General features: G+C 38.0%; 3 protein-coding genes across 4 annotated transcripts; 2 read left to right on the forward strand and 1 right to left on the reverse strand.

Annotated features, from left to right (window-relative positions):
- The first annotated feature begins 484 nt into the window (after positions 1 to 484).
- On the forward strand, positions 485 to 76,747 carry EPHX2 (epoxide hydrolase 2). 2 transcript variants are annotated; one of them, XM_074209995.1, is made up of 19 exons: positions 485 to 618; positions 10,402 to 10,486; positions 10,653 to 10,812; positions 11,878 to 12,068; positions 24,752 to 24,874; positions 30,439 to 30,513; positions 32,734 to 32,829; positions 35,271 to 35,349; positions 36,854 to 36,888; positions 42,467 to 42,493; positions 44,449 to 44,534; positions 49,945 to 50,056; positions 63,692 to 63,769; positions 66,206 to 66,233; positions 68,954 to 69,047; positions 69,826 to 69,895; positions 71,865 to 71,945; positions 75,752 to 75,810; positions 76,401 to 76,747. In XM_074209995.1, exons 1-19 carry the CDS (start codon positions 518 to 520, stop codon positions 76,477 to 76,479), a joined length of 1,659 nt encoding a protein of 552 aa, XP_074066096.1. In that variant the 5' UTR covers positions 485 to 517; the 3' UTR covers positions 76,480 to 76,747. The 2 variants fall into 2 exon arrangements, with proteins under 2 accessions (XP_074066096.1, XP_074066095.1); XM_074209994.1 differs by lacking the exon at positions 485 to 618 and adding an exon at positions 4,999 to 5,081.
- Positions 76,748 to 89,165: 12,418 nt separating this feature from the next.
- Positions 89,166 to 148,858, forward strand: LOC141504755 (L-gulonolactone oxidase). The gene is made up of 12 exons (XM_074209996.1): positions 89,166 to 89,308; positions 92,473 to 92,574; positions 94,437 to 94,562; positions 96,334 to 96,428; positions 101,654 to 101,744; positions 108,515 to 108,700; positions 118,217 to 118,324; positions 119,300 to 119,376; positions 126,383 to 126,532; positions 130,143 to 130,307; positions 143,696 to 143,786; positions 146,841 to 148,858. Exons 1-12 carry the CDS (start codon positions 89,306 to 89,308, stop codon positions 146,967 to 146,969), a joined length of 1,323 nt encoding a protein of 440 aa, XP_074066097.1. The 5' UTR covers positions 89,166 to 89,305; the 3' UTR covers positions 146,970 to 148,858.
- Positions 148,859 to 163,234: 14,376 nt separating this feature from the next.
- Positions 163,235 to 197,474, reverse strand: CLU (clusterin). Its single transcript, XM_074209997.1, has 9 exons — positions 197,366 to 197,474; positions 187,559 to 187,690; positions 182,613 to 182,761; positions 180,232 to 180,402; positions 177,831 to 178,254; positions 175,456 to 175,563; positions 171,271 to 171,500; positions 164,509 to 164,690; positions 163,235 to 163,505 (listed from the first exon to the last, which is right to left on the reverse strand). The coding sequence occupies exons 2-9, from the start codon at positions 187,644 to 187,646 to the stop codon at positions 163,487 to 163,489; spliced, it is 1,371 nt and encodes a 456-aa protein (XP_074066098.1). The 5' UTR covers positions 187,647 to 187,690; positions 197,366 to 197,474; the 3' UTR covers positions 163,235 to 163,486.
- Positions 197,475 to 235,856: the final 38,382 nt, after the last annotated feature.

Genomic DNA, 235,856 nt, shown 5'->3' on the forward strand with positions numbered 1-235,856 from the left:
TAACCGTGATCTTTTTATTAGTCTAAAGAACGCTCCTTGAAATGTATCTGTTTTATAGACCGAAGGTGAGAGTGTGCCTCTGGGAACCGAGCCCCTAGCTTCAGGGTCCCTGATTCCCAGGTTCAAAACTGAGCTCGGGCCCTCTCTAACTCGAGTCTCCCCGGGTCTGCCTGAAAACTAAGTCTAAAGTCAAAGAATGAAGGACTTTAATAAACCACTTTTTGCCAGGAAAGCCCTCAAGAGCTGTTCATCAGGAATTGAGACTGGGTATGCGGAAAAATTTCAGAAAGGGAAAATAAAACTTTCTCTGAAAAAGACAGAAAGCCTGAAGTCGACCTCACCCAGATGGAGGGGCTCCAAGGGGCGGAGCTGGGGGAAAGCTGTAGCAAGAGTGGACAGCTCCAGGGAGGCGTTGCAAGCGTAATAAATAGGGAGTCGGGCCGCGAGAACAAGGAGGAGAAAGAGGAGGGAAGAGCGGGGCTCAGCACCGGGGGCCCCAGCCTGGAGAGCTGCAGCCATGGGCCTGCGCGCCGCTCTGTTCGACCTTGGCGGAGTGCTGGTGCGTCCGTCCGCGAACGTCATCTTCAGCCAGGCCGAGGAAGCCCTGGCCCTGCCCAGGTAGGGAGTGGGCGGCCCGCTGGCCTAGGGAGCCCTGCGCCGGGGCGCCAGGGCTCCAGATGTCCTAGGAAGGAGCCTGCGCCGAACGTTCTCCGGCCGCCTGGAACTTCCCCTTTCCCCTATATCCTGAGATTTGTTAACCCGGGGTTGTAATCTAGTTTCTTAAAAGCCTCGCCCCCGGAACACAGATCAATGGACAGTCACTTTTAAGTTAAAACTCTTAAGAGTTGTTTTTTAAAAGCAAGATTTTAAAAATATAAACTCTATTTTGTTTTAGATTAAGGACAGAAACCTAATGCTACTCAATAAGTACAAATAAACTGGTCTTATATTCTTCACACTTTGCAACTCCAAACGTGCCTTTACCCAGATGAACCATCTATGAATAGAAGACGATGGTTCCTCATCTCTCAGTATCCCACTTTTCCTTCCAAGTTCTGCTCAAACTGACCCTCCTGAAGGATTCTGTCCTGACTCTTCCAGCCTCTGGGGTCCTCCCTCTCCTCATTAAGCTGTATTTATTTTGAATGAGTTGGTTCCCTATTAGAATGTAAGTTCCTTGAGGTCAGGGACTGAAAACACATTTTCTTTTTCTATCTCTGATGCTTAACATAGCATCTGATACTGTGCCTTAATAGGTGTTGAATAGATTATTGATTTTAAAGTAACTACTAAGCTTAGGTCACCCTGTTTGGTGAGGGTGAAGGATTGGAATACTTGCAAATTTCTGCTTACAGAATCATCAAATTTAAAAATAAGAAGGAAATCTCATCAGCATGGTCCAGTCCAACACATAGGAAAGGTATCCCTATTATATAACATACCAGACAGTGGGAAACACAGCATCTCTCCCAGCAGCCTTTTTCACTTTGAATAATTCTAGTTGTTAGGAAATTTTTCCTGACAGTAATATTGCCTTTGCCTCACTGAAATTTCTATCTATTGCTAAATAAATCTAACTCCTCTTTCATTTGTCATTCCTTCAAACACTTAAAGTTGTTCTTCCCTGAGCCTTCTCTTTTCCAGGCTTAAAATATCCCAAGGGTCTTCAATTATTCTGTATATGACAAGAGATAGTCCAATCTTTCTGCTGATAGAGCATGGGACCTGGCCTCAGGAAGACCTGAGTTCAAGTTTGATCTCAGATACTTAGTAGCTATGTGACTCTGGGCAAATCTTTTAACCTCTGTCTGCTTCAATTTCTTCACTGGTAAAATGGATAATGATAATAATAATAATAATAAAAAAATAGCACCTACCTCCCAGGGTTAGTATGTGCATAAAATAATATTTATAAAGTACTTTGGAAATTTATTATTCTCCCTTATAATCAAGTAAGATGTTTGTACATAGTACAGTGCCTGGCATATAATAGATGTTTAATAAAATTTTGTGCATCTCCTCACCGCCCCCCCCAAGGGGCATAAAAGAAGAAACAGTTAAGCAAAATAAAAACCATGATATCAAAATAGACTTACCATCATCTATAATAATAATGTTTGTCCTTCATTCTTGAAGAAGACCACCAACATGACAAGCAAATGAATTGGATATGAGTGGGGGGTGGGGCTTGTGCTTAGTCACCAGCCTCACTTTCTCCTCCCGAGCCACCTTGATCCAGTGGCCAGATATGAATCAGGACTGACTGGCCAGGCAATCAGGGTTAAGTAACTTCCCCAAGGTCACACAGGTAGCAAGTGTCAGAAACTGAATTGGAACTCCCATCCTCTTGATTCCGAGACCAGTGTTCTATCCACTGAGCCATCTAGCTACCCCAGCACCATCTACAGTATTCCACACATCAACTTATAATTCTGTAAAGAAATAGAAGGAATTATGTTCCCATATCTCTGTTTGGGGAACCAAGCATGGTTATTACATAGTATTTAGTTTTTACTTCACTAATCTTTCATTTGTATTGAAGTAGTTCTGGTGTGTATTATTTTTCCTGGGTTCACTTCATTCTGTATCAATCTATATAAGTCTTATTGTGCTTTTCCAAATTCTTAATAGTCATCATTTCTTACAATATCATAATATTCTATTATATTCATGCTCTACAGTGTGTAGAACAACTGTGCGACTCCTTTGTTTTACAAGTGAGTAAATTCTGCCTGAGAGGTGAAATGCCACATCCAAAGCTCCTCAATTCATACTTAAATCAGATTGTCACTCTGAGTCCCCAAATCTTTACTTATTATATCAATAAGCATTTATTAAGTTCCTATTATTTCACAGACATTGTGCTAAGGGTTGAACATATAAAAAGAGGCAAACAATAATCCCTCACCTTGAAGAGTTTACAATCTAATGGGGAATGATAATATATTTAAAAAAGCTGAAAGGAGGAGAGAGGGAAGCAGAACATGCTTAGGAACCTAAGGATTCCCAGGGCAGAGGGTACAGATGAGGTGTGAATTCCAGGATATCTGAGGGGCATGATTAAATCTAGCAGAAGGCAGCTAGGTGTGAAATAGATGGCTTAGATACCCCCCCTTAAATGGAGTTCTGCCCTTTGTGTTCAGTGTTTACAACTCTGAGATCCCACTGAGGTTTTCTTAGCAAAGATACCTTTAGATAGACATATATTTTAACTTGTGTTTCCATCGTTGCCCTAAATCATCAATCACTCTCATAACCATGGACATTGTTGACAAAGCTAGACTAAAGCTGTTAGTCATCACTTGACAGGGCATAGCTGAACTCAGTAAACCCCAGGGAAAACTGTGCATGACCTTGACCTCATTAGCTGTGTGCTACTCAGTGAAGTTATACTAGTAAGTGTTCTTGGGGATTCTGGCTGCTAAAGTGACCATTACCATAGTAACAGAGGCTGACACTATCTGGAGAAAGTAGGAGCCTTGTTAGGGAAAGAATCAAATGAGTCACCTAATGCTGCAAACCATAGGCCATTTAATTTGTCATATTTAAGGAAGTGCTTGAAAGAGAAACCAATGGGCTTAATTGGAGATACCCAAAATGGCAAGAGGCAGCCCAAGGAGGTCTAACTCTCACAAACTAGAGTAGGCCATTGATCTCCCTCCTAATAGGATTGAAACTAGCATGTCCCAATCAATGGGAAGGACTAGTTCCTTGGAGTCCCTTGCTGACTATTGAGGAATGGTTGGTTTTTCTGCCCCAGACTGATGTCTGGATGTATTACAAGTTACAGGATGTAACTTGCTGACATCTAGAAAATTGGAAATTTTGAATCTGGAATATTCCAAATATAAAAGTTCCCAGAGAAGGGGTAGATCCAGAGTAGACAGGTAAAGTAGCATCTTCACTTGGCTTTATTTTTAGAAACAAGATCTATAGACTCTTGTATGACTGGTTTAAGAATTGATAAGAGTTTTGTCCCAGCTTTGCCTCTTAAGAGCAGACAGGAGAGAGGGGCAAAAGAATAGGCTAGAAAAAAAATGAGATTTTTGCCAACTGCAACACCTCTTTATAATTAACAAGAGACATTAATTAAGCACATACTATGTATCAAGAGTTATGCTAGACATGATGAATACAAAAATAAAAATGAAATAGTCCTTGTGCTTGTTTTTTATATTCTATATGGAGAGATAATAGGTAAGTATATAATTGCTCCAGATACAAATATGCACCAGATAAATACAAGGTAATTCATGGGGAAAGATGTTAGCAATTGAATGAGGAAAGAATTTTAAGCCATGAAAGTGTAGAATAAGTGTATAAGAGGTACCTGGGAGAGGCTGGGGCAAAGCTCTTAGATGTCTAATAAATACATATAGTTGAGAAATCAATGACGCAGTCATGTTTCAATTGCATAATTATATAATTATAAGAATTATTTGTTCCTGACCTGTGGTAGAACTTTCTGAGCTCCTATTCATCTGATCTGCCAGAAGATCACATTGTACCTTGACCCTAATATAATGATATTTAATAACGAACTTTGATAATGAAGGACAACCAATTAACTGTTTAATCAACATTTAGAAATACTTAATAAAATATCCTTGATAAGATTAGTAGGATTTAATTTTTAAGGATTTGTATTCATGGGCCCAGAATTCTGTTTAAATAAATAATTTTATTGGGGGGGGTGCCATTGATTGTTACCATGTTAAGAGAAAACAGTTTGAATTTGGCAATATGTATTGAAAGTCAAATATGCAGATATTTTAGAGTTGTCTGTGGATAAGCTGACATTGTCTTAGTGTTAAAGCTGTTGCTAGACTTGTCTGAGGTTTGAGAGAAAAGACTGTAACTGATGATTAACTTAGTGAGAGACAGGTAAGAATTTATCTTATTCTAATGTCAAATATCATATACTGGTACTTGGCCAGCATTGTTGATGAGCTGTGTTGCCTCTCTGATATAGGAGGAAGTGAAATCACTTTGATGTTTAGAAACTCCTCTAGCAACAAGACCATCTCCAATAGTCCTGTTTCTTATCAATCAGGCCATGAGATGGAACAATTCTTGAAAAGGCAAGTGAGAAGAATGCCTTGAACAGCATATCCCTCACTATATTGAACACAGTTATGCAACTCACACCACCACTTGATTGATTGGTGAGGTCCTCCTCAATTCTGAAGGACTAGTGATATTTATTTATTTATTTATTTTAGATTTTTATTTTATTTTTTAATTTATTTATTCCTATTTTGTACAAATAATGCTTTTAATACATTACTAAAATATTCTTGCTTAAGAGTAAACATAATACCCCCTCCCTCCAAAAAATATAGATCTGCATGAGTGATAATGTAAAGGAAAGAGAAAAAAATTAAAATTAAAATTAAAAAAATAATAACAGTAGGTGTGGCCAGGTGGCACAGTGGATGGAGCACTGGCTCTGGAGCCAGGAGCACCCAAGCCCAAATCCAGCCCCAGACACCCAACAATCACCCAGATGTGTGACCCCGGGCAAGCCACCCCAACCCCCATTGCAGTGCAAAAACCAAAAAAAAAAAAGGCCCCAAATAAAATAAAATAGTAATAATAATAATAATAGTAGGGGCAGCCAGGTGGAGGACCCAGCACCAGCCCTAGAGCCAGGAGCACCCGGGTCCAAATCCAGCCTCAGATACCCAACAATCACCCAGCTGTGCTGCCCCAGGTAGACCACCCAGCCCCATTTGCCCTGCAACCCCCTCCCAAAAAATTAATAATAATAAAAAATGTACTTTAGTCTGTGTTCCAACACCTCCAGCTCTGTCATGGGTGGATCACATTCTTTATGATAAGTCCATCACAAAAGTTACTTCCATATTTTTCCACCGTTGCCATTGCTGATTGCAATTCCCTCCTTTCGTACTTCTCCACTATCATGTGCTATATTTTCTCTCTCCTTTCACTCTGATTCTGCTGTACGGTAGCTGAGTGGTGCAGCAGACATATCTCTGGCCCTGGGGCCAAGAGGCCCTGAGCCCCTATACCCCTTAGTCCCAGCATCCACCTGGCCCTATGGTCCTGGACAGGCCATCCAATCCCAGCCCCTTGCAAGAAGTAAAAAAGAAAATGTGTTATATCTGACCACTCGACCCCCATGGTCCATCCTCCTCCATCACTCACAGCCCCCCTTCCCCTGTCCCCCTTCTCTCCTTCTTACTACAGATATCTATATCCCATTGAGTATATATGCTGTTTCCTCTCCTAGCCACCTCTGATGAGAGCGAAGATTCCCTCATTCCCTATTCTTTTTTTAGATTTTTCAAGGCAATGGGGTTAAGTGGCTTGCCCAAGGTCACATGGCTAGGTAATTATTAAGTATCTGAGGTCAAATTTGAACTCAAGTACTCCTGACTCCAAGGCCAGTGCTCTATCCATTGTGCCCCCTAGCCGCCCCCAATGGTAATTATTTACCAATATCTCTAGATTTTTCTCAGAATTCAAAGTCAAGCTTATAGGCTAGAGTTTGCAGATTCTATTCTCTTTGCTTTTTTTTTTTTCCAGAGAGGTAAAGGCAAGTTGGTCATTTGCTTTTTTTTTAATGTATTTTTTTCTTGTTGATTCTAACATTTTCTCTTTATTTTTAAAAAAATTTTTTTGCAAGGCAAATGGGGCTTGCCCAAGGCCACACAAGTAGGTAATTATTAAGTGTCTGAGACCGGATTTGAACCCAGGTACTCCTGACTCCAGGGCCAGTGCTTTATCCACTGGGCCACCTAGCCACCCCTGGTCATTTGCTTTTCTCCTTGTGGTACGTCTGCTGTTTTTCACGATCTTTCATATATGATTAATGGTGGCTCGGCATTCACATATTTTGTTGTTGTTGTTGTCCCTCTCTTCTTGACCCCATTTGAGTTTTTTGTTTTTGGCAAAAATATTGGAGTGGTTTGCCATTTCCTTCTCCAACTCATTTTACAGAAAAAGAAAAGGAGATAAACATGTTTATTTTTCATTTTTTGATTGATATTTTATTTTATTTTTCCAATTATATGTTATGTAAGCTTTTTGACATTCATCCATTTTCATATCTATAAGTAAATACAATTTTCTACTACCCTCCCTTCCTGCCTCTCTTCCCTCGATGGCAAACAGTCTGATAACAGCTGTACATGTACAAATGTATTTAGTTTGCTTATGTAATAGTCATTCTATATATGAGAAATTAGGACTAAGAAAGAAAACCATAGGATAGGAAAAAAAAGCATAAGAGGAGTTTTTAAAAAGTGAACATAGTATCCATTCAGATTCTGTGGTCTGTTTTTTTCCCTTCCGGATGTGGATGGCATTGTCCATAACAGGTCTCCCAGGATTGTCCTAGATCTCTGAACTGCTGAGAGGAGCTCTCAATGTTGTTGTTATTGAGAACAATGTTCTCTTGTTCTGCTCCCTTCTCTCACCCTCAGTTATATAATCCTTTTTATGCTTCTATAAAGCCCAACCATTCATGGCTTCTTATAGAATAACAATATTTCATAATGTTCATACACTATAACTTGTTCAGTCATTCCCTAATTGATGGACATCTCCTCAGTTTCCAATTCTTTGTCACTATAAAAAAAGCTCCTATAAATATTTTTGAACATACGGGACTTTTTCCCACTTAATATGATTTCTTTTGGATATAGGTCTAATATCGTTATTGCTGGGTCAAAGGGTATGATCACTTTTATTGCTCTTTGGCCATAACTCCAGAATAGTTAGATTAGTTCACAATTCTACCAAAAAGGCATTAATGTCCCAATCTTCCCACAACCTCTCCTCTGATGATTTTCCTATTTTGTCATGTTAGTTAATCTGATAGGTGTGAATGGTACCACATGGTTGTTTTAATTTGCATTTCCCTAATCTATAATGATTTGGAACATTTTTTCATATGACTTTCTATAGCTCTAATTTCTTCATTTAAAAACTGCTTGTTCATATTCTTTGATCATTTATCAATTGGGGAATGTCTTGTAATCTAATAAATTTGATTCAGTTATCTATATATTTTAGAAGTGAGACCTTTATCAGAACCACTAGCTGTGAAAATTGTTTCCCAGCTTTCTGTTTTCCTTTTAATCTTGCCTGCATTGGTTTTATTAGTGCAAAACCTTTTTAATTTAATATAGTCAAAAGCATCCATTTTGTGATTTGTAATATTCTCCATTTCTTATTTGGTCAGTAAACAAGTTTAAGTGACTTGCCCAGTTACACAGCTAGTAAGTGTTCAAGACAAGATTTAATTCAGGAAGAAGAGTCTTCTTGATTCCATACCCAGTGCTATATTCATTGCACCATCTGCCTATAATCTGACTTATAGGATCTGAGCATTTGGTGACTTGAATTTATTCATTAAGGATAGGGACAATGCTCAATAAAAGAGACAGTAGAGCTGTGAAAGTTCAATTTTTTTCCTGTTTGCAAAGGATAATGGTTTTTAGACCAGAAATGACAGAACAAAAATGAATAAGAGGGAGTTGATATTTGAGTTAAATAAGAAGAAAGTAAGAGAGTACTAAGCAGAGGCAAGTGAGAGATAGTGAGGGGTTAAAGATGACAGCTAGGTTGTGGATCTAGGGGATTGGGAGCATGGTGGCAACCTCAATAATAATAGGGAAGTTTGAACTTATTATAGGGAAGTTTGGAGTTCAGTTTTGGACTTATTGAGTATATCTACAGGATATCCAGTTTGAGATATCTAGTAAATGGATATTGAAGTTAGAGCTGAATAGATAGATTTGAGAACTAGCATCATGAAGATGATTGAGAAGAAGCAACTAGATAGGGAGAAGGAAGTAAATGGTGTCTTGAAACCAAGAGAGAAGAGAGTATGGGGGGGGGGGGCAATGATCAACAGTATCAAGAGTTGCAGGAAGTTAGGGGCTGCTAGGTGGCGCAGTGGATAGAGCACCAGCCCTGGAGTCAGAAGTACCTGAGTTCAAATGTGGCTTCAGACGCTTAATAATTACCTAGCTGTGTGGCCTTGGGCAAGCCACTTAACCCCACTGCCCTGCAAAAACCTTAAAAAAAAAGAGTTGTAGAAAGTTCAAGAAAGATGAAGATTGAGGAAAAAAACCTTTGTTTTTGCCAACTAAAAGATCACTGGGTTACTTTAGAGCAATTCCAATTGAATGATGAGGTTGGAAGTCAGAGATTCAATGAGTCAAAAGGCGGGTAAAAGGAGAAAATGGAGGCATCTATTATGGACAGCCTTTTCAAGGTATTTAGTTATAAAAGGCAAGAGAGACATGGGAAGATAGTGGGGATGGAAGGATCAAGTAAATGTTTTTTAAGGTGGAAGAGAAATGATTTTGTTTGTAGGCAATAAGGAAGCAGCCACTAGATAGGGAGAAATTGAAGCTAAGTGAAAGAATTGGATTTATAGAGTACTATCTGCTGGAGGTGAGAGGATAGAATGGAATTTGTGGAGGTTGAAGGATTGGCCTTGGTAAAGAGAAACTCAACCTCAAGAGGTAGAAGGCATTTGGATGATGTGAGTTAAGGATAAGGAGAGAAGAAGGAGCTCTTGACATATGGCTTCAATTTTTCCAGTAAAATAGCAGCAAGATTCTCAAATGAGAAGGTTGGGGTAGAGCAAGAATCTGGGGTGAATGGTTTAATAAGTTAATTAAGGAGATGTAACATAGATATTTAGTGGGTCCAGTCAGGCCATTTGTGTGATTTTCTCCACCTCTGTTTAGAAACAAAGGCAAGAGATGGTGAGAGTGATTCAAGGCTGAAATCTGACAGAGCATAATCTGCCATTTATGATAAAGTGGCAAGGGACTCAAGAGAAAACTACAGTCAGATCTGGTAACCCAAAGGATCAAGATGTTGAAGGAAGGAGAGAGTGACATTTGAAGTCATTTGCCATTTCCTTCTCCAGTGGATTAAAGCAAACAGAAGTCAAGTAACTTGTCCTATAGCTTGTGATTCCAAGTAAATCACTAAACCTCTGTTTGCCAAGCATGTAAAAATGACATTTCCAACTTTAGAACTTTGTTTCCGTGAATCATTTTAAAGTACTTTTATTGAGTGGAGGCCTCCAGTTTTTTCAAAGTGTAGTTGGAGTTGGTATGTATGTTCTTTTGGATTTTCAATGTCTAACACAGTCCTTGGCACACAGTGAGCATTTGATAAATGCCTGTTCAATTTAGTTTAATGGTGGAAACTAAGGCAGAGAGAAAGGAAATGACAGGCTCTATGGCCATTCAGTGAGGTTTTGAAAGAGCAGGTTTCCTGAACTTTCAGCACAGTTCCATTTCTATTATGCCATGTTCACTATCCAACAGGATGAACTAGAACCCGCTATGAAGCTGTGATTTTAACTTTCTGGAATATTCATTCATGTTTTTTTTTGTTTGAAACTTCTAGAGGCTTTTTAAACAAAGTTATAACTCAAGAAGGCCATGATAGCCCCTACCTGCGCCTCATGAAAGGAGAGATCACATTTTTACAGGTAAGACTTCCTTGGGGGTACATACCCTATCGTGGAACTTTTGAGACAAAGAATATGAATATTTTAGTTGTATTCCAGAACAGTTATACCAGTTTTCCACAAGTGGGTATATTACTGTGCCTATTTTTTTCCTCTCCAGCATTAAATTATCTATTTATTTTTGCAGTGGGTTCCTCTCATGGAAGAAAATTGTAGGAAGCTTTCTGCAGCCTCTGATTTCTGCCTCCCAGAGCAATTCTCTATACAGAAAATCTTTGAAGATGTGATTTCAAAAGGAAAGATCAATTACCCTATCCTCCAGGCTGCTATCACTTTGAGAAATAAGGGTAAGAGCCAAATGTTTTCTACTTTCCAGAAGGTCACCATCAATACTTAGAGACATTTAGTCCAAAATGAAACAAAATACTTCTTGATATAATAAATCAAAGACTTGAGGAAGTTCTAGAGTCAAGTTGTGGACTATACTAAGCCTTAAAAGTGTAAATGCAGAAAACAACGTTGATAAGCCAAAAACAGATGCTTTCATTCATATAGCAACTCCTTCCATTGATACATGTCATACCTTGCATATTAGGTAATTGTCATGGAATCTTCCAAAGTTCAAACAGATAAAATGACTTGATCACACAGCTAGTAAGTGTTGGTGTCAGAAGTCAGATTCAATCTACTACACCAACTTTAATGTCATCTTTCAGATATCTGCTTATGAGATGGAGTGATTGTGAGTTGTGAGAACAGAATTCATTCGGTGATATAGGATGGGATAGGGTAGCATGCTCTTGCACATAAGTATATAGAGCCTAAACAGGTCATGATATACCATCCCATTTTCTTATTTTCTCACTCAGAACAATACAGAAATCATCACATTTCTTGTTTTCCTCTCATTTTAAGAACTGACTGACTTTGTGGCATACCTACATACAAGAAATAATATTCTTGTGTCTCAGTTTCCCTAGCTACAAAATGAGAGAATCCCAAACAAGAAATTCAATATCTGGTAGACTTTAATGAATTTTACTTAAATACATATTGAGGATATTTAACACATTTTCATGCCTGTGACTTAGGAAGAGATCAGGGAAAGGGTTCTAGATTATCATGAGGCCATCTTCAAATCTAGATTATAGATCAGAGAACTGAAAATATGGAAGATGTTTTTGATCTTTCCAAAGAAAGGGTCTAATGAGGGCAGCTAGGTGGCGCAGTGGATAAAGCACCGGCCCTGGAGTCAGGAGTACCTGGGTTCAAATCCGGTCTCAGACACTTAATAATTACCTAGCTGTGTGGCCTTGGGCAAGCCACTTAACCCCATTTGCCTTGCAAAAACCTAAAAAAAAGGGGGGACTGATGACAGTCATTTCCTGTATGTATTTTTTTATCTTTCCTAGGATTTAAAACCTGCATTATTACCAACAACTGGTTGGATGATAGCCCCCAAAGAAACATTATTGCCCAGTTAACTTGTACCCTAAGTAAACATTTTGACCTAATGATCGAATCATGCCAAATTGGAATGGCCAAGCCAGACCCAGAGATTTATAAGTATGCCCTGGAGGAATTGAAGGTGGCACCGCATGAGGTGAGTTGAAGTTTCCCTATTGTAAAAATGTCTTAATGTGAGGGGAAAAGTGAATAATAGCAACCAATGTATAAAGTGTAGGGAAACTTCCTTAGGGAAGTGTTGGGAGAGGAAGGATTGGGGATGGGAATACAGGGGGAAGGAAGGAGACAAAAGTAGAGTAAAGAAAAGAGAGCAAAAGAAAAAGAAGACTTTGTTCCCACTTAAGTGGTTTAGGGTAGGAGAGGTGAGCAGTTGGATATTAGAAAGTCTTGGGGGTTTATTGTAGATTGAAATCAAGGTTAAAAACTGAAGAAAAGCAGATAAATTTGAAGAAAAAAAGTTGACATACTGTTTACCATCTCAATGGATGTGGAAGGGATTTGAGGGAAGAAGAGTATTTGGAACTCAATTTTTTAAAAAATACTAAAAATAATAAAAAATTTTAAAATGTTAAAAAGTTTGGAATATCCTCTTTTAAAAAGGAAGGAAAAGGGGGCAGCTAGGTGGTACAGTGGATAGAGTACCATCCCTGGAGTCAGAAGGACCAGAGTTCAAATCTGACCTCAGACATTACCTAGCTGTATGACCTTGGGAAAGTCATTTAACTCCATGCCTTAATAAAAAAAAATTTTAATAAAAAAAGGAAAGAAAAATGGAGCTGAACAAACATCAGATTGATAAAACCAAAAAAATAGAAAATGGCCGTTATTGAAGAGACTGTGGAACATCAGACTATAAAGGATTTTTTTTTCTTGTTAATCATTTCCCTTTTAATCTTAGGTACATTGGATTTGTTTGTGCAAAAATTTCATTCTATGTGATTATATTTACTACTTCATCCTTAATAATTCCTTCTTTTCCTTGTTTAGCCAAGAACTGTTACCCTATCCATAGATTTAAAAAATAATTTTTCTTTACTCCTCCATATTGTTATGATGTCTCCCTATATGTCTAAGGCAAGTATCTATTTGGAGATTACCTTGTCATGTGTAAAGGGTTTTTTTTCTGATATTGGCTTTTTTTGGAGACCCCTCCTTTACTGGTTTGAATTTTTGTGCTTTTCTCAGGGTGGATTAAGTTACTTACTGTAACTACTGTAACTGTACTTTTCTAGTACTATTTTTAGGTTTTTGCTAAAATAGATGTGTGAGATTTGGGCTGCTACTTCTGTTCAAACATCCATAATCAGTTCTGATTGATTTTCAAACAGTATAGTTGAGTAAGAAGTCAGGGCAAGGGGTAATGGGGTACATTTATTAGAGTATCACCCTTAGAGTCAGGGAGACCTGAGTTCAAGTACAAAGCAGACATATTTTCAATTATGTTATCAAAAACAAATAACTTTACCTCTAAATTTTCCAGGTAAACTTCTAAGGCTATCATTTAGAGAGGAGTTGGCAGATATATGTGGGTAGAGAGAGACTGACTTCAGGGCTGGGCACTCTATCCAAAGTCCCACCTAGATGCTGACATTACAGTGCCAGGACTTTCTAAGTAAGAGACAAGATATGGGCTGCCTTCATGGAGGGCATCCTCACACATGGGAGTTCTCATGCTGAGGATGTTGCAGCTCTTTCTTGGCTTTATTTCTGAATTGTATTTTGTCCTGGAAGGGTTACTGGAGAGAAGGCCTGTAGTTGTGTGGTGTGTGGAAAAGATTGATGGGTTTAAAGTTGGAGTATTGACTTTACATTCCTGTCCTCTGTTTACTTTCTGTGTAGCCTCAGGTAAATCATTTCTGGATCTTGATTTCTTCATATTTTGTTATGAGAGAGTTGGATTAGATAACTTTAGAGGACCCTTTGAGATTGAAATCTATGATCTTAAGATTGTTATCCTCTTAGAAAACACATTCCAGTATAAGTTCAGAGCTTTTTACATTTCAAAGTTCTTCATCAGAAGCAAGTATATATTTGATCCTGTGTTAGAGCCTAATTAAGAGAATGACTTTCACGTTTGGTTGGAAAAAGTAAATACAGGAGTTCACATGACTAACGTAGAGATGCCAAGGGTACTACTATAAGATCTCTTTTGATGCTGCTGTTGGGGGGGGGGGCAGAGATGGAAGGTGAGAAAAGGAAGGGGGAAGAGGTGGGAAACATGGGAATTTCTGAGGAAGACCCTGGACATGGACAAAATAACATTATATCAATATATCTATAGCCATATATATGTATATAATCATGTGTACATATGTATGTATTCATTATTATGTGAATAGTTATATGTAAATATAATATTTTATGGTGTTTATAGGTGTATGTACATATACAAATATATAAATACATTCATTAACAGACAAGGCTTGTTATTGATATGGGAGTTGTCTTCCAATTTTCTACATACCATATTCAACATATTCAATTAGATTAGATAAAGTTAAAATCCAAATTAGAAAGATAAAGAAAGAATAACAGAAAGAGCTACATATAATTAAAACTACCAATCCTGAAATAATGTAATAGGATTTACAAAATTAACATTTTGACATGCAATTGATATGGGATAATCACATTCAACCCGCTACTGGACATGTTAACATATTTGTTGTCATCATCTCCAATTTTAACAAAATCTAGGTTTGTGTTTGAATATGTCCTTATTAACTATGAAAATTAGAATATAATTCACAGTTTTTAAACAGTTATCTGAACTACCACCCCAGGTTATTAAATATAATTTACTTAAACTAACAAAATCTTTTTTCCCCATAAACAATTGTTCAACTCTTATCATTTATCTTTTTAACTTGACTAGACATCTTTGTACACCTACCACACAAACAAAATAAAAGTATAATGCATAAGAGCATGAAAATATAAAATAATTATTTTTAGTATAGTAGCTATGAGAAAATTCATAGCTAGTATCACTTTTAGCATCCCTGCTACTCTTGATTTTTATTCACTTTTGGAATAAAGTCCTACTATTCAGCTGTGAGAAAAGTAGTCAGAGTCTCTCCAAAACACTTTTGTTATTTACAATATAAAGATTAAACACTCAGGCACTCTTTGTTCTCTCAAAGTTTACATAGGTCATGATTCAACTGACAGTTAATCTTTTCACCTTGTCATAGTAACATGTAAAACTCATTTTTTTTTCTAGTTGACATCTAAGTTTTTCCATTTCCTAAAAATCACATCAGAGAAATGTCAGTTAAGTTGTAGCTGTCCAAAGTTACATAGCATCCTTAAAAAATAAATAAATAAATAAGTTTATTATTTATTTTTAACTTTAAAAAATATTTGAGTCCCAAATCCTCTCCCTTACTTTTCCATCCATAAGAAAGTCAGCAGTATGATATCATTATACATGTGAAGTTCTTCAAAACATATTTCCATGTTTTGATAACATTAGCCATCTTATCTAAAAAAATGAAAAAATTATACTTCAATCTACATTCAGTGTTCAGAATTCAGAGTTTATCAATTCTTTCTTTGGAGGAGGGTAGCATTTTTCATCATGCTTCCTTCAGATTTGTCCTGGATCACAGTATTGATCAGAGTAGCTTTCTTTCATAGTTGATCATCATTATAATATTCCTTTTATATTGTACAATATTCTCCTGTTTCTTCTCACCACATATTGCATCAGTTCATATAAGTCTTCTCAGGTTTTTCTGAAACTATCCTGCTTGTCATTTCTCACAGCACAAAACTCTTCAGCCGTTCCCTAATGGATGGACATCCCCTTCATTTTCCAATTTTATGCCACTACCAAAAGAGCTGCTATAAATATTTTTGCACAAATAGGTCATTTTCCTTTTTCTTTGATTTCTTTGGAATATAGACCTAGTAGAGATATATTACTAGGTCAAAGGGTATAACATAGTTTTGTTTTATTTTGTTTTGTTTTGTTTTGCAAGGCAAATGGGGTTAAATGGTTTACCCAAGGTCACACAGCTAGGTAATTATTAAGTGTCTCAGACCACATCTGAGCCCAGGTACTCCTGACTCCAGGGCTGGTGCTCTTTCCACTGTGCCACCTAGCCGCCCTATAACATAGTTTTATAGTCCTTTGGGCACAGTCCTAAATTGTTTTCCAGTTCAAAATTCTATAACATCTTAAAGAGAATGTAGTAGTACTCATAGTCTGGGAAAAGCTATTGCAGTTGGAATTAAATAAATGTTGATCAAAATGAGAAATGGACAGCAGAAATTATATCAACACTGATTAGAATCATTTAGTGCTAAAGTCCAAGCAATGTAAATAAATTGCCACAATATGGGGATTAAAAAGAGTACTCAAGATTCTAGGGGCGGCTAGGTGGCGCAGTGGATAGAGAGTCAGGAGTACCTGTATTCTAATCCAGCCTCAGACACTTAGTAATTACCTAGCTGTGTAGACTTGGGCAAGCCACTTACCCCCATTTGCCTCACAAAAACCTAAAAAAAAAGATTCTGACTTATTTGCCAGATAGATAAATGACTGCCAAAGTCATAACTAGATATATAAACTCATCTGTGAAATCTGATGAGAGATAGTGAATAGAGATGATTCTGGAAAGATGGTGGAGTAAGACAGAAAATTCCAAGTTCTCCAAATTTCCTGGAGAAGTAAAAAAAAAGCACCTAGAGGTAAAATGTAGTGCAGGGAAAATAAACAAGAGCAGAACAGTTGTCCTCCCAAAACTGGAGAAGATCCAAAGAAAGATCCAAAGACCTAGGTTTGGCTGGAGTGAAGTGTAAACACCTCTAGGCCAGTCCCTGAAACTGCAAGAGGGATTCTTATCTCTCGGTCAGAGTGGGAAGATGTCTGAGTGGAGAAAGAGGTAGGGGATAAGGAATGCTAGGTCCAGCCTTCCTGTGGGTCCAAAAGGAACCAGTGTATGCCAGTGAAGTTATAAGAGAACAAGAAATAATAAAAAAATTAAGAGTGAATAGATAGAAAAGATTGGGAAATACCTCATAAGATAAACAACCAATTTGTAGAACAGATCAAAGAGAGAAAACATAAAAATAATTGGACTGACTACCAGAAAGCAACAATAAAAAAAAGAATCTTGATACAATAATTTTTGTTTGTTTATTTTATATTATTACAATAATCTTGTTGTAAAAGTAAAAATAAACCCCACTCCCACCTGAAAGATAGAGAAACCCCAAGAATAATGAGAGAGAAAGAAAAATGTACTTTAGGCTGTGTTCAGATTCCAATGGCTCTGTCTCTAGGATGAGTTGCCTTCTTTATTATATATCCACCAGAGAAGCCGCTTTTCTTTTTTTTCTTTTATTAAAGATTTTATTTGAGTTTTACAATTTTCCCCCCAATCTTACTTCCCTCCTCCCACGGAAAGCAATCTGTCAGTCTTTAATTTGTTTCCATGTTGTACATTGATCCAAATTGAGTGTGATGAGAGAGAAATCATATCCTTAAGGAAGAAACAAAAAGTCTTAGAGATAACAAGATCAGACATAAGATATCTGGGGTTGTTTTCTAAATTAAAGGGAATAGTCTTTGAACTTTGTTCAAACTCCACAGCTCTTTATCTGGATACAGATGGTATTGAGATTGCTCTCTTGCCTGAGCTCTGGTATATAGACAACCACAGGTCCTCACCTCTGCCCTGGGGCAGTGAGGAGGGTCCCTGCTCCTCTATTGTAGAATGGGAGCCCAGACTGCTACCTGGATCTGAGTGTGGGCAAACAGCAGAGTCCTACCCCAGGAGAGGAGAGAGACCTCTGCTGTTTCCCCCAACCCCCTTACCATCTATGGGCTGAGAGCTCTGGATTTTCTGGGTGGCTTCCCCAAATCCTGATGTAAATTCTCACCACAGGGCTGCTCTGAGGCTGGTGCTCTTCTCCACACTCCCTCTGGTGCATCAGAGTTCTCTCCTCATCCCTTCCCTGTCCCTGGTGATCCCTGGGCCAAGAAATCTGGAAACTGCCCCCTCTGCCATGGACCCAGATGTCCCCAGGCACCCAGGTGCTGCGCTGGGGCTATGACTCTTTCCAACCCCTGGATCTGGTGAAATAGACCTTTCCTGGGGCAGCTAGGTGGCACAGTGGATAAAACACCAGCCCTGGAGTCAGGAGTACCTGGGTTCAAATCCGGTCTCAGACACTTAATAATGACCTAGCTGTGTGACCTTGGGCAAGCCACTTAACCCCATTTGCCTTGGAAAAAAACTAAAAAAAATATAAAGAAATAGACCTTTCCTGCACATCTTCTAAGTTGTCTTGGACTGAGAAATTGTATCACTCAGTCTTTCTGTAGATTTTGCCCCTCTAAATTTTGGCTAGAGTCATAATTTGATGGCTTTTGGAGTTTTTTGAGGAACAGGTTTCCAGGAATTCCTGCCTTTATGCTGCCTCCTTGATACAATATATAATATATATAATATAAGAAATATGATATTAAATAATTAACTATTAGATAAATTAATAAATTTATTATTATTAAATATTAAATAAATATTATAATATAAGAATAATTAAAGAATATTGTCCTGAAGGGTTAATGCAAGAGGGGAAAATAGAAATTTAAAAAAAAATCATCTATCACCACCTGAAAGGGATCCTAGGTGGAAAAACAGTCAGAAATGTCATATCTAAATTCCCAAAACCCTGGGTTAAGGAGAAAATATTAAGAACAACATGAAAAAAAATTCAAATATGGCAAGAATGATAGTGTATCATCACGGACAACATGATCTCATAAAGCAGAGAAAAGAACTAAAGGGTAAAAACAACCTTAAAGGTCAGGGCTGTTTCCAGCTGTTATTGTGCTTCAGACTTGTGATCACTAAAGGAAAAAAGAGAGAGAGAGAGAGAGAGAGAGAGAGAGAGAGAGAGAGAGAGAGAGAGAGAGAGAGAGCGAGCCTTATAGACCACTTTAAAAAGTTTACTTATGTATGGGATGTGGTCTGCTTCATTGGACAGAATTTCTGAATAAATGAGATCAGGTATCTATTTGTATGTGGAGTATCAAATGAAAAAAATGTATGCAAAGTGCTATGGAAATGGTAGAGCCAGTTCTCCAGTCATTATGCTAGGTTTCTATGTACCTTTCCTAAAATAAACACAATAAATAGTGGTGGGATTGAATTAGAATCAGTTTTGCTCAAAGAATATACAACTTTTTTGGTTTAACCCTTGTAAATAATTTTTTAAAAAAAAACTTTATAATTCTAAGTCCTTGGACATTTATCATTTTTGATTGTTTCATTGGGAGAGATTAAATATTTTATTACTTTTTTTTTAAATGAACAGAGTACAGCATAGTTCCTACATCAGAGTAAAGACTCTAAATCAGGTGTCCTTAACATTTTTTTGTCATGATCCCTGGATGCTTATGAACCTCTTCTCTTTTAAAAATTAAAACATTTTCAAATCTTTTCTCTCCCTCATTTCCATTCCTGTCCTTTGTTCTCTCTACCTTTCCCCACCTATCCCCACTAATAAGAATTAAGAGGGAAAGGACCTTTTACAGTCATATATAGCCAAAGTAACCAAATTCCTGTATTGCTCATATTAAAAAAATTGTATCTCAATCTGACCTCTAAATCTATCACTTCTCTATTAAATTTAATATTTATTTATTCTCATTTTGTACAATTTTTTTATACATTAATAAAATATTGTTGTTTAAGAGTAAACAAAATACCCCCTCCTCCCATAAATATAGACTCACTTGAGTGATAAAGTAAAGGGGAGAGAAAAAAAATAAAATTAAAATAAAAAATAATAGTAATAATTGTAGGTATGGACAGGTGGTACAGTGGATGGAGCACCAGCCCTGGAGCCAGGAGCTCCCAAGCCCATATCCAGCCCCGTACACACAACAATCCCCCAGCTGTGTGACATGCAAGCCACCCCAACCCCACTGCCCTGCATAAACCAAAAAAAAAAAAAAGAAAAAAAGAGACCTAAAATAAAATAAAATAAAATAGTAATAATAGTAGGGGTGGCTGGGTGGCAGACAGAGCACTGGACCTTGAGCCTGGAGCACCCGGGTCTGAATCCGGCCTCAGACACCCAATGATCACCCTGCTATGAGGCCCCAGGTAAGCCACCCAGCCTCATTTGCCCTACACCCTCCCCAAAATAATAATAATAATAAATGTGCTTCAGTCTGTGTTCCAACACCATCAACTCTGTCGTGGGTGGATCACATTCTTTATGATAAGTCCATCGCAAAAGTTACTTCCATATTTTTCCACCGTTACCATTGCTGATCGCAAGTCCCTCCTTTCATATTTCTCCACTACCATGTACTATATTTTCTCTGCCCTTTCACTCTGACTCTGCTGTAGGGTAGCTGAGTGGCACAGCAGACAGATCCCCAGCTCTCATACCACCCCTTAGACCCAGCATCCACCTTGGCCCTATGGTCCCAGACAGGTCATCCAATCCCAGCCCCTTGCAAGAAGTAAAAAAGAAATTGTGTAATATCTGACCACTCTCTCCCCATGGTCCATCCTCTCCTCCATCACTCACATCCCCCCCTTCCCCCTGTCCCCCTTCTCTCCTTCTTACTACAGATGTATATACCCCATTGTGTATATATGCTGTTTCCTCTCCTAGTCACCTCTGATGAGTGAAGATTCCCTCATTCCCCCTTGCCTTCCCCCCTTTCCATATCATTGCAATAGCTCATTGTAATAAAGAAAAATCTTATTATATGAAATATCTTGGCCTATTCCCCCTCTCCTTTTTCTTTCTCCCATTCATTTCATTTCCCTTTTTTTCCTATTGACTCCATTTTTACACCATATTTTATCTTCAAATTCAGCTTTCTCCTGTGCTTCATCTATAAAATCTCCTTCTACCTGCTCTGTTAATTGAGAAGGTTCATATGAGTATTATCAGTGTCATTTTCTTATACAGGAATACATGCAGTTCATCATCATTAAGTCCCTCATATTTTCCCCTTCTCCTCCACTCTCTGTGCTTCTCCTGAATCCTGTATTTGAAGATCAAACCTTTTGTTCAGCTCTGGCCATTCCAACAGGAACATGTGAAATTCCCCTGGTTCATTAAAAGTCCATCTTTTTCCCTGGAAGAGGACATTCATGTTTACTGGATAGTTGATTCTTGGTTGCAGTCTATGCTCTTTTGCCTTCTGGTATATTTATTCCAAGCCCTACGAGCTTCCAATGTAGTTGCTGCTAAGTCCTGTGAGATCCTGATTGCAGCTCCCTGGTATTTGAATTGTGTCCTAGCTGCTTGTAATATTTTCTCTTTGACTTGGGAGTTCTGGAACTTGGCTATAATATTCCTAGGGGTTGGTTTTTTGGGATCTCTTTCGCTGGGGGATCAGTAGATTCTCTCCATTTCTATTTTGCCCTCTGCTTCTAGGATATCAGGGCAATTTTCCTGTAGTAATTCTTTGAAAATGATGTCAAGGCTCTTTTCCTGGTCATGACTTTCAGGTATTCCAATAATTTTTAAATTATCTTTCCTAAATCTGTTTTCCATATCAGTTGTTTTTCAATGAGATGTTTCACATTTTCTTCTAATTTTTCATTCTTTTGGTTTTGAAGTATTGAGTCCTGCTTTCTCATAAATTCATCAATCTCCCTGAGTTCTATTCTTTGTCTGAAAGATTTGTTTTCCTCAGAGAGCTTTCTTATCTCTTTTTCCATCTGGCCAATTTTACTTTGTTAAAGCATTCTTCTCCTCACTAACTTTTTGAACTCTTTTATCCATTTGACCTAAGCTGGCTTTTAGAATGCTATTTTCTTTCAGCATTTTTTTTTGGATTTCCTTGACTACGCTGCTGACTTCATTTTCATGTTTTCCCTGCATTTCTCTCATTTATTTTCCCAGTTTTTCTTCTAACTCCCTCATTTGATTTTCATAGTCTTTTTTTGAACTCTGTCATAGCCTGAGCCCAATTTCTGTTTTTCTTGGAGTCTTTAGATGCAGGAGCTTGTGCTTCCTCATCTTCAGACTGAGTGTTTTGATCCTTCTTGGGCTCACAGGCAAAACATTTCTCAATAGTGTTCCTCTTTTTCCCTCTGCTTGCTCATTTTCCCAGCCTTAGCCTGTTTTGGGGGTACTTCCTGAGCTTTTGGGACACTCCCACAAGGGTCTCAGTATGTGAGGCTCTGTCTTCCTTCCTGGTCTGTGAATGACCATATGCACCTGCTCTGCCACAGGGCTGAGGTGGGGGGGGGCTGCTGTTCTATTGGGGGGGTCTAGACTGCAATCAGGATCTGAATGTGGTCAGAACCCCAGTGTCCTGTTCCAGGGGCAGAAGACAGAGCTCAGCAGTCTCTCTCTTCACTCCACTCCCTAGGTTCAATGAGCTCATGCCCTGGGGGCTCCTGCTTACCAGGTCTGCCTGCTTCTGTTTCCTGGATCAGGACTGCCTTGGCCACACTGCTTGCTGTGTGCCCTGAGGGGTGAGCTTCACATGCTCACTCTGACAGAGGTCCCCCGCTATTCCCCCAATTTGTGCTTGGTGCTCCCCGGGGTGTAAGTCAGGAAACTCCCCCGCTGCTGTGAGCCTCAGCTCCCAGTGCCCTGAGGCTGCCTCCGGGAGGCTGAAGTTCTTTTGCTCTGGCAGGCCACCCCTCTGGCAGCCACCCCTCCAACCCCGGGGAGCAGAGCCTTTCTGCTCTTTTTGTGGTTACCTTGAGTAGGAGAACTGCCTCACTGCGTCCCTCTGTGGGTTCTATCTCTCGAAAATTTAGTTAGAGTCCTTAGTTTAGAAGTTTTATGAGAGAACACCTAAGGCACAATCCTCTCTTGTCTCCTACTTGGCTCTGCCCCCCCATCACTTCTCTATCAATGGTGTATAGGCTGTTTCATCATGAGTCCTCTGAAATTGTAATTGGTCATTGTGACAATTAGAGGTCCTAAGTCTTTCAAAAGTAATTGTCTTTACAATATTGTTTTCATTGTTCAAATTGTTCTTCTGGTTCAATATACTTCACCCTTCATTAGTTCATAGGAGTCTCACTATGTTTCTTTGAAACAATCTTCATCACTTTTACAGAACAATATTACATCATACTCATGTATCATAAGTTATTTGGCAATTTTTCAATTGATAGGCATCCCCTTAGTTTCCAATTATTTGACACCACAGTTATTTTTATACATGGGTCTTTTCTTCTTTATTCTCTTTAAAGTATAGATCTAGTATACTCTAAAAATTGCCTATTCATATCCTTTGATTATTTATCAATTGGAAATTGGTTCTTAGTCTTTTAAATCTGAATCAGTTTCTTACATATCCTAAAAGTGAGACCTTCATCAGACCTGAATCAATTACAAAGCTCTCTCCCTTTTTCTACTTCTCTTCTAATTTTAACTACATTGGTTTTCCCATTTGAATAAACTTTTTAATATTCTGTAATCAAAATGTCCATTTTACCTTCTGTGATCTTGTTTGATCACAAACTTCCTCTGACCATAGATCTGAAAGGTAATTTCTTGCTTGTTCTTCTAACTTGTCTTTGCTATCATCCTTTAGGCCTGTGTCATGCACCCATTTGGCCTATGATAAGGTTTATCTGCCAGACCACTTTCCAGCTTTTCCAGAAATTTTTGCTGAGCAATGAGTTTTTGCTCCAATAGATGGAATCATTAGATTTATCAAGTTCTAGGCTATTGTGTTCAACTGCCTTTGTAATCTGTTCTACTAATCAACCTCTCTATTTCTTTTTTTTTAATTTTTGCAAGGCAATTGGGGTTAAGTGGCTTGCCCAAGGCCACAAAGCTAGGTAATTATTAAGTGTCTGAGACTGGATTTGAACCCAGGTACTCCTGACTCCAGGGTGTACTCTATCCACTGAGCCACCTAGCTGCCCCTTGTGAGTGTATCTTAACAGATAAAGTCTTTTATCTTTTCTTTATTTTAGATAGAATCTCTCTTTCTATCTCTTCCTGCTGAATTTTAGTCATATGATACAGAAATGCTAGTGATTTATGTAGTTTATTTTATATCTTGAAATGTTATTAAAGCTTTTCATTGTTTGTTAGTTTTTTTAGCTGACTCTAAAATTATCTAAGCAAACCACTGTATTATCTGCAAAAAGCAATAATTTTGGGGCAGCTAGGTGGCCCAGTGGATAGAGCACCGGCCCTGGAGTCAGGAGTACCTGGGTTCAAATCCAGTCTCAGACACTTAATAATTACCTAGCTGTGTGGCCTTGGGCAAGCCACTTAACCCCATTTGCCTTGCAAAATACCTAAAAACAAAAAATATTTTTAAAAATTTTTTAAAAAGCAATAATTTTATTTGCTTTTTTCCAAGCCTTATTCTAGTACTCATCTCTTTTTTAAAAAAAATTTTCAAATTTAAACTTCAAACTTGAACTTGTGTCATAGTTGTGTCTTTTTAACCCTTTATAGTGGAATTCTTTTTTATTTGCTTATTTTTCCATTCTACTTTCTAAATTTGGACTTTGTTAGGATTCTATGCATTCCTGGGTGTTGCAAAAGGAAGTTTTTGTTTACAAGACAATGGGGTTAAGTGACTTGCCCAAGGCTACACAGCTGAGTAATTATTAAGTGTCTGAGGCAGGATTTGAACTCAGGTACTCCTGACTCCAAAGCCGATGTTCTATCCATTGTGTCACCTAGCTGCCCCAAGACTTGTTGATTTTTGATTAAGTTTACCTTTGGAGGTAGACATAAGCTAATTATTCTTTGTCATTTTTCTTACATTTCTTTGAATTTATGTTGGACAAATGCCTCTGTCCTAAAACTTTTTATGCATTATTTTAACCTTCTCTCACCTTGTCTCAGGCTGTTTTCTTGGATGACATTGGGGCTAATCTCAAGACAGCTCGTGAAGTAGGAATGGTCACCATCCTTATCCAAGATACTGACACGGCCCTGAAAGAATTGGAAAAATCAACTGGTATGGAGGTAATTTTTTTATCTCAAAAGTGTTATGTTGCTTAATTTTGTTAAATCATTCAAATCCGTGTTTGTGTCTGTGTGTGTGTGTGTGTGTGTGTGTGTGTGTGTGTGTGTGTGTGTGTGTATGTGTGCAATGTGATACAGTGGAGAGAATTCTGGATTTGGAGACAAAGAATCATGGTTTTGAATATCACCTTTCTTGCATGACATTCAAAGTTATTTATAATCTAGTCCCTACTCCCTTTAAAGTCTTTTTTTTTACAATTTATACCCCAACATGCTCTCTTTTATCCAGCAGTAGTAACCTCCAACTCTCAGCTCTGGGCATTTTTTCCTGGCTTTCCCCTATATCTGGAGTGATTTCACTCATCACCTTCAAGTTTTGACCTCCCTGGCTTTTTTCTTTTAAGTCTCACCTGAAGTTCCATCTTCTATAGGACACCTTTCCCAATCCCTCTTAATTCTAATGCTTTCCCTTGTTAATTATTTTCTATTTATCCTGTATATAGCTTGCTTTGTATATATTTCTTAGTTGTCTTATCTACTAAACTGTGAGTTCCTTGAGGCAGGAACTGTCTTTTACTTCTTTTTGTATCCCCAGAACTTAATGTTTAATGTTTATTGAATGAAAGTGAAGTGATTTCATCTCCATGGGTTTTCATCAGTAGAGAAGAAATAGACTAGAAAATCTCTATGAGTTCAATTATCTGTTTCTATACAGATGCTTCCTAGATTTGTATATACATGCCTAATCTTTTTTCCTTCAATCAAGTACCATATTACTAGTTGTCTGGGAGACATTTCAAACTCAGTATCTCAAACTCATTCTGTACAAGAGAGAACTTATCTTGTGCCCCATCCCAATCTGCCTCACTTTCCTGATATGGTTGAAGTAGTACTATTTTCACAGTCACAAAATTTTGGAACCTCGAGTTTCCCTCAACTCATTTTCACCCTTTCCACATTACTATATCTTATAACATTTTTCTATGACTCTTGCATATATCCTCTTCTCTTTATTTATGTAATCAACACCCCCATTTAGGCCCTCTCCATCTCTTTCTAAGCCATTAGATTGGCTTTTTTCCTTATGATGTCATTTTATTAACACCTGACAAAGGGTCAAAGGAGTCTCACTTTCCAACCAAAGATCCTGAGATCTAATTATAGGTTTTGGAGAGTAATTTCCAATGAGAGTAAGGCTCACTCACTCCTCCTCACCTTCTCCCTCTTCCTTTCCACTGCAAGAGCTTTTTCTTTCTTCTTTCATGTAGAATAACTTAGCCCATTCTACCTCTCCTTTCCCTTTTCCCCACTACATTCCTTTCTCCCCCATTAACTCCATTATGTTAATATGTTATACTTTCACATTCATACATGCCTATGCCTTGTCCATATATGCTCTTCTAATTGCCCTAATAAATGATAAGTTTCATATGAGTTATCCATGTCTTCTTCCCAGGCAGGAATACACACAGTTCAGCATCATTAAATCCTGCATGCTTTGCCCTTCCCATACATCCTCTCTCTACCTTACTTGAATCCTATACTTGAAGATCAAAGTTTCTGTTCCACTCTGGTTGTGGTTTCAACAGTTTAAAAGTACCCTATTTCATTTAATGTCCAACTTTTAACCTGAATGAGATAGTTCAGTTTTGCTGGTAGTTGATTCTTAGTTGTAATCTAAGCTCTTTTGCCTTCTGGAATATAATATTCCAAACCCTACAAGCCTTAATGGAGAAGCTGCTAAATCTTGTGCTGTCCTGACTACAACTCAATGATATTTGAATTGTTTTTTTTTTCTGGCTTCTTGTAATATTTTCTCCTTGACTTGGGAGTTTGGGATTTGGCTATATTATTCCTGGGAGTTTTCATTTTGGGATCTCTTTCAGGAGGTGATTGATGGATTCTTTCAATTTCTATTTTACCCTCTGCTTCTAGAGTAGCAGGGCAGTTTTCCTGGAGAAATTCTTTTTTTTAATTGAAGATTTTATTTGAGTTTTACAGTTTTTCCCCCAATCTTACTTCCCTCCCTGCACCCCCCCCCATGGAAAGCAATATGTCAGTCTTTACTTTGTTTCCATGTTGTACATTGAGACAAATTGAGTGTGATGAGAGAGAAATCATATCCTTAAAGAAGAAACAAAAAGTATAAGAGATAACAAGATCAGACAATTAAGATATCTGGGGTTTTTTTTTCTAAATTAAAGGGAATAGTCCTTCAACTTTGTTCAAACTCCACAGTTCTTTATCTGGATACAGATGGTATTCTCCATTGCAGACAGCCCCAAATTGTCCCTGATTGTTGCACTGATGGAACGAGCAAGTCCATCAAGGTTGATCATCACGCCCATGTTGTTGTAGGGTGTACAGTCCTGGAGAAATTCTTGGAAAAAATTATGTCTAGGCTCTTTTTTTGGTCATGACTTTCAGGTAGTCTAATAATTTTTAAATTATTTCTTCTAGATCTGTTTTCCAGGTCAGTTGTTTTACCAGTGAAATATTTCACATTTCCTTATAGTTTTCATTCTTTTGGTTTTATTGTTTCTTGATTTTTCATAAAGTCATCAGCTTCCTTTAGCTCCATTATACATTTGAAGGAATTATTTTCTTCAGAGAGTTTTTGTATTTCCTTTTCCACCTGTCCAATTCTGCTTTTTAAGGCATTCTTCTCCGTATTGGCCTTTTGGACTGCTTTTTTCCATTTGAGCCAAACTAGTTTTAAGATGTTATTTTCTTCAGTAATTTTTGTATCTCCTTTTCCCCAAGCTGCTGACTTGGTTTTCATGATTTTTCAGCATTGTTTTCACTTATCTTCCCAATTTTTTTCCTACCTTCCTTGATTTATTTTCAAAATCTTTTCTGAGCTCCTCCATAGCCTAAGACCATTTCATATATTTTCTTGGAGGTATTGGATTCAGAGGCTTTGATTTTATTATGTCCTGAGTGTGTATTTTGATCCTCCATAGTAACAAAGTAATTCTGTGGTAAAATTTTTTTTCTGCTGTTTGCTTATTTCTTCAGCCTATGATTTGATTTAATTCTTTGTAAAGGTAGGTCTGTTTTCAGAATGGAGGATGCACTGTCCCAAGTTTTTTTTAGGTTTTTTTGCAGCTGTTTTCAGGGACCCCCCCCCCCCCCCAGGGAACTGCAAGTTCTCAATTCCTCCAAGGTCTTATAAGAGGCAATAACTGCTCTCTTGGCCTGTTCTCTGGTTATGGATGACCATAAGCACTCTTTTCTCCTCTGAAACCATGAAGAGCATCTCTGCTCCACTGCAGGCAGTAAGTTGTGTTTCTTCTCCTTTTCCTGAGACTAAAACCCCAAACGTCAACCTAGATCTGAATAAGGAAAAAGCAACAGAGTCCTACCTCATAGATAATAGAGACTTCTGCAATCTCCCCCCACCTGCTTACTGTCTCTGGACTAAGCCCTCCAGAAGCAACTGCCTGATGGCTCTCCAGGTCTGCTCCTGGTCCCCTGGGGCCAGATCTGTACTGTGGCCTGTGCTGGACTGGATTCCACTCTCCTATTTGATTTTTAAAATCATTTTTAAGTACCTGAGGCTTCACATGAGGCATTTTGACATTATTGGCTCTTTCTGAGTTTGTATTTTGACCTTCCCTGTCCCATAATAGCTTTCTATAGTCAGGAGTTGTTTTGGTTTTTATTGTTTCTTACTCATTTTATAGCTTCTTTTGTTACTTTTAAAGCTGATCTCTAGTCTGGGGTATATGGAGACCTATCCAATCTTCTTTCACTGGGACCAGGGGACCTGGCCAGTGCTTTGAACCTGCTTGTCTACTGTACCAGGGCCATTGACCACTCACCTGCTGGCTGGGACCTCCCAGTCTGCCAAGCCTGCCAGGCTTTACCCTCTTGCTGCTCTACCGGGGGCTAGGCCCCTCACAGCTGGCCAGTTGTTTCACTGGCAGGGTCTCAGTTGTTAATCTGTCCTGGAGCCAGGGTGCTCCTATTGGCTTACCTGGACACCTCCTGCACTGAACTGTGCTCCTTTTCCCCCTGAGTCAGATCTTTCCTTCAGTCTTATGTTATTTTGGAATGAAAAATTGTGTCACACTTTTGTGGGTTCTGCCACTCCAGAATTCATTTTAAGGTGTGATTTAAGGTATATTATTTGGATGGTGATAATGAAGATGAAAATTTAGGAAAACTCAAGCTAATTTTTGCCTTTTCTCTGAAATCTTAATTTCACCCTTCCCAATACTAATTTTAGGGAATTATTTTCTTTAGGTTGCTTTTCTACCTCCTTTCCTATTTGGTCAATTCCACTTTTTAAGGAATTCTTTTCTTCAGTGGATTTTTGTACCTCCTTTTCCATTTGGCTAGTTCTAATTTTTTAAAGAGTTGTTTTCTTAAGTGAATTTTTGTGTGCTTCTTTACCAAGCTGTAGACTCCTTTTTTCATGATTCAAGTGCATAATTCTCAGTTCTTTTCCCAATTTTTCTTCTACTTTTCATATTTGATTTTAAAAATAGTTTTTGAGCTCTTACAGAAGTTTATTTTGGTCCTGAGACCAATTCATATTTTTCTTTGAGGTTTTGCATGTAGGCATTTTGATGTGGTTTTTCTGTTATGAATTTGTATTTTGATCTTCCCTGTTGCCACAGTGATCAGAGTTTTGTTTTGCTCATTTCTAGCCCTTTTTGGTGAGCTTTAGAGTTTTGTTCTGGTACATGGGACACTGTCTCAAGCTTCTTGCCCTGGGATTCAGATGTCTGGTCATTGGCCTGCTGTCTGGGGTCTTTGGGCTTAGCTGTTCACTTGCTGAACTGGGCTGTGGTGTTTGGCTACTTGCCTGTTGCAGCAGAGCCATGGAGTTTTGATTGTGACCTATGCTGAGGTTAGGAGTCTTCTACTAACTTACCTGAATTCCTGTCAACACTGAGCTGTGTTCCCAGTGTATTTATAAGATAAATCTTTCTTGCATACCATATAACTTATCTTGGGCTAGAATCACATGTTTTTGTGGGTTCTGCCTCTCCAAGATTCATTTTGAAGTGTTATTTAAGATTGTTTGGAGGGGAATTTGGGAGAACTCAGGTAAGTTCCTTTATTTTCTTGGTTCTACGCTCCTGAAAAAGTTTTGTATTCAAACCTCCATTCATTTTATTTTGGTCAGTAGGAAATGTTCCAATATTTTTCAATACAATGCTTCCTCTGTTTTCCACCCTTTCCCCTGATTCCTCTTTTTTTCTTCCTCTGAACTCTTCTTTTCTTTTTTTTTTTTTACATTTCTAATTGTGATGTATTTCAATAGAAAAATAGATATTTAACAAATATTTTCCATATCTACTTGACAAACATCTTCCCTGGAGGTATTATATGTATTCCAAGTTGGAAAACCCTTCTTGAAGTCTTCTCCAGACCAAATATTATGGGTTCCATTGTTTAATCCTCATATGACATGATCTCAAGGCTCTTAACCATGCTAACTGCCCTTTCCATGTATAGAGATTTCCTTGCTAACCTAAACATCCTATAAAATACTGAAAATACTTAAGGAAGGAAGTTCAGGGCTTCTCATTCAGTGTATATTGTGATTTCAGCTTCTCCACCATGATGTGGTACAACCTGTTGCCGTACAGCCAAGCAGTGTTGTCCATGGATATGTTGAAGTCAAGGTAAGGACCAATTATTTGTGAATGAGGCACTGAGCAAATTACTCATACTGGTGTGCAGGAGTGAGAAATGTATTTGTTCACCCTGTTTGTAGCCTTTCAAAGAGTCAAGTTTTCCATATTGTCACAGGTCACCATATAAAAAGGGACATTATTAATATTGTCAGATCTTCAAATAACCTCAATAGTATTATCAGTGTTCAAGGCACTCCAAAGCACATAATCTATAGGAGGGATACTTAGCAAGGCCAAAATATGGTCATAACACTTTTTTGTACAAATTAGAGATTTATAATTTTTGCTTTATGGTTTCATTCATTTATCATTGTCTAATACTCAAGCAGATGATTAATTGGGAATGTGGCATATTAACAACAATGATGATGACGACGATGACAACAACAGTGATGACAATGATGATGATAGCTAGCCTTAATTTTTGTCAAGATTTTCATTTGTTTTATTTGATCTTCACAGCTCTGTGAGGTAGGTGCTATTATTATCCTCACTTTAAAAAATGAGGAAAGTGAGGCAGACAGAAATAAGTGATTTCCCAGTGAATCACTCAACTGGTAAATATCTGAGGCCAGATTTGAAGATAAGAAGGGCCAAAAATCTCTGCCTTAAAGGAGTCCCCAGTCTATTTTTTTCTAACTTAACAATCAGATAATACAAAAGGTTATTAATTTTTGCATATTTTCAGTCACTTATCCTTAGTTGCCTTCTTCTAGACATGTGTAACCAGTAATAATACCCTTGGATTAGAGAAAGGAACTCTTAAAGCTAAAGACTGAAATATTCTGTTATGGACTCAGGGGAGCTGTAATCTCAATAATGTGGACTATTGAACTAGTGATATATATGGCCATTCACTCAGGCTGCCATCTTGGATGACTGTTATCTGTGTCCTCCCTGCAGGCCACCATAGGAGGGTCTACCCAATGAGGTGGGGACCTTCCCCAATTTCTTTTTCTCTTGATGTTACAAGCATTCCATTGTCCACTCTTCTTTTTTCATAAATACATTTCTTCAATGACATCTTTTATTTTTCTTTGCTATAAATTGTATTGCAGTCTACTCATGGCCTTTCATGTCTCTCCATTGCCCTTGGAGTCAGTCAGTAATCATTTATTAAACTCCTACATTGTGTCAGTCATTATGTTAGATGCTAGGGATCTAGTTCCTGGTCTTGAAGAACTCAGAGTCCAATGGAGAAACAACAAAATACAGGCAACTACGTACAAATAAGAACCATCAGAAGAAAAGTAGTAGGTTGATCATAGTTTTGGAGATTATTGTGCCATATCTCATAGCCATTAAACATATAGAGGCCTTTTTTAACCTACCCTTTTTTGCCTCAGTTTCCTCAATTATAAAATGGAAATAATAATAGCACCTATCTCTTAGTGCTGCTATGAGGATCAAATGAGATAACAATTGTTAAGTGTTTAGCAAAGTGTCTGGCACAAAGTAAATTCTATATAAAGTTATTATTATTATTATTATTATTATTATTATTACCTACTTTTCAAGGTTGTTATCAAAATAAAATGAAATAATATTTGTAAAATACCTGTAAATCTTAAAATATCATATCTGATACTAGCTATTAGCACTTAAAATGGAAAGAGCACTAGATTTGGAGTCAGAGAAGAACTGGATTCCAGTTCTACTAATCATTTACTACTTGAGGGTCCCTGAACAAATCATTCAATTTCCCTGGGCCTCAATATCCTATAAAATGAAAGGGTGAATAAGGTGGCCTCTAAGATACCTCTTCTTTCCCTACCCCTCATTTCTCCTCTCTTTCTGCCTCTCTCCTCCTCCTCTCTACCTTTCTCCCCCCCTTATCTTCTTTGTCTTCCCCTCTCCAGCTCCTTCCTTCCTTCCTTCCTTCCTTCCTTCCTTCCTTCCTTCCTTCCTTCCTTCCTTCCTTCCTTCCTTCTTTCCTTCCTTCCTTCCTTCCTTCCTTCCTTCCTTCCTTCCTTCCTTCCTTCCTTCCTTCCTTCCTCTCTCTCTCCCACTTCCTCTCCTTCCCTCTTTCACTCTCCTCTCCATGTTTAGGCATGTGTTAGATATTTGGAGTGTGAAGAAGAAGACAGGGCCTGCTGGAACACTTAGGTGGCCAGCAATCAACTGAGAGTTTGGGGACTGTGTCTTTAGTGGGCATCCATCATCCAGCCTAAGAATTTGTTGGTCATAGCCTTCCTGTCTTTCCCTCAGCCGGGTGTTCAGTTGCATTTTGTGGAGATGGGGTCTGGCCCTGTGGTATGTCTCTGTCACGGTTTTCCTGAAAGCTGGTTTTCTTGGAGATATCAGGTAAGTCTCAGACCAGGTTTACTACATTTTGGTGGGGGTAAGTTATAGGGAAAAGAGGGTGATCCTACCCAGGATGGGGAGTAGTAAAGAAGATGATGATAGGAGAGGCATTGATCTCTATCCAGCTAATAATGGTATTCAGAGAAACTGCCCCTCAATTATAGCAAAAACCCATCATGGTAATACCTTTCATCTACTTAGTCCCTGTCTGATTCAGAAAGAAGGCACTGTCACACTAGCTTCATTTTTTCCCCCTGGGGTGTCCTCCTGGTCTCTTTGCTATTAACTTAGTGGAGCACAGATTGATTGGCTACATCAGAGGTGGTAGAAGAAACAGGCTCTGGAAAACTGAGGGACTGCAGTCTGAGCTGAGGTTTTGTTGAGGAGTCTGGGGAGGATGCCTCTAATTTGGGGATCTGGACTCATACAGTTGCAGCCCAGAACTGGACTTTCTAATTCCCCTGATAATTTACTTCTGGGTCACCCCACAGTATCTAAAAAATAAAGCAGGAATGGGGGCATAATGTGTGACATTACATCACAAATATATTGAATACAGAGAAATGTAAGAAGACTTACAAAGACAGCTACAAAGTGAAGTAAGCAGAATCAGGTAAATAATCTTCATGAGAATGACTATGCTGTAAATGGAAACTGCTGTCTAGAAGTAATCCATCCTGATCATTTCAGTGAGTTGACTCTCACATATAAGTTTCCAGTCCTGACATAAGATCCAGTGCTGTATCTCCAGCTGCCTATTCACTAGACATTTCCACTTAGATACTCAGCCCTCATGATATAAAATGTATAGGATTTAGGATCAGGTTATTCAGTTTAAAATCATTTCTCTGGCACTTAATTAACTTTGTGGCCTTGTAGAAGTCATTTAAATCTCTAAACCTCAATTTACCTATCAGCAAAAGAGATAAAATTATTAACAATAACTTGTGTAGTTGGAAATCTTAAAATTACATATGTATTACATACAATAATATCCTATTTTTCAGTCCTATTCAACATTTCATGACCCCATTAGGAGTTTTCTTGGCAAAAATACTGGAATGGTTTGCCATTTCCTTCTCCAGTTTATTTTACAGATGAAGAAATTGAGACAAACAGGGTTAAGCAACTTGCCTAGGCTCATACAACTAGGAAGTGTCTGAGGTCAGATTTGAACTTACAAAGATGAATCTTTCTGATTCTAGACCTAGCTTTAGATCTACTATGCCATCTAGCAGAATTCCATAAATACATGTGTGTATATACATATATGTTTGTATTTCATATTAGTTTGATTTTTGTTGTTATTATTATTCCTCCCTTCATTGAGACTGTTGGTTACAATCTGAACTGGGCCGGGAAACCTTTCCAACTTAGTAGGATTTACTAGAGCATGCACTCTCTTAGCATTGTCTTGAAGAATCCTCCTCAGTTCCAAGGTGAGATATTGAATGAGTGCTTTTTTTTTTTGGAGGTTAGACTCCCCTTGTTGGCCTGGACCCTAGCACTGATCTGTGAGGCAACATGATATAGTGGATGGGTACCTGGTTCCAGAGTTGGGGAGGTCTAATTTCAAATGTTATCTCAGACCCCTACTACCTAAGACTATTTTCCAAATTACTGTGTGGCTGGATAGAGTGTCTAAATAAAAAAAAATCCTATATCCTTGAGGTTTGAGCTGATGCCAAAGAATATTTAGTTCTCATTTTGGAGCCATAGGAAAATATTGAATTTCACATTCTTCTGCCAAGCAAACAAGCTCCTTTTACCTTTCTGTGTATCTACATTGTTTATCTCAGTGCATAATAATGTTTGTCCTTTATTTTCAAACAAGACCATGACATCAGGGAGATGATGCCATGATAAGCCCATGAACTGGATTTGAGTGAGAGGCTGCTATGCTAAATCACCCATCTCTCTTTCTCTCTCTGCCATCTGGGTCCAGTGGCCAGATATGAATCAAGATGACTGGAGATGGCTCTGGATGCAAGGCAATCAGTGACTTGTCCATGTTCACATAGCTAGTGAGGGTCAAGTGTCTGAGGCCAGATTTGAACCCACTCCTCCTGACTCCAAGACCAGTGCTCTATCCACTGCACCACCTAGCTACCCTTTAGTACATAATAAGCACTTAATTAATGCTTAATAACTACTGACTGACTGAATGGTCTATTAACTCTCTAAGAAAATAAGTGACAGAGCATGGACGAGTAGGAAAAGTTTACATACCAGGAGCTCCCTTTAACTTTTGAAATCACAGGTATGAACAGCTTCCTTTCCCCCCTTTCAAAAACAAACAAAAAAGAAAGCAACAACTAGGCCAGAATTTAGGGCTGTACAAGTTCTCTGAATTTCTTTTTAATTACTTCAAGGTAATAGAGAGAGGCCTGAACAAACCAAGCCAGGCTAATGAATACTAAATATGTTTTCTCATTCTTTAGATCCCTGCTCTAGCAGAAGCAGGCTATCGGGTTCTTGTTCCAGATATGAAGGGCTATGGTGATTCTTCTGCCCCCCATGGTGAGTTTGTTTTTTAATAGGGTTTAACAAATAAGATAATATTTGAAAAATGCTTAAGTGTTTGGCATAATTCTGTTCTTAAAATTATTGAAGACCTCAAAGAGCTTTTGTTTGTGTGTTATATCTGTCAATATTTAAAAATATTCAAAATGATAGCTGATAAATTTTAAAATATGTATAAATTTACTTAAAATAAGAATAATCCATTACATTTTTAAAACAGGCACTTAATAAAAGTTTATTCTCTTCCCTTCTACTTTCCAAGTGAATAGTTCCTTTATTCATCTGAACTACTTTCCAGCCTTCATGACCTATCCTGGGCTAAGCCCTAGATAGGACTTGAAGTCAAGGGTCTCTCTTTCAAGACTGGTTCTGCAACTTACTAGCTGATGACCTGAAGGCAAATCATTTTACCCTCTCTGAGCCTCACTGTCCTCACTTTTTAACTGTATGAGTCAAACTAGTTGATACCTAGATCAGCTATGTAGTTCAGTGGGCTTGAAATCAGGAAGACTCTTCTTCATGAGGTCAAATCCAGTCTCAGACACTTCTCTGCCTGTTGTTCAGTTTCTTCATCTGTTAAATTAGGTGGAGAAGGAAATGGCAAACCACTCTAGTATCTTTGCCCAAAAAACCCAAAGGAGGTTGACTCAACAACAAAAACCAAAGTTGGTCTCAAGGTTCTCTTCAATCCTTTTCAAATCCTAATATTGAGTTTGACAGAGGATCTGGGTTCAAGATCTGCTTCTGATGATTGCTATCAGTCTAATTTTGAATCAATAAATGTACCTGGGTCTCAAAGGTCCCTCTCTCCATGGATCCAGCAAAGTGTAGTTTAGCTAGATTGAACCTAGTTATCAGTCTTCTCATTCAAGGGCATGCTTCCCATCGAGGATGATAATGTTTGTCCTTTACCCTCAAAGAAGACCATGATAAGCAATAGATATCATGATAAGCAAGTGAATTAGATTTGAGTGAGGGGATGCTGTGTTAAGTCACTAGCCTCACTTTTTCCTCCAGAACCATCTGGGTCCAGTGGCCAGATATGAATCAGGATGAATGGAGATGATCCTGGGTGCAAGGCAATCAGGGTTAAGTGACTTGCCTAAGGTCACACAGCTAGTAAGTATCAAATGCCTAAGGCCAAATTTGAATTCAGGTCCTCCTGACTCTAGGGCTGGCACTCTATTTATTGCACCACCTAACTGCCCCAATAGGGTTCCCTGCCTTTGGTTTGAAGCCAGCTGGTCATGAATAAGATCATTCTCTACTTAATTCCTTCATATGTAAAGTATAGATATATAGTAGCACTTACTTCACAAGAGCACTATATAAATTCTGGTAATTATTATTGCTGTTGCTAGTGTTTTGTTGACTCTTATGTTGTAGTGAAACCTGGGCAGCTATCACTGCCTCTGGAACAAGTCAAGAGAAGAGCTTGAAACATGAGCATCCAGGAAATAAGTTACATGATAGAAATTATTTTTCTTTTCCTTTCTTTCAGAAATAGAAGAATATTCCATGAAAGTCATGTGTAAGGTAAAGAAAGACTATTTGCAAACATTTTTCAATTTTATTATACGAATATAGATTGCCCTTGCAACCTGATTTCCCTTCTAGAAAGCTAGAAAGAACTACATGCTTTTCTAAGTCTCTATTCACATAGTCTTCAATCTGGTTAGTTTAGAGTCCCTACCCCAGGTGTTCACATGAATTATTTGTGCCCGACCTGTGTTAGAGCATTCTGAGCCTGATCAGCCAGTCAGACACATTGTAATTTATCTCAACATAGTCATGTCATTTTGATCTTCTTCAATAAAGAAGGATAAGAACCAAATCCTATACCCATTTTGACCTTATTAGGGTATGGGATGTGAGAGGTGGGTCTATGCCTAGTTTTTGCCATACTATTTCCCAGTTTTCCCAAAAATCTTTGTCAAATAGTGAGTTCTTATCCCAGAAGCTAATGTCTTTGGGTTTGTCAAACAATATATTACTATATCATTTACTACTATTTCTTTTGTACCTATCTTAATCCAATAGTCCATTACCCTATTTCTTAACCAGTATCAGGCAGTTTTAATGACTACCACATTATAGTATAGTTTTAGATCTTGTAGAGCAAGGCCACCTCCCTTTACACTTTTTTTTTCATCAGTTCCCTTGATATTCTTGATCTTTTGTTGTTCCAGATGAATTTTGTTTCTATTTTTTCTAGTCCAGTAAAATAATTATTTGGTAGCTTGATTGGTATAATAAATAATTTAATTTGGGTATATTATCATTTTTATTATATTAGCTCAACCTAACCATGAGTAACTGACTTTTTCTAATCACTTAGATCTGATTTTATTTATGTGAATAGTGTTTTGTAATTGTGTTCATACAATTTCTGGGTTTGTCCTAGGAGGTAGATTCCCAAGTATTTAATGTGGTCTGACCATCTTCTCACTGAATTAAAAGCAGCAGTGGGATTCAACAGTCCCCCTCAGTATCTGAGCGGCCTTTTTGAAGGACCACAAAAGGTGTCTAAAAATGATCTATTTCACATCCCTGGCTTGCTTACTGAGCAGGTAGGATTCCACCTTAAGGTTTACACAGAAAAAAAATTTACAAAATCTTTTACAAAGATGATTCCATTCACCATGAGTACGTGGACAGCATGAAAATCAGTAGACCTTAGTGTTTTTGTTTCAAGAGAATACAGTATCACATTCAAGTAGTAGCCCTGAGTGAAATAAGGCTGGTAAATGAAGACCAGTTCACCAAAGTCCAAGCTGGATACACATCTTTCCTGGAGTGGCCACAGTGAAAATGTGTACCATGAAACTGGCATAAGTTTTGCAATCAAAACTAATCTAGTCAACAGGCTTGTATGTTTTTCGAACAGAGTGAATGACAGGCTTGTGACAATGTAGGGAAGTTCCATGCCACCATCATCAGTGCCTATGCTTCCACCAGCAGGAATCCTAATAAGCTCAAAGAAAAATTTTATGAAGACATGGAGACTATCATGAATATTCCAAAAAAGAACAAACTCATAAAAATAGAGTAATATCAGACTACCAGATATGACAGGAAGTCCTAGGAGGAATGGAGTCAGAGACAAAAAAGTCATTTACTACTGAAGTTTTGTGCATGCTTTAACCTCATCACCCATACTGTCTTCCATTTATCTAAATGCAGTAAAACTTTGTGGATGTACCCTGGCAACAAGTATTGGTTTTTAATAGACTATGTCATTGTAAAGAGAAGAGACAATAGGGGGGGCTAGGTGCTGCAGTGGATAAAGCACCGGCCCTGGAGTCAGGAGTACCTGGTTTCAAATCCAGTCTCAGACACTTAATAATTACCTAGCTGTGTGGCCTTGGGCAAACTGCTTAATCCCATTTGCCTTGCAAAAACCTTTAAAGAAAAAGAAGAGACATGTGAAAGTGATGAAGATGCTGGGTAATAAGGAGAATTGGATTGATCATTGACTTAAGCTAAGTATTTGCATTCAACAAAAGCAGTAATCTCAAGGAAAGACAACTAGCAGAAGACAATGTCAACAAATTAGAACTTTCTGAGTAGGAACAATTTGTTACTAATTTGGAGGGAAAGTTGAACTTACCATAGTTGACAACAGTAGAGCAGAAAAGGAGGAGGCAACTTTCAGAGATCTGATGTACAGCACTGTATTTACTCATCTGGGTCAGAACACTCACAAACATCAAAGGTGGTTTGACAAAAATAGCAGGGAAATTCAGAGACTGCTAAACAAAAAACAAGAATTCTATAGGGCTTACCAGCAGGACAGTTTTTTAATCTTTAAGAAGCAAAAGTCTAACCAGAAAAAGTAAATTGCAAACTAAGCTTAGAGAGATGCAGGAGTTTTGGTTCAGTAAGCTGGGAGATGAAATTCAATTTTATGCTGACAGTAATAGTCCAAAGTGCTTTTATGATGCCTTGAAGGTTATTTATGGACCAAAGACCTAAGATGTAGCTCAGCTACTCAGTGCTTGATGGAGCCATGTTGATAAGTAATAAGGACCTGATCATATTGAGAAGTGCTGAACACTTCCATTGTGTTCTCAGACTGTCATCAGTCAATGCTGAAGCCATTGACTGTACACCTCAGATTGAGGTTAGTCCCCTCTAGACAAACTTCCAACTGAAGAAGAGGTTTTGAATGCCATTAGATTCCTCTTTTGTGGTAAATCACCTGATATGAATTCTTGGCTAGCTGAGATTTACAGAGAAGGGGGCTACAAAAACTGACTAAAATTTTCTGAGTCATATGGCAAGAGGGAGTTATTATCCCCTAGCTATCTCTACAATGGTAAAGGAAATAGATTGTCCTATGACAATAGGAGTGGGGGCCTCTTTCTCAGTCATTGCTGGCAAGACACTTGCCAGAGTCCTCTTTGATAGACTGATCCTTCACCTGGAAGACATTAAACTATCTGAAAGCTGGTGTGGCTTCCGAAAGGAATGGTTAATATGGTGTTTGCTGCCCAACAACTCCAGGAGAAATGCCAGGAGCAAAACAGAAGTTTGAATACAATATTTATTGATCTGATCAAGGTCTTTGACACTGACAGTTATGAGCGCTTGTAGAAAATTACAAAATTTTGGTACTGGAGTTCATCAGTATTATATATCAGTTCCATGATTTCATGCTTGCCTTGGTTCTGGATAATGAATGAAGCTCTCAAGCTTTTCTAATCACCGATGGAGTGAAACAGGACTTTGTGCTTTCTCCCATACTTTTTAGTATGATGTTTTCTGCAATGTTGTCAGATATCTTCAGTGAGGACAAAAACAGCATTAAGGGCCGCTACCATTACATTGATGGTAAATTATTTAACTTGATAAGGCTACAAGCCAAGACTAAAGCAAAAGGAAAACTGCTGTATAATTTTGTTTTCAGATGATTGCACATTCAATGCAGTCTCTAAGACTGAGATGAAACAATATATAGATTGCTTCTCTGATGCTTGTGTTAATTTTGGTCTAACAATTAATACCAAGAAAACACAGGTTCTCCACCAGTCAGCATCATACCATCCACCAGTTATAGTAAATGGAATTGAATGCTGTGGATAAGTTAATTTACCTTAGCAGTATATTTTCAGGGATGTACCATTGATGATGAGATTGATTCATGTGCTGCCCGAGTTCTGTATTGGGAGACTCTGAAGGATAATATGACAGAGAAAAGGTATTAGACTGCCTACTGTGAAAGTCTACAAAGCTGTTGTGTTGACCTCATTGCTGTATCCCTGTGAAATCTGGACTGTATAGTAGTGACATGCCAGGAAACTGAATTACTTCCATTTGAATTATTTTAGAAAGATTCTTAAGATCATCTGGCAAGATAAAATAAAGGATAATGATGTTCTTTCTTGAGGTAAATTGCCAAGCATTCAAACTTTACTGCAGAAAGCACAACTCTAATGGATTGGCCATGTTGTTTGAGTGCCAAATATATGTTTGCCTAAAAGAGTATTTTATGGAGAACTCATATAAGGCAAGTACTCACATGGAGGTCAGAAGAAGCAATATAAAGCATCTTAAGATTTCTCTGAAGAACTTTGGAATTGATTGCCATCCCTGCATCAAATAAGACACTGTGTTTTATGAACAAAACAGAATTGTGGTAGTTCAAAAGAAACATGAGATGCACATATTTAGGGACATCTGTATTCCAAATGTTCATGTGGACTATTTGTGCCCAACTTGTGGTAGAGTCTTCTGAGCTCATATTGATCTGATCAATCACAATTGGATACACTCTACCTTGACTACAATATAGTGAAGTCATCTTAATCCTCTTTGTATTAGAATAAAGGACAATAACCAACTAACCTTGATTAGACCACATCTGTTGTAATGAGTTCCTTTGTAATGAAATTGGTCAGTCAGAGAATATTTAGAGGAAGATAACTAAGTTACTCAGGGCCTTGAAATCATGACCATAACAGGACAATTTGAAAGAGCTAGGACTGTTTAGCCTATAGAAGAGTAGATTCTGGTAGAACCAAGATAGCTAACTTCAAGTATTTGAAAGGTTCTCTATGAAGATAAGGGATTTTTTTTCCCTGTTTGACCCCAGAGGAAAGCATCAAAAACTGTCAGTGGAAGTTGCAATGAAGCAAATTTAGATGAATTCAGGAAATACTGTTGAAAATTAGAATTATCCAAAAGTGGAAATAACTATCCCATGAGTTTGTAGATTTCCCTTTATATGAGATTAAATGAACAGTTGTTGGATATGTTGCAATGGGGATTCTTTTTTCAAGTATAAGTTGGATAAGATGGCTGCCAGGGTTGTTTCTGATTCTGAAATTCTTCATTTCTGTGACAATCCAATAAGCATTTGTTAAGCACCAGTGTGTAAGGCACTGTGCTGGGAACTGAAAATTCAGAGACAAAATAAAAAATAGTCCCTCCCCTCAAAAAGCCTACATTACCTTCAATTTACACTGTCTATATCTTGTGTGCATGTGAGCTTCTTGAGAGTCGGACTGTTCATGGGGTTTTTTTTGTATCCTCAATTCTTAGCACACTGTTTTAAAAAAGTTTATATAATAAAAGTGAGTACTAGGGGAGATACAGGCATATAAGTGAACCCTCTCACCATGACTTTGGACTTTTCCTGCTAGTGACAACAGTACCTTGATGGGGGAATTAATTGGACAAATGGAGATATTCAAAGAAAAAGGAAAATATTTGAAGTGTAGCAGATGAGATGAGCTCTGTCTTGGAAATTGTAGAGGGACAGACTTAGAAGTGCTATTTAGCATTTCCCCTCCACAACTGTTATTTTCATTAATTCATTTTTCTCCACTGTTTAGGTGGAAATGGTCCTGAAACAAATAGCCATCTTCCTCTTATCCCTTTATAATCAATATTCTATAGGATCTTGCAAAGTAGGTGAAAGAATTGCTTTTTTTCAGTTAAATACAAGTATTTGCATTGCTGTTACTTTTATCCCCATGGAAAAAGGAGAAGGGGAGGGCTAGAATGATTCCCATACCAAGGATTCTAAGACTAGATATTTGAGAGAAGGTGAATCTACAAATTGTGTTATTGAGGTGAAATTTCTAACTTTTCTTATTTTTTTCTTCCTTAGGAATTTATTTCTTTTCTGGATAAGTTGGTAAGAAATTCCCAACATTCTAGTCATTCTAAAATGGAAATAATCAGTGAAGTGCTCATGGGGAAAAGTGTGTGATTTGAGGTGGACCTTGAAAGGGAGGCAGGATTCAAAGGGACAGAGAAAGGAAGGTTTCCTACATAGAGGTGATAAAAGCAGGGGATAGGAAAGGAATATGTGATGGAATGATAGATTTAGAGCTAGAAGCTATTTTGAAGATGATTGAGACCAAGATTCTCACTATATAAGATAAGAAAACTGATATTCAGTAAAGATGAATACCTTCCTGAAGATCATTCCAGTCAGGGCCCTCTGATTCTAATTCCCATGCCATTTCTAGATCAGGGCTAGAAAACACAGAGTTAACCACATGTTACTTGTAGTTGAAGTAATCAGAGCAGATGAAATCTTCAAGGAAAAGATTGTTGAAAGAGAAGTGAAAAATAGAAATCTGAGGAGCCTTTTAGGGTATTTTTTGGTTATAATGAGAACACAAGTAGATAGAAGAGGGGCAGCTAGGTGGCTCAGTGGATAGAGCATTGGTCCTAGAGACAGGAGAACCTGAGTTCAAATCTAGCCTCAGACATTTAATAATTACCTAGCTTTGTGACTTCGGGCAAGCCACTTAACCCCATTACCTTAAATAAATGATTTTTTAAAAAAAGTAGATATAAGAAAGGCCAGTGGTCCTAGTGATAGAAAAATTAGAACAGTGTGGTATAGAAACTAAAGAGAAAGTTTCTTTGAATTCTTTTTTCCTTTCAGTTAACAAGTACTTATTATCTCTCTTTTATCCCAATGGGGGGGGGAATAAAAAAAGGAAAAACCCTTGTAATTTATATGCAAACAAAACAAATTTCCACATTGCCCATTCCAAAAATGCATTTCTCCTTCTGTCCTTCTATCAGGAGATGGATAGCATATTGAATCATTGATTAGTTCTTTGGAATCATGGATGGTCTTTACATTGGTCAAAATTCTTAAGTCTTTCAAAGTTATTTGTCTTTATAATATTGTTATTGAAGAAATCAGTTTCCTGTTTTTTTTCACTTTGTATTACATCAGTTCATTTAAGTCTTCTCAGGTTTCCCTGAAAACATAAAGAGTTCATAAAGAGTACTATAGAGAGTGGAGACTATTCAGTAATAACAGAAGTCAAAAAGAATGAGCATTGAAAAAAAGCTGCTGAATTTGGTGATAATTAGGTGGCTTTTGATTACATTCCAAAGTTCATTTCTAGAAGGATGGTTGGGATGAAGCCAAACTATTAGTCAATCTTCAGACATGCTTTGTGCCAGATACTGTGCAGAGAAAAAATAAGCTCCATTCAGGAGAGTTAATACTCTATTAGGTAAGCCAAGAATATTAAGACATCATAGACAAGACAGTGGATATGGACTCTTTCAAAAAGTTTGTAAGGTGGGAAAATGGGTTCAGAGCCTCAGTGATTTAGAATTATTAAGTGGAAACTTTTGGGGATTGGGAGAATCTTCCAATTTGAAAGCAAGGCAGAAAATAACTATTATAGATAGAGAGATTAAAGATCCCAGGGGGTATATAGTTGGGAGAGCAAAGTTCTTAAAGAAGTAAAAACAGACAGGACCAAGAGATTGAATGGGAGTTCATTTTAGAGAAGTGTTGGGATAACTGCCTTGGAAACAAGATGAAAGAGAGAATGGATGGGTATAGCATCAACTGGGTTTTGAAGTGGAGAGGAGGGAGGATGAAGGATCTCATCTAAATTGGGAGTAGAGGAGAATAGAGGTTTGGGGTAGCTATTGATTTCTTTACAAAATCCATGAAAGATAAATAAAGATTGCTAAGCAGCAGAGTAAATTGAAACTCAATTTTGAAACCTCCTTTAGCAAGAATTCTTGGTCTTTAGGGCCTAGGAGCTGCCCCTTTGCTGACCTAGACTTCTGTCTAGATCTCATCTCATATATATTTCTATTTTTCAGGGCATATCCCAAGCAGTGTTTATTGGCCATGACTGGGGTGGTGCTTTGGTTTGGAGAATGGCTCTCTTCTATCCAGAGAGAGTGAGGTAACTAAAGAACACAGACAATGGGGTGAAGTGAAGCAAGTAGGGGATGGAAAGAGTTGGTCTTTCTGGGTCTCAATGTCCTAAACTATAATATGAAAAGATTAAACTATATGACTTCTAAGGAGTCAGACTAATTTTTTTATTTGTGATGTAGTTTCAGTTATGATCCAATCCCTGAAATTCTTAGTGTTAGAACTATCTAACTTATTCACTTACTTTTTTTAAACAAAGATTTTATTTATTTTGAGTTTTACAATTTCTCCCATTCTTGCTTCCCTCCCCCCACACCCACAGAAGGCAGTCTGTTAGTCTTTACATTGTTTACATGGTATACATTGATCTAAAACTTGAACTTATTAACACATTAACAAGGATTACTTAATTGGTCTGAATATAAGCAACACCCCTCCTTTCCTCCATTCTCAAATCTGACTTTTCTGAAATCTGAAAATAACCTAAAATTGATGTTTTATATGTATATATATATATATATATATATATATATATATATACACACACACACACACAGATACACACAAATAAACATGCATTACAAACATACATAATACATACATATGGCAGGAAACTCTAAGGTTCTCAGCTACAGAACCTGTTATCAGTGGTGTCAAACACAAACAGAAATGGAGGCTGGTAAATCATACTTAAAAGATCCCTGCTGTATTGACTTAGAAAACCACATATTAACATTATCTATATTTTATCATATTTTTCCAATTACATTTTAACTTAGTTTGGGTACACACTCAGGAGTATTGTGGCATAGATCACATTTTTGATGTCTTTGGTATATATGATTTGCTGAGAAGGATTTTTTTCCTTTGAAATATACATTGTTTTGTTTATTTGGGGTTTTTTTAGATTTTTCAAGGCAATGGGGTTAAGTGGCTTGCCCAAGGCCACACAGCTAGGTAATTATTAAGTGTCTGAGGTTGGATTTGAACCCAGGTACTCCTGACTGCAAGGCTGGTGCTCTGTCCACTGTGCCACCTAGCCACCCCTTGAAATATATATTGAAATCATATGAATGAGCAGCTTTTATCTGTTCTACCTTTTAATCCTCTACTACTCCCTCATCCTCCAAAACCTATATTTAAGGTATTCTTTTTTTATTAAAGATTTTGAGTTTTACAATTTTTCTCCCAGTCTTACTTCCCTCCCCCACCCCCACCCCCCACAGAAAGCAATCTGTCAGTCTTTATTTTGTTTCCATGTTGTACATTGGTCCAAATTGAGTGTGATCAAGGTATTCTTTATTTGGGCCAATATAGTTGTTTGGAAAGTCAATATCTTAGGAGATCTCTGAAGTTATGAGATTTTAATTTACTTGGGAATTGTTTGGCCATAGAATCCCAGGGCAGCATGTGCCAAATGTTGGAAACTCTGATTTGGGAAATAAATTTATTTATATTTTATATATATATATAATTTATATATAATTTATACAGCATTTTAAATCTGGAATAGACCCTAAAAAGAAGGCAGAACCAAGATGGTAGTGTACAAATAGCAATCCAGTTGAATTCTCCTCCAAATAACTCCTCAAATAGAATTCTGCAGTGGCAGAGCCAAAAAAATTGTCGCATTGAGACACTTTCTCCAGGCTAGAAAACTCAGGAAGTCACCAGGAGAGACCCATGACATTGGGATGAGAGTATCTCTGGAGTATGGCTGAAATTCAAGTAGCGAGCCTTAGAGATAGTCATGACAGCAGCAACAACAGCTTCCAAATCTCTCAGCCCCAAAACAGTAAGGGGGTTGGACATCTGGTCAGAAAGAAATTACAGAGAAATTTTTGCAGATATTTGGTACAGCTGGCCCTAATTGGCAACTTCATAGCTCACACCTAATTCTATGGTAGGGAAGAACAAATCATAAACTTGAAAGAAGAAAACAATGTGAAAACAGCTATGAGCAAAGCTTCAAAAAAATGCTAATTGTACCCAAAACCAACAAGAATTCCTGGAAGAGTTAAAGAAAGAACTAAGAGTAGTAGAGGAAAAATTGGGTAAAGAAATTAGAGTGATGCAGGAAAATTGAGAAGAAAATTAATAACTTGTCAAAAAAGCCCAAACTGGGTAATTAAGTGACAAAAAGGAACAGATCACCAAGTCTGAAATCAGGAAGATTCATCTTTCTGAGTCCAAATCTGACTTTAAATGCTTACTAATAATGTGACCCTGGTCAAGTCACTAAACCCTATTTGTCTCAGTTTCATCTCAAAAGTGAACTGGAAAAGTAAATGGCAAATCACTTCATTGTCTTTGCCAAAAAAAAAAGACCAACTCAAATGGGGTCACAAAGAGTCAAATGCGACTGAAAAAATGACTAAACAACAACAAATGAGTCACAAAAAAATACTGGAAAATATAACACCTCTAAAAACATAATTGACCTAATGGTAAGAGTTATAAAAATTTATGGAAGGAAAAAATTCCTTAAAAAGCAGAATTGACCAGTTGGAGAAAAAGAATTGCATAAGCTCATTGAAGTAAATAATTCCTTAAAAATAAGAAATGAAAAAGTAGAAACTAATAATATCACGAGACATCAAGAAATAAAAAAAACAAAATCAACAGAATGAAAAAAAGAATGTGAAATTATCTGATTGGAAAGACAATTGGTCTGGAAATTAGATCAAAGAGAGATAACAAGAATTATTGGGTATTTGAAATTCATGATCAAAAAAGAGGCTAAATATCAAAAATAAAAAATTATCAAGGAAAAATGGCCCAATAAGAAATAGAAATGGAAAGAATTCATCGATCATCTTCCAAAATGAAAACTCCAGGAATATTATAGACAATTTCTAGAACTCCTAGGTCAAGGAGAAAATATTGCAAACAGCTAAAAACAAACAAGTTAGATATTGTGGAGACACAGTCAGGATCACACAAGATTTAGTAGCTTCCACATTAAAGGAGTGGTGGACTTAGGGTATAATTGTTTTGAGAAGCAAAGGAGCTAGGATTATAACCAAGAATAATCTAGTGAGCAAAGTATATAATCCTTCAGGAGAAAAAATAGATATTCAATCCGGTAGAGGACTTTCAAGCATTCCTGATGAAAAGACCAGAGCTGAATAGAAAATTTGACATTCAAACACAAGACTCAAGAGAAGCATAAAAAAGTAAGCAGGAAAGAGTAATCACAAGAAATCTGACAAACTTAAATTTATATACATGTAACTCCTAAAAACTTTATCTTCTATGATTTCTCTCATCACATTCAATTTAGATCAATGTATACCATGAAAACAATGTAAAGACTAACAGACTACCTTCTGTGGAGGGTGGGGAGAGGGAAGCAAGAATGGGGGGAAAATTGTAAAACTCAAAATAAAATCTTTCAAAAAAAACTTTATCATCATTAGGACAGTTAGAATAGACATAACAGGTATGAGTCAATTACATTAAAATTTGTATAATTATAATTTAATGGGTTTATGAAAAGTCAAGCACAACTAAAAAATGACTGAACAACAGAATTTCTGATGGTGATGAAAAGACCTTAAACTTCCATCATAAACCTTTACTCTTCATAGTCAAATTTATAAGAATACAAGCCATCTTCCATTTGATAAATGGTCAAAGGATATGAACAGGCAGTTTTAAGATGCAGAAATCAAAGCTATCTATAGGCATATGAAGAAGTGCCCCAAATCACTTTCAATTAGAGACCATTCCAAGCCCCACCCTTTCCAAAATCAAATTTCACATTGCCATTCATGTATTTGCTACTTCATTGTCATTATATTGTTGGCTAAAATCATGTGGACGTCATCTGTGGAGAGCCCTTTGATTCCACAATTGGATTTTGGTTGTTTTGTGGGTTCCAATTAGAGTTAAATCATTTGGTTGCATTTAACCAATGAGTTTATTACCAACCTTTACTATTTCTCAGTGAAGTGATGTCTGCCTATTATGAGTATTTCTGTAGAATTGTTTTGGTTTTTTCATGTATTCTAAGGATGTCTATCAGTCTTTTGGAGAGAAAGTTTTAATCTTTTACAGCTAACTTTGAGTAAATGACCCTGTGTTTTCTTAATATCATGCAAGTTTTTGTTAGGGTTTTTTCCAAATCTGTAATGATCTATTTTACAGTTCCAAAAATGTACAATTAAAATAGCATTGGATAGTCTGCTATTTTTAATGTATTGTGACACCAGAAAGACCTAGATTCAAATACTTTCTCTGGTACTTAATAGCAGCATGACCCTGGGGCAAATCCCTTAAATTCTCTATCCCTCACTTTCCTCATTAGTAAAATGAGAGGATTTACCATATTTCCCCACATATACAACACACCTTAATTTTGGAGCCCAAAATTTGAAAAATAATGTATTACATAAAGTTATAAAGAATAAAACTTAAGTTTTATTTATCATGAAATTCAAGGACCTTCTGCTCATTGATTTCAGGCATCTTTTGGGAAAAGTCTGGTGCATTTACAAATGCTTAGTCCATTCTGTTTCATGAACCTGAAGCATCACTTGTGTCCTCCTTTGAAATCAGGAACTTCTTTTTCATCAGCAATTCTTCTGGCCTCCTGCTGAACCATCTTGGTTTAGACAGGAATTCCAATGGCCCTTTGCTCTACAAATCCATCTCTTCCATTCCCTCTCTAAATCAGATCATTTGGCTGACTTGCCCCTCATGGTCTTCTGCCATGGTGTTTTCAGTAGGGTTTACTCTTCCTGTAGCCAGCCTCAAATTGTTTTCTCAGTTGGAAGAGGACCAGATTGATGTTCAGCATTAGGATTTCCATTCACTTTGGCAAACTGGATCACTTTGAACTTGAATTCAGCACTGGAAGAAAATCTTTTCTGAGCCATTTCTGGGCAGAATGTGGCAAAATGTAACCTAATATACTGGTAACAAATGCAAAACAATGAATGCAAAGACAACAAGCAGGAAAAAGTGGGAAATGCAAGTAAAAAAATCTCAACCACTGTATAAGACACTCCCAGTTTTTCGACCCCAAATTTTTCAAAAAAGTGCATCTTATACATGGGGAAATATGGTATCTCAGTGGCCTCTGAGTCCTTTGTAGTTCTAAATCTATAATCTTGTGATTGTGTGCTCTAATTCAGCTTTGATTTCAGAGTGTCAACAAATCTCACATATTCAATCACATATTTCTCAACGATAACTTTACACATGACATGTTTTACTTGGAGGAAACCAAAGTATTGTTAAATATTGTCAATTATTTCATTCATATGACTTCTAGATTGAAGATTGAAACCTTTAGTTTTAGCCTAATCTTTCCTCTTATTTTAGACTTATTAAATCCAAATTATACTTATCATTATTGGCAGTATTAGTTTTAGCATTATGATTGGCATTATTGTCTCCTTAAGGTTTACCAAGACCTTCCTTTTTTTTTTTAGGGCAGTGGCCAGTTTGAATACACCCTTCTTACCAGCAGATCCAGCTGTGCCTCATATAGATAAGATCAAAGCCAACCCCATCTTTCATTACCAACTCTACTTCCAAGAACCAGTAAGTTGAAGGACCTGGGAGCAATAATGCTTACTTGTTTCTCTCCCTTCTTCTTCCATTCCTCCTTCTCTACCCTAATCTCTGTCAAGGTGTTTAATATGTTTTCATTTGCTACTAAGTGGTCTCTTAAAGCATTGTACTGGGTGCTAGGAATTAAATAGCCCCTACTTAAGGGGTTGTTAACCTTATTTTCTTTTTTTTTTCCTGAAAAGTGATGTGAATTTTTTTATTGAAGGATTTTCAAAAAAATACTTATTTATTTATTTATTTTGAATTTTACAAGTTTCTCCCTAATCTCACTTCCTTCCCCCACTTTGTTAGTCCGTTAGTCTTTACATTGTTTCCATGGTATACACTGATGTAAGTTGAATGTGATGAGAGAGAAATCATATCCTTAAGGGAAAAAAATAAAGTATAAGAGATAGCAAAATTATATAATAAGGTAACTTTTTTTTTAAATTAAAGGTAATAGCCTTTGTTCAAAGTCCACAATTCTCTCTCTGGATACAGATGATATTCTCCATCACAGATACTCCAAATGTGTGCCTGATTGATGCACTAATGGAATGAGCAAGTCCATTTAGGTTGATCATCACCCCCTTGTTGCTGTTAGGGTGTATAATGTTCTTCTGATTCTGCTCATCCCACTCAGCATCAGTTCATGCAAATCATTTCAGGATTCCCTGAATTCCCATCCCTCCTAGTTTCTAATAGAACAATAGTGTTCCATAACATACATATACCACAGTTTATTAAACTGTTCTCCAATTGATGGACATTCACTCAACTTCCAATTCTTTGCTGCCACAAACAGGGCTGCTATGAATATTTTTGTAAAAGTGATGTTTTTGCCCTTTATCATAATCTCTTCAGGGTATAGACCCAGTAATGGTATTGCTGGATCAAAGGGTATGCACATTTTTGTTGCCCTTTGAGCATAATTCCAAATAGCTCTCCAGAAGGGTTGAATTCAGAGCTCTACCAACAAGGTATTAGTGTCCCAGATCTCCCGCATCCCTTCCAACATTGATCATTGTCCTTTCTGGTCATATTAGCTAGTCTGAGAAGTATGAGGTGGTACCTCAGAGATGCTTTAATTTGCATTTCTCTAATAAGTAGTGATTTAGAACAATTTTTCATATGAGTATGTATTGCTTTGATTTCCTCAGCTGTAAATTGCCTTTGCATTTCCTTTGACTCTTTGTCAATTGGGAAATGGCTTGTTTTTTAAAAAATTTGACTCAGTTCTCTGTATATTTTAGAAATGAGTCCTTTGTCAGAAATACTAGTTGTAAAAATTGTTTCCCAATTTATTACATTTCTTTTGATCTTGGTTATAGTGGTTTTGTCTGTGCAAAAGCTTTTCAATTTAATGTAATCAAAATTATCATTTGTTTTTAATGATGTTCTCCATCTCTTCCTTGGTCATAAATTGCCTCCCTTTCTGCTAGTCCTTGATCTCCTAGTTTGCTTATAATATTGTTTTTTATATCTATATCCTGTGTCCATTTTGATCTTATCCTGGCATAAGGTGTGAGGTGTTGGTCTATGCAAGTTTCTGCCATACTAACTTGCAATTTTCCCAACAGTTTTTGTGGAAGAGAGAGTTTTTATCCTAATAACTGGACTCTTTGGGTATATCAAACAGCAGATTGCTATGATCATTTCTTGCTATTTCACCTAGTCCATTCCACTGATCCACTATACTATTTCTTAGCTAATACCAGAGAGTTTTGATGATTGATGCTTTATAATATAATTTTAGATCTGGTAGGGCTAAGTCACCTTCTTTTTCACTTTTTTTCATTAAATTCCTGGAAATTCTCAACTTTTTATTTCTCCATATGAATTTACTTAAAATTTCTTCCAAATTCTTTTTAAAGTAATTCTTTGGAATTTCGATTGGTAGGGCACTAAATAAGTAGTTTAGTTAACCATATTTTCTTAGGCTAAAAGTGAAATAACAAAGTTCATTTTATAAATGAAGTTTTATTCTCTAGGATCTTACCAAAAACCCATAGGTGGATGGTATCCTTACAAATATCAACACAGGGGCAGCTAGGTGGCACAGTGGATAAAGCACCGGCCTGGAGTCAGGAGTACCTGGGTTCAAATCCGGTCTCAGACACTTAATAACTACCTAGCCGTGTGGCCTTGGGCAAGCCACTTAACCCCATTTGCCTTGCAAAATTCTAAAAAAAAAATCAACACAGAATTAAATGAATAATCAATATTTAAAGCATTTAAACAAAGAACCATAAAATTTTGGCAGCCAACCACTCAGGTTATACATTTGGGCATAATGGTGCCATTGATTACTTTATGATTCTCTAACCCATCCTTAAAGTCTATTCTATGTCAGAACTGTCAAAGATTTAACTAGAAAGGACTACTGTCTCCTTTTCTGATTTGATGTTTTACATTGTATCAGATATGATATAGACATATAAAACATTTGGGTTCCTCCTTTTTTTTTTTTTTGCAAGGCAAATGGGGTTAAGTGGCTTGCCCAAGGCCACACGGCTAGGTAATTATTAAGTGTCTGAGGCCGGATTTGAACCCAGGTACTCCTGACTCCAGGGCCGGTGCTCTATCCACTGTGCCACCCAGCGGCCCCCAGGTTCCTCCCTTTCTATGATGTCATAAGTATAGGAATTATTCATTCTCCTACCTGGATAAACAGAGCAGTATCCTGCCTTCAAAGGCTGATCTCTAATTGCTTTTTTACACAGCTGTGAAGAGGAAATTAGGGAGACTAAGATTGTTTTACACAGCCAGAGTTTGCCTTCAGATTTATAATAGTACAGAGAGAGAGAGAGAGAGAGAGAGAGAGAGAGAGAGAGAGAGACCTTGTGGAGGGCAGAGGTCAGACACCAGCATTCCAAATTTACCAACCTCAGCTAGGGACTGATAGAATAAGTTTTGTTCAGAAATATAGATCAGAAATATTAATTCCATATTAAAGAATATCAGACAGGGATTACATTCTGTTGTGGAGTTACAATGCCAATACACATAAGTAAATACAAGGTAACTGGGGCAGGGGCGGGGGCAGAGATTATTGACCACTAGGGGTTAGAAAAGGTATTAAGTGGCAACCAAAGTGACCCTTGAAGGTAGTTAGGAATTCTAAAAGTGGAAATAAAGAGAAAGTGTACACTGAGGCAGAGAATGATATTTAAGGAAAACAGTTTGCTGAGAACATGAGTTTATGAGGGGAAAAGGGTTATGGTTTTTTAAAATAATATTTTCCCCATCTACATATAAAAAATAATTTTAACACTTTTTTTTGGAGTTTGAGTTCCAAATTCTAGTCTCTCTGTCTCTGTCTCTGTCTCTGTCTCTGTCTCTGTCTCTCTCTCTCTCTCTCTCTCTCTCTTTCTCTCTCTCCCTTTTCTTCTCCCTCTCCCTAAGGTGATAAGCAATCAGGCATGATGGAAGAGTAAGGAACCATCTCTTGTATCAGTTATTTGAAAAGAAAGAAAAAAAAAGCAATTCAGCAAACCAACCAATACATCAACTACACCTGACAGTCTATACAATATCCCATACCTAAGTAATTTCTTAGCTCTTCTCTTGAGCATTATCATTAAACACATTCAGTGATGGGGTTTTGTGTGTTCATGGGTTTCTGATTTTTGATCATTTTGCCACTTGTCAAGCTCATAGGATTGTAGTATATTGAGTTATTCTAGTATTATACGCACCAAAGGTAATGCAAAGGGGTTAATGGCTGCCTGTTTTTAATGCTGTCAGCTCAACCTCTGATTCTGATGTTTTCCCACATATATTATTAGTCTCTAAAAATTAATATCCCAGTTACATTTAAATAATTAATTTCAATTAGCTTTTACAAGAGGATTTTTAGGGCAGTTGGCTAGCATAGAATACCAGCTCTGGAGTTTGGAATACCTGAGTTCAAATCCATCCTTAGACCCTTATTAGCTGTGTAATCCTGGGCAAATCACTTTGCCTCCTTCCCTCCAAAAAGGAGGATATTTACTTTGAAGATATAACAAGAACAGAAATATAGATATTTCCCCAATATACTACATGTAGGATACAGTCTCTCCCATATCATCTCAGTCTCTGGACAAGTAGGCTCAGATTTAATACAGTTTCTACATAGAATTTGTCCCATAAAGTTCATGTCAAAATCATAACCAATGCTGCTGGACAAGCCTTTATATCTGCTTCTATTGAACTGGGTATCAAAGGTACCCCACCAGGATGGTCATCATTCCTTAATGTATTCATGAACTGCTCTCTGATTTCAGAACTTTCAATCTTCAATCTTCACCTAAAATGAAAGAACAGATACTAAGGAAAGCCCAAAGGTCCACTTTCTTGTTGATTTTAGAGGGGAAGGACCTTGTGACCTCTCCCTTTATAGCATGATCTCACTGCAGAATGCCATCAGACTACAAGAAGCCAAACCAAGAAAAGAAAGACTGAGGTCAGCTAGGAACTTTTGAATGCCATTCCTACCCTTATCCCCAACCTGGTTCTGACTGCAAAGCTGCAGCCAATCACATATGCCCCTATTTGCCACATAATCAGAGCCAGTTAAAGAATGTCTATTTGTCTTCCAAAGTTCATGTGTCTTCCAAAGTTGCATCAGCTAAGCCCTTTATACACAATTGTAAGAACTGGGTTCATTGACCAAGTGTTCTCTGCCTCCTGATGTCTCAGAGAACTACTACCTGTCATAATAGGATCATAATTTTGAGACTGGAAAGAACCTTAAAGATCAAATCACTCAACTTTCTCATTTTACAGATGAGAAAACTGAGGCCAGTTTTAGTGTCTTGACTAAGATTATCTATCAGAATTAGAGACAGAGGCAGGTAAATCAGTTCCTATATATCTCTTCCCACATTTCTCTGAATTCTTCAAATTTGTTCATTGTTATAGTACATTAATTTTCTATTACATTCAAGTACCACAGTTTTATTAGTCATTTCTCAGGGACTGGGCTTCTACTTTCTACTTGTTCTTTGCTACCACAGAAAGTTCTAGTTTGAATATTTCAATGTATTGAGGACATTTCTTTCTGCCTTTGAATTCCTTGGAGGAAATGCTCTAGGTCAAAGTTTAGGAGCATGTTGCTTACTTTTATAAAAGCATAATTCCAAATTGCTTTGAATGAGAATTTCTTGGGTAGATAATTTGGTGATCCAGGATTATTGGGGTGTGGATTGAAGATGGGAAACACTGGAGGCATAGACACAAGCCAAAAGTCTATTGCACAAATCTAGGCTCAAGGTGAAGACTAACTGGGCTGGGCTCATATTAATCAATATTTTTTCTAATTATTTTTTAAACTTAAAAACAAGGTAAAAGATTTTTGACATCCTGCCTTGTGGGAGGCTCAAAGTCCTCGAGTCACCCTGAAGAAGTCACAGGGGAGGCCTTAGACACTTAATAATTACCTAGCTGTGTGGCCTTGGGCAAGACACTTAACCCCATTTGCCTTGCAAAAACCTAAAAAAAATTTAAAAATTAAAAAAAATTAAAAAAAAAAAGAAGTCACAGGGGAGGTTCAAATCCTTGTCCAAGTTAGATCTGCAGCAAACAGCTGCTAGCTGCCTTTCCCACCTGTAGGGAATTTAACTACTTGTTAATTTTCTAGGCCTTTCCATTTCTACAACCAACCAAATCTGGGATCCTGGCTTCCTCCTCCTAGTGCCAGTTCCTGTTTAATCTAGGTAAAAATCTCTTAAATCTCTTTACCAAATTTTGTCATCTGATTCTTCCTAGGACCCTAGAACATGTGACTTGTGTCCATTCTTCCCAACTGCCCCTTTATTGGCAATATTCCCTTCAACTAGACTCATTTGCTTCATTTTCTTTCTACCTGCTCTCATATTATACCATATAGCTCTGTGGAGCAATGGATAGAGTGATAGGTCCGGAGTCAAGAAGTTGTTGTTCAGTCATGTTTGATGCATCATAACCCCATTTGCGTTTTCTTGGCAAAGATACCAAGTGGTTTGCCATTTTCTTCTCTAGCTCATTTTACAGTGTAGGAAACTAAGGCAAGCAGGGTTAAATGACTTGCCCAGGGTTAAACAGCTAGTAAGTGTCTGAGGCCAGATTTGAATTCAGGAAGACGGGTGTATCCCAAATTACCTATCCTATTACTTGTTAGTCACAGGAACAAACCCCCAAATTTGTAATGGCTTTAGAAAGAAATGGATTGGTCATTTAGCAGAGAAGAGACTCCAGTTTGGGGGAGTCTTATTATATAGAGAATTCAGATAGGGTTTAAGGGCATTTACCAGATTAACCTCTTAAGTAAAAATTAATCTTCAGAGAAGGGCAGTTTGAGATGTGTATTAGCAGGTAAAACAATATAATTTGGGGAACCACCCAAATTTTAGGTGGAACGCAAAACAAAATAGAACCCTGAGTAGAATCTAAATATTGTTTACAAATATCTGGTTTCCCTGGAATGTCTTTGAGGTCAGCCTGACTGAACAGTGAGTTTTGGGGATAGACAGTTTTCTAGTCATATCAAACTGGGTTCAAATAATATTTTTAAATGATAAATAATAATAAAATACTAAAATAAAATAGAATCTTGCCCCAGCACCATATGGCATATAAAATATATTGCAACCTTCCTTATAAAGTACTTTGGAGCTGAACATTATAATCTATATAAGCTGAACATTATAAGCTATATAACTCTGGGAAGCAGCTAGGTGGCACAATAGATAAAAGTGCTGGGTCAGGAGTCAGAAAGACTTGAGTTCAAATCCAGCATATATATATATATATATAAGCAGAGTTAATTCATTGCAACTTTAATGATATGAACAATTAGGATTATGTGGATTATGCTGATGCAAATGAATCTAATTACAATTATCTTTATGGGGATAAGTTAGATATTTTTAAATATATATTTTATTTTTCCCCATGACTTGTTAAAGCAATTTATTAACATTTTAAAAATAGTTTTGAGTTTCAAATTCTATCCTTCCCTCTCCATTCCTTCCTCCTCTCTGAGACAGTAAGTAATCAAATATAGGTTTTACTTGTACATCCATTTCCATATTAGTTATTTTGTACAAGAATACTCAAATAACAGAAAAAAGAATAAAAGAAAGAGGAAAATTGCACACTTCAATCTGTATTCAAAGAGACTCTTCTTGTTCTCTGGAGGCAGGTAGTGTGCTTCATCATTATTCCTTTGTGATTATCTTGGATCATTGTACAGCTGTGAATACTGAATCATTCACAATTCTTCACTGTACAATATTGCTGTTTCTGTGGACAACATTCTCCTGGTTCTGTTCATTTCACTTTGCATAAGTTGATATAAATTCAATTTTTCTGAAATCATCCTGCTTGTCATTTTTTTTTTAAGTTTTTGCAAGGCAAATGGGGTTAAGAGGCTTGCCCAAGGACACACAGCTAGGTAATTATTAAGTGTCTAAGGACGCATTTGAACTCAGGTACTCCTGACTCCTGGGCCGGTGCTCCATTCACAGCGCCACCTAGCTGCTCCTTGCACCACCTAGCCACCCTGCTTGTCATTTCTTATAACACAGTCCATATTTATAATAGTATACCACAGCTTATTTAGCCATTTCCCAATTGATGAACAGGAACTAAATTTTTTTTAAAGATTTTATTTATTTTGAGTTTTACAAATTTTCCCCTAATCTTACTTCCCTCCCCCCACCCCCACCCCCACAGAAGGCAATTTGTCATTCTTTACATTGTTTCCATGGTATACATTGATCTAAATTGATTGTTATGAGAGAGAAATCATATCCCCAAGGAAGAAACATAAAGTATAAGAGATAGCAAGATCAAACAAGAAGATATCAGGTTTTCCCCCTAAATTAAAGGTAATAGTCCTTGGTCTTTGTTCAAACTCCACAGTTGTTTCTCTGGATACAGATGGAACTCTCCACTGCAGACAGCCCCAAATTGTCCCTGGTTGTTGCACTGATGGAATGAGCAAGTCCATCAAGGTTGATCATCACTCCCATGTTTCTGTTAGGGTGTACAGTGTTTTTCTGGTTCTGCTCACCTCACTCAGCATCAGTTCATGCAAATCCCTTCAGGTTTCCCTGAATTCCCATCCCTCTTGGTTTCTAATAGAACAATAGTAGGAACTAAATATTTTTATAGTAGAAGTGGGGCAGCTAGATGGCACAGTGGATAGAGCACTAGTCCTGGAGTCATCAGGAGGATCTGAGCTCAAATGCAGTCTCAGACATTCAATAATTACTTAACTGTGTGACTTTGTGTAAGTCACTTAACCCCATTGCCTTGCAAAAACTAAAATAAATAAATAATATTAGTAGAAGAAAGAAAAGAGGGAACTAAAAATGCAGAAATCAATTCTTATGCCCCCTGAGCCCTGACTTCCCAGCTTTTCAAGCAGGGACCACCTATGGTCTGGTTATCCTGAACAGGGGAGCCAAACATATCCCCCCCCCCTTTATTCCTGGAGTTAACCTTATATAGTGTCTTATGAACACAAATATAAATTTGAAAGAACCTCAGCAGCCATGTAAGCTGAGCAGAGTGATAAATATCATTCTTTTAAAAAGCATAATGAATCCTTAAAAGGGAAAAAAACTTCCATTTGGGAGAAGGGAATTTTTTTCCAGACCTTCCCACTCTTGTGCTTGAAGTACTTCTTAGTCATCTCTTGTCTTTCACTCCCATCTGACTTTTAGTCACCCCTGGGACCAAGGTTTTTTGCTCCTATTCTGTGTCCATCCATTGAGTTCTGGTCCTTAGCTATTATCTATAAGTGCATTTAACCTACACCTAGAATAACTCTGGGAAGCAGCTAGGTGGCACAATGGATAAGAGTTCTGGGCCAGGAGTCAGAAGGACTTGAGTTCAAGTCCAGCTTCATACACTTTCTAGCTGTGTGACCCTGGGCAAGTCACTTAACTTTGTCTGCCTTAGTTGCCTCTTCTGTTAAATGAGCTAGAGAAGGAAATGGCAAACCACTGGTATCTTTGCCAAGAAAGCCCCAAATGGGGTCACAAAGAACTGAGCATCATTGAAAAACAATTGAACAACTGCCCTCTTAAATTGAACAGAAAGAAATATAAGGTTCCCATGTGATCATTATTAATCAGTTTGGCTGCTATCTGATCACAGAATCACAGAAGTTAGGCCAATATTTGCAGATATTAAAGATACTTTTACAAAACCAAGTTTTCAGGGGTCTAATGGGGCTCTGACAGTCTACTGACTGTATTAGTATATGTGAAGCTATCAGAAAGTAGAGGTTCCAGAGGCAGGAGCAGGGCTGGAATCCTAACAATTATATCCATAGAGCTTTGGAAATCACAGACTAGTTCCTTAGATCCAGCACCCAGGGTTTTCCAATTCATTGAAAAGATTACTCTGCTGACAAGAGGTTATTACTTGGGAGGAGGAAAGGTAATCTCCTTCTGAAGACTTCCTGGGAACAAAAAGATTTATTGTTTTTCCTAATGCCTCATTAAGTCTTAGTATGAATTGACTTTTTAGTTTTTGTAAAACTTCTTCCATAAGTTTGAACAAAGTTCAAGGACTATTCCCTTTAATTTAGAAAAAAAACTGCTTTCTTATTTTCTGATCTTGTTATCTAATATTTTTTGTTTCTTCTTTAAGAATATGATTTCTCTCTCATCACACTCAATTTGGATCAATGTACAACATGGAAATAATGTAAAGACTGACAAATTGCTTTCTGTGGGGGTGGGGGGAGGGAGGTAAGATGGGGGAAAAATTGTAAAATTCAAAATAAATAAAATCTTTAATCAAAAAAGGGGGGGCATCTAGGTGGTGCAGTGGATAGGGCACTGGCCTGGAGTCAGGAGGACCTGAATTCAAATGTGACCTCAGACCCTTAATAATTACCTAGCTATATGACCTTGGACAAGATGAGAAAACTGAGGGATGTCAAGCCACACAGTATTTGGCACAACTTAGCTCCTGTGCAAGTAGGTGGTACAATGAATGAAGCACAGGAAGACCAAAGTTCAAATCTGACCTCAGACATTTACTAAGTGACCCTGGAAAGTCATTTAATCCTTTTTGCCTCAGTTTTCTCATCTTTAAAATGATCTAGAGAAGAAAATGGCAAACTACTGTTGGACACTGCTGAACAGCAAGAAGTGATCATCTGGACAGTGCCTTTGAGATTGCATTTTGTCACTTAGCACATAAGGCCTTAATAAATATTTGTCAGTGATGGAAAATTAAATATAAAAAGATAGCATGTACTCCCTGGATCATTCCTTCTCCCAGAGATAGATTGGCTACACCTTCCCTTCAGTGTTCTAGAATGTCCTGAGGAGTTTGAGTTCCCTCTTCTCTGTTCCCTGTCTTCTCTGTTCTCTCTTCTTCTCTGTTTATCCCTCTTCTCTGTACTCCCCTCTTCTTTGTTCCCCCATCTTCTCTGTTCTCTTCCTCTCCACTGTTAGGTGGAGTCCAAGTTCCATTTAACCACTTAATTATATTCTGAAGTTATAGCAATAACAAAGATACAGATACTTCTTCCCAACACCTCAAGACATATTCTCTTCTATCCTACCTATGACTCTGGGGACATTAGATTCAAACTTAGCTCAATTTTGACATAACATTAGTCCCACCAAGTTCACAACCAGAGGCAACTTAACCTCTGGATAAATCATCTCAATTACCACAAGGCTGAGACCTCAAGGTCATTCTTTGTTCCTCTAAACATCAATACTGAGCTGGCTACAAACTAATACTAGGAAGCCTGGACTCACTCTCCTGGCCTTTCAAAAGTCAAAAGTTTAGAGATTCCAAACTCTTTACCTAAAAAGGAAAGGAACAAAAGCATAGACCAAAGAATAGTGGCCACCTAGCCTCTATGGGGAGAGGGCTTCAGTTTTTCTTCTCCTAATATCATTGTCTTTCACTGAATAACATCATCAATGGACCAAAGTCCCCAGAGACCAGCAGAAGAGAATGAGAGAAGAAACTCAGACCAAGGTCCACTAAGACCTTTTGAAGATGTTCTCAGTTAAGGCTACCCAATGTAAAAGAAAAAAAACCTTCTAAAAAGATATTATCTAAAACAGCCCATTGGTCACTTTGTCTAGACATGCTCCAATATCTTTCCAAATTATTTTGACTTTACATCAAGACTCTCTCATTCTGGGGCTTTCTTGTCTTTCATATGGAGAAATTAAATCAGTCAAGTGTACTAATGCATGTTGAACAAATACCAATCCACTATTGCAAATATTTATATATGCACATATATGTATATGTAGACATACATTTTCTAATGTACATATACAAATGTGTGTGTGTGTGTGTGTGTGTGTGTGTGTGCAGTAATTTTGGGGGAACGAATACTAGCCACCAGGGGGATCAGAATAAGCTTTCTCTAGGAGGTGACTCTTCAGCTGAATGAACATTGAAGGAAATTAGGGGCTAAAGGTAGAGGGGAGAAGTGCATTCCAGACATGTAGATGCATCTTTTTTTTTTGCAAGGCAATGGGGTTAAGTGGCTCGTCCAAGGCCATACAGCTAGGTAATTATTATGTGTCTGAGGCCAAATTTGAACTCAGGTACTCCTGACTCCAGGGCAGGTGCTCTATCCACTGTACCACCTAGCCGCCCCTATGGAGATACAAACAGGGACAGGTTTTCCCTATTTTCCAAGATAACAGCTAATCATTCTGATCAACTAAATTCCTTGGACTAATGGGAAAAGACTGAAAGACTTCCAACCAATTTCATTGCTAAAAATGTGCATTATAGCAAGAATCTTTAGAAATGAGAAATAATAATTGTTATCATTGTTTTGTTATGCTGTATTAACTTACATAAATTAAATTGAAGCAAAAAAAATTGTGCATTCTTATATCACATGGGATTATATAATCCTAGATTTAAAATTGGAAAGGACCTTAGAGACCATCTAATACATTCATCTCATTTTATAGATGAAGAAACTAAGACCCACATGACATGCCTAAGGTCACTCAGATAGTAAGGGACAGAACTTTGAACTTTATTACAGTTATAAGCTTTGAACTTTGAACTTTATTACAGTTATAACCTTTAGGCAGAGAGGTGTATGTACATATTTATATGTATACATGCATGTATATTCCAATGCTGGGGTAAGTGGCATAAACTATGTTGATAATATATGACAATTGATTCCAAGGGCAGGGTAGGTACATGTATGTGTACATTATATAAATACATATATGTTTATACTTCAGACTTTTACTATCAATATGACCTTGGAAAGATCACTTAACCTTTTGGCCTCAGTTTGTTCATTTGTAAAATGAAGATGATCAAAGCACACAAGGTTGTTGTGAGGATCAAATGAAATAACATATATAAAATGCTTTGCAAACCTTAAAGTACCAACATTTATATAGTGCTATAATTTAATTAACTATTATTGTTATTATTATAATTAAAGATTTAATGTCCTTCCCGAATTTCAGCCCAACTATCTGCTGGAATTCTCCATCTGAACCTACCACTGTTACCTCAAACTCAACATGAGTCAATAATTCCTCAGTGTAGGGCTGTGGAAGGAATGCTGGATGTGTCAGATCCTGATACTGTCTGTTATTACCTGTGCAACCTTGAGCTAGTTACTCAACCTTAACCTCTTTCTGTGCTTTAAGAAGATTAATTGGATAGTTGATTGGAGGATGAACTAGAATGGAGAGAGACTAGAAGCAGGAAGACCCACCAGCAGGCTGCTCTGTAATCCCTGCCACTGTGGGAGGACAAGGCTTTGTTGTTCAGTTGTTCAGTCATATCCAACCCTTCATGATCCCATTTAGAGTTTTCTTGGTCAAAAATACTGAAGAGGTTTGCCATTTCCTTCACCAGTTCATTTTACACATGGGAAAACTGAAACAAAAAGGGGTGAGTGACTTGCCCATAGTCACATAGTTAATAAGTGTCTGTGGCTAAATTTGAATTCATGAAGATAAGTCTACCTGATGCCAAACCCACTGGTCTATCCACTTCATCACTTAACTATGATACCTAAACATCATGGTTTAGTCGGGGGAGTGGGGGGTGGAGGTGGGGGTGAAAAGCTTCAGATTTGGAGTCAGAGACCTGAGTTCAAATTCCAGCTTGCAACCTTGAGTAAGTTGCTATACCCATCCTGGGCTTTGATTTCCTTTTGACTTAATGACCTCTGAATCCCCTTTTGATTTAAATCTATGATCCTTCCTTCCAGGGTTGTTGGAAGGTTCAAATGGGGACACAAAAGCACTGATCTAAATCTGGAAGGGACCCCAGAATAAGGGTCTGATCCCCTTATTTTACTGATGAGGAAACAGAACCCGGTCAGGTGCAGTGATTTGGCTAAGATCACACAGGTAATACACACTAGAAATGAATCTCAGAACATAGGTCCTCTTGACTCCAGAACTAATATTCTCTCTACTGCACCATGATGCCTCCCTTTTGTAAAATCTTAAAGAAGTTTTGGTGACTGCTCTGATTTGTATTATTTTCCAGTTTGGAAATCAGATGCCTGCCCAAGGCAATTTAGCAAGTCATTTGACCAGTCTAGGAGAGCTGGGGGTTCAGAGGAGCCCTCTTTCCATGGAAACATTCTTAACTTTGCTTCCATTATATTTTCAGGGAGTGGCAGAGGCTGAACTGGAGAAGGACCTGATCAAGACTTTCAGAAGTTTTTTCCGAGCAAATGATGAGTCAAAGGTATGTATGTATATACTGCATTCAAGGACCTTTGAAGGTAGCAAAAGGTTATGGAAAGAAAATGGCAGCTAATATGACTCTGGGGGAGGAAGCAGAAAGTAGAATATGTCTCAGTAAGTGACTGATATTCTGGAATATCTGAACCTGACTTTCTCTACTCTCTGTATTAACTTTGCTACTGTTAACTGTAATTTTCATAGCTAATCATGAAATAACAAAAAGTTAGTTTTATCCATGAAGTTTTATTTTCTAGGAATTTAATGAACCCATGAGTGGATGGTTTCATTAAAGATACCAACTATGAACTTAATAAGGAAAGACTATTTATAGAAATTTCACAAAGGATTGTAAAATTTTGGCAGCCAACCAATCAGGTTACATATTAGTACATAAAGGTGTCATTGATTACTTTATGATTTTCTAACCCATCCTTAAGGTCTATTCTATGTCAGAACTGACAAAGATCCAATTAGAACCAGGACTACTATCTCCTCTTCTGACTTATGTTGTTATTAGATATAATATAGATATTTAAAATATTGGGATTTCTCCCTTTCTAATATATCAAAAGTATAAGACTCAGTCTCTTATAGAGATAACCAGAATGATTTCCTGCCTTTTCAGGATGGTCTTTACTCTGTTCCTTTATATAACTCTAAAAGTCAAATTGCAGATGTAATTAGAAGGGTTCTAGGCTGTTTCACATAAACCATGCCTCCCTCAGAATTATAACTGGAGAGACACAGATCTTGAGAAAGGCAAAGGCTAGCATTCAGACTTACAAATCTCAATTAGAGGCTGATAAACCAGTATTTGAGCAGAAATATAGGATTAAAGAGTACAAGACTTAGACACTACTAATCAAGTACCTCTAACCTTCTATTTTAGTTCCTGTTTATCCCAGTCCTAGATAGGGGAAGGGGAAGGATTCTGCCATTTCTCATCAGTGAAGTAGAGAATTGGTTTTGCTGTTACCTACTCTTAAGATCTTTTTTTCAATTATTTTTTTAGAGGCTATAGGTTCAAGTGACTTGCCCAAAGACACACAGCTAGTTAAGTATCTGAGCTTTCAAATTTGAACTCAGATATTCCTGACTCCAGGGTCAGTGTGCCACTTAACTGCCCCAACTACTCTTAGATCCATCAGTCAACCAGAAGACCCTACAATTTGGTGTCGGGGAAAGAACAAACATATAGAGTCATAGGTTTTGAGTTTGAATATTGGCTCTGCTACTTCCTGGTTACATAATCTTAGACAAGTCACTTTACCTCTGGACCTCAGTTTTCTCATTAATAAAATGAGAGGGTTGAACTAGAGGGTCTTTGAATCCCCTTCTGGCTCCAAGTCTATAATTTGTTTTTACTTCTGCATTCAGATGGGCTTATCCAAATCTTTAAAACTCTTCTCCTATTGTTATTTTCTCTAAATAATTGTAACTATTTTATACTCAATTTCCTTTCTCCCCAAAGTCCCATTAGTTACTAAATTGTATTTACTTTGGAAGTAAATGATCTTAAAACTAAAAGGAACTCAAGGGGCACTAGGTGGAACAATGGATAAAGCAATGAATGGCCCTGGAGTCAGGAGGACTTGAGTTCAAATCCAGCCTCAGACACTTAATAATTACCTAGCTGTGTGGCCTTGGGCAAGCCACTTAACCCCATTTGCCTTGGGAAAAAAAAAAAAAACAGGAACTCAAGTCCATACCTCAAGAGTCTAGTCTATTATTATCCTAATTCTCCAGGTGAAGCAATTATGTAAAGATTGAGTAATTTAGTATATATTAACTTCTAGATTAAAGGGCATAGATGTTTTAGATTCTTAGAATCAAAATTCTAAATTGCTTTCTAGAATGATTCACAGCTCCACTAACAATGTATTAGGGTGACTGTCCTTCCATACCCCTTCTAACATTGATTATTCTCATCTTTTGTCATCTTTGCCAATTTGCTGGATATAAGATGAAAGTTCAAAGTCATTTTGATTTTCATTTCTCTTATTATTACTGATTAAGAACTATTTTTCTCAGAGTTTCTAAATATTTGTAATTCTTTTGAGAACTGTCTGTTCATATTCTTTAATGACATCCATTGGGGAATAACTTTTAGTGCTTATATATTCTTATTAGGTGTTAGTTCATTATTTATCTTGTATTTTAGGTTCTTATCCTAATTGCATTGATTTTGTTAGTGCAAACGTTTTTTAATTTCATATAATTGAAATTATTCTATTGTTTGTGATCACTTCTATCTTTTATTTGAGCTATGAAAAGTATCTGATCTGATTCTCTTCTTTTTTAAAAAATATGACTTTTAAAATTCAGGTTGTATATCCATCTTGAGCTTATGGCATATGGTGTAAAGATACTGGTCTAATCCTAATTTCTGCCAAACTGTCACCATTTTTAAGGGAGTTTTTTTTCCTCTTCTTTGCAGCATTTCCTAAATGCATCTTTTGAAAAAGGTGAGAAATATCACTGATGGGATGATTGGAAGGGTCAAATGAGGAACTGTGACAAGATCTCTGAGAAGTTTCTCCTTAATTTTTTTTTCATTCCCATATCTCTCTCTGCACTCTGACTATAGTGACCTCTTAGGCTCTCCTAGGCTTTTTGTGACTGTTGTGGATCAGTCATTTCAGTGATCAACTGAGAAGACTCTCTGTGGCCCATTTGTGGTTTTCTTGGCAAAGATACTGTCATTTCCTTCAAACTGAAGTAAACAGGGTAAAGTGACTTGCCCAGGTTCAAATAGTATCTAAGGCTGAATTTGAACTCAGGGAGATGAGTCTTCCTGACTCCAGGCTTGGCATTCTATCCACTGAACCACTTTCTGAGCCTACCATTTGCTATATGTGTGACCTGTGTGAGGCTTTTAGGCCTGTTTCCCCACATGTAAATGATAATGGATTCAAAAAGACTTCTGAGTTCTTTGTTCACTTCTAATCTGTGAATTATGAATTACAACCTGTTTTCTCCCAATTACCTTTAATTCTGAAGTTCCAATACAAAAGCTAAACTCCAAAGTTTAACCCTTTCCTTAGTGTGTGATAATTTATTGACTTTCTGGACAATCTCATAGTTCCCCAACCCCCAATTGAATCTACCTTTCTCAAACTTTCTTTCTCTCAAACTTTCTTGAGTGAATTTCTTTCTCAATTTTCTTTCCTTGATTGGAGCTATTGTATCAGACTTTTAAATAGTTCAATTCCTTTCCTGTCACGATGAAAAAAAAATATGATTAAAGCACATTGGAAACATTTGGAAATGTCTCTGATTAGTACCACTCTCAGTCTCCTTGCCTTTCCCTAATGACATAGATTTTACTGTGAAAATACTCAAGGCTAGAAAAATGCCTGAGATAATTTTATAAAAATAAAAATTTTCATTTCTTCTAAAATGTTTCTGATTAACAAATTTCATAAAAAGACCAATGGCATCAGCTATTCAATTCAGAAAATGGGTTCTTAACCTTTTATATGTCATGGATCTCACTGGCAATCTAGTAAAATCTGTACATCCCTTCTCAGAATAATTTTTAAGTGAATTATAATAAAATGCATAGAATTACAAAAGAAATCATTTTGAGAGTTATCAAAATTAAAATCATAAAAATACCATTTTTTAGAAAATAAGTGCATGGGCATCAAGTTAAGAACCCCTGACCTAGAGTGTTGAACTGGCACAGTGGAGAGATAGACACAGAATTTTTACCCATAATGTGTTAGTAAATGTTTAACGACCAGATCTCTGGTATAAAAAAATGTATGATACATTTTTAAATTTAATCTCTATTACTAACATTTTTCTCTGCCATTTTCTTATGTCTAGACAATTTTTAAAAAAACCTATAAATCAAGCCCTGATTTGGAGCATTTTCTGATTTCCAAGGTGTTAAGTCTTTACACTGAAATTTTAACAAGTAACTCGATGATTCTAACACATACATGGCCCCACTCCTTTTAAAGGAGAAGGAAATTACAGTATCTTTGCCAAGAAAACCTCAAATAGGCCACAGAGAGTCATCTCAGTTGATCGCTGAAATGACTGATCCACAACAGTCACAAAAAAGGCTAGGAAAGCCTAAGAGGTCACTGTAGCATACATAGCAGTCATACCCCAGTAAAAGCCATTGACAGATAGGCTAAACTAGATTGAGGGTGACTGAAGGGGTTTCAGACCCCCTCATCAGGTGAGTTAGAGTGGTGTCCACCTCAAGCATGTGATGACTTCTCCTGGTGGAATGGGGTTAATTAGAACAATTCATTCCAAAGGTCACAAAGTGGCTTAAGCAGATGCCGTGGAGCACTTAGAGCTTCCTTAGACATCAAAGACACCAATGTCATCCACTGCATCTCAAGCTATAACCAGTTGTTTTGACTTTGTCTTGCACTGGACTGTGATGACTGTGATGATGAGACTGATAACTTAAATGTAATTTACACACGATTAAAAAAAAACACCATAGGATAGGCAACATGATGGTATTCTGTATAGAGTGTCTGACCTAGAGTTAAAGATTTATCTCTGCAAATTCAAATATGACTTCAGACAGTACTAGCTATGTGACTCTGGGAAAATTACTTATCACTGTTTGCTTCAGTTTCCTCATTTATAAAATGAGCTGGAGAAGGAAATGGCAAGCCATTTTCTTTGCCAAGAAAACCCTAAATGAGATCATGAAGAAATATAAACAATTGAAACAAATGAACAATAACAAAAACTATGGAATAAGAAGATCCTTCTGGGAATAGGCCTACTAGCCCAAGGCAAACAAAATCTGCCCAGAGTTATCACTCTTGAGGGTTGAATGAAGCAGTGGTCCTGGGTACCCAGATCTAGGTGAAGTCTCTTAGTGAGGTGTTGGTGGTCATGACTGACCCAATCTTCTGTATGGTATTGTGAATAAAATCCTAAATAGAGCCTCATTCCTTTAAGGAACTCAGCAAATTGACTTGGTACCCTTTCCCTCTCCCCATCAGTGTTGATACTGAGGGTCCCTTTCAGTTCTAGACCTAGAATCCTAAATACATGAAGTAATGAGGAGTCACAATACACTTCCAAAATAGAAGAATGTGATCAAAAGGATGAGGTGCTCACCATCACTCATGGAAAGAGTGACATCAGTTATGGAAACCAGTGGAGGCAGAGGGCAGGAATTCAAGTGAGCCTTTTTCTTCTGTAGGAATTCTGAAAAATGAGGAGCCCCCATCTAGTCGGATGGTAACAGAGAAAGAGATTGCATTCTACGTGCAGCAATTCAAGAAATCTGGTTTCAGGTAAAGTATAAATGATTTCCTGTTGTGTGAGGGATGGGCAGTGAGAAAGAATGGCCTTCATGGAGAGAAAATGAGTTAAAACCTGCTTCATCATCAAGAACTGTTATCACACCTGAAGCCCAAAAGCTCAGCTCTTCCCCTCCTTTTTCCTCCTGAGGGGTATCACTCAAAAACGAATATTTCCAGCAGCTTATGCCTGTCCCTTGTTTCAGAATGGTGTAGCCTTCCCTTCTAACCCTACTACCAAGAAACATTTTTGAAGGAAGTGGGGTGCAAAGGGGATCAAATTATTACTCTATACAGATAAGGAGATTAATGCCCAGAAGAGTTCTGACTTATCCTAACTAGTACCCAAGCTACTAAGTATTCAAAGTGGGATTTGATCCTAGATCTTCCTCTATCCATTGCATCAACCTGATGAGGGATATATTTTACAAATTATGGAACTTAATATCCTCATGATGTCTGGAAAATTCTCAGATACCAACACCATCACACCCTTTCCTGCCTCAGACAAAGAGATCCTTAGGATTCATAAAGAAAATGACTTTCTAGGAATATTTGAGTCCAAAGGCTACTTCTTTCAAATATCTATTATTCATTTTTTTAGTGGATAATTCCTCTTATAACTCCTCTCCACTTCACCCCTCCCATGAGAGGTAGTATGGTATAATTAGAGAGTCAAGCTTTACAAATAGAAAGACCTAGGTTGGTTTCCCTCCTCTGGCATACTCTGACTGTGTGAGTCTTGTCAACTTTCCTTCTTTTGCTTCCCTAGGGGTCCCTTAAACTGGTATCGCAACTTAGATGCCAACTGGCAGTGGGACTGTACTGCAGTTGGAAGGAAGGTGAGTGTTATCTTTATGGAAAAAGGCAAATGGAACACAGGGAAGAATACTACACTTGAAGTCAGGAAAGGCCTGAATTCAAATCCCATGTCTGGTACTTTCATTAGCCATGGGATCTGAATTCATGTGGGTGTTGCTTAGAGAGAGGGCTTATCATGAATTATAGCTGTTTCATAGACACCATCTGAAGGCAAATCACTTTCAGATACATTTGGATAAGTTCAATAGCCAGTACCTTTTGTTAGTTTTGAATACTGCTTGATATAGTGATATCTGCTTGTACTAAAAATATTTCTGTAGATTTTTTTTGCCCTGATTCTCTTGTGTTCTAAGAATGTCTATTAATCTTCTTCCTCCTTTTTGGCAGTGAAATGTTCATCTTTCTATAGCTGCTTGAGTTTGATTAATACTGGACAGGTTTTTGTTTCCAAAATTAAAATAGTTCATTTTACAGTTCTGAAAATGTACATTTAGAATGGCATTACATAGATCTTGATTATTTTTGATTCAGAGTGCTAATAACTCTCTTGATATATTCAGGCACAAAATATCAAGTTTCTTGATATATTCAGCTACAAAGTATCAAGGAGCTATCATTCTTGATATTGTTATACTCATTATGTCTTACCTGGCAGAGAAAATGATCATTGGAAATAGCCCTTTCTTTCATACATTGGTTCATTGTAACCTCTAGATTCAAGCTTGAAGGCTTTAGTTTGTCTTTCCTTGGCATACTTTAAAACTTTTACAATTCTTGAATCCAAAAGACATTTTTCTATTATTTAGGGGGAAATTCCATGAGACAAAGGAGCATAGTCATTATCCTTATTTCTTTTCTTTTCTTTTTGATTTTGCAAGACAATGGGATTAGTGACTTGCCCAAGGTCACACAGCTAGATAATTATTAGGTGTCTGAGGCCAGATTTGAACTCAAGGACTCCTGACTCTAGGGCCGGTGCTCTATCCACTGTGCCACCTAGCCACCCCTCAAATCTCTTTTCTAAAATTCCCTCTTTTCTACGAGATCACTACCATCTTAGAATCCTTACTGTTCACTTATTTTCCACTTCTTATTTTCCCACACCCTAAATTTCCAATCAGTTGCCAAATCTTATTGCTTCTTCTTCTAAAATACCTCTCAGATCAATCTTCTCCTCATTCTAATTGACATCCTTCTCACTTTTTGAATGACCTATTCCAATAGCCTTCTAATTGATCTTGATGCCAATCCTTTCCTTAACTCCAATTCATCCTTTATGTAACCAACAACATTATTTTTCTTTTTTTTGGGGGGGTGGAGTGGGAAGAACAAGACAATGGGGTTAAGCAACTTGCCCAAGATCATACAGCTAGGTAATTATTAAGTGTCTGAGGTCACATTTGAACTCAGGTCCTTCTGACTCCAGGGCCAATACTCTATCCACTACACCCTAGCTGTCCCACCAACATTATCTTTCTAAATCCCAAGTGTGGTTAAGTTACTTCTCTACTCAGAAGATTCCAATGGTTCCCTATTATCTTGAGAATCAAATATGAAGTCCTTTGTCATTCAAAGACCATCATAACCTGATCCCAACCTATGTTTCCAGCCTGATTACATAATACTCCCTTTATACTTACTAACTGCAAGCCAAATTGGTCTTGTTCATATATGGGATTTTATCTCACATTTATAACATTCCATTTCCCAACTCCATACTTTTGCTAAGGTTACCCTCATATCTAGAATGTGGTGATATGTCTTATCATTCACAACCACAAAACTGAGTTTTCAGAGCATCAACCCTAGCACCATTTCTTCTGGGCCTATCATACTGCCCTGATGTAATCCTTGAGACACATCTCTTTACATCCCTTCAATTGAGACTGAGGGAGATTTTAAATTGTGAAAGTAAAAGGTGTCTTATTCTTAAGTCTTCTTCACTCTCCTCCAATTGCCTTTTTTTTTTTTACTATACACTTACCCTAGATCTTGATTCCAGCCCTGATGGTCACAGCTGACAAAGATATGGTTCTCCTTCCACAGTTATCAAAGCACATGGAGAAGTGGGTAAGTGTACTGGGGCCCAAAATCAAGGTGGGGTGGAATGGGAACTGTTTTGTGACAGAAAAAGAACTATCCAAGAAAAAATAATGCTCCCAAATGAAGTGACAGAAGCTAAGAGGGAAGGTTAGCCAGTTATCACAGAACACCAGTAAATGATACCTAACTTGACAAAGCAAAGCAGAAGATGAAGTGATTTTAAAGTCCATTTGAATCAAATGCCAAGATGAACATCTTGAGGGCATGTATGCTCCCTCCATAAAAATACTGTTAAAGTGTTTCATGGCAAACTGGAGATGTTGATGGTCAGGCCTACATGGTTCAGATAAATTAATAAAGGAGTTATATGAAATTATATTAAGGGGCATATATTCAGCAAGGATACAGTCTTGATATAGCTGGTCACAACTTCCCCCCCTCCCCATATTGGCCATGCTGGTCTACCAGTCGGAGACCTGAGGAGCAGATAAAGTTGTGCCTCTTTGTGTATTGGTTTTAATTTAAGCCACCAAGAGTTACATCAATTGACCAAGTTTAGTTCCCCCTGAATCAGTTAAGTATGGATGATATTTTCATTATCTTTTCAAAAAGGGCTTACCTAGCCTATATGGGAGGTAGAGCTTTTACAAGAGGAAGTGATCCTTCTTGAGGACTTGAAGGCTATACCAGTGGATCACAAACTCTGCTGGGTCCTGCCAAACTGGGGAGGCTTGGAGGAAAAACTATCTGTCTATAGATTATGTATCTGTCATGCAAGAACAACTAAGCTAGGTTCAGGAAGGCTCATGGCAAAGTTGGCTGCAAAGTGCTCAAGAAATCTGTCCTAGCAACTCACAAAGCTCCAAAGGCTTGTCAAATAAGATGTAGAAGGGTGATGACCCCCAAAGAAGGATGGAAGGCACAAGCCATACTATGTTTTCTTTCTATTTCCCCAGAGTTCCTGAGTGCTCAGGGATTTCTGTTGACTCATCTAGGAAAAATTAAAAGGCATCAAGTCATAACAAATAGAGAGCCAACCTTGGAATCAGGAAGGAAGGGAAGAAGGAAGGGAGGGAACGAGGAAAGGAGAAAGGAAAAAGGGAATCAGAGAGGGAAGGAGGAAGAAGAAAAAGAGAAAAGGAGAAAGGGAAGGAGGGAGAAAGTGAAGCAAGGAGGGAAGAAACAAATGAAGGAAGGAAAGAAAAATGAAGGGAGGAAGGAAGAAAAGAAGGTAGCAAGGAAAGAAGGAGGCAAAGAAGGAAGGAAGGAAAGAAGAAAGGAAGGGAGAAGGGGGAAGAAAGGAGGGAAAGAAAATGTAGAGAAGGAAAGAAGGAAAGAGGAAGGAAGGGATGGAGGGAGAAATAAAAAAGGAAGGAGGAAAAGAAGAAAGGAAGAAGGAAAAGAGGTAAGGAGGAGAGAAAAAGGATGGAAGAAAGGTTGGAAAGAAGGAAGTGTGTACTATTATAATTCCATTTTATTTATGAGATAACTGAGACAGACAGAGGATATATGACATGTGTCTGAGGTCAAATTTGAATTCAGGTCTTTCTGATTCCTAGCCTAGCACTCTTCTCTTGATTCACTCCACTGGATCCTGCATTTGACTGTACTTTACTAACCTAGACAGGTCACAATTTGAAAGTAGAGATAATAATATCATCTACCACATGGAATTATTGTGAAAGCCAAATGAGATAATGTACATTGCAGGCTTTAAAGTGCCATGTAATTTTATGCAGCTAATAATGATTCTTATGATGACTTAGGGCCAAAATCTACTCCAAACTTACTCCACTGAAATTTTAACTACAAGATGTAACAATAGTTGATTGATTTTTCTGAACCTACTCTGATTTAAAGATAAAACCCTACACATACTCGCCTCCATGATCTCCCATCCCCACCCCACTCTAAGGGGCAGGATTTTATACTATTTGGTTTTCTTCAGTTGTTTTTCAGTTATATCCAACTCTTTATAATCCCATTTGAGGTTTTCTTGGCAAAGACACTGGAGTGGTTTGTTATTTCCTTCTCCAACTCATTTTACAGATAAGGAAAAAAAGGCAAAGATAGTTAAATGACTTGCCCAAGGTCACACAGCTATTCAATTATCTCAGGTCAAATTTGAACTTGGGCTTTCCTGACTCCAGGATTGATACTCTATCCACTGTACTACCTAGCATGACTTTATATTTTAAGTTATAAAAGACAATCAATGTCTAACATTAAGAAATACTCATTTTCGGGGCGGCTAGGTGGTGTAGTAGATAAGGCACCAGCCTTGGAGTCAGGAGTACCTGGGTTCAAATCTGGTCTCAGACACTTAATAATTACCTAGCTGTGTGGCCTTGGTCAAGCCACTTAACCCCATTTGCCTTGCAAAAACCTAAAAAAAAAGAAATATTCATTTTCTTTGGCATTTTTCTTCATATTTTCAGAAAATTTTTCACATGTGCTAGGATTTTACAAAGAAGGTATATATAGGGGTAGTTAGCTGGGTTTCTCCCTGAATCAGCTTTATGTGGCTCAAAATTCTCTATCCTCATTCTTATCTTTTGTGATCAGTGGTCCCACTTGCCAAAATTCAACAAGTTCAAGACCAAACTCAGCGAAGTCACAAATAGAGAGAGGCACAAACAGCTTTGTGGAAAGAGATTGTTGTTATTGTTCAGACATTTTTGATTCTTCTTGTCCTCATTTGGTTTTTTGTTTGTTTGGTTGGTTTTTTTTTGGTACAGATACTGGAGTGGTTTGCCATTTACTTCTATATCTCATTTTACAGATAAGGAAAGTGAGACAAACAGGATTAAGTGACCTGCTCAGAGTCACACAGCTTTGTCTATCTGAAACCAGCTTTGAACTCAGGTCTTCCTGATTTCAGAGTACATGCTTTATCTCAGGGGCAGGGAATGTCTGGCCCATGGGCTTAAAAGGTCTCAAAATCATTTGATCTGGTGCTGCCATGATGACTGCAGGCAGGATGCAAAATACAAAGAATCTAGAAGCTTTTTAGGAATGAATAAACTAAATGTTTGATGAAATGTAACAGGCTATTTTTTAAGCTGATAATTTTGTATTACCTACAAATGATGTTATAAATATCCAAATGACCCTTGGCAGAAAAAAGGTTCCCCACCCCTGTTCTATCCATTGAGTCAACTAGGTGCCTCCCATGGAAAAAGCTGTATCCTTTCTAAAGTTAAAGTGGGGAGATTTTATTGAGAAGGTGACATATAAAAAGAATATCTGCCTAGACCTGAAAGCCTGGAATAAGAGTTGTTATAATCTAGTATAATAATAATAATAATAATAATAATAATAATAATAATAATAATAATAATAATATTCAATTAGATACAAAAATGGCAAATGATGCTTATTTTCACCTAATTAAAAAAAAAGCATGCTTTATGAGCAAAAATGTTAAACACTCATCTCTCTTGAGCAACTAGGTGGCGCAGTTGATAGAGTACCAGCCCTGGAGTCAGGAGTACCTGAGTTCAAATTCGGCCTCAGACACTTAATAATTACCTAGCTGTGTGGCCTTGGGCAAGCCACTTAACCCCATTGCCTTGAAAAAACTAAAAAACAAAAAAAAACCCCACTCATCTCTCAGTAAAGCCTAAACCAAACTAAAATGTAATTGGGAAATGTTTAAAAAATAAAAATAGACAATACAATATAGGATCTACAGGGACTAGAAGGAAATATGTCTTCTCCCAAAATAACCTGCCCCTGCCTCCATTGTCTATCTTGCAAGGCAGATTGATGCCTAGATTCTGCAATAAAAAGATCAAATGGCTTCCTCTCATCTTGATGGTTCTTTCTTTCAGATCCCGAACCTGAAACGGGGAAATATTGAGAACTGTGGACACTGGACTCAGATGGAAAGGTGAGGAAATATTGGGCATCCCCCAGGTGGGATTCCTTGGAAGACTTCTCTGGTGTAAAATGGAAAGAGGACTAAATTTGGATTTAGCCCCCACCCGGCTGGGTTCAGACCCTAGATGTGATACTGATTAGCTGTATGACTAGCCATCTCAAGGCTTCAACTTCTCCTCTATAAAGGAAGTGTTTAGACTAAGTAATCTTCAAAATTCCTTCCAATTCTAATTTTCTATGAAAATTGGGATAATGTAATTTATATCACTTGGTTGTCAAAAGATCAAATTTAAAATGGATATTATGAATGCAGTATATGATAAAGGGTATCCCAAAAGCCAGGGGAAAAGCAGGGAGGAAGGGGAACTGCACTGACTTTGGGGTGCTCTGCATAATTGGAAGCTTGATCATTCTGATGAGGGTAGAATGTATAGAATTCTGAATTCCCTATTTTTTTTACTAAATTTCATTTAGGTATGAATTATCTTGACTTTTTTTTCCCTTAGCTATGCCCAAGTTCTGACCTTACCATTTACCACAGATACAAACTAGGGAAAATGGCACCAATAGAATTTTTGACTGCTTTTGTTTCCCTTGCAGGCCAAGAGAGTTGAATCAGATCCTCATTGAATGGCTCAAAGATGCAACCAAGGATCCACTGTTGGTCTCTATGTTGTAATATGGGGGGTGTGTGTGTTTTTGAAGTCCCCCAAACACCTCTGACATTTGATATAGGGAGATTACTCCTATCATATGATGACTTTCTCTCCACTCCCCCCATCAATCAATAATATTAGGGGCAGCTAGGTGGCAGAGTAGATAGAGCATTGGACCTAAAGTCAGGAGGACCTGAGTTCAAATCTGACCTCAGACACTTAATAATCACCTAGCTGTGTGACCTTGGGTAAGTCAATTAAACCCATTGCCTTGCAAAAACAAAAACAAAATTCCCTATCTTTGGGGTTAAGTTCACAATCCATGAAAATACAGAGAAAGATACCCTAGTAAGATCCCTTCTTTTAAGAGCTGCTAGGTGATGCAGGGGAGAGAGAATTAGCCCTGGAGTCAGAGGACTTGTGTTCAAATCCAGCCTCAGACATTTAAAAATTACCTAGTTATGTGACCTTGGGTAAATCACTTAACCCCACTGCCTTGCGAAAACTAAAAAACATATATATTATAAAGAACTGGTGGGATGCACTGGAAAGGCAGTGATTTTGCCTTTTCTTCTTCCTACAGCATACACCACAAATAAGGGCTCCAGTTCTGAAGTTAAAAAAAAGGGGGAAAGTGGTACATTTGATGTTCACATTTAGTGAGCAAAGATAGGATTCTATTTGAATCACTTCTATTACTACTTTCTTCCTTTTGATAGTAATTAGAATAGGTGATAGTTATTAAAAGGTAGTGATCATTATCAACTGACCCAGAAGTCAGAAATCCTGAGTTCCAGTTTCTACTTATTAGCTGAATGATTTTGAACAAGTTATTAAACTTTCTGAATCTCAGCTATCCAATAAGAACTGGACCAATTTTTCTGGTCTCTTCCATCTCTAACCTGAATATATTAACTGTGAAATTTAAAATGGGGAAAATTTTTCAGAATAAAGAAACCATTAAATGAGCAAGATTATCTGATTAGTCTTGAGTTATAAGATGAGGGAGGTAAAACAGGGGTTTCTACTTTGGTTGAATAAGTAGTATTGCAAATTAATTTGTTAATTATGGATATGACTACAATAAAAAAATTTATAAAAGATTCAGTAGCATTGGGTTTACTTTATTTGGGAGGTAGATACCAGGCTCATTCTTGAAATGAAGTCACTGATGATAGGCACAAGGGAAGAGGAGATGCCCCCTGTGAATTTGACTTGGAGAAGGGCCCTTGGAAATTCTTCCTCTGGTTATAGAACACCAGTGGAATACAAAGAAGTCTTTAAGACTCCTGGGATTCATGGCAAGAAAAATGAAGGAACCTCAACCCTGATCTGAGTTTGACCTGACCTTGCTCAGAAGCCTATTCAGTGGTCATCTCTTCAGGACCTTCTTCCAAGATATTCAGCCTATTCCAGGCTCTCTTTGTAGGGTAAGCCTCCATGGTCCAGGGAAGATCATGTTGAGCATCTTAATTGTACTGTGATGGCAAGAGCAGAGCAGCTAGGTGACCCAGGGGGTAGAGTATCAGAAAGACTCATCTTCCTGAGTTCAAATCTGACATCAGCTACTTGATAGCTGTTTTACCCTTCCCCCATTCGCCATCCCCCCCTCAACAATTCAGTCAACCCTGTTTGCCTCAGTTTCTGCATTTGTAAAATGAGATAGAAAAGGAAATGACAAACCACTCCAGGATCTTTGCCAAGAAAATCCAAGGCTTCTAACTCCAGATCTATCTCATGTAGCTTTTCTAATACTGCCTCTCCTTAGATAATCTTTAAGGTTTTAGAGACAGCCAGGTAGCAAAGTGGGGAGAGTTCAAGGTCTAGAGTCAGAAAAATCTGAGTTCAGATTTGACTTCAGATACTTCCTAGCTGTGTGACTGGAGGCATCTCACTTAATCCCTGTCTGCCTCAGTTTCCTTAACTGTCAAATGGCAATGATAATAAAAATAACACCAACCTCTCAGAGTTCTGAGGATCAAATGAGATATTGAAATGTGCTCAGCACAGTGTGTTGCATAGTAGACACTTCAATAACACTTGTTTTCTTCTTTTCTTCATAATGCTAATCCATATAAATTTATTGACCTCCCACACCCTCTCATTTTTATGAATATCCAAGGGAAGACCTTGAAAAGGAAGAAGGGAGGAGATATCACAAAAAGGCAATGTGCATCCTGACTATCAAACATTTGACCATATTGTGCTGATGATAATACTTCAATACCTTAAAATATCTTTAATTTCATTTGGGGGAGATTCAGATTATAACTCCCTCCCTTCCCAATCCTTAGTGGTTGGCATAAGGAGTTATAGAGATCATCACCTGGTAGCCAACTTTTTAATGATAAGACTCTCTGAGTTTAGCTGGGCTGGTCTTCAAAGGATATAGCCAGGTTTCATGTCACAGATTCTTTCTTTATAACTCTTTAACCTTCACTCTACAGTTCCCTAGGTTTCCACCAGTCTTATACTATCCCCCACCTATAGATCTTCATCTTTCACCATTGGATTTCTTCACTCTTGGTTCTGAACTGCTGAGCACCATGAAGGAACCTCATAAAACTAAACTGATTTCATTCAGTTTAAGTTTATAGTGCATCACATCACCTGGGTTGTCAATGCTGACCATCAATCTTTCTCTTCTACTTTTGGTGACTCCTCATTTCTTGCCCTTTCATGATGATTCCGAAACCTCTTTCTCTAGATTCTAGAATTAACAAGAACCCCAGAAACTATCTGTTCCAACTCATACACATAAAGGAATTCCTACTATTCCATATCAAAGGAACACACAACCTCCCCCCCCCACATTCAGTGGTGGGATTCAAATAATTTAATAAACAATTCTCTTCTTTAATGATGGTTTTAAAGTGTACAAAAAAGATAAATCAAAAAGTAGTCTAATATTTTGTGCACTTAATACTCAAATAAGAATAATAAAAGAGGTATACAAAAACTGGATTATGTTATATTACTCACAATAAGCAAGTGTATCCTTATGGAGCAAAAAAGCAACCATGTGACTAGAGTAACCAGTCTTGGAACTACAGAACAAAAACTCATTCTACCTATTCTAACTCTTTTATTTCCTTCTATTTCCAAGGCTTTTGAAATGGGCAATAAGCTAACCCTTGAAATCTATATTTCTATTAATTCATTGTGTCCCAGTTTCCTATTGGTTTCCCATTCCAGGAATACCAACACACTCATAATATCTCAGGGTTTTTTGATTGTTTAGCAAAGCAGAAACAAATGACAGCCTGTCACCCCCTGGGTATTTGATACTTTTTCTCTTTACTTTATATGTTTACTTACTGATGTACAAAAACAAGGGAATTAAAATGTAGCATCTTCTCAAAGGTATAATGAGTTTTAAGAAATAAATCAATATTACAAGCATAGTTTCATCAATTTTTTTTCACCTATGGATGGAATAACTTTACCACAGGCACTTAGAAAAACGCTGTTGCGCAGATGAATGTTAAAAAAGAGTAAGGAGGGGGTAGCTAGATGGTGTAGTGGATAAAGCACCAGCCCTGAAGTCAGGAGTACCTGGGTTCAAATCCGGTCTCAGACACTTAATAATTACCTAGCTGTGTGGCCTTGGGCAAGCCACTTAACCCTGTTTGCCTTGCAAAAACCTAAAAATAACAAAAAATAAACAAAAAAAGAGTAAGGAATATAAATTTATGATTTCTACAATGGGCACCTGCCCAGGTGCCCACCTTAGAGAAAACCCTGGAGGGGGCAGCTAGGTGGCAGTGGATAGAGCACCGGCCCTGGAGTCAGGAGTATCTGAGTTCAAATCCAACCTCAGACACTTAATAATTACCTAGCTGTGTGGCCTTGGGCAAGCCACTTAACTCCATTGCCTTGCAAAAAACCTTAAAAAAAAAAGAAAAAGAAAGAAAACTCTGATTACAAGTGCTATTCTAACAACTGATACCCCAAACTCAACATAAAATTAGGTATCAGTTCTGACAAACTGGTGTGAACCAGCAGAATCCTACCACTGTTCACATCCAACATGTGGTCATTCAACTTCTGCTTGAAGACATCTGATGGAGGAGAACTCACCTTCCTTCAAGAAGTGAACCAGGGGGCAGCTAGGTGGTGCAGTGGCTAGAGCACCAGCCCTGGAATCAGGAGGACATGAGTTCAAATTTAGCCTCAGAGGCTCATTAATAGTCTAGCAGTTGGGCAAGTCACTTAACTCCATTACCTTAAATAAATTTAAAAAATTTTAAAAGTAGATTGGACAACTCCAAAACTGCCTAATTTATTCCTTTACAACTTTTACCTATTACTGCTAATTAGAATTAAATGTAACAAGCCTGATCCCTCTTTCACAATAGTGTTTCTAATACTTGAACACAGTTACTACAAGTCACTACAAGTTAATATATCTTCTACAAGCTAAATATTCCCATTTCCTTCAAATCATCTTTAGATGCCGTGTTCTCAAGGCCCTTCACTTTCCTGGCTGTTCTCCAGGTTAACAAGGTCCTCCTTAAACTAAGAGGGGCCCAATTAAGTACAATACTCCAAATAAGGTAGAAGCACCTTCCTTTTCCTAGAAGCTATTTCTGCTAGCACTGTCTGTCATTGTATTAACATTTGTGACTGCCACATCACACTGATGTGTATGGGTGTGTAGCTTGCAGCTCACTAAAACCCTCAGATCTTTTTCAAACCATCTAATAATGCCTCTTATCCTTGAGAAATTGATTTTTGAACCTGTGTAAGATTTTTTTTTACATAAATCCCTATTGAATTGCATCTTATTAAAATCAGGTCCAGGTTCTAGACCCTCCTGAGATCTTTTTTGGATCCTGAATTTATAGCTATAACTTCCATCCTTGTGATGTTATTGAGCACTTTCACAAATGAAGGATTAAAAAAAAAGAATGAAGGACAAACAACAAGGACAACATCTTCAGATTTGATCACTATGACATCTCTCCTTCCTCCCAACCTCACCCTTGTCCCCAAACACTTTCAGCAAATAAATGATTTATTCTTTTTCCACTGAGAGGGCTGAGGTCACCTAATATGAATTCTCTTCAACTATTCCTCTGAACTTCTTGGTGTCTTCCTTTGCTCTTTCCTTTTTCACAGTAATTAATAATTACATCAATATGGATGGTGATAGCTGGTTAGTATCACATAGTTCACTGACCTTGGAGTTGGGAGGATGGATGTAAGACTGTTGAGGGTCACAGAGAGGGTCATCCCTAACTGTCCTCTTGCCCAGGTTCACTCTTGGCCTAATCTTCTGGGTTGGCTCTCTGGATCTTCTTATCTGTTCCTCCTCTTTGGCACTTCTGGAGCATTGTGTTTAACCCTAAGCTCCTGATAGTATCATTGTGTGAGAAGTACTAGCCTGAGGAAGTAAACTTTACCATCTGCTGTCCACTAGCTGGACAAACTTTGGTTTGATTTGCTAATTGGAGAACTCCACATGAATTGGGGATAAACCAGGGACTAATAGGATATTTCAGCTCAGGCTTTTTGTAAAAATAAAGGAGAATTTGTCATCTTTGTCTCCCGCCTCTTCAACATTAATCTGAGACAAGTATTATTTGAGGAAACAGATCAGTTAGCCAGCAAGGTAGGCAACAAATGGGAATTGAATCTGACCTCAGATAATGAACACAAGTCACTTAACCCAGATTGCCTCACATCCTGGGCCATCTCCAGTCATCCTGATTCATATCTGGCCACTGGACCCATATGACTCTGAAGGAAAAAGTGAGGCTGGTGACTTAACATAAGCACTCTGTCCCTCAAATCTAATTCATGTGCTTCTCATGGTGTCACCTCCCTGATATCCTTTGAGAAGTAAGGACAAACATCATCATTTGAACTGTAACATAAATTCTATGAAAGGAGAGGCAATATAAAGGCATGCATTACTTTGTTTTTGGTTAGGCTTAGAAACTCCTTAGTCCTTTGCTATTCTTTGATGGTTCACTTAGGTGCCTCCCAGAGACACAACAAAATCTTCCATCTTTCCCTCTCCTTTGCAAGGCAAATCTTTCCACCTGTGTTTTTGACCCCATTCCCTTGAGCAATTCTATTTCCTTTCTCATTCTGAAACTTCTTCCTATTACTCATCTGGCCTACTAAGAGACCCCAGTAATGATTCACTTTATTACCATACCCCTCCCAATGCTCCCCAATCTTTACCAGCCTCAGGCAGTTGACTTCTGAGTCCCTCTACCCTCTTTCCCTTTTCCAATTCTAGAGCCACAGAGATGGGGAATTAGATCAGAGATGCCTCAGGGAGATTAAGGGAAGGGATAAGGTGTGTTATATGGGTTCCTTTTATCAATGGATGTCTGTCCTTTTTCTATGACTTGAAAGTCTTCCAGAATTGCCTAGAACAAGGAGACGGTATAAGCAATTTGTACAAGATCACAAACTCAGTGTCTCAGAAGTATGTCTTGAACCCAGGTCTTCCTGACCAGATATTTATCTAATACTTCAAGTCACCTTTCTCTAAAGTCATAATGAAACTAATAATGACAGTACTGCTGGAAAGGATACATCTGTAAATCTATTCCCCCATGGCTCTACTCATCAACCAAGTAAATTTCCAAACCAAAATATTCCTCCATGACCACCATAAAGTTTCTTGAGGGAAAAGAATGTCTTTCTTTGCAAGTGTATTTGTATTTCCAGTATCTGACACATACTAAGCATTTAATAAAGGCTTCATTCTACTGTTAAATTATTACTTCCTCCTTCCACTGCCTACTAGGACCTTCCTCCCCCCTTCCTGATCTCTCATTTTCAAACATCTCTTTCTTGAAAAAAAAACATATTGCTTGCTCCTTCTGCTTTGCTTGACATCCTATTTTCTTTCTTCATTTCTTGGTCAAATTTTCCAATGAGTATTCTCCACCTGCTGATTCCATTCCTTCATTCCTCACTCCCTCCTGCATTCCCTCTGAGATATGGTTCATAAATATTCATTGATTAGATTGGATTAAATTTTCTACCATTCTGCTGAAACTACAAGAGTGAAAGTCACTAATGACCTCCTTGCCAAATCCTTTGACCTTTACCCAGTCCTCTTTCTTCTTGACCTCTTTTTTTATTTCCCATGGGACTCATCTCTTCTCACAATTATTTCCTCCTTCTGTTTCAGCACTATGCTGTGATCTCAAAGATTTTCCTACCTCTTAAATCATTTTTCTGTTTCTACCAGGTCAGGTAATATTCTACAAAACAACACAATCTCATTACTTCTGTTATCAAGTTTGTATAACTGACTCCAATTTATTCTAAGTCATGAAAACCTATTCATTCAGTGAGTCAATAAATATTCATTAAGTACCTAGTATGTGCTAGTCACTATACTGAGGAGTAGGAATAAAAAGAAAGGCAAAAATCAAAAGTTCTTACCCTCAAGGAGCTCACAAGTCTAATGAGAGTCTCAAAATGTACAAACAGAGCAAATACAGGATAAGGTGGAAATAATCAATATAGGGAAGCATTAAGGGGGATAAGGAAAACTTTGTCCTATAAGATGAGATTTTAGCTTGAACTTAAAGGAAGCCAGAAGATGAGGAGCAAGAACATTCCAGGCCTAGGGGACAGCCACTAAAAGTCCCTGCAATTGAGAGATGGAGTCTTGCGAAAGGATTAGCTGTCCTGTCACTCATCTGCTGAAGAAGTATCATTGGCTCCTTATTGCCTTTAGAATAAAATGCATTCTCCTCTGTTTATTATTAAAAGTTCTTCACATTCTGGCTACTGCCCATCTTTCTAGGCTGATTTCACATTAATACTTGTTCACATATTTCATATTAATGTCACATGGTTTATGTGGCATTCCCCATTCATAACACTCCAATCTACATCTCTACTTCTTGGCCTGTCTTCAAAACTCAACACCAGGACCCTATTTCAGATTTTTCTTGGCAAAGAAACCGATTGGTTTTTCCATTTCCTTCTCAAGTTCATTTTACAGATGAGGAAACTGAAGCAAATAGGGTAAAATGATTTGACTAGGATCACATGACAAATAAGCTTGTGAGACCAGATTTGAACTCTGGAAGAGGTGTTTTCCTGACTCTAGGCCTGGTACTCTATTCACTGCACCACCTACCTACCTGAAATTACTTAGAATGTACTTTATATAGAGATTCTTTATTTACTTACCTTTGTATATGTTCCCTCTCCCCATTAAAATATAAGCTCCTGGAGGGCAGAGACTTTTATTTTTGTCTTTGCATCCCCAGAACCTAGAACAGGGCTTGCCACAAAGCACGTGCTTAAGAAATACTTATCTAAATTCACACACACACACATGCACGTATCATATGTGTGTGCTACCTTGTACTCTGTTCATTTTTGATGTTGCCGCCTTTGAACTGGAGCTGATCAATAGCATTGGCCTTGACCAGCAAAGGGGTCACTTGAGAGAACTGACTGAAGTCAGTTCAGACCTAACCCTGGTTGTATCTGACAGACACACAATGCTAGTTATCTTATCAGAACAGAGTCAGAACAAAAAAGTCAAGTAGAAGCCAGAGTAAGCCCTCTCCCCCAAAATAAAGAAATCATTCAATAATTCTTCTGTAACATCTTCTTTATGAGGCATAAAGGCCATGTCCTAGCCAAACACAATTCGTCCTAAAATTTCCAAAGCTACAGATTTCTACCTCAATCTGGGGGGGGGGGGCAGATTAAATTTTGCCCCTTTGAATCTCTGTTCAAGAAGAAAAACTTGTATACAGTGTATATAGACAGACTCTTGACAGAGTGTAGAGGTTTTTCTTCTATGTCATAAAATCAAATGACACTTACCCCTAAAATGAATTGGACAAACCCTGGACATGAATGATGAAAATGGGAATTAGTGACTCAGGTACATTTAAACAAATCTTCAAAGGAATGTGCTAGATTTGGAATTAGAAGACCTGAGTTCAAATTCTGTTTCTGATACTTAGTCCCTATATGAACATAGGACTTAACCTTTCTGAAGCTCAGATACTTCAACAATAAGATGTAGAGGTTGAACAGCATGACTTCTGAGGTCCCTCCCAACTCAGAATCTCATAATCCTAATGCTTTTTTTTTCACAAATATGAATGAAAATTTTGCCAACTAATGAATACAACCTATTCATGCAGAGTAACAAGGGTATGATATTGAGGTATTAGTATTAGTATCATACCTCAATACCTCAATCTCTAGTTTCTCTCCTGAGGTCCAATCTTAGAATAGCAACTGCTTGTTGAAACATTTGAAAGTGGGTCTCACAAAGACATCTCAAGCTCATCATGTCTAAAACAGAATTCACTATCTTTCCTACTAAACATACCCCTGAATTTCCATATTACTGAGTCCATCTTCCATTGAAAGTGAATTTCATTCACTTTATGCAAACTGTCAGTTGCCATATCTTGTTTTTATCTTCACAATACCACTTGGATAGGCACTTCCCTACCCTTTAGCACTTTATACACTCATATGGCCACCATTCTAGTTCAGTCCTCTCCTCTTTACCTGTACTGATGCCATAACCTTCTAATTGGTCTCCCTGACTGATCTAGGTCTCTTCCCACTCCAATCCATTCTCTATGTAGCTGCCAAAGTGATTTTTGTTTGTTGTTTAGTCATGTTTGACTCTTTGTGTCACCACTGATGTTTTCTTGGCAGAGATACTGAAGTGGTTTACCATTTCCTTCTCCAGCTCATTTTTGTTGTTGTTTTCATTCAAGTAGTTTTTCAGTCATGTCTGACTCTTTATGACCCCATATCTTAACAAAATTATTGGGTTTGTCATTTCCTTCTCCAGCTCTTTTAATAGTTGAAGAAACTGAAACAAATGATTAAATGACTTGTCCAGGGACACACAGCTAGTTAGTGAAATCAAATTTGAACTCATGAAGATGAGTCTTTCTGTATTCATCAGCATTCTATCTGCTCTGCCATCCAGCTGCCCCATACTTTATTTTTTTAAAAAGTATATTACACAGGGGCAGCTAGGTCGTGCAGTAGATAGAGTACTGGCCCTGGAGTCAGGCAGACCTGAGTTCAAATTTGGCCTCAGACACTTAATAATTACCTATGTGACCTTGGATAAATCACTTAACATCATGGTTAAGCAAAAACCTAAAAAAAAGTATATTGTAAAATATATTTTACATTGCAAATTTTAAGTCTGCCCACATCATCCTCCAACTTAATGAATACCATTGACTCCCTATTACCTCCGGGATCAAATATAAATTCCTTTGTTTGGCATTTAAAATCCTTCAGAACTTTCAGGTCCTTTTCTAGTCTTCTTATTCTTTATACTACTCCATTCAGTCTACATCCAACCATATTGATCTACCTTCATCTTGTCATACACAGTCATAGAGTACTATGCAAAGATTAGCTATCATTATCATTATGATCATGCAGCTTTTCACAAGGAAAGCATTGAATGAATACTACTTGACTGGTTGTCGGAGAACATCATATAGTGGAGAAGTCTTAAATGGTTGTCTCTGGCTCAGAGAATGTATCCAATTTGCCCATGATCCTCCAGCTAGTGTAAATACCAAAGCAGGACTTGATCACACAGTCTGATTCTAAGTCCAGAACTCTATCTTCAGTGCTACGATGGCTCCTGTGAAGGTGATGCCCACTTTACAAGCTGATACCTGTGACTTTCAAAATTTTAATTACCAGCTCCTCCTCATCCATATATGGTCATTGGTACATACCTAGTCAGTTATCACACTTGTTGTAATTATTATAGTCAGCCTGATTTTTATACATCCAAAACAATTTTTTAGGATTTGTTTGATTAGTGCTTCAGAGTCTCTGACCAGCATGCCTGTTGACAGTTTTATAATTACACTGATAATTATTTTTTAAAAATGTAAAAGGTAAAGGGTAAAAGGACTGGGCTTCCCTTATCTCCCCACTCATAAGCAGGAGATATCCTTAAATGTCTTTCCTCCTAAACAGGAAGAGCTAGACTCTGCAGGCTATTATATTCCAGTTAGTGATAATAAGATCAATGTATTCACAGGAAGGGACTATGACTTTACCAAGAACAGTGCCTTTGGATGGGGAGAGAGCAGATTGAAAATGGAGCCTTAGATTCACATCATCTTGGAGTCCTGGATCAGGATAAGTGAGATTGAATGGTAGGAAGACAAATCTCAATCACCAATGAGGGAGTAGAACCTACACTTTGGCAGGATGGGCTTTAGGGCCTAGACTTGTGTTTTAGGACCCTAGACACAGACTTCAATCCTTCAGGAGTTTTGGAGATCAGACATCCCATAGCTCGACTCTGAAACATGTTTGTGCTATGGAGGGGAAGCACCATTCCAGGAGACACAAAAAAGGGCTTGGATTCTTATACTGGATTTGGGATTAAATCCCAAATCCTTCCTTAGAAATTTGCTGTGGGTCCCTGGACAAACCACTTGACTTCAGTTTCCTCATCCGTCATATGGAGATAATAATAGTAACCACCTCACAGGATTGTTGTAAGTATTAAAAGAGGTAGCACTGAAGGGCTTTTGTTGAGTTATTTCAGATGTGTTTGACTCTATAACCGCATTTGGGTTATAGAGATATTGGAGTGCTTTGCCATTTCTTTCTCCAGCTCATTCTACAACTGAGAAAACTGAGGCAAACAGGGTGAAATGACTTGCTTAAGTCACACAGCAATAATTTGATTTGGTGAGATTTGAACTCAGGTATTCCTGACTCTAGGCATAGCTCTATCCACTGTACCACCTAGTTTTCCTGGTAAATAAATGCTAGCTATTATTATTATTATTATTATTAGTCCTGAATTCACCCCTACTTGACTCTGACACCTCAGACAAGTTATTTTCTCATTTATCAAATGAGTCTGTTCCCCTACACTGAAGAATGTTTTAAAATGCATAAAACAAAATATATAGGACTACCATTTACTTTTATCTGATAAAAAAAAATCAACCCAGTTACAAGTATATACTTAGGGCTTTATATAGTGTGATCTTAGATAAGTCACCTTCCTGTACCTCAGTCTCCTCATATGTAAAATAAGTCTCTGAGATGTCATCCCACCCTGGTGTAGGATCAAATGATTCCAATGATGGAATTGAGCCAAATGATCCCCAAAATCCCATCTAGCCCTAAATCTATATCAATGTCAGGGGAAAGAATAGAGGGTTCTATTACTGCTTTCTTTTTTCTCCCTCTCTTTCTCTTCCCTTCTCCTCTTCTTCCTTTCCCCCTTTTTCTCTCTTTCCCCCTTCTCTCACATACTTACAACTGCCCACACATTTAGCTCTACTGATCAGTTTACTCACATACCAAAGCCAATCACAACAAACTTTTTAATTGTTTTCCCCCTAAGGGTCTTGGTCACAAGTCTAGGAAGTCCGGGGCATTCTTGCTCACCAAATCTCATTAATTAACCTGGGCAAGATATACATTTAGCAGAACTCTCCTCCTTGCTTCTCTTGCCTCTCTACCTTCTGGTCTCCTCTTCCTTCCTTTGGGAGAAAATGATGTGATCTGAAGGATTCTACAAACTCTAAATTTCGTGATTTTGAGATTTATGCTACAATTCTCTCCCCCACAATCCCTAGTGTCCTAGGGATATAGTTCAGACTGCATCCCATAATCTCATCTCCCTTGATGGACAAAGGGTCAGTTACATATTATCTAACCCCAAACTCCTAAGGGGTGACTCAGCAGCTGAGGTGGAACTGTTAAAACCAGGAGAGGGCTCCTTGCTTCTCTTCTTTGGAAAATCATCCTTCCTTCAAAGACTGCCCAGAACTTTCTCATTTCCACAAGGAGATAAAAACGAACCAGGAGCAACTGGATACAATGGTAGGAAATTTCCTATGATGGAACTGGCATAGGTCAGTTCCAAAACTGTGACTTTATTCTATGACCCTCTAGAGATTCAGATGGGTCAGAGGGACTAGGTACTAGGGGCATGAGCAAAGAATCCATTTAAAGATCTGAGAACTTGTTGCTTCTGTATGGACTGGAATTTTTAGGCTCTAAATTTAGAACACAAGGATGCAATGCCTTAAAGGGGCATTGTGATTTCTGTTATCACATTAAACTCCAATAGTAAAATAATGGTTCTATGACTTCTCTGGTATGGGGGGACTGCCTGATCAACAAATTTCCTCTACAAATGCAAGTCAGCCTCTTCTCAACTACTTTGAGAGTTGCCTAGAGCATCAGAGTCAAATTCCAATCGAAATTTTAGTCTTTTAACTAAGGATCCCAGCTGACTGCATATTGTCCTAGAAAACTGAATATTAACATGATCTATTTTCTATTGAAGTTTTATTTATTTTTGTCAAATATTTCCTAGGGCTGTGCATTTGACAGTAAGGAGTTAGTGACTTGCCCAGGGTCACACAGCCTCTATGCTTCAGGGTTTGGACTTGAACCCAGGTCTTTCTGGCCCTGAAGCCAGCTCTCTCTTCTCAGCTCTATGTTTCTTAATAATCATGACTAAATCGTGCTTTAAATTTGCAAAGTATTTGGTATATTCTATCACATTTGATACAGGATTCAATCTCATTTGATCCAGGTAGCAGGACAATATAAAGGGATGAGCACTGACTCTGGAATCAGATTTCTCCTGTTTGTTTCTAGTCTTTTTCTTACTGATCCTACTTGAGATTTTCTTGGCAGAGATAGTGGAACTGTTTGCCATATCCTTCTTTAACTTATTTTACGGATGAGGAAACTGAGGCAAAAAAGGTTAAGAGCCTTGCCCAGGGTCACACAGCAAATAAGTGTCTGAGGTCAGTCTTGAATTCATGACTCCAAGACTGATACTCTATTCATTGCACCACTTAGCTGCTCTGGAATCCAGAGGGTCTAGATTCAAATCCTGCTTCTCACCCTAACGACCTATAATCTTACCAAATCCTTTATAATCTTCCTAAATCCATGCTTTTCTTTCCCCAACAACTTTTTGTCAACTAGGGCAGCTAGGTTGCATAATGGATAGAGCACTGACCTTTGAGTCACAAGGACCTGACTTCAAATCCAACTTCAGACACTTGACACTTACTACCTGTGTAATCCTGAGCAAGCCACTTAATGTTGGGAGCCAGGGTCTCTAAGCTGCTTGACACAGTCACGGCAAGAAGACTCAAGGCAGCCACACCACCTGATGGGACAACATTTTCTTCTTCAATATGTATAGGGATTCCATGTATACCAATATTTGTAGGATTAATATTGATAACAAAACTTACTCATCCTAATAGTGGAATGACTATAAAGGAAGGATTCCAGAGAAATTCCTTGAATAAAACAGATTGTAAACTCTGTCCAAATTTAACAGGACTGCTGCCCCCTGAGGCATACAAAAGGTTCCAACATTATGAAATCTTTGGAAAATACAAGCACTGGGAATTCCAGGGAGATGTCAGAATATATACAGGGAAAACAGATACAAAACGGGTTAGATAGAATTCCTGGGAAATCAACAGCTTTGCCCCCCTTATCATACACAGGAATATATGATAAAGATGGTGAAAGAATAGTTAGTATAGGTGACCGATATGTGAACTTTAACAGCCTTGGTTTATTGGGAAAGAATAAAAAAGTCACAGAAACTGTGGTTTCAATCAACAAGGGCTGAAAGGAAATTGGTTATTGAAGGAGTCAACAGATGGGTGGACAAACATAACTACCTACTATAGGTTGTCAAGGGAGTGTACAGAAAAACATTACATACACAGAAACTTAAAAAACATTCCATTAAATGAATTGCTTAATTAATAACTTTAAATGAATTAATAATTTTACAATACAGCAACAAACTAGGTAACAGACAGGTTACACGGTCTGAGCAGGGATAAAAAAATTAATTAACTACATGATTGATAATGAAACTTGTAACCACATGAAATATATGATTGATAATGAAAATTGTAAACTTTCATGACCAAGGAAATGATCTTAGCTTGCTTGCTTGATGCTTATATGATTCTGAGACTATAGAAATAAATCTGAGCAGCAGACAGTCAGTCAACGTGCTTCTGCCTTCAAACCCTTGCATTGACTCAATCTCTTTTGCTGACTCTATCCCTCCTGTCAGGTTCCAAGGACCCTGTGGAGGCTGGACCCCCACAACTTAACCCTGATTGCCTCAAATCCAGGTCCATCCCCAGTCATCCTGATCCAAATATGGCCACCGGATCCAGATGGCTCTGGAGGAGAAAGTGAGGCTGGTGGCTTAGCACAGCACCCCCTCACTCAAATTTAATTCATGATCTTATCATGGCATCCCCTCCCTGAAGTCATGGTTTTAGAGAATGAAAGAAAAAATCATTTGCCAACTACAACTTAAATGTGTCTCATTCTTACCTTCTCACACATGAACTCTGTCAGAATATACTTTTCCCCCTTCCTCATAATGGCAAACCCACAGACACCCCTATAGCCAGTTCTAAATTCTCCCTAAACTGTCTTCAGACAGAGCTGAGTGAAGGGAGTCATTTTTTCAAGAAAATTCTAACCTGACTTGGAAAGAGCTTTATATCTGACTTCCAAAAGATAGTCCTTATGAAAGTTTGTTCTCTTTCTTCTCTTTCAGTTCGTTGCTAACTTGGGTAAGATGTCTCTTCTGCCTCTGTTTTTCATGGTACAGTGGAGAGAGAGAGAGAGAGAGAGAGAGAGAGAGAGAGAGAGAGAGAGAGCTAGATTCAGTCAGAAATTTGGAGTCAAATCATGCCTGTTACTACTTTAGACCATTGGTCCTCATTTTCTTCACATATTGAATGAAAAGGTTGGACTAAACAGGATCCAATGTGCTTCCAGCCCTAAATTTATAATCCTACACAGTATAAAAATGGAAATGACCTTCCTATACCCTTGTCCATCCATCAGAGCAGGGTTGAAAAGTAGAGAGAAGTGGGGGAAAACAGGCAAAATGATGGATTGGGATCAGTTCTCAAAAGTAAAGATGATTATTTGGAGAGTCAGTGGTGTTTCTTCTCATTTTATTCACAACTCAGGTGCATGGTCACAAGGGTTTCAAGTTCCAGAACTGGGCAAAGACCTATGGTTGCTCCCCGGAGATGTACTTTCAACCCACATCTGTGGAAGAGGTCAGACAGGTGAGTGGCACTGCCAAAAATGAAAGACTTACCTCAACCGTCCAACATGGACCACTCATACTTAGTCTGACTCCAGATTTTTTAAAGAAAAATAGCATGGTACCATGGAAGGTGTGCTGGCTTTGGGTCCAATTCTGCCTCCAACACTTTTTTTTTTACCAATATCACCTTGTACAAGTCAGTTATTCTGCCTGAGACTTAATTTTATCTTCTGTAAAATGAGGGAATTGGAATAAAATGCCTCTGATGTCCTTTTCAAACTGAGTTCTATGAGAGTATGAGCCATAGCAATTTCACCTTCAAAAGGAGATTTCCTTTCCTGGACCCAGAAAAAGTCTCAAATTTCCATGGCAAGTCATTGGTGGAAGAGAGCTAGATTAATTCACCCTTTGAGCCATGATGACTATACATTTCTTCTTGCCTAGATATGTAAAGATTGAGAATTTCCTTTGTGGGGACTCCATAACTCAAGACTGTAGCTGATCCTTTGTGTCTAAGTATGATCAGTTCTGCTCAAAGCTTGTTTTGAAAGCATGAATCTGTCCATTTCAATTGATATTTTAGAGAACAATTTGAGCATAATATAATTTGCTTGTGCTCAATTTCTTCCTTGAAAAATGTTAAGAATGCAAAAAACTACTCACCTGAACTGAACCTTGTGGGAGTATTCCAAAGTCATACATCTTAAACATCTACCAACTACCTCATTTTCCTACAAGGATATGTCTTCCTATCTTTTGCCTTTGTGGACTTAACTATATATTAAAAAATTCATGTAACATCCTAAGCCTAACATGTTCTGGTGCCATATTATTGTATAGTTATCTTTTGGTACAAATGGAGGCATGGGCAGAGAAGGATTTGTCCTCACCCATGTAATCCATTCCCCAGCCTTACCCCAGTACCAGAATTGCCCAGACAGAGCAGCAACCTGCCATTGTTTATTATTGTCACATTTATGTATTTCTTAATCATTTAACACATGTAAAACTATTTCCATTTTTATTATTTCCCCATCTTTTTTTGGTGAGTTTCCAAGTGTTTGTACATTAACTTAATTTTTCTCATAAGTTTTTTAGTTTTTTAAGGGCTCAACTTTGCATAGACCCATGATTTGCATATGTCAAATTATAGCACAACTGACAATAGTAAAGGTCAAGGTTTGCCTTTCTTAATCACAAAACTGACAGTGTCAAAGGAAGCATTGGAATAGCAAACCCAGGACTCTACTCATTAAGTCACCCTTTTTATTTCTTTTCAGCCCCACTCTATCTTCCCTACACCCCCCAGGCATTTCCCCACTTCTTTATTTCCTCTTTCTGAATTTAGCCCTCTTTTGACTTTTCTTGCTCTTCTCTTCCATCATACCCTTCCAGAAGAAAGCTTACAACTAGCATGATGGTTTCTTGGCTTTTTATCATGGTTTCTTCATAATAGAGGTGGGGAACTGTGAATATGGGATGCTGTACTGGATGGTATAGTATTCTGTGTTGGTTAGTTTTGTTGAATTGCCTCTTTATCTTTCTTTTCTTAATTCCTTATTATAAGGAATGACTCTATGGGTTGGGGAGGGTGAGTGAAAGTTGCATAAAAGAGTTAGATAACATTATAAAAAAAACTCTTGGTTATTGGGAATGGACTGGATTCACTTTTCACATGTTGGTTTGCAACCCTGGTTTTCTGAATGTTATGAAATGGAGAAAAAGAGATATTGATAAAGGAGGGAAATAAGGAAGGAAGGAAGGAAGGAAGGAAGGAAGGAAGGAAGGAAGGAAGGAAGGAAGGAAGGGAGGGAGGAAGGAAGGGACGGAGGGAGGGAGGGAGGGATAAGGGAAGGTCCTATGGTCTTGATGTCTCTACAGGTGTTGGACCTAGCCAGGCAGCAAAATAAACATGTGAAGGCAGTTGGGGGAGGCCATTCACCCTCAGATATCGCCTGCACTGATGGCTTCATGATCCATTTGGGAAAGATGAACCGAATCCTCAAGGTAACGCCATAAACCATTAGATTTCTAAACTTCTGAGTCCTCCAGCATGTGACACGCCCTGTTTTTCATTTCAAGGACTTAATGTTAAGATCAAACACCTTAGGGAGGAGGAAGAGGTGGGAAATCACTCCTGATGCCCCATCACTGCAAAGATTTCTTTACACTCTTTAAGTTTAAGATTCTTCTCATGTTCTTTGATGAAAAAAAGAGCTCAATTCAGGAATAGAGTCTTAGAATGTTCGATGGAGCTGGAAGGGATTCTATCTTGGAGGTCACCTAGTCCAACTCTCTCATTTTACAGATGTGGCCACTGAGTCCCAGGGAAGCCACTGAGCTGGTTAATAGCAGCTCTATTCCTAATTAACTATAGTCAACTTTTATTAAGCACTTACTATGTGCCAAGTCCTAAGGATACATAGAAAGGCAAAAGAGGGTTCCTGCCCTCAAGAAACTTACAGTCTAACAGGGGAAACAACTGAGAAATACGCTATTTACAAAGTAAATTGGACATAATCAACAGAAGGAAGATTCTAGCATTGAGGAGGATAGGGTAGGACCCTGTCTTCTTGCAGAAGGTAAGATTTTAAATAAGATTTGGAAAAAGCTAGGGAAGCCAGGAAGTAGAGATGAATGGGAAGAGAGTTCCAGGGAGAGGGAACAACCAACAAAAAATGTTCAGAGTCAGGAGAGAGTGTTGCATTCGAGGAACAGCCAGGAGGTCAGTGTTACTAGTTTGATGAGGTGAGAATAAGATGTAGGATGACTGAAAAGTTAGGTCCTTGAGCAAGTCGGTTCCCTTCTTTGAGCCTTGTTTTCCTTATCTGTAAAATGAGAAGGTTCTGAAGATGACCTTGAAGGTCCTATTCTCATCTAAATCCATTTGTTTCCATCCTGGCTCATTGATGTTAGCCTCTTCCTGAAAATTCCATCAAGAAATCAGCTATAGTAGTAATCAAGAGTGACTAAATTAGCAAAATTATGCTAATTGATTTCCCTAAAGAATTTATTGGAGTATCCAGCCACCCTTTTTTTTCCTGTCCAGCTTTTCTCCTGCTGCTTTCATTAATTAAAGAATGCAGTCTAATTTGTGAAGGCAAAGGGAGTTCAGAGTTCTAGTGAGACTGAGGAACCTTTGCAGCTGTTACAGTCCCACTGGGTCACTGACCTGACAACTGCCCAAAGAAACCTGGACATGCAGGATAATGGGTAGCACTACCTGGACTTGTCTGAGTAATGAACCCTGCTTGGATTAAGTCAGAATACCCATAGTCTAACCCTACTCCGAACATTAATTATGGACATGCTGCTTATTTCTTCTGCCTCCTGTTCCCAAATCAAATACTCTCCTGGGTCACTTCTTTCTCTGTAGTCCTCTTCTAAACCACTCCAGTTAGTAACATTTAATCCTTAGATTACCAGGGTTCAGTTAGATTGGGGGCATTCCTACCACAAATGCAATCTGCATCAGAGAAGTAGCATAAGGTCATAGAGGCAGAGTTGGAAGGGACCTTGGAGATGATCAAAATGAGTCTCCAGTCCTCTTATTTCATAGAGGAAACTAAGGCATTTACAGGTTAAATAACTTAACCAGAGTCACAAAACTAGTAAGAATGAAACTGGATTTGAATTCAGGTCTTCATGACTCCAAATCCAATACTGTGACATCTAATTTCCTTTACTTTCTAAGTGAGAGGATGGCTGAGGTACATGACTGGTAACAGCTTCTCTGGAGAGTAGAGTGGCTCTCCAGCTCAGATGTGTTCCCTTGCAGGTAGATAAAGAAAAACGTCAAGTCACAGTGGAAGCTGGCATCTTCCTGATGGACTTGAATGTGGAACTGAGCAAGCATGGCCTGGCACTCCCCAAGTAAGTAACACTTTCTTATCTTGACTGTTTTTCTGGTTCTCTCTTAGCTCCAGGTCATAGCATCATAGATTTTTAGAGTTGGAAGGAACCTCAGAGGTCAGCAACTCTAATCCTTTCATTTTACAGATGAGGGAGCTGAGGCTCAAAGGGGTTCTATGACTTAAGGGCAGGACCTGTTTGTCTTTCATATTTGTTTGATAGGATCTGGGAGACTCTCATTTGATTGCCCAAGATCACATAGAGAGATGAGTGGCACAACTGGGATTAGAACCCAACTGAGATTAGAACCCAAATTCCCTGATTAGTGCATTTAGGTGGCACAGTGAATAGAATGCCAGGCTTGAAATCAGGAAGATACCTCTTCCTGAGTTCAAAAATCTGACCTCAGATACTCACTAGCTGTGTGACCCTGGTCAAGTCATTTAAGCATGTTTGCCTCAGTTTCTTCATGTGTAAAATGGGTTGGAGAATGACAAATCATATTTCTGCCAAGAAAATCCCAAATGAATCAGAAACCTCTTAACTCTAAAATCCATTTTAACTACCATGCTGTCCAATTGGATACTTGGATTTCTGAAAAGTGCAAAGGAGACCTTCTACTAGAGTTACCCTCCTCATGCTGGGAGGGTTAACCTTGGATCCTCAAAGGTTATACCAACAGAGCATAAGCTGTAATGAGTCCTACCAGCTTGTTAAGAGCTTTAATTTGGACCTCAGAACTGTCAAGTTTTGTGTTCTAAGGACTGATCTTGATAAAATTGGAAAACACATCATCAAAAGATTAGTGATGACACTTTGGTCATAATAGCCCATGAAGACTATCAAGTAAGGCATGGAAGGAGGATTTGTATTTCAGCATCTTTTAGGAGAGGGGATAGCAAGAACTCATCTGTACATGGGACTTAAAGAGTCATAAAAAATTCTCTCAATGGTCCTATTCGGAAGGATGAAGTGGATGTATTTGCATCTCCACTTTACAGATGAGGAAACTGAGGTTCAGGAAGGTTTGTAGCATCATAAGATCATAGATTTAGAACTGGAAAGCAACTTAGAGGTCAGCTAGTCCAACCTCCTCATTTATGGAGAAGGAACTAAGTCCCTTATCAAGGTCACAAGGTGACTCCAAATCTGGCACAATGGAAAAGAGTCAGAAGACCTGACTTCAAACCATAGCCTTGCTATTTGGATGTCCTTGAACCTCAATTTGTTCACATAAAATGAGAAAGCAAAACTGGATGACTTCAAGACCCTTTTCAGGGGTGTCTAGGTGGCACAATGGATAGAGCACCAGCCCTGGAGTCAGGAGTACCTGAATTCAAATCCAGCCTTAGACATTTAATTACCTAGCTATGTGGCCTTGAGCAAACCACTTAACCCAGTTGCCTTGCAAAAACCTAAAAAAAAACCCTTTTCAGCTAGAGACCCACCACCCTATATGTGACAGAATGAGGATAGAAACCCAGCATTTTCTGACTGCTTTCTTTCCAAGCCACCCTCACCAGCGACATCTCAATTCCTTTGAAATACTGGCATATAAAAAAAACAAGTCACGTGCTCTGCCTGCAAAAGCTGAAAAAAAGATGAAATTTTATACTGTGAAGGCAGAGATGGTATGGTTTTTGTCTTTCCCAAGGTCCTGGAATTTGGATGGGAACCAAAATTAAGCCAAAGGAATGAATCATTACATGGGGTTTTAGGTACCAGATTGAAGAATTATTTTGAGTTCTGTGACACTGAAAATATACTGGATTGGTAGCGAGCTATTCTATCAGTGCCTCAAGGTCAGGACTTTAGGTCTCTGCTCACTGGCTCTCAGTAATCATTAACATCTCAAGAATGTGGCCTCTAAACAGGGGGTTTACTGAGTTCTTCTGATCTTGGTAGGAACATTGCACACCAGAGCCTGTGACCAATGAGGACAGGAAGAAATTTGTTCTTATTAATTATAAGCATTAATTTCTGAAGCTTTAGAATGTCTCTCACTCTGTTCATGATAAGAATGTGGTCATGGTCTCTATCCTAATGGAGTACACAAGTTTTGTTCCAGTTTGGTGGGCTTTCCTTCCCTTTCTTGAGGCAGCTCAATGATGGGTTTGGGGGTTAATGAGATGAGTATCAGCTCTATGTTCTAATTCTACTTCCAACACTCACTAGCTCTGTGACTTTTGGAAGGTCTCTTGCCTCCCTAAGTTTTACTTATCCTAGTCTGCAAAATGGAAATAGCATCCACTTCTGAAGGATATTCAATAATAACCCAAACTAATAGTGTGCTTACTTTGTGCTAGGACTTTTACAAATATTATTTTATTTGACCCCCCACAATCCTGGGAGGTAGGTACAATTATGCTCATTTTACAAATGCATGAGACAAACAGAGATTATGTGTCTTGCCCAGGGTCATGGAGCTAAGTGTATGAAGACAAATTTGAATCTTGCTGACTCCAGGCCCAGGACTCTCTCCACTATTTCACCTAGCTGCCTGAAGGATAGTTGTGAAAACTGAACGAAGTAATGTAGGCAGAGTACATTATAATTTTTAGGGGATAGAATATATAATACAATACAATGTAATACAATGCAACATATGATATGATATAAATGTATACTCACATATATACACATATAAATAAATAATGGGCAATTAAGTGGTATAGTAGATAGAGTACCAGACATGGAGTCAGCAAGATTCATCCTTCTGAATTCAAATCTAGTCTCAGAGACTTACTAGCCATGTGACTGGACAATTCACTTCAACTGTTTGCCTCAGTGTCCTCATCTATAAAATGAACTGTAGAAGCAAATGGCAAACTATTCCAGAATCTTTACCAGGAAAAAGCAAATAAGGTCATGAATAGTTTGACCCAATTGAAACAGATGAGTAAGAACAAGAGGTATTACAGTGATGATAGTGCTGGGCCTAAAGTCCAAAAAACTTATCTTCCTGAGTTTAAAAATGTTCTCAGACACTTACTAGCTGTGTGACTCTGGGCAAGTCACTTAATCCTGTTTGCCTCAGTTACTAACTTGTAAAATGAGTTGGAGAAGGAAATGGCAAACCATTCTAGTATCTTTGTCAAGAAAACCTCAAATGGGATCACAACGAATCAGACACTGAAAATGACTGAACAAAAAAAATACAAATATTTTATTATAATAAATATAAAGAATTGTCGATAATTATTCATCAAGGGAAAGTTATAATTTTTTCTCATTCACTATCCTAGGAACCATGAAATATGAGTCACCTTGCTTATGTTTCCCTGTGGCTGAACTTGGATGTCTCATTTTGTTGTTTGGTACCTGAACTTGGGTCAATTCAGGTTCTTGATTCTGCCAATATCTTTCTCTCCTCTTCTCCTTCCTTAAAACAAATGATCTAGATCATTAAAAAATTAATAACTGTGTCCATAATGTTGATTTCCTTATAAAGCTATGTATTTTATTTTATGCATTAAAAACCATTCTTTGAGATGAGATCCCTAGGCCTATTCATCATACTGCCAAAGGGATCCAAGACATGCCCAAAAAATTGTAAGACCCTTTGCTTCAGAATCTCAGCATTTAGAGCTCAAGGAATTTTCATTTCTTCCAACCCTCTAATTTTACAGTGAATTCAAATGTCTTAGCCAGAAAAGCCAATACTAATTAGCAGAGTCAGGAGCCCTGGCTTTGGAAAGAGAGGATCATAGATTGAGAGTTGGGAGGGATTCCAGGGGACCATCCAAATCTAAACTTGTCATTTTATGGATGATGAATGGAGAGCCCCCAAACACTGTCCAAGGTACTATACAGATAATACAAAGTAAAGTGCCACTTTCATAATAATCACTATATCAAAGGTCTGTTATGGTCAAGGAATTTGGTGGGGAGGGGAGAGAAAATCCATCAGGAGCAGAAATTCTAGGGGTAAAAGTAGGTTGATGTTCAATAAATTCTAAGACCTCCCTGTTGCCTCAAAGATCAAATACGGACCTCACTGTTTGGCATTAAGGTCCTTTACAGTTTAATCCAACTTGTATTTACAACTTTATAATTTATGACATGCTTTCATTCACTCTGCAGTCCAATCAAACTGATTTCCTGTTGTTCATCATATACACTACTCCATTTCCCATCTTGGTGCCTTTGCACAGTTTCCCTCACCTCCAGAATGCTCCCCCTCCTTTGTTGTTTAGTTGTGTCTGACTCTTCATGTCCCCATGGTCCATAATGCTGATGGATTAAAACAGTGACTGAGCGACTTGCCCAGACTCAAACAGCTAGCAAATGTCTGAGGCTAGATTTGAAATGAGATCTTGACTACAGGTCTTGACTGCTCTATCAGCTGAACCACCTTGCTGCCTCCTAGGCAAACAGAGGTTCAGTGACTTGTTCAAGGTAATTTTAATTCAAAACTTCCTGACTACCCAAATCTTTCAAGTTCATCCCAAGCACTGCCTTTCTGGTTTGCTGATGCCTCCACTCCAATATTATTTTCTATTTGCTTTGGCTATGCTATTATAAGCACATGTTATCTCCCTGAAAAGAAGGTAAATTGAGAGTGGGGACTTTTATCTCAAGACCCTGGATTCTAGCCCAATGCCTAATAGAAGAAATTGCTTTAAAAAATGCTTGTTGATTGATCACAGGATTTAGAACTAGAAAGCATTTAAGAGATTATTCATCCTTATTTTTAAAAAATTAATTTAATTTAATTTTAATCTTCCACAGTTACTTGCAAAAATAAGTTTCAACATCTACTTTTAAAATCTTGAGTTCCAAATTCTCTTCCTTCCTCCAACCCCAATCCTCCTCATTGAGAAAGCAAGTTATTTGATATAGGTTAAAAATGATACACCCTTAGTTTAAGAAGATATCAATGCCGAGGGACATGATTTGCCTGAGGTCATCAGAGATTTGAACCCATCTTCTGACTCTAATTCTAAGATTTATTCACTATATCACAATACTCTATTAGAATGCCTATCCTAGGATATGAATCCTGACCTCCCTGAGACTTGGAATAAACATCTTGCTTTAAATGGAGAACCAAGATGTTAGGATTGGAAAGGAAGAGAATAAAACATGATAGCCAGATTGAGACTAGAGTCCAGTATTGTGGTCTAGAGTTGATATGCATGCTCCTGTCTGACTGTTTCAAGGAAAAAGAATCTATCCTCCAAAGGGAAATTAACCGCTCCTTCTGCCCTTCCTCTTTTTTCCACCTCCTTGTCTGGTGGGCACAGTTTGGGAGCTGTGTCAGATGTCACCGCTGCTGGTGTGATTGGAACAGGCACCCACAACACAGGAATCAAGCATGGCATCCTGGCCACTCAGGTGAAAAGGGAGTTCCATGTCATTATCCCCTGTGAATGGTGGTTAATTCATAAAATCAAGGGCTTGGGGTAGCTAGGTGGCACAGTGGATAGAGCACCGGGCCTGGAGTCAAGAGGACCTGAGTTCAAATCCTGACTCAGAGAGACCTAACTGTGTGACCTTGGGCAAGTCATTTAACCCCATTGCCTTTAAAAAAAGGCTCAATCTAAAAAATAAAACAATACAAAATCAAGAATTTAGGAAAAGGAGTGTGAGTAGAAAGGGCATCCATTTCTGTTTCCATGAGAATCAACTCTTTCCAGAACAGATGAGACCTATGGAGTCAGGTGTGAAGTTTCAGTTTCATCGGTGAATCTGTCAAGGATTAAGGTTGTGCCCTAATCAGGGTTCCTTTCATTGAATAGTTGTATAGATTGGATTACTGTTCCACAAAGTGGTGAGAGAAAGAGAATCTCCCATAGATAATAGTATGACAAGAAGATGCATGGGAACAACAGTGTGGGGTATATCAATCTGTGGTTAGGTCCCACCTGTCAGAAGCCCAGGGTATCAGGACATGTTATAAAGCAGGTTCACTAGACCACACCTACTTTTGGGGGAGTCTGCTGTTTTTAGGGTTGTTCAGTAGTGGAACAAGCCTTGCCAAGTCCCTAGGTTCTCCTGCAGCAAAACTGGATGACTAGCCATCATGGGATACATATTTGCTGCATGGGATAAGAGACTGAACTTCGATGGCCCTTAAGTTTTTTCACCTCTGAGGGTGCAAATACTGGTGATCTTCAGTTAGAGGTCCTGGCTCTGAACTGTCTAAGCTGTTTGATAATGAATAAGTCTACCAACTTCTCTAGGTCAGTGTCCTCATCTGTAAAGCATTTTAAAGTTACCTACAGTATATTAGGTACTAGGGATATGATGACAAAAATAAAATATCTCCTGCCCTACAAACATTTAATATTCTATAGGGGAGAGGGGTGGGGTGCCACCTTTACTCAGAAAACTAAAAATAAGATATATAAAAAGTAAATATAAGAACTTTTGGTGGAAGGATGGAGGACTAGCAATGAAGACAATCAGAAAGTAGCCTTGAGTGGAGTCTTATAAAAAGCTAAGGATGGGATTGGGGGGGGGGGGAAGAGCCAAGATGGTAGAGTAAAGAAGCTAAGGATTCTAAAACTCCCCAATACATCCCCTTCTCTTCTTTGATGCTACCACCATGCTGGTCACTTCAAGATGAGATTATTGCAGTAGCTTGCTGTGTGGGGGGGGGCAGGGGAGAGAGGGAATTGGGGGGAGGAGAAATCCTGCCTGTCTCAAGTCTCCTCTCCTCACTACAAATTCAGCTACCAAAATGATTTTCCTAAAGTGAAGGCACACACACACACACACACACACACACACACACACACACACACACATCAAACACATCATCCCCACAGCATAAACTTCAGATCTGATCATATCACTACCCCACTCAATGAACTTCAGTGGCTCCCTATCGCCTCCAGGAGCAAATACAAAATGCTTTGTTTGGCATCTAAACTTTATGACCTAACTCCCTCCAACCATTCCACATGTACCCCAATTCAGTGACACCAGCCTCCATCTCTTGACTCTGGTCATTATCTCTGACAGTCTCCTATCTCTGGAACACTCTCCCTCCTAATCTCTGCCTCCTGACTCCCCTGGCTTCCTTTAAATCCCAGCTAAAATCCCATTTTCTACCAGAAGTCTTTCCCAACCCCTCTGAGTTCTAGTGTCTTTCCTCTAGTAATTGTTTCCTATTTATTCTGTACATAGCTTGTTTGTATAGATTTGTTTGTTGGTTGTCTCCCTTATTGGATTGCGAGCAGGAATTGTCTATTTGTATCCTCAGGACTTAACACTGTGTCTAGCTCTTAATAGATATTTATTCAATTGTTTCAATTGTGTTCAGCTCTTTGTGACCCTATTTGGGATTTTCTTGACAAAGATAATGGAGGGGTTTTGCCATTTCCTTCTTTAGTTCATTTGACATTTGGGGAAAGTGAAGCAAACAGGGTTAAGTGACTTTCCCAGGGTCACAGCCGGGAATTGTCTAATGCTGGATTTGAATTTAGGAAGGGGAATCTTCCTGATTTAGGGCTTAGCACTCTTTCTACTGTACTACCTAGTTGTCTAGGTACTTAATAAATATTTATTGGTTGATTGATTAAAGAAGCACATCCTAGGCATCAGGGACAGCCTAAGAGTTAAGAGACTCTGGGCCGGGAGTGAGAAAGGCCCAAGTTCAAATCTAGTCTCAGATTAGCTGTATGACCCTGGGAAAGTCCCTTAACCTTGGTTGACTCAGTTTCCTCATCTATAAAAATGAACAGGAGAAGGAAAATGGCAAATCACTTCAATATCTTTGTTAAGAAAACTCCATATGTGGACATAAAGAATTGGACATGACTGAAGAACAGCAAAGTATATGGGCTCCATTCAATCAGTTTGATAGAGTGCATTAGGAGATGTAACCATCCTGGAAAGATAGTGTAGAGCCAGGTGAACAGCTTTTAATGTTAAAAAGAGGATTTGTCTTTTATCTAAGATGCAACAGGAAGTCACTTGGAGCAAGGGAATGACATGGACAGTGGTGCTTTAGTAATATCAATTTGGCCATTGCTTGTACTTGAGAGAAATTGGTGGTAAGGAGTATAATCAGAAATCTATTGTAGCATCTCAAGCAAGAGAAGCTGATAATATTTATATCTCTTTTTTTGCAAGGCAACGGGGTTAAGTGACTTGTCCAAGGTCACACAGCTAGGTAATTATTAAATGTCTGAGGTCAAATTTGAACCCAGGTCTTCTTGGCTCAATGACTGGTACTCTCTCCACTATACCACCACCTATTGCCCCAATACTTGTATCTTTTAACTTATAGGAGAAAAAAGAGGGTTGTTAGGATCCTAAAGTCTTTAAAAAAAATCTCTCTGTAAATGGGAGTTTGTTATTGTGATACTAAAGGGAGACCAATAAATGATTGAGCAGCTCATGTGCAAGAGGATTTAAGTATTTTTTTGAGATAGGGTTAAGTGACTTGCCCAGGGCCACACAGCTAGTAAGTAAGGCTGGATTTGAACTCAATTTCTTCTGATTCTAGGGCCGGCCCTCTGTTCACTTTACCACCTAGATGCCCCATAGAATTTAAGTCTCAACAGAAAATGTTCACACATTCTATGAGTCTTGAGTCCCAGGTCCTAATCTATAATATGACATCATGAACTATCTGAGGGGATGCTGGGAGTAACAATCCCAACAGCTATAATAATAACTAGCATTTATGTCACTTTACATATGTTGTCACATTTGATTCCCACAACAACCCTTTGAGGTAGGTTTTATTAGTATCCTCTTTTTATAGATGAGGAAACTGAGTCTTAGAGAAGTAAAAGACTAGGCTGGAGGATTCGAATTCAGGTCATTCTAACACTGAAAGACTCATCTTCCCAAATTTAAATCTTACCTTAGACATGTAGAAGCTGTATGACCCCAGGCAAGTCACTTAACTCTTTTTGTCTCAGTTTCCTCATCTGTAAAATGGAAGGAGAAGGAAATGGCTAAACAACTCTGGAATCTCTGCCAAGAAAACCCCAAACTGGGTTAGGAAGAGTTGAACACAAGGGAAAAGACTCAACAACAAACATCCTGACTCTTAAGTCCAATACTCTATTCCACGTACCCTTAACTGCCTCTGAGTCTAAGTTCACTTGGATTTCTGAATTTCAGAATTAGAAAGGGAAGTCACAATTCATTCATTTCTGATGTGAAATCTCAGCTTAAGAAAAAAAAAAACCAAAACTCTTTCTGTTTTTGCCTAGCTGCTATGAGGCCTCATTCAACCCCACAAGCATGGATTATGATTAATCAGAAATTAGTTCAGCATTATCTGTTCTTTCACCCTGAGCACAACTGCACCAGCCGTACTTGTCAAAAGCAATTTTCCTTCAAACAAGCAGGTAACAAAGTGTGAAGGAACATTTGAAGGAGGAAACAAGAGAGTTTTAATTTGAAAATGGGGGCCAAAGGGAAAGTTATAGTTAATTTCTCAAGTACCACCTGCTATCCTAGGCTCCCTGCCTTTCCCCTAAACTAAAAGGAAGCCTACAAATGAGTGGAGCAGTGTGAATTTTCCAGCCCATCATGACATTGTATCATCATAATAATAATTAATATTATTAAAGATCATCAATTTAGAACTAGAAGGAATCTTAAGGCCCTTCTAATCCAGCCTTCTCATTTTTTTTTTAGATTTTTTTTTTTTGCAAGGCAAATGGGGTTAAGTGGCTTGCCCAAGGCCATGCAGCTAGGTAATTATTATTAAGTGTCTGAGGCCAGATTTGAATCCAGGTACTCCTGACTCCAAGACTGGTGCTCTATCCACTGCACCACCTAGACACCCCCAGCCTTCTCATTTGACAGATGAGGAACCTGGGGCTCAGAAAGGTCTAGGGACTTGCTCTTCATTTTACAAAGTTAACCTTCATGATCTCATTTACTACTCATTGTAACCTTGTGGAGCAGGGCCTAGGACTGAGAGGAACTCTGGAAATCAGGCCAACTCTCTTTTAATTAATTCATTTTTTTGTCATACTGAAAAAGTTCAAACCTTTTTTCTCCCTTTTTTAGATTTCAATTAAATTGAACACAAATCCACCTTCTTTTCCTCCCACCTCCCCACCTATATCCTTTGAAAAAGAAAGATAAACAAAATCTTTTTAAGGAATATGAAGTCCCTCATTTTGCAGATGAAGAAACCCTGTGATTCAGAGGGTTCAGATAGCCTATAGTGTTTGTTCAGGCCTGTCTAACTCTTCATGGCTTCATTTGGAGTTTTCTTGAAAAATAGAGCAGCTAGGTGGCACAGTGGATTGAGCAATGGCCTTGGAGTCAGGAAGACTGAGTTCGAATCTAATCTCAAACATTTGCCATTTACTAGCTGTGTGCACTTGGACAAATGATTTAACCCTGATTGTCTCATATCCAGGACTATCTCTAATCATCCTGATTCATATGTGGCCACTAGAGCTAGATGACTCTGGAGGAAAAAATGAGACTGCTGATTTAGCACAGCACCCCATCACTCAAATCCAATACAGGTGCTTGGCATGGCATCACCTCCCCTGATATCATGACCTTCTTCAAGAACAAAGGACAAATATCATCTTGGAAAATACACTGGAGTAAATTTGTCATTTGTTTCTCCAGCTCATTTTACAGAAAGGAAACTGAGACAAATAGGATTAAGTGATTTGTCCAGGATCATACAGCTACAAATTGTCTGAGGTCATATTTGAACTTAGGAAGAAAACAGGTCTTTGCAAACTAGCTGCCCTTTAACTTGTACTCAAGGTCAAGTAGGAATTAAGCCTAAGTTCCCACTCCCCTAGAGGAAGCTCCATGAGCAGGTAAATAAAGGCTGGACCAATAATCAGGAAAACAAGTTCAAATGTGATCTCAGATACTTAGCTGTGTGATCTTGGGCAAGTCAATTAACCCTATATACCTTAGTTTCCTTAACAGAAAAGTGAGGATAATAATAGCATCTCTCAGGTGTTTTATGAAGATCTAATGAAATAATATTTGTAAAGCACTTAGCATAGTGCCTGTTACATAATTGTGTTTAATAAATGGTTGCTTCCTTTTTTCTTTTCTTCCTTTCTTCCCTTTCTCCCTCCTTTCCTTCTTATCTTCCTTCATTCCTTCTTTTCTTCCTTCCCTCCCTCCTTTCCTCCTTTCTCTTCCTTCTTTCTTTCCCTGATTCCTTCTTCCCTTCCACCTTTGCCCCCTGATAATTAGAAATACCTCTCACCTAAGAATGCAAAGTTTCCTGGGTCAAAGATCAAGTACAAGATGTGAGCAACCTAGAACAGAGCTCCTAGGGAAGTCTCAAAGACACTGGAAATCAGGTGACCAGAACTGAAGCCAAGGTCCCCCACCACTTTGCCCCAAGTCACAATAGTTAGTTAGTAACAGAGTCAAAAGCTAAGGAGGCAAACTTAGTTTTGATTCCCAATCTGGTTTTCACAACAATTTGTTTATTCTTCTTACTCTGACTGGGGCACATGTGTGTGAACATGCATGCACACATATTCAGGCATAGTCAAACACTTTTCATTTCACTTTTTCTAGACACTTTTGTTGTCAGAGCTGGCATCATTCTTGTAACTCTTCCAAATTAATAGAAAAGATTGTTGCCTTTGGGATATAGTACAGAAACTGAGGTGTAGAATCAAATTCCTTATTAAAACAATAGAATTGGGTAAAAAAAGTCAGGATGAGGCCAGGAGACTTCATCCATTATCTCTTCCTTTAAAGCCAAGCTTCCTATAAATTGTCAGTTTTCACCTAAAGAAAGACATGAGTCCAAGGACTTATGGCTTTTTCTGAGAGTTAGTACCAGTATCCAAAATGTCCATATTTGTAGTTGGTTCTACTCCTAATATTTGACTTTTAATCCAATTCAGCTCAATGTATTGCGAACTGGGATGTTGCCCACTCTTTCATGTCCAGAGACTTCATGGAATTGGAAGTTCATGACCTCATTTAAAAGGTGGTGTTGGTCACTCACCTCTTAGCATCCAGATGTTCAGAAAAACATGAGCTGCCCCTCCTTAGTTACTACCACCTTTTATAATTCCCAGTTCTTAGGTTCACTCATTCAGGTACTGTGAACTTGGGCCTGAATAATTTATCAGATCAGAAAGTTTGATGGATCTGAGATTTGAATTTTCTTTTTTCCTCCAAACCAGGTGGTGGCATTAACTCTGATGACAGCAGCAGGGGCGATAATCGAGTGCTCTGAGAGCAGCAATGCAGAGTTATTCAAGGCTTCCCTGGTGCACCTTGGCTGTCTTGGCATCATCCTCACTGTCACTTTCCAGTGTGTGCCCCAGTTCCATTTGCAAGAGACTTCCTTTCCTTCCACTCTTAAAGAGGTATACTCACTTCAGTGTTCCACAGAAACCTTTTAAAAGTCATGCCAGAAAGGATTGGGAATTTGGACTCCCCAAGCAAGCATTAAAAAAAAAATTAAAATGGAAGGGCAGCTAGGTAGCACAGTGGATAGACCACTGACCCTGGAGTCAGAAGGATCTGAGTTCAAATTCAACCTCAAACACTTAATAATTACCTAGCTGTGTGACTTTGGGCAAATCACTTAACCCCATTACTTTGCAAAAAGCAAGAAAAAAAATGGCTTCAGATTTCTGGAAACAAATTACATCAATTGAATGAGGAGACAAGACATCAGAATACCGTGTTATAATGGGGAGACAAAAATCTCCATAAATTCAAGTTGCTGGGGGCGGCTAGGTGGTGTAGTGGATAAAGCACCGGCCCTGGAGTCAGGAGTACCTGGGTTTAAATCCAGTGTTAGACACTTAATAATTACCTAGCTGTGTGGCCTTGGGCAAGCTACTTAACCCCATTTGCCTTGCAAAAATCCTAAAAAAAAAAAAAAAAAAATTCAAGTTGCTGCCAAGAAGACTGATGAAGCGAGTAGGAAGTACTGAAGGGAGGATAGAAGGGATAGGGAGGACTATGTCTGGAGTGCATGTAGAATGCTTCCTGCTTTTAACATAACAATTCACTAATAAGGCATTAAGTTCAGCTGTGAGCTTTGGTGCTCAAAGATGGTAATTGCTCTTCATGCCCTCTAATTTCAGGGCCTTGTAAACAATGCCCCTAGTTCTGGTTCTCAGTGATGCTGACCTTCACTATTCTTAGTCCTCTTAAACCAGGGACCAGAACCTCCAGCCCTGTATTGGTCTTGCCTTGCTTAGTCTTAGGCACAACTCAAAATTCAATAAATTTAATAGCTTTTAAGGGGTGAATTAATTAAAATATAGCTCTTGAATGATGTCATAAATATCCAAATGGCCCTTGGATGAAAAAAGGTTCCCCCTGTCTTAGTAGCATGGTCTCTAGTAGTAGGACTTTCTGAGCTGATTTGTTTTTACAATGTGGAGTGAAAGAGGCAAGGGTTTAAGGGAGGTAAATAGATACTGAAAGGAGTGTAGATTCTGGAAAGAACTTATTTCTCTGCAAGGAATATTACTTCATATCCAATACTTCTTTAACACTTGAGGGGGGGGTCTAGTTTCTGTTGTTATATTTGAGTCTTTTTGACCCCATTTGGGGTTTTCTTGACAAAGATACTGGAGGGGTTGACCATTTCCTGCTTCCATGCATTTGACAGATGAAGAACTGAAGCAAACAAAGTTGTGACCTGCCCAGAGTCACACAAGTTAGGAATTATCTGAGGCCAAATTTGAACTTGGGTCATTCCGATTTTAGGGCCTGCACTCTGCTCACTGTGCTACCTAGCTGCCCCAATCGCATCTCTTGAATTTAAACCAACCAAGAACAGAAGCTCCCATAAATGCTAGGTTCTTTGTCCAAATCCTACCTAGAAACTTTCTTGTTTGGGATGGGCAGCAGCTGTGCCTTTAACCAGAGACTCTCCCCTGGAGAGGGCCAGAGGACTTGGTTGCTGGGCACATATCCAGTCAGGGTACGTTCTCTGACTTTTATTCTCCCAGAATTGGTTGTCATTGTTCTCTTCGGTGCTTCAGATGCCCTATTGATCTAGCCTTTATCAGTTTCCATTATATCCTCCTGACAGTTATCTCCCTGGCAAAGAAGCAGGACCATAAATAAAGCTAGCTCATGGTGAGCCTAGCTGGCATTTTCAACCATTTGATTAAGAGAATTACTCAATAAATAACAGACTGGGGGCATGGTGTGGGGGCTGCTCTAGAATGAAGCATAGATACTTATAGAATTAGGAGATAAATCAAGATAAATAGAAAAAAGATAGATTCCCATTTCTGGGTTTGATAGGGGCAATCCATTTGGAGTATTGGAACACAGAACTTTCCCCACAAGCCCCTCCTCTCACTTTGAAGACTACTCACTCACAATTATTTTTTTAGGTTGTTTTTTTTTTTTGCAAGGCAATGGGGTTAAGTGGCTTGCCCAAGGCCACCCAGCTAGGTAATTATTAAGTGTCTGAGGCCGGATTTGAACTCAGGTACTCCTGACTCCAGGGCTGGTGCTCTATCCACTGCGCCACCTAGCTGCCCCTCACTCACAATTATTGATTTCAACTTATGACCTTGGTCAATAACTCAAGTCCTTTCTTTCCTTTTTTATTTTGTGGAGTCTGTCCAAGTTAAGTGACTTACCCAGAGTCACACAGCTATTACGTGTATGAGGATGTATTTGAACTCAGGTCCTCCAATCTCCAGGGTGGGTACTCGATCCACTACAACACCAAGCTGTCGCTAAATCCTTTATTTTCAATTCCCTCTTACATAGTCCCACCTGAAAACTCTAGATGTTTCTCAAACTCAGCATAATTAAAGTTGAATTTCTCATTTTGATTCAGAAAATCTAGGTTGAAATCAAGTTTCTGACACTTCTAAACTCTGTAACCTTGGACATACTACTTAACATCTCAAAGTTTCAATTTTCTAATTTGTAAAATGAGAATATCAACTTTTCACAGAGTTGCAAGGATAATGATGTTTGTTTTCATTTTTGTTTTTGAAAAAGACCATGGCATCAAGTAGATGATGCCATGACAAGTTCATGGATTGAATTTGAGTGAGGGGATTCCATGCTAAGTCACCAAGCTCACTTTATCCTCTAAAGCCTTCTGGGTTCATTGGACAGATATGAATCAGGACAGTGGAGATGGCCCTGGGTGTGAGGCAAGCAGGGTTAAGTGACCTACCCAAGAGTCACAAAGCTAGTTAGTGTCTGAGGTTTGATTTGAACCCAGATTCTCCTCACTTCAGGGCCAGTGCTCTAATCACTATGCCATCTATCTGCCTCTGTACAAATAAAATGAAATTATGGATATAAAGGTATAAAGAGCTTTGCGAATCTTAAGACTGTGTATAATGGTAGTGGCTATTATTTTGCTCCTCCCCCCCAAAAAAAAATTTCTACTCTTTTTCCTAACTGCTCTTTCTATGGATGGTACTACCATCTTCTCAATCATTCACATCCAATCTAATCACTTCAGATTGGGAATCTCACTGCTTTCATTGAACCATTAGCCAAGACTTAACTATTCTGATTCCTAAATATTTCTCACATCTGTCCTCTTTTCAGTCTTACTTAATATAAGATTTCATTGGGGGCAGCTAGGTGGTGCAGTGAGTACACCACCAGTCCTGGAATCAGGAAGACCTGAGTTCAAATGTGACCTCAGACACTTAATACTAACTGTGTGACCTTGGACAAGTCACTTAATTCCACAGCCCCACCAAAACAAAACAAAAAGTATGAGATCTCATCAGATTTTGCCTTGACTCATGTTCCTACCACTCCTCTACTTAAAACTCTTCATTGGTTTCTCATTGATGCCAAAATAAATTATATACTACTTATCAAGTCATTTAAGGCTCTTTGTAATATAATTCCAACTTACCACTGCAAATTTCTCAGTTCCTTCTCTCATGCTTCAGCAATATGAGACAATTTGCTATTCCCAAATAATTGTTCTGCCCCCCTTTTTTATATATACTTTTGCTCTCACAGTCTTCCATATTTGAAATAAGTCCCCTTACATTGCTCCCTATTGAAACTGCTGCCTTATTCTATTCTGCCTCATACTATAGTTGTTTTTTGTTTGTTTATGAAAAAGGTGTCAAAGAAAGAACCCTGAATTTGAAGTAAAAAAGATTCAATTTTAATTCCAACTTGAGCTATTTAATACTTGTGTGACCTTGGCCAAGTATTTGACTATGAATCTCCAATCAAGGGGTTGGAATAAATGATCTCTAAGCTCCCTTTCAGCTTCTATGAATCTATTGAGCATCTTATCCTATCTTTGCACATAGTCCAATGCCTTTCTTACTCATGGACAGACTCAAGATTTTATTTCCAATATAGATCTTCAACCTAGTCTTAGAGAATTGCTGGGCCACGAAGAGGTTAATGATTTGACTAGGGTTATTTGAATAGGATACATCAGTGGCAGGATTTAAACTCAAATCTTTGTGAGGAGTTAATAAATGTTTGTTAAACTGGGGACTGAAGGAGGAGATGTTTGCCTTAGATTTACCCCTTGCCCTTCAACAAGAAGAGATAGAGCCAGGAAGCCATTTGCACCTCTGATACACAAACAGAATTGGCTTTGCTCCACATAGAGAACTATTTACAAACTGCTCTGAATCCATTGCTTTTGATTGCTTCCTTGGGTCCAGCAGATGATTGGTCATTGCTTCTTATTGACCCTCTGCCACAGGAGATAGTGGTCCCTTATCAGAGAATGGAATCCTTTGATTTAGCAAGTCATCTGGTCCTAAATCTCGTTGTGCTCCTCAGGAACAAATTCAGTCAAACTAGACTGCTGGCAGTCAGCACAAAATTTGATCATCCACCCACCCCTTCCTGCTTTTATGTCTTTAAACAGATCATTCTTCTTCTTGGGAATTGATGCCCTCCATGTTCTTGCTAAAGGAAGCTAGATGGTACAGTGGATAGAGTACTGGACGAGGTCAGGAAGTTGAGTCTTTCTAAAGTTCAAATCTGACTTCAGGCATGACTAGCTGTGTGACCCTGGACAAGTCACCTACCCTGTTTACCTGAGTTTCCTCATCTGTATAATGAGCTGGAGAAGGAAGTGACAAAGCACTTCAATATCTTTGTCAAGAAAATCCCATATGGGTCACAAAGAGTCAGACATGACTGAAAAAGACTCAACAACAAAACATTTTTGTCTGTTACTGGTCAAGTTGAGCTCTCCCTGATGCACTTCATGCACCCCTACCTCATTATATGAAAGCAATTTCTCAATCTTCATATTTTGCTTGACACTTTATCTTGATTCTTTGCATTCACAAAACTCCACTGATATCATGATGATTTTTAATTTTTTTATTGATGCCTTCTGTTTTTATATCATCCTCCTTCTGAATCTTTCCACCTCTCCTCAACTGCCCTTATAATAATGAATAAAAAACCTGGAAAAAGTAGTTTTAGCAAACTAACCCACTTGAGACTGACAGCATATGCAAGTGTCCCATACCAACAGTCCCTCACCTCTGCAGAAAAGGCAGAAATACATTTTTTCATCTCTCTTTTGAGGCCAAGCTTGGTTTAATATTATATAGTATTTGGTCTCCAGTTTGTAGTTGGTGGTGATAGCCTTTCTTTTTTTGAATTACAAACTCAACAAGCAAATATTTCAATATAAAAAACCAGAAAATAGGGAATTATATATGAAATCATGAATCAATTTTGTGAACAGCCTGGGTTTTTTTCAGTAAATATATATGTATGTGTGTATATACATAATATTTAAAGTACATACATTTATATATTTTAAATAGTATATTATTGTAGGCTATAGTAAATAATATAGTAAATTATATATAGAAGATGCTATTAAATTATACCACTTCCCTCTTTGTCTGTCCTCTTCTCAATTTTTTATGCTCTTTTCTGTGTAATTTTTATTCCATTCTCTTTTCCTTTCTTTTCTTTTTATGCATCACTATCATTCCCTCACCATTGCTCCTTCACAACTCTTCTTCCTTCCCCACTCCCAAATAAATGCCTTCCTTTGGCATAAATCTATATAGCCAAAACATACAAATTCCCTCATTGGTAATATCTAAAAATGAATTTCTCATTTTGCACCTCTCTGCTTGGTCTCCTGTGCCAAGAGATATGCTTCATCAACCATCTTCTGGAGTGATTAGCTATTATTACATTAATCAGTATCCTTATATCATTCATACCTATTTTCCTTTAGATTATTAAGAGTCATTTTGGGTATATTTCTGGTATGGTTTGCATCACTTTGCTTCTCTGAATTCTTAATATTCATCATTTTTATGGCATATTATATAGTATTTGTGCATCCATGTTTCATACACCCCCCTTCATTAGACCATAAGTTTCTAAAGGGCAGGGTATTTCTGTTTCATCCTCGAATTGAATCTGGGACACTTAGGAAGTCTCAGGAGCTCAAGGTCAGACTGGTCCATGACTGGCTGGGGTGCTTAATGGTCTGAACCTTCTAGTAATTAAAAGTGAATGTGTTAAAGATCAATCTCCTTTATTTTCTCTCAAACCTTCCTTCTACTCATACTCTAATTACTTAATTCACCTCTTTTGTCCCTTAAAAAGGGAAGAATCTCAAAGGGATCTTGGGTTCTTCAATGACTGAGTTTTATCTTTCAGTACAATCTGTGCCTCTTCTCCCAAATGGTTCCTGTAAAGTAGGCACAGCCTCTTCATTGGCTCCTTTCTCCTAGAAATCCTTTTACTTTCCAGCTAACAGAGGGCCATGTACCCTTCCTGTTATTTCTGGTTGGGATTTGAGGATTCCATTTCTGCCTTCCCCCTCCTAGACATACCTGGCAATGTTTCTCACTAGGACAAATCTCATCAAATTAATTTTTAAAATCAGAATGGTTTTAAAACACTTGGGGAAAGGCAAAAGGGAGGGCAAAGGGAGGGAGGAATAAGTCCAGGCTAGAGAGGAGTTCTTCTCAAATTTGGCTGAGACAAGCAAATCATTTGGTAGTTTCTGATTTTTTTTCAGCAACTAGGTGACATAAAGAAGGAAGGGGGAAGGGTGTAAGATGTGGAGTTAGGAAGACTGAGTTCAAATACTCCCTCAGGTACTTACTAGGTGTGGTCAAGGGCAAGTCACTTTAAACCTGTCTCAATCTTAATTTCCCCATCTATAAAATGGGAATAATAATAATAATAACTCCTACTTCAAAGAATTTTTGGCATTATTCCATGAGATAACATATGCAAAAACTTTTGTAAACCCCAAAGCACTATATAAATGTTAATTCTTATTATTTTCCTAATTCTTCCAGCTAACTGGATTCTGAAGTATGTTGTTTCTTTGCTGACAAAGGACTACAAATGTTTTGAATACCCTCTAAATGGAATGCCCTAGATCAAAGTTCTAGTTATCCTACCTTAGTTATAGCTCTCTTCATCTTGACTATCAAGTTCTAGCCCTATTGATTTCTCAGTAGATCAATTGTTTCAGTCTTTTACTCATCAATCTCCTGGTCTTGACCTCTACTCCCTTCCTATTAATGGTAGGCACTAAAATTAAAATTCATACTCTGAGTCCAATATTATCATTAGGTGAATTAATCATCTCATTAGAACCTAAGTGATGGCTCTTGCCAGCTATGTGTATTGCAGCTAGTGCCTCTGAAACAATAAGCCTTTATTAAGGTGTTTATCATAACTCTTGTTACCCTTCATTAAATGTGAACTGAAAGAAAAAAGGGACAATTCAGGGGCAGTCCAGGGAATGACATGATGGAGAGATCAACAAACTCTAGAGCTTGCCTTCAAAGAGATAATTGTCAAGATAATATAATGGTCTCACCCTATTATCATCTCATCTCACTGAAGTTGGACTTTATCCCTGTGTCAGTTCTAATAGGTGAACTTTGGCCTTATCTTGCCAGGGACCAGGTCACCATGCCACAGTTACTTCCTATACATGTTATGAGTAGATATTCTTTTCCCTACTCCCCTCCCCTTTTTTTTAGTACTCCATTTATATATTGTCTTTCCTGTTCAGAATATAATTCTTCAGGACTTCCGGCCAAGATGGCAAAGAGAAGACAAGCACTGTGCTAAGGTCGTCTGATCTTCCCTCATATATAATATGAAACAAACCTCTTAACAGAGCATAATTCTTCAGAATAATATTGAAGAGAATGTAGGTTGAGATTGCCCAACTTACTATACATATATTTTTATATCTCTATCACTTAACACATAATAAGCACTTAATAAATCCTTAACCTATCCTTATAGCATATAGAAAAATATTCAGTCTAGGATTCTGTCCTTTTTTTAAAAAATAATTTTGAATTTTGAATTCCAAAATTTCCTCCCTCCCCTCAGTCACTCTCCTATTCACTGAGAGGACAAGCAATATAAGAATCATTATACATGTGAAGTCATGCAAAATATATTTCCATATTAGCCATATTACAAAAAAAAAATGAAAAGAAGATATATACTTTAATCTGCACTCAAGAGTTCATCAGTTTGGGGTAGCTAGATAGTGCAGTGGATACAGCACCAACCATGGAGTTAGGAGGACCTGAATTCAAATCCACCCTTGATACTTACTATCTGTGTGACTTTGGGCAAGTCACTTAACCCCATTGCTCCACAAAAAACAAACAAAAAGAGAGTTCATTAGTTCTCTCTCTAGAGTTAGAGAACAATTTTTGTCATGGATCCTTTAAATTATCATGGATCCTTGGATTAATCCGAGTGGTTAAATCTTTTATAGTTGATCATTGTTAAAATATTACCAGTACTGTGAACAATGTTTTCCTGATTTGCTCACATTACTTTCAGTCAGGATATATGAAGTCTCCCTAGGTTTTTCTGAACTCATTGCCTTCAGAATTTTTTATAGAAAAATAATTTTCCATTGCATTCTTATACCACAACTTGTTTAGCCATTCTCCAATTATTAGACTTCCTCTCGATTCCATTCTCAAAGATTCTTTCTCTCTCTCCAACCTAATTCTATGGCCTTCTAAATGCAGTAGGGGTTAAGAAAGGAGGATCATCATGGACTAGAATAGGATAAAGGGGAACAGGGGAAAACCCAAGAAAAGGGCTTCACAGTAATATCTGGAAGTGAGAGTGGTAACTGTACAAGAACTGCAGAGTAAAATATGGTTCCACATAAAAATAATAACGAAAAATGCAACCATAGGATTTAAATCACTATTTAAAGTTTACGAAATACTTTATAAATATTATTTTGTGTGATCCTCACAACTGAGGCTGATTTGAACTCAGGTACATATATGTGCCAAGGAATACTTTCCCATAATATTTGTATGTTGGCTCAGTGCTGATTTTGCATATGTTTTCTATATTTCCATTTATGTACATGTGAATTATTCTTTTAGAATATATATAAAACTTAAGGATAGGGACTTTCTTTTTCTTTATATCCTTAGCATTAGCACATTATAAATGCTTAATCATGGGGAGGCTAGGTGGCGTAGTGGATAGAGCACTGGCCCTGGAGTCAGAAGTACCTGAGTTCAAATCCAGCCTCAGACACTTAATAATTACCTAGCTGTATGGCCTTGGGCAAGTCATTTAACCCCATTGCCTAGCAAAAACAAACAAATAAATAAATGCTTAATAGGTGGCTGTTGGATGCTCAATGGATTGAAGAAGGTGATTAGTTTGGTGGGGCCATCAGTAACAAAATTGACATAATAATAATAGTAATAGTAATAGTAATAGTAATAATAGGGTTACACAGTGTCATCTTCATCCTTATACAATTATTTTTTTTTTGCAAATAGGAAGAAACTGGGGCACCAATGGAACCTTATGACTTCCAATATCTTCTGAAAGAAGTCAGCAGATTAACCATACTTTCCCCCTTTCTTTCCTTCATCTTTTGCTAGGTTCTTGAAAATTTAGACAGTCATCTCAAGAAATCTGAATATTTCCGATTCCTTTGGTTTCCCCACACTGAGAATGTCAGTGTCATCTACCAAGACCATACCAACAAGGTATTTCTACATATTCTTTTTTAGTTTAAAGTAAGTTTTATTATGATGCACAAATATAGAAACACATGTAGCATCTATGATTTTGAGTTTTCCTGATTTAGAAATTTTCCTCCATCGACCTAGATCACAATCTATCTATTGGCTTAGTAAATAAATCAGTATGGCTTGATGGAAAGAATATTGGTTAGGGGGCAGCTAGGTGGCACAGTGGATAGAGCACCGGCCCTGGAGTCAGGAGTACCTAAGTTCAAATCCGACCTCAGACGTTTAATAATTACCTAGCTGTGTGGCCTTGGGCAAGCCACTTAACCCTATTACCTTGCCCAAAAAAAATGTTGCTATGAAAGAATATTGGATCTGGAGTCAAATTCCTTCTAGGATGTTGATGACTATATATGACTTGAAGAAAGTCACTTAAACTTGAAAGGTCCCAGTTTCCTCAAAATCCTGTTCTTGAACATGGACATTATTCAATAAGTATTTATTAAGAACTTTACAGTGCCATGCACCAAGACTAAAGGGATGGGGGAGGCGGGAATGAAATTCAAGTCTCTATCCTCAAATGAATTTATATACTATTGAGGGAAAACAATGTATATACAAATAAAAACAAAGTCTAAAATAAGGCTAATGATAAAAATAACAATAATAGCTAGCATCTATTTAGCACTTTAATATTTGCAAAGCACTTTATAAGAATTGTCACAACAGATAGAAAAGGAAAGGAGAGGGAAAACCTTGGTGTGAACCAGTCCATTGCTGGGGCCCTTTCCCCTGTTCTGAAGAACAACATCACTGCCATCTTGGAAATGGGGAGCAATGAAAGGTCTCCATTTAAATAATATGAAAATTTCTCCCTAACCTTTCCTCAGATTTGCAGAAGGATAAAGTCTCTTTTCTGTTAAGATACTGGGTCGATCAGGTCAGTAGATTACCTTCCTGCCTCTTTTCCTAATCTCTATTCTACTTCCCTAGCCACCCACCTCTGCTGCCAACTGGTTTTGGAACTATGCCATTGGATTCTACCTGTTGGAGTTCCTACTCTGGATCAGGTAGGTCAGAGTTCATTGCAGGTTTATAGAGTTTGCCATCTCTGCCAGAAATAGAGATCTCAAAACTCTAGCTCCATTTCACCTTACTTTCTCCTTCTCTGACTATATCCTGCACAGTCCTTCTTGGCAACTGCCAGATCACCCTCATCAGAGACACTCCCTCCTGACCACCAATTCTCATCTGTTATCTCTGGTTCAAATATCATGAATCATGAGTTAATCTACTCTGACATTGTTCTAGGATGAGGTGGGGTGTTTCCATATATTTTGCAATAGCTAAACTCACTTTTACTTTCTTTTTTTATTATTACCTTAAAATATTTCACTTATCTATTTTTCCAACTATAAGCAAAGATAGTTTTCAACAACCATTTTTGGGGGGAAGGATTTGAGTTTCATATTTTTCTCTCCCTCCCTCCCTTCCCTCTCCCTTCCCCCTGATGAAAGCAATCCAATATTGTTTATACATGTATAACCATGTTAAACATAGTCTAACATATAGTCATTTTAATCATGTTGTGGAAGAATCAAATCAAAATGGGAAAAAATTTAGAGAGAAATATATGTAAAACATAAGACTAATTTTAAAAATTGAAGATGGTAAGCTTTAGTCTGCATGTAAACTCTAAAGTTCCTTCTCTTCAACCTTTATTTTCAAAATCAAAGTCATACTTGCAAATAGCCAAAGTCATTTTTACTTTCAAGACTAGTTCCCCTCCCTGATCATTACCTTTCTAGGTATGCTTTTTCCTCAATTAGAGTATAAGCTTCTTTCAAGCAAGTATCCCTTTGTTTTTAGATTTGTAACCCCAGTATTTAACATCCTATACTATCCATTGGATTTCTTAGCAAAGATATTGGAGTATTTTGCCATTTTCTTCTTCAGAGGATAAAGGCAGAGATCAAGTAAGTTGTACAGGGTCACACAGCTAGTGAGTGTTTGAGACTGGATTTGTAATGTTTCCTGATTCCAGGTCTGGTGCACTATCCATGATGCTACATAGCTGCCTCCTATAATAGAGGTTAAATGACTTGTCCAAGCATAACTAGCAAGTGTCTGAGGCCAGTTTTGAACTCAAGTCTTCCTGACTCCAGGTCCAGGACTCTATCCACTGAGCTGCTGAGCTGCCTCAGTTCTTAGTAGACTTTTAATAAATGCTTTTTCATTGCTTCCTTCCTAAAATTAGCACATGAATAATCTCTATTTTGTGGTCGAGTTACCTGTAGGAACTGTAGTGCAGTGAAAAAAATCCCACATTGGAGTTATAGTTACCACATTCAAATTCTGGTCCTGCCAATGTGACCTTGGGCAAGTCATTTAACTTCCCTTATCTCAGTCTCCCTGACTATAAAATGAGAGAGTCAACTTGGTTGATCTAAAGTACCTTATAACTCTTAATTTTTTTTTAAATTTAAGGTAATGTGGTTAAGTGATTTGCCCAAGGTCACACAGCTAGGTAATTATTAAGTGTCTAAGACCAGATTTGAACTCAAGTCCTCCTGACTCCAGGGCCAGTGGTCTAGCCACCACACCACCTAGCTGCCCAATGACTTACAGCTCTTGGTCTAAAATCCTATCAAGTTTGCATCTGTTATTATGAAGAAAAAGATCCTAAGAAGAAAGAGATTACACTGAATTTTGCCTCACTTGGGGTTTGCTTCTTTCCAGGCTCTTTGTATTACTCAGTCTTTACTGACTGGTAACTCAGCAAAGAATTGTGTACTGAAAACTTGTATCAGAAAGACCAAGGTTCAGATTCTACCCCAATCACTAGCTGTGTCACACCAGGCAAGTCATCTCAATATCTTGGATTCAGTTTTCTCATCTATAAAATAAGGTAGTTGAATTCTAAAGTCCCTTCCAGCTCTAAATCTATGGTCCTGTCATTCTTCTGTTACTGTTGCTGAAGTAAGAACTAACTAACCCTACCTCTTTGCTATTGGTAATGTTCAGTTGTTTCAGTTGTGTCCAACTCTTAATGGCCCCTTTTGGGGTTTTCTTGTCAAAGAAATGAAATGGTTTGCCATTTCCTTCTTTTTTTTTTAAGGCTTTTGCAAGGCAAATGGGGTTAAGTGGCTTGCCCAAGGCCACACAGCTAAGTAATTATTAAGTGTTTGAGATCAAATTTGAACTCAGGTACTCCTGATTCCAGGGCCAGTGCTTTATTCACTGCGTCACTGAGCCGCCCCTTCCATTTCCTTCTGTGGCTCATTTTACAGATAAGGAAACTAAGGGAAACAGGGTTAAGTGACTTTCCCAGAGTCACACAACTAGTAAACAGCTGAGAACCGATTTGAATTCAGAAGTTGGATCTTCCTGAGTCTAAGCCCATGTTCTATCCACTATTCTTTCTTTCTCCTTTGAAAAACCGAGATTTGAGATTGCAATTTCCAAAAAAAAGAACTTCACTAGCAACTAAAGTAGTTGTTTTGTCAATCTTTGAACATCTGGGAAAGCCTCAGAATAATTTTTATTTTATGTTCATAACCAAAAGAAATGTTAAATTTCAGTTAAAGTTTCCTGAAAATAAAAATGTCTTTTTTCTTCCATCCCAGTTTATAGATCCCCTGAAACCTATACATGAACCCTCAGATCTTAACTAAAGGGAAGAAAACGCAAATAAAACAAACTTTCAGAGAACAAAGGGGTTTTTTGGTTTGTTTTTGTTTTGTTTTTCCAAATTTCAGAAGTAAGACTCTTATCTAAGGTACTCCTAATCTAGCTTTGCTTCTGCAGTATAAGCTCCTGGAGCTGAATAAACCTCCCCTGGCTCTGTGACCAGTGTTCTTGACTGGTCCTTGATCTCAATGGAAGGAATTTCAGGAGGGTTAAGCCTGGGACCTCTGAGCTGGGTATCTTAGATGTCTGCTCTAGCACAGTTGTCCTTTCCCAAGACATCTTGCTCCAGCTCTGGGGGCCCTATTTGCCTGGGGTTTTTTTCTTATGACTATGGATGATCACCTGTCCTCTAGCCAGAAGTCAATCTTCAAGGCCCATAGTCATCACATAGTCAGGATTTTTATGAGGATCTTTGGGTAGTCAACAATCACCCTATTTTCCTCAGCATTCTTTTTGTCCATTTATAGATTTGGAGCAGGAAAGAAAGTTAGGGATCACATAGTCTAGCCCTATCTTTTTTCCAGTGATGCAACTGAAAGTCCAGTGGGGCAAGTGCCCTGATACACATCACACATAATATCAGATCCTAGAATTCATGGTAGCATGGATTCAGAGCTGGAAGCCTTAGAAGTCTTCTTGTCCTCTCCTCTCATTTTACAGATGAGGAAACTGAGATGAGAAAATTTAAAGGAAATGATTTGATGAGATAATATATGAAAAAGTGGGTGTGCAAATCTTAAAGCATCAAAACAACATTAGCAATTGTTATAATTACTATCCAAAGTCACAGTTCATAATTAACAAATCTGGGGATTGAAAACTAGGTCCTCTTCCTCTGAATCCAATGTGCTTTCCCTATCTCAAATCTCATTTACAGAGAAAACACCTGAGTTTCAGAGAGGAAATGACCTGCCTGTGGTCCTACAAGTACAAAGAGACTGAGCCCAGTTTTGAACTGAGATCCTCTGATTCTATAGCCCACACTTAGTCCCCACTGTATCCTGCTGCTTACCCAATGCCTAGAAGAAGAGAAGAAATAAATCATAATTTTTAAAAAGGAAGAAATAGCATTTATTAAGCACCTAGTATATGTTAGTCACTTTTCAAATATTGTGTCATTTGATCCTCACAGTAATCCTAAGAGATAGGTGCTATTATTTGCCCTCATTTTGCAGCTGAAGACAATGATTTGTCCAGGGTTATACATCTAGTAAGTGTATGACATCTTATTTGAACTCAGATCTTCATGACTTTAGGATCAGTGTCTATCCTTGGCCAGGGTCATATAACTAGTAAGTTTATGAGTCAGAATTGAACTCTGATCTTTCTTACTTCAAGGATAATCTCACATCCACTGTGCCACCTTGTTACCTTCAACTCATACTGGGAGCCTACTTAGCAAAACTGCAGAGAAAAGGGTGGAATTGGAGAGAGAAAATTCCTTCCACCTCCACCTGCCCTACTTCATTTTCCTTTCCACCCCCCCCCCATTGTCCTGAAAATCAACCTAAACAAAAATGAAAACTCTCTGGGGGAACATATGGAACTAGTAGCCTTCATCTTACTTTCCACAAGCAACTAAAATCTACTCTCTTACCTATACCCACAAATTACTGGCATTTAAAATGTATCTATCTCCATTTCACATAGAGGTCACTCAGGGTGCTCAGATTATAGCTTGGAAAATGAGATTGAAAATGTGACAACAGAGTCCTTCTTCATTGCCACAAATTTCATTACTAGTAGCATGACAGCTTTATGTGTTTGTGTCATTGCAGTTAATGTACAGGGAATAAATTAAACCTTAAATCATAGATATAGTCATTCTATTACCGCCTTTCTGCTGAATGCAGTGCTTCTTCAGGGCCCTTCTTTTTAACTCTGCTTTAGAAGCTAGTTCTGATTTTTTAATGTCTGCCAACCAATCAACTAACTCTACCTGAGGAAAAAAATTTTTCCCCTTAAATAAAACAGGAATATATACTAATTCTGTCCTTTTATTTCATTTTATTTTTTATTAATACCTTTATTTCTAAATATACTAAATTTAAAAAAAAAGCATTTTCAGCAAAACAAACCTAAAATCAACTGTCTGAGAATATATGAAATATTCCACATCCATAGTTCCTCTCTTCTACAAAAAAGAGAGAGGGGGCATTTTTCATATCTTCTCTAGGACCAGTCTTGGTCTTAATAATTATACTGTTCAGTTTTTGGGAGGGGGTTGTTTTTTCCATTTACATTACTGAAATCATTGTATATTGTTTTTCCTGGTTCTGTTTATTTCACTATTGCTTCATATGTCTTGCTTAGCATTAGCCAACATAGTAGATACTTAATAAATGCTTATAGATTAATGATAACATCTCTGAATTCCTCACATTGGCCCCTTTAAACAACAGTGATGTTCCATCACATTCATGTACCACAACTTATTTACTCATCACCCAATCAAAGGACACTTAGCTTCCAATTTTTTAGTATCCCCAAAAGGAGTCCAAGCTCCTTTAAGAAAGTCTAACTGAGCACAAAGTGGGTTAAAGACTTGCCTTCCCTTAGCTCAGGATGAGATGGGGGACTCATAGAATCATATATTTAGAGCTAGAAGGAACCTTAGTTTTATAAATGAAGAAACTAAGACCAACAGAGACTTCATTAATTTTTTTTTCTACCTGAACAATAACCTTGGGGTAAGTAATATAAATTGTAGATGGTAAAATGTATTCTATCTTTAATTAGCAAGACCTATTGTTTCTCCCTCTGTTATACCTATCACATTACTGTTTTATCTCCATTACTACTATCAAGTGAGTAGGTTCCTATAGGTATTAAAATACAACTAGAATGTGGTAGAATGTTGTAATTACAACACAATCTTGAGGGCTCCTATATCTTTACTAATTTGCTCATACCCTCTTGAAAAAATGTCATTTTATTATGGGAAAGAATACAGGAGGGAAAAGAAAAGAAAGGGTGTGTGTGTGTGTGTGTGTGTGTGTGTGTGTGTGAGAGAGAGAGAGAGAGAGAGAGAGAGAGAGAGAGAGAGAGAGAGAGAGAGAGAGAGAGTATCTGTGTCTGTGTAAGTTCCCAGGGGACCAGGACCATGCCATTTGCTTCTTTGGATCCACAATTTTCACAGAGCTGAGCTCATTATAGATACTAAAAAGTATTTGTTGTATATATGAATTGATAAATGTTTGTTTTTGTTTTTTATCTTAAATAGTAGTTAATTTTTTCCAATTACATGTAAAGAGAGTTTTCATTTTTGTAAAATTTTCTCTTTCCTTTCCCTTCCTTCCTCCTTCCCTAAGACAGAAAGCAATCTGGTATAGTTTATACATACACAATCATATTAAACTTATTTCTATATTAGTCATGTTGTGAAAGAAGAATCAGAACAAAAGGAAAAAAAAAACAAAAAGAAAAAACCAAATAAGAAAATGTAAAAATAGTATGCTCTGATCTGCATTCAGAATCCATAATTCTTTTTCTGGATATGGATGGCATTTTCCATCACAAGTCCTTTAGAATTGTCTTGAATCACTCTATTACTGAGATTAGCTAAGTCTATCATCATTGATTATCACACAAATGAGTTGATATTTTAAGAATGGCAGGTGCATAGAGTACTAAATCTGCAGTCAGGAAGATCAGGTTAAATTTGACCTCAGAGACTTACTAGTTATGTGACCTTGGGCAAGTCATTTAACCCTATTTGCCTCAGTTTCCTTATTTGTAAAATGAGTTGAAGAAAATGGCAAGTCACTCCAGTATCTGCCAAAACAAATAAAAACAAAAAAACAATGGGTCATAGAGTTAGACGTGACACAATAATGAAAACAACAAAAACAAAAATGTTCTTCCTTTTTGTATATCAGTAAAGCTTAGTGATATGGAGATGAGTTTTAGGGAACAGACAGTAGAAGAGTTCCAAAGTATTAAAAGAGGAGGGTCTGATCAATTTAATGAGCTCCCCCAATCAACTTGAGAAGACCATGGGAGAAGAGATTATATGAAGGCATCTGAGGGGACTCCTGCCCCCATGGAGTGTGACTATGCCCTCTAGTTCTCTTGTCTCCTTATTAAGGATCTGTTGGGATCTCCCAGTACCTTCAGAAAACTTTTAAAGGCAGTGTAGCTTATTAGATAGAGGGCTAAACTTGGGAGTTGGGAAGTCCTAGGTTTGAGTCTTACCTCCGAGACATACCTGCTGTGTGATCTCTTAACCCCTCTGAGTCTGTCTCCTCTTCTGTGGAATGGGGACAATATCACCCTTAGCACCTCCCACACCATGGTAGTAAGGCTCAAATAAGATATAGTATGTAAGATAAGGTATGTCAGTCTCATGATGATGTATCCTTATGACAATGCCTTTTTTCTTCCCAGCACTTTCCTGCCCCGCCTCGTGCACTGGATCAATCGCTTTTTCTTCTGGCTTCTATTCACTAGCAAGGTGGAAAGCAGTGATATCAGCTACAAGATCTTCACTTATGAGTGTCGCTTTAAGCAATACGTCCAAGACTGGGCCATTCCCATGTACGGTGCTTCCTCAGTAGAAGTAACAAGGTTTATTATGTATAATTGAGAAACCAAGAAGCTTACTTCCCAGGCTAAGGCACAGATTCCAAGGGTGGATATCAGGGGGTGAAAATAATCCCTCACCCTGTTAAGTATTCTCACTTACTAATAAACTGATGGGAGGGGAAATAGGGAAAATCTCAGGTAAACAACAGCAATGAAACAAGAAATCATGAAAGGTTCTCTCCTTCCTTTCTTCTTAGCTTCAGATTTTGTCTTGCAAAAATATCTCTAAATTATTTCTTTGATTCTTACTTGATTCTTAATCTCTCCTAGCATTACATTTTCACTTTATCACTTGGAACTGGCTACAATAGCTGATGAACCAAAAAAAGCTTGTGATCACTCACAGGAGAAATCATCATTTTGCCATTTTGCCATTTTGCCATTCTATGCCTTATTCCTGGTTCTGGGAGTGTTTCCCCCTCTATCCTAGACTTCCCTATCTCCTCACTATCATTGACATCCAGTTGATAAGCATTATGGGTCATTTATTTTGACTTTTGCATTAGGAATAATAGTAGGAGGGAAAGGACAGAAAACAAAGGGAAGAGAATGGCTCAAAAGGTTGATGGATTCAGGTCATGGAAAATTATAGTGGCCATTAAAAATGATTCAGGCAGTAGGAGCTGGAACAGTATGCCTTGCTCAGGCCCTGGGAGGGAGAGGCAAACTGATTTTGGAGGAACAGTTCAATTAAAGGTCCATGGAAGGAAAGTCAGAGTTCATCTCAGGCAACTGCACTCAAGCTATGAGGTCTTGTTAGGTCTTTAGCCTGATGCTCCAGGGATGGTGGCTCCAAGCAGTAGCTGGAATCTTTATTGAGGATGACTCTAGGGGAAGCTAGGTAGTGTAGTGTAGTGGATAGAGCACTGGCCCTGGAGTCAGAAGGACCTGAGTTTAAATCTGGCTTCAGACACTTAATAATTATCTAACTGTGTGACCATGGGCAAGTCACTTAACCCTATTACCTTAAATACATTTTTTTAAAAATTTAAAAATGAAGGAGAATGACTCTAAAAAGTCTGCAAGATGTGAAGATGGAGGATGACTTCTTGACTCCTTGATGATGCATCCAGAACCTACAGTTTCATGATGACAGTAATACTTGGATACTAGAAAAGCATCTGCATAGCTAGATTTCAGTGAATGATGGGGGAGGGGAGGGAAGGGAAAAGAGACAAGAAAAAAGCATCCATTACTACTTTGTGCTTATCCTTTATAAATATTATTTCAGTTCTGAGAATATTGTCTTCATTTTATAGACAAAAAGAGGTTAAGTGATTTGCCCAGGGTCAAACAGCTAATAAGTGTCTGTAGCTGGATTTGAACTCCAATCTTCCTGACTCCATGTCCAGCGCTTGGACTGCCACCTGGCTGCCTCTACTAAGGTTCTATCAAGTTGTAATCTCAGTAGATCAATCAATCAATGAGGCTTTATTAAGCTCCTATTATGTGTAAGGCATTGTGCTAAACACTGGATAAGATAGATGTCATGGGCTGAAAAGTACAGGTATACTTCTTTACTCTTTCATTGCTTCCCCTTATCTTTCATGAAACAAAATAACCAACTGAATAGAGATTGCCACAAAGTTACCCCTGACTAACTTTTCTCCTGTAAGTGACAAATTGTATTTAGGCATCTCAAATTTGATTAACGTTGATATTAATATTGATATTATCATTAATAATGTATCCTTTAGCTGTTATCACAATAGCATTTTATGGTTCTATAATACTTGCATATACTTTAATCATTTTGCTTAATCATCACACCACCCCTGTGATAGTACCTGTGCAGTATAAAGTACAAGGATTTATTTTTTAAATCGGAGGCAGCAGAGTCCAGGGGCAGCTAAGTGACTCAGTACATAAAATGCTAGATCTAAGTTCAAATCTAGCTTCATACACTTACTAGCTGTGTGACCCTACGCAAGTCACTTAACTTCTGTTTTCCTTAATCCACTGGAGAAGGAAATGACAAACCCTCCAGTATCCTTGCCAAGAAAACCCCAGGGTACCTGGGTTCAAATCCAGTCTCAGACACTTAATAATTACCTAGCTGTGTGGCCTTGGGCAAGCCACTTAACCCCATTTGCCTTGCAAAAAACCTAAAGAAAAAAAAAAACCCAGGATCAGTAGCGTCCATATGGTTACAAAGAGTCAGACTCAACTGGACAACAACAACATGGTATAAGTGGAAAGAGACCTAGATTTGGGGTCAAGGTCAGAAGCCCAACTCTGGTACTTACTCTTTGTGTGACACAGCCTCAATGGACCTCAATTCCCTCATTTGTAAAATGAGAGCGTTGTCTAGAGGATTTCCAAGGTCCATTCCGGCCCTCATGATTACCTGTGATTTCCTCCATGTAAAAAACTTTAGTGTGGAAATTGCATTTTGCTATTATAGGTCAGCTAAATTTGTGACTTAGTCTTGGTAATGTTAACTTGCTTGCCCAAGATCACACTCAGAAAAATTTGAGCTCTCTTTTGCCCTGCCTCTGGTGGATCTCGAATGGTGGGCAAGTCATTTAGTGCCCAACTCTTTAAGACAGCACTGGCAGAGCAACTGAACATCAGGACTGGTGGAGGGAGTTTCCTCACCAGGAGTGAGCTACTACAATGATACTACAGGGTGGAATCAACAACAAAAAAATGTTGCAGCACAATGAGGAATCTTGAAAATCTGATTTCGAGTCCTTGCTACAAATTCACTTCCTTGGAAGAGGAGGAAGCAGTGAGGCATAGGGGACAAAGCAGTAGCTCTAGAATCAGAGGACCTGAGTTCAAATCCTGACACTGCTGGTCTCTATCTGCGTGACTAACTGTACTGAGACAAAGTGTCCTTTTCTGTCAAATGATGGAGTCATAGGACTAGCAGCCACTGAGGCCTTTTCCATATCTAAGATCCCAAGTGAAATCTGCTAGCTGGGTGATGTTGGGGAAGTCATCCAACATCTGGCTAAGTCTCTAAAAGGAAAATAATATCTGACTGCCTGCTTCACAGGGAAACTCTATGTAAGTCTTTAAAGGCTACAAAAAAAGTATTCAGGTCTATAGAGTGACCTCAATCACTTAACGAACATTGAGTACCTACCACATGCAGGTGTTTGAAAGAGGATTTAGGCAACCTAAGATTGTCTAATGCATATATTGTTCAGTTATTTCAATTATGCCTGACTTTTCAAGAAGCCATTTGGTAATTTTTTGGCAAAGATACTGAAATGGTTTACCATTTCCTTCTCCAACTCATTTTACAGATGAGGAAACTGAGGCAAACAGGGGAAAGTGACTTGCCCAGGATCACACAGCTGGTTAGTGTTTAATAAATGCAAGTTGGTTAATTGATATCAAAGCCAGCTCCTCACCTTTTCTTTCTCTAAGTATTTACCCTTCATTTACTTACTTTATGTTCAGGTAAACTCCCTATCTAAAGATGGTACTGGCACCAAAAATGTAAAAGAGATGGGGGTTAGGCCTCAGGGTCAATAGACAGAAGCACTAGACCCTTGGGTAAAATTAACACTTTATAATCTCATTCTCTTTATTCCTTGGGGCCTGGGTACAGTGAAAAGACAGCAGAGGCCCTGCAAGAGCTAAAGACCATGCTGGAGAACAATCCCAATGTGGTGGCCCATTTCCCCGTGGAAGTACGATTTGCAAAGGGAGATGATATCCTGCTTAGTCCATGTTTCCAGAGGAACAGCTGCTATATGAACATCATCATATACAGGTAAGGGTAATATATTTGCAACTTCAGGATGGTGGGAAGGAGGGGTCAGAATTGGATCCTCATTTTTCTGCACTGGATGAATGAGGAAATTGGGGAGGGAGATTGTTTCCATATACTTTTCTGAAAATCTTAGACTAGCCCTGACATTGTGGCGGTGAAAGATTCTGGATCTTCTTGATTTGGCATATTTTCCTACTGTAAAGCCAGTGATTTCTATAGGTCTCTTCCCTGGGTATCATGCTGATCTGATTTCCAGAAGGGCTCAGATAGCAGAGCACTACTGTGTGTTAGCAAATATTTATTAGGCACAAACTGTGACTAGGCTTGGGTATATGAAGTCAAAAATGAAACAGTCCCTGACCTCAGGAAGTGTACCATCTATCAAGAAGAAATAATTGTACACCTATGAGTATATAAATAATATACAAAGTAAATATAAGACAATATCAAGGCCTCATATAAGAAATAGCTTGAACTCAGCTTTTTAAAAAAATAATATTTTATTTTTCCCAATTACTTGTAAAGGTAATTTTCAAGATAATTCATTTAAAAAATATTTAATAGATTTTTCTGGGATTTTGCCCACCACCATTAGGTAATGGAGACCATCTTGGGAAATGATCTCCAGATAATTTCATTTTTTGGAAGATTTTTAGTTCTAATTTTTCTCCCTCCCTCTTTCCCTTTTCTCCTCCCCAAAACATCAATCTGATGTAGGCTACACATATGCAGTCATGTAAAACTTATTTACACATAGTCTTATAGAGAAAAAAGAAACAGAACAAAAGGGGGAAAATGAAAAAAATGAAAACGATATGCTTTGATCAGACTCCATTGTTCATTTTTTTGGCTGTGGATAGCATTTTCCATCATGCATTGTTTGAAATTGTTTTGGGTCATTGAATCACTGAAAAGAGCAAAGTTAATCATAGTTGATCTTGCACAATGTTACTGTTAATGTGTGCAATGTTTTCTGGTCCTGCTCATTTCACCCAGCTTCAGTTCTTGTAAACCTTTCCAGGTTTTTCTGAAATTTATCTGCTTATCATTTCTTATAGAACATTTTAATAGAAATTACATTACATTTATATATCACAACTTGTTTGGTCACTCCTCAATTGGCAGACCTCATTTTCTTTGCCTTCACCAAAACTGTTGTATTTTTGCGTATATAAGTCCTTTCCCTTTTTTTATGATCTCTTTAAGATACAGGTCTAGTAGTGGTATTGTTTAAACAAAGAGTATACACAGTTTTATGTCCCTTTGGGGATATTTCCAAATTGCATTCCAGAATGGCTGGATCAAGTAATTCAACTTGGAGGAAGCTAGGAATTCAAAGGGGAATTAGAGGAGAGACATAAATTCTTCTCACTATTTGTTATTGTTCCAAAAATAGACTCTTTTTTTATCTAAACTCACCATCATTTCAATCTTGAAGCTAACATTGAAGGGAGATCTCTTTCTCTTTCTATCAGGTCATCAGCCAGCAAGGTAAGGAGGTAGGTTTCCATATATTCCCTTTCTCCCCATCTAAACCTTTTCTTATGGCCTCCAGACCAGATTTAAAATGAATACATCATTAAAATCAATTTTCTTCTTGGACATTATTGTAGATTTCCAATTTTTTTTCATTTTTCTCATATTTTTGGCAAAAGCAAACTTTCAGTACAAAACCAATTCTCAGTCCCTATATAAATTGGTTTACAGATCTTAACTTATTTATAATCAAGTTAATATATCCCTTACATATGAAAGACCACCCAGCTGGGTAACCACAAGGGCTTCTTTTTCTTCCCAAGTGCCTTCTCTTGGAATTTCCTTTTCCTACCATCCCTTCCCACTTAAAGCACATAAGGAAAATATAATAGCTACTTCCAGATATTTGAAGGATTGTTGTGCAGTAGAGAGATTAGGTTTTTCTGCTTGGTCCCAGAAGAGAGAATCAGATAGGGTGTTGTCAAATTGTGGAGGGCTTTGAATGCCGGACAGAGTGGTGAATTTTGCTCATTTAGAAATAGGAAGCCATTGAAACATAGGATTGAATAGCCAGGACTTTCCTGGAAGTCTTGTGAATGATGGCTTGGAAGGCAGAGGGGGTAGAGGTGAGAAGAACTACAAAAGCCCAGGAAGAAGATAATGAGAATTTACCTATAATAAGATGGTGAGAATGGAAATAGAAAAAAAAGAGAATAACTAAAATTTTGAACATGGAAGACAGGAAGATTGGTAGTGCCATAGACAGGGATTTGAAAGTAAGAGGAAGAGGTTTAAAAGGAAAGATCCCACACTTCCCATTGAGAGGTTGGACTGGAGGTGTCAGTGGTACAGCTAAGAAGACAGATCATGGAGGACACTGAGATGTAGATCTAGAACTCAGAAGAGTGGTCAGGACTGCAGATAATAGGTTTTAGAATACACTGACTAAAGATGATAGTTGAAACCATGAAGGTGAATGGGATTGTCAAGGGAGGGAATGCAAAAAAAGAGCAGACTCTTGGAAAGCACATTTATTAAGGAGTAGAGAGTGAACATAAGCACGCTAGAGAACAAGAGATGGGGGGGGAAGATGAAAAAGGTAGGAGAACCAGTAGAATACAATGTCTCTAAAGCCAAGATATGTGAAAGTATTAAATGTCCAAGAAGATAAATTCTGAATAATGATGCAACAAAGACCCCAATCTAGGACCCTTTTGGTTGTGTGCTGCCTTATAGAAAGACAATGTGTGTTTTTCATTACCCAACAAAGGACTTGTTAGTTAAGTGCAATGTCAGAATTGTCCACCAGGTGGCCCTCTTCTTGAACCACCAGCATTTGTCGTTTACCCATTCCATAGGAATAGCCTTGTCCTTAGAGATTGCAATATCCTAATAGACTGTGAGGGGGCACCTTGCCTGAAAGGGCCCATGCCGCTCCTTCCCACTTTCCTTGCATTGCAGAAACAGCTTTGTTGGTCACATTCCAATTTAATTTAAGAGATGAAATATGCTATTGCACATAAGGATATGGAATTTATAGCTAACTCTGAGGCCCCATCCCACAGTGAATTCCCCTCTCTTCATTCCTATCTCAAAGCATTTATAAATTCAGAGATTTAGCATGTTGTGCTCATATACATAAAAATACTTGGAAAGGAAACTAGACCCCAAACTCCCAAATAGAGACAGTTGTCTCCAACCATCTCCCTCATCGAGGCCTCCCCTTTCTCTCCCAGTCTTTTAATGTGTCCTATACCTCATGGTTATAAACAGAAGAAGAACATTTGTTCCCTATCTTATGATGGTGAATCAAAAAATAAAAGTGGGACAATAGCGAGAGGTTTCCATTCCTCATCTCAGGATCCCAGATTAAAATGGAAATGCAGTTTAAAAAATGAATATTCATGATGTCTGTCTTTCTCCTGGATCTCTTTCCTCCTTAAGGCATTCAGGCACCAGGATATGAAGTTCTCCTTGTGGTCCTACTTTTTCATTCAGTTGCCTCATTACTTATAACCCCTGCAGATACATGCAAGTCATGGTTGCTTCTCCCTGGGCAATAACATAGAATTATGCACCTGTTCGTATTGATAAGATCTGAGGAAAAGAAGAAATGACACAGAATGCTGCCAGTTGTAGACAGCATCCCTCTAGCCTGTGTCCTCTGTATAAATGAGAGGCTGCCAATCTTTAGAGACAGTATATTGTTGATCTGTTTGGCCATAGCCCAGTACCCAGAGTTAGAAATATTCACATGTAAGTGATGGTAATATCCTTCAGACAGCCAGTATTGACAGCCCCCTAACTCAGGAAGAGTCCATAGTTTAAATACTTTCAGATACCCACATAAACAATACACATGTTCACAGAATCTTAGAGGGCTGGATGACCAAAACTTTTCCCTAGGGTAGTTAATTTAGAGGACACTGAAAATACTTGCCCTTCCCTTCATTAGAAGGGAAAAGAGGTATTTGGTGCCTACTATAAGACAGGCACTAGCTTAGCACTTTGCAAATATTGTCTCCCATTTATCACAACAATCTTGGCTACCAGGGACCTAAAGTGAGATTCAAGTCTGCCTCACCTGTGCCCCCCCCCCCCCCACTGAAGGCCCTGCTGGGAAGTTGGGGCTATTGTGATTCCCATTTTACACAAGAGAAAACCGAAGCAGAGAGTAAATGCCTTGGGGGATTAGGGGGATAAACAGCTTATAAGTATCTAAAACCAGATTTGAGCTCAGGGCTTTCTATTTCCTCTTTGATTATGCAGGGCAGCTACAGCTACTACTGCTGCTGCTGCTGCTGCTGCTGCTGCTGCTGCTGCTACTACTACTACTACTACTACTACTACTACTACTACTACTGCTACTACCACTACCACCACCACCACCACCATCACCACCATCACCTGGGATTCTATACACTTCACTACCTAATACCTTACAATAACTAGCATTTATGAGCACTTTAAAGTTTTCAAAGTGCTTTAGACATTTTATCTTATTTGATAGAAGCATAAAAATAGATGAAAGCTTGGTTCTTAAAAAGATGAATGAGTTAAAATAGGATAATAATTGGCCAACTTTTCCTCCACACACACCCAAGTTTATTTCTTCCCCTTATCACCAGTTCCCCTTCTCTATCACCCCTTTCTAAGAAAAAAAAAAGTTTAAAGGAACTATGAAGATGTATTTAGTTTCTATCTTGTTCCTAGATGAACATGCTTTGCTTTCTCCTAAATGCAAATACTGCTATTTGTCCAAGGCTCCTCTTTCTTTTCCACCACATATATCCATTTGGCTGCCAAATTTTGTTGTTTTTACTTTCACAACATCTTTTTTGATCAACACTGTCTTTGTTCCTACTCTACATTCCTGAATGAAACTGGAAAGTATCATGAAACTATGCTGATTGCACCCATTGTGGATTTATGTTACATAATCTGAATTAGGCCCTCACTCTGACAAGGCACTCCTTTTACACCTCCCTAATTAACTCACTACGCCAAACCAGAGCAGCTTTTCCAGACTTTTTCATCTCTCTTCCAAACTACCATGGTTTCCCTTTCCCCTACCTCTCAGCTGAGGGTCCCTTGCCTGATAATTACTAAAGAAGCTGAAGCCATTCTCTGAGAACTCCCTTCCTCCTCATCTCACATTACACAGATGTTTTCTGCATTACTTTTATCTTACATGAGGAGCTGGCTCTTCTCATTGTCAAAATAGCCCCTCTATATGCACAAGTGATCCCACTCCATCTGATCTTCTCTAGCCAACTGATGTATGTTCTTTCTCATTAATTTTCATTAATCCCTCCTGACTTCTCTGCTGGCTATGAACGTATATGTGTCTTCCCCATTCTCAAAAAAACTGTCATATGACCTATCTATCTCTACTAACACCCTCCACCTCTTTTCCCTCTTCCCTTAAACTCCTTGAGAAGGCCTTCTAGAATCAGTACCTCCAAATTAAGTCAGTAAGCCAAGAATTATGTGAAGCTCCAGGGAACTTTTGTTCCCATACCAGGAAATATGTCTTTGTTCTCCCTGCCTTGAATCTCTTTTCATCCCAATTCATCTTCCATGCTAAAGAGATTTTTCTAAAGTGCATGTCTGATCATGCTACCAATCCCCCAAATTCAGTGCTTCCCTATTATTTCTAGGTTCAAATGTAAACTTTTCCATTTGATATTTCATTTTCTTCCCAACTTGGCCCTCAAGTCTCCTTAGACTTTACTCCCCTCCTCAAGTCTTTGTTCCAACTTCACTGGTCCACTTACTATCATTGTGCTTGCTTCTGCATATGCCTGTGCTCCTACTATCTCTCTTTCCTGAAATGTGACCTTACAGATCATTGCCACTGCCTTTGAGAAATTTCTCTTGACCCTTCAACTGCTCATTCATCTTGGAATGCAGGATGTGTTCAGGGAAGACTAGTACCTCTTACTGCTTTCTACCTTGGTATCTACCTTTGGTTTCTACCTGATTCACCCAACTCACACCTATGGCTTCAAGAAGCTGTAGTACATGCAGAGCTCATGTCCTGATAAACTGTCTTGTCAGTTGGGCTAAACCAGGTTGAAGGTAACCAAGGGGCTTCAAACATCTTGGTGATTTGTCAGAGTATCTACCACAAGACAACTTCCCCTGGTGGAATAGGCAGATAATGACTATTTTGTTCCAGTAGTCATGAAAGTGGCTAAAGGAGGTTCCATGGAGAATTTAGAACTTGGTTAGACATCAAAGCTATCAAGGTCATCCATTGCATAGCAGCCATCACCAGTCATTCTAATTTTTGTCTTGCCATTAGATTTTGATGACTCTGGAAGAAAGAGTGAGATTAATAACTTTGCAATTCTGCCTCACTTAAATTCAATTCATATTTGAATCAAAATACCATATACACTATGATACCTATTTACCTATCTCAAAGTCCTGCTCTAACAGGCAAGTAATGAAGCAGCAAGTGCAAATACACTGGGAGCTGTAGTCACAACCCTGCACAAAATTGATTCATGCCCTAGGGTCATCTTCTCAGTGCACTAAAAGTTGTAGAAGCTTTGGTAGTCCCATTTAGTGTCCTAAAAATTATCTGCTTCAACCAATCTGTTTGCTTATTATGGCAGGCAGGGTTCCCATCCTGCAGGTGAAACACAAAAAGAATGTACAAAATCTTTTGCAAAGATGATTCTACTTACCATCAGTACACACAATGTGTACACACTTCATATACACAGGAGGTCTCCAAGACCTGTGGCATTTTGGAGCATGAAGGTAAGGGAAGTGGGCAAGCTGGATCTAATTTAGGGATAAGGACTGGCTCTAAGGGCTGAGTTGGTTGGACTGGGGCTCAAAGCAGGACTTGGTGCACTGTTAGGTGAGATACCACTGCTCTCCTTCTTGGTGTTCTCCCACTGGATACCAACCCATGGTCCCCCAACCTCCACTTTTCTGTTGGGACCCCTTCCCCTAGTTCCTCTGGTCCATCCTCCCAGGAGAAGTTGGTGGGAGCCCCTAGGAGAATTCTTTTTTCTACATGAAGGGCAGAGTCACCCTGGAATGGGTTTGCCTAAGAGAGGGGCCACACCTTGGAAAATGTTGTGGTTCCAACAGCATCCAGAGAACAAAAATGAAAGGTCTGAGAAGAAAGACTACACTCACAACTGTTCAGTTGAGAGACAGGATGTACCATGTTGTCATGTGAGGTTAGAACACAATAGAACATCATTGTAGTTCCAATCATCACAATTATTGATATTGGTCTGAGATGAAAAAAGAGTACTGATGATTAGTTCATCAGTGACAGGTTAGGACATACCAGGTGGATGTATATTATTATCACATAGAACAAACTTGTGCTTGCCCAGCATGCTTACCTCACTGATGGGGGAATCAAATCCATTTAAGGCCAAGAGACTCCGCAGTAGCCAGACCACCTCCAATAGTCGCATTTCCTAAAAAGCAGGCCCTGGGTTAGAACAATTCTGGTAAAGGCAAATGAGAAGGTTACTTTGCACAGAACCTCCCTTACTATAATAAACATAATTGTGCAACTCACTCTGCCAATCATTTAGTTGGTTGTTGTGATCTTCTTCTTTCTTCAATGGACAAGTATATATCTATGGACACAGTTCTTGGTTTAATGACTTAAAGACATGCTCTACAACAGACAGAAGAACTCAGAAGATAACATCCAAATAGTAGTCTTAAAAAACAAACCTGACAAATGAAGTCAAAACTTGAGACACATTTTTCTGCAGTGGTTCACATGAAGCTAGCATGAGTTTTGCAATCAAAACTAATCTAATCAAGTTTGTTGTTTGTTCTTCATTCTCAAAGATGACCAGGACATCAAGAAAGTGATGCCATGACATACATATGACTTGAATTTGAGTGAAGGGGTGCTGTGCTGTCATCAACCTCACTTTCTCCTTCAGCGCCATCTGAATCCAGTGGCCAGATATAAATCAGGACAATTGGAGATGATCCTGGAGGTGAGGCAATCAGGATTAGGCCTTGCCCAAGGTCACACAGCTAGTACATGTCACGTATCTGAGGCTAGATTTGAACTCATGTTCTCCTGCCTTCAGGACCAGTGCTCTATCCATTGTGTCACCTAGCTTCATCCTTACCTAAGTTTGTATAATTACCAGAAGAAGTAAGTGAAAAGCTCATGACAATGTGATTGCCACTTGTAGAAAAAGTACCATGTCACTATTATCAATATGTATGTTCTACCATGACAAACCCTAATGAAGTCAAAGAAAATTTTATGAAGACCTGGAAACTCTCATCATCAATATGTCCAAGGAGGACAAGCTTATAATTCTGGGTGACTTTAATGCTAGAGTTGGTTCAGACTACCAGACATGGCAGGGAATCCTTTGGAGGAATGAAGTTGGAAACAGCAACAGCAATAGTCACCTACTACTGAAGACTTGTGCATCTCATGACCTCATCACAAGCACTGTCTTCCATTTACGTAAATGCAATAAAGCTTCCTGGATGCACTCTCATAGCAAACATTGGCATCTATTAAAATATGTCATTGTAAATAGAAGAGAATGTGTGGTGAAGAAAACTGGATTGATCATGTACTTATACTCCAAGTTGCAACCCAAGGCAAGCCAATTACTAGAGGGCAATGTTAAAAGGTTAGAGTACTTCTTCAAGCAGGAATAGTTTGTTGCTGTCTTGGAGGGAAAGCTAAACCAACACATGACTGGCAATAGTGGAGTGGACAGCATTCAGGGATTTAGTGTACAACACTGCATTTACTCTTCTGGACCAGAGCCCTCACAAACATCAAGTCTGGATTGATGAAAATGATGGGAAAATTCAGAAACTACTAAATGAAAGAGAAATAAAAACTCCATAGGGTTTACCAGCAGGGAGGTTCATCTGTCTCCAAGAAGGCAGTGTTTAGTTCCATCAAAAGTAAAGTGCAAATAAAGCTTAGAGAGATTCAGAATTCTTTGTTTGGTAAATACACAGCTGAAGTTCAATTTTATGCTGATAGTTAACAATCCAAAAGGTTTTATGATGTCCTAGAAAGTATTTATGGACCAGAGATCCATAGCGCCTCTTAATTACTCAGTGTTCATGGTACCACCTTGATTAAGGATAAGGACATGATCCTGGAGAGATAGACCATCATCAATAAATGCTGTGACCATTGACTGTATATCTCAGATTGAAGTCAATTCCTCTCTAACTGAACTTCCAACTAAAGAAAAAGTTTTGAATGCCATTAACCTCCTCTCGTGTGGCAAATCACCTGGTATTAATTCTATTCCAGAAGAGACTTACAAAGCTGAGGATCTACTGCTTATACAAAAGCTTACTGATATTTTCTAGGTCACATGGCAAGAGGAAGTTATCTCCCAGGAATTCAAGGATGCCCCTGTCCATCTCTAAAAAGGCAAAGGAAATATATTGTCCTGTGACAATCACAAGGGTGTGTTTCTTTTTCTTAATCATTGTTAGCAAGATTCTTAGCAGAATCATCCTAAAAAGGATGATCCTTCATCTGGAAGACAGTCATCTCCCTGAGAACCAGTGTGGCTTCAGAAACAACTCCAGGAGAAACATCAGAAGCAGAACAGAAGTCCTTTACACAGTGTTCATTGATTTGACCAAGGTCTTTGATATTGTCAGTCATGAGGGATTATGGAAAACTATGGCAAAATTTCAACAGTATTATATGTCAACTTCATGATGGCATGCTTATCCAAGTTCTGGATAATGGACGACCTTTCCCAGTCACCTTTCCCAGTCACCAATGGAGTGAAGGTGGGTTGTGTGCTTACTCCCATGCTTTTTTCTTGATGTTTTCAACAATGTTGTCAGACATTTTCAATGAAGATGAAAATGATGCCAAGTTCAGCTACTGTACTGATGGTAAATTATTTCATTTGAAAAAACTATAAGATTAAAGTCGAGGGAGAGTTGGTGCACATTTTTTTGTTCCTAGATGATTGTGCATTCAGTGCAACCTCTGAGGCCAAGATGCAACAAAGGAGAGATTAATTCTCTGCTTGTGCTAATTTTAGACTAACAATACCAAAAAAAACCCCGCATGTTCTACAACAGCCAACACCATATCAGCCATATGTTGAATCATCACAAATGGAGAAATATTGAATTGTGGTTAAAATCACACTGTACACACTGATAATGAGGTTGATACACACATTGCCAGAGCAAAGTCAGTATATGGAATGTTCCAAAGGAAAAGTGTAGGAGAAGAGGTATTAGACTATCAATTTGAAGGTGTACAGAGCCATTGTGCTAACCTCACTATTATATGCTAACATCATGCCAAGAAATTAAATCTCTTCCATTTGAATTGTCTTAGATTCAGAAGATCCTCTGACCAGATAAGGTATTGGACACTGAGGTCATTTCTCAAGCTAAACTGCCAACCATTCAAATTCTATTTCAAAGAGTCTAATTCGAATGAGCTGGCTATGTTGTTTGAATGCCAATTGTATATTTGCCTAAAAGATTATTTTTATGGAGAAATCATACAAGGCAAGCAATAACATGGAGGTCAGAAAAAACAATACAAGGACACTCTCCAGGTCTTTCTGAAGAACTTTGGAATAGATTGCATGACATGGAAGACAATGGCAAAGGACTGCCAACTTGGTGTACCCAAATCAAGGAAGGCACTGGGCTCTATGAATGAAGGAGAATTTCAGTAGCTCAAAAGAAATGTGAGATACACGAATTTGGGCTATTTGTGCCCAATCTGTGGTAGAGCTTCCTAAGCTCATATTGATCTGAACAAAGATAGACACACTGTACCTTGTCTCAAACATAGTATTTGGTTCTTTTCAATAATAAAGGACAATAACCAGTCAAGAAACTAACCAACCATATTATACCCTTGTATTAATTTTATCTCCTGAATAGACTCATGTGCTTGAAGCTTCTTCATGCCCTTGACCTCCAACTCTCCCTATACTCTTCCTCCTAGGGCAGGGACTGACTTACTCTCTGCCCCTGCAGACACCACTTAACAGCCATTTGAAGTGGTATCTCACAGGTGCACAATTGTGATTGCTATTCTTGAGTGTTCAGATCCTGGGGTAATCCTAATAATTAACCATTTCCATCAATATTTTTTAGCTAATGAATCTCAACTGTTCTACCATCCATTTGGCAAGTCAACCACTAAACACTCAAATTAGTTGTAACCAGAACATTCACTGAATCTAAAGCAAACAAGTTTACATTATATTCACCCATACATCTCAGTTACATTCTTCCAACAGTGTAAGCAGTGTCAGGAGGAGAGTGAGCATACATTCAAAGTGTCAGGATAGTAAAACATATAGTGGGAACTATCTGTGACCAGGACAACTCACAACTCTCAAACTACAAACTTTGGTGTCTTCTTTCTGTTTCAGGAAGTGTTAAAAGTTTCTTTGACAGATGCTTACATTGTTAAACTGAGACAATTCACATTAAACACCTCACTGGAGGAGCCTCACAGTATCTCAGCCAGACCAGTTAATCCAATGGGATACTTTGATGTACTACTTCCATGCTGTTACTCTGCTCAGTTAAGCTTACTCAACAGCAGCTTTGGTGTTGTATATGCTTATAGATTTAATTGATGCCTTCAGCTGAGGATACATAATTTGTTTTTAGGGAAAAACCATGACCTTTATCCAAAAGTGAGCATAAATTTCTCCAAGTCTACTCTTTTGCAAGATTCTTCTCTACAACAAGTAGCAATGTAGAGAAGTATCTTTTGTGTTCTCTCTTCTCCTCTACTTCTCAGCATAATATAATAGGTCAGGGATATATATCTTCTGCCTCTTCTCTTCTTTTCTCAGCAGCAAATCACAATAGAAACAATATAGTCCATCTAATTCTTATTATCAGTAGTAAGTCATAAGAGAGGAGAGAGTATATTTTTTCCAATTCTTCTCAGAAATAGATTAATAATAGAGAATACTCCAGTCACGCATTGGCCAGCATCTAGCTGGCAACAAGTGGCAGTGGAGAGGGAATTATCATTCTATTTTTTTATATAATTCTGAAAATTCTTTTACTTCTCTCCCTTTTCTGTTGATTTTCTTAGTTCAAGAGCATTACTCTCTCTGCAAAAGATCATGCTTTAGTTTATAGTTACTAATAAAAATTCTTATCCTCTTTCTATAATCATATAAACTGTTTTCCCATATCATAGAATAGTTATGAGGCCCATATTTCTCCAGTCATAAAACCTTTACTTCTCTTTTTCTTCTTTTTTCTCTCTTTAGTTCTCTTAAATTCTTCATATACAAATTACTGAAGCAACTGTATTTTTCACTTCCTCCCAAGTTCTACAACCTATAAATGAATAAATGCTATCTCAAAAGCATGTCCAAATCAGATATGATTTAGAACCTTGAGTCTATGCTCTCAGATAAATGAACTGTGAAAGCAGACAATTCATCAACTCTTTTTTTTCTCTTTAAATCAACTCTCAAAGATCACTCCCCTCACATGTATGTTGTCTCTCCAATTAGAATTTAAGCTTCTTGAGCTCAGGGAATTTTTTTTTTCTTTTGTCTTTATATCCCCAAGGATTTACTCTGAAGCCTGATCAAAATATGAGGTTTTGTTTTTGTTTTTTTGTTGGGGTTTTTTTTTTTTTAGTTTTTGCAAGGCAATGGGGTTAAGTGGCTTGCCCAAGGCCACACAGCTAGGTAATTATTAAGTGTCTGAGGCTGGATTTGAACTCAGGAGCTCCTGATTCCAGGGCCCGTGCACTATCCACTGTGCCACCTAGCCACCCCAAAATATGAGTTTAAAAAGTAGTGGTTGCTTCATTATTTCACAACTAATTAAACAATATCATCTGGATAATTATGAAAATGCTGTTACTTTCAGAAGAGAAGATTGATGAAAAACCTTAATTGGAGGAAAGGGTTAAATAAGACAAAGAAGGTTGCATCAGAGAGTAGGTGGTTGGTGAAAGGATGAAATGGTCAGCACAACAATAATGTACTAACTAATGGGTATTCATCAGGAGCTCAGTCCACAAATTCTGCCCTAGTGCTGGAGTTGCATCCATAATTTTAAGTTATTTTATTTAATTTAATGCACAAAAAGCAAGCCTTCACAAAATGGTAATGCTTTAATTCCTTAAATTTGAGAAATTATATTTTACAGGATATAGATTATAATTCCAGGAAATTAAAGTTCACAGTATCCAATGAAGACCTCCAGAATTTTTTTTAACCAAGTCACTAATGGTCCATGATTTGGAAAGCAGTTTCCATAACCAAGTCCTAAAAAGGTTCCTCTTTGTGTGGGACAAGGGGATTTTCAAAAAATGTTCACTCTCTTGGTTCTGCTGAATGCCAACAAGAGTAAAAGCCAAGGTGTGTGCTCACTGATCTCAATGTATTTTGTAGGCCCTATGGAAAAGATGTTCCTCACCTAGACTACTGGCTGGCCTATGAGCAAATCATGAAGAAGGTTGGAGGGAGGCCCCACTGGGCCAAGGTATGAATTCAGTGCTGACTCAACAGCTCATGAACTAAAGGCACTTCCTGGGAAATTTTCTGGCCCCCAAGTAAATATGGTTTTGCTTAAAGGATAAGCAACTAAAAAATATTAATTTGAGTTAATGATTCAGTAATGGTAAGATCCCTTTGACCCCATCCCAACAAAAACAGTACAAGAAGAGTAGAAGAATCTATTCATTTCTAAAACCCAATTTCCCTTATTCATGTGACCCATGTTAACCTAAAATTAGAACCTTAAAACAGGAGTTAAAAATAACAACAATAAATAAAAATAGATTAGACATGACTTTTATTTCTCTGGTATTTTACCCATTACCATAAGGTAAAGGAGGCCATTTTAGAAATGATTTCCCCAAGTTGAGTGAGATCCAAGAATTTTTACAAAGGGAGGGGAATAGAATATACATAACAGGAGTAGACAAAACCTTAAATTTTCCTGGAAACCTTTCTATTATTTGATCTCAGAGAAGCATTCTTCTACAATACTATTTTCCTGAAGGTGCCATGTTTTTGAGTTTTGAATTTAAGTATTTGGAGGACAATGTGAGTACTTGCTTTTGACATCTAAAAGCTGAGTGAATTCTTTTCTTGATTTAAGGAGGGTCCTACAAAAATTTCTTTTTAAATTATAAAGGGATTAAAGAGAGCAGGACAAGTCTTCTTTTAAAAGTCAATAGAGGATACTTTCTAATCATAATAGCTAAGAAAAACAACTTTTGATCATGAAAATAGTTTATAAAAACTTATAGTTATTATATTTAACACCCACAAGCACCATAAAGACAGGAAAGATAGGCAAAATTTAATGTATGATTTCAGGTTTCAGTTTTTGTTTTATGCCCTAAAAAGCTCTCCTCTTTGGAGATAGGTAGAGTATTTCCCTTGGAGTCAGGAAGAGAGTTTCAAATTCTGCTTCAAATACCTACCAGTTCTTTGACTATGGTTACTTAACTTTTCATCTCCCACTTCTCATTTGAAGAGTGGGGATAATAATATTTATCATTATCTACCTGAATAAGATTGTTCTGAGGCTTGAATGAGACCTATCAAACTGCTTTCCAAACTTTAAATTATGTAAATGTCAGTTAAGAAGAGGCAATGCTGCTTAGTAGAAAGAGGTAGGTCCTGGAGTCAATAGGATCACAGTTCAAATCCTTTGACATTTACTGTTAGAATCACTTAAGGGGACAGCTAGGTAACACAGTGGATAGACCACTGGCCTTGGAGTCAGAAGAACCTGATTCAAATCTGGTGTCAGACACTTTATAATTGTCTAGCTCTGTGACCTTGGACAAGTCATTTAACCCCATTGCCTTAAATAATAAATAAAAAAACAATAGGGGGCAGCTAAGTGGCACTGTGGATAGAGCACTGGCTTTAGAGTCAGGAGGATCTGAGTCTAAATCCAGATCACACACTTAATGATTACATAGCTATGGGACCTTGGGCAAGTCACTTAACCTCATTGCCTTGTAAAACAACAAAAAAAGTCATTACAACACAAAGAAATAGAGAAAATTAAGAAATCTTTAAAGTCCACATGGGTCAATTGCAGACTGACCAGGCAAGGCCAGCTACTTATAAATTTGCAAGTATGAGGTCAGAAGAAAGAGAGGGCTCAGCTCAGTACCCTACCGGAGTCTCCTTAAATGCCTCCTCAGGGTCCATGGGAAAGGCAATGTTTGGGTCCTGGTCCTGGTCCTGTATTGAAGAGTTTGTCTTTTGGGAGAGGTCAGGGTCTTGTATTGAGAAATTGTTTCTAGTCAGGATGGTTTAGGTCTTTGTAGGAGGTGGTTTAAGATGACTATCTCAAATGTGTAATCTAGCATGTTGTTTGACCTCTGGTAAAAGCAGTCAAGGTCAAAGTAAAAGTCAAGAAGAAATATTTTAATAGTACAGAGAAGGTTACAAGAATCAGTACCCAATATATAAGATTATTAGGATTTTAATAGTGCAAAAAGATCACAAAATTTGTTTCCAATTACATTTTCTATTGTAGACAATGGCTACTTGAGTTCAATTCTGCCTATGAGGAATCATTATTCAGACCCAGAAAAGCAAGGGTGGAAAGAAAATAAAAACTTATTAAAAGAAGTTACAACACATAAGAAAATGATAGATAAAGTTAAGAAGAGTTTAAGGAAAAGCCACGTGGATTTGGCAGGTCAGCTGGCAGATGAAGTTTGGGGAGAGAGAGAGAGAGAGAGAGAGAGAGAGAGAGAGAGAGAGGGCAGGCAGCCATGAGGCTTGGGTTAACAAGACCACATGCTGAAGACCATGGAGCTCCACGTGGTTTAATGAAGAGCCAGTGGAAAGCCCATCCTTCTGGATGGGAGGCCCACAGAGACAAGAGAGCTTGAAGGGAAGGCTTTTCCTGTAAATACCACTCCATCGTAGGCTAGACAGAGGTGGTGCTTGGGGTGTGGTCGTTCACCTCGTTGTCAGGTAAACTTCCAATGGCAATCTACGTGCTGGCCCTTTCTGTCTCAATCTACTTGATGTCTAATTTTAACTCTTCATTTCCTGCCTGCCAGTATCCAGGCCAAAGTTAAATCACGGTGGAAATGGAGGCTAAGATACAATAGGGTCAAGGGGAGAAAGGATACAATCAACAGTGTCTGAAGGAGGCAGAATCTCAAGAGTAGAGACCTCCACACATTTGAAAGATTTTGTTTCTTTTAGTTCACAATTCTCTACATCATTTCCTCTGCATCACTATGCCAAAAATTCCTTGCATCACTTTCAAAGTTTGTTATATTTCATTTCTCTTTCTATAGGAGTTGAAGACTTTCTAATATTAGGTCATCAAATGGTTGTTAGCCCATCAAGATGTCTCAAAATGATTGGTTTCTATTTTTCCCTACACACCATTGGGGTTGTTATGATTCCCAAATAAGATACATAAAGTGTTTGCAATCTCCTGCCATATATTTACATTACACTATTAGTCAAGAATTATTTGGTGAGACCTAACACATTCTGTGCTTGCAAATGTCTAAATATGTTTTTTTGGTGTTCATCTCCTCTGTAGGCACATACCTGCACCCGGAAAGACTTTGAGAAGATGTATCCATCTTTTCAAAAATTCTGTGATATCCGGGAAAAATTGGATCCCACTGGAATGTTCCTGAATGCATCCTTGGAGAAAGTGTTTTACTAAGAAAAAGGGAGAAAATGTAAAAGAAGCCTGGCTGTTTGTTCCAATATACCCCAATTTTCTACTCCCACCACTTCCTATTCCTCCTGATAGAGCATAATACTCTTGGAGTAGAAATATCTATCTAGTTTTTAATATTAAGAAAATATTATTTGTACCTGTCTGACTTTTCTGAGGGCTCCCTAGTGTGAGCCCTCTTTGGATGTAAATTCCCTTATTGTTCAGTGTAACTTCAACCAGATAAGAGTAACCTCAACTCATCCCTTTACCCCTCCTCTAATTTCCTGCCTTCTCACTCCTCCAAAATGGATACCTGACCTTAATTGTATAGAGGGGATGTGGTCCTCCTTTTGCCCACTTTTCCCTGACTCTTTCCTGCACAGGAACTGGGTGAAGCGTATAAAAGTTTAACTTCATTCTCCTCAAGAACAGACTGTCTCCCTAGAGCCTGAGCCCAGCCATCTCTTATAGCTGTTTTCCTTTCTCTAGACCTTTGTTATTCAGCCTGTCCTCAAGCAACTTATTGTCTTTCCAGGAAAAAAATTCATCTGTGAATTTTGCAGGTTTGTAAAATAAAAATTCTGAGTTTTTCCAACTCCAGGGCTAGTCTTGAGTTTTTCACTTTCAAAGAACTTTCATCTTTATGGTGATACCACCAATTTCCCATCATCAATACTAGACTAAATCTCAGATCTATAGAATTCCAAATATCAGTTTACTTCTGTAGAATCTCCAAAAATTAGTTACTCTATCCATCTTCTACATGATAATCCACAGGGAGGGTCCAGGGGCACCCTGGACAATTCTAATGATTAAGAACTTCTTTCTTCTATGGAATGGAAATCATCATTTCTGCAGTTTCCTCCCATAATTCTTCCTTCAAGCAGAAAAGGTTTTCTATTTTCTAAATGACAATCCTTCGAATACTTAAAGGTAGTCCTCATGTCCTCCCCACCTTCTAAATATTCAGTCTTTTCTTCTCCCTGGACCTAACTATAAGATCAGAGATTTAGAGTTGGGATTTGTAGTCTGATCCCATTCATCATTTTATAGATGAGTAAACTGAGGCCCAGAGAAGTGAAAGTAACTTGTCCAAGATTATATAGGTAGTATGTTATAGAGCCAGAACTGAAACATGGGTTCACTTTCTAAATTCAATGTTCTCACTGCAACAGGCTGCCTCCCATCCCCAGTTTCTTCAAATGGACTGACTATGGCATGAACTCTAATTCCTTCACCAACCAGATTCCCCTACAACTTATCAATATCTTTTCCTAAAATGTGACAACTCAGAACTAGTCCAAGAGGCTCATTATCCTAGTCAAATTGCACCTAAATACAATAGATAAAGATCTCACCTCCAAGTGAACTTCCCTTCTGTGCAAATATACTCGTTGTTGCAATACCAGTCAGGTTAGAAAGACCATGATAGCATTACCAGCAGTGACCTCATTTCTTTTTATTAATAATGAAATAATCGACTGTTTCAGATGAATTCCAAACACCACCCCCTTACTTTGAGGGCAGGAAAGGAACTATTTCTCTTCCTCTTTCTCCTCTTTATTTATACACCTTCTACCTATTCTCCTCCTTCCCCTCTACTGCTCTCTCTTCTCTTTCTCCTTTTTGCTCTTCTTCTTCCAATTCTTATTTTTCTTCCTCCTCTTTTTTTTTTCTCTTTTCTTCTTTTTTATGTTATCTTCCTAGCACAGTACCTGGCCTTCTATAAAGACTTGTTGAAGGAATGAACAAGTAAGGACTTAAATAATTATTATAAGCATTATACACTTTCAATCATATGCCTTTCTTCAATCTTATACTTATCAGCCTGGCTTCTTCCCTTAAACTTATTATTTTTTGCAATCTTTTATTAAAATGCATTATTGATGTCTTTTTTTGTCTCTATATCATTCCTCCGCATACACTTCTTTTCAGACTGAATCCTCCCTTGCATCAAAGAAAAACAATTAAACAAAACATTTACAAACTTTATGTCTGACAAGGTATAAAGTACTCTATTCTACTCGACCCACAACTTTTCATTATCTGTTCTCCAAAGTATTCACTATTTTTTTCCATTGCCCAGGATTCTACATCCTTCCAGGAATTTTTCCATTTATATAGTTGTCACATATCTCTCTATATAAAGTCATATATATGTAAATACACACACACACACACACACACACACACACACACACACACACATATATATATATATATACAAACATACACACATGATGGCATGGCTTAAAAAATGGCCAGAAAGTGACATGCTGGTTCTGATGAATTATATGTTCTCCATCATAAGAAAAATATAGGGAGACTGAGGAACTCAGGACCCTAGGGAAAACTCAATGGAGTGAGGCAGTATGGTAATAAATAGAGATTTCATTGGAAGCTCAGTACTAGGTCTCACACACTCTTCATCTGTACTTGGTTTATTGAAATATAGTAGAACTAAGCCATTGCGAGTAAGTCTAAATTTGCCTAGACCCATCTAGCCAGTCGCAGAAGAGATTAAAAAATGCTTTACATCCCATCCATCTGTATAGCTAGCTATGCACTCTAGCCATTTTATTATTGCCCAGTTACTTTCCATTTTCTCCAAACCCTACTTCCAACTCTTTTTTTTCCCTGCAGAGTTATCAAATCAACTGTAAAGTTGTTTTGGTGGTCAGTGAATTTTTTCAGTAACTAGTTTACCTTTAGGGTCTAGGGTAAGTTTTTCTTGATAATTTTTTGAAAGATGTTATACAGGGGTTTTTTTGGATCATGGCTTTGAAGTAGTCCAATAATTCTTAAATTATCTCTTCTAGATCTATTTTGTAGGCCAATTGTTTTTCCAATAAAGTATCATATATTTTCTTATTCTTTTGATTTGGTTTATTTGATTCTTGATGTCTCATAGAGTCATTAGCTTATATTTTCCCCAACTCTAATTTTCTAGGGGTTTTTTGCAAGGCAGTGGAGCTAAGTGACTTGCCTAAGATCACAGAGCTAAGTAAGTATTAAGTGACTGAGACTGGATTTAAACTCAGGTCCTTCTGACTCCACTGCTTCACCTGGCTACCCCCATTCTTGAATTTTTAAGGAACTATTTTCTTCAGTGAGTTTTTGTACTTCCTTTTTTCTATTTGGTCAATTCTACTTTTTAAGGAGTTATTTTCTGTTTCTAAGCTGTTGACTTTTTTCGTGATTCTCTTGCATCATTCTCTTCTCTTTCCCCAAATTATTTGATTTTTAAAATTCTTTTTGAGTTCTTCAGGAGAATTTCTTGGATTTGAGACCAATTCTTTGAGGCTTCACATGCAAGTATTTTGACATTATTGTACTCTTTTGAATTGATATTTCAATGTTCCCTGTCATCATAGTAACTTTCTATAGTCAGAGTTTTTTGGGGTTTTTAGCTCATTTTCCAATCTTTTTCATGACTTCTAAAGTTGAGCACTTTTCTCAAAGAAAATTCTAAGAGAATTGTGATGGAAAATGCCATCCCCATCCAGAGAAAGAATTATGAGTCTGAATGAAGTTCAAAGCATACTATTTTCATTTTTTGAAATTTGTTTTATTTTTCTTTCTCATTTTTTCCTTTTGTTCTGATTCTTCTTTCATAGCATGACTAATATGGAAATATGTATAACATAATTAGGCATATATAACCTATATCAGATTTCTTGCTGTCTTACGGCTGGGAGGGAAGGGTGTTGAAAGCCATATATTTGGAAAATATCAATCAATTAATTAATTAAAAATAAAGTTGAATTCTGTTGCTAGGGGATAGGGGATATTGTCCCAAGATTCTTGCACCAAGGGCCAGGGAGCTGAACTCTGACTTTCTGTACCAGAGCTTTGCCTGCATTTGAATCTAGTGCCTACAACTTTTCTATTTCTAGGTAAACTTTAGAGATTTAGAAGTCTTAACATTCTCAGCATCCCTAAATGTTACCTTTTTGGATTGAATGGTCATATGAATAGCATGATAAAGTGGAAAATTTTGAACTTGGAGTCAAATTGGTTTCCCCTATAATTTAAAGATATAACTATTGACTTTGAATTCCTTTGCACAACATTCTGGATTTTTCTTTTTTCCTTTTTTGCCTTGTTTTCAGTTTGTGCCTGATCTAGGGTACTTTGAAAGAATGAATAAAGGGTAACTGGAGAATAAAAAGAAGATATGGCCCTCACCATGGAATAATTTACAATCTATTTTGGAGAAATTAAAAAGAGGTGAAGAGTTATATAATAATGTGGGGAAATCAGAAGCTAAAAGAAGTTTAATGAGACTACCCTTGAGAGGTAGAACAAAGGATATTTAGTCCCATCAAGTCTCTTTCAGTCTTGTCCCTGAGAAAAGATTTGTATAGATCATGATGGGCAGGGTGGAAGTGGAATGGAGTTGAAAGAAATTTTTAAAGATTAAGTCATTAGGCAAAAAGATCCAAGACAACAATTGCTAAGAACTTATTTTGTTGACTTCATATGGGCTAGATCTGAATCACAAATAGATGAAGGAGCCCTTTGGACTGTGAGCTAGAAAAAAGCTGATATATTCTTCCCATATGGAAAAGAACAGGTGAAGACTATCAATGATAAGATAGAGCAAAGAATTGTACAGTTCAATAATATTGCAACCTATACCTCAGTGATAGTAGTGTTGGTTGACCTTAGCAAATGTGAGGAGAAGGTTATAATGAAGTTAGAAATAGAGAGACTGGGAGACAGTTCTAGAAGTATAAGTTGCTCTGGCTATTCATAATCCTTTCCCATTTTGTCCCTGGCCATATATATTTCTGATGTATATAGCTCTCTATCAAATGCAATTTGAAAATCTATCAGAAGAGTAATTTCTCAAGTATATGAGGGAAATATTGTTTGTCATTTATTTTGCTGTTCTTTTTAATTATATGATTTTTGCTCTTTACTAGCTGACCCTATTAGACTGATAAAGAAAAATTTTAAAAAAATCATCATTGGGACCTCATGTGATCTGTTGTTAAGTGGACGTTAGACCAAAGAAGGTTTTGAATTTGTGCCAATTTTTGAGAGTAGACCAAGTGTGATGGGTTCCTCCAGACAGAATTAATACAAGTCAATATATGAGACCTCCACTGTCTATTGATTGAATTCCACATCAAAAAAAGATGTTTGCTTCTAGGACATGGTGGAGACAGGGGAGAAATACAAAGTAAATACAGACACTTCTATTATAAATTGTTCATTAATACTTAGTCCAGAGTGATTAAAATGTTTTTTTTAATGAAGACATCTTACTTAATGGCACACCTCTTTCAAGGGGAGGGGGGTATCAAATCCTGGAAATGTTAAGTCTTATATGCACTTTGAAAGACTTTGTTCTTCCCTCTAAATGCAAATGTCACAAATTTAATTGATATATTCATCCCCATACATTTTTCCCCATCTTGTTCATTATACTAATGAGCAAGAATAGCTACCCCTTTGAGCATGTGCAAAGGAGAAGGACACAGACCCTAGGTTAACTCAGAACTAGGTAGAGCAGACCTCACCTAATCTCAGGTTTTGATCAAGTTAAAGCTGTCTTTTGTCTTAACTCATATAACGGCCCATAGGCAATATAGGCAGACCACAGTCTTTGTAATGTAAACTAACACTCTCCCTTCACATTCTTGTGGAACCCAAACACCTCCATATTCCTCACACTGCTGAAATGACTGAACAACAAATACAAAGGTCAATAGAACAATAACAATAGAACAATAGAACAATAAATATATGGTCAGGGAGAGTAGACCTCAGTGAGACTGCATGATAAAGTGGAAAGTTCTGAACCTGGAGTCACAAGATTTGGGTCACAGTATTGTCTTGATTATTATGATGTAACCTTGGGCCAGACATCTCTCTGGGTCTCAGCTTCCTTATCTCTGTAAAATGGGAGAGGTCAACACATTCAATTTTGATCAATATATATAACATGGAAACAATATAAAAACTATCAGACTGCCTTCTATGGAGGGTGGGAGGAGGGATGTGAGGTTGGGGGAAAATTCAAAAATAAATAAATAAATACATAAATAAAATGGGAGAGGTTACCCTAAGGTTCCTATGATCTTCTAACATGCTATGCTGTATTGGAAGAGGGATGAAAAGCAGTGAAGGGAATGGGGAAATGAAGAGGGAGAAGGATAAATGTGATTGTACTAGAGGCAAACCACAGGACTGGATATTTCAGAGAGTGTGAAATGCAGTCTATTGTTTGATCACATAGAGGAATATTAAATAGGGAAAGGCAATTAGCACCACCCAACTTTTAGAACTGGAAAGAACCTTGGAACAGTGGTCTACACAGTGGGCACTAGGTACCTTGGAAGAGCTTTTGCCCTTGAAATTCTGCTACACTCTTAATAAAATTTGGCTGTACATCTAAACAGATCTCATAAATGTGATTGAAGGAGACCAGATGCAAGAAAGAATCAGTTCCTGAGACATGACAGTGGGGGAAACACCAGAACTCTTTGATAGGAAAGAAAAAGAATAACTCATCTGCTACTAAGTGGATGAAGAACTGCAAGATATCAGACTAAGTAGCTTAATCCCTCTCTAACTCAGTTTATTCATCTTTAAAATGCAGGTAATGATAGTACCCACCTTGTATTTGTAAGGAAATATAATATACATAGAGCACTTTATAAACCTTTAATTGTTATAAAAATCTTATCAGCATCCATTATCATCATCTTCTAGGTCAATTCTATTATTTTTCAGATGGGAAAATGAAGTCCAGAAAGGTAGAGGAAGCAAAATTTCCCCATGTTTTACTTAGAGTATCACAACATCTCAAACTCTGAAGGTGCATTAAAGGTCATCTACTAGAGGATACAAACCGAACCTTAAAAAACAGTAGCAGGGGGGAACGACTAGGTGACTCAGTGGATAGAGCACTAGCCCTGGAGTCAGGAGTACCTGAGTTCAAATCCGACCTCAGACACTTAAGAATTACCTAACTGTGTGGCCTTGGGCAAACTACTTAACCCCATTGCCTTGCCAAAAAAGCCCCAAAACAGTAGGGGTTTCAAGAAGCAAATGGAAGAAGAACATTGCAGGCAAGAAAAACAGCTCACACAAAGACCCAAAGAGACAGAACAAAGTGTGTGGGGGATAGCAATTAAGGAAACTTAATAGGAATTTAGAATGTGTGTGGAGGAGGAGCAATATGGAATTAACCTGGAAAGAAAAGTTGAAACTATAGTAAAGTGAATTTTAAAATAGTAAACAAAACAGTTTGTATTTTGTCTGTCACACTTAGAATTTAACAAAAGGATAAACTGAGGCAGATCTCCAGGCAAGATAACATTTATTAGCACAGGCATCCTAGAGCACCAGCCCTGGAGTCAAGACTTGAGTTCAAATCCTACCTCAGGCAATTGAGACTTATTAGCTGTGTGACCTTGGGTGAGTCACTTAACCCTGATTTCCTTGCATTCTCATTCAAATTCAATCCACTTGCTTATGAATAAATAGATTGAGGGTTTGCCTTCATATATGCCAAAGAAACCTAGTAAGAGTTCAGTTCTCCTTATATGGGCTCTGGGAAGTATAGCACAAAGAACAGAAAAGAATAGATGACATCATGGAATTCAGAACAACACAATTGATTACAGAGCTGAGATGAGGGGAACAACATAATTGATAGAAGTCTAGTAATAGGGGCTATAACAACTCCCTTTGTTCTCTCATGAGACTAAGAAGTATTTATTGTTTGAGTCCAGGTGTGAGATAGTAGCCCAGACTTTTTGGACAGCAAACCAGACATCGTAGAAGGATAGGTTGGTGGAATAAAGATTTTGGGTCCAAATCCCTTTCTTTCACATACACTTTCCAAGGTTAGCAAAATTCCTTGAGTCAAGAGGGGCTAAATTTTTAAATTTAACACATTACAGATCATCTGAACTCTAAATTCAAAGAAAAAGAACCATGACTTAAGCAGTTACGGAACAAAATTAATTGTAAATATGATTAATAAGAAAATGACACAGGATTAATCTTAATCCTCACATATATGGAACCATAGAAAGTTCTTCAACAGAATAGTGACATAGTCAGGTCTATACTTTAGGAATATCATTCTGGCAGTTGTAAAGAATGGAGAATGGGTGGATAAATGATGGAGGAAGGAGTCCTTGAAAAAGGAAAAGGAGCTGAAAAGGAAAAGACTGGATAAAGAGAGACCAGTTAGGAGAGTGATGCAAAAGTACAAGTGAGAGCTACTGAAGACCTGAACTTAGTGGTAGTTGTGTAAATAGAAGGAAGGTGAGCTGTTGTAGAAGTAAAATCAGTAAGACTTGACACCTAGATTTAGGGGAATGATAGGGAAGGAAGAATTAAAGATGTTTCAGAGATTGTAAATCAAGGTGTCAGAAAGAAAGGTGGGACACTCAGTAGAAATAAGAGAGAGGAAGAGTATTTTTCTTTTTGAGAAAACTTGAATTTGAAATGCTTCTGGAATATCCAAGTGGAGATGCCTGACAGGCAATTGGTGAGGCAACATAGTACAGCAGAAAGAAATCTGAATTTGGAGTCAGACTATCTGGGTTTGAAACCCAATTTTGTTGCTTATACCATCTGTTTGGTCTTGAGTAAGTTCCTATAAATAAGAGAACTGGACCATAAGGCCACCAAGTTCTCTCCTGTATCTATGACCATGACTGTGGTTGTAGCTCAGGAAAAATCACAGTTAAATTTGTAGATTTATCTGTATAGAGATACTAGTGGAACTCAAAGGAGCTAATGTAATCACCAAAAAGATTCAGAAAGAGAAAAGGGTCCAGGAGAGAGCCTTGTTATACACTCACTCATAGGGCAAGACATGGATAACATTTCCACATAGGGGACCGAGAAGGATCAGTCAGACAGACTGATCATGAAAACCAAAGGAGGAGAGAATATTAAGTAGGAAGCAGTAGTCAGTGGTTTCAACACTAAACACTGGAATGAGGTTTTTATGTTTTTCCTTTGTTTTTCTCATTTATTTTGCTGTTATTGTTTTATTTTCTTCCTTCTTATATTTTACTCTGCATCATTTTATATAAACCTTCCTATAGTATACTTCTTCATATTTTTCATATTCCTTACTTCTTTTTCTTTTTAAAAATAAATTTTTGGGGGGGAGGGGAAGAGGTGAGGGAAGAAGAGAAAAAATTTGGAACTTAGATTTTTTAAAAATGAATGTTACAAATTTTCTTTATTTAAAAAAAGAAAAACTGACACTAAATAAACAAATAAATAAATTTTTATTATTATCTTTCATTTTTATGCCACCTATATTTCCCAGGTTATCTTCCTCTGCTTCCCTTCCCAAAGAACAATTCCTTAAAATATGGACTCATTTATAAGATGCCCTTAAAGTATTATACTTTTTAGTATAGTCTAATAACTAAACATAAATAGTGAACAATTCCCAGAAAGTGGTGTAGGACTGTGTCTAGATCAGGGTTTTTTGTGTGTGTGTGTGTGTGTGTGTGTGTGTGTGTGTGTGTGTGTAGTGTATGTATATTTATATAACATGTACATCATATAAATATGTAATTCCCTCCTGAACTCCTCCTACAACTAAAACACACACTCATGTAGCTACCTGAGTTCTAGAACAAGGGGATCTGAGGTATATGAACCTCCATTGATGTGCTTCCCATTAATAATCATTTTAGTTAATTATTACTTTCTCACACCCACTCTGAATTCCAGTTAAATTATCTTAACTTCTATTCCTCATACATATTTCACCTCTGACCTCTGTGTTCTCTCTCCTCACCTCTGCCTCTTGGAATCCCTATTGCCTTCAAGATGCAATTCTTATCACCTTCTACTATTTACTTTTTAGCCAAGGAATTTACTAAAATAACAATACAAAGAGTAGGTTAAAAAAAAAATCTCATTTCCTCATTATTCTGGGGTACCTCTCCCACAAATACACACAATATTAATGGGAAGAATGGCTCAAATTTAAGAGTATGATGTTAATGACATATCTATGTAGGATATACATGTGTCAATTCCCAGCTTCTATGGTAAGGCCTAGAATCTTCCTTTTGGTGTCCTCTTTGGCTATAGTATCTCTGTTTGGTGGGTTTCTCAGCTGGGCTCCCAGGGTCTGCTCCTCTCTTTTTTGTGTGTTTTGTTTTGTTTTGCAAGGCAGAGGGATTAAGTGACTTGCCCAAGGTCACACAGTAGATAATTATTAAGATTTTGAGGATGGATTTGAACTCAGGTTCTCCTGACTCCAGCGCTGATGCTCTATCCCCTACTACCTAGCTGCCCCTGCTCCTCTCTTGAGTCTATAGCCAGTTCACTTGGTTTACAAAATTCAAAATTGAAGTCCTTCCCTCTTTCAGGGATTCTCTCTTTGTATCTGGGATAATGTCTATGCTCCCCATTGGTTATAATATCTCCTCTTGGTCCAATATTCCCTTTCAAAGCTACATGGCTGATGTGAGTAGAGGGAGAAAAAGAAATAAATTTTCTCTTCCCCCTGCAGAGGTGTCCTCATATATACATACATATATGATTTTTTTCAGAGAATATGCTTATAGATAGTAATCAAATAGTTAAACTGCTGATGAACTATTATTTTATGGTGATAACTAAAAATAGTAGCTAATGTCTAATATTTATATCCCCTCTTGAAACATTGCCTTTTCATGGGGGGAGTGACTTGCCCTGCTGAATGAAACTATGAGCTATGCTTTGCTGGGTTATCCAAGATGGACAGGTTTATGGCAAGCCACTCTAGTATCTTTGCCAAGACAACCCCAAATGGGGTCATGAAGAGTCAGACATGACTGAAAATGACTGAACAACAAGAAATGTATAATTTTTTCTCATTACTGTTATACTACTGACTTGAATAAATGCTCTATGTGTTCATTGTGGAATAGGCATTTGATGGCAAGAGAGTGAAGCCTTGGATATAAAGCTTAAAGCTCTATTAATCTCATAAATGAACAGTCATCAGAAGTTTAACATGAACCAGAAAACCATATCCCCTAGTCTAATAATATATATATATATACATATATATATATATATGTATATATATATATATATATACATATATTTCTGAGAGCAGAGTGGTGATCATCCTTTAGTCCTAACCTCCTGCTTCTCCTCATTGCAGGAAATAACATTTCCCTCCCATACCAATGGACATTAGAACTCAGATTGCATTGAAAATTTGACTGTGAAAATTTGAAGGTTATTAATGAATGAAGGAACATTTTATTCAGTTTTTACTTTGTGTAAAACTATGCTTAACTAAACACTGAAGAGACAAAGAGAAAAGCAGCCACAGTCCCGGCTCTCAAGGAGTTCTCATTCTAATGGCAGAAACAATTCAAATAAGAGATTTCAGTTGGAAGTTAGAACTGAGACAATTCTAGGAAGGTTTATACTCTGACAGATCCTACCATGATAGGAAGGACTATTGATGGAATAACAGATTCCAGAGGTATTGGAGTGGGTTTATGATTCTATAGATTCCAAGTAGGAAGAGACCTCTGTGATACACTAGGTCAACCACCTCATTTTCTAAAAGATGAAACTGCAGGGTGGCTAGGTGGTGCAGTGGATAGAGCACTGGCCCTGGAGTCAGGAGTACCTGAGTTCAAATCCAGCCTCAGACACTTAATAATGACCTAGCTGTGTGGTCTTGGGCAAGCCACTTAACCCCATTTGTCTGGCAAAAAACCTAAAAAAAAAAAAAAGAAACTGCTATTCACAGGGGTTAAGAAAGTGGTCTACAGATAGTAAATAGGCTTCAAACCCAGGACCTCTAACTCCAAATTCAATTATAGTGATTCTTGTGAATGGTTCTCTATCACCATTAAGGCATATTAGTTGTTAAGACTTAGGGTCCTTTGTCATACATAGGACCACAGAAAATTACTCCAGTCTTAAAATCCATTGTGTATCTACAATATCCACTCATATAACTCATATAACGTATAACTCATGAACCCCCACCAATGTGTGTATTTTACTTGAAAATAAAGAAGATGATCTAGTTCAAAGCATAAGACATTTAGTCCTTGTATAGTCAAATAAGATAGTTCATGACCCCATTTGGAGTTTTCTTGGCAAAGATATTGGAGTGGTTTGCCATTTTCTTCTCCAACTCATTTTACAGGTGAGGAAACTGAAGTAAACAGGGTAAAGTGACTTGTTCAGGGTCACACAGCTGTATGTGTCCAGGGTCAGATTTGAACTCAGGTCTTCCTGCCTCGAGGCCCAGCACTTTATTCACTGTGCCATCAAACTGCCCTTTTCATCTAATAGATTAGCAAAATAAGTGACAAGAATGTTCCCCATTACCTTCCCACTGCCCTCCTCCATAAAGAAAATGGAAAACATTCTCCTGTAGATGACTAAGTAATTAATGAGAAAGGGAACAAATCCAGGGAACATGCCCAATTAAGAAACATTTTCAAAGAACACTTAAAAATATGACCAGGGAGTGTGCATTGCTTCTGAAGTTTCAGAGCTGTAGCGATGTGTCACTGCCCTCTTTTGGATATCTCTGATGAGCTCTTCACCTTAAGGTGGTTCCTTCTTTTGATATCTTCCCTGATGCTGCTCTCTGTTGCCACCTATTGATATTCATCTATATTGTGGCCTCCCCAGGGGAAGGAACTGCCAACTTTTAAAATGTAGATTTTTAATTTCAATGAAACCTTAGATCTCTTGTGATATAGACCTCAACCAATTAATTCAAAAAGCCCATAAACATCTTAATCCGTTTTATTTCTATCCTTTTGCTATTTTTCTCTGGCTACCACCTAAAGTCTCTAAGTCTAAATGTTTGACTTAGGGTGAGAAAAATCTTCTTTTCACCTTTGACTGTTAAGGGTGGACTATACAAATCAAAGGAAATGGAAGGAAAAGACTGAAAGGGGATGACAATCATTTTCCTACTACCCTTCCCTCAACCAAATCTCTAAACTTCTTATACTATTCTCATATCATGAAATATAGATACTATATTTTATATTATATTGTTGCATATATTATATATATAAACTTTGTTGCAATTATGAAATAAAATAATCCTAAACTAAGCTCATTCAACTTCAACCCCCAGTTGGTCTTACAAAGTGATAATCTACTCTTTGTTTTTAAACATTAAATGCAATTTTGATCTTCAATAGACTATTATATGACCTAATGGTTTCAATGTAGGCTTTGTAAAACAAATCTGAATTCTGTATTAACTAAAATCACCCAAGTTTGGTGCTAGAAAAGAGATGAAAAAATGTAGGATCCTCCTTTCTGGTGATTGAAAAAGGAGGATTTGAGTGCTTAAAACTGTAGTATACTATCAGACTTGGTGAGATTAGTTTCCTTCTGTTTTCTTCCTTTTTTTCTGTTACAAGTTGTTGTTTATCCTTCATTCTCCAAGACTTGCACATGAATTGGATGCAAGTGGGGTAAATTTGCACAAAGTCATCAGTTTCATCCTCCAGAGTTATTGGAATTCAGTGGCAAGACAAAGGTCAAATGGCAACTTGGCCTTTCTAAATTAAGGTCTTACCCAGGTTTCAATTTGTCAGAGTCTAAACCCTCTCAATAGGAAGGGGTGAGTGATATATTCAGAAATCAAGGTGATGTAAGATTTAAAATTCATTTAGGTCTTGTTACAAATATGTAGAATTTGTACAGGTTTTCTATTTTTTTTTTTGTTAATGGTCAACTTGCATTTATTTTATTAAGTTTCTGGAGATGCAAAGAAAGGCAAAAGAAGCAAACAAAACCCAGCCCTGGTTCCCAGAGTTCATCCTTTAATGGAGAAGAAGATAACAAGTATAAATAAACTGGGGATAAGAAGTTTGAAGGAAATTTCTAAGATTAAGGAGCCTGAGAAAGACTTTTTGAGAAGATAGGATTTTACTTGGAACTTGAAGGAAGCTAGAGGAGGCAGGTAGTAAAGAGGAGAAAGATGAAGGAAAGAATTCAAGGCCTGGGGGACACCTTGGAAGGAGTAAGGTGAAAGAAGGGAAAGGTAAGAAGAGGCTAGGTTCCTAAGGACTTTGAATCCCTGAGGATTTTGTAGTTGATCCTAATAGGGACTGGGTACCACTGGAGTATTAGTAACACTGGATTATTATTATTATTATTGAGTAGGGGGATGGGGCAACATGGGCAGATCTGAGTTTTAGGAAGATTTCTTTGGTGGAAGAATGAAGGATGGACTGGAGCAGGATGAGACTTTAGAGAGAGAGAGGCAAACTTATCCTCAGGTTATTGCAACAAGTGATTAGGGCCTGCACTATGATGATGGCAGCATCAGAGGAGAAAAGGGGCATGTCCAAAAGATGCCATGAAGGGAATTTGACAACTGATGAGATGGGGATAGGGGGCAATGTGTGCTTGCCTTGATATGAGGAACTCTATGTGTGGAAATTCCCTTTACTAATACAGCAAGAAGTTGTCTGTCTCTTACCATCTTAGAGAACTCCCTGGGACACTAGTTGATTGACTTAACCAGTATTCACATTCTTAATACATGTCTGAAGTGGGACAGTCTTCTATTCCTTATTCTTAATGTACAAATTTTAGTACTTTGTAGAAATGAATGGGCCTTGAAGGATATGTTCAATAATATTACATTCTGGTGACATGTGTCAGTCCAACTGTACTAAACATTATAAATATTGAGGTCAAAGAAAGAAGATAATAAAATTTCCTGGAAACAAATGAGTATGGAACCAGGGCTCTTCAGGAGAAATTCAGAATTCCAGGATGTGGGAAGAGAATGGAAGCTTAATGGTGGAAGGAATCCCCAGAATCACAGTCCTGAAAGTGTTTCCAAGGAAAAGTGAACTGCTATGCTACCTGTAGTAAGGATTATAATCTTCATGCAAGAAAGTCCTACTGGTGCCACCAATCGCACAGCATACCATGGCTACCTGTTTATTTGCTTTACTAGACCCTATCAAAAATATAAACTTTCTCTGCAACATCCATAGCAAGTTATCTAGCCAGCATCCCCTTGAACTGTGGTGATAGGGGAATGGGGAAGAAATACACTCCATTGAATTGTTATTTCATTACATGAGAATACCTCTGATTCTTTTTTTGGCAAGACATTTGAGGTAAAGTGACTTGCCCAGGTTCCAGTTAGTAAGTATCAAGGGTCTAAGGCTAGATTTAAACTCAAGTCCTCCTGATTCCACTGTGCCACTTAACTGGCCCACCTCTGTAATTTTTATGCACATAATTCAGATGAATAATTAGCTTCATTTTTCATGAAGTTAATTTGACACAAACTTTGATCTAATGCATAAAGCAAGTACTGTAATTGGAGCAAGGAGGATACAAGTTCAAATCCTGTCTCAGATGTCTACAATGTGTAACCCTGGGCAAATCACCTTGTCTCTTTTAGTCTCAATTTCTCTATCTGTAAAACAAGGATAATAATAATACTTCTTGGAGTTATTGTGAGAATTAAATGCTGTCATGTATGTGTGTAACAGTGAATATTGATTTCATTAATCAATTACTCCACCCAACCTAGCACTCTGCAAACTTGAAAGCACTGCATAAATGTTAGATATTATTGTCCAGTGTAGAAGCATTGAAATCAGAGCATTTTGGAGTCAGAAGGGATTTTATTTACTGGCCAGAAACCCTGAAGGTCTTTCCCCCTAGACTGATTTTTTGGACTATGCAAAGGATGCTTTTCATGATCATTGAGAAACCCTGAGGGTCTTATCCTCTCAATTTAATTTTTTTTTTGGAAGTGGTCATTCTTAGCCTCTTCTCTTCATGTCTCTTTTATTTAACCTGAATATTTGAAAGGCATAACCTCAGTCAAATGTGACAGGAAAGATCTAGCTTTTAAAAGACTCTCCAGTCATCCTGATCCATATCTGGACATATATAAATCCTTATATTACCTTTACTTCCAAAAGATGACTCTGGAGGAAATAGTGAGGTTGGTGACTTAGCACAGTAACCTCCTCCCTCAAATCCAATTCGATTGTATGTCAAGGCATCACCTCCCTGATGTCATGGTCTTCTTTGAGAACAAAGGACAAACATCAATCAATCTATTGGTGTCCCTCAATTTACTTTATTTTCATAGCTGTTATGATTACTTATGGTCACTTCTTTGGACTGCTCTTATGGACCACTGTGATGTTTGCGTTGAAGGTTAGCTTTGTTCTCAATGAGCATAACTGCTTCCCATCCCCATGCCTCATCCCCCAAAAGGGAAAATATAAAAGAGATCCAAGTCATCTATATCAGGTTTAGTTTATTGAGTTAGTTGTTCAAGGAGGTAGGTGTCTCCTTACAGCAGCAAAGTACAGGTGTTAACAGTGTGAAATCTGGGAAGTGCAGGCAGATGGTGGGGTGTGAAAGGGACTTATACTGGACCAAGGTCTCCATTATGCCCCCACTTGACCTTGGTGATTAGGTAGCATGCAAGAACCTCTTGGGAAAGCTGTGGGATCTACATTCTGTCAGCCAGATGGTGGGGGAAGCACCATTCACACGATCTGGTTTCCTCTGAGGAAAAGAAAGAGAAGAAAAATGTATCTTGAGAAAGTGTTGATGAGTTCTCAAATAACCCTACAGATAATTAACATCCTTTAACTAGGTGAGGAACAAGTAAGTTCCACTAAACAAGATAAGGCTCCACTAATTGGGGAAGTGCTTAATCAATCTACCAGCAATGCATGAAAATGATGGAATATTATTGTTCCATTACAATGGATCATATAAAGAATTCACAGACATATGAGAATACATCTGAACTGCTGTGGCATGAAATAAGTGATATATACAATGATTTCAAAGATTAGCCTCTTCTCTTCATGTCTCTTTTACCTAACCAGTTGAATAGTAGGCAATTAGAATGGCCGAGCTTGGCACAGAGAAAAGATGAGAAAATGAACTCACTTTCCTTTTTTGCAGGTATATAATATTGCATATTCTTTCAAGTCTATTGATGCTTTTACATTCCCCTCACCCTCACCTTTTATCCCTTATTCTGTGATTTTCTTGGGGGTGGTTGGTATGGGAAGAATTCTTTTGGGTGTAAAGGTGTAAAGGTATATATAGATATATACATACACCTATGTATATGCATATATATATATATATATATATATACTAAAACACATAAAACATTTTAAAGAAAACTGAATTTAAAAAGAAAAGTCTCTTTATAACTTTAGCTAGCAAGTAAAAGGAAAAAGAGGATAGTAAATTTTTCTTCATTTTTGAATTGAGCTAAGGGGCCTCCACAGCACAGCAAATCTCATAAATGGACAATACTCCATTTTTATTTAAGATGGCATGGTGAGATGAAAGCATACTGGATTTAGAATCAGAGGTCCTGAGTTCAAATCTCAGTACTTACTACCTGTCTTGCCTTGGGTATATCACTTTTTGATCTTTTTTTTCCTCATCTATACAATTAAGGGATTGGATGAAGTGACCTAAGATCCAGATTAATAACAGGGACCACCAGGAATGGCTAGAAGCATCTCCTGCCCTCTTGACTCACAGATTCCTCTCTTTGTATTTCTGAAGAGCTTTCTCTGATACAATCTCCATGAATTTAGGATCATCCCAGGGAATCTCTGCAGGTACAGTCATTGAGATTGGCTCAGAGTCAAAGATCTGCACGACCACTTCGGTGTCCAAGGGTTTGAATGGATCCTCTGGGTTTGGAGATCTGGAGTACACCTAGGAAAAAGAAGAGTATAAGGAAGTATAAGGGAGAGCATTAGAAGCTTTTCATTTTTAAGTACAGGAGGATCTCCTAGAAGACCTCAAATTTGAAAGGGGTCTTTGGGGTTATGTGGTTCAACCTCTATTGGAGGTAGAAGTTTTCTTTGCAACACATCCATGACAAGAGACATCTATTGAGATTTCCCTTGACCTCTGGTGATAGGAAAAGGGAAGAAGAAATTAAGCCAAGCACTATGTTGAGTACTTTACAAATATTATCTCATTTTGGGGCAGTTCTAATTATTCAGAAGCTCTTTCTGTTATTGAGTCAAAATCTGCCTTCCCTATAATTCCCAGCCTCTGCTCCACTGGGACTGAACAGAACAAGTCTCTTCCAAATAGCAGCCCTTCTAATGTTTGAAAACAATAATCAAGCCCTATGAAAACATTTGGGCGGTTAGATGAAGAGATAATTGGCATGCAAGGCCAGATACTCCCTACCTGTGTGAACCCAGGCAAGTCACTTAACCTCTCAATGCCCCCAGGATTGTTGTAGGGATCAAATGAGAAGCATATTGAGAAAAATGATTATTTTTCTCTTATATTAACAATTATTGAATTAGGACAAGGATTTTTTTCAGAAGCTTGCAAATTATTCAGTCTCTAAAGGACATTGTTAATGAATGAGATTGCCCAAATCCCCAGGATATATGCCTTTAGAATCTGGCTAAGAGACTCCACTCAACTAGAGAAACTTATAGAGAATTTCATAATTTGTGTGAAATTCAGCCCTTTGTGTTCTAGACAGACAGGCCTGAGTGATCAAAGTCATGTCCCCCAGGTCCTCATTAGAAGAGGTCTACTCTCTCTATAATATTAATTCTTTGATTACTTATTAACTAATCAGAGTTGATTGCCAGTCTCAGGAAAACCTATTCTTCCAAGGTCATATCAGCCTTGAATGGGTTCCACAAGGAGTCTTTAGCAATTGAGAGTACCATTGACTCCTTTTTACTACTTATCTGAAAGCATGATTAATAAAATGATTAATTACTCAGAAATGTTATCTCTCACACTTTTTATACATCACAAAATATATAAAGCACTTTGCAAGCTTTAAAATACTATATAAATATCAACTATTGTTATCACCAATTATATCTAATTATATTAGATAGTATTCAAATACATCTAATAATTATACCTATATAATTAATTTGCTTGTAAAAAATAAAATCTTTCAGTGGTGCCATAGTTAGAATCAGCTTTGGAATTAGAAGGATTTGGCTTCAAGTCCTACCATGATTGATTGTGGGACCCCGGTAAGTCAAAAAACTCTCAGGGTCCCAGGCAACTCTCTTTGATTATTATATTCCAAGACAGTTTTTGTTGTTTTTTAGTTGTTTTTCAGTCATGTCTGACTCTTTATGACCTCATTTGAAGTTTTCTTGGCAAAGATACTGGAGTGTTTTCCAATTCCATCTCCAGTTGTTTTTACAGATGAGGAAATTGAGGCAAATATGATTAAGTCACTTGTCCAGGGTCACTTGGCAAGTGAATATCTAAGATAGTATTGGAACTAAGATCTTTCTGACTCCAGGCCCAGCACTCAATTCACTGAGCCACCTGCATGATTACATTTATAAAGGGAGTTCTTAATACTCATGAAATCAGATATCCAATCCAAAAAAGGAAGTGGAGAAAGAGGAGGGAGAGAAAAAGGAAGAAGAAAAAGAAGAGAAGAAGAAGAAGAAGAAGAAGAAGAAGAAGAAGAAGAAGAAGAAGAAGAAGAAGAAGAAGAAGAAGAAATGAATGAAAATGATGATGGGAATAATTTCTTCATCATTGCCAAGTACTTTGATAAAATGTGAAAGTGAGACTAATCAGAAACCTGTTGGATCTATGAGTTATGGAGAAGCTTTCCATTTGTGAATGGTTTGGGGAAAGAGGAGTTGAAGGACAAAGTCATTTATATTTCTAGAAATTGTAGTGTTCAAGCAGACATTGAATAGTTATTGCCTAGGATATTGTATCAGAGATTCTGCTATTGATAAGAGTTTAAACCAGATGAAATCAAAGGTCTTGTCTGAGTCCAAAGTTCTAGGATTCTTTTTTCCCTCAGGCTAAACCTCCCTGTTTCCATATAAAGAGCTTGAATCTTCTTCCCCATCTTAACTACCTCCAGTTGTATTTCAGCTTGACAGTGACCCTCATGAAGTATGGCCCCACAGGAGTGAAGCCAATGCTCCAGATTCAGGCACACCGAGGTAGCTATCCAATTAAATTCTGACTACTTCATCCCTCTCCAATCTGCCCTCCTGACTCATCTCCACAGGACTTTTCTCTATTAAATCAAAGAGACTTCTTTCCCTTAGAGGCTCATTCATTCCATCCCTGAACTATTTCTCATATTGAAATTACTCTGTGCCCCTGTAGCTCATCTTCTGATTTTTGATTGACTAGTTACTCTCAGAATCTCCAACTGAAAGAAGCTCAGATCAAAGAAGTCTTCTTCCCTTTCTAGGCTACACTGATGAATCTTTAAGACTTTTTCTATCCTGTCTCCTGTGCTAGATCTCTTCTTCCCTCCCCTCTTCAGTTTCCTTTATGCATTATCTTCCCTCATTAGACTTTAAGCATCTTGAGAGCAGGGGTTGTCTTTTTTTCTGCCCATATTGTATTTTTTATTATTTTTTTTAGGTTTTTTATGAAAGGCAAATGGGGTTAAGTGGCTTGGCCAAGGCCACATAGCTAGGTAATTATTAAATGTCTGAGACTGGATTTGAACTCAGGATTTGACTCCAGGGCTGGTGCTCTATCCACTGTGTCATCTATCCTCCCCCCATATTGTATTTTTATTGACCTTGATCAGTATAATGCTTGATATACAATATATATATTTAATAAATACTTGTTACTGAGACTGACCCAGGCTTACAGTGGGAAAAGTCTCTCCAATTTTTTATGCATATACTAAACACTTAACTTCCCTGCCCTTTATAATCACAATCTCAAATGGTTTAGTCAATGTACATGCACTTCAAGGCTTATAAATTTCTAATTTCTGAATCTACTGAACCTGCAAACAGTCAAATGGTAGGCAAAGCAAGGGTGGGATCCCTTTGAAGGGCTGGAGAATGGAATCCCTTCTTGTCAGGGGCTTGCTTGCTGTCATGGAGAGGAAAAAGAAGGAAGGGGGAAATATCCTCCCACTATTGGTGAGAAGCTTATGGACATGCTGTGGGCAGGATTTCTATGATTAGTGAGTCTTATTTCCTTCTTGAAGTGTGGTCTCAGGACTTAAGTAGAACTAGGAACTGAGAGAGGGAAGAGTACTGAGTATTTATCAAATCTCTCCATTATCTACCTCCTCCTCCTCCTGCTTCCAAGCTCCTTACTCTAAGATTCATTGGAACTTTCCGGTCCCCTCAGCAATTGTAAGCCTGGGAGGGAGAGTGGAGACATATTTTCAACACCTTTTCATTATCTTCTTGCCACATTCAGGGAGATGCCATTTATCCAGAAAATAGTAATCTAAATATTTAAGAATAACAAGATAGACCTCAATAAGCTATTGAACCCATAAGGGTTCAATATGTCTATAAGAATAATGATTTCTACTGTTTTCACTGCAAATGCATTAGTCTGACTTCTATATAAATGGTATAGTGGATGGAGATATGATCTCCAAGCCAAGGAGACCTGAGTTCTGTCATACTGACTGTGGGATTCTAGCCAAGTCATTTAACTTCTCAGTACACTCCCAAAGATTATAAATTGCAGAGAAGGACTGGCCTACATTAGTAGGAGTTTTCTTATTGAAGAGTTCCCCATAACAATGAAATCCACATAATTAACTCTATCCTTATCCTGGATTATGAATTAAGCAGGCTTTGGGGGACCTATTTCTATCAGACTGTGAATTCCAAAGTCTAAATAAACCTATGAATAAATGAGTCTTTAAAATACCACCTTTTTATTAGTTGGAGACAGGCTAGGGAGTTAATTTCTATCTGCAAATGTATTTTCTTACTTGTAGATGATGCATGTTATGTCTTGAAGTGACTCAACAGAAAATGATAGAAATACTACTAAGTTCATTAGAAGCTTACAGTAATGGTAGTATGAAGATCTGTCCAAAAGATTCTTCCTACCCCTCTCCTCCAGGGTAATATTTTCCACCTACATCCAGGTAAGTAATGTACATCCCTGGGGACTGTAGGTTCCTTTTCACTTATTCAGGTCCTCTCAGATGGGGATATAGCTCACTCCTCACAGCTCTTGCATTAAAGACTTAAAGAGGTTGATTTGTCTAAGGTCACAAAGCTAGTTAATCTATTCCAGTTTTTACTTTTTAACATGACATCAGAGTGACAACATTAATACTGGATGAAAGTTGTCAAGAAGCTAATTTAGGCTAGATGTCAGGAAAAAACTCCTTACAATTAGAGGTGTACAAAAGTGGAATGGGCTATGTTGAAAGACAATGGGTTTTCCCTCTTTGGAGGCCTTCAAGCAGAGGTAGATGGCCCCTTGTCAGGTATATTATAATGAGGATTCCTTTTATATATGAGTGGCCTAGATGGTCATTGAGGGTCCAGCTGAAGTCTCAAACTCTATGATTCTATAATAGACACTCATGAAGCATGACCCAAGGCAACCCCCAAATAAGACTCTTCCATCAGTATTGCTTTTACTTGAGTAACTTTTTGTCCAGGGAACCAGACAACTAGTATCTTTTTTTCCCCTAAGGCTATTCCTCTGGGATTGTGGTTCTTTCCTGATATGGTTCTTATATTATAGTGTGCTCCCTAACAAATATGCTCAGGTAAAACACTCAAAATATACTGTCTTACTAATAATCTCCTTCATTGAAATACATGGTCCACCACCTCTACTTTATTAATTCTGAATCATTTTCTAAGGCCTGTTTCAGAATCTAGCTCTTCCAACAAGCCTTCTGTCATACACCTCCCAAGTAAACTGAAAATTGTTCCTGCTTCCTCAGAATCCTATTGTCCCTTATTTACATCTATGCATCATTGCTAGCCTTGCACATTCCACAGCATCAGGTACATAGTAAGTACTCAAGAAAATCTGTTGAATCTTAATTAAGGAGAAGTCATAGGTGGTAGTAGAAAGAATGCTATATTTAGAATAAGATGAACTGGGTTCAGATCTTAACTGTCACTACCCATGTAACCTTGGATAAGTCACTTTACTTTTCTCATCCTCTATTTCCTCATCTGAAAGTGAGGAAATTGGTTTAAGTAGGCTTTGCATTCCCTTTTAACTTTAAATATACATAAATATAAATAAAGTGTTGCTAAGAGAAAGAAGGGCAACAACAACAATGGTAACTCTTATGAAGAAAAGTATGGGAAATAGCATTTGAATTCTTATACAAAATCCCAGTAAGCCTGTTGCTTATAGCAGGGAGATAATTATGCCCTCCAGGCCACTAGATGGTTCCATAGTGCACCAGAGTCATCAAGACTCTAAGTTCAAATCTAGGCTCAGACATTTACTAGCCCTGTGATCCTGGACAATACACTTAACCCTATCTGTCTTAGTTTTCTCATCTGTAAAATGAATTGGAGTAGGAAATGGCAAATCACTCCAGTATCTTGGTCAAAACTAAACTAAACCAACTATTTGGAAAAGTCAGACACTACTGAATTGTGCTTAACTGACCATTATAGCTTTAGCATGGAAATATATTTTATACCAGTAAACGCTCCATTCTCCACCTCACTTCAAACTAATAGAGATGCTGAAAAATCTAGAGAAAGAGATAGGGTGAATTACAGTCTAAAGAAAAGGCTTAAAATATTCATCCTTTTATTTAGGGAAACCAAGGCTGAAGGAAAAGGATCAAATTCTATTAAATTGATAAAATTTTGACTAGAGTAAACCTGGCCTGATTTGCCAAAATCTGGAATTAAGAATTCAACAAGGTGGGGACACTCCACCTTGAAATCTGAAAGAAACACATTTAAAATAATCCCAACTCTGCCACATACTCCATAAGTGATCTTGGGTAGATCAATTAAGCTCCTGCATAAATAACCCAATCTCCCTGGGTCTCAGTTTCTTCATCTGTAAAAAAAAAAAGATGAGGGAATTGGACTGGAAGACTTCTAATGTCTTTTCTAAGTTCAGAATCATAGGATGATATTTTTTCATCTTTGATCTAGAGCTGGAAGAGACCTCGGTCAAATCCCCTCATTTTGCAGTGGAGGGAATATAATCCCATGACAAATCTCAGGAAACTCACAGAAATCTATACATTTGGAACAGGTTGACTATCGAAAGAGCTTCACAAAAGAGCTTACTAAATATATAGAAATATATGGATACTAAATATATAGAAGGTATAGGGTTTATACTTAGGAAATATTCCCAAACTTTTAAGATTATCATTAATAACCAAAATCAAAAACAAACAAAACAAAAAACCCAACTCTACCCTTCTATATCCCAGGCTGAATGGAATACTGTCAGTTTCTTAGACAATGAAATCTCCCAAATCAGTGAGAACTCTAGGTATCATATATTTACAGACAGACAATAAAAATATGAAGAAGGAACTTACAGTAGAGACTTGGAGATAGTCGCCATTCTGGCTCTGGGTGAGATTGGCCAGCTTGGACACCCAGCCAAACTGCCGGTTCAGTTGGTCCAGAATGGAGGAGGTGTTCAGCATCTTCATTTGGTACAAGTGGAGGAGGTCTTCATACTCTCTGCCAAATTTTTCTACTATCCGAAGAGCATCTTCATACTTTTCCCTCAGCTGGCTCTGGTTTGGGTCTGTCTCAGAGCAGTCTTTCCACAATGAAGAAAAAGTTAGAGAATAGAGGCATGAGATAAATAGATAAGAACTGAAATTTGGGTCTCCATTGAACTAGATGTGAGTTTGGGGGTATTCAAACTAGGCAGTATAATATAGGGGCAAGAGCACTGGATTTCAGTTCAAAAGTCCAGGAGTCAAATTCTGATCCTAATATTTATTAATTGTGTGAATTCAGGCAAATCAATGAACCTCTCAGAATCCCCTTTATATCATTTGTAACCTTTATTTCATAGGGTTCTTATGGGGAAAGTACTTCGCTCATTTCTAAAATATATTGAGAACTGAACAAAATGTATAAGAATATATGGTCAGAGGATAAGAACAGGCAATTTTCAGATGAAGAAATTAAAACTTTCTATGTCATATGGAAAGTACTTTTGCAAAGTATGCTTATGTAAATGGTAACTATTATTGTATTTTGTTTTTACTTCCTATTGCTCACTACTTCAACAGCTAGGTGATCCAGTGTATAGAGCACTGGGGTTGGAATCACAAAGACTCCTATTTATGAATTCAAATCTAGCTTTGTATACTTACTATGTAAGTAAGTTATATTCTCCATGGGTGCTATAAACTCTACCAGGAAGCTAGAAACTTGTCCTTCCTCCTCATCACATTGTGTATAATTCTTAAATAGTAGTCTTTTTAATGGAATCCAAAGCTTTCAGTGACTTACATATAGCTTCACAGGTTTAGGTTTTGCACAATTTACTATAACAAGTTACAATAGAGGAATTTGACTCTGGGCAAGTCACTTAATCCTCTTTGCCTCAGTTTTCTCATCTATAAAATGAAATAGAGAAGGATATGGCAAACCATTTCTGTGCCCTTGCAAAGAAAACCTCAAAAGGGGGGCCACAAACAGCCATTCACTACTTTTTGAAAAGTCCCTGAAAACTAGCTATTCTCTCCAGTCCTTTGAACTTATGCAAATAGCCCTGGGTTTTCTCAATACTTATTCTGGGCATCAGAATCAAGAATCAGTTTTCTTACTTAGGTTAACCATAGGTTAGTCCTTAAGAGCCATTACAACAGCAAAAAGCACACAGGTTTTTCTATTCTTTCACTCATTAGTTGATGTGCTTTGCCTATTTCTCCTTTGATGAGTAACAAAATATGCCAGGAGAATGATAAGAAAAATAGGAATTTCCAGCACTACTACCAATGACTGTGCACTCCTGGCTAGTAATGTCTTAATGGAGAGAATCACTGCAAAACTCTATTTTATAAGAGCCCTATTTTATCCTCTGCTGTCTTAAAGTGCTAAGAACAATAAAATGCTTTGGGTCCTTTTATAAAACCTCTGGCAAGAAACTAGGTTTTTTAAAAAAATGTTTTCTAAATCCTTTTGGGAGTTGTTAAACTAAGCTTTTGTTTTGATAGGAAAAGGAAATGAAGCAAACTCAATATAGTTGAGAGTACTGCCAAGAGTAGGGAATGATTTCCCTCATAATGAGGCAGCTCTTTATACTGAAGAGAAACTAAAGAGATATTTTAAAGTTTTTTTGGAGAAAACAAAGAGCTGTACTAAAGAAGCAAATTCATACTCTTTCTGATTATATAAAATAACATCTACCCCCCAAAACATACTGTGGTTGAGTTGTTTCAGCCATGTCTGACTCTCCATGACCCCATTTGGAGTTTCCTTGCAAAGATACTGGAGTTGTTTGTCATTTCTATCTCCAACTCATTTTACAGAAGAAGAAACTGAGGCAAATAAAGTCAAATGCTGAGGGCAGTGCAACTAGTATGTATCTCAGGCTGTATTTGAGTTCAGGGTCTCCTAACTCTAGGACTGGTACTCTATTCACTGTACCAGCTAGCTGCTCTTAAAAAATTTTTTTAAAAACTGATACATGTAAAAAAATGAAATGCTTTCTTGAAACAAGTTTAGTTAAGTCAAGACTGATAAAGTTGAATTAGTTGCCAAGGTTTTAGCCTGTGTGTTTGTATGACTTTAACTCTTCCTTGAACATATATCACTTTCTTATATTTCAGGTCTACCCAGGAGTGGTAATTTCAACTGTGTAGGGACTTCTCCCACTGGAGAAGCCTATAATCTCTTTACACCTTTACTCCTTGTAAAAACAGAAAAGCTAAAGACCACTCATTGGATGGTCTTCATCCAATACTCCCCCACAAAAGGAAATTCACCACCCAATGTCCAACCTTCTTCTGTCAATGAGTCACTTTAAAATGAACTGAGTTGATCCTTTGATAGACACAGTTCACTCCTAGGCCCTCACTCAAAGCCTCTCCAGGAACTTCAAGGTTCTCACCACTCTTCCTCCCCCCATTCACTAGCTGCCAGATACTAGAATTGCAAGTATGGTAGATACCTGTAACCTGTTACAAAGGAGCAAATTGTGCAAAACTCCAACTTGTGATATAGCATCTATGGAGAAAAAAATATTTATTTTGCCTTTACAAAGAGAAAAGCAACAAAGTACTAAGATGTTAATTAAAGTGGCACCCTGACCTTAGGAACCAATGATTGTATTGGAAAGGAGAGAGAAAAATAGAACATGTTCTTCATCCTTACATCATAAGATCTCAAGCTTTGATTTGTCAGGATCTCCATGCCAAGATCACCCCTCTCTTTTTACTCCTCTCTATTTACTATCAGGAGACACTCTGTTTTTCAAAGCTAAGTTTCAGCAAGTAAGCTATGTTCATTGGCAGGACTACAGCTCACTGTGTAGAGTTTGGTCTAATTATTGAGATTTTGCCCACACTAAAGCAGGTTTCCTAAGAGGGAATCCCAAGCATAGTTTGCCTCCTCCAACAAATAAAGTTTTTTTTTCTTATGACCACTGTTATCTCTTTGTTATCTCTTTTATTTTGTTTTATTTTATTTTTTAGAGTTAACTGTGGTTTTGATAACTTGAGTGGGCACTCGGTTTTTGAGGGCTTTTTGTTTTTAGAGTTAACAGTGGCTCTTTGGTCATTTGTTATTAAAGTTGGCAGATTCAAAGTATAGTTTAAGTATTAAACTTCCTAACCCATGAGATATTTGTTCTCATTCTCTCTCTCTCTCTCTTTTTTTGGTAATTCTTTTTTTTATTTATTTAAGGCAATGGGGTTAAATGACTTGCCCAAGGTCACACAGCTAAGTGTCTGAGACCAGATTTGAACTCAAGTACTCCTGACTCCAGGGCTGGTGTTCTATCCACTGGGCCACCTAGCTGCCCCTCATTCTCTCTTGAAATTACTTTTTCTATGTTTTCTATTTACTTATCTGTGTCCATGTTATATCCCCCAAGAAGAATGGAAGCTCCTTGAGGGTAGAAAGGGAGCTTGAACCAAAGTGGCATGTGGAGCATGGAACCCAGTTTGAGCTGAACTATAGCCTTTTTTAAAATGGAATAATCTGAATGCATATTTGGAAGTCCTAAGATGTCAAACTGGGGCCAAACCCTGGACAATAGGTTCATTAAAACTGCAACATAATACATAGGCTCTAAAAGGGAAAAATGGTGTGGATCTGGGTAAATAAAACAGATTTTGTGGTGAATTGTAAATTTAGAGCTGTAAGAGACTTTAGAAATCATCCTGTCCAATAACTTCTCACTTACAACTAGTTAGGTTAAATGACTTGTCCAAGGTCACACAGAAAATAAATGACGAAGTTGGGATTTGAACCCAGGTCTTCTGGTTCTAAATTTGGCACTCCTTCCACAGCACTGCTAGTACAATGAAAAGTATGTAGGAAGACATATACTCTGTGTAAATAGTCATTAAGAATTATATACCTAAGACAGCTAGGATAGAGCACAGGCTCTGGAATCAGGAGGATCTGGGTTCAAATATGACCTCAGACACAACCGAGCTGCGTAATCTTGGGCAAATCAGTTAACCTCCATTGCCTTGCAAAAAAAAAAAAAGAATAATGTACCTATGAAAAATATTTTCTCCATGTTTCCTTACCTACTGACAAAATCTCTTGGCACTTCTCACACTGATCCTTCATCTTCAAGCATCCTGCAGAGTTGCGACGGATTTCTTTGCATACCATGCGGTCATTAGTGCCATTTCCTAGGGACAAAGAAGGAAGAAAATTGCATTTTGTCACTGTTTGACTGCTATCCAACCACCAGAAGAGTGTTACTTTATTACATACATATATATATATATATATATATATATCCCTTTTTCCTCTGAAAACATATTTCTTCATTCTTACATCTCTTCCTTCCCTCCCCACCTCTCTAACCCTAAATATCTATGTGTAGATATAGAGACTGAAGTTTATAAGAAGAAACAAAATTAGCAACTAAAGTATCATTCTTCTAGGAAAGAAACATAAGATCATAGAGCGAAGAAACCTTACAAACCATTAAAGAACATAGAGGTTACTTTCTTCATCCATTTAATTTATTTATATCCACTGGTATTATTAGACTGTACTGCCTTGGAGGTTGGACAAAAACTCAGCTAGGAAAAGAAATCAATTCCTTTTTAAATACCTACTAAGGGCCAGGCATTATGCTGTGAGCTGGGGATGCAAAAATAAAAAAATTAAATAATCCCTGCTTTTAAGACAATTCCATTCATTGATAACCAACAAGCTGGTAACCAGTGCAAGACTCCAGTCTTCCTTCATCTTTAACCTCCTCCAAAAGGAGGTAGTCAACACAGTTAAGCTGGAGAAGGAGACAGGAAACATATCTAACTATCAAGGTCCAGGAAAAAAAAAAATCAAGAGCTCTGCTATTGGGGAAACTGGAGCAGGATTACGTGTGGGCAAAGGAAGCTGGGGATGGCCTCAACACCAGATGCAGGTAGCACCAGTCTCACCTCACCCCTTGCTATTTCCCATGTATAACACTGGGCAGGTACTTAATTATTTCAGTTTTCTCAACTTTAAAATAAGAGGATTGCCTGGAAAGTGCCTACTAGCTTTAAATCTTTGATCTTTTTTATCTCATCTATTCAGCCCTGCTGGAATTTATAACAAGAACAGTTTGAAGAATAAAGTCTGATCAAAAACTACTCCTGTTATTATTAGTCTCTCTCCAGACACCCAAATAACCCTGGCAGAAGCCATAGTCAAAACTTCCATTCCAAGTTCCACAGAGTCCTGCCTTCTTGACAATGATACTCTCCTGTCACTCACTGAAAATCCTCTCATAGGGCAGAGCTCTGTCAAACACTTTACCTTGGCCAAATTTATCTTGTTTAAAAAAAATAGTTTACTGAGGGCAGCCAGGTGGCACAATGGGTAGAGCACCAGCCCTGCAGTCAGGAGTACCTGAGTTCAAATCCAGCCTCAGACACTTAATTACGTAGCTGTGTCTTGGGCAAGCTACTTAACCCCATTGACTTGCAAAAACAAAAACAAAAAAATAAAAAATAAAAAAAAAATAGGTTACTGAATCTCTCTGACTCTAAAAATGAGCAGTAGTTTTCAGGACAAAACAGAAGCAAAAGAATATAGATCCAGAACTGGAAGGGACCTTAACAACCATGGAGTCCAATATCCTCATTTTATAAATGAAGAAACTGAAGTCCCCTAACTGTTAAGTGACCAGCCCATGGGCATATGAGTGACAGGCATATTTGAAGCCAGGTCCTCTGAATCCAAATCCAGTGCTGGAATCTATTTTAGCATAACCTTTACATGTAACTTCACCACCAAAACATGTTAGAAGTCTCAATTTTTGCTGCTGATTCTATAGATCTATGTTTTTTGAAAGAAATTATTCTGAACTTTATGAGCAATTTCCACATAACAGAAAACAAAGATGAGATTCATGTTGTAGCTATTTATGTAGATATTATTCTTCCAATATAAGCACCTTGAAGATGGGCATGGTTTTTACTTTTTCTTTGTAGCTCTAGCTTTTGTGACAATGTATGGCACATAAAAAGAGTTTAACAAATTCTTATTGATTGATCAATCCTAGCTGTTATCTAAGATAAGAATAAGATGAACTTATTTGTTCTGACAATGTAGACAAATGGATTTTAGGCATAAAACACTCTAAGTTCTTAGGGAAAACGTTAGGAGTAGGAAAAAAAGAAGAGGGAAGAGGAGAAGGAAAAGAAGGAAAGAAAGAAAAGAGGGTCAGTTAGGTAGCACAGGGGGTAGAGCACCAACCCTGGAGTCAGGAGGACCTGAGTTCAAATCCAGCCTCAGACACTTAATAATCACCTAGCTGTGTGACCTTGGGCAAGTCATTAATCCCATTGTCTTAAATAAAAAAACTTTTTTTAAAAAATAAAAAGAAAGAAAGAAAAGAGAACTAACCAAATCTAGGAAAAAAGAATTAGTGAACAGTTCCAGCTTATTGAGAACCTACCTGAAGCATGAGAGCCACTAAAACTCCAATGTCTTTCCCTTTCCATAGCCCTTTGGGCATTCTCAATCAATCTCTGGGACATTTCAAAGAGGGGCTGGAACAGGTGCTGGAAACCCATTGGATGTTGGGAGAAGAAAGGTGGAATATCTCGGACAATCCTCTGCTTTTGGAAAAACAGAGGTCTGAATGAGGGCCTTGAAGAGTCACTGTATACCCCTCCAAAGGGGCTGATGATGGGAAGGTTCTCAGGGAACAGGGGGCTGGCCTGTAATAACTCATCAATGTTGTGCTGAACCAAGCTGTAATTCTTTTCTAGGTTCATCAACCTCCGGGTTTGTTCCTGATCATCTTTCAAAAGGGTGTCCATTCGGTCCCCATTTGTCCAGATGGAGAAAGGTGAGGTCTGGTTCAAGAACTCCTCTAACTGGGAAAGGCAAGAGAAGAACACATGAATATCAAATTCCCTTGTATCATTCACTCATTATCTTGAGGAACCTAGCTAAGCTGGAGGAGTGGCTATTTCTACAGGCCAAGTGCCCATGGGGTGAGTGCTAATTGACATCATCTCAAGGAAGGATTTATATTTATGTGTTTGTTTTAATAAGTATAAAGGAATCTGAGTGGGATTCTAGTTAAAAGTATTTTTTAAAAAAACATCTCCCACCCCACCCCCGCTCTGAATGCCATAAATATTGGGTATATACTAGAGTTGTAAGGGGCTTTGATGCTAGAATGTATAAAGTTTACATACCCAAGTATTTTTGTTTATTTCAATTTACTTTAAAAAAAAAAAAAACATTATTTCCAAATGTTCCCTCATCTATAGCCATGCTTCTGGAATGACTTTTCTAGGTTGGGTGCTCCTTTCACAAAAAGGAAAACTACATTTAAATGCCAATCACCCCTCAGAATCAATCATAATGATGAAAGGTTACAACTCATCCTTTCAGAAATGGCTATTTTTATGTAAGATTTTCTCTCTTGGATTCTACATATGACTTTTACCTCAAATTTGCTGTTATTAATCCCTTTCAGTAGTGTCTGACTCTTCTTGATTCCTTTTGGGGTTTTCTCTGCAAAGATGCTAAAAGTGGTTTGCCAGCTCATTTTATAGATGAAGAAGGTGAGGCAAACAGGGTTAAGTAACTTGTCCAGGGTCACAAGCTAGCATCTGAAGTCAGAATTGAACTCAAGAAGGTAAGTATTCCTGACTCCAGACCCCACACACAGTGTACCACCTAGCTGCCATCTATACTCTAATGAAATTTTTTGTATCATACTTATCTGTGTCTTAGGTTGTTCCTACTGCATTTTCAGTTCCATGAGGGCAATGGTCATAGATTATCTAAATATTTACTGACATGCTCAGTAAGACAAAACTCAGCAAGATCTTTATATTAGCACCCAAACAATTGTTGGTTGAAAAGAGTCTAGACCATTGACCCTCATTCCCTAGTCAAAGGACAGAAGAGAATATAGCTTTTTAGGTAAGGGAAAGACTTGGGTCTAGACATATCTCAGGTGCCCCTCACCACCAAAGACTCAGAAACTTATAGCCAATTCTGAAGAGGTAGTTGCCCCTATTCTCATCATTCAGTTCAGTCTGGATTTTCTTGGGACAGGAAAAGAGGAAAAGAAGAAAAGGAGCTCCACACAGCTTTAAGACAAAAGTTTTAATATATATATACTGTGCACATTCCTGTTATTGGTGAGTTTTTGTTGTGGTCCTTTGGTTTTTTAAGATACTTTTTTTGAAGGACCCTCTATCTTAGCTTCTTTTTCAGGCTTTAGGGTCTCAAAGTCTATGGAATTCCAATTTAAATAGGGAGGAAAGATAGGAAACCACTGATCTAAAACCAGAGTAGTAATAATGAAGGAAATAATCCTTCATTCCCCTAGGCATCCACTTCGATTTAGCTTACCAAAGAAACAATGAATCTGTGATCACATAAAAGTGGACATTCCCCCCAACAGTACAGACTGAAGCCTGTGCATGACTGCCTATTCCATAAATCTGCCATAGAAAAACCACCCAACCATCTCTCCCATTCTCTTGGCCATGACAACTTCAGTGAAGCACATGGATTGTATTTTAATTAGTTCATACTCTTGCTAAAAGATGTTAACCCAGCTTCCCCCCCACTCCCCTGTCCCTAACTTATATATTTCTCTGTGCTTAGCACATAGAAGGAAATGTTCCTTTATTCTTTGTCTAGAAAGTAGCCAAGTGGATAATAGCTAGGAGTGGTAGACACAGTGACTACAAAATAATTTTGATGAGAAGGGCAAAGTTACAGAAGCAGGTTCAAAGCAATCATTTCTCAATGGTTTGACTGCTACCTTAGCAGGTCCTATTCTTTAACTCCCTTGGGGATAAAGGAGGAAGCTGTTGTTTCCTTACCTGGCGGCCCACAAGACCTGAGCCACTCCTGCAGACCTTTGTGTAGAACTTCATGCAGGTTTGCTTCAGGCAAGGCTTGCACTCTTCCCACAGGGCCAGCATGGTATCATTACACACCTCTGGCTTCTCAACCAACTGCTTCTCTAGATTCTTGGCCTCTTGAATGGCTTCCTAAAAATGAAGCAAAGTAATAACAAAAAAATCATCCATAGAGCCATTGCATGCTTGATGCTACAGGCTTATTCCTTATTCTGACATGGGAATCTGATCCCTACTCTCCTCTATCCCCAAACCTTCCTAGTGGCTTTCCTTGGGGGAGTGCCAAGGTGGCACATGCATATCCGATACCATCCAACCCTACTACCCATGTCCCAGCAACAAGGGATATTCAAACATCTAAAATTCGGGGCTTTGGAGTTGTTGGGGTTTTTTTTGCTTTGGTATCACTACATGTATCTGGAAGCAACTCTTTCAACTCCCAAGAGAAGCCAATGATCATTCTTCAGTCTCAAAAATATAGTCAGAGAACGTATGAATGATAACCCATTCCCAATAGCTGCAGCCAAGTCCATAGGATTGCCAACCTTCCCATCTAAAAGCAGCCTTGTCACAGCAACTATAAAAAGTAGTGATCTGATAGTAGTGATCTTAGCAGCTCGCCCCAAAGACATACACAGCCTAAAAGAAACTTAGCAAGGACCTGTAATTACCTGGGTTTGGTGAGTTTGCCAAAGAATTACATTATACTAATAGCTAACATTTATATAACATTTATTATGTGCCAGACACTGTTAAGCACTTTACAATTAGTTCCTCATTTGATCCTCACATCAGCCCTGGGAGGTAGATATTATGATGGTCTCCATTTCACAAAGGAGGAGACCAAGGCAAACAGAGATAAGTGATTGGCCTGGGATTACATTGGCACTAATATATCTGAGGCCAGGTTTGAACTCAAATCATCCAAGTGCACTGAAATACCTCTGAACAGAGAAAGTACAACTTATTTGGTATTTGAGCCAAGGAACTTGACTGAGCCTATATTATTAGCATGAATGTTTGCTTCCAGGATGCCTAGGATAATACAGATACCCACTAGGTTTCTCTTAGTCTGGGTATGTCTATTGAAAGAGGTTGCTGAAATGTAAGAGGATCTATTCATGTGCATTGATGAGATCTCTAGATAGCCATATAACTAAAACTACAGCAGTATCAAAATAACTATAAAGAGATCTCTTTTATAGTAGAGATCTTAGCAGTTCCCTCCAAAGACAGACTAAAAGAAACCTAGCAAGGACCTGTAATTACCCAGGTTTGGCAAGTTTGCCAAAGAATTATATTATAGTAGTAGCCTGTTTAACAGCACAGGGTGCAGTTGGAATAGGGAACACATACTTACAGAGGTGGTGTGGCCTTTGGGACATTTATTCCCCAACACACAACTCTTTTAGCCTCCAAGGGTGAAGTAGAGGGAGGGGATGTCAGTTTATTAGATAAATCTTTTTATGAGACGGTTGTGAATCCAGCTAAGATTTTGAAACTGGAAGTACAAGTTCAAACCACAACTTTCTGTCAGTGTCTCTGGATATAATACAAGAGAATAACTATCCCTTCATTTGTCCCGTTAGCAAAATGGCCATCTTAAAATGTCACATCTAATAATGTCTCATGTGATCAGTTTGCAGTTGCCCCTGCTAATATAACACCAAAAATCTATAATGGAATATTAAAAATGTTTCCATTTGATTCCTACCCAATGACCCTTATAATTGTACCACAGAGTGTCAATAAATGGAAAAGCAAAGGGACCACCATTGACTCTAACATTGCAGGCTTGTCTCTTAGTCAAGAGCCTTCACTAATCTATAAGCCTGAAGAAAGCAGAGACTATAGTTTATGAATTTATCCATTTCCTCCCACATTCTCTTCAATTCAGTGTTTTATGCAGGTTAGAAACCAACAAATATTTGCTGAAAAAATCAATGAAAGATAGTAGATGTAGAAGAAAGATCTAGACTCTAGCAATTTGGAAATGTCCCCTGGACTAGTAACAGTACCACAAAATTGGAATTCAAAAGCCTTGACAGATTCTCTTAACTAATCCCAAAAGGCTTCAAATCAGACAGACTTTCCCTCTGACTCACTGCTTACTCAACCACTACATTTTTAAAGAAAAACAATAACAACCCAAAACTCTCAAACCAAAACAAACAAAAATAAACAAAACAAAACCTCATATCAGCTACTTAAGAAACTCTCCCAGAAGAATAAGAGGTTGTCTTAACAAAGAAAATCACAACTCTGTGATCATTGACTCAGTCACCAATGAAAGCAAGATTTCTCTTCCATCTTCATGGTGAGATGGAGCTGTCCATTCTCACCTCTTTCTGGTTCTTGGCTTCTTCTAGGTCAGTGAGCAGCATTTTGCGTTCCTTTCCTGTCTTGTCCATGAGGTTTTTCATCTCTTTCACACCATTGAGAGCATTTTCAAATTCATTGCCTACATATTTACTCCCCTGGGCAGACAGCTCTGCAACAGAAGAAAAGAGTGAGGTTGAATGACAATCCACAAAAAAAGATTCAACAACAACAAATGCTTTCAGTACAGAGAAATACAAAGACAGAATTGAAACCATTCCTACCCTCAAAAAGGCCTGTATTCTACTGGGAGAAAAAAAAAGACAGAAGAAATGTTAAATATTTATGTAAGTGGCAAACAATATAAATAAATATAAAACATATGTAGAGTAAATACAAAGGCATTATAGGAGGAGAATAATGACAACCAGGTGTAGTCATTTCTTTTTTGGGGTATAAAGGGTTGGGTCGAGATCATTTTTATGATGCAGAATCACTTTATAGCTCTGTGTAAAACTACTGTTCAGTTCATTTTAGAAGTGTTGTTGTTTTTAAATATTTTTATTTTATTTAACTCCAGACCTTAAAGAAAAGCAGCTGTTCTTTAGTTCATTTTCAATCTCATCCTATTGTTATTGAATGAGGGAACCAAGTGTCTAGAAGCAAGGCAGAACCAGGAGGAGAAGACTAAAGCAAGATAGAGAAAAAGCTATGGACTTCTTTCGGTCCATTCTTTCTTCCCCTATCTGGGGGATGGTATTGTCCAGTCATTCAGTTATGTCCAACTCTTCATGACCCCATGGACTTGTCCTTGGCAAAGATAATGTAGTGATTTCCTACTTTCTTTCCAGTGTATCCCCATTTTGCAGATGAGGAACTGAGGGAAAAAGGAGGTTAAGTGACTTGTCACTTAACTAGTAAGTGTCTAAGGCCAGACTGGAACTTGGAAGTACCTGATTCTAGACTCAGTGCTCTATTCACTGTACTACAGCTAGATGCATAGCTGATGTTGTGTTGTTTTAGTTATGTCCTACGCTTCAAGACCCCTTTTGGGTTTTTCTTGGCAAAGATACTAGGATAGTTTGACATCTCCTTCTCCAACTCATTTTACATGATAAGGATTAAATGATTTGCCCAGGATCACACAGTTAGTAAGTATATGAGGCCAGGAAGATGAGTCTTCCTGATTCCAGACTTGGGGTTTTATCCACTGCACCACGTAGCTGCCTGGGTTGGGATTGCATATTGGCAAATAGTGGCTAAATAGACATGCATTTTCTCTTTCTTCCACATAATCAGAAAAGATTCTGTAACTGTTTGAGCCAAGAAGATTGGTCCAAAGTGAGGTGAAAACAATTTAAGGCTTTTCCTGAGACTTACTGTAGAAAGCATTCATAAGACTCAGATGGTAGTTATGAAAGAGACTGGTGTAGAAGGGTATAATCTCTGAGCTTTTCTTGAAAGCCCCTTCTTGGACTTGGTACCATCTTCTGGTCTACCCAGGGACAGGTTTTCAAATGCACCCAAGGTCACTGAAATTGATGGAGAAGTGACCCCTAGAGAAGGGAGATGTTCTTGTTCCCTGGAAGCCTTGAACCAGTTGAATAGTGTTTCAATTTTCAGTATAAGCATTGACATTTCAAAAATCCATAGCTACAAATCCAGACTTTCAAAAGTCAATGCAGATAAAAATGTATTGTTGTTGTTGCTATTCAGTCTATCAGACTCTTTGGGACCCCATTTGGGATTTTCTTGGCAAAGACACTAGAATGGTATGCCATTTCCTTCTCCAACTCATTTTACGGATGAGGAAATTGAGGGAAACAAGGTGAAGTGACTTGCCCAGGGTCACGAAACAAATAAGAGCATGAGGCCAGATTTGAACAAGGAAGAAGAGTCTTCCTGACCAGCCCTGACCTATTCACTATCCCACTTAGCTGTCCCATACATTGCCCCCCCCAAGAGCCTAAACATTTATCAGCACATTCTTCTATTTCCCTATAAAAAAGTGCTTGAGTTCCATGGAACTGCTGAAAAAGACTTAGACAATGAAATTATCACTAGATTGAAGATCAGGTGACTTCAGGCAGCAAGGTGAATCACTAGCTTTGTGATCTTGACCAGGTCACTTAACCTTAATTTCCTCACCTGTAAAATTGTAATAATAATATCATATACCTCTCAGAGTTGTGAGAATCAAATGAGATAAAAAGACTCATCTTCATGAGTTCAAATTTAGCTTCAGACACTTGCTACTTGGACCATATTAAATAGATACTACATAAAATATGAGTTTTTAATAAAAATTGGCAGTCAAATTACATTTTAAGGTTTGTAAAATATTTTGTGAACATAATTTCTTTTGACTTCTCAATGCCCCTGCTTAGACCACCCCCCAACCCAGTTTTATTAGAACCACCCTCAATGACCCTAGGTTTAAACCAACCCAGCACCAATGTGCAATTCTTCTAAAATCAAATTTTTTTCCTCACACTCAGCTGACATCCTCATGCTGAGCAGTGCCTCTCTATAGACAACAGTACCTTTGTTCTTAAGCACTTTTCTGAGCAAAGTCCACCATTACTCAATTTAGGTCATGTTTCTCTTTGATAAGTGGACACATTTGGAGGTACCTGTGATGGAGAGTCCCCAGCTTTGGCATCTGAGGATATGGATTTGAATCTCTCTGCTATTTAAGACTCATACAAAATATCTACTCCCCCTTGGCCATATTTGGCTTCTTAGATCCCTTCTATTTATGAACTGAGGATCATATGATTTGTCTCTTCCAGCTCTAAAGTTTTCAAATCTATGGCTTGTTGAACCCCATTGTAACTGCCATCCCCTCTAGGTTATGAGAAGCATAAGCCCCAGTCCCTACCCTAAAGAAGAGAATAATCTGGTGGAAGATATTACATTAATACACATTAAACAGTCATAGAATAATACCAAACAGTATATAATTGAGGATTCAATAGACTATTTGTTAAAGGAATTTGTTAAAGGAATTCAGATATAGGCTACTGAACATTGGTTAGGGAAGAATTCTGGTGGAGGTGAAGTTTTGAGCAGAGTTTTGAAGGTGGGGTAAGCTTTGGAGAGGCAGCTGGGTGGGGAAGTGGATGGAGTTCTGGGCCTGGAGTCAGAAAGACTCATCTTCCTAAATTCAAACCTGACTTCAGACATTTACTAGCTGTGTGACCCTGGACAAGTCACTTAACCCTGTTTGCCTCCATATATTTCCTTGTCTATAAAATGAGCTAGAGAAGGAAATGTCAAATCACTCCAGTATCTTTGTCAAGAAAACCCCAAATGGAATCATTAAAATTTGGGCACAATTGAATAGCAACAAAAGGTAAAAGTCTTTAGAGAAGTGGAAATGAGAACAAACCAAGTTGTGGATCAAGATGAGTGAATACAGGACAACCAGAATGAGCATGACATGCTTGGGACACAGTGGGAAGACTGGCTAGACAGGTCCTGAATCATGGAAGATAAGCTAAATAGGTAGGGTGGAATCAGATTATGAAAGATTTAGAAAGCCAGACAGAGGGATTTAGGCTTGATGCCTAAGAAAAGAGAAGTGAGTGAGGGAGTCTGGGAGACATAAGAAGGCACTAATTCTTTTACACCACAAATGTTTAAGTAGATACCACATGCAATACCCAGTGCCAGTTGATGGGTAGAATCCAAAAGATGCAGGAGACACCTTTTTTATTGGTTTCTTGTACCAACAGTGCTCCATGTCTGGAATATACTCCCTTAATCTCTTTCACTTAGAACATCTCAACTTTTGTCAAGATGCTCCATGAAACCTTTCCTGAACCTTCTCCTCAGCTGCTAGTGACCATTCCAATGAAATTAACCTGTAATTATTTTAGATATATTTTTATGTATGTGTTTGTATGTATGTGCATGTATATACAAATGTGGATGTAAATATGATTATGTTCATGGATTTCCCAGGAGTAATATCATGAAAGAAGATGCTTTATCATCAGCTTTGCTGTTGAAACTTAAGGGCCATGAGTCCTTTCTTTCTGACTTAAAGATGAAATCTTCTCTAGGTGTTTTCTAATCCATCAGAATGTGGACCCTTCAAAGTGGGGTCTTTCTAACTTTTCTATTTATATGGCCAACATTTTGATCTCAATAAAAGTTTTTTTTTTGTTCACTCCTTTATTCATCCATTCATGTTTCCCTACAAAAGAGAAGGTAATCCCTGAATGGCAGGGACTAATTCCTTGGCACCATACCTTGAACATGTAGAGCAGTATGTTTGATGTTTGCTTTTGTGGTGTGATTATTTATATATAAGTCAGATCCTTCCCTTTGAGAGCAGGAACCTGGTCTTATCTAACCTTTTCAACTTTCTAAGAGTCAAAAATCTAATGGATATTAATGGGCTCAATCTAATGGGAGAATATCTGAAAAGCAGCTAGGCTGGTACATAGTAAGAGCTTCTCTCTATCCCATCCTCTTGTTAGGAATCTTTTGGTATCCCTAGTTTCCTCTACACTACAAATCACACACCACCATCTGCCTAATGTCTTCCTCCCTAAGGTTCACTTGTAGATGATCTGCATTGTAAATACTAATATCTGTGCATGTTGCCTCTTCTATTAGGAACTAAGCTCTCTTGGGGGAAGCTAGGAGACATGGTGAATACCTGCCTTGGAGTTAGAAGGAGCTGAGTTCAAATCCAACCTCAGATACTCGATACTTACCAACTGTGTGACTTTGGTCAAGTCACTGAACCCCATTGCCTTGCAACCCCCCCAAAAAAGAATGTAAGCTCTCTGAAGGTAGACATTGTTTGATTTTTGTGTCCCCCCACAGCAGCCAGTCCAAGGCTATGCACATAATAGGCATGAAATAATTGTTTGTTGATACATTGAGTCATATTGAAAATTTCATCCTTAAAATACTTTTAAACCCATAGAGAAAGATGATAGTATTACCAACTTACCCTGGAGGTCATTGGGGGAAATCAGTGCCTCTCCTTTCTTCCAGTTTAGTACAAGTCCAAGGAACAAAAACAGCAACAAAGACTTCATTTTCCTTTGGTTTCTGATTCCAGAATCTTAAGGATGCAAGGAATCTACATGAAGAAATAGGAAGAGATGGATCATCATAGCCAGGCATTCCAACTCGGCCTTCCAGCATACTGGGAAAATGGTATATAGGGACAAAAGTCAAGCAGTTCAGTGTCAGAATTAATCATTCCTTAACCCTGAGTTGGAGTTAACCTGGTAATAAAATAAGGCAGAGGTCTTGATGATTCCCAAGGAAGCCAAACAGAGGATGAAGCCTGACAATATAAGTGGCCTAAGAAAAAGATAAAGTATTATTTTTGGATTTGCTAAGGTAGTGGTGGGACCACATCTCTCTGAGACCTTTCTGGAGATTAGAATGTAAATCTGCAACTAAGAAAGAAACTTTTCTTAAACAGAATAAAACAAACAAAACCCCATTTACTTCATTTTGCACATGATATGAACAGATCATCTAGAAAATATTCCTCTTACTAGGAACTCTTTGTTTTTAATCATAATGGTAAGGATATAGCTCTTTTGAAGTTTGTCAAGAGCCTTACATATTTTATCTCATTTGAGCTTCACAATAGCCATCCCTTATTTCACAGATAAGGTGTAAAGAGATGAAGTGACTTGTCCAGGCTCACACAGATAGTGTTTAAGAAAAGATTGCAATTTGGTTCTTCCTCATCATCATCCATAGTACCACCTAGCTGCCTCACTTGATATGAATAGAATTTAATATAGCTATATCTACTTAAAATTTTTTTTTGAGTTTTCATGACTCCCAAGACCTTTTTGAATATAATTCTTATGACCACCTGTTCAAAATAGCAAAATAAAGGCTAAATTGGAATGCTAGTTGTGATATAACAGAAAGAGTCCCTGACTAGAAGTTTGGAGATCTGAGATGGACTTTAAGGTCTGCTACTAATGTACTATGTGACCTTAGGCAAGTCACTTAGCTTCTCCTGTCTCTTCAACTGGTTCCTCCCAACCCTAACATTCGGTGTCTGCTACCCTGCCCAAGACTAAGAGAGGAAATCCTGCAGGGAAAACAATTTTCCCTTTGGTCTCTTAGGCCACAACCCCCACCATCACCACCAATGCCAGCCAGGGTTTTGAAAGACCGCCAATCTGTTTTTGTTTTGTTTTTTTCTTTTAAATGTAACTCCTCCCTTCATTAGTCTCCTAGCTAGAACTTCTCCTAACCTGCCAGCCAAGCTCCTGACCAGTATGACCATATAGCCTTGGGGTCAGAAAACCTGGCCCAGGGCCTCCCTCTTATGCAATGAATACTTTCCCAGAAGCTAAGGGAGGTGTTGCGCAAGACCTGAAACCTCCTCCTTCCAACCCAAGGCCATCCATTTCCCATAACCCTTCAAGGAGGAGGTGGGGGGTCCCCGTTTCCTAGAATTGTCCATTGTCTATCCATCAAAAAAGAGCAGGAAGATTATAAGGGCTGAAGGAACAAATAGGGAAATGGAAGGTGGGAGGAGAGAAAGTAGGCAGAGAAAGGGCAAATATCACCTCAAAGACCTGTTTTCAGTCTGGCAGTCCACCCCCAACTCTTCCTGAAACATTAAAATGAAAGGGCACTGGAGAGAAATTGCATAATAAGTTTTCTGAGTTGTCTTTCCAGAACTGGATGGACAAGGATGGGCCAGTGCTCTAGGCTGAAGGACCACTGAACAGTGGTGCCCATCTACAGAGCCTGCGACCAGGAACAGCCTGGGATATTTTTTTTTTAGTTTCAGATACTTCCTCCTGCACACACTGTCCAAAATTTTGTGCCAGCTTGCTCAATGAAACCTGAAAGTTCCTTCTTCAGGGAAACTTTATGGGATCAGAGAGTTAGAGCTAGAGTAGGATATAGAGATCATCTGGTCCGACTTCCTCAATCAGTTAGTGGTTCAGGGGGTAGAACTGTAGCCTGGAGTTAGGAAGATCTGAGCATAAACACAGACTTAAATGTTTACTTGCTGTGTGACTCTGGGCAGATCACTTAATTTTTGTCTGCTTCAGTTTCCTCAACTGTAAAATAGGGATAATATTAAATAGCACCAACCTCCTAGTTGTGAGTATCCAATGAGATAATATTTGTAAGATACTTAGAATAGGATTTGAAATAGAGTAGGCACTTAAAGGCTCATTCCATTCTATTTTGCAGGGGAAAGAATTGGGGACCTAGAGAGACTTGAGCAAAGTCACAAATGCAACAAGAAATAGATAAAATTCAAATTCAGGCCCTCTTAATCAAAATCCAACATTTTTTCTATTCTATCTTTACTCCCTAAGAAGGCAAAGGTTTAAGACACAGATATTGTGATAGTATAGTGGAAAGACCTGGGTTTTAATAGTAACAGTGATTATAAACATTTATTTAGTGATTTATGGGGCAGCTAGGTGACACAATGGAAAGAACATCAGTTCTGGAGTAAGGAAGTCTCATTTTTGTGAGTTCAAATCTGGCCTAAGACACTTACTAGCTGTATGACCCTGTTTGCCTGAACCCTGAACCCTGTTTGCCTCAGTTTCCTTATCTGTAAAAATGAGCTGGAGAAGGAAATGGCAAACTATTGCAGTATCTTTGCCAAGAAAAACACAAATGGGAGCATAAAAAGTTGGAATGAATGAAATAACTCAACAACAAAAGTAGTTTATAATTATGTAGAACATTGTAAGGCACTTGAAAAGTACTTTATAAATATTATTTCTGTTAATAAGTGACTGAGACCATATTTTAACTCCTGACTCCAGATCAAAGGTTCCATCCCCTCAACTCCTTGGCTGTCTAAAGCTCTGACCCTTACTACCTGTGTGACCAAGGACAAATCAACAAATCTCTCTGGGTCTGAGGTTCCTGTGATTCTAAGAAATTATGGTCTTAGAGCCTAACTTCCTTCAGGATTCAGATTAAGTCCTGAGGGTCTTGAAAGAAAAAATCCTGGGTGCTCAAGAAAAAGGTCCATCTACTTTTAATTTTTGCATAAGTTTTGGCATTAGGAATGGGGGTAAGTTGGTGTTTAGCTATGTGAGTTGATGAACTGAAGTATGCATGAATGAGCATTCCTCAGACCTTGGTCAAAAATAGCCTGGGTCCTATTTGGGCTAACCTATCAGTTACTTCCTTCCTTTCCAAAGCTCTGAGTAAATGTAGCTTTATTTGCCTGACCTTGCTCTATATTGATTCAATTTCCCCATCATCTTCTACTGCTGCAGAGTAGGAAGGGGGTGCAATGCTCCCCAGATGCTCCTATTGGGTGATCTTCACTCCTCCCCTCCCTGCACATCGATCCTTGGCTGTATCCCTGAGACCAGATGACTTGAAGTGACCTTGCAGAATTCTGTTCTCCTTCAGGGCTGGTGTCACAAACTCAGATAGGCCTGATGTCTAAGAGCTGGGTGTGAATGGGGTTGGGGGGTGGGGGACACAGCACAAAGGAGAAAGGAAGAGAGAGAAGAAAGAGAATACCAAAGGGGCTGGCCCAGCCAGTGGTTTTATTTAACCTCCTCCATAAAAGAATAATCTACCCCTTATAATCAAAGCACTTGTGTAGTCCAAAGAAGAGATATAATTCAACGCTCCTAAAAGTATCCAACCCTTATTCTGCAACATCAAGGGGCTTTAGCAAGATACAATAGAGAGGTTCAGAAAGAAAAGCTACGGTAAATGATCAGAGGTAGAAGATGGTATAATATATAAGGAAGAGCAAAGAGCATAATGCGACTGCACTGCAGTCTCTGCGTGTGTGTGTGTGTGTGTGTGTGTGTGTGTGTGTGTCTGTAATCTGAGGGGGAAGGGACAAGATTATGAAAGATCCTAAATCCCAAAATAAGTAGTTTATATTTTATCCTGGAAATAATAGGGAGAATGGAAAGGTGGGGGTTGGGGAAAGGGACGAGGTAGACAATTTCAGTTTCCCTATTGATCCAAACTAAGCATTTGGATCAACTCCTTCCTTTCCCTATCCCACCAATTACCATTCAACTCAGTTCAATTTATCAAGCATTCAATCAATAAACATTTATTTAGCTCCTGTCTACAATACTCACTTGCAGTCTCCTTAGGTTTGTTTGGTTTTTTTGGTTTTTTTTAACAACCTTATTAGATAAATTGCCCCACCCCCTCTTAGAGTCTCACACATTTATAGAATCTTAAAAATCATCTTAATCTAGCCCCTCATTACTAAATCTCTCAGATGCTGAATTTAAAGCAAAGAAGATGCAGGAAGTTGGTCTAATCCATATTCTGCTTTTCAAGAGTACTTATTATTGGATGACTAACCATAAAGATTTAGGGGATACCAGAGGACAGGAAGGATAATTTCAAAAACTTTTAAAAGTGCTGAATGAGATTAATGGACTCTTGTAAATCCACATTAAATAATGAAATGCTGAAACTCTATGAATATGGTTGAAGATGCTAAGGAAAGATCGTAAAATGATCCTTACTTTGCCTGGAAATCTCCACAAGGCAGCAAATAATCCCCTAAAATCCCTGAGTCAGTCCCAGAAGCTTTAAGGATTTGATATTCTGAGCCAGGGAATTCCAGAAGATTGAGAGTACCTCCAATACTGACAATCAGTCACCAAGCCTACTTTGTATCAGTCAGCACATTGCAGTACTTGCAGCTGTGGGTAAGAGACAACTCAGAGGACCTGAGTTCTAGTTCCTCCCTTCTGCTTTCTAGCTATGCTGACCTAAGGCAAATCATTCAACCTTTCTCTAGGTTCAGTTTCCTTTACCTGTAAAAGGAAAGATATTATCTGACCTCTACCCTTTCAGGTAATTTGAAGATGCAGTAAGGTAACTGAAAGAAAAGACTTGAAACCAGGTTACAAATATAAACTATTAATCTTAATATTTCCAGGATCAAGTAATAAACAACCTTTATGCTGAAAAAAGAGAGGGGAAAAAAGTCTAAGGAAACTGCTGAGGAACTCAAGCTTCAAGATGGCCCTAGGTGGCAGAGCAAGTCAGGAATCAAGAAGACCTAGTTATGAGACCTTGGCCAAATCATGAAACTGCCACCTGCCTCAGTTTCTTTATCTGTAAAATGGGGATAATAGGTTGCCATGAGTATAAAATGGGATAGTTGTAAAGCCCTCAACATAGTGTCTGGCACATAAATATTTATGAAATCAAATCCCAATATGATAGGGGCTCAGAAATAACCTGTGCTAAAAAGTAGGGTGAGGGAATCTAGACAGAGGTTGCTAGATACCTGATGGCGATTAAAAAAAAAAAAGCCCTCCATCATCTATTTATATGCTCTACTTTTTCTAATTCTTCCAGGTTAATTCCTTTATGAATCTATCAGTATCAGGGCAGCTAGAAGATGCAGAGCACCAGCTCTATCTTACCTCAGACATTTGATCTTTACTTTCTAGCTGTGTGACCCTGGGCAAGTCATTTAACTCTGATTGCCTTGTCAAAAAAAAAGAATCTGTAATTTTCAGTGCTGTCATCTCTACCTACCCCTCCTCACCCTCCCACTGGCATTTTAAGCTTTGAGCTTAAAATAACTCAAGGGGTACCTCAAAGGATGGGTAACGACCTGCTGCAATTGGGTGGAACCCCCAGATGTTCAATTCCTTAAGCCTTTTTAGTTTTATTCAGCAAACATTTATTCTGTCTATAAAACTCATCTGTGGTTAAAAAAAAAGATTAAAATAGTCATTATCCCTGCCCTTGGTGAGGCAACCAGCAGTAACCTCAGGGAGCTTTGTAATTCTGGGTAAGTGACTTATCTTTTGTCTGCCTCAGGTGCCTCAACTGTAAAATGAAGATCATAATAGCACCTACTTCCTAGGGTTGTTGAAAAGACAGAATAAGAGATTATTTGTAAAGTGTTTAGCACAGTGTTTAGTACATAGCAGACAATATATACTTCTTCCTTCCTTCCTTTCTTTCTCCCTTCTTTCCTTCCTTCCTCCCTTCCTCTCTTCCTTCTTTCTTTTCCCCCTCCTTTCTTTTCTGTTTCCCTTCCTTCATCCCTACTTTTCTTTTCTTCCTTCCTTTTCCCTGCCTTCTTTCCTCTCCTCTTCCTTCCTCCTTTCTTTTCCTTCATTCCTTTCTTCCTTCTTTCTTGCCTCCCTCTTTTCCTTCCTTACTCCCTCCCTACTTACCTCCCTCCCTTCCTTCTTCCATTCTTCCCTCTCTTTCTTCCTTCTTTCCTTTTTCTCTTCCTTCCTTTGTTCTTTCCTTTCTCCCTTCGTCTTTTTTATATGTTTTCATTCTTTTATTCCTTCTTTCCTTCCATCCTTCCTTCCTCTCTCCCTTGTTTAAAAATCTTTGAAACTAATTTAAGTTTTCAGGATTTGGAAAGAATTCTTTACAAGGAAGGTCTTCATTTTTTTTTCTGTTCTCTCTACTGTAGAGACCATCAGCTCTAATTGTCATTATCCTTAGAGAAGCATCCCAAAATCTTACAGAATAGTATCATAGAAAAGGCAAAGCTGAATAACAACTGACCTGTGCTCTGGTCTCAGACCATCACTAACAAACTATTTGACTTTGGGAAGATATTTTGCTTCCCTGAGTCTTCATTTCCTTCTCTGTCAAATGAGGATATTGAATGATCTCTAAGGTACTTCCTGTTCCAATAGTCTGTCTGCTCCTGTAACTGAAGAAGGGAAAGCTGAGGTAATTCTGACTCATCAGGAAGAAGACAGCTGAATGTGGAAAAAAATGGAAAGGAATAAGCATTTATGCATCTCCTAGTATATGGCAGGCACTCTGGCTAAGCACTTTACAAATATTATCTTATTCATCCCTCACAACAACCCTGCAAGTCAGGTATAGTGTTATCCCTATTTTACAGTAGAGAAGACTGAGGCACACAGAACTTATACAACTTGGCCAGGTTGATACAACTTGTATCTGAGACTGGTTTTGAACCCAGGTCTTTCTAACTCCAAGTCTAGTGAACTACCTAGCTGCCTAAGGGAGATAGGGTCAAGGATTAAGAAATAGACATGGAGTTGGGAAGACAGGCTCCCTTGTGTGACCCAGGACAAGATTTTTTGGTCCTCAGTTTCCTCATCTGTAAAATAGGAAAAATAATAACTCCTACTTCCCAGGGTTGTTGTGAGGATCAAACAAGATTTTAGACATAAACATATATGCATATAATATCTACACACATATATACATTACATGTTACATATGGATGAAAATATATACATGCACATGTGTAACATATATAGTGATTTGCAATTTTTAAGCAAATGTTAGCTAATTTCATTTTTTAAATCTTACAATCTTTTAATCTTACATTATCACAGAGCACAAAGTACTTCATAGGAAATGATAGGAAGCATGAGCAGATTTTCTTAGCTATGCTGATGGGCTCTGAGTAGCCTCTACCAGTGGTGACTAAGAGGGAATTGATGGGCTTGTGATCACTTAGAGCATTAGAGCCTTGTCTGGAAGGATCATTCCTACACAATAATATCCCCCTGCCTCTAGGGGCCATCATCTTTCCTTGGTCAATTGACACATAATCATAAGCCTCGGGATTTCCTTAGATGTCTTACTGTCTGTATAAAGTCACTTCTTATAACTGGGCCTCATTTTGTTCATCCATAAAATGAGAGAGGTAGACTTAATGTCTACTGAGTCCCTTCCAGTTCTAGTACTTAAGCTGTTAAAGTTAGAAATTCCTAACTTTTATTAGTGATTTGGAGATATTGACACACTAAAAAGACTCAGTCTTCACTTTGAGTTTCAGTTAGAATGCACCCTAAAGATTACCTAGTATGTCCCCTTCTCCCACTTTTTGTAGATGAGAATGGAACTCAAAAAAAGTGAATGCTTTGTTCAAGGTCACATAGTTAATTAGTGGTAAAAAAAAAACAACCCTAGGAAGTAGGTGCTATTATGATCTTCATTTTACAGTTGAGGTACCTGAGGCAGACAGAAGATAAGTCACTTACCCAGAATCACAAAGCTCCCTGAGGTTATTACTGGTTGCCTCACTGAGGGCAGGGATAGTGACTATTTTAAATTAAATTCAAGAATCTAGACACCAAAACTTTCCTTGTCATCACAAAACTGCTTTACTACTTGTTCTAAGCTACTTGTCTGAAAAGTTGGGGTGGGGGGAAGGGGGAAAGACTCAGAACCAATGGAGAATGTTTGGCTTTGGTAAATTAACTAAAAGGACTTGTCTTTCTTCTCTGGTAGCAATCTTCCTTTTCCTGGTTCAACAGGGAGCTTGTAAGAATATGAAGCAGGGACCCTGGGTTTTACCTTTACATTGTATTTTCCTGTTTGCCTTCCCTGTAGGTCAAAGACCTGCCCTTAGCAGAAAGGCAGAAAATCCGGATGTTGCCAGCACCCATTTCTATCAAGTCATCTGAGAGTTTCAACTACACCCTGAAGATAAAGGATGAGATTTCTCTGAAATTTACTGAAACTTGTTGGGAAATGAGAAGTGAGAGGAAAGGGAGCAAGAAGGATGAAAATCTTAACTTTTTTTTTTTTAAGTAGTAAAGGGTTAATGACATCAGAGGATTATCAGTTTGGAACTAGTGAAAATTTCTCATTTTTCATATTAGGAAATTGAGGCTCAAAAAGGTTAAATGATTCACCTAAAGTGAAAGGGTATGACATAGCATAACTAGGATTCAAACCTGGATCCTCTGGCTCCTAGGTTCAGGGTTCTTCACATTGGTTTACAAGAGATCAACAAAAAAAGGGAAACTGGAATGGATTGGCCTAGAGTTCTTTATATAAATTATCATTTCATCTCTCTTCAAAACAGTTACTTCTCATTCATTCTTCAGCACATAGGGAAAAGAGGGAATGAAAGAAGAGAAGGTAAAAGTGAAATATCATTGTCATCTCTTCTTTAGATGGATAGACTATGCCAAAGTATAATAACAATATGAAAGAATAATATATGGATAATAATTTGTCCCAGAACCATTCTTTCTAGACCATTGAAAAAGATAAGAATGAGAAAATAATAATAACAACAATAATAATGGTGGTTAATCTTTATGTAGCACTTTAAGGTGCATAAAAATACCTTAAATATAATATCTTTTGATCCTCCCAACCTCCCTATGAGATATGCTATTATTATAATATCTATTATCTATTTTATAGGTGAAAAATCTAAGGCTGAGAGGGATTTTGAACCAAAAAAACCCCAACCCCAATAGAAATAATAATAGTTGCTGACTTTTCTATCACATTTTAAAGACTACAAAGCCCCCAACTTCCACTATTAGCTCAGCTGAGCCTTCCAAACCATCCTGTCAGGTAGGTATTGCCTCATAGGTTTCATTTCTGGTAAAACAAACAAACAAACAAAAAAAAAACCTCACAACCCTAATAAAATCCCTGAATGTCAAAGCATAAAAAAAATAGTTTTGAAAATATCATGTCTAATTACTTTGCCTCATTTTTTAAGCAATGGGGAAACTGAGGGAAAAGATTTTGTCCAGGGTCTCCTGGCGATGATTAGAGGCAGTTAGTATTAGAATTTCCCAGCTCCTAGATCAAGGCTCTTTCCTGACTCTCAGAACACAATCTACCTGAACCGCTAGACCCACCCCCCCTTTAAGCACAGTCACAGACATCCCTTCTCTCCTGGATCTCCCCAGCTCTGGTAAGGATAAAAGTAGAGGACGGCTGAGACAGGTGCATGGTCTCCAGGGAGTCTTCCCTGTCTGTTTCTGGGCAAAATCTCCTTTGCTGTTGAGAGGGATTTTCCAAAGCATCTCACCGGGTCGGGAGGAAGCCGGGAGGTCCAGCGCTGCTCCGCTCCTTCTTCCCTGCGCCCTTGGGGATGTCTGATGGCTGGCGCTGTGGGCAGGATTTATAACCCTGGGTGCGCGCAGCCCTGCCTCTCTCACTCCCGTCTGCAAACCTTAATGAGTCATACCCCAAGAATGCCCTGGAAACGTTCGGGGAGCTTTCTGGAAGCTGGCAGCTGGAGGTTAGGCAGCCTGCGGCGGCAGAAGGAATGGCAGCAGGGGGCACCTGCGCTCTGCGGTTGGAAGAGGAGGCCAGGCACTGCAGCACAGCAGGGACCGGGCCCCCGGACTGCAGCAAGGCCCTGGCGGGCAGGGGAGAGGAGCCTGGGGCATCACCCCTCTGAGCAAGGGCAGAGACAAGAGCGGGAGCAGCCGGGATTCCTGCGGAAGGGACCCCCGCCCCCAGAAGGCTGGCATCTCCCTTAAAGCAGTACAGAGATTCTTAGGTACCCCCTTCCCCCACCCCCAAAGTTTTCCAAAGGCCTGCCAGGAGGAGGGGGTTGTTTTTTCATTCCAGAGACAATGGGGGAAGCTACTGAAGATTTCTGAGTCACGGAGTGACGCGGTCAGACCTATGCTTCAGGAATATTAATTTGGTAGCAGTTTAGAGGAAGGTCTGGAAAGAATAGGGAAGCCAGTTAGACTCAGGGTGAAGGGAGAAGAGTGGTAGGTTTATGGAGAGAAGGGGATACCTCTCCTCCCTCACCCCAACACCTGGGCTCACTGTATTACAGGTGTAGAAAAATCTGAAATCCTCAAATTATATATCACCATCCACAGCCCCAATTCTCAGTTCCCCGGGTTAAATCATTCTGTAAAAATGATTCTTCACCAAGAGAATATTGAACACAGTAACAGCAATATTGTTCTAAACAATATTGTTTAAACAAGTCATTTTGAGTATTCTACATACTCAAATTAACTGCAAAGGACCTAAGATGGAAGATGCTATCTTCATCCAGAAAAGAAATGATCAATAGAATAGAATAGTATGGTTTTACATATACACACACTCATATTTACACACACACACACACACACACACACACACACACACACACACACACATTTGTCTCTATCTCTGCAGTGGTATGAGGAGAGAGCGAGGGGAAAAAATGTGACCAGCAGATAACAAAAGGAAACTTGGAAGCACAGAAAAGCAGGGCAGCTTTGAAAACAATGTGTAGGGAGTAGGTTTGAATAGAGAGCCAATCCAGGAGTCAGGAGACTCTAAATTCAATTCTGTCTTCAGACATACTAGCTGTGTGACTCTCTGGACAAGTTAGTTGACACAGATTGCCTTTAAAATTTAAAAGAAAAAATAACGGTGTAGTATTTATTACATAGTTGTTTTATGTAAATAGTGGGGAATGAAAATTCATGGGTTTATTTTGAATCCTCTTTATGTCATGCTGTATGCATGGAAATGTTCTCTTTTTTGTATTTAAATTCAAAATAAATTTTAAAAAATCTTTAAATGATTCTTCACATTGAACCTATTACCTATAATATCATTTTAATGAGAAAAGGTCAGAATGTGGGGAGAGGTCAGAGTGAGAGGGACAAGTTATGGGTCTATAGTGAGAGCAATGGGTTTGAAGTCAGAGGCATTTAAGTATGATTTCCAGTCCTATAGGTGATCAGGGGTAAGGATTAGGCCTGTTTCCTCAACTGTAAAAGGGAGAAAATAGCACCTACCTTATGGAGTTATGAGGATTAAATGAAATTAATGTACATATAATATTTTATAAATTATGAAATCAATGTCAATTTTTATCATTCAGTGCAAACTTGGTAAGAAGCTAGTAATTATGCTTCTTTGCCCAGAAATACCAGGAAACCTATCCAAATCCAGGAGCTATATTGAGATCTTTCCATGAGAAAACATATAGTCTAGAAGGTAATTGGCTCATAAATATGGTCCTGTTCCAGAGAGAACATGTCTAGGAGAAATGAAAGACAAATCTGCTATACAATTATCAATGAGCCATTTGGTCAGGGTCATAGATCTAGTTAGAAAAGAGGCCATGTAGTCCAATGCTTTATTTTACAGATGAGGAAACTGAGGCCCAGAGAAAAGTAATTTGCCCAAGGTCACATAAGGATCAGAACCATTAGGATGATCGAATATGTTTCTTCTCAATGGAAAGGGCACCATGATGAAATTTTTAAAGGATATGCTTGCCTTGGGTCTTTGATGTACTGGTAATGGGTAAGTCATTCCATGAGGCTTCTTATCCAAGATAATATAACTAGTAAGTATCAAGATTGGGATTCAAACCCAGGTCTTCTTGCTTCTAAGACCTATACACCATTTGTCATACTACATCATATTTCATCTCAGGATCTTTAACTTCAGGGAGCCCTTATTTCCTTATTTGTACTTAGAAAATAATCCCAGCTGTTCTGTTCTACCTTATGGGGTTGTGGGTCTAAAACAAGATAATAAACATAAAAATAGTTTAAGAAACATAAGTTCATCTTACAGATATTTTTGTAAACTTCTTAATAATTTTAATATTATTAAAAATTGAATAGGGTATACTTGTATTTCAAACCACCTTGAGAAGACTTCAGAGAGAAACTAAATGGGTCTTCATTGGAAATGTGTTAGAGGTTTCTGTTCAGATGGGGGTTAGATTAGATGGTAATGAAAGAATTACTGGAAATCCTGAATATCTTCCCATAAGAAATCTGACTCAACCCCACTGACTAGGGCCTCTCTTTCATAGACTGACCAACCTGGAACGAAACATAAAGCCTCCAGTTGTTAATGATTACTCTTTAACAATTATTGTTCTTGTTCTTTTGGCAAGGGATGATGAGGGTAGGAGGAGAATCTCTCAGTGAAAACTGATAACAGACTACTTATTCTATCATTGTTGGTTGTTTGGAAATGATCTCACCAACAATTATGCTGTTTAATTATTATCTCTCTGTACAAAACATTCACTTCCTTATAGTCAGTTCTAATCTCTTTCCTTGACTCCATTCCCTCATGTTCAAATGTCTACTTGATATCTCTAGTGGGCATCCCATTGGCATCTCAAATCCTGCATATCTAAAAAAAATACATTATATATTCTTTTTGCCATGCAAAAAACTTATCTCTCTTCCAAAATTACATTTCTGTTGTTTCACCTAGGCAGCTAAGTACCATAATCCATAGAGCTCAGGACTTGGGAGTCAGGAAGACCTGAATTTGAACTTACCTCTGGGCAAGTCACTTAACCATTCTTTACCTTAGTTTCCTCAATTGTAAAAGGGACCTAATAATAGCACTGATCAACATAGTGTTGAGAGGATCAAATAAGTTAATATATATTGTTTTACAAATTTTAAAGCACTACATAAATATTAATAATACATAAATAATAGTAACTATTATTAGTTGTACAGAGAATATCACTCGCCTTCTAGTCACCAGGCAAAGTTATCCTTAATTTTTTCCTCTCCATTACCACCTATATCCCATCAATTGCGAACTCTTATACATTTCATCTACAATGATATTTCTTCTATTTATCATCTTCTCTCTCTTTATAAACTTATCACTTTGACCCCTATCACCTCTTCCTGGTTTATTGCAATAAGCTCCTGAGTAGTTTTTCTGCTTCCTTTGTATCTCTCTTCTTTAATTCATCTCTGAAGCTGCCAAAGTGATCATAGGAACATAGGTCTGATCACTTCATTTCCCTACTCAGAAATCTTCAGTATAGTATTGTCTATAGGATAAAATAGAGTTCTAAACCTAGCATTTATAGACTTCCACAATGTGGTTCTCACTCTTCCAGACTAATGGATCTGATAACAACTGTTACCAGTGTGCTACAATTCACCTTTTCCCTCAGTGCATTTACACTTGAAATATATCCACTCTTTCTTTGCCCCTCTTAGAATTCATGGTTTTATTCAAAGCTCAGCTCAGATATCACTCCTTAGAGCAAGACTTTCCTAATTCTTTTACTCCTTAATGGTTTGCTCCTCTAAAATCACTGTGTTTATTTATCTTGATATAGTAAAAGAACAGGGTCTTTTGAGCCAGAAGACCTGGATTTATCTCTTGTTTCTGTCACATACCAGCTATGTGACTCCAAGCAAGTCCCTTCGCCTTTCTGGGCCTCAGTTTCCTCAAACAAGAATAAGTGACCTCTGAGGGAGCTTCTCACTCTAATTCATTGATTTTATGTGTTGCATATACCTCCATACCCCAAAATGTTAGTTCCTTGAGGGTAGAACTGTTTTTATCTTTGTATCTCTGTGATGTAGCCCAGTTCCTAGCACACAGAATATTTTTCAGTAAGATAATCAACTTTGAGAAATTTCCTAAATCCAGTTCATACAATGACCAATTATAATTCCAAAGGACTCATGATCAAACATGTAGACTGCAGTATAATTATATTTTCTTTTTTCTTTTTTTGTATATAACTAAGGCAGGAATTTTTTGCATAACTGTACATATTTTTGTAACAAGTTTTGTTTTTCTTACCTTTTCAGATAGTAGAAGAGAAAGGAGAATTCAGAACTAAAAATAAAATAAAAATGAATTAAAAAAGAAATGTTTATTGACTCAAAGTAAAAACAAGGTTTCTGTTTTTTTTCTTAACCATTATAAATAAATGAAAAACCTTACCAATGTCAGATACAAAATTTATAGTATATTATACATGATGTACCTGCGGAGTCTGAAAAATGTTCCCCAAAATCAATGATCAATGCTTAATATATTATTTGCATACATAAAAAGCATGTTGTTTGCAAATGACAGCTCAAGGGACTGCTAATATGGCAGGGGGAATGAAGGAGTTAGAAATAGGGCTGGCAACCAAAAACGCATCTCATGCTCCCAGCATCTTTGAATTCTCTGTCCTCTCTGTTCAGAAAAAACTTACTTTACAGAAATGGCCCAACCTTTGCCTTGTATTCCTTAATTTTGATAAGTTCAAGTTCCATATGATATTTTTCAAAGCTTTTTACATTTTAGAGACAATCTGGTACAATTGAAGAGATCTAGTTTTTTTATGCATAGGTGTGTGACCAACTGAGCAACAATTTTGATGGAGATAATTACTATCCATTAAGTATCTACCCTATAGAACTGATATAAAGATCAAATGAGCTGAATTATGTGAATCACTTCACAAAACTGAGTTTATATAAGTCCCAGTTATTATTGTTGTAGAGTATAAGGATCATAAAAGTATAGAATTAGAACTGAAAGTAGTATGATCCAGTCCAACCTCCTCATTTTAAAGGTTAAAAGAAAAGCAACATCCCAGAGAAATGAGAGATGAAGGGACAGAAAGGGATTGAACCCAATCTCCCAACTCCCTCGGCAGAGGAATTAGGAGAGTTATTTCTGAGTCAAAGGGCTTTCCAAGACTAGAAACATCAGATAGACACCCATCTCTTTTGTATTTTTGAGAGTGTTTATACCAATAGAATTTTTTTGTTCCTATAAAGGAGAGGGAAAGAAAATTATTTCTAAATTATGTTTGGCTGGGGACACTGAATAAGATACCAAAGAAATGGAAGTTACTTTCTTACTAACTTCATGTGACAACTAAGGACACTAGCAAAGTTATCAACCTGCAAAGCCTTCCAGAATTTAGATGCCTCCTGGAAAGGAAGATGAATGACTTCCACCCCCAGGACATTTGGACCATGAAAGAGAAAGAAACTGAAGTAAACAGGCCAACCAAGAAATGTTGGTTGACCGATCTGTATACAAGAGTCAGGATTACTGATGTCCAGGTTTCTTCACCTAGTTTTTGTTCTTGCTTTTAGCTTTGTTTGCATTCCAATCAAAGATCTTAACAGTGGAGCTAAACTCAGCACCTTGTATTTTGGGTTTTATTTTGGTTTTTGTTGTTGTTAAACTAGGTCTCCAAATAAGGTCTGAGGACATGAGACTCAACAAGGAATTTAACAGAAATTATGAAGAACTTTCTAACCTCAAGTCAGATAGAAGTCTGAGACTGTGGACCTGGAATCAGCACCAAACAAAGCAAGTCAAAAGAATATTTAATCTTAGTCTGTGGGCACTTAATCCACACTTCTCCCCTCCCCCATACCCTAGATAGTTAATTAAGATTCAGTTGCCAAAAAGTCCATCTCAGTCTAGAGTAGACTGGCTCTTTTTTAGATCTTAGTAGAGATACCTGCATTTTAATTGTCTGGGATATGAAGAGGGAAAACTGAATTAAACCTATTACTTTGAAATATAAGATACTAGTTGTTCATCCTTTATTTTTGAAAAGGACCAATGACATCACAGTGTGACGTTTTTATTTGCACATGAATTGGATTTAAATGAGGTAGAATTACATAAAGTCATCAGCTTTGCTCTCTATTCCAGAATCATCTCTGACCAAGCTCTAAGCAATCCATAATTCCTGCTTCCTACACCTTCATGCTTGTTGGAACAAATTGTTCTTATTCACACATTCTATTAGTCTTCACATTTTGGAACATCCCCCTAATTCACTGACAGGTTCGAGGCCTGTCAGTTACCCTCAACCTGGTTTAGCTTGTATGCAATAGTGGTTTTACTAGGATGTGACCTCTTCTAATGCTTCAGCATGTTGGAGCCACGAGTGAGAACTGGGTGACATGAGGACACCAAAGAGCAAGCCTAGAAAGGATTTGGCAAGTCCTCATACCAGAGGTACTAGTCTTCTCTCAGTGCCTATATACCCCTTATGTGCTAGTAGCATGATTGGAGTCATATACTTTAGAAAAACAGAAGTCAACTTTGTCTCTTTGCTTTTCACCACCATGAAGAAATCCCAGGGAAAAAACAAAAAGAAATCCCAGGACTTTCTAACCATTCAAGATCCAGATCCCACAGTGACTCAGCCCTTGTCCTGCTTCAAGAGCATTGAAGAGCAAGCTGAAGTGAACCTGTACAAAAACCTCTCATTAAAAAACAATTCTTTCCCACCCCAAAGGAAAGTCTCAATTTATTTTATTTAGTAACTTCTAAAAATGTCTACTAACAAAATCTGAATGTTAATAACAATAGTTTTGATACTGTTTGCTTCCTCTTTATTTAGAAATGCTCAAGGTCAGGATCCTCCCTTGTAAACATTCTTTGTAAGCCTTCTTATCATTTGTAACTCTCCCAGGGTCAAGTATATGAATATTAACATAAGATTATGATAGAAAATATGGTTGAAAAATGGAAAAATGAAAGAGCACAAGAGAAAGAAAACAATTGATTTAGATAGTTTTCCAGCTATCTAAAACCAAGAAAGGTTGACCTGTAGATACAGATACAGAAAGCATTATTGTGGATGACTGACAGCAATTGCTTAAGTATTTCTTTTTCTCTAAACATGCAAACTTAAAAAAAACAAAAAAACTTTCACCACTAACTCTTTTGGTGAAATCATAGTCTGCTGTTTCTTTAAACACTATAATGAAAATAATTTAATCCTTTCTTTTTTAGTTTCCCAGGGTCATTTTGGGTATCATTCATTATAATAATTATTGATTTTTTAACAAAGTAATCTTTTTAAAAAAATTTTTTAAGGGTTAAGTAACTTGCCTAAAGCCACATAGCTAGGCAATTGTTATGTGTGTAAGGTTAAATTTTAACTCAGGTCCTCTTTACTCCAGGTCTGGTGCTTTATCCACTGTACCACCCAGCTGCCCCAACAAAGTAATCTTATAAATATAAATGTTATAAATATATGTGTCTGCATATGTATATGCTATCTCATTGGTATCAATATTTCCTTTTCCTCATTATACTCCTTCAGATTTTCTCATTATGTGATTCTTGTCTGTTTTCTTTTATTAGGTAGTTAAAAGAGACCTGTTGTTGTATGCACACATATGTATGTATGTATGTATCTGTAAACAGGAATATGGGGCAATAGGAAGCTGGTGATGTTACCCTCTTAAACTCCACTTTTGGGCTTTCTCAGATTCATTTTCATGATAACACCACAAGGAATTTGTGGAACCTGAACACTGGAGTTTGTACCCCAAGAAATGTTGGGGTTTGGCATAGGATGTCTGATAAAGAATTTGCAACACAAGGGCTCTCTCTCCTAGGCAAATAGGCAATTTATTGGGAGCTGTGATGGCACAGTGAACTAAGAGTTGGGAGATGCTCTCTAGCAAGAGAGCTCTGACATTCTCATTTGTATAGGTATAGAAGAGAAGAAGGAAGAAGAGAGAAAAAAGTAATGTCAGATAAATAATTAAGTCTGTTTGAAGTGTGTCTAGATGCCAGAAGTTGGACAGTTAGAAGAGATAGATCTTATAATTAAGTTATAAACCTGCTCATTAAGGAGGGCTTTTGGATGGCAAAGAAGATTCCCAGGTACTGATAATAGATAAAGTCTCTAGGCAGAACCTCAGGTAAAAGGTAAGGCTCATTAATTGGAACCCTCTATCATAAGGAAAAGTTCAATGACTAGGACCCAGACTTTCCTTTACAATTTATTACAAGGGAATACCCAAAATGATTTGAGGTGGATCAAAGGACCTGATAGTGATACTGAGGGAAATGTAGCCTGCTAAAGATAAGAGTTTGGGCAAACTTGAAAGAATTCATTTAAAAGATCAACCCTGTTTAAAAAAAAAAGACCCAAATGACTTCAGTGTCCAAATATAGAGTAGAGCATAGTCAATCCTCATTTTTCCATTTCTGTCTTTAGAGATTATAGAGGTTAGCACAGTCAAGCTGATTTCAAAGAGAATGCAGTTAATTGCTCAAAGTATTTGACTGGATGATGGGGTTGTTGGGCTTGTAGCATGAGCTACGTGGCATACATAAATGTTGAATTTTTCAAGTCTTTATTTGCTCTTCATGTAACAATTGCATCTTAAAGTACACTGAATGTAGGGGATTCCAATTCAAACAAAAAGTTTGCTAAGTGACTTAGTGTGTTTCTGGTCTTAAGTCTTTTCTTGGGGGCGGGGAGAATTAAAATGCAGGTGAGGGATATCTGAGCATTTACTCCAAAGTTAGTGCTTTATAATAACATCAGACTCTACTGAAATATATTGGAAGCTGGATGTTGATATTTTTGTTCTATTTGCTTAGAATGACTTGAAATGTACTGATTCACTGTCCTTGCACTGAATATGTAAACACTTCAGTGTTCTTATTGGGAACAGCAGGAGGTGATATTAGAGATAATTCTCAAAAGGAATTGTGGTGTCAGTTTGTTTTATAGACTACTCCATGACTGGCAACTTTCTTTAAAGGTTGAGAGACAACAGGTAGAAGAGTATAGAATATTTTTTCTGCCTTTTAAATGCTAACACCTTTCATGTTATCTTGCTAGGTCAAAGTGGCTATAAATGTAGCAATGAAGTCCAGTGCAAATAAACCTTTGTTTAGTAAGAACCTGAAAGCATGTTTACAGGTATCTACTTGAAGCAAAAGTATGGGACCATTGCACTTCCAACTGTACCTTCAGAACATAATATGTGCCTCTGGTTGAGTTTTGGTGATTTTCTTCTGCCTGGGCTACGGAAACTTAAGCTGACCCTACATTATTTTCATTCTTTAAAATTGGTATCTTTGTACACTCTACATGACTAGGAAGTGTGGAGAAATTGTTCCATAGACTCCATATTACTTATCTCAAGTATTTTTACAAACAATGACTCTTCCTGGTTCATTCTCTTTCCCAGTGTAAGGCAAGGCCTCCTGCTTCAGTGTCTGACAGCTTTGTCATGGATGACCAGCAACACTTTGCACAGCTCAACAAGAGGCAACAATATTTAGTTATTTTACACTCCAGTTGTCTGGTTCATTAATGTGCAAATTCCTGTTCTCCAACAGATGTGCCCTCAGTTTTCTCCCATTCATAGAAAAAGTGCTTTTCTTTTCCAATTGTCAAGTTACTAAATGGTGTTGCATTAAAGCTACATGTTAAAAAGATCAACTCTGACACAAAAAAAATTTTAGGGACAAAAAAGATTTATTTAAGAATTATTGTGGCAAGCATAAGTTAAAAGAGAGAGAAGACAATTGGAAAAGGTTGATTCCCTGAGGGATGAGCAACTGGACAGATAAGACAATTAAGGAGGGGAGGGGAAAGGCAACTGGGTTAGTGAGAGCAGCAACTGCCATCTATAAAGGTTGGATATATATATAGGCAAGTTATACATATAATATGCACTGGGAGAGCTAGGAAGACGTAAGGAGAAATGTTTCAGGAAGGCAATTCCCATCTTTAGTGGTTTTGCAACTCAAAAGGGGTTGAAGTATTTCCCACCACCTAGAGAACTCAGTTTCTGTGGGAAAGACCCTAGGAGTAAGTTGGGGGGGAAAATTAAGATATTTACACTCCAGTAACAACCCACAACATACTATTTATCTAGATAGCAATGGGATGGAAATCAGAAGTCAACAGAATGTGTTCAGGTGTTCAAGACATATACAAAGTCAGCACAGATATTATTCTTCTGAATATTTCATCTTCATCAAAAGGAGTTAAGTTGGATTTTCTAACCCTAAATCAGAAAGAGTCTTTGTACAGAGAAAATAATTTTGTTAGTGGCAGGAAGTGAATTCAAAGATAGGTTAAATGCCTAAGGACTCTACTGTTGCAAAATAAAAATAAAAATGAAACTTTGAGAGCCAATAATTTCTACTCTTTATAGGAGGACATCATCTAGTTTTCTTTTGTTTTTCTAGTCTGGGTTAGGAAGATCATTACATTTCTAAACAAGTTGAAGCAGACTCTGGAAACTAAACTAAAAGGAAGATATGAGAATGATTCAGAGAATTATAAATGTAGGAAATTTGAAATTAGAAACAAATTATGTAATCTTTTATACTGTTAAATTTTATTAAGGTATAGAAAGTTGTTAAATGTAAAATTTGTACCCTGTCTCCTCATACCCAACCCCTAGTTTCCAACCTTCTACATGGTTTTGGTCACATAAGGGGGGATGGATTTCCCCTTTGCCCTTAGTGCCCAGATAATGGGCAAGGTATAAAAACCTGAGCTGGACCTCCACTTGGGACCGGTCCCCTCTCTGGCCCAGTCAGCTCTGCCTGACTGTCTTTCTTTCTCTCTCTCTCTCCTTATCTCTCTCTCTCTATCTCTGTCTCCCAGGCAACCTCGCCTAACCTTTTGTTACTCACTTTTGTCCTCAAAGTGCTTGTGGTTTCTCCAAGAGGAGAAAGGTTTTAATCTGTATACTTTGCAATAATCTATAATAAAGCCTGAGCAGTTTTAAAATTCCAGGGGGAATGAAAATTCATTTACTAGTCAAAGAAACTCTCAATCTTCTATTTCTATTTGAGACCCCTAATTCTCCTCTAAAGCAAGAAGACTCCCTTTACAATGAGGTAGCACCTCAGCTGAAATTTTCTGTCTAGGAAGAAAAAGAGAATTGAAGAGTGGCAGAGACATGACACCCACAAAGGGACTGTAAGGTAAAATAAGATACACAAATAAAGACTCAGCAAAGAGCAGTTCACAAATGAGGACCAGGCATCACATGAGCAGCAGTGACAGCACCAGATGATCTTAGAGGCTTACATTCATTGCCACTCTGTTATATGTTTATGCAATATATTTTTCTCAAAAATGTGTTCATGACATACATGATCCCTTAAAAAAATAGAGATCCTCTTCTCATTGAGGATGTATATACTTGTGAAAGAATAAGCTCTATATTTATGTGGAGAGAATTGATATTCTTTCTACTTTTCTTACTACTCTGTTTCATTACAGATCTTTGCCTTAAACAAATTGCATCTTCTAGCTAATAAATGGAAGTAAATCCATTGTTGTACCTTTAGAATTCTCCATTATGACCTAGCTTCATCCTACAAGAGCACATCAACCCTTATACTCATACCCCATTAGTATCCTTTCCCTCTGTTTGGAGGATAAAAGCAGAGAGTTTCTTCTAAAGATTCCATTTGAGCTGAGCATCCTAGTCAGCCATCTCTTCATTTCCCACATGACTGTGTCTTTTGAACTCAATTTGCCTTTCCCTTATGAAGGGTAGCTTCCAGTCCCCTGCTCTTTTAAATCACCTTTTGTTTATTATCTTCCTCAATTCAATTTTAAGCTCCTTGAAGCCAAAGAGTCTTCTTTTTTTCAAATATTTATATTTCCAGCCTTAGCACAATGTCTGACACTTAGTAATTGTTAAATAAATGTTTATTGCCTGATTGGTGGGAGGCTTGTGGAGTTATGTTCTGAGTGTGTGTTGATGCACAAAGTCTCTTAGAACAATTTTCTAGAACATTCATGATGATAAGGGAAGAGTCTTAGGTGATACACTTGGAAATTCTTTCCAGAAGATGGGCCCAGTTTGCTGGAGACCATCCTTTAATTGCTTCAGATAAAATAATGAGACAGTGTGGCTGAGTGGATAGAAATCTGGATTCAAGTTTTACTTCTAACAAATATAGGTTATGTGACCCTAGACAAGTCACTTATCTTCTGATTCAGGAAACTATGATTATAAGTATCCCTCTTTTTCCAGTCTTCTCTTATTATCAAAATATCACAGGAAAAAAATAGGGAAATAACTTTTCAGTGAGGAACTTCAGGAAAAGGTCTGTTGTGTGGCTAAAAGGGGTGTATAACCCAGCTTAGACAGGAAAGCTGGAAAATCAGCCAGAGGCTTTTAGCTACAGCACTGTTAAGCTCTTGGTGCAATTCTTACAGGAGGTTCCAACCCCAGTTTGGAGAGCAAGGTTTTAAACCCTAGGAAGCTGTTCTTCCTCTTCCCCCTTCTTCTTTCTCTCAGAACCACCATATCATTGGAGATCATAGAAGAAGTCAAAGCAGAGGGCTTGATAGTGATTTTGTTTTGATGATCTTTAAGGAATAAAAGAGAAATAAGGTTAAAAATATGCCTTTCAAATCTTAGTTGTCCTTTCCATCCTGTATTTCTTAATTTACCTTTTAATCCCAACAAAAATACCCATTCAAGCAAACACAAATGGAACATAAGTTTTAAAAGAAACATATACTCTAAAATCTCCCCCCCCTTAGCACAAATATTTGTAAGTGGTTCAGTTTGTGGCTGTTAAGTTTTTGAAACAAACATTACTAGGGATTTGAGGAAGGACACTGAAGGGATACACACAAGAAAAAGAAGAAAGAAGGAGAAAAGAAAAAGGAAGAAGAAGAAGAGGAGGAGGAGGAGAAAAAAGAAGAAGAGGAGGAGGAGGAAAGGAAGAGGGGTAGGAAATTTTACACATATATATATGTGGGGACAGATTCATTTTGCTCAATAGTATACAGAAGGGAAAGAAAAAAAGGGAAAAGAGAAGCTAAGAGATACCAATAGATTTGGGGAAGGATTAGTCATAAGCAAAATACACCCTAAAAGAGTTAAAAGGAAAGAAAGTAGGAGGAAAGAACCCTAGATAGGGACCCAGGCCAGGGAAACAAATTGATTATGTAAAAATTTAAAACTATTTTACACAAGCAAAACTAATACAGATAACATTAGAAAGGAAGCAGGTAAGTGAAGAATTTTTCTTTTTTTTGCAAAAAATTTCTCTGATAAAGTTCTTGTTTCCAATATATTAGCTAGATGAATTGATTCAGATTTGCAGGAATAAGAGACATTTTCCAATTAATAAATGGTTAGAGGACATAAACAGGCAATTTTCAGGGGGAAAATAGCTATTGCTTGACTATGTACATTTGTTATAAAGGGTTTCTTTGTTTTTTCCAATAGAGGGAGAATTATATATATAAAGAAAATAGAAAAATTGCTCCAAATCACTAATAACCAGAGAAATGCAAATTAAAGCTGTCCTGAGGATTCACCTCACATCCTTCAGATTGGCAAAACTGACCAAAAGAAAAAAAAAATGAAAACAGTAAGTATGGGAGGAAATGCAGAAAAATAGGTACATTAAATGTACTATTAGTGTAACTGCAAATTGAACCAAGTCATTTTTAAAAATGACTAGAAGCTATGGCTGAAAAGTGATTTAATTGTGCATACCCTTTGGCCCAGAAATACAATTATTGTGACTATACTACCAGAAGATCAAAAAGAAGAAAAGAATGTTATAGGTACTAAATTAAAGCAGTTCTTTATATATTGACAAAGAATTAGAAGCCCAGGTAGTGCCCACCAATTGGATAATAACTGAACAAAGTACTATAATATATAGATGTAATGAAATGCTATTGTTCTCTAAGAAACAAAGAAGCTGGTTTTAGAGAAATTTAGGAAGAATGGTATGAACTGGGGCGGCTAGGTGGTACAGTGGATAGAGCACTGGACCTGGAGTCAGGAGTATCTGAGTTCAAATCCAACCTCAGACACTTAATAATTACCTAGCTGTGTGGCCTTGGGCAAGCCACTTAACCCTGTTTGCCAAAACCTAAAAAAAATGGTATGAACTGATGCAGAATGAAATGAAAACCAAGAGAACAATTTATTTAAAAACTTCAACATTGTTAAGAGAATTTTGAAAGACTAAAGAACTCTAATCAATACAATAACCAACAAGGACTTCAGTAAACTGAATCTCTGATCCTGTGTAACACAGGAAAATCTACGTAGTCCAAAAGGTTTAGTTGAAGTGGTAACTTCCTTTCCTTCTCTTACCATATTGACAAAATATTCCACTCCTACAAAACTGAATGAGAAAGGCTCTAGACAAGAGTGAAAGAGAATTAGATGTTAAGTTGTGAGTATTAAATATTTTGACAGTAAAACACAGGACAAAGATGATTGTTTTAAAAAGAAAAAAAAAGACATTTGATCAACTTTCAACTTTTTGCATATTGATGAGTGCCTGAATTTTTTGTCACCCATATTGACTTCTTCCGACCACCCAAAAAGCCTGGGATCCTTCCTTCTCCTACTCCTGCCAGCTGAGGTGAGTTCAGGAAATATCTTTTCATTTTAATGTAGTTTAAGCCAAACATCATTAAAATGTTAGATCTGTTGAAAGGCAATGTTTTCCAAAGTAAAATGCAAATTATTTTCTGCTTATTCTCAGTTTAGAATGATGTTTGTCACTATTTCCGGTTCAAATCTCTTCTGAGGGAACCCTTGGGAAACAGCTTAAAGCTGCCTGGATCCTGTATGGGACACTCTTGGCAGTTGGATTCATCTCCCATTTAGCTTAGTCCCATTCAGAAATTCACATTACACATTTGTAAACAAAAAACAATGTCAGAATATTTAATACTCACAAGTTAACATCTAAACCTCTTTCTCTCTTGACCCTCTCTCAAATTTTGTAGGAAAGGAACATTTTGTCAATTTGGTAAGAGGAGAAAAGGAAGTTATCATTTCAACTAAACCCTTTGGACTATGTAGATTTTCCTGGTTACACAGTTTCAGTGATTCGGTTTACTAAATTATAGTTTCTTGTATATAGCTAATCAACAGAGGTAAATTAAAGAGGCACTGGAGAACATAAGTTAGACATAGAGTAGGGAAAGTCTCATCTACAAAGGCACAAATACTATGAGAGAATTCCCTTCATTTTGTAGGGGAGTGGAGACTGGAGTGGAGGCATAGTACTAGAAGTATGTTTTACTTTTCAAAAAAGGGAAAAGGAACGCTTTCTTATGTTTTTTCCTTGGGAACCTGGGATTTAACTTATACCTATGCCAAACATTTGAACACTTATAAAGGATGCTTCCAAGGCACCATGCTCATCTGAAACACACAACACTCTCCAAGATGTGCAATCTCATATTTATGTGACACTTTATTACAGTTCTGCTAAAAGATGAGCCTTTGCTCCAGAGAACAGCTTGGAATCATAAAAAGCTCAGTATCATTTCCCAACTGCAACCTAGCCTGCTCTCTTCTCTTAAATTCTATACTTAACCCATTGCCTATCTACAGTGCCTACCCCAGATATGCACTGATGGAGTAACATTAGCTATTCAACTGATTATCATAGTCCAAAGTTTAGACTATAGGCATTTTTCATCTATTAAGTTTTTCTGAATGAATTCTCAAGCTAATTCTCTAACAATGAAGTCTATGGAAAAGTAGCTAGACTTAGGATTCTTAAAGCAATAGATGGATGTAAGTTTATCATGTATGTTGTAAAAGTAGAGGAAAATCTTGTTCAGTTACAAATTACACTAAGATCTGTGACCTAAGATCACAGGTTTTAGTTCTAGAGGGAAAGGGACTTTGGGGGTCATCTAGTCCAGCCCCCTCACTCTACAGATGGTCCAGCAAAGTTAAGAGTCTTGCTAATGACCAAACAGGTAGACAGTCAACTGCAGAGTCAAGATTTAGGTTTGGGTTCCCTTAATTCCAAATAAAGCTCTCCAAGTTCAGGTTTCAATTTCAGGGTTCTTTCCACCACCCCACTTCAGAGGGCAGCTAGATAGCACAGGGAAATAAAATGCCAGGTCTAGAGTTAGGAAGACCTGAGTTCAAACTCAGCTTCAGACACATATAAATTCTGTGACCCTGGGCAATTCACTTCATTCTGTTTGCTTCAACTTTTTTATCTGTAAAAATAAACTGAAAAAGGAAATGACACCATTCCATTATCTTTGCCAAAAAAAAAAAAAGCCAAAACTCAAATGGGATATGAAGAGTTAGGAATGATTGAGAAAACTGAACAACAACCATCTTGTCTCTGAGGTCTCTTCTAATTCTGAGATCTTATAAGCATTGGAGAATAATCATGGATCTCACAAAGGAGGTCCAGTGATGTCCCAGTGCTTGAAAAGTTAGCACAATAGCCTCTGCAAACAAAAAAAAATCTGGAGGCCCTCACCATATAGAGAGAATCCCTTTCTTGGAGTTAGGTCTCAACTCCTTTAAGACAAGGATGAACACATTTGGTGAGAATGCATCATCCCCTTTTATGCTTCATCTGATCTAAAGAATCAGATTGTCCTTGACCAGATTGTCTCTGTGGATTCATTTGTGGAGAAATCTTGGATTTGGAAAGAAGGTCATTGAACACCCTTCCCAGAATTTTGGAGTTGAAGGGGTCTCAGAGTCAATCTATTCCAAACCATGCTTCAACAAAGGGCTATCCAACCCCTATTTGAAGTCCTTCCATGATGGGAAATTACTATCCCTTCAGGCAACCCATTGCATTATGGGGCAACTCTAATTACTGAGAGGTTTTTACTGATATCAAGATAAATCTACCTCATTGCAACTTCACCTATTGCTCCTGGTTCTCCCTCTTTCTCCAAGCAGAGCAAGTGCAATCCCCTTCCTCATGACAGCCTTTCAAGCACTAGAAGATTGCTATCATGTCTCTCTTAAGTCTTGTTTTCACAAAGTTAAGCATAGTAATAGCTGCCATTTTTGTAGCACTTGAAGACCTGCAAATTGCTTTTTATATATTATCTCATTTGACCTTCACAATAACCATTAGAATTAAGGGTTATGTTGCTGTTTGTTGCTCAGGTTTCTTTTTTTTAATTGTGTCCAACTCTTCATGACTCCTTTTAGGGTTTTCTTGGCAAAGATACTAGAGTGGTTTGCCATTTCCTTTGCCAGCTTATTTTACAGATGAGGAAACTGAGGCAAACAGGGTTAAGTGACCAGTAAGTGCCTGAGGCCAGATTTGGATTTGGAAGATGAGTCTTCCTGATTCTAAGTCCGGTGCTCTATCCATTATACCACCTAACTACTCCCTTAAGGCTCTAGATATTAGTATCTTCATTCATAAAAAATTCAGAAAATCAGAGAAGGAGGGGAAGAGGGCATAAACAAACTGTAAATGTTTTGTTATTCATTTTCATTGTCTATGTTCATGTCATGTCTATGTTCAGTGGTAGGATTTGAAATCATTTTACTGACTCTGGGTCTGTATCCTAAATTTATTTAAGCAGTTTTTTATATGGTATGATCTCAAGGTCTTTTTTTGATTGGGTTTCTGTCTCCTGGATAATCCAAACTTATCAAAGACCTTCCTAAACTGTGACTCCCCAAATTGAACATAACATTCCAAATGTGATCTGATTGGGGAAGAATATGGCAAGAAATATAGTAAGACCATCACCATCCTAATCCTGAGCACTTCACCACTCAATGCAGTCTATGGTGAAGGTGATGGGAATAGAATAGGCTTTTATAAAGGGGCTATAGTATGTCAGATCCTACATTAAGTAAACATTTGGAAATATTTATCTCTAGAGAAAGATGGTGGCTAACTACAGATTGAAAACTTTTTTAAAAAATTTTATTATTCTTGTTTTTTTGGTTTGTATTTTCTTTTGCCATATAGCTAATATGGAAATGTTTTGTATATAATATATATTATATGTATAATATAAATCAAATTACTTGTCTTCTCCAGGAAAGGGGAAGGAAGGAAGGAAAAGAATTTGGAACTCAAAAGTTTTAAAAAACAAATGCTAAAAATTTTAGTTTACTTCTAATTGAGAAAAAATTAGATATAAAAAGGAAAAATATATTAACTTGTTTGATCTTCACTACAACACTGTGGGTTAGGTGCTGTTTGTTTTCAGGGAATAAGTCCATGGAGACTAGAGAAATCCTGCTCCATCTTTCATAAAAAAAAGCCATTTCTCTCACTCAATCTTGCTGTTCCAAGCACTTCTTACTCAAAATGTTTTTTGGCTTTAGTTGGTTGTCATAGATATAAGGAGACATTAGCTGGACATGGCTAGGTACTCAATGAATAGATAACTACATTAGGAATAAGGGAGAGCTGATCCAGTCTCAGACACTTAATATCTGTATAATACCCATCAAGTCATTTAACTTCAGTCTGTCTCAATTTCCTAATCTGTGAAATGGGTATAATAATAGCAACTACCTACACTCAGGGCTGTTGTGAAGATCAAATGAAATAATAATTATAAAGCCTAGCACATGGTAGGTACTTAATAATTGCCTCTTTCTTTCTTTCTTTGGACCCCACCTTTCTCACTGTAAAATGAGGATGTAGCTATAGTCTCTGTATTGGCTTGCTAAAGCAAAATAACATATGAATATACAAATGTCAGCTATCATAATCATTATTATGTATTACTATGTTTTTACCAAAAACAGTTTTAATTTGATTACCTGAGAAAGGAATTAGAAACCTATATTATTAAGACTTCAAATTATTCTCTATATTTCCAATTTGTGAAGTGCTATTAAAAGACAAGAAGTTTGATCTTATGACTAAATATAATAAGATTATTCTGGGAAGAGTCAAGAAGACAGAATGCAGGCAACAATCCAGCTAAATTTTCCCAGAATTCCTCTCCAAACAACTTTAAAATAACTCCTCAGATCACATTTTGGAAAAGCAAAGCCAACAAAAAGTCATAGTGAGTGAAATATTTTCCCAGCCTAAGACAACCTAGGAGGTTGCAAAGAAAGATCTCTGACATCAGGGTCAGCCCATAATGCAGCAGGAGCACCAACAGAGGACTTTGGAGCTGTGGCAACTGCAGCAGAAGCAGCAGCAGGTTTGGGAGCTCTCAGCCCAAAGATTGGAAAAGGGGTGGACAATGGGTCAGATAGAGATTACAAAAAAACTTGTACCAGCGCTGTGAACAACTGACCCTGATTGACAACTCTATTGCCCATATGCAGTTCTGGGTAACAATCCCAGGCTGGAAAGGAACACTTATGTTCAGTCACAAAGGAGCAGGGATCCTGGTCACAGTAGGTAAAATGTGACCATGGTTGCTTCATGTCTCTTGGAGTCAATAAATTTCAGAGATTTCTTATTACCTTTGGAATCAACTATAAATCCCTCTGTTTGGCATTCTGCATTCATGCCTTCATTGATCCATTCCCATTTCTGGTGGCTATAAAGTTCTCCACAACTTAGCTCCTTCCTCTCTCTCCAAACTTCTTACACATCATTGCCCAGCACATACTCTACCATCTTGCCATACTTGCTTTTCATTCCTCATATACAATAAACTACATCCCATCTCTTCTTTTGCAGATGCGGTTGACTATACCTAGACTGCACATAGAAGTATTTAATAATTGCCTATTGGAGGATTGATTGTATGAGTGAGTGAAAGCTCAGTTAATCAATTATGCCTAGGCAGCCTTGGGCCATGCCTCCTATCCTTTCTATGCATTCATCAGAATATCAGGGTCTACTTAGCACCCTGACCATACCACCATATTGTTGCTCAGTCATGTCCAACTTTTCATGACCCGATTTGGTGGGGCTTTTTTGCAAAGACACTGGAGTGGTTTGTTACTTCTCCTCCAGTTCATTTTACAGATGAAAAACTGAGGCAAGCAAGGCTAAGTGACTTGTCCAAGGCCATCCAGCTAGTGATTGTCTGAGGCTAAATTGGAACTGAGGAAGATGAATCTCCCTGACTCCAGGTGAGGCACTCTATGTACTGTACCACCTAGTTACCTATACTCCCTACCACCATATACATCTTCCCACCTCCTACTCTCACTCTGGGAATAGAAATCAAATCATTGCTGCGTTTACTAGTTGGAGTATACAATAATAATCTATTGTCCTATGACCTTACCAAAAATCCCTCCAACTGCCCTGATCAAAACTCCCTAACATCATTGCTCCGGAGTTTTTGTATTCCCTTATTAGAATGTAAGCTACTTGAGGGCAGGGACTATCTCACTTGTTATGTTATATCCTAGCACCTGACCTGAAAGATATGTCTTTCCTCCTCAACTTCTTAGAATTGAAACTTGCTTTCTGCCCCCTCCTGTTTGGTGCCTCCTCTCATCTTTTCTGATTGTGCACATGTCTTTCACATGACACCAACAGCAAAGACTTGGTCACTCCTGGTATTCAAAGAAAGGGTCAAAACTAGAGAGGGAGCAAAAAAAAAAAAAAGACTTTTGGAAAGCCTCAACCCTCCTTTCCTTGAATCTCTTTGGAAGAAAGATAAACACACACACACACATACACATAGAAACACACACATAGATACACAGAAACACACACACACACACACACACACACACACAAACACACCCTTACTCTATTTTGTGCCATAGAAATTTTAGGTTTAATTTTTTTCCCTAGAAACAAGTCAAGTTTTACTTAACTTTAATACTACTAGTACTAGTACTCATACAAATATTAAACTTTCACTACGTACTGTGTTATGCACTGGGGATGATAGTCCCTGTCTTGATGGGGAGAGCTGTAACAAAAGGGAGTTAAAAAAGGTAAGAGGAAGGGATGAGAGAATGAGGAGAATTATGTGAACCAAACTGACTTCATCTTGTGACTCAATTCTGTATCTAATTAAATTACTTTTCTATTCAATTAAGGGAATTGTGAGGAAACTTTACTGTATTGTTTGAATCTAACCCTGAGGGGCTAGGAAACTGGACTACTTCTGCCTGCTGCTTAAAGATGTTTGATAAAGGACCTAGGTAATGCTGACCAGAAATACAGTTAGATCTGAAGATTGCTGCAAAGAGTTTTCTCACAGTTATACATCTTGAGAAACCCATATGTCTTATCTGGCCCTATACTGGCACACTTGAGTAGGAAGGGTGCTCATCTCCCAGTTTAGAAAATCTAATCCTTCCTCCAATTAGAAATAAGATGGTCTAATCTTGTATCTTGGATTATATCCTGTTAACTGTTTTCTTGTAATGCATAAAAATCTACTTCGCCCTGTATTTGGGGTCCAGTGACAAGCTGAGGATGCCTGGTCTTGATTTTTTTCTGTAATTGACACTAATTGCTTAATAAATCTATATGCTGGTAAACTCAAATTCCTGTTTCCTCTGTTGTTTTAGATTTCATCCATCAGAGTGAGAAGGTACTAATGCAGAGGCCTAGAGAAGTCCAGAGAGTCAGAAAAAAGAACATGGAGAGTAATGAAGGAGTCTGGGTTATATGTCTGGGTTGAGAACCTCTTCAAAAATGGAGATTCTGGAAAGATTTCACCAAGTGAAGGAGGAGGTCATATAGGCAGAGAGATCTTGGGTAAGAAGATTTCAGAGAGTGAAATAAGCAGAACTAGAAGAACATTGTACCTACAAACTACAACATGGGGTGATGATCAACCCCGAGGGACTTGTTCATTTCAGAAGTATAATAATCAGATAATTTGAAGGGACTTATTGATGGATGGAAAATACCATTCCTATTCAGAAAAGGAACTGTGGAGTCTAAATGAAGACCAAAGCATATTATTTTCAATTTTTAAAAGTTGTCTTATGTATTATGTCATTTTGTTCTCTCTAATGGTTTCTTTCTTCCCTTTGGGTCTGATTCTTCTCTCTCAACACATTTAATATCAATCTATGTTTAGCATGGTTACAAATGTAAAACCTATATCAGATTGCTTTCTGTCAGGGGGAGGAGGAAGAGAAGAAAGGGAAAGAGAAAAATTATAAAACTCAAAGCCTTACAAAAAAAGATTGTATGGAGCTGGAAAAACAAAATATTTATATAAAAAAGATTTCAGAAAAAAGAGGTATGATGGAGAAGTATGGAGAATAAATAACCTTACTTCTACTCATTAAAATATTTAGAGTAACATAACCACAAGAAACAAAAAGCAGCATTCTGGCCATAACATGATAGTTCACAGAGGCCTGTGCAATAGTGGGGAAGAGATAGAATTGGTGTTTCTTACACAGCAAAAAAAAGAAAGTAATGGATCCCTGAAGGTGAAATTGTATGTTAGCAGTTGAGACCCAGAAAAAGTAGAAAGAAATATATGGTATGTTATTGTTCTTATTGATTGATTGATTGATTTAATTCTTTTTTTTAAATTTAAGTCAATGGGGTTAAGTGACTTGTTTGCCAGCTAGGTAATTATCAAGTGTCTGAGGTCAGATTTGAACTCAGGTCCTCCTGACTCCAGGGCCAGTGCTCTATCCACTGCACCACCTACCTAACTGCCCCATTTGTGATGTTCCCTTAATTTTCAAAGAGAATCAATGACATTGGGAATAATGCCTTGACTCATGGAATTAAGTAAGACAGAATTGTTTAAAGTGATCTCTCTTCCAGTCATCAAAATCCAGTGGCAGAATGTGGGACGACTGGTAATGGCCCAGGATTAGGTGGACAACCTTGGTGTCTTCAATGTCTGATCAAGTTCTAAGTATTCCACAGTGCTTGCTTCACTTGCCTTCCTAGACATCGAAACAAATTGTTCTCATCCATCTATTCCACCGGGGGAAATAAGTATATACTTATTCTATTATACTAAAAACTGTAGAAAGACTGAATGTAAACAGGGGACACTATAATGAAATCCATCCTTAGTATTTTTATATAAAATAACATCTGACTCATAGGGTGGTCTGTGGAGAACTTTGGTTTAGGAGGATACTTTTTCCCCTCATATTGCCCGGGAATAGGTCTCCTGGCCACTTCACAGTCATCTCTTCACCATGCTATCTATTCTTCAGTCATCATCTTCATTTTCCTTCTTGGATTTCATTCCTGGTTCTCCTAGCTCTAATAGATGAGCTTTGAACGTATTTTACCTGTAATTAGACCTCCAGGTCTCTTCCAGTCTTTTCCTCACCAGGAGACTTTCTCTGCCCTCCCCACTCCTTTCCAGCTCCCTTTTATGTTTTGTCTTCTCTCATTAGAATGCAAGTTCCCTGAAGGTAGAATCTTTGTTGGTTGCCTGTATTCATGTGCTCAGGAGTAAGCACAGTGCTTAAAATATAAGCACTTAATGAATGCTTGCTTTATCTATCTATCTATCTATCTCTATATTTACCTAGATATAACTATATCTATCTAGATAGATGTAAATGGATATCTATCTAGATCTGAGCTATATCTTTATTTATAGAGAGAGACATATCTAGATATCTATTGTTGTTCAATCATTTCAATCATGTCCAACTTTTTGTGACCCCATTTGAGGTTTTCTTGACAAAGATACTAAAGTGGTTTGTTTTTTATTTCTCCAGCTCATTCTATAAGTGAAGAAACTGAGGCAAACAGGGCTAAGTGAGTTGCCCAGGGTTACAGAGCTAGGAAGTGTCTGAGTCTGGATTTAAACTTGGGAAAATTAGCTTCCTGACTCCACATCTGGTACTCTATCTGTTGTGCCACTTAGCTATCTATAAATAACTATCTATGACTATATATATATTGATATTTCTTTATTTACATCTAGATATAGATACGGATCCATACTACACTGTCTTCCCTGAGTATTCCCTATATCACTAATAACAGGACATTGGGACTATAATCCAAAAGATATGAATTCACAAACTAACCTAAGGTCAAGCATCACCATCAACCACCACCAGGTAATCAGCTGATCAGCTCAAGAACTACCTCCAGACTCACCTAAGGACATACAGACAAGGCAAAACTTTGTAACATTCCTCAACTCTCCCAGGATCATGATATCAAATCAGTTCCCTATTACCATACCCCAGGAAGAAAAAGAGGGAAAGAGAAGTTGGCTATAGAGAATAGTTCTGAAGAGAATAAGGTCAAATGAACTTTCTGACACTTTTCTCTCCAAGATATGATTGGATACTCTTTTTTTTTAAGGTTTTTGCAAGGCAATGGGGTTAAGTGGCTTGCCCAAGGCCACACAACTAGGTAATCATTAAGTGTCTGAGGTCCGATTTGAACTCAGGTACTCCTGACTCCAGGGACGGTGTTCTATCCACTGTGCCACCTAGCTGCCCCTTGATTGCATTCTCTTAACACATAAAGGAAACATATGTTTTATAGTTGGCGGCAGCTTCCAAATCAACAGAAAAATGTTTTAGTTGTACAAAGCCTATGTCACTTAGGAAAAATGAAAGCAGGGTAGCCTGATAGTTCCAACCATCCCTGCCTTATATATATATATACATACATATATGTGCATGTGTATATATATTTGGCCTGACTGAGTTAGCAGTCAAGGGCCTGCCAACACCTTCCAAAAATGTCTGTGGTATTATCTATAGAGAGAGGAAAAGTGGAGGTTGTCTGGATAAATTCCCATTTCTTTCCTTCTGCTCTCAAATATCATTGGCCCACAGAACCATTCCAATTATTTTAAATCCAACTTTTCCCACTCTCCGATAGGTCAGGCCAAGGTATGCCACGTGAAATATCTTTCCCACCATTCTCTTGGAATTGGTAGTGTCTCTATATCATATATGCTTGGCTGTCCAGGGTCCTGACCTTCTCTATCCTGGCTTACTTTCTCCCCCCCCCCACAGAATGACCATAACGGCTGTTCTTCTCAATCTAGTATGTGATGAATGACCTGAGTACTGGAAACTCTGTAGGGACTCTTTTCCATTGTCTAATGGAATTCACAATTCAAAAATATTTCCTGTGATTTAGTATAAATTCCCTTTTGCATAGTTCATCTCATCTCCCTTTCCTTGTCCCATCCTCATGCAGTCCCAAACAGATGGCTCTCATTAACAATCAGAGATAGCCATCATAGATGACTTGACTTTGCCAAAACTTCATTATTTTAAACTTGAAGATTTCTGCAAGCACAGAATCAAATCTCCCAGTAGAAATATAGGCATCTTTTCTTCTAAGTTTGTCATATAGAATTTCAGCCTTGTAGAATTCATAAGGAAAACTCCATTAGCTAATTTTACAAAACATAAAGTTTTAACTTACAGAATTTATGGGCTGGGTTCTTTATTATATTACACATCAGGACCTACTACTGGTATTGTAAGCCAGTTCTATAAGATCTCAGGAATACTCAGAAAAGATATTCCTAGGGATCTTTAGACATAATGGAAATTGTATATCTCCCATGAGCTCTCCTCTTTCAAGAACCATACAACTTGTTTGCCCCCTACTTTTCCCAATACTTGTTGTTTTCTGATACCCTCTAGATTATTCTCCCATGTTTTTCAGTGACTTTAATACCTACCTAAATGGTAGTGCTCCTCTCTGATCCTTCCTCTGTTATTTTCCTTGGAAAAATTAACATATACATTGAAGATTCCTCTAAGAATCTAACACACACTTCCCCAACTCTGACTTCCTTTTCCATCCCATCATCCACATCCCATACACTGATATCTTAAGTCTGAATATCTGTGTAAATGTGCTAGACCCAAGATCTGGACATTGGAAAAGTCATCCCCGTTCCTTCTTTGTCCCCCACATTTTCATTCACACTAAGCTATCTATATTCCCTAATCCATGTCCTGTATCCTAATTTCCCTTTCTTCCATACCCATTCTTAAGTCTATGGTCTAATCTTAATTTTTCACTCTCTCTTACCCTAGTATATTTGAATTTCTTTCGCTGTCTTCAGTGAATTTTTGTGCCTCTTTTGCCATTTGACCAGTTCTGCTTTTTAAGATATTTTTCTCCTCATTGGCTTTTTGTACCTCTTTTACCATGTGGCCTAGCCTGGTTTTTAAGAAGTTATTTTCTTCAGTATTTTTTGTGTCTCCTTTACCAATACCAAGCTGCTGACCTTTTTTTTTTTTTAAGATTTTCTTGCATCACTCATTTCTCTTCCCAATTTTTCTTCTACCTCTTTTACTTGATTTTCAGAATCCTTTTTGAGCTCTTCCAGGGCCTGCGACCATTCATATTTTTCTTGGAGGATTTGGATGTAGTAGTTTCGATTTTGTTGTCTTCTTCTGAGTGTGTTTTTGACTTCCCTGTCACCATAGTACCTTTCTATGGTCACAGTATTTTTTTTTCTTTTGCTCATTTTCCCGGCCTATGACTTGATTTTAACTCTATGTCACAGTAGAGCTCTGCTTCCAGGGTGGAGGGCACACTGTCTCAAGCTTCTGGAGTTTTGTACAACTGTTTTCAGAGATTCTTCTAGGGACCTGTAAGTTTCCACTTCCTCCAAGGTGGTATGTTCTAAGGAGAGGTGTTTACTACTCTTCTGACCTGTGCTCTGGTTTGTGAGCGACCACAAACATTCTTTTCTGTCCTGGAACTGTGAGAAGGGCCCCTGCTCCCTTTCAGCAGCAAGCTCAGGTATGCTACTGCTCCATCTCTTCCTGGGACTGTGGACAGGAATGTGACTCTGATCCCACTATGGGTAATGCAACAGAGTCCTGCCTCAGTGCTAGTAAAGAGACTCACATGATCTCCTTCTGACCCCCTTATAGGGGGCATTAAGTTCTAGAAGCAGCTGCCACTGGTGATTCAGTGGCTCCCAAAGCCTGTTTCTGTTTTGCAGGGTGTGGAGCTACACTAGTGCAGCCCACACTGGGCTCTGCTGGACTGTGCTCCACTCTCATTCAGACGGGACAGACCTTTCTTGCTGACCTTTGGTATGTCTGAGCTGAGAGGCCTGGAAACTAGTACTTCTGCTACTAATTCAGTCATCCCACTGCTGGTTCCTGGAATACTGGGAGCTGGACTGTGCTGGCAGCCTGCACTGGACTGTGATCCTCTCTTACCCTGGTGCAACAGACCTTTCCTGCTAACCTTCTAACTTATATTGGACTGGAAAATTGTTTTACTCTGATTTTTCGTGGATTCTGCCATTCTAGAATTTGTTTGGTGTCAATATTTAAAGGTATTTGAAGGAGTGTAGGGAAAATTCAGCAGATCCCAGGCATTACTCCACCATTTGAGCTCCATTCAAATATTTTGCCATTCTCAATTTACAAATCCTCATCCCTGAATAACTCCTGATATCTCTGTTTTCTGTCTTCTTCCTCCAGGGCTGCTGAAGGTGTGGTATGTAAACTTTTTTCATGGTAGACAATATCTTCATTTCCCAGGAGCCTACTCTCCTCTGGACTTTTCTTTCATGTATAATGTAGTATCTATGTTTTATCATGTGCCTAGAAGATCACTTCCTTTCTAGAATTCATACCTTGAAAGTACCATCTGCTCCTGGGAGCCAGAGCTCTGATTAGAGGGTGGAGGGTTCTGTCCAAAAACTCCCTTTATAGAAGCAGTCCAGATTGGTCAGTGCCTCACTTCCCCCAAACTGCACTTCTCCAGACTTCATCATGTCCTGTGCCAGATACTTTCCCTTTCTTTCCCCCAATTTTCAACTTCCTTCTTTGTCTCTCCATTAGAAAATAAGCTTTTTAAAGGTAAGACTATTTTCTTTTTGCTTTTATTTTTATTCTTGTTGCTTAGTGTGATGCCTGGCACATATTAAGTGATTAAAAAATATTTGTTGACTGACTTACTAACCTAAGCTGGGTTTTCGTTGCTACCCAACAGTCCTACTCTCCCCTAACTCACAGCCCCATAATAAATTTCTTTTAAAAGTTGCTTCAGCAAAGACTTGGCCTTTACTGGTCCTTCAAAGTTATCTTGTAACTATTTTTTTATGTTTGGTGTATACTCTTATATAAACATATTTGCTTCCCTTTTGGAATGTAAGCTCCTTAATGGCTGAAATTATTTCAGCCAATTGCCTGTGTTGGTAAAGTCTATGACCAAGAATAATTTAAATATATTATATATGTGTGTATACATATATGTATATTTACATATATGTGTATATATATATTTATATTGGATGGATTTGGTCAGCTGGGGTGCATATGCAGGCTATCAGAGTGCTGGGCCTAAAGTGCATAATAAATATTTAATGATTGTCTAATTGACTGATGGAGACATCAAGTGCTTCTGGGGTTCTCTTTCTATACTCATTTCAAGCTTCTGCCCTCACTCTCTAATGAAACTATCTATTCACAATTACCAGTGACTTCCTAATCATCAAACTCTTTTAAAAGTCCTCTTTTGGGAATTCATCCTCCTTCATGGGCAGCTAAATTAAACACTGCATAGAGCACCAGATCTGGAGTCAGAAGACTCATCTTTCCGAGTTCAAATTCAACCTCAGACATTTACTATCTATCTAACTCTGGACAAGCCACTTGTTATTAAAAAAAACTCATGAATACTTAGTCCAGAGTAATTAAAATAGCTTTTAATAAGATACTCTTAACAAAAAGACCACCTCTCTCTCTTTTTAAGAAAGATTTTATTTTGAATTTTACAATTTTTACCCTAATCTTGCAAGCTTCTCTCCCCCCAGCCCCCCACAGAAGGCAGTCTGTTAGTCTTTACATTGTTTCCATGGTATGCATTGATCTAAATTGAATGTGATGAGAGAGAAATCATATCTTTAAGGAAGAAACATAAAGTATAAGAGATAGAAAAATTATATAAGATAATGGACTTTTTGTTTAAATTAAAAGTAATAGTCTTTGGTCTTTGTTCAAACTCCACAATTCTTTCTCTGGATACAGATGGTATTCTCCATCTCAGATACCCCTAAGACCACCTCTCTCAAGGGGAAAGGGGCCCAATCCCAGAAATGCTAGGTCTTATATGCAGTTTGAAAGCCTAGTTCCTCCCCCTTCACACCAGTCACTGACTGGGGCCACAATCTAATTGATACATTCACCCCATACGTTTTCTCTGCCCAGTTCATTATACTAATGAGCACAGGGGAAGGGAACAGTAATCTCCTTGAGTATATGCAAAAAAGGATTCAGACTCCTGATTAACTCAACACTAGGTGGGGCAGACCTGATCTAATCTCAGGTTTTGATCAGGTTGAGTAAATCTTTTGTCTTAACTCACACACCTGCCCACATTCTTTTGGAAGCCAAATGCACCCACTTATTCCTCACCACTTAACCCTGTTTGCCTCAGTTTCTTCATCTGTAAAATGAGTTGAAGGAAATAGCAAACCACTCCAGGATCTTTGCCAAGAAAATCCCAAATGGGGTCACAAAGAGTCAGACATGAACAACAAAATCCTCCTTCACCTTTCCATTCTCTTGACCACCCTCTCTGTTTGCCTAATTCATTCCAACATCCTTTCTTTATCTCAACCCTATACAAATCACAGTTGGTGCTCATTAGCCATCAGAAACAATCATCACAAATGACTTCAGTTTGCAAAGAGTTTATTATTTTAATATGAAAGCTTTCTTTTTTATTTCAGAGATACCATACTTTCCATTTCCTTCTGTTCCTCTAGCTATTCTCCTTATTCCCTTATAGACCTAAAGGTCTATCCTTGGTTGTCTTCACTTTTCTTTTTATTACCATCCCCTCGACAATCCCATTGATCCTCTGATTTGTGAGTATTTCCTCTAAGCAAATGATTCCCAGGACTCTATGTCCAGTTTTGATGCCTCTTTTGAGTTCCAGATGCATATGACCAGCTACCTATAGAACATTCAGGTGATGTCCTCTGTTTATTTCAAATATCCAGAGGTTAGTTCATTATCAACTCCAGCCCCAAACTCTTGCCATCACTTTTTCTCTCCATAGAGCTACTATTTACCAGACTTCCCTGTTCATAAATTTGGGATTATTTCTGATTCTTCACTCTTTTTTCACTTCTCATATCAAATCAGTTAACTAGAGCTAATTAAACTCTAGTTCCACACTGAGTGGGATAAAGTCTGAGGTTTCTTTAGTAGAATATTATAGATTAAAGAATAGTTAACTATGTGCCCCTCCTCTCTTGACAAAGCAACATCTGGGATATTGGTGAAGAGTCAACTGATCCTACCTTATCTGTTGAAGTCCAGAGGACCATTCAATTCCTGGGGCTGAAGAGATAATCTGGTTTAGGTTTGAATTATATGCTCTTTTCCTTAGATTAATTTACCATCTAGATTGTGAAGACAGAATTCCTCATTTCGCAGGGTGGGCCAGTGGGGGGGCGGGGATAGTATTAGGATAACTGTGATTCTTGGGTCTTTTGCTTTTGCCTCAATCTCTGTAATTGAAATGAATAAAGCTTTCTTTTCATACCTTGAGAGATCTCCAAAATTTAAAGTGGCACAACACCATCTCATATGTCTCTATGCCTAACATAACCACCTTACTGCAGTTATTACTAATCTAATCAACTATTAGTGAAACCTCCTAACAGATCTACAATCTGTCCTTCTATTCAAACCTTTCTGCATGGAATTCAAGCTCTCAGCAAACAGAACAATCAACTTTTCTAGCCTTAACTCCTACTAAAACGTTTGTTCCCAAACACATGAATCTTAACTCTTAACTAGTTAAGAGTTATGTGACCCTGAAAAAAATCATTTAACGTCTTTCAGTCTCAGTTTCTCATGAATTAAACGGAAATAATAGTGAGATCTTTCTCATAGTGACATTGTGAAGATCAAATGAAGTCATGCATGTACTTTGTAAACCTTAAGTCATTTTTAAAATGTCAGCTATTATACTACCAAACTCTATCAAGCATTTATCAAATGTACTACCTACTTTGATAGGTCAATATGCCTGCTCTTTCAGGTCAGCACAAAAACTATATTTGGAAAAAAAAACTGTGTTGGATAATTTTGCAGAAAATGAAGTCTTACCTTAATAAGTTTGCAGACTGGATTGTAAATTAACAATTGTTCAAAATGTTCAAAGTTGAACTCAGTATCTTTCCCCATCTGAAAGATGAAGTGGTAGGACTAAGTAATTATTGGAGGCTCTAAAAACTTTAAATCTACAAAAGACCAAGTCTGAAATTAGGAAGTTCCAAAATTAATCTGACCTCTGATACTACAAGGTATTTGACCTTGTACAAGGCACTTAATCACTGTTTGCCTCAGTTTCTCCAAATAGGGATAGGGCAACTGGATGGCACAGTGGATAGAGTCCTGGAATCAGGAAGACTCATATTTCTAAGTTCAAATTTGCCTCAGACAATTACTAACTTTATGACCCTGAACAAGTCACTTGAAGCTGTTTGCCTCAGTTTCTTCAAATGGGGATGGGGCAGCTGGGTGGCACAGTGAATATGTTGTTGGGGATTGGTGTTGCCAATTTAAGATCCAGAGGACTTGAATGGTGAAAGAATTCATACACAGCCCGGGGATTTTAAAACAGCTCAGGATTCAAATAGCTCTATGACCTAAAGTGAAGTGTACAGATTAAAATCTGTGAAGTGTACAGATTAAAATTTTTTCTCCTTCTGGAGAAGTAGCAAGCTGCTAGAGATCAGGAGAATAACAAAAGACTAGGTAAGGTTTGAGAGACAGACAACAGAGAAAGAGAAACAGACTGGGCTGAGACTCATGGCAAATCAGCTCCAGCAGAGGTTTGAGTGAGAGAGAGGAAAAAGTGGAAAGGAATATAGCCAGGAGACCTGGCTAAGGGGGAAAGGATAGACAACCAAAGGGGTGGACTTAATCCAGTCACATGGCATAGAGGCCCACGGTTCCCCAGTGGGCCTAGGCCAGGAGCATGTGGCTTAATTTAGAAAGAGAAAGAGAGAGAGTCATCCTTGCAAGGAGAAAGTAAAGTGAAGACAAGAAAAAAGGAATGGCACTTCTCTTCCAGACAACTTAAATGCACTTCTGTAATGGGTTGGATAAGGATGGTGCTTGGAGAGTGGTCTAGCATGGGTCCAAGTTCCAATAGGCAAACTACATACTGGTCCTTCCTGTCCCAAGGTGCATGACCTCTAAGTTCAACATATCATTTCTTGTCACTCCATTGCTAGCTTGACCCATTGATGGTCAAGGTTAGGACTGGAAAGCTGATGCTGGAGGAGGGGGCTTAGCTAAGACCACTCCCATTTTGACAAATTCACATTTAACAAGGGAGTCACTTTGAACAACAGACAACATTTTTTTCCTTTCAGAAATTTGTTTCTAATCACAACATCTTCTTTGTCCATAACTTCCTGCATCAGATAGAGTGTTAGGCCTGGAATCAGGAAGACTCTTCTTCCTAAATTCAAATTTGCCTCATTAACTAGTTTGGTGACCCTGAACAAGTCACTTGAACCTATTTGCCTCAGTTTCCCTCTCTATAATATGAGCTGGAAAAGGAAATAGCAAACTATTCTAGTATCTTTGAGAAGAAAACTCCAGTGGGGTCATAAAGAGTCAGACACAACTGGAATAACTAAACAAAAAATTGGGGACATTAATAATACCTACCTCCCAGGTTGGTCATTAGAATCAAATGAAATAATAATTGGAAAGCCTTTAACACAAAGTCTGGTACATAGAATATTAGCTATTATTATTGTTAATCCTAGAGATAATACTTTGTTTTATGACTCTTTAATAATCTCTGGGGCAGCATCTCCTTCCTTTTTTTGATTTGCATCCAGGGAACCTAGTATATAGTAAACATTTATCAAGTGTTTGTCCAATTGCAATTGAATTTGTGTTGTATCCTATACCCTATACTGGATGGATTATAAACTCCTGGAGGATAGGTGCTAGCTATGTCTTATCTAAACATTTCATCATCCCCAGGGTCTAATCTTATTCTTAGTACCCATACTTGCTTAATCAGTATTATTTATACTTGCTGAGCCCTTGATTCAAACAATGACCCTCTGCCCAGGAAGGGATGGTTTCCATCTCCTTCCTTCTAGATGCTCATCAAAAATCCATCCATCCTTCCTTCCTTCCTTCCTTCCTTCCTTCCTTCCTTCCTTCCTTCCTTCCTTCCTTCCTTCCTTCCTTCTTTCCTTCCTATCTATGCTGGGGCTTATAAAAAAAAAAAACACAAAGGTTGAAGAGAGGAAAGAATTCAATTTAATCCTTAGAGGGTTCTATGACCTAAAAGTGTAAGGGCTTAAAACTTTATTCACATATTACTTCAAGAGTTTTAAGGTAACAAGTAACAAAATAAAGAGACTGGGCAGTTACACTGGCTATATTTCTTAGGGAAGTTTAAAGAATTCCTTAAGGAAAGTAATAAAGTAAAGAAGGAAGGACAGTTGTCATGGTAGCAACTGGGCTGAATCAGCACCAGCAGAGAAAAAGGGAAGAATCTTTAAAGGGAGCCAAGTATATGTGCTGGGAAGGGAGAAGAGAGGGATTAGGATGGTACTAGGGAGGGACTAAGGAGTGGCTGACACTTGAAATAAGGCAGTGTCCAATGTGCATGTCCAGAAAGGTTAACTTTTGTTTAGGGCTGTAATTCAGGGTTGTAGTTTTTTTTAGTGCCCAGATGTCCTGGCAAATTTATGTGCTTTCACATCCCTTCTGGGTGAGATAACTTGAAGGTACTAGTGTTAGGCTTTAAGATGCCAGCCCAGGTGACTCCTGTCTAGATAACAGAAGACATAAGATGGGAGTCAGCACTAGATATAGGTATATATACCAAAGTTAGCAAGATATACGTGACAGGGATCAGATATACAGCTTAGTACCTTATTAGTGCTTTGTTAATCAGATGTTAATCGGAGGTGCCCATTGTTCCCATGCTATACTTCCTCCCTTCCTTCCCTCCCTCCCTCCCTCCCTCCCTCCCTTCCTTCCTTCCTTCCTTCCTTCCTTCCTTCCTTCCTTCCTTCCTTCCTTCCTTCCTTCCCTCCTTCCCTCCATCTTTCCTTCCTTCATCACTCTCTCTTAAAGAATAACTGTTTTTAGGGGCGGCTAGGTGGCACAGTGAATAGAGCACCAGCCTTGGAGTCAGGAGTACCTGGGTTCAAATCCGGTCTCAGACACTTAATAATTACCTAGCCATGTGGCCTTGGGCAAGCCACTTAACCTCATTGCCTTGAAAAATCTAAAAACAAACAAAAAAAATGTTTTTTTCTTTTTACAGATATATAACACCCATTCAATGAATCTTCCTTTGTAACAAAATAAATGGTAAACAAAGTAAACAAGTAAACAAAGTAAAATCACCTAAATCAGTGACATGGTCTGATAGTAAATGCAACTCCTCTATCCCAACCCTACCCCACTGCTCTACTCTTCTCCATGACCAAGATTCATCATTGCAATCACTCAACATTCAATTCTGTTTTAGCCTTCCTTTCATTGCATCATTGTAGTCATTGTGTATGTTATTTTCCTGGTTTTATTTACTGCAATTTACATCAGTTCATACAAGCCCTTCTTTTCCTGAATTCTTCATACTTGTCATTTATCCCCTTCCTGTATATTCTCTCATACATGGCTTTGATTTTTTTGTCTTTTTCACCTTCCTCTTTTTTTTCCTCCTCTCTTCATCATCCATATCCTATCCCCTAATAGTTGGTGTCCCCAAGTCTGTATCAAGAAACATCTTCTCATCTTTCTCTGTAAATGTTATTAACTCCTAGGAGTTCAGTTATCATCTCTGTGCAGTGATTCCCAAATCTTTGTGGTCAATTCTAATCTCTCTCCTGAGCTTCAGTTTTGCATCACTAACTGCCTATTGGGCATTTCTAACTTGGTGTCATAGGCATCTCAGACTCAACATGTTCAAAATGGAGCTCATTTTCTTTCCTTTCTCAAACTCCCATTCTCCCTAACCTCACGGTTTTTGATGAGCTTATCATCATCCATCCAGAGTTTATCATCATCCATCCAATCATCCTGGTTTGCAACCTCAGAGTTTGGTTCAAACCTTCCCTCTATCATCCTCAATCAATAAACATTTAAACTTCAGTTATTTGCCAGAAACTTTGTCAAGCCCTGGGGACACAAAAGAAGGGGAAAAAGTCCCTGCCCTCAAAGAGTTTACAACCTAATCTAAGTAGATTCTGATTTTCCAATATTTCTAATCCTTATCTTCTTGCAACATGTAATCATCACCTCAGTTCAGGTACCTGTCACCTTTTGCGTGCTTTTTTGTAGTGCCAGGTTTCTCCCTTCTCCAACATATGCTCTACACAGATGCCAAACATATTTTTAAAACATAGGTCTAACTTTGGAATTCCTTTCATCAAGGCATTCAATGACTCTTTATTCCCTCTAATTTAAAATATAAACTCCTCTATTTAGCTTTTAAAGTACTTTGCAGTTTGACTCTAGTCTATTGTTCTAAGCCTAGTTTATATTACTCCTTCACATACTCTGTTTTCTGGTGGTATAATATAAAGAATATTGAACTTTTAGTCACGAGACCTAAGTTTGAAACCTTGATTTTCTCATCTTATTAAAACCCCTCCTCCATTCAGAAGAAATATCCTAAGCCATCTGAGTGGTCCCCAACATACTCACCAAAATGACTCATTATTGTTTCTACAAAAATTTTCTCTAACATCACACCCAGACCACTCATCTGGTCTTGTATGGCATTTTCCAGTTACCAGCTGCCTATTCTTTCTCATTTAAAGTACTAAGAAGAAATTTCTGGGCAAAGAAACCTAGGTAGATGCTACCTACCAAAAATGACTGATTGAACAATAACAATTATTGTGACATATATTGGTATTTAAGGTTTATAAAGTTCTTGACATGGGGCAGCTAGGTGGTGCAGTGGAGAGAGCACCAGCCCTGGAGTCAGGAGGACCTGAGTTTAAACCCAGTCTTGGACACTTAATAATTACCTAGTTGTGTGACCTTGGGCAAGTCACTTAGCCCCATTGCCTTAATTAAATAAATAATGAAATGTTATTGGGAAACATTTACAAAAACAAATAATAAAATAAAGAAACTTTACATTTAAAAAAAAAATAAAGCTCTTGATATATATTATCTGCTTTGAACCTCACCATGACCCTGTGAGGAAGGTAGGAAAGGAATTAAAACCATGATGATGGGTGTGGTGGTGGTGATGACTGGTGCTATCTTAGTGTTTTCCATGGGGAACCTCCTAGAAGGAAATCTCCTCTACTAATGTGGATTGGCAGGTGTTCTGCAACTTTTTGATCTTAGAATGCTTCCTGGAACCCTGATACATTAAGCAATGTGGCCAGGTTCAGTGCTCCATCAGGATCTAGCATAAAAAACCCCTAGTTTTTACAGGGTTTGACTGTACTCCTTTTCAGTTTCTTTCACTGTACTATCATCCCAGTCATGACCAAGATTCAAATTCAGGGACATGAAACCAATGTGTATCAAATATTCCTGACTCCAAATCCACTTATCAGTCTACTGCACACAACACTGCCTAGCATGAGATGTGTCAATGCCTTTGTTCAACACACCAAACATTTAAGGGATTGCTGTATAACTGGACCAACCTAGGCACTAGGATACAAAAATAAAAGGGAAGTGATTTCTGAACTCAAGGAGATTATATTCTTTTTCTTCCCATTTTATAGATTAGAAAACAAAGGTTCAACAAAGTGAAGTGAATTGCTCTTGATCCTCTAGCTAGTAAATATCAGAAGTAGGATTCATAACTAGGTCTTCCTGACTCTAAGACCAGCACTTAGTCCACTACATCTAGGTACTTTGGAAGATCAGCAAGATAACAACACCCATTATAAGTTATTCAACCAGGATACCCTCTGCATAGATGATGGATTCCATCCATAAAACATATCCACTGATCCCATCCCATTACTTGTCCCTATGACCAATAACCAGATAAGATATGTACCATTTAGAACTCGCCCATCTTTTGAACCAGGATAGAGACAAAAGACAATTGAGGGTGTTCTGGGAAGAACCTCTATTTTTCATCGAACAAGTTGCAGTTCTCCATTGAGTATCAGCAGAGACATCCAAAAAGGTAATCTACAGATGAAGGCTTACCCAAGAGCAAACCCTCTAAGGATTAAAAAGGAAAAAAGAAATACCATAGAACTTTAGAGATCCTGGTCAATATACCTTGTAGAATCACAGAACCAGAGAATCGAAAGAGATTCCAGTAGTCATCTGGTCCAAACCAAACAGGAAATGAATCCTCACTATAATATACACAAGTGGTCACATAGTCTCTTCTTGAAGAGGTTAAATGAGGAGTAATAACTCACTACCTTAAAGAATTGGAAATCAAGTAAATGTCCTTCAGTTGGGGAATGCTTAGCAAACTGGTATATGTATGTCATGGAACACTATTGTTCTATTAGAAACCAGGAGGGATGAAAATTCAGGGAAGCCTGGAGGGATTTGCGTGAACTGATGCTGAGTGAGATGAGTAGAACCAGAAAAACACTGTATACCCTAACAGCAACATGGGGGTAATGATCAACCTTGATGGACTTGCTCATTCCATCAGTGCAACAATCAGGGATAATTTGGGGCTCTCTGCAATGGAGAATACCATCTGTATCCAGAGAAACAACTGTGGAGTTGGACCAAGGACTATTATCTTAAATTTAGAAAAAAAAAAACTGATGTCTTATTGTCTGATCTTGCTACCTCTTATACTTTATGTTTCTTCCTTAAGGATATGATTTCTCTCTCATCACACTCAATTTGGATCAGTGTATACCATGGAAACAATATAAAGACTGACAAATTGCCTTTTGTGGGGGGTGGGGAAGGGAAGTAAGATTAGGGGAAAATTGTAAAACTCAAAATAAATAAAATCTTTAATTAAAAAAAAAGAAAAAATAACTCACTGCCTTCCAAAGCAATTCATCCCATTTTTGGAAGACTCTCATTGTTGGGAAATTTACACTATGCCTAAATTGATCTTTTTTGCTTCTTCTACTTCATTGTTCCTGGGTCTTCACTCTGGGACCATACAGAACAAAATCTAATCCTTCCTCCATGTGACAGCATTCCAAATATATGAATAAAATGATCATATCCCCCTGTGTCTTCTCTTCTCTAAACATCCCCAAATCTTTCAAATGATCCTTATATATTATGGAGATGGAATGCAATACTATTATGCAGATGAGCCTTGCCACTGAAGTCAGATGATTCTAGAGGAGAGTGAGACTAATGGCTTTGCACAGCTCTCTCTCCTTTAAATCCAATTCACTTGCAAATCAAGACATCACCCTTGTG

Source organism: Macrotis lagotis, chromosome 1 (genome assembly GCF_037893015.1).
Source record: "Macrotis lagotis isolate mMagLag1 chromosome 1, bilby.v1.9.chrom.fasta, whole genome shotgun sequence".
NCBI classification, from domain to species: domain Eukaryota; kingdom Metazoa; phylum Chordata; class Mammalia; order Peramelemorphia; family Peramelidae; genus Macrotis; species Macrotis lagotis.

Bases quoted from the DNA above. Each gene is read 5' to 3' on its own strand.
- EPHX2 (XM_074209995.1), top strand. From the start codon at position 518: ATGGGCCTGCGCGCCGCTCTGTTCGACCTTGGCGGAGTGCTGGTGCGT. The intron at 619-10,401 runs GTAGGGAGTGGG...TGAAACTTCTAG, and splicing joins GAAGCCCTGGCCCTGCCCAG to AGGCTTTTTAAACAAAGTTA. The intron at 42,494-44,448 runs GTAAGAAATTCC...TCTATTTTTCAG, and splicing joins TTTCTTTTCTGGATAAGTTG to GGCATATCCCAAGCAGTGTT.
- LOC141504755 (XM_074209996.1), top strand. The intron at 119,377-126,382 runs GTAGGTCAGAGT...TTTTCTTCCCAG, and splicing joins GAGTTCCTACTCTGGATCAG to CACTTTCCTGCCCCGCCTCG. The intron at 126,533-130,142 runs GTACGGTGCTTC...GCCTGGGTACAG, and splicing joins CAAGACTGGGCCATTCCCAT to TGAAAAGACAGCAGAGGCCC.
- CLU (XM_074209997.1), bottom strand. From the start codon at position 187,646: ATGAAGTCTTTGTTGCTGTTTTTGTTCCTTGGACTTGTACTAAACTGG. The intron at 182,762-187,558 runs GTAAGTTGGTAA...CTTCTGTTGCAG, and splicing joins TTCCCCCAATGACCTCCAGG to AGCTGTCTGCCCAGGGGAGT. The intron at 178,255-180,231 runs GTAAGGAAACAA...TGCCTTTCCCAG, and splicing joins CAGGTCTTGTGGGCCGCCAG to TTAGAGGAGTTCTTGAACCA.